Source organism: Dendronephthya gigantea, unplaced genomic scaffold (genome assembly GCF_004324835.1).
Source record: "Dendronephthya gigantea isolate DGI-Jeju-01 unplaced genomic scaffold, DenGig_1.0 000027F, whole genome shotgun sequence".
Lineage (NCBI taxonomy): Eukaryota > Metazoa > Cnidaria > Anthozoa > Malacalcyonacea > Nephtheidae > Dendronephthya > Dendronephthya gigantea.
Window position 1 is genome coordinate 140,433 of NW_021163037.1, and position 205,022 is coordinate 345,454.

Below are 205,022 nucleotides of genomic sequence, written 5' to 3' on the forward strand. Positions count from 1 at the left end.
TTGTTTGGCCATTTCTGTCAGTAAAATAATGTTTCATTTCTATGATATTTAATAGAAAAAATACAAAAAAGAGTTGAGGTGAAAATGCAGTGTTAGCTCCAAACTTGAAACGAAAAGAAATACAAGGTGCGTAGACATTCCTGTTTCCGGCGGTGATCGTTTAGACCACGTATGACGGGAGAAAGCACCCGCAGACACTGAAAATAATTAGATGATACGGCATAACACAAAATCTGGGTTTTGGAATTTTCTCCTTGACGTAAGGGTCATAGGTGATAAACACTTCAATCGCAAATTTGACATTCGCGTACAAGAAAAAGAAGGTGAACATGCAGAGATGTCTATCACGAATTTAATATCCGAAACTTTATCTCAGGATTGCTAATTTATCACTGGTGACTTTTCTAAATGCATGTTCACAGCTGAGCACGAAAGCTCTCGTAATTAGAGCAAATGCAAAGGAAACCACGACAAAGAAAAGTTATTGAAAAACACTCGTATTGTGTAATGAGAGAACCTGCGAGAGTTAAGTCAGTAAACTCACCGGCAGAAGTTAAAAATGGGCCGATCCATAGGAGATGTAGAGTAATTCCAATATAACCAGGGAGCAGCGTGGCCGAGCGTCTTAATTCAAACAACTTATCATCAAATGTGGTATAACAACTGCCTAAAATAGACAAAACACTTCTCGACGTTTCGACCTGAGGGCTTTCGTCAGGAGAGTTAGTATTTGAGAGTATATAGTGCAAGGTTACTTAGGTTAGGATGCTTTCACCGCAAAATGAATAATAGGATGTAAAGGATGTAAATGAATAATAGGAAGTAAATATAACTTATTACTTAAGGCCCGTTTACACTTGCGATTTTTGCTGCGATTTTATGTGCGATTTTCTTCTTTTGATAGATGTAAACGAGTAATTAGTCTCAAATGTTCTGATTGATGAGAGTTCTCGTTTGAACATCAGTAACTAATTCACTCGTTCACATCTATCAAAAGAAGAAAATCGCACATAAAATCGTAGCAAAAATTGCAAGTGTAAACGGGCCTTTATATATCTCACTATATAGCTATTTTACTGCGCTACTTATTCTTTATCAGCAGAAGAGATTGAGATGTTTAAAACATACAACAAACACAGGAAAAATATCAGTTCATCCCTTTAACCCTTTCATAACTAATTTAGATTTATCAATATATATGGACAGCCGGGTGTGCGATATTTCCCATTTAAAATCGAAGACTTCTGATAAGTGAAACATACATGCAGATCTTGTAGATTTGATGATTTGAGTGTTATCATGCAGTCTGCAAATTAGACTGTCCGATAAATAAAATATCTTCTGATTCACTGAAGTGATTTAGGTTTGGTATACGGATGTAATTTGGACCACCTATTTAGGAAGTCCAAATTTCATTATTCCCAATTTCATCCGTACAAAAACTGGAATTAAACATAGTGTAAACGGATAGAATTGGTATGGGTGAAATTTGACTGACTATTTGTTTACTATCAGTTTAAAATTTTATGCCTATACCATTTTTTCGGTGTCCCTACCATTTTTGTGCGCAGTTTAAATGGGGCTTTAAGTAAAATGCGTCATCAGCATAACATCGATGAAGTGGAGACTTGAAGTTACTATTGCAGTTTTTTTTCAATAGTTCGGGTTCATGACTTGAGAGCAAGAATGAGCGAGAAGTGTGTTTTGTGGCTCTTAACGAAGGGCCATATCAGAAATTAATGAAAAAATGCACACGCGGCGTGTGAATTCTACTTGACAGGTTCATAATGACCATAATAAACCAACTCTCACTAGTGTAAAAGTAAAATATCAAGTATGTGAGATATGACGACTCCTTAAACGAAGCAAAAACAAGTCGCGATCGAGTTCTAGAAGGTGTTTGTTATATTACAGCGGGGATATTCGGCAACTTAACTCCCTTATTGAATGACAATCTATCATGCTATGCTATCGTACCAACGGGGAGTTTAATCACTTTCTTTTTAACCTTCTTTCCGCAATTACAGATCACTTGAGCCACTACATTCTACATTTTTACGTAATTGGCCACATTCTTAAATTGGAATCGTATTACAACGATTTGGCACCAGGGCAAAAACTATTACGGCAATCGCTTAACGCGTGAGAAAAAAAAAGGTTTTTAATGAAATCATTACTATAACAGGGTATAGCACTTAAAATATGATCTTACCATCATGGCAACGTTTGTATAATCTGCCCTATGGAAACGAGGACTAAAAATGGCAGCATTAACGGAATCGGTTCGCGCTTTGCAACGGAGACTTTCATAAGTGTATTTCCGGTTTCAAACAACGACAACAACTCTAATTGGGTTAAAAGATTAGATAAGTGCCACAAGGCCTCGCAGCTTTCGTTCTTTTAATACCATCATCTCATTTTCGTGAATAAATAATGTATTAATGACGGTAATGTGAATGCTGGACTAGGAACGTCAGTCGTAACTGTAACTTCAGGTCATTTACATCAGAAGTGGATTTGGAATTTGACTCTATATATTGGTACATAGGAACCGCAGCTCATAAACTGTCATCAAAGAATCTTTCAAATTCACACTACAGATAGTTAATTTTGATCGCCACCGACGCGTGGACTGTGAACTAAATACGAGGTAAGCATTAATTCTCATGCCTTTGATAGGGAAAAGTCTCCTCAAATATATCTCCACAAATTCCAATCCGCATTTTTGTACGGAGGAGCTGTCGACGACTAGCATGCTAACTTCATCTCTTCTGATGACTTTCACTTTGAACTGGATGTTGAAAAATTATACGTTGCTATATAGCATCAAACTTATTGGGAATACAACGATAAATGAATAAGCCGCCTCTGCGCCGACTTCATACGCTACCATATTATTGACGAGTGTGTTCATATACCTTTCTGAAGTCGAAGGTTGCATGTATATTGTTTGGCTTAGAGTGTCAATTTGATATGCGCGTATACCCTTCGTTAGCCGCAACCAACAATAATGAAATATGATAAATATGCCTGGACTGAAAAAACCTTTTTCTTCAATGAAAAACGAAACAATGTTTATAATCCGCTTGTTTTAAGCAAACATTTTCTCATTACGGCACTGTTGTTACTTGCTTTTGTAAACAAATGCATCACCGTGGTCATGTTTAGTGTTGAGACGATAGAAAATCTCAGTATACCATCTTGCCTGAGTCATGTGGCATAGTATATGTAAAACACCCTCTTAAACCTACTTGAGTGTCTTTGATAAAAGCGTTTTGTTGTCGGTTATGTTATCGTTTTGAAATATTCCTCGGTATTTGTTATATAATATACGTCCTTTCTGTTCGCAACTGATAAAACAATTTGTTATGATGATACAGCTGCGACATCGCGACATGCACCTTCTCGACTATTTATTTAACCTTTCTGGCAAACAGTTATATCTCTTATCGTATGTATACACATACAGCCTGCCCATGGCTATATGCAGTCATGAAATATCTTTACATCACGTTGCCAGGCATTTGATCGATTGCATTCTTGCATGATTCCAGTTATTTCTGAGTGTGGATCTTATAGTTCGCGCGGCGAATCCTATTTATAACTATACGTGTGGTGGACAACGATTAATCCTCTTTTCAATAGTCCTCCCACGACCCGCCGGGATCTCGTCTACATGCAGAAGAAGATTATAAATAGTACATACCGTGCGTGTGCATTACTCTGCCATCGTACTTGTTACCGCGTTAACGATACACACTACCGCGAATATGATCGCAGTCTGAGCAGACAAACGTGTAAGAAAGCTTAGATTGCGGCGATAAAGGAGTATACTGTTTGAGAGATCTGCTTGTGACTCTGAGTAGGTAAGTCAACTGTGTTATGGTCTATGCAATGATCAAACATAAAGGCAATTACTCTATAATTATATTGTAGCTTACATTATTTACATTTCAAATATTGACTTACAGACTTAAAGATAAGTGCGAGTAAATATCAAAGCATCTAAAGCATCTATGTTTATCTTTGCTGTATACATTTGTAGTTGACGGCGAGGTGTTATTATCGTATATGTCGTACACATATAATGTCGAAATGGGCAGGTTCATATACTGATTTACACAAAGATATATATACATATTTATATATATACAGAACGGCAGGTCTATTGACTGACTCTATGACTATGTGCATGGCTGACCCAGCTGATACTCATGGCCTATTGCGTGGGTTTTGAAACCGCGTATGTGAATTTCAGCCAAAGGCAAAGCTTTGCGCGCAAAGATTTTTCGTAAGAAATTATAAGTGCACATTACGCAATTTCCAATACTTATATATAGAACATATACAAAGCGAACGGTCTTGTCGGTATATTATATACACGAGTTAACTGACCGGATGACGCATTAACCATTGCAAACTCTCGGATTATTCCTTGTACATTGTTCGTTTTTGTACTAAAAAATAATGTCGGCCTTACTGATATTTGTATTATCTCTAAGCAAGTAGGCGAGAGGAAACGGCTATAGAGATTAAAACGCCTATCATCCGAATAGAAACCGCGGATACATTGTTATTTCAGCGGCTGTCATGTGTGTATATTTTTAATATAAGTAACATGAAATTCTTCGATTTCTTTCATTAATAATATGCTCTCTAACGCGCCAGTAATACCCATAATACGTACTTCACTTTCATTCATTATTGACAATAAAAGACTTCGGCAGTGAAGTATTCTTTCAAATTTGACGTCCGCATTTTGGCGCTTGATGTGTTGGCGTGCTTGTTACAACGATAAAGAACGCTGGAATAGCTGTTTCCGCGATTAATCTTTTCCAAACTGACCGAGTTTATTTCTGCGGATGTTTGGCACCTGTCTGCACGGTTGCCATGATATTGCGGCCAATGTGTGATACCACAAAGTCAATGGGGTGCTAAATTTTGCCGGGCACGCTTCTGACTTGTATAGGATTTCCCGTCGTGGCTGTATAACTTTCGAAAACAGGAAAATACCTATCATGATGTAATCAATTTTCCTAAATCATTCTAGAAATTACGCAAGTGTCTTTCTGCGACGCCTGTCAAATTTATCCACTGCGGCATAGTCACCTGCATGCTTTTCACTATGTACATTGGTTTCTGTGGTGATGAGAACAAAATCTTTGCTGGCTATGTTTTTTTTGCCGTTTAAAACCTGTATAATCCACATAAAAAGTACAGTCTACATATACATGCGTGCCTGTGACTTCCAATAACTAAACCCCCTAATCGACCACGCGATGACTCAATTTGGTGCTGTTTTATGCTATTGATACAAACTTTTGCCCGCATCAGTTTCAATATATAAGATTAAGGCAGCTTAACTCTCAAAAATAGATACAATATGTGAAAATATAGGTGGTGGTAATAATGTGGTAGTTTTATACCGGATAATATGAACGCAGTTAAATGATATATGCATGCACGTATAGCAGATTTCATCAAATATATATATAGTGCATGTGATTTGTTTTTCAGTCTTGTCCGTTATGCATGTCTGCAAATATACAATTGAGTTTTTTTAATACCATGCAACTAAGTATTAGTACCCTTGCTGCGACCGAGTTTGATCAAAGTCTAGATACGGTTATATAGCTGATGTTTATACATATAGTCAAAAACTTTTTTAGCATTCCGTTCTATCGTGAATACGTTAAATCGTAACATCGTGCAGGGTTTTGCTTGCAGTTTTCAAACTCGATCATATCAATCGATCGCGGGTTTTATTTGCTGATAACGAAAAAGACGTATTTGGGCCACACCCACGCTGCATGCAGATAATTTGGGTTTTATATGCATTGCTACTAATTGATAATATCTTGAAAGTATTTAGACTCCGGCCTGAAACTAATCAGATCTTTAGAGGTATTTACCTTTCACGTACAAAGGCGCAATACTTTGATTTTTATCTTCGAACAAGTAGTTCTGTTATCGAGAAGCTATCAAATTCTCTATCATGCATGCATGTACATTCTTGTCGATCCACACAATTTTACTAATCTTTATAATGCATACGTTCTTGAGAAATCGTCTTTTGATAAGACTTCAGACACCATGCACACGTATGCACCGTTAACAAATCTATCGTTTTACTGGCGGTGAAAAGTATACGCCGAAACAAATACTACAAAATTCAAAAGCCCGTAAATATTGTAATTTCACAGGAATATACATGCATGCAGATGCTGTATGTTTGATAAACGCTATGCAATTTACTGCTGAATTGAATACTGGCAATTACTGCATAAGTTTATGCACGGATTCTGTTATATTTAACACAGTTTGTTTGTACACTCCAATTACTTTTGAATTTAGGTGTACTTATTTCTTAAAATGCCTATATATCTAGTTTTGTTCTTTAGAATGTAGGCCTAACTATTTTGCATGCAACGTTTTTGCTTTTTATCATCATCAAAATCATTAACAACAATTAAATCATTTGTTCAAATGCTGGCAAACCACTTTATTGGAGCACATGATTTAATCTTTATCATTTGCACTCCAATTACTACGAGTCCTTTATCCCTGTATGTGGAGAGCGGTGACATTAGCTACATCATGGTAGACTTGGGATTTTCATTATGATAAAGAGAAATTAGATAAATTCTAAATTATATGTTATTTGTATAAGATTATTTGGTAGAGAATTCTTTATGAATTCGCTTTAATAAAACTCGTCTTTCATCGTAAAAAATGAAATGGACGATGTTTTCATTTTTCTTTCACATGTGAATATACTAGCTACATGTAAGCATGCATGCATGCATGGGATTGATGTACAACCGCGCGTGCTGCACGATGATTCAGTCTAAGAACTCGGATTAATTCATAATACAATAAAGACTATAAAGTTGATAGATGAAGAGTGCATATCTGTCGGTGAAAACTGAATAAGATTTTGAGGAATAAATGCGCCTTCACAAGAGAAGAATGAATTGCGTGTGTCTGACGATAGCTATAACATACCAGAGCATATATATAGGTTTATATACACATACTTTAAAACAAACTACCTTTGTATATGTTTCGTTATGTTGAATGTCATCTGTCGTAAGGATCAAAGTGTTTTTCTGCATTCAATCGCCTTAAAGACTTAACGGCCCTTTCGGATCATTCCTCCCCCTAAAAGGTCCACGCAGCCTTCTTTTATATATGTGCATGCAATCATAAAATGAGCGTTTGAGTGTTTTTTAAGTATCTACTTTACGCTTTCAGCTTATACCATTCCTTTATACCATACGGAATGCTTCGTCTAATTAGGTGCATAAATACCTATCATTTTATGGACTAGCTTGAATTCGTGGATATTTGTACAGATATGTCGATCTATGCCCCCCGGCCCCCTTCGAATAGTTTTGGTCATCAGCCACTATATAAGAAAAAAATTTACAGCTAGGAGTAAATATTACGTGTGAATTTCTTGAATTTCACTTCTAATCATCTCCAAAATTCCAAGATATTATGTGGATGTACCGAGTATGGCGGCACTGCATTGCTTGTGAACATTTCTGTAATTCAATTAGTAAACAATTTTCCAATAAGCTTTCAAATGCCATACGGGAATTTTTCACAGGTGAAAAACTAAATTAGGCGCTCTAATTCGCCAGTCTATCGGCACTCGGTACTTATCAAAGTTATGTTTCATGATGCTATGTGACAGGCGGCTTCGACAAACATTTGTGTCTCATGCAGACGATATTTTTATATGGGCATTGGATCATTGGCGTGATGGCTTCGTTTGCATTCTTGCTCGTCGCCTGGGCGTGATGAACAACTCACTGATTTGTGACGATAAAAAAAATCTGACACTTTAAACGAATATCATTTACATCTTTATCAGCCCAATGCATGGTTTTTATGGATGTGGGCCAAAGCTAGGAAACAAACTGATAGGTCAAAAAGAAAGCGAAATTTAAGATGATAAAATATTCATGTCAACACGCAACTCCGTTATTCATTTTTGTTATCGCTACTTATAACATTTGATACAGGTGTAAAATTTTTTTAAGATTTTTTTGTGTAATATGCAATCACATAAGCCTTTACTATTTAATAATAGTCAACTGATCCTAGCAGTATACGCGGGGGTTTGTTTTGATGCAGTTATGTTAAGTGTTTCCTGTAACCTGGATTTGTGTTCTTTATTATTTGGGCGGTAATAGACGCCCATGCATTGCATTACTTAATCGCGTGGGTATGATACTTTATTTTGATGTAATTATACCCGGGTATATATAGGTCATGGAAGTATCCATGCGGGTGATCGAGGAAGGCACGAAAAATCCTTGCGAAATATACTACTCAATTTATGCATGGGCACGCCATGGCTGAATAATAGTTCTTGTGTTACATTTATTTGTGCCAGCTGTCCGGTGGCATGCGATATGAGTACTCAGAGCAAACTGTATAGCTTTTAGTTCGATCATCCACTATGCAATGTTGCATGTATACTAACTATTAAGAGTCTATCTATACATAACTTAACTATGCATAATTATTATTATAATGCATACCACATATACGATAAAATAATATATCATAAATACTGTATTAGTTACCTTGATTAGTATATTTGAATGACCTGATAATATAGAGTATTAGAGATTTAGTTTTGTTAGTAGTTTGTTCATGCACTGAACGTAGTTCGAGGATTGTTTTCAAATGGTTGCTAAATTATAGAACGAGGTTGGTTTCAATATATATAAAACAGTATATTTATGAATAATCTCCATGCATGACTTGAATTGTAGACATACAATGAACGCTATTTTTCTCGTAGGACGACCAGGGAGTCTTAAATTATAAAAAAGATTATTTACTCTCGTGGGGTCCTAAAAATAGCACTTTGCGACCTTAAACATGTCTTGGCAGTGTTCATAATTTCCATAAAAGGTAATGCTTTTAGAAATATTTTGCGCTCCTTGACGAGCTGCTGAGCTGCAAATCTGCAAATATTTCATACTGAGTTTGTCGCTGCGGGGTCAATGTTTGCCCAAATATTATGATTTTGTATTTTGCATTCAAGGTCATAAGGTAAACGTCCTGTGGTTGCTGCGAATGTCTGCGTAAACACATTTCCTCAGCAATTAACACCAATTAACCTGAAGACTAAGATAATATTTGTGAGTAAACTGAACCTCTTGCTTTAGCGTGTGCCCAACGATGCATGATGCATTCGTCCGGCCACAGAGGCCCAAGCGTTCTTATGGTCGATTGTAAAGTTATTGCAACTTGACAGTTATTGAAGAATACAAATATACGCTGCATGAACATTTTCAGCAACCCGATATGCATAAAGAGCATTACTGAAAAGTTGCGGTGAACCCGATACACCATATGGAGTACATCAGTGTATGTATAAAAGGGTCTTAAAAGCAACATTAACTGCAGCGATAGGAGAAAAATCAAAAGAAATTGTGTTTATCCGCTAAAGATAACAATATCCGTAATGGTTAAATCTGTGGAATGAGATCCGGAAATCATATATGTTGTGCATGCATGTGTACCGCAGCTGCTGCATGTACCCCAAGCACTCAAACAATCAGAAAGACGAATACGAATATATATGATAGAAAAGCATTATGCCAGTCACTTCATGTTTCATTGAAAATTGAACGTATTTATTTTGGAACAAATACCCGGTGTTCGTAGCTAATTCATGTTTTTCGAACTGCACTAATGGCACCGGAGTCTAAATTCTTCACTGGAGTCTAAAATCCTTTTAAAGCACCGTTATTACACTACACTTAATTCATTGGCACAGCACGGCTAAAATTGATACCCGTATACCCAATTTTATTAGTTCTCAGGCTACCAATACAAAAGATGAGCACGAATGAAATCAGTGCGAGACGTAGTTGGCGTTTAATTTGGAGCTATCCGTCTGTACTGAGACAGGGAAGACGCCAGTCGTATATTTAGCTTTATACAGCGTCTTAAGCTTAGCGCACACCAATGCACTTTACGCGCGCGCATGGCCGTCATGAAAATTATGACCTACATGTGTTCCTATGCTGCAGGGATATTTTGCCATTCGTCCGGTAAAATTGAGCACGGATGTAGTAGATTATTTGAACAGCTACCGGCGTGTGAGGAATACTCTTTCATTATTTCTAATTTACTATCCTTTGTTGATTGTGGGCCTATATTGACGTAAGCTTTGTAATACATATATTTAGCTTAAACAGAGGGGGATTTTAAAAAGAAATTTCAAGCTGTCATATACGATACAATTATACATAGCAACGTATAGATGCCGACATTCACATGGAGAAATCATTAATTATATATAATCCTAAATGGTATGATATGAGATCAACTCAAAATTGTCTGTCTTATCTGCGTATTGCTTATGAGCAACGGGATATATATTGGCATCCGTTTTTTTTCTGAACTTGACTTGCATAAGACAATCATGGTGGTCTACATTCCTTCGTAACAGAATGAATTAATCTGCAAATCTGTGCATCAGTGTGACGTCGCTGTAATACCTCAAAGTCTCAACTATATGTTAATGCTAAACATCCCATACAGGATTGACTTAAATAGACTGTCTCAAAGTACAACTGTGGAAAAAAAACACATTGCTAATAATAATTTATCACCCTTTTCACGAACATTAAGAGCTTACCAACTTACTAAGACTGCGGAGAGAGTCATCCCTCAAATGAAACGATAGTAAGATTTGGATTGAAAAGCTATCAAACTTCACCAATCATGGCCGGAATGCTTATCAGGAGGTTGTGATCTCCCACTCGGTGTGTGTCAGGAGTGAGCTTTTAGAAAGATGCTGTTTTTAATAAGCACATGTTGATACTCTATTTATTTTGAGGTGGGCGGGATGTTTATTTGTCCCTCTTCGAAGGTTTCTTCTTTTAATTAAAATTCTTTTTAATAAAACTTGCAACCGATGACCTGTTGCTTAATTTGTATTCTATATGGTGGTACACACCCTTATTGTTTCCTATACTTGTGTCTGTCAATTAATGATGATATACATCAAGGTGGGGTGTGCAATATTTTCTTAGCTACAAAAGCGTGTCATACCATATCACTTTGGGCATTAGATCAGATAAAGAATCGTTTTGGCCGTGCTCAAATAGTGGAATTTGACATGTGTAGCATCTACTACTGATATTAGATCTTTTACCACCATGATTCATGAAGCCGGCGGCTAATTTGGCAGTATACTAGATTATCGATTGTGGTACTCTCTAATAAGGTAGTGTTACTAATTAAATAAGACAGAAAGTTGAATAGTTGAATATAGAATCATGACATTTGTGGAAAGGTGGTGATGTATAACAAAATTCATGCTGACAAAACGCTTTCTTCAACAACTGCTCTTTGACACGCCCTTTCGTTCAATGATTATGTTGTTATTGCTGGTCTCAAAATTCTTGGCCTCAAAACAAACTGTCAAATTGCCTCTTAATCGTTAAACGGGTTCTGGGTGTGTTCCGATTACTTGGATTTATCAAACAAAATTATCCTTGCAATAAAAATAGCCATTGGTAAGTGAAACCTTTTTAATTGAAAAAGTGACTGAGAGGATCTGCAGAAGAATTATGGGAAGTTCTTCCTCGACAACTTGAGCTATAATTTTAATGTACGTTTAATGAAAGTGTTTGAACATGCAGCTTCACAACCACATGCATGCGCGCGGCCACAGCACATGCATTTTTGCTAGATCGCGTTGAAAGGCCTCAAACACACCGCCTTACTCATATTTTTATATAAAGAAACTAAGTAGAAAGAGATTTTACATAAGAAAAACTAAGTAGGATAAGCTTTATCAGGTCAAAAGCCACTAGACAGAACACACTACAGTCAATATTTTTTTGTCAATTGCCTTATGAATTACTAATCAACAAGTCTTTGAAAAACTATACATGGCTTATTATAATATTTTATTCCATGTAAATTAAGGCATATCAAAATATTTTATTCCATGTAATTATAAAAATAAATGAAAACCGAATATCTCTACGAGCATTGGTTATAGGGTAGGGACCATCGAAGGATATAGATTGAAGCAAAATTAATTACCACCATGCAGGCAATGAGAAATTTAAAATGTAGACTTGTAGAATTATGAGACGTCCTTGCAACTTCCCACGGCGTTTTTACATGCATAATCACATTCCATAGAGATCTTTACGAGGCATAAATTTTAACACAACATCTTTTAAAAAGCTATGCGGATTAACAGAAAATTTACTACTCCTTGAAGAAGGTATTAGATTTAGCACAGCGATTTGACACCTTTGTTTATTTATATCTTCTTCTCCATCTTTTTTACATTCCACGACATATAGATCGTTGTACTTATTTATAGGTGTATCAAACTAATACACGCATGTAAATCCTGGTTTTCATTATATAAGTCTTATTTTCAACAATGAGAAATTGACTGATGTGAAAATTTCCTGTGTTCAAATCGGTTCAAATTGCACAATCATTACGTTCAGTAGAAACATTTAATTACATGAACATCAGCCACGGTGACGTCTTCAAGACAATTACGATTAAATGGAAACCATTCTTAATAAGAGGACTACATACAGGGAAATGTATAATGATCTGTTCAAAGGGCTAGATCATGCAACTTCAATATATAGATAATCTGGAATATATAGATCACCTTTCTTCTGAAGTCGCACGATGTAGTCCTTTTCGAACGCAATCAAGAGATAAACTGTAATGTTTTTTTCTGGATGAATCGGTCTTTATGTCTAATTCTTTTCCCAGATTGTAGTAATGTAGAGAGGGAATCTATACTCAATAGTACAGTGTACTAGAAATTTGCCGCATATTCATCAGTGTTATACGATCGGAAACTTATGGCTCTTACGAATCGGATTTTCTCATAATGAAGTAGAGTTATAATTAACAAGATTAGTAACAACTGCCTGAAGGTAAAAACATGATAATCAGGTTATCTCATGCAGTATATTCTTAAAAACAGATAGAGCTTCGATCGTTTTCAGGGGTTTTGAGGCTCTTTCCACGTCGCAAAAACTAGTCGCAGGCTCGCTGCGAGTGCAGGCTCGCTGCGAGTTCCATCTCCGTCGTTAAAATCAATGCATCTTAATTGGTAAAAATACACTAAAGATTTGGTAAAAATAATTCGTAAAGTTTACGTGTTGGTTGTTGCGATGAGTGAAAAAGAGCCTCATACTGATCGGGAAGAGAAAGCGTTTGCAGAAGCTACCCGGATGAGCAGCAAAATAATGCAAGAGATTAGCTACCTAGCATCCTTTCCCTTCCCGCGCTAAAACAACACAGAACACTAAACCCCAGTTAAAGGTAGGCTAAAATTAAGTAACACCAGCTTAAACAAGGAAAACACTATAGGCCGCACGAGACGGAACAGGCGTTTGTCGTAATGATGTTTAAGTGAATCCGAATATAAATATAGCTTACGAAAAGTTGATATAAATCCTAAAATTGAATTGAAAGTAGTAATATGAAATGATAATTCAGTTTTGTCGAGGATCCGGCCTCTGATTCTGGACCAAGGACTATATCAGCATATAATCTGTTACAGTACATATTGGTTATTACAATATATTCAATTAGATGTTAGTTATAGGGGTTAGCTTTCACTATAATTGTTCAGTTGCACTTTTTGCCCTGAACAAAGTACATGAGCTCGCCTCCTCTCCGGCCCCGCGGGGTAGTTAACCTGTTTCCCCCATGCACCCTCTTGACGCCACTGATTCCACTGACTGAATGTCGGGTGTTCTCTGACCAAGCCTCCCTCCCATAATTTTTTCTTCGGACTAATGTCGATTAAATTGGCTCACTGAATGTTTGGAGGACCACGCCCCACTCCGTATCTCTGTGTATATAAAATTATGTAGTATATAAACAGTCATCAACAATGACATTAATATAAATTAAAACGTTGTCCGGGCTGAAAACCATTTATCTATAAACTGCATTTATTATCATAAATATGACAAATGTATGCATGACCTTGTCCTATGCATGACCGTATTGTTTAACAAATATCTTTACTGCACGCGGGAGATCAAATTCACTGAACAATACAAAATGGATAATTATTGGTCGATTAATATTGTCTCTTGATTCATTACGAAATAAACTCCAAAGTGATTTCGCGATAATAGACATATACAACTGCACCATCTAACTACAGCATTTGCCAATTCGCAAAACACTCTGAAACTTGCCGTAAAAACGTCGTCTTGCATTGCTCTATGCGATACCGGATTAAAAAAACGTCTGTTTTACTGATTTGGTTCACTGCAGTGGCACATATAGCCATAGGCGATCTTAATAACATGCGGGTTTTTTCTGTCTTAAGTGACATATGGATTTTTTTCAAATATTTCTCAACTTCAAAATCTTCGTATTCCACGTTGTTGGTAACACACGCCGTATACATTGTCCATGCAACGATGGAAAGATTACAACAGATTTAAAAGAGCGCCTGTGTCCGCAGACAACAATGGTGAATTGTGGAATGCGGTTTTTGTTTGAGAAACGGTATCATAAACAATTTCAGGTTTCGAGAGAATGCACTTGGCTTTGTATGGCCTTTCGAAAGTCCTTAATTCGATCAATTACCCCCAGACGAAGATCCTACGTAGGTCCTTCAATTAACTCTGCTTAAAACTTGTATATTCCGGAAAGCGCAACACGTCTTCAGCATGCATGCCCATATTACTATATATTAATATATATACACACCATTTTATAAGGCATAAGCTACTTGTGAATGACTCAGCTTACACCGGCCAATTTTCTTTTTATATGGTAGTATACTAGTAAACTTTATCAGTGCAAGTGAATAGGTGAATGTGTTACAAATTTATCACGCTGATTGCGTTTATATATATAGGGAAAGATCTAGCGCAAATTAATTCGTCTTAATAGAAAAAAAAAGTTTCTTGCGTACGCGGGAACACGCAGATATTAATATATCGTGCCATGGCACGGTTCGGAAAATTTAAGCCATGAAAAACACCTGGATGAACTTCCGATCCGCGTTCATGATAAGTTATTTTTATTTCAAACAATTTTCCTAAGAATACATAACTATCTAGCTTGTATAACCTATAGTTTATGTATATATAACTATATATATATATAAATAAAGTTTAACTTAACATTTGTCACCTGATGATCGTATATAGTATATAGATCGACTTAAGTATAATATATATATATTTATCACATACTTGTGCCTTTATCAGGGCGATAACAGGGTGACATAAAAACGATATCGTCACTGATATCGCTTTTTGTCACTGATATCGCTTTTTGTCCCGCTGCATTTGCCGCTGTCAAAACAAAGATGGCTGATCTCGAGCAGTTCGAGGTTTGTTTCAGCCGATGTCGGTTGCTTTATAGAAGAAAAAGAAGTATGTGATAAACAGGTTATCACAATCGGGACGAAGTGATATCAGTTTTATCGCTTTCAGGACGATATCATAAATGTCCCTCGTTCGCTGCGCTCACTCGTGACATTTATGATATCGTCCCTCAAGCGATAAAAGTGATATCACCTCGCCCCTCATGTGATAACCTATACATATATATATATATATATATATATATATATATATATATATATATATATATATATATATATATATATATATATATATATATATTGGCTATATTATATATTGCCTATACCGAACAAGCTAGATAGTTATATTGACTTTAATGTTATTGTTCAGTATATATGTGATATTTTACAATAAATTAATTAACACGAGTTAAGTTGAAAAGGCAAAATCGGATTAGGCATTTATTTATAGTTAATTGAAATTTGACTTTGGGCGAAACTAACGCATCGACGTATTCTCAGTCACCTTGTTACCCCCATGACAGAATATCCACTTGACTGTGAGGCTCTATGGTTTGGATGTTTAACCTTGTATGGTTGAGAAAGGTCTCTCTTCTCGATCAGGGGAAATGGAATTTCTGTGTCACATTCAGTGACTATTTGCAACTTTTATTCACTAAAAAGTAAAGAATTTTGTTGTAAAAAAGTAAAGAAGTTGATAAACGTTGCGAAATAACCAGAGATCAGCATGGCAGCGTCTTCAAATAAAGTCCCGTCAAATGTTGTATGAAAACTGCCAAAAATAAACAAAACATCTCGACGTTTCGAACGCCAACACCGAAACTTCTCGACGTTTTAGAAGAGTTAGCAAAACTATACTATATAAATACAAATTAATAACTCTGCGGACTGCGATCAGAGCCTTCGTCAGCTATAGGAGAGTCTGTGGTAAACGGTTTATATAGTTATAGCCTCTATAACGATCGGGCCCTAGCTTACAGAACAAAACATTTTTTGTCTATTTTGGAAAGTTGTTAAACCACTTTTGCATGGTGAGAAGTTATATTAATTGAGTTTGATTCTCATCTCTTTTTTATGGTACTTGATAAAAACTATTTCTTCTGTATACGATAGCTATGTTATTTCACGCGGGATATTATTAAAACGTAAGCAATTTATTAACATGGACACCGTGAATTTTTTTATTTATCCGATTAGAGTTTACATGCTTGGCTATAATGAATGACAGCTCCACCTACACACTTAGCAATGTGGCGCATACAGCAGGCGTCTATGATGATCCGTGTTCAATCAAACACACATCCCAACACCATGCATGTTTTGGCTAAAAGCTGATAGCAATCTTCCTAACTCTTGCTGTGCCAAACCTCAAAGCCTATTCAATATACCTCGTACTCCCCGGAACTCTGTGATCAATAACCACGCATATATCAACACGTATTTCGCACACAATAAAGTCTACCTATTTAAACCAAGGTGGTAGAGCATCATACGGTTTTTACACTGTCATTGGTTCATGCATGCATGGTCCAACGCTTTTTGATGCAAAGCGAGCAAAAATTCCACTGCTCATTGGTTTTTACAATTATAAATAAACCATATTACGGTCTAAAAAAGGCTTTCGAGCCTATGTATGTACAACTTTCGCGCGCTGTCAAAAGGCAGGAAAATGGAAGCTAACTGATAAGACACGCTACATTGAAATAAAACAGTCTGGGCGAAAATCAAAGCGACAAAGGCACATGACGCCTTTCAAGCGAAATTGCTCGTTTTGAAAATTCATTTAACTCAATTGACTGCATAATACCTCATGATGAGGCATGCAAATGACATATTTTAGCGAGTTTTTCCAGCTAAATTTTTGAAAAACTATATGCGTATGTATTTGTATCAGAGGATTTTTAACCAGTTTTTAAGCAGGATAAGGATTTTTCAGTATAATTAGTAAATAGATTCGGACCTCCATACAGGATTTTCCGCGCATTTGTCAGTCAAAATATCCTTTCACCCTGTGAAACGATGTCAAAATCTAATTATTTCATTAATTTGGATCAACAGTGAGTCTTGACGAAAAATATTCTCTTCCGATCTTATCAGTCGACAGATTAACACCGCGGTATCCTCACATTGAAACGGGCATAATATTTTCAAAGCCAATATTTTGCGACAATGAATAGACGTGCGTAATTTGTCTCATAATGTATCTTATAAAATGTCGCCGACATTTTGTCAATGTGTAGGAAGGTATATATATATGTAATGTGATTTATGATTTGACTCGTCGCGCGAATCCTAACCACTACCTGATTAGTCACGAGTGGAAATCACATGTAAATTTGATTGTTTGTGAAAGTATTAATAAAGTAATCACATGCATGCAGCTACGGGCAAGGCTTATATGTATATGTGGTTGTGTTTCACGGTATATATATACGGGCTTTTAGAATTCAATTGCCCGATAATTAACATCATAGTTTGACCGACAACTTTGTAAAGTCGTAGAGCGCTTAAATCTTCAAAGAAAGAATTTAAAATATTTATATACGTAAAATTTATATAATATAAATATATATATATATATAATATATATATATAATATATATAATAATATATAATATATATATATAATATATATAAATATATATAAATCATTAGTTACTAATGTGTGTAATATCTGATTTTAATGTTAATATTTATATATTAAGTACATTATATAACATGTATTCCGCCTATATTAGTCAACATCCATATATAGCTATATGTACGTGTACATATATTATGTATAGTTCTCATAATATAATAATATTTAATCACACAGTAAATGAGGCATTTAAAAGCAGCTGTGAGTCTAGATGGTACAAAATTATTGAATTCTGGACGCGATAAAGATCGCGGTTTCTGTATGCTGTTGTGCCAATCATTCACCTCGCAGACCAATTAATCATACCCAGGTAACATCTGCAAATTATGATAAAATTTCTGCTGGTGAAAAAAGGGTGATAATATTTCGGGCGCATGTGTAAATTTACGTGTGTCGAGTCTAAGGTCGCCCAAAGAACAAGTTTCTTAGACAAACAAATGTCATCGCAAGGCACTGCGGCTCTCAATCATGCCTTTCTGTTGAGTAAACATGGCTACGGTAAATTCCTGCAATTGTTAGCGCTGAACGCAAATTCGGCATGATAAGTTGGTTTGAGAGGTTCCCAAGCACAGCACGCAGAGTATACATACCGAAGGAAACAGAATTGTTGTTGACGCTGTAAGACACAGCAGTGTATTGCAGCATGTGCAAAAGACGAACATACATCTTTGTCTACCTCATGCTGTTTGCTAATCTTTAAGTATGCTGTAAACCCTACGCACCTCCCTTTGTCTATACAACACTTTGGGCAAAGAATCAAGTCGACTTCACGAGAACTTAAGACTTAAGCGCAGGTTAGTTGCTCTAATCGATTACTAATTCGCATTATTGCTCGAACATTAATAACGACACGCGAACTGAACGTTAAATATATCCACTATACTTGTATAAACAACAAGAGGAGGCTTTTGGCGATGAAAACACTATGCGGGAACCAATCAAAGCGGATTTACACGACAGCATGACCGTGACTAAATCAAAATGAATCGATGTGATTCTTAAAACTACATCTATACTGCCCACGAAATGTTTTCACTTGGCATATTCGCTAAATTAAACAAACTTGAGTACTTTAAGTGGTTGGCTTCAAATGGGTGCTAAATGGCAGTTTAACGATTTGTCGTTCATGCAAACGACCACTTGAAAAGAGAACGTCATGTCAGCCGCACAACAGCAAGATTAGTTTGTTGTCATAAGTCGTTTGCATTTTCACGCTCAGTTTTCGAGACAAGGCGGGCCGGTTTTGTGGTGTATAGAGGTCAAAACATTGATTTCGTGTCCAAAGTTGATGGTGCCCCCTGTTGGCAAGTTTGTTTTGACATATTAGGCACACAAAGAACCACGGTCAGTAGCCCTTTGACGGCAACGTGAAACTAACCGAGTTGTTTGCAAAGTAAAGCCAACAATTTGTAGTGGCGAGAGTTTTGCGAAGTCACCACAAGCGACCAAAGCTGTTATTTACCGTTGCTTGACTGAGCAGGTAATCAACATGACGAAATAAACCTCGAATGTTGATGGAAAAGCAGTGCGCGCGAAAATTGTAACATGGACTTTGCATGGACATGAGAGTGTATATATATAATGCGATATAGACAGTCTAGCTGGTTTTCATTGGGGGCTTATTATAATTTATGTTTCGTATTTCACTGCGGCTAGCTTCCTTTGTTGTAATTATTACGATAACGATCGATGCAATACGCGCTGATTTTAAATTGGCGTGATTAGCGATATGATATTTAGGCACCGGAAAACGGTCGACTTGCCAAGCAAAACGACATCACTCACCTTAACAAGACTAACATACTTATCTTTCTCTAGGCCAGAGACCAACACGCAATGATGTTCGTGAATTGGTTCAGGGTGTGCGTGGCTGGATTTATTTGGTTGTTACTACCGGTGTTCGCTGATAACCAAGTACCACGGATTACTCGCCGTTACCCCCTGATTGTATCGTACGGTAGGACCTTATGGCTTGACCCACAACAACACTTGAAAATCGAAGTTCCTGTCAGATATCGTTGCGAGGTCAGCGTAGTTCGTGACGACCCTTTAACGGAGAGAACCGGTTTTTTAAAACCGGATAAATTCCCCTGTGACTTTCCGATAGATGAAGTTCGCTACGTTCATCTAGGATCAAAGGCACCCAGTAAGGATTTTGTAAAGCTAAGCATTCGTGTGGATTCCGCAACACAGACCACAATTCGTCGTGTTGTCCTCGACATTACGGTCAACTTCTTACCCATGAGAATTGTTACTAAAAACAACGATTTAATCGTGAGTGGTCCGGGCAACATCTCAACCAGCATCAACGATCAAATATTGCAATTTGCGTACGATGCAGAAAGAATGGAGACGTGCAGAGTTATAATTCGTAACTCCGAAAACGGACTTCCACGCTATGGTCGGTTGCTCAACATCAATAAAAACAATTCGTTTGATCCTGTATTTCCTTGTTCAGAGTTCCTGGCTGCAGACATACGGTATGAACACACAAAGGGAGAACAATCTCCAAATAGGGACTACATTCCCATGACAGTCGAAATTCATCGTCAAACTGGGGAGTATGTCAAGGAGCATTTCCAAGTAGCCGTACGGATACTTGGCGCAAGAAAGAATCAAAGACCTATGGCGTCTTTTCAAGCATCAGAATTACTGTCTGTGGACCAGTACGTCACAAAGCTTATCACAACTGATGTTTTGGATGCCGAGGACGCTGAAACGAATGCCGACTATTTGATTTTCAATATCACGAAACCCCTCGCTGCCGGACAAGGATACATTGTTAGTACCGATGATCCATATACACCAATAACCTCATTTTATCGAAAAGACATAAGAGATTTGAAAATTGCCTATCAACCTCCATTGCAAATAACTAGTTTAAATGGACCTTTGGAAGTTGTGTTTGAGGTGATTGACACTGAAGCTTTTCATTCTGAACCAATAAGACTGCTCATAAAAGTATGGCCCAGAAACACCTTAGCACCAATAGTAACGAAAAATAAAGAACTTGTGCTTTTTGAAGGCCAGTCACGAATTATATCATCAAGCAATAATCTACAAATCTTGGACAAAGACAATATTAATGAGGTGAAGATTTATGTAGTTGGTGGCTTGAGATATGGAGAATTATATGTGAATCGAAGAGTTTCCAAGTGGTTTACACCTAAAGACCTTGACAATGGAACAATTATTTACCAACATGATAATTCTGATACTTATAGCGACAATATTATATTGAATGCTACTGATGGAGAACTATATGTCGAATTTGTATTTGTAATTAATATCATCCCTGTGGATGATGAAATGCCTGTTGTGGTTTGCAATACAGGTCTGGAACTTGAAAAAGGCGAAAGTGCAATAATTGATGAGTATTCCTTAAGAGCTAGTGACATTGACTCAGATGATGACAAACTGGAGTTCCTTGTGGGGAGACAGATACAATACGAACGATACTGGCAGGATGGAATGACCAAACCAGGCCTGGGTGTTGGATTTCTGATGCTAAAACAAAAGGAGCAACCTGTTGATGATGTTGAAAGGTGGATTAAATCAGGGTCATACTGGTTGAAAACAGATCTTGAGAGTTTTACTCAGGAAGATATTGTGAATCGGAAAGTGCATTATGTTCATAATGGAGTGGAAGTTTTTGAAGACAGGTTTTTTTTCCAATTAGTAGACAATGCTGAGACACCTAACCAATCTGGTATCAAGGTGTTCAATATAATGATAAAACAAGTGGATGTTAAATTCCCAACAGTTCAGGGCAGTATGCATGCAGAAGTAAGAGATTCACATTTGATAAAATTAACAAAGAACATGCTATGGTTTCGTGATGCAGATTCTGATGACATGAAACTACTTTATTCAATAAAGCAAACACCTTACTTTGTTTCAAGTTCAAATCAAACAATGCCTGCAGGCTCAATTGTTCTAACCCACAAACCAGATACAATTGTGTCCAGTTTTACTCAGCTACAGCTACAACATCACAAGATCTCGTACAAACCACCTTCTGGACTATACCGGCACACGGACATGGATGTGCAATTCAAATTTAGTGTTTCCGATCCAGCTGGTCATAGTGTGGACAACCAAATCTTTCGTATCAGACTCTTTGCTGAGAATAGTCAAGTCAATCCTACAAAGATAGTTAAGCTTCTCATTAATGAAGATGGAAAGTTGTATTTCTCATCAAGACGTCAGTTAAAATGGCAGTGGCAACAGTTTGTCATTGTTTCTTTGCCTACATATGGAATACTTTTCAAAAATGGACAAAGACTAGACATTGGTGGTGGTTTCACTGTAGATGATATTAACAATAGAAGGCTGCAATATGTACGAAGGCGTGATAGCAAACTTGATGAAATACAAATAAGAGAAACTAGTGGAAAGGAGATGGCAACTTTTCAGATTCAAGCAGGTATGTTCATTTTATCTGTTTCATTTTTATGAAAGGTACAGTACACTGTGCTTATTGCAGTTTTCATGCTAGAAGCATAATAAAACCAATATAATTGTAAAGTGTTGTTGCACATTTCGGCCCAATAATAAGTACATAGATATATCCCAGCATTGCGCAAACTTATCTGCAAACTTTTGAGTCATGCAAACCATTATGCAAAAATGAGGATTTCATATTTCATGTTATGCATATTGTCTGTATATTGTTACATTGTAGACAATCATTTGTTTGCAGCCTAAAATGAGTTTATGAAATATTTCATTTGTGGATTGTACCCATATGTTTCTTGTGAAAGTGCAAGCATGCACGAAAAATATTTGAAGAATTTATGCTCCTGACTGCTGTACATTAAAAATACAGTACAATAATGCTAATATCTAGAAACGACTAGAAGAATATTTCGATTCATGTATAAGTTAATAAAGGGGTCAGTGACAGACTGACGAGAATGTAAATATGCATACAATCCAAAATTCAAAGGCGAATTTAATTGCATTCCGGTAATTGTCATTGTGAATGTGGGCATAGCGTGTAATGGCATTATAATTTTTCACGACAATTACAGTGAAAAACAAAGATTTGCTTTCGCTTTTCTCTATTGGGTGAGCCATCACACTTTTGTAATAACGAGATATGATTTAGAAAACATACATCCTACAGACCCGGTCTCTTGTTGTATTTTCTAAAGCGATAATCATTGACATTGCAACAGAGCTTGTTTTAAACAAAAACCACTGCCTGACGACAGTTTAAATTTTGAGAAATATAAAAGGAAACAGATTCCTAACAATCTCAAGATGTCATTGTTATCTGGAATTTGTGGCTTTTTATAGAGGTATGTTTGTTTTATAAATAGCATGAATAACTGCGATTGTACTTTTATACGCTCTAAATACTTTTGTCCTACGATTATTCTAGAATGTTTTCGTCGCTGCTTGCGAGACTTAAAACAGTTTCTCCAGCTGTGTCCAAACGAGCAAGTGATTTTCTTGCAAAGAATGAAATTGACACTAGGCCTACCATTGTATCTGAGTTTCTTGTATTTGTTCCGTCGGATAAATCTCTATTTGGTAGTAGGAGCGCTATGTCCACAACAGATATGACAGCTTTTTATGCCATTTAGACCTGTACTCGATGGATATCCGGTTTTTGGCCTCAACAATACAGTATTTGTACACATGTATAGACCCCTAGCTTAGCGCCTCCACTGTATCCGCGACATGACTAAACAAGAAAAACAAATTAGCATAAGTTGATTATGCACCAAGCATGCCATACGCGCAGCTTGTAGCAAATTCTTATCATCTCAACGCATTGCAATCAAAGTAGCTTACAACAGAGCCTGCAAATGTTTCATATTAGCAAGTACATGCATAACATATAAGAATGAAAGTTTTTATGGCGCCAGAGCAATTCATCAACTCAGATTTTGCACACAGGTATAATGAACACGTTCAAAGTTAATACTCTAATGGTGCTACTCTGAGTTACCAACCGGGCAAGCTGAAAAATTAGCTTGACCACGGTGGAAAACGAACCCGCGACTTTTGACTTGCTAGTCTAATGCTCTCCTGTGCTACTAGGTCAAAGCGGTTCGAATAGGTGATATTTCGGAATTCAATCTATATAGTCCCTTTCATATCTGCGTGTCATAATTTGTTATGGTGCATATGGTGCTTATGAATTAATACTGTGATGGTGCTACTCTGCCTGGTGCTACCAAACTGGCAAGGTGGGGTCAAGGTAATTTTTCAGCTTGCATGGCTGGTAACTCAGAGTAGCCTGAGCACCATCTCAATATTAATTTATACGTCTGGGACCGGTTGTTCGAAAGGCGTTTAGCTAAACGGTGGATAAGCCAAAGTAAAAATACTCTCATACATCTTGTGAATGACTGAGCCTGCATCTTATGCATTAAATAGGTACTTCCATTGAAAATTAAACTATTTACATCGAGATATTTTAACTTAGTTGTTCAATAAATACAATAGATAATTTTGTTTTCCATTTTGAACTTGCTAAACGCCTTTCGAACAACCGGCTCCAGGGTCATTTATGAACCATGACACTGAATATTAGCTCGAAAAGCTCAGCTACAGTGTTTGGGGAATGGAACATGGTCTTAGCAAAATACGCGGAAACATTTTATAACAGCAATAAATAAAGTGGGGGTTTTTTTCACAAATTGCACCACGCATTATTGAAACAATGAACCATTAGCAACTATTTGATAAAACCTATATTTTGGCACAGATATATCAAATTAAAAACAAATATATTTCAGTGGCTATAGTTCTGTTTTCCCAATTCCTAAAATATTTTTCAATCATATTTACATTGCGTAAATAAAACAGTTAAATTCCTCACATAGTTTCTGATAATTGCATGATTTATAGTATATTTGATAATTGTAGTATTTTTGATATGATGATGTAGTATTTTTGATAATTGCATGATATATATTATATAGTTATAGCATGGATTTTTCATTTGTTTCCAATAGCAGACGCTTCCTGTGTGTAAGGTTTTATGCTGCATGTGTATAAAGAATCCATGGCTCAAATTATAGGCCCTATTTCTGTTTGAAAAGCAGTGATTAAGTTTCATTAAAAGGTCTTACTCGTGCTAACTAATAATCAAGCATACACAGGTTTGTCAAGCAGTCTTTTTCGATTGACATTGATGCGTATTGTTTAAATTAAACATATTTTAAGCCGAACCGGATTTAATTAAACAAACTCGTAATATCGGTAAATTTCGTCGTATGTACCGAAAGATTCAACGACGGACTTTTTAGTTTTGTTTAAAGAAGTTGTATAACTTTTATTTATGTGCGCGTAAATCGTTACCAAGGAAACCGGTGATTAAGCATGAGAATAGAGAAACATTAAAATTATTAATATGCTTGCCGTCTCCAGATGAAGAACAAGATACAGAATTGATCTAAAATGTATCTAATATATTTAGCAATACGCGATAGTGATCAGTTTCTATGTGCTTGTTAATATACTATTACTGATATACCTTGTCGAAAAGGAAGGGAAGTTAGGGTTGTTTATCGATGAATTACCGCTAGGCTAAATAAAGCTGGTAGAAAGAATATATTTTTATGACGGTTCCTCTTCAGTTTATATTAGAAGCGGACATCATTCCCACTGAAATAATAAGTAAAATGCGGCCTTGTCGAAAATGCTGCCTCGAAGGGTGATGGTTGACCGTCAACCAGCTTCCTGCTTATACCAATACCACAGTGACGTCTCTTTAGCAAGTCCTCGCAATGATAACTTGCTAAGCCAGCCCTTTACACCGTGATCAGTACGTCACACGAGCCTGAAGAGCCTGAAATCGGCCGAACGAGCTGAGAAAATAATAATGTTTCGTCATTCGACCAAACCTTATCTGTCGTTTCAGGCCGAATATATAGGTTTGACGGTAACAAACGAAGATTGAAATTCTGTATCGTTCTGACTAATAGTGCAATGAAAATGTGTGTGTACAGTGGTATTGAAAGTATCATTTTCTAAAAATAGTTTTGCAAGGAAGTGTCTGGTTGCGCAAGAGAAAAAAACTGGATAATTTTCTTCAAACTATATATAATATTTCATGAATAAACACATTACTCCTTCCTGTGTTCAGGTCAATTTACGCCTTTTTGTTCAGATTTTTATCGCCGTAGGAGGAGACGCATGCGATGCTTATATGGCGCATGCAACGCTATTTAATCACGAAATGTGTTCTACAAATTTTTGGCAAAGATCAGTGGTTGAGTGATGGCATTTTTTCTGTCTTCGTTTATTACTATATACAGGGTTATGCAGTTATGTTAGATGTATAAATACGTAAGGCATGTTAATTTACCCCTAAAGGCAGTAATAGCAAATAATAGGCTCTAAGACTTGATTTTTTTAATACTAAATATGCATGTATAATAATTTTACCTCATAATAGGCCATAAAAGCGAATTCGTCTGGGCAGGGACCTAATAAACTTCTATGATAGTGAAATTATATTTAGCAGTTTGTAGAAAGATTTCTTTCTCGAATCGTTAATTTCTCAGATGTTATCTATATGCTTTCTCTTATCCGTGGTTAATAGCTAGGCCATTTTGGTGAGTGAGTTATTTGACGTTTGTTATTATCAGTGCTCACTTCATCACATACAATGCAAGCCCATGCTGATCGTTTAAAAAAATAGCAGAATAAAAAACATTGCCGCAATATGGTCGGAAGATTATTTTCATCTGCATGAATATGGTGACAAAGACAAAGTGGAACAATCACTTAAAAATTATAAGGGAAACACTTTATAAACTTAATTGTACCGTGTATTCAACGATTATATCCTTTGATTAATACCATGTCATCCTGATGATTTTTAACGCCTTGCATGTCCAAAATTTTGCTAAATTGAATTCGCCCTTGTTAGACATTCGGCGACAGAAATTTCCGGTGTGTGGTTAAATCCCTCAAAATCAAAATTGCCGGCACACAGATTTGATATGTTTGAGTTGTTCACAATGACACAATCATAATACGGAAACAGAGCACAATGATATATACTTACAAGAAACACCAGGCATTCGCATGCAATGAGCACAATTCTCTTTGTTAGCATGAATCATGGCTATTTTAGTATTTTACTAGATAGCATCATCAGGTTTTTTTAAGCAGACTTATAATTTTAACAAAAACCCAAAAAGTGCATGTCAACAAGGTGGAATTTGCTTTTCCCTTCCCTATTCCACCCCTATTCGAAATATTCACTGGTTTGTGCATGATATATTCCCCCTTGTCCGGTTCTTAAAAACTCTGTATCTCACATTGTGAGAGCTTGATCAGAGCACAATGTGGGTGAATAATAATCTTTTTCGTCATCTTTTTTCAGCTTCGGATGCAAAACATAGAAATGTAGACACTCGGGCAAGGAATCGTGCTCCGTCTTTGATCAAAGTTTCTGCGATCAGCGTAGAAGAAGCAGGCTCGGCATTTATAACAAGCCAGGAACTTCAGGCTACGGACCCCGACACCGATGACCTGAAACTGCTTTTCATGGTGACTGCTTTTCCAACACATGGTCAACTGTTAGTGAATGGCACTGAAGTGAATAATTTTACGCAATCGGACGTGCTCAGGAATCTTGTTGTTTATAGTCATGGAGTGGAGGAGATTGGCGTCGAAGAGGCACACGATTTCTTCAATCTGACGCTCTCTGATGACCCCCAAGGACAGGAATCTCACAAAATTGGTAATTTTATCTTGGGGAGATGATTAAACTCGTCGTAGTTGTTGTCCTAGGGCCAGTTGTTCGAAAGCTGGATAGCACTATCCACCAACCATTTTAAACATGGTTGTAAAGCATTATTAAAATCACATATTTGGAGTTAACAGTTATGAAAGAGAATCCCTTATTTAAGAATACCATGTTTAACTCATGTTATACAGACTCTATAGAGTGAGTAAAGAAAACACGATCCGGTGGAGAGCACTATCCATCTTTTGTACAACCGGGCCCAGACAATAAACTTGTCTTCTGGTGCGATAAATCAAACTGCTTGTCCGATTCACTGGAATGAGAGCCAGCAGAGTGCGACCAAAATACAGAACAGGCAGGAATGGCATGGTGATGTCACTAACGTGGTATCACACTCCAAAAAAAAATCAGTGGATGCAATATAGGAATGTTTGATATCTTAATAAATATTTAAATCACACATTTAAGGGAACGCCTTACTCATCAAATTCAAATTGGGCGAAACAGTAGTAAGTTCCCGATTTTATTTTCCTTTCGGCATGGAGTCATATGACTGAGGGAGTTGACATTTCTGGGGTGGGCACTCCCGCAGAATGTCCGCTCGGGTAAGATCGACCTTCTTTAGCTTGTGATCATTAAGTATTTGGGATATCATGTCTGAGATTGTGTTTTTTTATTCGTTACCGTTTTAGGTTTCACATTCCACGTGCGGATTTCCCCGGTTGACAACAAAGAACCGATCATAGATATCAAAAGCCCGCTTGAAGTTTGGGAGGGAGAGAAGGTTACCGTGACCAAGACTAATCTTATCGTCACCGATCGCGACACCATTCCTGATGACGTCACATGTCAAATCGATGCCTCGCCATTGGAGGGATTCTTAGAGAACATCGCGCCATCAACAGGCATGGAACAGTCGCAGCAGGGCATCCCTATCATTTCGTTTACTGTGAGCGACTTACTGTTACAAAGGATCAACTATGTTCAAAGTAATCATCTTCGCAACGAACCGAAAAGCGACTTCTTTGCTTTGTCTTGTTCCGACGGTCTACAAGACTCTATGCGTCATATGATGATAATTGATATCATTGGGAGGAACGACGAAGTCCCTCAACTATTTCTTACCAATTTTCAAGTGGAAGAAGGAAAGAGTATGACCATTGATTCAGTTTTGTTGAATGTGAACGACCGGGATGTCCCGAAAGATAATTTGACCCTAAAAATATTGAAGCCCCCAAAACATGGCATAGTCGTGGATATGTCGACGTTCGTGTCGCGGTCTGAGTCGATCACAATGTTCCCTTTCAAAAAGATCAAGCAGAACGTCATCGCGTACTATCACGACGGTACGGAGACTACCGAAGATATTCTGCAGTTTGCCGTCACGGATGGAGTACATGAGGTGAGAAAGGACGTCGTTATCAACATTCTTCCGGTGAATGACGAAACTCCGCGACTTGTTACGAACACCGGTTTGGAACTTACGGAAATCGGTGAAACACGTATGATCACCTCGAGAGCACTGCGCGCAGATGATGTCGATTCTCCGAATGCAAATTTGACATACATCATGCGGAGTATTCCGTCATTGGGTCAACTAACACGGTATGAACGGAACGGGCGTGTTGTTAACATAACCCGCGGTTCGAGGTTTACTCAAAATGACATTGATCGAGGTAGGTTGTTCTATACCGATCTTTCAGTTGAGGGCAGCGCACGAAAGGAATTTCGTTTTGATGTCACGGACGGCACAAACTCATTGGTGAACCAGGTGTTCTACATAAACATGAAACCCGAAGATAAGCTTTATCCTATTGTTCAAAGTAAAGGTACAGTATCGTTTAAGATTTTTAGATTTCTGGGAGAGAGTTAATAATGGGGAGACCAAATCGATTTTTTTATCATGGACATAGAAAGTCAGTAATCCAACTGCTCTGGTGAAAACTAATAAGAAAACAATAGTTTCAAAAGTGTATCCAATTAGCCCATGCAATTTAGAACTCCCTTTTCAAAGCTTTCATGCTTTTTGATCACGTTATACACTGTGCTAGCTTAGTATTCGCGATTGTATAAGACGAAGTACCTTCTCAATGTCTTTGTAACATGCAGGAAACAACTCAAAAAAATACATTTTATGAATCCTTATATAAAAAACATAACCTCCTGCTTGTTTTCTTTATGAAGGTGTAAGCTTAAAGAAAGGTTCCTCGGTTACGTTGAGCACTGACATTATTTCAAGTACAGACCCTGATAGTCCTGACAAAGGACTTGAATATCACATCACAAAGCCACCGACAAAAGGTATAATTACTATGAGCGACCAACCAACCGTCCCTATCAGAAGATTTAGCCAACTTCATTTGGCTGGTCATAAAGTGAAATACGTTCACACAAGCGAGGATGGCAGCAAATTGGACAGTTTTCAGTTCGAGGTGAGCGATGGTCAACATAACGTAATGAGGAAATTTCGTATCTCACTCCTCGATGGTGATAACACACGTACTGTGGTTAGATATGGCCGACTGACTCTTTCCGAAGGAGAGACAAGGGAAATCACATCGTTTGAACTGAAAGCCGAGGATCCAGATAATACGGCAAATACACTAATCTTCACGATAACTCAAATTCCGGTAAACGGATTCATTATGAAACTTGGTAAACCGACCATGATGTTCACGCAAAGAGATATTGATAACAATCTGATCAGTTATCAACACGATGGAACAGACACGACTCAAGATTCATTTTCATTCACAGTTTCGGATGGTACCCACCTAGACTATTATGTTTATCCAGACACAAAAACGTTGACAAGACAACCTCAGACGATGGAAATTGATATACAAGCAATTGATAATAAAACACCCCAGATGATCATCAATCGTGGTGGAACCACGCTTGAGACGATTCCTGGGGGAGGATTGGGACTCTGTTTATCCAGTGACCTTTTAAAGGCGTTCGATCCTGATAGCAATAGCACCCAAGTGACCTACCTAATTTCTGAACCCCCTGAATTCGGTACACTGATAAATATTGCCAAAGGCAATGCTAGCTTGTCGGAGTTCCGACAAAGTGAAATCGATGATGGTCTGATATACTTCATGTTAAATAAGAATGAATTGAATGCAACTTCCGATCGCTTTTACTTTGACTTGGTAGACTATGGTATGAATGAACTACCAAATCATAGATTTTCGCTGCATTGGTCACGTATATCATTGGAGCGCACTGTGTATAAAGTTTCCGAAATATTTCGTTCAGTCGTTATAACTTTGGTGAGGAATGGATTTTTGGGCGAGTCATCGTTCATTGGAATTAGGACGCTTGATGGATCGGCGAAGATTAATGAAGATTTTGTTCCAAATTCTGCTAAACAAGTTCAGTTCAATCCAGGAGAAAGATATAAAACATGGGTGATCCTCCTCCGCGATGACAAGAAGTACGAAGGATCAGAACAGTTCACTGTGCAAATACATTCACCTGTCATGGCCATTATGAGCAGACGTTGTAAAGCAACGATAACCATAACAGATGCAGAAGACAGTAAGTAAAAAAATTTATATCGAACTACCATACAAAGGGTTCGTAAGGAGAAGGGATTTCCCTCAATAAGTTTCTAACCGTTCTGCAATGGAGGATATAGAGTGGAGTGATTTAGAAATAGAATAGACGGGAATCATTATCATTACTGCATTTCTGGTCTCACGGACGAAGGCTACACGAACGAAACATCTTCTTCCGATCCCCCAAAGACAATTTCCCAATGTTTTCGCTTCAATTATTCAGAAAAATCTAAATACAATAAACTAAATTAAACTTGAAGGATCGATAAAGCATGACAGAAAAACTAGTATTAATGATCATGGTGATATCTTATCTACTATCTAGGATCTGTTATTTCCGTTTCGAAATTGAAGTACTTTGTTCAAGAATCTTCTGGAGTGGCAAACGTGAGGCTTTACCGTAATGGAGATACTTCAAAAAGAGATCAAGTTTTGTGCATCACTCACTCGGGTGGGTAAACCTTTTTGTTCACCATCTTCGCTTCGGGCTGTAAGAGGCTATACATTCTTATTGAAAATTATATAAGGCAAAGGCATCTTTGTGATAATCCATGTTTTCTTCTGTTTTCTAGGCACCGCCATTGGCACGTATGGCGCTGGCGTTCAGTCTTACTCTGATTTTATTAGCAAGTTTGAGGAAAAGGCAAATATTGTGGTGTTTGATCAGGTAAACTCCAAAATTCTTTAAAATGCTCTTTTTATTATTACACAAAGATAGCCGTCACGAAGTGATTTTTCTACTATACCGCACCACTGCAAGCTTTTTTGAGGGCATGAAAGAGAGATTTTTATATTAAGTGACTTTATCAATGCAAAGTAGCCGGTACAAAGTGAAAGCTCGACTTCTAATCTGACTGAAGAGTTATAACAAAAAACCCTCGTATATTCCTTGCAGGGAGAAAGAGTGAAGAATTGTTCAGTGCAATTGATAGATGATTCACTTTACGAAGATGATGAAGAATTTTCAGTGGAAATTTTACCAAATGCCGACACTTTAGTAAATCCCAGGTTCAACAGAACGCTCGTTGTAATTAAACCTGACGTAAATGATGGTAAGTATGATGATCTTTTTGGGGTGTTTAATTTTGTAACCTATACCATGCAATTGAGACAGGTCAGGAATTCGGTTAGCATGATGTGGTGATTAATTAATGGAGGGAGGGAATGTCATGCTAAATGGTCTTTTTCAAGACAGTTAAAACAACAGTCTTTTTCATGCAAGACTACGTTAATCTCTGCCCAATCGAATTTATCCTCTAAATTTTTCCCACTTAATTCAAACATACTTCGAACATACCACGTTAATCTAAGCGATTGAATTAACTTACACAAACGTTAAATTGATGTTTATAAAACATGACATTAAATTATTCAACTCATGTCCCCTTACTCAGAGCCTCGAGTATATTTTGACCGGACGAGATACCAAGTTGATGAAAATGGTGATATTTGTCAAATTACCGTAAAAAGATCTGGCAGTGATTTGTCTAAAGATTCTTCAGTAGTTGTCAGGTCAAAGAAAACCAATCCTGTATCCGCAAAAGGTAATTATAAACAACAAGGTTGAGCTCACTCAGGTGATATATCGCGTCGGTGTGTTGTAGTTTCCCATGCTGCTTGCATGTAAACGCACATTTTTTCTGTCATTCCGAGCTGTGTATGAAGATGAAGACCTAATGTGTCGACATATTTTGATTTGATGTAGTTCGTATTTCATGGTGTGATGGTATTGGGTTGTAATGTTATATAAATGAAATTAATATTAACCTGCAAAACAATGATTTCGATCGAATTTTTCAATTTCATCTCAGCTAACATGGATTACATTCCTGTATCGAAGACCCTGTATTTCCCACCTGGCGTACGCTCACAGACTGCGAATATCGTCATATTGGACGACCTTGGCCAACCAGTACGTGAAGGTCTTGAGTATTTCCAGTTAGTACTAGCTCTTCCTATCGATGCTCGCGTTGCCATGCCTGGAGAGTCTTTGGTTGCCATCAATGATACTCGATCTGATTGTAAGTGTATACATTTATATAAGTTATGTCTATTTTACCTTTGTAATGTCGTCGTGGTCACCAGTGCGTCGTTCACACGAGTAGGAGGTGGAATTTTAATTTCCTCGGTATCTTTCCAGTGCCCAAAATTCAGTTCAAAGATTCACTCTATACTATCGATGAAGAAGATGGATTGCTATCTGCAATACTTGTACGCAGCGGTGATTTGAGTCAACGTTCGGCTGTACGATGTTATACACGACAAAAGACGGCGATTGCTGGTGTTGATTATTACGAAAGATCAAATACTGACGAGGATGTTGTCAATTTCGAACCTGGCGAGACGACCAAGGAGTGCGGAGTAGCCATTATCGATGATTCGCTTTACGAGGGAAATGAGGAATTCCGCTTGGTGCTTGCCCAACCTCAATTTCTTCATGGTGTTGGGAAAAGTTTGATTGGCAAGAGATCTCATACTACTATCAGGATTGTTGACAATAATGACCGTACGTTGAAAACTTATTCATCCACTATAGTATTCTCCTCTCCCCCAACTATTCTATTCATAGCACCATATCACCACGAATGCACTGACATATAAGCTGTTAAATTCGTAGTTAAATGATTAATATGTTTTCTCCAGGATCTGCCATTGGATTCAAACAGAAAAGACACTTTGTCAATGAACCAACTGATGAGGACGAAGATAGATACGTGAGATTAGTCCTTGTTCGAAATGGTGATACATCGAGAACCTCAGAAGTCCGCTTATACACAAAAGATGGTTCTGCTAAAGCCGATAAGGATTTTGCACCTTTGAGCAAAGTGAGTAATTTTCTTAAATTTATATACCCTTGCAAGGCTACGTCAGGTCGTTCCAATTATAAGATAACGGTAAGAAATAATTTCCTGCTCCGATCATACACACGAACAGTTTTCCTGGTTCGAAAGCTGACACGATCTTCTAAAACGGGTTCCTCAACTGTTGGGGGCAAACTAAATTTTTGCTGTGCAAATAAGCAAACATAAATCGTACCCCCATAATTTAACATACCCATGCAGCTTTCTATGAGCAAATAATGTTTCCAACACTTACACTGCGATACAATATTTGTGTTAAGGTTTTGACTTTCGGTCGAAATGTGTCACGACTTGAAGTTAGCGTAAAGATCCTGTATGATAACGAACGTGAAATGAGAGAGGCTTTTACGGTGCATATAACCAAAGACCGCAACCGCGTGGCTTTGATTGAAAGTAGCAAAGTGATCGTGTATATTCAAGAAAATTTGTACCGAACAGGTGTAACGTTTCCGCTCGTCCCAACGGTTGTCTCGTTACTGGACTATGATGATATAAGCAAGGCAAAATCAGAACCGCTGCACGGGTACCCGGTGATTTGCGTTACTGTAAGTGGACTTGAAAATACATTTTGGGAGGGGTTAAAAGTGAAAAGTGCTTTTTCATTTGTCTGGTGGGAAAACTATCCAAAAACACATGCATGTTCGAACATAAGATGCTCCAACAACCTTTTTGCCAGCATTTTATATGCAATCAAAATGCAATTTATTATAAATTCTGGCAAGGTGTGGCTGTGTCAAATGATTAGGTGAATTAGAAAGCACGATAGTATGTGTTTGTTCCCAAACGTCAATCACAAAATTTTCATTGAAAAACTGTAAAATGCATCCTTAAAAATTCTACTTTCATATTTTAGGCCTGTGATCCTAAACACCCGCGGTATTCCGAAACCGGGACTTTGTGTAGTAGACAATCAATAGACTACACTAAGACACGATACAGCTGGGAGGTAGCAGCCGCCACAGCAAAAGATGGTGTAACGAATGAATTTAGGTCCATTGATTCTCAAACATTTTTCGCAAGTACTTCCATGATAACCTTGGACAGTATTTACTTCGGTCCTGGCAGTAGAATACGTTGTACAGCTCGTGCTGTAACTTACGCAAATTATCAGGGCCTGGACTCGACCAGCGAACCATCCACAATAAGTCGTGAAGAAGGTTTGTGCTTACCAGAAAAACTGGGAGATATAGGCTCAGAATCGTTTTCTGCACAAATTACTTATACGGGATTGCAAAGTTTAACCCATCCCAACATGATCCGAATTCGTGTCCTTGTGCCCCACATCGATGGCATGCTTCCTGCAATATCTACCAAGTCGCTGTCGAACTTTGAGATAGCATTAACCGCTGATGCCTCGCGTCGCGGGCAGCATCTTTGCTCCAATCTACTGGATTCACATGAAGTTCAAACGAAAAGTGGATTTTTAACTGACCAAGTTACTCGCATGTCTGGCGGCACAGAGCCGTACCAATATAGCAGTAATCTTCGAGGCGAGTCAACACTGCGGTTTTATCGCAATCTAAATCTAGAGGCTTGTATGTGGACATTTGAAAATTATTACACAATGTCTGAGCTGGTACAAGAGTGCGGAGGAAAGATAGCAACCGATGGTCAAGTACGTGACCTCACGCGTTCACATTTGTCCGTGCGCGTCCCATTATACGTGTCGTATATCTATCATTCTCCCAGTGCTCTCGGTGGATGGTTGCATTTTGATCACTCCTCGTATCTCAGAATGTCGTTCACATACAATACGGCGGTATTATTGAAGGATGGGATTGGTTCACCTGAAGGATCCAAACCCCTGGGATCCATTTATCCCACAGGGGTCGTAATTCGTCCACAAGACAAACGATTAGTGGTGACATTCAGGACAGTGGCCAGATTTAGAGGAACCTTCATTCTTAAACACGAAGGTACCGTGAATTTCTCGTGAAGTTTACATCCGACATAAACCTAATTTTGTGGTTAAATTACCGAAAATAACGTTGTCAAAAGTGCGCTAAAAGAGGTCAAATGCAACTGTTTAGTTGTGCTGTAAAGTTAGGTCGTCTTTACTTACTTACTTCTAGCATTAAATTAAGAAAAGAAACTTAGTTGGTGCACTTTATGTTTTGAAAATTTTGATCTCTAATTGCTCTTATTGCACAGTGACGAATAAAAAATCACCATATTTTTACATTTCAGATCCAAACATGTCCTCGCAGGTCATTTCTCCAGACCAGCCAAACCTCAGGTTTCAGTTAAAGTTACTGCGCAGTACACCAACTTACAACTCCCCTGAACAGATGTGGCAATTTGAGTCAGAATTTTCCGTTCGTGATTACAGTGGAAAGTACTACATCAAACTCATTCCATGCACTGTTACTAAGGTAATTGCGTGAAGCTGGTGCCGGTCAAAGCCTGGCTGCCGATCATTAAAGAGACAACACACATAATTGATAACTAAAACAAAGAGTCAACGCTTTGGTCCAGAGGCGTGCCTTTCATTCGCACTGAAGACTTAGACCTCGGAGAACGTTTAAAAGCCTATCTTAAACCGCTTTTCCTGTGTTTTATGTAATGAAATGAAACTTACAATTTTCTTCTACCCTTATAGGACGTGAAATATTCTCTTCCTCTGAAATGTAATGCAAGAACTCCAACCACCCTCACGTTGTCGATCAGATTTCAGCAGACGAGAGATCCTGATGCCGTGGAATTTAATGTTCGTACCCAGTTCTTCCTTCTTGCTCGACGCTCTGTCTGGTTGTCAAATGAAACGAAGAACGTGATGGAGCAATCGGACGCTGCTTTTTCATTAGGTAATGCCGTGGTGTTCCTTTCAGTTGTACATTTCTCTTCGTCTTCCCGGTTGCGAGAGTGTTTTGTTATATTTTCTCATGACTTTAGTCAATAATGACCTCTTGTTTGCGTTTCTTTAGGCTCCGTTATTTACGGTCGTATCATGGTAGATCCTGAACAAAATTTAGGAAGTGCCTACCATGTTTCTGTTGAAAAGGTATTTGTGTGCAGCGGCCTGGACGGTTACATTCCTCAGTATAACCCTGATAGTGACGAATATGGATGTCTTGCCGACTCAGCATCGTTGGGTAATCGTTTCAAGATTTTGGTGAGTATCATATCCTGATCGTTTAATTTCCTGGTCGTTCGGTGTTAATGAAAATGAAGTATTCGTATATACAATGACAATGCTCAGGAACGAATAGTTGACTCCCTTTCTTCAACTGTTCCTGGAAATCAAATCCAATATAGAGTCCAAAGGAGTATAACATTTTAGTATGTAATCGCTAAAAACGGCGTTCAATTTATTCTGAATCTTTTAGGATCGCGGAGCTCCACAGAAGATCACCCGAAAGTTCCGTAACGTCCCATTTTCAGCTAAGTTAGCTATTGATGATAAGGAAGCTCATGCTTTGGTAGAACAACCAAACTCTGATGGCTTCAAATTTGACAGTTCTCCCTTGTTCCAGGTAGATGATGTTTTACTCCCAAAGTGTTGTTTTATCAAAGAGTATAGTTGTCATCATCGCATAACGACTTGAATTACGTTAGTTTTAGTATTTTGTATAGTCTGTCTGTTTGTGTGTGTTAATTGTGCTGTATCAACTACTTATATTCTATGGTATTGACATCAACACTTTATCTTACATCGATTTCTGTAACTAGGAAATCAGGCTGAGGGCGATTTTTGTCGTTATGACGAATCGCCTTACTTTGGACATATAGGGTATTCATTACTATCTGAACCTGAATTTCGTGAACCAATTCTCGTCGTTGCACAATTCTGCTTTTCTGTATGTATTTTGATCCGTCGTAGTCCAAACACCATTCAAAGATAACATCGGATTTCTTGTCGCTTAGGTCGCTAGCGGTCGTCAGTGGTATCTTCATGCCATCTATACAATCCGATCATTTGGCGCCTCCACTCGCGGTATCGGCAAACGAAGCACGAAGAGTCGTCGCCAATCTTCCCACGTAGTTCATTCCTTGTCTAAGCGCTCATCTCAGAAAACGTCCGACGAGTCACGACAAGGAGCGGCTTTGTTACGCTCCATCAAATTGGTGTACAAGAATGATGATGACACAGAAGATGGCAAAAATAATAATGTTAAGGAAAAGATTCGCAAAAATACCAATGATGACGAGAGCAGTTCACTTTCTTTTAAATGGGTCTTAATTGTAGTTGTTGCTGTCTGCTTTATTTTATTGGTTGCTGTGATTGTCTTGGTGATGTTGTACAGGCGTAAATCAAGACCGGTTACCACGAAGGTCGTGGATCCGGGTGAACAGATGCAAGGAACTGAGGTCTAAACCTGCATTTAGTTGTTAAGCACAATCACGATGATCTATAGAAAGAACTGCAGAGAGTACATGCACTTGGCGCATGCATGTCATGCAAACATACAACTCATGCTGATTCAGTCACGTGATAAGAAGAGTCTGTGGAAAGATCTGATTTTTGTTCAGACACTGCAGCAATGTTCCTGCTACAAGCTATGGTTAGAAAATTTTATCGGAAAATGTTGACCATTCTTGAAAGCAAAATGACAGTCCAGACGCGTGCTTGGTACATATATAGTAACATAACAATGGGGCCGATCTACGAAGTATTGAGGAAGACCGATCAGACGATTGACTTTGTATTATATATCGTGTGTTTCACGAATTGAACATTGTATCCTATTGGATATATTTACTGTCAATTGAACATAATTGGCTATTTATACAAGATTGTATATTTGATATATTTGTGTAAAGAGAAGCTATAAATAGTATTACTCTGGTTACGAAGCCAGTGATACAGAAACAATGATATAGTGATCCAAATGACTAATATAATAACGTCAAAAATCGATATATATATATATATATATATATATATATATATATATATATATATAATATTATATATATATATAATATATAATATATATATATATATATATACATATCGCTTCTTTATGTATAGCTGGGCAAAGAATTTCAAACATTAACTTTCTTGGATATAACATAGTCCTTCCTTCTTCAAAGAGATAACTTACACCGTATGGCTGACTTAGCCATTCTCTCCTGGAAATGCAAATTTACAACCGCGCGTAGTGCACTCAGGACAGCTCACTCTCTGACTTTCCCTCATTAATGAGTGAAGCCAAAATGGCGGATCATGGAGCCTTTCTTGTAGGTATGATCCAGCCTCCAGACCTCTGGTGCGGAAATTTCAAAGGAAAAATCATAATTGCCGCTCATCCTCTGTTGGATGCTGTGTGGAGAGCAACGGAGCTAGGCCCTAGGGACGAGCATGAATTGTCGCCATTTTACCTACGAACTTTCCGCGTGGAGGCCTGGATCATACCTACAAGAAAGGCTCAAGCAATCTCGTTCCCCGAGCCCGCGATTCCTCTGGCGAGAAAACAAAAACTCCAGAAATCCAGAAATCCTGGTTTCCGGTTTGTAACGGTTTTTTGCATTTCTAAATTGAAACGGTGCGTTAACAACCAATCAGAATAATTTCTGGTTTGGATTATCCCAGAGCCTTTGTTTCCTCACCAGAGGAATCGCGGGCTCGGGGAACGAGATTGACTTCCGACAGAGTGAGCGTTCCAGTCTGATTTGAGTTCACTGGTACCGAACCAGACCTCCACGAAACGTAAAATACGCGAAGCGCGCGTGGAAATTAAAAACACGAATTATAAAACTATGACGAAAAATAAAAAGCTAACATTTCGGACGTTACAAAGTTTTTCAAATTTCGACAGTTGTACCGCTGACCGAAATTACATGCAAAATTAAAAAATCTCGACTATCGCTTACATTTTTCTCAACTACGGCATACAACAAGGAAATTCTGAACTACAGCATTATGCACTTCTCGGGTGTCAATATTCAATAACAATTCTCAACAGTCGCACATATTGTATCATTTGTATACAGTTTTCGATTAACGTTTACAACACTTCTTGATATACTATGGCGCGCCAGACGGGACAGAAATACTTCCTTTAAAATACATGACTTGTTTTTAAAAATTACACCTATAAATGTGCGCATATAGAACTTTCCAAAGGATTTAAAACTTATCTTACAAAAACTACACCTTTTCAAAGAGAATAATATACTTTTTTTGGAACAATAGTTGTTATATTTTAAAACTATCCAACACGCAAAAGACTTGTTCCTTTTAATAACACTTCTTTTTTATTTGATCGCGGGCTCAGAAAATATCGCGGGCGCAGGTATAATCAATCATAGGATTCTCAAACGCGCGAAAATAGAAAAAAAAATAGTTCGTAAATCATGGCGGCGGAAATAGTTGAAGAAACAATTGTAGAAAATGTCCAACGAAATGCACAATACGGGCAAATTCGTCGATATCTTGTTCTCGGAAAAGATCTTTTTAATGAAATGGATCGTAACCGCTTAACGTACGACGAAAATTTGGCCGAAGTTCTTCATAATCGATGTTCTGCCTTCATCGAAGGGCTCGTCACAATTTCAAGGAATGTCGCTTTCACTGAAGAAATAGTCAACGACTTTTGTTCACTAATCAATGAATTTCAGCGCATGAAGTGTATTTATGAAGAACGTTTTGATGGCTTTGGTAGAGACGATTTACAATATGTGTGCCCAATAGATAAGCGACAAAATTCTGGGAAAGGACGTCCAAAATTTTTAATACCCCGTGCCCAGCTTGTTGGTCTACGTTCACTGAACTTCACATGGAAAGCAATTTCAGATATGCTTGGTGTGTCTGTGAAAACAATTTTACGTCGAAGACATGAACTCTCTTTACCAGTTGGGGAGGACACTTATACTTGTATTACAGATGAAGAATTGGACGAGAAAATTTCATCTATTCTCACTTCATCACCAAACTCAGGAGAAAGAATGGTTATGGGCGCACTTACTGCAAAGAATCTTAAAGTTAAAAGGGAGAGAGTCCGTGCATCAATTTTCCGTGTCGATCCAGTGAATCGAATGCTTCGAAGACATACCTCAATCAAAAGAAGAGTTTATAATGTCCCCACTCCAAATGCACTATGGTATGTGGGTAAAGGTGTAAATGTAATATGGGAGAATGTTTAAGCACAATTTGCAATGCCAGTTGTTATTCCTGGAATTATTAGCATTGGGATTCCCAATGCTAAGAATTCAAGGAGAAATAATTTGGGAGTGTTGGAAATAGTTGTTTGTGTAACAATGGGTTTCTGTTTTTTACCCTCCAATTACTGGGAAGAATTTCATAATCAAATATTACAAGTGAATATCATCTAATATACAATCAATGCAATTTGCTTTTGGTGACCAGATAAGGGATACACAATTACTAGTTATTTTACTTATTTACCAATATAAATGCAATGTTTACTCATAGGCATTTGGATGGGAATCATAAGCTCATACGATGGAGAATGGTGATTCATGGAGGTATAGATGGGTATTCCAGAGCAGTTGTGTTCCTCCAATGCTCTAATAACAATGAGGCTGTAACTGTCTTGGAACAGTTTTGCATGGTACTAGAAAATTTCACTTTCCTCGTCGTATACGCACAGATCATGGAACAGAAAATGTGGAAGTTGCAAGATACATGTTGCAGAAGTACAACATACAATCCAATCCTGTTATTACAGGCAGATCGGTCCACAATCAGAGGATTGAACGGTTGTGAAGGATGTCTTCACATATGTGCAACATTACCATAATCTTTTCTATTTCCTTGAGGCAAATGGTGACCTTGATACAGACAATGAAATCATATGTTTGCTTTACAATATGTCTTCATGCCAAGAGTGAACCGGGCACTTGAATGCTTTATAGCCAATGGAATCATCATCCCATCAGAACCGAGGGAAATCAGAGTCCATTACAACTTTGGACAGCAGGTTTTTATGAATTTGCTGAGTCTGACTACAGAGCAGTTCGAGATGTTTTGGATTTTGAAACAGTCAACTTCAATGAGTATGGTGTGGATGATGATGGGCCTACCCCACAATTGCAAACAAATAATCATGTGGTTGTACCAAGATCTCTTGTTGAACTCTCTGAGGAAGAGGAAGTATTCCTCCACAGTCATGTAGACCCTCTAAATGAGGATGGAAACTTTGGAATCACCCTGTATAAGAGATCTATAAACCTTGTAGAAGAGTTCCAACAAGAAATAGATTAGTGACAAGAATATTGCTTTATGAGAAATACATATTGGAAATAGGCAAACAGAAGCAAGCAAGCCATTTAGTTAAGCTGACACATGAAATGTATTTGGCTCTGTCTGAACTCTAAACACAACATGGTAATAGGAATACTCCTTGAATAGACAACAGTTGTCAATCTTAGAGAAAAGACCTTTTGTAAATATAAACAACTGAAACATAAAATGTGCAGTAAAGACATGCACAAATGAACACCAACAATAACATTAATAAACAATAGTTGCCATTTGTTTAGTAACTTAATAACTTAGTATGAAATTTAAAACTGAATGAGGGTGACATCTACACTCATACTACCATGCTACTACCATGGGTAGGTGCAGTACAAGTATGGATGTCACCCCTAATAAAAGCATAACATTTGGCAATGCTTGCAATATTTAGGCAGTATTGACTTAAGAATCATAAGCATGTGCAGTCAGTGCAGGTATACAAAATGCCTTGGGAAAATTAGTTCAGTAAATCAGCAACTTTAATATATTTTTCCAGCAACTCATTAGCTATAACAAAGATGCATAAATAAAAAAAATTCCTTTGCATGACATTTAGAACAATGCTATTTTGCCAGCTCCCCAAAAATTTGCCAAATGTCATGCTTTTATTATTCTTGTTACAATTTTCAAGCCAGCTGTTAATAAAGTTAGATTGCAATTCAGCAGGAATCTAAAGATTTCCAAAGCCACAACAGTCGCACAGGGCAGAGATAAGAAGGTCACCAAGTTCTTGAGATGAGCATGAATGAATTGGTAGTATTATCACCAAAGCACAAGTAGATGCTGTTGGTCTACACTTGCAACCACTGGGGCAATCATGCCTGAAATGGACATTAAGAGAGCAAGGAAAACCAATGGGTGGAATAGATTCACAACCAGTAATAAATTTCAACACATCCTTCAGTTTCAAGTCTGGAGCCTCACATATACCTACAGTAAAGAAAATTAGAAATAGTCTTTTGGGAATTGTTGTATTGTAGTTAGTTAAAATGTCAAATGATACCTTCATAGTACAAAGTCTGGATGAAATCTGTAAAGTATTTGAATATGTCCTGTTCTTTTGATTTCAAAAGCTGTTGTTCACTAAAATGTACAACTAATCGCTGGATGAGGTCATCAGCTGTGATATCAAAGCTGCTATTTGCTGTAAATATTGGTTTGAATAATTCTGGGTATTTTCGAATTTCATGTAACAGCCCATACTGTTCCAAACCTTCTCCTAATTGGTTAAGCATTGGTATCTTTGGGACCACAGCCTCATTCACACAAATGCATCTAATAATTGATGAATTTTAGCATTAATCACAATATTTATTATTGAAACGAAAATAATGGATGGGTTTTGATCCCAATAAGTTATCCATAAATTCATATGAATGTGTCTAAACACTGGAGTATGAAGGGAAAGAAAAAGGCTTGATCATAATAATTGCAAACATAGCAAATTGTGACTACCTTATTAGATTTTCCTTGTTCTTAACACTTTCTCTGGTTGGAATTCTTCTATAACCTATTCTATCTAACTCAGCCATCACTTCATCTCCGAGCAGAATTTCTTGCAGCTCACTATCAGATGTGGCAATTGCAATCTTAAAAAATGTGTGATATTACTGATATTAATAATTGATTATATATCAACCCACTATCTCAATTTCTTTATGTACTTAACATGTAAACTAGGTAAAAAAACTATTAAAATCAAAATGCTGATTAACATGAGTAAAAAAAAGCAAAAATATATTTAATAAAGCAACACATTTTAGTTCCTACAATAGGTTGAAAAAAATTACAAATATAGGCTGACATTCTCATGGAAATAGTTTTGATATATACCCATTCTAACCTTTTCTACTGCAACTTTAAGAGAATCTCTTTTTACATCATTGACTTGAATGGTCACTGCATCAAGGCCACCTGAAATAAACTGATACACCCAATTGGCTAAAAAGTTAGGAGCTGGACCACCTTGCAGAACACTTGAGGCCATCAGTAGACCTGCAACTTTGAAGTGTCCCTCAGTTAGAGCCATTGTGCTTTTAACTGGAATTCCATCACTGAACAAGCGAATTTCCATTTGTTTCATGGTTTCTATAAATTTTAAAATCTACAGAATTAGACTTTAAGAAAAACAGAAGTCCTAGATAGAAACATGAGAATATGAGATATGGTGTAAGTCACTGTACCTCATAAACATATAATAATGACGATATACAATGAATTCAGTAAATGTTTTGAATATAATTACCGCAAAAAAATTCTCGTTTCGGTCCTCCACCATCCACAGCCTTCTCCCCAATGAAGTTGACCTTGAGAGAATTTTGAGGATTAAACCACTTGTTGTGATTGTTAGCATCTACATAATCTTCCCATAGCAGTTTGCGACGAACATATATGGTACTTCTTGCTTCATGAATATTCTTCTGGAGAGCTTCTAAACACTCCTGAAGATTAATTTGATCATTCTTTGGCACTTCTTCAGCAACACAACTTGTTTCTGCATCCACATCAATAATGTCATCACATGGAAATTCCATTAGTAAATCTCCATATGTTTGCCTGCTGGAGGAAAAGCCATCTGCTAATTCTGCACAAGTGTCAGCATGTTCTGCAATCTCAGTTAAAGGGAAACTTCTGTAGCATGTGGGGCACTTGCTTTTTTTTGCGGTGACACCAGAGGTACTTGCTTCACCTTGGTCACTATCATGAACTTTAGCCTTAGTGTTATCTTTCTTACTCTGTTGGAATGCATGCACAAGCAGAACTTCGTCATCACTACTTTCCAATGGCAAATCCTCCACTTGGTCTGCAATACTTGAGTCATCATCGCTCCACGGATTGCTCAAGTCCTCTTGAAAAATTGCTGACACAGCACGAACATATATTGGTCCCTGCTTGTTTAAGTATTTTAAGACTTTTCCGGTGTATGTTTCACACGAGGGATCAACTATTTTGTTTCCAACTGCTCTAACAAATTTGAATTTTGGATCTGGCAAACCTTTCAACTTTTCACCAAATGCAGTGATCATTTTATTTCTGATTTCCTTTTCAGAGTGGCTATCGCAGATTTCAAAAGCAGAAATACAACATCCTTGCGTATACAATTTCTCCCGCTTCAACCCACGTGGCACATCAACGATTTTCGGCGATGGCAAAAGAATCACATCGCGCAAAACAGGTTTTTCTTTGTTGGAATTCCCTTTATCAGCAGAATTATCGATCTGCTTTCTCTTTTTACCCAGGTTCTTCTTTCCTTTCTTCGGTCGATAGTTGGTCGATGGCTCGAAGTTTCTAACACTAGGTACATAGCTCCGGTCAGAATCAGTGCTTGGATAGAGGCGCCTCATTGTATTTTCTATGGTCTGTCCATTACCTCTTAACTCTTGATTGTTATTGTTGTTATTTTGATTTCGGAGTTGACTTCCCTCTCTTAGATTATCAACAGCATTAATTAATCGGTTCATTAGTTCCTCGGCCATGTTTTTTATTTAAAGTTTAAAACTATAAGAATGTAAAACTTCGAAAACGTTTTATGTAAATGAAGAAATACATGAAGGTAAGTAATTTACAAATTTTTCCACATGCGCCCACGACACAGTGGCCCACGATCAAAGCGTGAGCCTTTTCTGAGCCCGCGATCAAATTAAAAAAGAAGTGTTATTAAAAGGAACAAGTCTTTTGCGTGTTGGATAGTTTTAAAATATAACAACTATTGTTCCCAAAAAAGTATATTATTCTCTTTGAAAAGGTGTAGTTTTTGTAAGATAAGTTTTAAATCCTTTGGAAAGTTCTATATGCGCACATTTATAGGTGTAATTTTCAAAAACAAGTCATGTATTTTAAAGGAAGTATTTTTGTCCCGTCTGGCGCGCCATAATATACTCCCAAGCACCGCATGTCTGACGTAATGAAAATAACTTGACCTTGTAATTAAATATTTAATTATATAGTAGCTATATAACATATGCTAATTTAGCTATATAAACAACACCAGCCCCGGAAACCTTATAGTTTCTTCTTTCTTCGATATCTGTCACAATTGTCTTCGTTACGAATAATATATAATCGCGTGCTTCGAGTTGATACAAAAAAGTAGAATAAACGAAGGTCTTACAAACGTAATAGGTCAGCAGAATCAAATTTATATCGACGATGAATGTTCTACAACTGGTTATTATATGTCTCACTGGTCGAGTTGTATTTGGCAAACCCGACGGCGCCCCGACAAAAAGTTGCTATCATATGCAGCCTGATCATAAAAGAAGAGACGGTTTTCCTCCCCTTGTTCAGACTCGTCCTTTAGATACGATTCCATACCAACTAAGAGCCAAAATTGAAGGCGGATTTATTCGTCTTTTTATAACCGGGTCGGAATCAGAATATGTTGCTGGATTTCTCATTCAAGCACGGGAAAGCGAGCGGGGAAAACCAATTGGGAAATTTGAATCCAGCGATCTAGCAAAGTACCAGGAGTGCGACAAAGATGATCAGGTACTGAATTCATCTTTCTGTTATACAGTATTGAGTAACTGAATTAAATAATAAATAATCAGCGTTTATGATGACTGATGTATATAGTTACGCTGAAGTCGTTAAGTTAAATACAATTTGAAAATACTGAGATTCATCGTTATATGGACAGAATATTTTGGAACAGTTTATCAATTATCAAAACGCCCCTCCTCTGACAGTGCAAAATTGATATTTTGAAACTTTTGCCGGGAATGGGGCCTGGCCTGCGAGGTTGGGAACTGGGGTCTGGGGTCTGACTGTGGTGGCTTAGACGATTGGTTTGGTTTGTCTGTAATTTTGAGATCTAATGTGAATGATGTCATTTTTTGAAAATTGCTTGCGTGCATCATTTTTAGATTATTTGTATAATATATTGTCTTCGTTGGTCTTGTGCTTCCGAATCATTTATAAAATTTCGTTCTTTCAATTCAAGTACCCTGAATTTTCAAGTATAACACATAAGGATTCTAGCCGGAAGAAGATGAATATCACATTCCTGTGGAGTCCAGCCGAGCCAATAACTAAAAACATCACTGTCAGGTTTTACGCGACATTGGCAAAGAATCATGAAACATTCTGGCTAAGGGCTTCGAGTAACGAAATATATGTTTTGGTAAGTGCATGACCGGCACGCAGCGCAACCCTGTTATGAATAATCCATAAATACAAAGATTTTATGCGTGCACTCAAAATACATGTGGACCATTTTACCATTTAGAGCGAAAAAACATACGGTTAAATCAGTTGTGCTAATGATACGTAATTTTTTCCGCTTTCCATTTACCGCTCAGACCGGAAAGAATATCAATTGTAACGTAATGACTATGTTTGTGTATATCGTTTGTGTTGGCTATAAAAATATAGTGACAATGACAATGACCGACAATAAAGATATCAATATGAATGTTGATGTGTGTCTAGACATGCAGTCACAGGGTAGACACGCGCAGGATATTATACAGGCCTTTCTTTGGCTTTACGGTAAAATCCTTTCTTCATTGCAATAGCTCTTATTCTCCATTTTGCTATATAAAGATGTATAACAAATATTTTCTCGTACTTCTAGGACCTGAAAAATGGCGCACCAGTAAGTATAGACAGTAATTTTTTCACGAGATATAAAAAATTAGTGAATATACGATTAAATTTTATTCAATGTTTTGAGCTGAGAAATGAAGCAAGTCGTTTTGACGCACTAATCACTATGAATAGGGCCTGAGTGTAAAAATAACTTTGTCCTGCATGTATCGATTCTAGTTTATTTCCATCGTCATAGTTATTTTACGTTAACACGGTAGAAATGCATATATACAATATATAATACAAATTCCTCTGTGCACAAACGTGCATCTTCCACTGAGCTTTGTTGAGTTGTACTGTTGTATATAACCGCAAACCACATATGTCTTCTTCTATTCTCTTGTTTATGTGGTTTTTTTGGCCCGGATTTATCTCTTTTTGAATATTTAAGAACGCGGTCAAATTATTATTTAAGATTTATTTTATCTTCCTACCTTTAAAAATTGATTTCATAGACCTATTTTATCCAAAAAATTCACCTGGTATCGGGTTCGGTTGGATGAGACTGATTAGTATTATGATTTATGTATTATATATAATAAATTAACAAAAATAATTTTGCTTTTTTCTAGGGGCAACATTCATTCTTTTTTATTTTATCATCTTTAACGATCTTTTTAACGATAGATTTGTCGTTCGTTCATTATTAATTAATGCAATATACGTAATAGAGCAATGTCATGTAGTATTTTGGAATTTTGTGTGAACAATTAAAGACCGCAAAATATGCGTATACCGAAGGAAAGGGAGTGGCGATCATTAGATGCTCCGTTCATGCATGTAATTAGAGAATAATCTAGGAATTTTCTTGTAATGCACGTTTTCACGCAGGTGAAGGCGTACGTGAGATTTCTATTCCTGTATGAATCCTCACTGACTCTTTCATCTCAAACCTCATAACCTGTAAGTTTTTTTAATCCCAAAATGCATTAAACACATGCCACATAAAATGAGCTTATTATATGTTAAAAGGGAGTAAAAGCTGAGGTCCATTGATTTTGGTTTCGATAACCTGATCTGAATCATCTGATATATATAGGTCGCCACGTTGATATCTTTTACATGGGTCTTGGGGCCGGTATTCAATATTTCAAGTATAAACTGACTTTTAACTGCAATTTCATAATCGCAGGATTATACTATACAATATTTTGGCAACTATTGTTAATAGAAAATCATTTTGTATATCAAAATTTAGGTTAGGCATCACCCAACTAAAAGGTCCCAAGTATCTGTTTAGTATAATTTATTGTTTTTACTTAATTTGTATAAACTATACCTTTACATACAACCGCCCCCTGGTATAGATTTTTCTGGCTCTGAAACGGCAAGGAAAAAAACTAAAGAGGCGAGTGAAATGCTAGGCCGGATAAACATCAACCTTTTCAAAAAGTTTTTTCATTATATCGGATTCACATCTCCAACTTTGACCATATAAGGAAGTCGGATTTCGTCTTGACTCAACCGGAAAAACATTGCAGTACCGTCTTACGTGTTCCCGCGACACTGTAGATATTTCATATATTATATATAATTAATTATTTGTCGATGTACATATCTATTATATTAGTTATTATAATATTAACGTTGGATCGGAACAATAAAGTTTTACTATTCTTAACTTGTCTATATTCTTTTTATCGCCCATATTGCTGCATCATTTTAGAAGTCTTTTATGCCAACTCTAAGAGACACAGGCAAAACATTTTAACACGCAAAACAAGTGGAAACAGGTGCACGTCATTCGTGAAGTGGTCACTCCTCAGCAAGGAAATAGTAAAATTCTTTTACGTATTTTCATCAGTAAATATTTTTGAACTATGCAGAATTAAGACACTCTATATAGTGAAAATTGAGAATATCAGCTAATCTTAAGACAGTTAATCCAAGAATCTGAGTGACGGAAATTTAACCAGAATATATCTATGACAAAACTTTAGAAAAAAATGGAGAATCCGCGGTTGACCTCCAATCGCAGCTGGTTTCACTTCCCTGGCCTTACTAAACTAAACAAATATTCTGTAGTGTATGTAATGTATAAATATCCATAGACAGTTATATTCCTTTCACAGTTATAAATAAGCGGTCTGCCGGTCTCTACATTCCTCCTTGCAAAGTTAAAGGCCGGTTAAAAAATTTCAACTCGACATTCGGTCCTTGATCGGATTGATTGTTACAAAATTGTATGCAATTTTCTGTTGGCATTATAACAGGTATTGTTTAAAGGTATTTCAGTTATTTCAACCCCGTTAAACGTGAAATATCTTTAATATTCCAAAGCATACTATCGGTATGTATATTTAATGCTAAATAAATATGCATGGCTGTAGCCGTAGCACAATCTTGTCACATCTTTGGCGATATTTCACTTTGAAAAATATAAATATGTTGTCGAAACGTTTCCGCTTCCCGAGCTATTGTCATATCATACTCAACCAATACTCAAGGGTATTTCCTTATCGCATACGCGAAAGGTCGCACAGGAAAAGGCGAGGGGGAACAAACATTCGCTATATGAAGCTAATACAAAGTATTGCATAATCAGTTGAATAATCTATGCTAAATACACATTTTTTTAACGTTTTCAAACATATCATAAAAATAATCTATCATTTCATGCGACTAAGAGTCTTTGAAACATATTGCATACTGCATTCACTGTAACGCAATCGGACAATGCGTATCAACTTGTTGTAGACCACACGCCCACAGGCCACAGACGTGTATGTTGACGAATACATTTCACGCCGGTTGCTTCAACATCGTTTAGGCTTTTATGAACCCACTCTTGGCTAGAACAGCAAACAGTTGAAAGTTGAATGGGAGGTATTGGTACAATGTGTCCAATAAAGACTATCGTCCTGGTTATTGTTTTTAAGTGTGTTTCATCTTATCCAGATGGGGCTCCGTCACGCGCTTGTTTCAACCTGAAGCCATGGCATATTATTCCAAGATCGGGCCGATATGCTGAAACTCAGGCAATCCCAAGTCCGTATACATTCACTGCTAAATGGGACAGGCATATGAGAATGATTCGTGTTTCTGTCGACGGTAATGGAAATAAAATACAAGGTTTTGTCATACAGGGTAGATTGGGAATCAACAAACCCGCAATTGGCAGCTTCATAAACGTTAAGAATCCTAACGAGGCTAACGAGGCTAACGTTAGGTATCTGGACTGCTCACTTGCTGAGGTAATTTATAAATTGTAAGGGCACCTTCAGTAGCTTGAACGGCTTGCGCATCATGACGAGAAATCGATTGTAGTAGGTTATACATGTGACTTCATTGCGATTTATATTTCTTGGTTGGTTGCTTTTAACATTTACAATCATATAAATGATATTAGAAGTAATTAAAGATTAGCAAGTGCGTTCGGTGATAGGATTTCTGATTTCTCATCGTTGCAAGATAGATTCCTGGGGCCGGTTGTTTACAAAATAGTGATTTTATTAAGAAGAGATTTTTTACAAATTCGAGTATTGAGCGCTTAAAACCAATCAGATTGCTGGAGTGTGGAATTAATTTACTGAATAAACAATTTTCATCTAAAAAATCCATAGGTTTTTATTTAGGTATTTTTTGTCAAAAAGGGACTTTATGCGTTTATATGCGAACCTTAAGTTTAGCCATTAATCAAAATTCAGCGCAGAAGTGTCTCCGATCAAACTAATTTATATTTTAGGATTAGCCCCAGTTATTGTAGTGTGCAAAAAATACAGTTTTGTTCAAATTTGGGTTGTAGGTTCGTGGTAATTTTTTGACATTTTTGAAATCGACCATATGTTGTATATTTACTTTAGGCATTAGTATACCAAGTGGCACCTGTATTAACAATATTATTAATATAATGGAAATACCTAGACAATTATATTTATAAGTGGTTGCTGTGAAAACAATAACTAGTGGCACAATAACTTTGGTAGTTGCCAATGTAGTTAATGTGGCTTTGTTATGTTTTTTTCACTTGAACGAAATTTGCTAGGATTATAAATTCCTTGTGTTTAACCATAAGAAAACAATGCAAATGTTCCAATCAAATTTTCTCTGTATTCACAAAGATGAATATTATAATCCCAAGCCTTTTTCAGTGGTGTTGAAAGAAGAGAGCCTGTGTTGTTATGATTGACAGGGCTAAGATTTTGGTGTATGTCTTCTAGATGTAAAGTAATCTACTCAATTAAATTTACTGTTTGATTTGGAGTGGTTTTGCGGTGCTGGCTGCGTGACAGCTGACTATTTTACTTTTAAGTTTTAAAATAGCATAATTATATATCTAACACAGTGCATGTAGTATTGTTTAGTACACTGATGTTGCTAAGATGTAGTATCATTTTGTCTTCTTTTATGTTCAGTTTCATGAAAACTCAACTATAACACACAACAACTCAAACAGGCAGGATAATTTGGAGTTCTACTGGAAGCCTCCAACAAACCGTAGTTTTACAGGAAATGTTACGTTTTATGCGACAATAGCTGAAGACAAAAATACATTTTGGGTGATGGAAAAAAGTAATTTAGTGCCTTTGGAAATGGTAAGTGATGCTATTAAACAGAACTGGAATTTTACAAAAGTTCAGTATAGTATCATAAAACCTGTCAGTAATGACCCAATTTTAAAATTTTGGATCTGTGGGTTTTACCAAGTATTTCATATTCAGTGATTTGAGTGCAGTCCTAAATGTTTTAATTAAACATAAACATAAATGAAGAAGTTATACAAAATTGCACTTATTTGCTACAAAATACAAACCGGCAACACATATGCATTGATCATGAACTGCGATTGTGCACAGTGCCTTGATTTTGAGTTGCTCCATGAAATCTATGATGTCATATGAAATCCAAGAATACAAGATGATTCATTTTAATAATGCAATATACTCAAGAAACTTTAATTTCTCTTCAGGGCGATGATGAAACCGAATCAAGCAAAGACAAAGTGTCTATACACATCCTATTCCTATCAATTTTAGTACTGTATTCTTGTTTCAGAAATACTTTTTAATTGTATATTATTTTATGATAGTGATCGACTAATCGTCACGAAAGATTTTTTAAATTCGACTAACCAGTTTTTTAAAGCAAGCTCTGTTGATAATGAAAATTTAATAACGATCCAAACTAATATCTATAAATCTTTAATTTAAATATGATTATGTGTAATATTTTTGAAATGATAAAATTTAGATGTAAAATATAATTAAAAATTGCTGCTTCGTGCATAGTATTTATTTTCCCACAACTAATTGAAATTTTTTGTTTAGTTGCATATACATAGCCATAGGACTATTGAATAACGGCGAATGGTTAGGTAATAAGAACAGATAGCAGAAAACCTTGCTATAGAATTTCCCTCACAGTTTTGAAATTAATCAGGAGATGTGACTTTCCTTGCGACGCACCACGACTGTGCAGGTGATTCATGTCAGTTACCTTATATTTAGATACTTTAAATAAAATCATTTCAGATATGCCAAAAATGATCCCGTCGTAAAGAGAACACAAGAATGGGAATGCGAAATTTCTATGTTCAGTAGGTTACTATACCTGTTCGCCTTTTCTCGTCAATGATATGTTTATTCAATCAAATATAAAAATGCGTACGATCCATAGATTAGTTTAGAAATAAAATGTAAAATTTGTATTTTTAGTGCAGTTTCTATTGTTTGTTTTGAGAGGTTTTCTTCTCAGTTCTAGTTTATTCGATTTGGTCATGCATGTAACACACGTGCAACAAGGAAGAAGTTTTGCGGCTAACCCTGTAGTAACTTACTGAGATTAGTGAGATATGAGCGCTAAGGTGATCGCTTTCTGTTCTGCTTACATTGTGCTTGCAATAATTGGAATCATCGGTAAGTATATATATGAAATAATAATTATGCGTGCTGTTTTTGAATATATAAGTGTTCTTTTCTTTGGCACTTCATACTCTTACTATGCCTATGGGTTGTATATATCTATATATCTAGAAGGCTATATATCTTAATTCAACATGCAGTTATAAAGATCTGGCTCGTGCACATTTTCACTATTATATAATGTTGCGAGCACTCACTCACACTTCTCAGTAAACGGGTGTATTGTTTCGAATATATAATAAACTCTCATGCAGGAATGTCAGAATCAATCTTTTATCAATTGCAACTCCTAGAGAATGGCACGATTATAAGACCATGTGTCGGTGTCATATTTTAGCACCTGCCTCCATGTTTTCGAGGGGAGTGATACATAAATATCAACCGAGTTCACAACTGACATTAGAGTTACAAATGCGCGATAAGATAATGTTGTTGTATGTTTCCTAACCAGATTCCTTTCCATACAGTACTATTCTATCTGCCTGTATTCTCCAATTAACAGGACACCAATCAGACGTGGTGTTGTGACCATATATTTTGCTGATAGTTTGCCTTTCATTTCATGTTTATCATCAGTTCTTTTTCTACATATATACTTTACATATTCATCGAACGAAAATTCATCTGTCTATTTCAGGAAACGTCATTGTCCTGGTGGTGGTGAAAAAACAAACTACGCGGAATATTATCGATATTTTGATTGCTCATTTATCTATATTTGACATCACGCTGATAGTTTTTACGACACCTCCACTATTTCTGCAGCATATCAACAACAGCATTCAACTTGGAAAAATCTTCCAAAAAATTTTCGAATGTGTAACCACCTTTTGTGCGGTTATTTCTGTATATACAGTAGTAGCTATAGCAATAGAAAGGTAAAATTGATATCTTGACATAGCTGCAGTAAAGGACTATTAATTTCAATATACTCTATATATGCAGAATAGTTCGTCCATTTTGACTATTCGTATATATCCGTGCATGTATTTCTTTCAGCATCGTTTCTTTATATATTTTAATTACAGGATCGATTTTCTATCTTTATTCGGTCCACTTCAATTCAGCATTCCAATTGTTTTAATATATATAGCTGAGTCAGTTTTTTTTTGACAGATTCCTGGCCATCGTTCACCCACTTAAACAACTGACAAAGAATAAGAAAATTACTGTCATGATGTTGCTAATCACCATTTGGGCTTTCGCATCAAGTCAACTTCTCATTAGAAATACTGCTCCTGTGTTCAAAGAGAAGTACTTTCCATTTAATGAAACGAGTAAGCATAATGGTTCTTTGCAATACCTGCCATATGTTCAAAAACCAAAATATTACCTTATCAGCGTATTTTTTGCGTATAATGTCCTCCCGTTTGTGACAGTATTTCACTTGTATTCACGGATTATTATGAAGCTCCGAAGTCGTGGTAAAGAAGTGAGACTGTCACACGCGACGAGAAGTCAACAGAGCAACTTTACGATCAACAATCACCGCAAAACCATGGTTATGTTAATCACAGTTCTTGTTGCAATCTTGGTATGCCATTGGCCATACACAATATTTCATATAATCATGGCATTCAATGAAGTACGAACAATGAGCACCACCCTAGAGCTACTTAATTCATCGCTACGACTACTTTCGTTTCTTCCACCAATCATCAATCCTATCCTTTACAATTTTTTCAGCGATAAATTTCGCGCTGGTTTTCGTCAAGTGCTTTTAAGCAATTTGTAACAATAATTCACGACAGCACTAAATACCATGGCCATGCACTGAATCACCTCCTCAGAACCATTGTTAATCTTCAGTCGTCGAGAACTCTATTGGCGTGAAAATGGCATTTCTCATCATCTTTAAAAAGCCCAGTGCTCCTGAGTTTTGGGAACAGACACAGAAACAAGTATAAAACTATTCTTGAGGCGCGTGCACAATTTCACTATGTACTAATGATGGAATATTTACACTTCTTAACACAGTTTGAAAACTCTTATTGCTTCTCGCGGTCGCCAATGCATGGCACCAAAGAATCTTTTTCTGGACAAGAATCGTGGGATACATACTGGGCCTCCACAATCGCAGAAAGCATTTTTTGCATAAACCTGAACAATAGCATAGTTAATGATTAGTCTCCAAACCATGTATATTCTATTAACTGTGGCGTGGTTCACACGAGTAAAATAAGCATATACAGGGTGTCTCGCAACCACTTAAATATGCAAGATATTATTAACACAAGTCTAAAGCGCAATAGATAAGCACCTCTGGGAATTTAAAATGGCTCTTAATCCTTCATTTAAAATGCTAAAAGTCATTTTAGCTGAACTATGGTATTTAAGTGGTTGCGTTTTTTTTGAGACACCCTGTATAATCAGGAATACAAAAGAAATCTTTCCTTTAGGAGTCAAAAAGACAAAACCAAGGGAATTTTCAAATGTCTTTTGTTCCAGTTTCGCGTATGCTTCGAGTCTTGTGCTTGTGCTTATGCTTGTGCTTAGTCGATGCTTATGTCGCTTCATTGCATTTCTTTGTTTTGCCTATTGTCTTTCCTTACGCTTATTTCACTCGTGTGAACCAGGCTTCAGAGGCTCACAAACCAAAAGGCTTGCCGTTAAAAATGAAGAAAACAAATGGCTTTTACGACGGCGTTTATCCTTTTGTCTTCAGCTAACCCACTTACCCACCAGTCCTAAAAAAGCAGTACTTAGTATGCAACAGTCAATGAGGAACAACCTAAACTTGCTGGAACGTATTCTGGCCAGTATTACTCATATATGGGCCCAATAACATGCAATTCAGAGCAAGCGCAGATTTAACAACTCAAGGTCAGTTCTGCCAATCGAAGGGGCAACTATTTATTGTATAATTTCATTCTTTTGACTATAATCATGTCCCACAGCGACGACGTGACATAACAAGACAATTTCAATGCGATTTATGAGAGTATACTATAGGATATATAAATAAATAAATATCTTTACGATTCCTGGTATGTTGTTTGAAACCCATTGTCCTGGCTGTGCATGCTGAACCGCTGGAGGACAAGATACCGGACAATCTATCTTTGTATCAGTATAGTGGCCCGATTTATACTAGAGACCGTTCGACAGATCATTCGTCTAGTATAAGCATACGACAAACTATCTAGACGAATTATATGTAGACGAATATGTCAAACGAAACTGAATCGCGTGTTTAGAAACTGCACGCAAATTAGGAAATTATACTTGTGCGGTAAAAAGAGTGTACAAGACTGTCAAGAGCCGATTTATGATGAACTTTTTGTAGTTCGTCCCCATCTCGTATTTATGACGAACGGAGAAGACGAACTACCATTCAAAACTACCATTCTAAATAGACAAACTATGCCGATAATTCGTGTTGACGGATGATCCGTCTGTTTGCTCTTGTTTACACACAGACGAACTAAAAGACGAACTATAGAATCTAAATCGGGACAGTCCTATGACAGTCCTTAACCCGGTACGGACGAGGAGGTTTCCCTTGAAAGAATACTTCACTAGGTCACTAGTGTGCTTATGTGACTTATTTCTCATTCCATAGCCATAATCATAGCCAAAGGCATATAGAAGCATTTACCCTTTGACAACATTTTCCTTGCTTTTTGGCGCCGGCATTAAGGTGCTGTTACACTATGCAATTCTCCTTGCATATGGGATGTTAAGTTGCAAAGCGTGTTCGAAATGCTAGGGAAACGTATTAGCAGATCGTATTCATCAACTTGGATGCCTTAGGATTAGAATTGCATTGCAAGTTGCAAGAAAGGTTGCACAGTGTAACATACACCGCGGCCGCCGCCTTTAGCAAAGGTTGTGTGGGCAGGCTCAGTGTTGAAACGATTGGCGTGGCGTAGCTTTTTAACAAGGCTCGATGTCAACGAAAAATTGTAAGCTTTTTCGACAAGAATAACTTGCAATTGCTCGTTTGACAAGTACGGAGCTTTAACCGCGGCTGCATAATTAGTTTCCTCAAAAGTCAAATTCATGCTTGTAAGCCGTGTTCACACTACAGACCGAGGGGTGGACTTAGGCCCTGTCTACACTAGTGCGTTTTCGTTTGAAAACGCATAGGCCGTATTCTCTGGCACGAAAAGTCGCTTAGAAAACGATTTTCGTTGCCCCCCTTCGGGCACTACTTGAAAACACGATAGAAAATTAGGATAAATTATAGAAAGTCTAAATTCACTTGTTTTCACCTTCACAAACCTGCAGTTTTCGAGCATTTCATCTTCGAAAAATCAGTAAATTTGCATGTTTTGCAATACACCGACGCCATTTTGATTCAGGAAATGTATTGGATACTTGGTGTAATATACGACATATATTGCAGATTCAGCAGTTTTATACCGGGATTTAAATGAAGTTTCCAGCATTTTTGCTGCGCAAGCAGGTTTCAACAAGGAAGCTTTGAGTGGAGTTTTACGAGGTTTTTCACAAATTTTCATAGTTTTTCTAAACTAAATTAGTCAGAGAAGACTTAGACAATTTTGCTTACACGCATCAAAATCATCCACGGGCGTTTTGTTTCAGTCAAGTTATATGAAATAATTACTACACAATTCCTTTCCTGCTTAACCTTTGTTTTATATTAACTACTTTTATAATACACACGTTTTCTCAACAAAACTATTTACAACATCTCAGTTTTTTACAAAGTTAATTACCAACGCCTTTATCTTATTATCATCAATCCACTAAAAAAACGAATTTTTTGAGCGAAGACCCAGACATCTTTACGAAGTTGAAAGAGAACAAATTTCAAACATTTTCCTTATGAAAACGTGAGAGGACTTGTGAAAACTGCCAAGTTGGCCCAGTCTAAACTTGCTGAAGTATTGGAACCTGAATCTGGAAATCCAGAAGTCAATGTTATTCAGTCGATGAAAGGAAAATGCAAAACATTTGGCGATGATGCAGAGAGACAACGAAGAGCTGAAAAGTGAAAAAGGAGTCCAGAAAGTTCACATCTTCGGAAAAGATCAGAGTGTTCCAAAATAGTGGAAAAAGTGTTTAAGATCCGGTGAAAACAAGGAATCCCTCATATATTTTTTATGTGAACACTGGAGGTGATGGGACTCCTCCCGGTGGTTTTCCATTTCAACTATGTACGTAACTGCTAAAGAAAGATGCTATGTTTTATATCCCGGTGATCCCCGAACGATAGTGTTACAAGTAATGAGGTGTCTTCGCTTCATAGCAACCACGAAAAAGCAGACACTCGTTTAATTCTACATGCTAACCACGCAGCAGCAACGTACGATAAAGTTGTTATCAAAATCCCTGATACAGATGTTCTTACACCTGCGATTACCATGCAACAACAGATGCAAAAAGAGATTTTCTTTTGACTGGCACGGGAGATGGACGTCGTTGCGTATTTGTAGCAATTATCTCGAAATTCTTGGGCGTAGATGTTGCTCCTTGTTTACCAGGCTTTCATGCTTTTACCGGTAATGGCATTAGCAATCAAGCAGCATCATAGTATCAGTGTTTAAGTGCAGAAATTGATCTTTCATCACCGGTTGGCAATGGCTGGACGTTTGACGATAAAGAGCTAGAGATAACTTGGATGACACGCCCACCCGCTCCGCGACTTAAATTGAGTGTGCTGAGTGAAAGTGCAAGACTGGATGCTCGACCATGCGTTATTCCTGCAAAAAGGCTGACTTAAAATGCACCGACCTATGTTTGTGTGGTGATTGCCAGAATGCAGTGGTTGAAGATGGTAATGAGAATAATAGCAGTTATGGCCTGGCTCAATCTGATGACGATGATGAACTTGAAGGATCAGGATCTATTCTGGATTTCGGAGATGACGTCGATGATGAGTTGTGGTATTAGCTGTCCGATTAAAAGGGTTGAGTTCAACGTTTCATTTGTGTTTTGAAATCATAAGGCTCTTGTAATTCTCCCACAATTTTATTTGGTTGAAATTGATTTAAGATACGCAGTATGTTGTTTCTGTATTATATAGTTTTAACTATAGCAAGTTAGTTTATTATAAAGGAGAGTAGCATCAGTGTATGGGGTAGTAAGGTTGTAGGATAATGCGTTCTTTTCTTATTTGCAAAATTCCAGACTTTGTTGTCTGCCAATTTGTTATGTGTTTTCTTTTCGGGTCAAAGAAAGAAAGATCAGCAATGGAAGAATTACCACAATTCAATTCTAAGAAGAAAGAGAAGCGTTGGCTTTTAACCTGTAAAAGCGTTGCTGCAGCATGGGAGGGAGAACACGCTCCAGATTTTCCCAGATTAAAAGAATTGTGTAGTAATTATTTTATATAAATTGACTAGAAAGAAAACGCTCGTGGATTATTTTGATGCGTGTAAATAAAGTTGTTCTTATTTATTTGTAAATTCCAAGAGCAGAATGCTATAAAAAAATCACAAAATGTCGGATGTTTTTCCGATTAATTTTGTCTGTTCTCTGACTAATTTAGTTTAGAAAAACTATGAAAATTTGTGAAAAACCTCGTAAAACTTGACTCAAAGCTTCCTTGTTGAAACCTGCTTGCCCCGCAAAAATGCTGGAAACTTCATTTAAATCCTGGTATAAAACTGCTGAATCTGCAATATATGTCGTATATTACACCAAGTATCCAATACATTTCCTGAATCAAAATGGCGTCGGTGTATTGCAAAACATGCAAATTTACTGATTTTTCGAAGATGAAATGCTCGAAAACTGCAGGTTTGTGAAGGTGAAAACAAGTGAATTTAGACTTTCTATAATTTATCCTAATTTTCTATCGTGTTTTCAAGTAGTGCCCGAAGGGGGGCAACGAAACTGAACGATAATCGGCCACAGAATACGGCCTAGCATACATTTCGATGCGTTTAGGCCTTCCGTTCACACTAATACGCTCGAATACGCTCAGCGTATTCACCGAAAACGCATCGATTTGAATACGCTGTTGAAAGTGAATACAAATGAAAACGCATACATATCGTTTTAGTGTGAACACTTGAAGACGATACTTTTGAAAACGATTACGTCACACGCATCGATAACTTCGCATGTTTGTGTATAGGGATCGCAAGATCTTTTTACGTCTTATACACATACGAATGATTGGTTGATCAAAATCCACCATTAGGTATACTTTCGGATATTTTAAAAAACGGTTAGACAATTTTGAAAATGCTCTTAATTTCACAAATCTGTTCATGAAATTTAATGTTTGATATGTGTTTGAGTACCCTTTTTTTGAAAGCATCACCGAAATTTCATCATAAATGAAATAAATGCCGAATGTTGCATACATGAAATCAAATAAAGAATAACTTTTATCATTTCTGGGCGCAACCCACTTTTAGCTGAGAAAAAGTTTCCACCCTCCCGCTTTATATTTTCTATATTTCAAGTACTCAAACAATCCATACATATCAAACATTAAATTTCATGAACATATTTGTAGAATTGAGATCACTTTCAAGATTGTCTAACTTTTTCTTATACGTCCTGTAGCTTATAACTGATTATTGACCGAGCGTGAGGTCTGTACTGGGAAATATCAGACCGAGGCTTTTTAGTATGGACCGAGCGAGGAAGGAGCAAGGCCACGGTCCGGTTATGGGTTTCTTCGGAACGCTCGTCAACCAATCAGAATAGATAATTTTGAAAAGCCATATAATGATAATGCAGCATTAATTGCAAGCAAATTTTCATCAGTAGTGATCAACGCTTTACATTTGATCCTGTCGACGGTTTGCATGCATGGTATCCATTTTATACTGTATTCAACTGAGAGCTAACCAATGTTCGTAAATTACATGTTCGAAGAGTGCCAGTGGATAAAAACATTGTGCTATTGCTAATTCGAAAATTACTTATTCAACGAGAGTATTTTCAGGGCCAGTGGAATAACAAGATATATCAGGCAATGTTTACGTCGCATTTTGGTCGTGTCGAAGGCAATTCGAAAAACTTCGAAGGCTCATTTAGCCTCATTATCATCTCATCAGCCTCATTATCATATTGACCAGCTAAAACTACAAATCAAGCCTGCATGAGTTTTTGCCTGACACGCTTTTATATTATAGCGCATAATATAAACGACGGATGTTGCTACAATTTTAAGGCCCAGGTTATACGTCGCATTTTTGTCGCTCATTTAACCAGCTCATTATCTATTGTTTGTATTGCATTCGAGGCAAGTAAACCTTAACCTGGGCCTAAGTTAGTCAGGGGAAATACAAGTCCAGTCAGGCAGTGAATCGGGATTTGTTTTTTTGAAGGCAAACAAAAAACTTGTTTTATAACGACAGGAAATCCTATTGATTGCAACTAAGAATGTTGATTGAAATATTGTCATCGCGAGTAAAGGAGTTCATTATCATACTGACATTTCCCCTGAGTTATAATTGATAGTTAAGAAAGTAAAAAAGCGACTGAGTTGATTTCCATTGTTAATTTGGAGCTGTTCAACATCTTTATCGTATTATTAATCGTTAGATTACTGCCTATACATGTCTCAGTAACTGATATGTCAGCAATTTTAATGAAAAAAGTGGTTTTGCACGTGCTTTTGGATTGAATGCCATTCATTTATCGTTCAGGGTTTTTTTTTGTGAATGATATATTGAACCGGTAGTGTTTAATATCAATCATTAATATTGGGCATACAAATATGAAAACATATATTAAATCCTCTTTGTTGAGAGGAAACACAAAATCAGTCAGGCATTAAATCGGCAACGTGAGACGCATATTAAATATTGACAATTACTCTAGCTATTCAAAAGACCTTACTGATTCAGTTAATAAGCTCACCGGATTTTGCTTGGCTGCATTATGAAGACGGTCTGCGAGGCAGCTAGGTTGGGTAAGGCGAAAGAAATAACGTTGTAGTACCGTGATATTCTTCACAGGGTCGACTTAATTGTTCGTGGTGATAAACATCTCAACTATATGTGAGCACCAAAAGTAACCCTTCCCAAGTCTGTGCATCGGAGGACGGGCTACCCAGGGTAACCTCTTTCCTAAGGTTAATTTAATCTTGCACCAACACAGACAAGTGAGAACAAACGTATATAATTTGTCCTGGAATCAAGCGAGATTCCTAATTTTGTGCGTTTTATTATTATTAATCTCCGTCATTTTGCGTAAGAGATTAAGGAACAGTGCAATTTTTAGTAGAAGAAAACGCATTAACAATTTGTGCGCATATGGTTTTCAGCGCATGATGAAAAGTAATTACAACTCACTCTGGGAAAAACCATCGTGCCTTGATATGGATCCATTAACAAACAGGAAATTCCTACTTTTACAGCAAAGGAAATCCCTGACGTATACATCAAGTCCTGGAAGCTTTATTTAACCACAGTTTTAACCTGTGTCATTAGCTAAATCATTGTCATATTTCACAGGTATAATCGTACACGGTACATCGTTTGTGAGCAAGTCTATGAAGAATGAAACTGCTTGCTCAACTTTGCATCTGCGTCATTACTTTGTGGTTATTTCCATTACCACTGACAAAGGCAACAAAAGTCAAGGGAAAGGTATGAGATATTGAGTCCCATATCACTAAAAACTAGTAGATGAGAACAATCGTAATATGGTTTAACAGTTAAAGTTGCCACTGTAAAATTACAATCAGTATTTAAGTATTCGTAGTTATATATATGCAATGTTAAGTTCGTCCAGACGGATAATTTGTCATCAAGTATAAACAACAACAAAAGTCAAAACGAATTTCCGCCAAATTTTTACGTATTTTGTGAGACATACTTCGTGTAAGTCGTTACATGACTAATGACTTTGTTATCGGCCTCCTTTCCGACTTCTCAGGCAAAGGTTCATTCGTCTCCAAATACATCAAATTTATAGATAATAATTAGATAATTTTCACCGTAAAACGAGAACGAACGAATACGCAGGGATGTTAATTACCTATATAGAATTTCATGCTCGGTTATATGAATTTTATTACTTATACATTATAGAGTTTTATCGTTTACGTCGTTAAGACGTACAGAGGCGCTTTACCATGCAATAGCTGAAAACTTGAATATACCCTGTCATTATATTTTACACATCTTTGCGCTCAGCTTAGTGCTGATGGGGTATAGAAATTCTAACAAGAGCCGATTAATAATTCTGAAATCTCATAAGAACCTGCACTTGTTTCGAAATAAAAAATCAATTGCATGGCTATACCTGGGACCGGTTGTTCGAAAGGCGTCTATCATCTTTCGTCCGTAAGGCTTTATGAATTATGTTTAAAAATGCATGTTTGCGTATTTAAGTCACATAACAAAGGCAAACATCTGGGAACATACGTTTAACAAATCTTTCATCGCGTTAATGATATTAATGAAGCTTTTCGTTCGTTCTTGTGCTACGGTGAAAGTTATCTATTAGACGTATTAAATGCAAGCACGCAATTTCTGCCCCATTGTTTTAAGGCGTTTTAACGACAAAACGTTAAAAGGGTTTTCTTTTCAATTGTGGTCGGTCAAGGGAATTATTTTCCACCTATTGGAAAACCGCCCTTTCATGCCGTGGTTTGTAGCTACTCTTGTAAGACAAATATAACACATAAGGCCATGGAAAAAATAATTGAACTCAGTTTTCACCTGCAACACATCGAAAAGTAAACATCAGCTTTGCTTCTTCTTTAACATTTATTGAACGTTTTCTTTTAAACTTGGTTGTTCGAAAGGGAATATTGAACTACAACTATAGTGTGTCAATCATTGTGTGTCAATTAAGTTATTATTTTTAGACAAATAATTTCGCGTCATGAGCAACGTTAGCTATGATGATTTTTTGCACCTCATAAACGTGTATGCTTAATTAAGGCTCTTGTGTCAATAATTTTTTAGCATTCTTGTTGATAGTGACATAAAATCGCTCACCAGGGGTCCATCTTAGTTGATTTGACAATTGTTTCTTCTTCTTTTAAAGAAAACAAACCGAGTTGATAATAAGGATTTTCATTCCTAATAATTCTTAATGATTTAGGATTTCTTCTTATTGTTTTTTTTCTGTATCCAATTTCTAGTGTGAACTGGTGGTAAACTGCACTAAGAAAGCAGAAAATGCAAGTGAAAGTTGCTATGAATTCATGAATCATCTTGATAAAAACTGCGGAGGAGGAGCCAGTTATTGTGATAAGTATAAAGCTGATCTTATCAAAGCATGCACAGAAGGTACGTAGTAAATAAAGACGAATTGGGAACCGTTAGTTCGCTGCTAAATCAATAAATTACACTTAGGTTGTTAACAATCTTAATTAGGTTCATTTAGAAAATGTTGATGCATAAAGTGTAAACTTTATCATCATATCGCAGGCACATTCCAAAGGCATGCATGTCTATTATGTGCGGCGTTATGCACCTACTAGCTAATGAAGATAATGTCTATTAGGTTGTGGATCGACTTATATAAAAGGACGTGCAATCCAGCAATCAAAATACTTTGATGAGTTCTATTTTACTTACAATTGGGTGGATAGTTCAGTTTATCTTGCTGTAATGTCGTAATGTCATAAATCATTAGCATGCATATATCGCTATATAATGACAGAGTATATACGCTTTAAATTATTTGCAGGTTTCTGTAAGGAATGTCTAGAAAACGCAAACAGGGCTTATAAAGATTGCATTAAGTTTTACAATAAAATTGCTTCTTCGGACCAAGATCTAAAACACTGCAAGAGTGTGAAAAAAGTCTTATTTCAAAAATGCCCTGATGTTTGCAAAGGTATGTTATAGACCTTTTTCATAATGACGTCAAAACGCGAAAGTCTGATGTTACACGAGGTTTGATTGGCTCGATAATTTCGAGTTACAAATGAAATGTTTGATAGTGAACTCGATTCTATTATGATATGAGACTTTTATTACTAATCGCCAATTCAATCCATAGACTCGTGCCTCTTAAATTTGAAGACAGCGTTGGATTAGGCCTGGTTCACACTAGCTCCTAAGAATTGGGGATCCATTGTATTATTTTCCGATAGACAAAGCATTTTGCACACCAGCGACCTCCGACAAAGGGAATCCCAGATTCTTAGGACAAGTGTGCACCAGGCTTTAATAGACGTGTCGGAAAAAATCTCTGCGGATTTGACCAACTTGCCGATAGAAGGTGATTGAACTGCATGAATTAGTAAGATATTCCTTTTTGAATACTAATATAACTCGAAGTTGCATATAGAGTCTGCTTGCCAAACGCGCTCATATAATATCTTGGCTCAAAAAATGTTTTCATTTTCTGTATGAAAGGTGCTAAAGGTCAAACGAAAGACAACCCAGGAATAAGTTGCAGAGATATTTTAGACTCTAGCGCGTACGATCTTAAGAGTGGCTTGTATTGGGTCAGGCCGGATGGCGATGCCTCCGCCGTCCAATCATATTGCGATATGAAGTACCAGGGCGGTGGTTGGACCTTGGCGAGCTATGGGTACGTCGCTGGTAACGGTTTCAACGATGGAAATAAAAATATTCCAAACATGAACCATCCTAACGGCTATACCTGGCATCCAAACCAACGCAGTAATGATAAAGGCGTTATAGCACTTCAACACGGTGCGGTAAACTTGGCTCGAGGTGCGAAGTTTATGATAATGGCAGCTGGGAACAATCCTGCTTCGGGTGGTATCAACGAATACAGTTATGTGTTTTTTATTGATATTAGTCACAATCCATACAATATCACGTTCGCAAACCACAACCGTCGCCATGGAGCTGTTGGAACTTCCACCATTCCCAAGATGCATGTGGTTGAGTTTACAGTAAAGGCATTGAAAGGTGAGACTGGAAGTGCGAAAAGATATGCGCTGGCTGAAGCTTTGGGTATTACCTGGAGTGATACATACCCAACCGGTTACGGATTCTCGCCGGTAAATGCTCATTTTGGCACTTGGAACAAAGGCCCATTCTTTCCCAGCGTTCATTCCGGTGACAGACAAGCTGGAGGATGTCGCACACAAGCGGCAAAACCTTACGCACCAGATGTGGAGAAAGGATGTCTCAACTACGCTCATCTTGGATGGCATTCCTTGCATGCAACCCAGAAGTCAGGACAAACATCAATATGGTTCAAATGATGGCTCATTCTCTCATTGATGAATTTTAAACAAAACTCGCTAAAACATTTTTTATAGAACGCTGTCGTAGTTGTTGTATCCTTATACTGATAAATAAAATATTGTATGGCTCTAAAATTCATTCTTATTTCTTAGGAACAGCATATTGAACAACATTAATCGGTATTCTATGGTCGGTAATGGACTTACTTATTTACTTACTTCGTGCATGAAAAATATAGACTTTTAAAATATATTATATAGCTCGTCTTTTACTTTCAACCGGATGTACTTCACAATACTATACACTCTTGAAATGAACAGAGTATAGTATAGCCATAATTCATAGGAATTGATAGTATCATAGATATAGGGATCTCATTTCTCTCGTTGGTTTTAAATATTCTCTTATTATTATTATTTATTTCAAAACTTCATGTACATGAATAACAACGACACATACATAGGCAGGTGACAACAGGGCTATAACACCCTAGCTAAGGCCACCCACCTCTATTTAAAAACGAAAACAGACAGAAGGACAGACGGACGGACAGAAAGACAAACGGACGGACATGATCTATAATACTAATCATGATCTAACAACAAGATGAGTCAAGTGACGGTTGGAAGAAGTTTCTGATGGTGTTGCAACGTAGACATATCGATCGCCAGGTTGAATTGATGTCAATGTCGTAGATATTTCGAAGAGCGGAGGTATATGTAGTTTTAAGGATTGCTTTAAAAGTGTTATATACAGGAATTTCTTTTAGAGGTGTAGGTAAAGTGTTCCAGAGTCTTGAAGTGCGAACAAAGTAGCTAGTTTGAAAGCATTTAGTCCGAGATTTTGGAACTTGCAGATTTAAAGAGCATGAGTTTCTGAGGCTGTTAGGTGGTAGTGTTGGCAGATAGTTTGGTAAATCAATGTCATATTTTCCATAAACACATCCATGTAGAAATAGTAAGTCCTTGATTTCATGCCAGTAGGAGAGAGGAAGCAGATTTGTCCGGGTTAAACGTTCTTGATATGGAAAGAGAACCTGGTGTGCCAAGAATATAAGAAGCCCGCCGCTGAACTCCCTCGATGTCCTTCATTTGGCTGATGCTCTGTCCAGACCAAACTTCGCTCGCGTAGTCGACATGGGGACGCACAAGAGTCAGGTAAAGCAATCGCTTAGACTGCTCACTAATGACTTGGTGTGCCGCTTCAACAGGCCAAGCATCCTGCACGATTACCCACTGCAGCTGATGTATGCTGACTCCATTTGAGGTCGGATGTCACAAGGAACCGAGGTCTTTTGGCTCGTGGTGGATGTTATAGCATGGCTACCTACCTTATACCCAAAGCACACCGGGGTTCTCTTTCTGGAGATGGTGAGTGATTCACATTTCTGTTGGTTAAATCTCAAATGCCACTGTTGACTCCATTGAAACAGAATATCAAGTGCTGCTTGAAGAGAGTTGGCATCCAAGGTGTCACGAATAGTTTTTGAGCACTTCGTATCGTCAGCGTAGAGGTAGAGAGAAGAGTCGTCAACGCGGCAAAGGAAGATCGTTTACGAAGATCATGAACAATAACGGACCCAAGATGGAACCTTGTGGTACGCCAGAGAGTACGGGAAGAAGGGAAATATGTCCATCCACAACGGTTCTCTGTACTCGAATTGGATAGATAGCTTGAGAACCAACTGAGAACACTTCCGTCAACACCATACGATTTTAGTTTATGGACGAGGAGAACATGATTAACGCTATCAAAGGCTTTGCTGAAATAACGTCAGTCTGCAGACCTTTATCGAGAGCACAACCAAGTTCGTGAAGGAAGCACAGCAGTTGAGTAACTGTTCACCGACCACTGAGGAAGCCATGCTGAGCATTGTGCAGTTGTGGAGCCAAGTGAGCGATCAGCCTCGAGAAAACACAACGTTCCAGCACTTTGGAGACGATGCACAAGAGAGATATAGGACGATAGTTGGAGATCATCTCTTTGCTACCTTTCTTATGCACGGGAACAACGTGGGCAAGTTTCCATTGCAAGGGTAAGTAGCCAGTTTGAAGAGACAAGTTGAAAAGAGAACACAGCGAGGGAGCAATTTCATCAGCACACTCCTTGAGTAACCTGGCAGGAATACCATCAGGACCATGAGCTTTGTTGGTGTCAAGCTTGTGGAGTATGGTGGCGACTTCCTCGCTGGTGAGAACAATTGTATCCAGTACTAGTTCAGTAAAAGAAGAATCAGGACCTACATCAACATCAGGTAGAAACAGTTCATCAGAATTTGTGGAGGTGAATGAAGAGAAGAAATAATCATTGAATGCCTCCGATTTCTCTTTCGGGTTGCGGTAGTAATGTTCATCGAGTTTCACAATGTTCGGAATAGAGCCAGATCTTGTGCGGGATTTTAAATAGGACCAAAAACGCTTCGGGTTATCTTTAAGAGAAGTTTGTAGAGACTGGATGTAGATACTGTGTTTCTTCCTGATGGTTGACTTAACCAAACGGCGAAGATGACGAAACTTTTCCCAACATGAGCTGTCTTTACCACGAGATAAGGCCTTCCTTCTGGCTGTCTTCTTTTGGCGGAGTAGATGCATGACTTCACCATCAATCCACGGAGGACTACCACCACGGATTTTTCTTTTCGGAACGTGCCGATCGACCGCTGACGTAAACAGGTCATACCAACGTTGCCAAGCAAGGTCAATGCCACTGACGCCATCCACGGGATCATCAAAGGTTGTGTTCCGCAGTGTGTCCCTAAGAGCCAAGAAGTCAGCGTTCTTGTAGCTGTACACCATGCGGGATGTTTTTGCAAGAAGTTGTGGTTTCACAGTGAAGTCAAACACCAACAAGGAATGATCTGTACGGAACTGCGTCTCATTAGGAGGTAAAATATCAAGGTTTATGACATGTTCTGGGAAGTTAGTAATAATTAAATCCAGTATGTTTCCATCAGAAGAACCAGCACTTGATGGTCTTGTTGGACAAGCGACAACTTGTGTCAGAAAATAGTCATAGAGAGTTTCGCAAAATAGAGATTCATCACTCGTAGGCGACGTGAAACAAGGCGACGACCAGTTGATAGTTGGAAAGTTAAAATCACCAAGAATTACGATCTTATTGTTGGAATGTAGAATGTCCACTTTCTGGAGAAAGGATGAAAACCCACTGACGAAATTTAATGAACATTCCGGAGGTCTGTAAAATGTCGCAAAAATAACATTTGGCGCATCTGCCAGCTCAATCTCAACCACTATCATTTCAAGTTCAACTTCAAGATCCAAACGACGACACGATATGAGGCTATTTTTAACCATTAGAAGAACCCCACCGGCTCTTCGCCCGTCATGCCTATCATTACGGTAGCACGTGTACGAGAGATCTGCCGAAAGTTCACTGTCCCGAATGTGTGGACCAAGCCATGTTTCCGTTATCGCAAAAACATCAAAGTTTTTGGAGAGCACGAGTTGGTGAAAGCTGTCCAGTTTATTACACACAGATCTAACGTTCATAAGACCACATTTCATTGATGATTTCATTGAACGATTGCGTTTGATGTATGTCTGACCATATGGGACACCGGGTCCAGGATTAGTTTCCACATCACCTGACAGGCCAATAACCAATGCTGAGATGTAAAGGTAGCAACATATCCGGAGACCAAACGATAGTTTTGCTTTCAGCGGTAGTGAATGTGGTTTTACCATCTTTTTTCTTGGGGCGAACGTGCGAATTTTAACTGGCAAAGAGATGTTGATATCCACATGCAAGAGTTCAAGGTTCAGTGAACATGAAATACAGCGTTCCCGACGAGTAAGACCATAAGCCAGAGTGAATAGATGAAGGAAACAAACCAGCGCAAAACGCCATCTCATTCTGTTTCTAATTGGCATTTTAGAATAGTTCTTGATCCAAGTGAGTGTTCTAATTAGGTTAACGTTGTTCATAGACATTTACAATATTGTTTTTTATTTTGCGATGATGAAACATTCATCCGGCATAAGCATAGAACTGATAGAATCGTTTTATCGCATATTCAGCCGTTACCGCATGACGTGTTCGAGATTTTCCACTGCCTTGCTTATACATCGGCAATCACTTTAGTGAATCATGTCATAGCATTGCATGTGTTTACATCGATCTCGTAGTTGAAGTTGTTTTAAATCATCATTCATCTATTTTTGTTGAATGTTATAGGCAACCTCGATAAAAGATAGAATAATTTCCAGAATTTAAGTTCTTCCGTTCCTTATGTAGCTATTACACAGGCCACTACAGGAATTACAAACACATGCTGCAGACAATAATATCATTATTGTCTATTGAAATACCAGCATTAAAGTTGATATGATCTCGTGAAGCAAGATTAAACCGTTCGCCGAAATACATTCAGATTTATAGCTGGAGAAGTTTTCTTCCGCTCTCCAAGGTACGTTATTCTTTGTTTCATATTACCTAACCTCTAGAAATTGATTACTGCAGGACCTGGGGCCAGTTGTATGAAAGCCGGATAGCACTATCCACCGGATAGTGTTTTTTTTCAATCTCCTCCAAATCGCCCGTTGTTTGGTATAACTTCGATTAAATCTTAGTATTCCTAAATTAAGGATCCTCTTTAACGATTGTTGGTTCCAAAGCTGAAATTTTTTTGCTCTTCAAGCATCTTTAGAACGGTTGAAAAAATCACTATCCGGTGGATAGCGCTATCCAGCTTTGATACAACCGACCTCAGCTGTATAAATTGGTTAGCTATACTCTGGGTTTCTGCCGTTACTGTTTTCATCGAATACGTTTTGCACTAAAATTGTTTACTCCAAAATCCTCGATTGTGGCTGTTGGTGGTAAACTTTCACTACTCTTTTTATACAACTGGCGCCTAAAATTTATCGTTACTCGATCGCTATACTTAAAGCGAGCATGCAGAGTGAAAAGTACATCTGCATGCTTCAGACAAACCTACGTAGCTATATCATGGACGATTCTTATTCTCATATTATATGTTCTGATATCACATAAAATCTGCAGCACACATTAACCGTTTTTGGACGGCTTTGAGTTTCAACAGAATCTGTTTGTCATCTGGGGTGACGCTTTGATTCGATGTCCTGGTCTCCCTCTTCTTCTTCCTCTTCCATTGTATTTTGTTCAGTGATGCTTTGCCCAGGGATATCTTTCGCATTTTCAATACTTGCCTGGGTACTATCCCGATCTGCGTATTTGTGAACACCAACATCCTGGTTATGAATTTCTTTAAATTTCCTCTCATGATATGTTTTTGTCTCTTGGCTGGTTACGACTAATACTGGGTTGTAACTAACCTTAGACGTTTCAGCTGGTAAATGGCTTTTTTGTTCATTTCCAAACTCTTCGTCGTCGGACTTTGAAGACTCGTCTTCCGACGAGCTTGCAAATATTGCTTTAAACAAATCCATTGATGGTTTTTCGCTAGGTTTTTGCTCAAAGGTATCCATCACGCCAGAATGATATATTGAACCGGTAGTGTTTAATATCAATCATTAATATTGGATATTATATAGCTGCCATGCATACAAATATGAAAACATATATTAAATTCTCTTTGTTAAGGGGAAACACAAAATCAGCCAGGCACTATAAATCGGCAACGTGAGATGCATATTAAATATTGACAATTACTCTAGCTATTCAAAAGACCTTACTGATTCAGTTAATAAGCTCACCGGATTTTGCTTGGCCGCATTATGCCGACGGTTTGCGAGACAGCTAGGTTGGGTAATGCGAAAGAAATAACGTTGTAGTACCGTGATATTTTTCTCAGGGTCGACCTAGTTGTTCGTGATTGTTACATTATGTAATAAGATTGATATTGGTTATAATGGGGTTAATATTTAATGAGTTGTCAGGATTGTGTGATTGATAAGGGGGCGTAAAAAGACAGGGTCATAAGTGAAAAGGCTGTAATTTGTTGGACATAAATGTATATATAAAGGTCTATGTTACGAAGAGAATAAAACTTGAAACATGGTGGCAGCGGTGATAATTTTTTAGTAGCGAGAAGCAACTGTCGTTATGTCGAACGAGGAAGTTGGCACAAGTGAAGCTACGCGAAATACGCAGGCGGTAGAGCCGCAAACCAGTCAACAAAATACGGCGTCGGTAGCTCCTATCACACTAGCTGGCATAAAACCACCGAGTAATCTGAATATAAAGGACAATGTAATCGAAAACTGGAAGAGTTATAAACAAAGATGGGAAAACTACGCCGTTGTAGCTAATTTGGCGAGTCAACCGGAGACATTTAAGGTAGCATTGTTTTTACATTGTCTGGGCGAGGACGCTCTAAAGGTATACAATGGATTGTCGTTTGAGTCGGAGGACGATAAGCAGAATCTAGCTAGGATCATAGAGAAATTAGAAGAGTACGCGATTGGTGAAGTTAATGAAACATACGAGAGGTATGTGTTTAATAGCAGAAATCAGGGTCCGTCTGAGTCTATTGAAGCGTACATTACAGAGCTACGCAAATTAAGGAAGTCATGTAACTTCTGTGACTGTCTCAAAGATTCTCTTTTGAGAGATAGAATCGTACTGGGGGTAACTAACAAGAATTTGAGAAAACGATTGTTGCAAGAACGGAAACTAACACTTAAGAAGTGCATCGATATTTGTCGCAGCATGTAGCAGCATCTATCAACTAAAGGCGGTGTCAGACATGACAATTGAGGAAGTAAACAAAGTAAGCGCGCGAAATCAGCGCAATCAGATCGATCGAAGCAAGGGCGGGTATACAACACAGCCCCGGATCGGGATCACGATCCTGTAAGTTCTGCGGAGGTGAACACGCGTTCCAGAAGGAAATGTGTCCGGCGTGGGGACAGCGATGTCGAAAATGCGGCGGTAGAAACCATTTTGCTCGAAAGTGTCCTAACCAAGCGCGAGGACAAGAACAACAGCAAGGAGGATTCGTAAAGCAGTTAGGCGAGGCATCTGAAGAATCAGACTCGAGTGATGTCGAATTCGTTGCGGGTATCACAACCAATGTTAATGCCATTGAGGTCGGGAATTCAGGATACTCCAAAGAAATATATGCTATGATGGAAATTCAAAACAAGACCATTCGTTTACAAATTGACAGCGGCGCATCAATCAACGTCATTACGCAAGATCTCATTGGGGCGGGTCCTTTAAAACCGACTAAAACCAAGCTCCTAATGTGGAACAAGTCAGAAGTACCGGCTTTGGGGACAGCGAGATTAATCATCCGAAATCCCAGAAACAAGAAAAAATATTCAGTCGAATTCATCGTGGTAAACAAGGGTCTTCAGCCGTTAATTGGGGCGAAAGCTGCACAACAGATGAAACTATTAACCGTGCACCAGGAAAATTTCGTTCCAGCATCCCCACCTGTCATTCAGTCAACTGTAACCCAGGTCACAACCAGAGAGTACTTAGTTGAGAAATACCCGGAGGTATTCAAACAACCGGTTGGCACACTTCCGGGGATGGTACATTTGGAGATCTCGCCCGAAGCAAGGCCAGTAATAACACCATCACGTCGTATACCAACAGCCCTAAAAGATCCGTTTAAGAAAGAATTGGACAAATTAGTAAGGGACATGATCATAGCTCCGATCGAACAACCTACGCCCTGGGTGAGCAGTGTTGTGGTGACCACAAAAAGTCAGGAGCGCTCAGAATTTGTATAGATCCTAGGCCACTTAACAAGGCCCTCAAGAGAGAAACCTATCAAATACCAGTCCTGGATGAACTTTTGCCTGAACTTGCACAAGCGAAAGTTTTCTCAACGGCAGATCTTCGCTCGGGATTCTGGCATTGTGTGTTAGATGAACAATCTAGCCGTTTAACTACATTCTCAACACCCTATGGCAGATACCGTTGGCTTCGATTACCGTTTGGATTATCCGTGTCGCCCGAGATTTTCCAGAAGCGTCTCATTCAAGCAATTGAAGGTTTAGACGAGTTCTTAATATAGCGGATGATATCCTAATTTATGGCATTGGTGAAACTGAGAAGATTGCGCAGGCGGGACATGACAGAAAACTGCTAGCACTTTTGGAGCGATGTAGAGATCGGGGTGTGGTATTGAACCCGGAGAAACTGAAGTTACGCCTCAAACGAGTTAGATTCATGGGTCATGTACTTACGGACAGAGGATTAGAACCAGACCCAGACAAAATAAAGGCCGTCGAAGAGATGCCCAGACCACAAAATGTGGAAGATGCCCAGAGACTCAATGGGTTCGTTAATTATCTCGCCAAATTTCTACCGCACCTGGCAGATACTATGGAACCGATTCGTCGTCTTACACGGAAGTGATGCATGGACCGAAGAACAAGAACGAGCTTTCTGCAGAGTTAGAGAGATGGTTGTGAAGTCACCAGTCCTCAGCTATTTTAATCCAGCTTGGCCGCTCGAGATCCAGTGTGATGCTAGTCAAAAGGGACTTGGTGCAGTCTTAATGCAACAAGGAAAGCCAATAGCTTTCACCAGCCGTGCCCTAACACCGACAGAGCAGCGGTACGCGCAAATGGAGAAAGAGATGTTGGCCATAGTATTTGCGCTGGAAAGATTTCATCAATACACATTTGGCCGTCCAGTTCGCGTATACAGTGACCACAACCCCTAGAGTCAATTCTGAAGAAATCGCTGTCGCAAGCACCAAGAAGGCTACAAGGCATGATGATGCGATTGCAGAAATATAACGTCGAGGTAAATTATGAGCGAGGAAAGAATATGCTGATAGCAGATCTCTTGTCAAGGGCGCATCTACCAGGTTCCCAGGATACCGACCACAAGGAGTTCGAACAGGTTAACTCAGCGAATCTGCTCCCCTTATCAAAGTCGCAGTTAGACCAAATCAGAGTAGAGACCCGACGTGATGAAACCCTACAAACTTTAAAGACGGTCATTTGCCAAGGATGGCCCAACGAGAGAAAGGACCTCCCGGCGCAGGTTCGAGCGTATTTTGACATCAGGGATGAACTGACGGTCGAAAACGAGTTAATCTTTAGAGGGGAACGGGTAGTCATCCCAATCGCGCTGCGGCGGAGTGTAAAGCAGAAGGTTCACACATCACATATGGGGACGGAGTCATGTTTACGTCGAGCACGAGACTGTGTCTTTTTGGCCGGGTATGTCGGCCGAAATTCGTCAGCTTGTGGAGGCATGTGCGACTTGTCAGAAATTCTGCGCTTCACAGCCAAAGGAAACGCTGAAACCTCACGACGTTCCCAGTCGCCCGTGGGAGAAGATAGCAACGGATCTGTTCACATTCCAGAACAAGGAGTTTCTGATAACAGTGGATTATTATAGCAACTTTTGGGAAATCGACGAACTGTCAACCACGACCGCGCCCGCAGTAATCTCTAAGCTGAAATCTCACTTCGCCAGATATGGGTGTCCAGATACAGTAATCAGTGACAATGGACCCCAATTCTCGAGTGAAATGTTCGCTACGTTCGCTAAAGATTGGGAGTTCGAACACCGTACTATAAGCCCTTGGAATAGTAAAGCGAATGGAAAAGCCGAGGCGGCCGTCAAAGTGGCAAAACAACTACTACGGAAGGCACAAGACAGCAAGACAGATATTCGGCTAGTGCTGTTAGACCAAAGAAACACACCGACACAAGGGATGAACACAAGTCCGGCACAAAGGTTCTTGAACAGAAGAACGAAAACGTTGCTCCCAACTAAAGAAACACTTCTCCGCTCAAGAGTACCAAATTCAGAAGAACAACAGCAAAAGATGAAAGAGAAGCAGAGGACCCAAGCACACTATTACAATCGAAACGCCAGAGATTTGAAAGAACTGAAAAAAGGGGACGTAGTACGCATTAAGCCGTCGAAGCCGTCCACACGAGTTTGGAAGAAAGGAGTCGTAGTAGAAAAAATCGACAGCAGATCATACGTCGTCGAGACGACGGAAGGAACGAAATACCGGCGTAACCGTTACCATCTCAGAAAGACGCAGGAACCAAACGAGGCAGAGGAGGTCGAGTTTGGGATAGAATCTGAAGAGACCAAGAAAGACAAGGGGCCTGCGGAGCAACCAACGAACCAAACCTTGGAAGCGAGGAGAGTTGAGGCCGATACACCGAACTTAGTCGAACAGCAGTTAGAGCCGGCTAATCCAACATCTGCCAGACCACAAAGAGAAAGACGAAAACCAGCGTATCTTATGGACTATGAATGAGAAAAAAAAAAAAGAAAGAAAACAATAATTGTAAGTAAAGTTTGTACATAAAATAGTCGGACACTCACGGACTCGTGGAAATATATATATATATATATCAAGCGAACAACTAATTTCAAAAACGGGGAAGATGTTACATTATGTAATAAGATTGATATTGGTTATAATGGGGTTAATATTTAATGAGTTGTCAGGATTGTGTGATTGATAAGGGGGCGTAAAAAGACAGGGTCATAAGTGAAAAGGCTGTAATTTGTTGGACATAAATGTATATATAAAGGTCTATGTTACGAAGAGAATAAAACTTGAAACAGTGATGATAAACATCTCAACTATATGTGAGCACTAAAAGTAACCCTTCCCAAGCCTGTGTATCGGAGGACGGGCTACCTAGGGTAACCTCTTTCCAAAGGTTAATTTAATCTTGCACCAACACAGACAAGTGAGAACAAACGTATATAATTTATCCTGGAATCAAGCGAGATTCCTAATTTTGTGCGTTTTATTATTATTAATCTCCGTCATTTTGCGTAAAAGATTAAGGAGCAATGCAATTTTTTAGTAGAAGATAACGCATTAACAATTTGTGCGCATATGGTTTTTAGCGCATGATGAAAAGTAATTACAACTCACTCTGGGAAAAACCATTGTGCCTTGATATGGAGCCATTTAAAAAAGCGATTAAAATATAATTTGTCAAACAGGAAATTTCTAGTTTTACAGCAAAGGAAATCTCTGACGTATACATCAAGTCCTGGAAGCTTTATTTAACCACAGTTTTAACCTGTGTCATTAGCTAAATCATTGTCATATTTCACAGGTATAATCGTATATCGTTTGTGAACAAGTCTATGAAGAATGAAGCTGCCTGCTCAACTTTGCATCTGCGTCATTACTTTGTGGTTATTTCCATTACCACTGACAGAGGCAACAAAAGTCAAGGGAAAGGTATGAGATATTGAGTCCATGCATATCACTAAAAACTGGTAGATGAGAACAATCGTAATATGGTTTAACAGTTAAAGTTGCCACTGTAAAATTACAATCAGTATTTAAGTATTCGTAGTTATATATATGCAATGTTAAGTTCGTCCAGACGAATAATTTGTCATCAAGTATAAACAACAACAAAAGTCAAAACGAATTTCCGCCAAATTTTTACGTATTTTGTGAGACATACTTCGTGTAAGTCGTTACATGACTAATGACTTTGTTATCGGCCTCCGACTTCTCAGGCAAAGGTTCATTCGTCTTCAAATACATCAAATTTATAGACAATAATTAGATAACTTTCACCGTACGAACGAACGAGAACGAACGAATATGCAGGAATGTTAATTACTTATATAGAATTTCATGCTCAGTTATATGAATTTTATTACTTATACAGTATAGAGTTTTATCGTTTACGTCGTTAAGACGTACATAGGCGCCTTACCATGCAATAGCTGAAAACTTGAATATATGTACCCTGTCATTATATTTTACACATCTTTGCGCTCAGCTTAGTGCTGGGGTATAGAAATTCTAACAAGAGCCGATTAATAATTCTGAAATCTCATAAGAACCTGCACTTGTTTCGAAATAAAAAATCAATTGCATGGCTATACCTGGGATCGGTTGTTCGAAAGGCGTCTATCATCTTTCGTCCGTAAGGCTTTATGAATTATGTTTAAAAATGCATGTTTGCGTATTTAAGTCACATAACAAAGGCAAACCTCTGGGGACATACGTTTAACAAATCTTTCATCGCGTTAATGATATTAATGAAGCTTTTCGTTCGTTCTTGTGCTACGGTGAAAGTTATCTATTAGACGTATTAAATGCAAGCACGCAATTTCTGCCCCATTGTTTTAAGGCGTTTTAACGACAAAACGTTAAAAGGGTTTCCTCTTCAATTGTGGTCGGTCAAGGGAATTATTTTCCACCTATTGGAAAAGCGCCCTTTCATGCCGTGGTTTGTAGCTACTCTTGTATAACAAATATAACACATAAGGCCATGGGAAAAATAATTGAACTCAGTTTTCACCTGCAACACATCGAAATGTAAATATCAGCTTTGCTTCTTCTTTAACATTAATTAAACGTTTTCTTTCAAACTTGGTTGTTCGAAAGGGAATATTGAACTACAACTATAGTGTGTCAAGTTATTATTTTTGGACAAATAATTTCGCGTCATGAGCAACGTTAGCTATGATGTTTACATAATTTAAGGCCCATGCAAGACAAGTATTTTTTGCACCTCATAAACGTGTATGCTTAATTATTGTGTCAATAATTTTTTAGCATTCTTGTTGATAGTGACATAAAATCGCTCACCAGGGGTCCATCTTAGTTGATTTGACAATTGTTTCTTCTTCTTTTAAAGAAAACAAACCGAGTTGATAATAAGGATTTTCATTCCTAATAATTCTTAATGATTTAGGATTTCTTCTTATTGTTTTTTTTCTGTATCCAATTTCTAGTGTGAACTGGTGGTAAACTGCTCTAAGAAAGCAGAAAATGCAAGTGAAAGTTGCTATGAATTCATGAATCATCTTGATAAAAACTGCGGAGGAGGAGCCAGTTATTGTGATAAGTATAAAGCTGATCTTATCAAAGCATGCACAGAAGGTACGTAGTAAATAAAGACGAATTGGGAACCGTTAGTTCGCTGCTAAATCAATAAATTACACTTAGGTTGTTAACAATCTTAGGTTCATTTAGAAAATGTTGATGCATAAAGTGTAAACTTTATCATCATATCGCAGGCACATTCCAAAGGCATGCATGTCTATTATGTGCGGCGTTATGCGCCTACTAGCTAATGAAGATAATGTCTATTAGGTTGTGGATCGACTTATATAAAAGGACGTGCAATCCAGCAATCAAAAATACTTTGATGATGAGTTCTATTTTACTTACAATTGGGTGGATAGTTCAGTTTATCTTGCTGTAATGTCGTAATGTCATAAATCATTAGCATGCATATATCGCTATATAATGACAGAGTATATACGCTTTAAATTATTTGCAGGTTTCTGTAAGGAATGTCTAGAAAACGCAAACAGGGCTAATAAAGATTGCATTAAGTTTTACAATAAAATTGCTTCTTCGGATCAAGATCTAAAACACTGCAAGAGTGTGAAAAAAGTCTTATTTCAAAAATGCCCTGATGTTTGCAAAGGTATGTTATAGACCTTTTTCATAATGACGTCAAACGCGGAAAGTCTGATGTTACACGAGGTTTGATTGGCTCGATAATTTCGAGTTACAAATGAAATGTTTGATAGTGAACTCGATTCTATTATGATATGAGACTTTTATTACTAATCGCCAATCCAATCCATAGACTCGTGCCTCTTAAATTTGAAGACAGCGTTGGATTAGGCCTGGTTCACACTAGCTCCTAAGAATCGGGGATCCATTGTATTATTTTCCGATAGACAAAGCATTTTGCGCACCAGCGACCTCCGACAAAGGGAATCCCAGATTCTTAGGACAAGTATGCACCAGGCTTTAATAGACGTGTCGGAAAAAATCTCTGCGGATTTGACCAACTTGCCAATAGAAGGTGATTGAACTGCATGAATTAGTAAGATATTCCCTTTTGAATACTAATATAACTCGAAGTTGGCTTAGAGTCTGCTTGCCAAACGCGCTCATATAATATCTTGGCTCAAAAAATATTTTCATTTTCTGTATGAAAGGTGCTAAAGGTCAAACGAAAGACAACCCAGGAATAAGTTGCAGAGATATTTTAGACTCTAGAGCCTACGATCTTAAGAGTGGCTTGTATTGGATCAGGCCGGATGGCGATGCCTCCGCCGTCCAATCATATTGTGATATGAAGTACCAGGGTGGTGGGTGGACCTTGGCGAGCTATGGGTACGTGGCTGGTAACGGTTACAACGATGGAAATAAAAATATTCCAAACATGAACCATCCTAACGGCTATACCTGGCATCCAAACCAACGCAGTAATGATAAAGGCGTTGTAGCACTTCAACATGGTGCGGTAAACTTGGCTCGAGGTGCGAAGTTTATGATAATGGCAGCTGGGAACAATCCTGCTTCAGGTGGTATCAACGAATACAGTTATGTCTTTTTTATTGATATTAGTCACAATCCCTACAATATCACGTTCGCAAACCACAACCGTCGCCATGGAGCTGTTGGAACTTCCACCATTCCCAAGATGCATGTCGTTGAGTTTACAGTAAAGGCATTGAAAGGTGAGACTGGAAGTGCGAAGAGATATGCGCTGGCTGAAGCTTTAGGTGTTACCTGGAGTGATACATACCCAACCGGTTACGGATTCTCGCCGGTAAATGCTCATTTTGCCACTTGGAACAAAGGGCCATTCTTTCCCAGCGTTCATTCCGGTGACAGACCAGCTGCTGGAGGATGTCAAGCGGCAAAACCTTACGCACCAGATGTGGAGAAAGGATGTCCAAACTACGCTCATCTTGGATGGCATTCCTTGCATGCAACCCAGAAGTCAGGACAAACATCAATATGGTTCAAATGATGGCTCATTCTCTCATTGATGAATTTTAAACAAAACTCGCTAAAACATTTTTTATAGAACGCTGTCGTAGTTGTTATATCCTTATACTGATAAATGAAAAATTGTATGGCTCTAAAATTCTCATTTCGTAGGAACAACATATTGAACAACATTGGTCGGTATTCTATGGTCGGTAATGGACTAGCTTATTTCGTGCATGGGATGGTTTCCTTTGTGTCCACACGTAATATAGACTTTTAAAATATATTATATAGCTAGCTGGTCTTTTAACCGGATGTATTTTACAATGATATACACTCTTGAAACGAAGAGAGTAGTAACATGCCTCTGCATAGCTATAAATCATAGGAATTGATAGTATCATTAATAGGGAACTCATTTTTCTGGTTGGTTTTGAATATTTTATTTTCTTGTTCATAGACAATATTGTATTTATTTTGCGATGATGAAACATTCATCCGGCATAACTGTGATAGAATAGTTTCATTGTATATTCAGCCATTACCGCATGACGTGTCGGAGATTTTCCACTGCCTTGCTTATACCTTGCCAATTACTTTAGTGAATCATGTCATAGCATTGCATGTGTTTACATCGATCGCGTAGTTGAAGTTGCTTTAAATCATCATTCATCTTTTTTTACTGAATGTTATAGGTAACCTTGATAAAGAATAGATAATTCAGACAGAGGTTCAAAGTTGATTCACAATAAACAAAAAACTCGTCCAATTTTAGAATAATTTTCACAATTTAAGTTTTGCCATTCCTTCCTTATGTATTACACAAGCCACTACAGGAATTACAAACATATGCTGCAGTTAAATAATATCATTATTGTCTATTGAAATACTAGCATTAAAGTTGATACGATCTCGTGAAGCAAGATTAAACCGTTTGCCGAAATACATTCAGATTTAAAGATGGACAAGTTTTCTTACGCTCTCCAAGGAGCGTTATTGTTTGTTTCATATTACCTAACCTCTAGAGATTGATTACTGCCGGGCCAGCTGTATACAGTAGCGTAGCCAGCCTGTCGATTTGTCCCGCTATGCTAATATTTTGGTGTTCACTGACTGTGAAAACAATGGATTTCTAAAGACATGAATAATTATAATAACTCGAAATTTACATAGCGGGACAAAATAGTCAGGCTGGCTACGCCACTGGCTGTATAAATTGGTTAGGTATACTATGGGTCTCTGCCGTTACTGTTTTCATCGAATACGTTTTGCACTAAGATTGTTGTTCACTCCAAAATCCTCGATGATGGCTGTTAGCGCTAAACTTTCACTAACTCTTTCTTATACAATTTGATAACTGGCGCCTAAAATTTACCGTTACACGATCGTTATACTTCAAGCGAGCATGCAGAGTGAAAAGTACATCTGCATGATTCAGACAAGTCAACATAGCTATATCATGGAAGATTCTTATTCTCATATTATATGTCCTGATATCACATAAAATCTGCAGCACACATTCGCCGTTTTTGGACGGCTTTGAGTTTCGACAGAATCTGTTTGTCATCTGGGGTGACGCTTTGATTCGATGTCCTGGTTTGCTTATCACCTAAGTTGGAATTGAGAGAACTCGATGAGGTTTCGCGATCATTTTTGTTCATTCTATCTCCTCTTCTCTTTGACTTTTCCCTATCCCTGTCTTTACTCTTGTGTTTCGTCTTGTGTTTCTGCTTCCTTTTGTGTTTTCGTTTAGGTCTATCGCTATCCGACTCGCTATTTGAATCATAGCGGGAAAATGGAACAGTTTTTCTGTATTCTGATTTATGATAACTCTCTTCGGGTGTTTGTGTCTCTATTGGTGGTGGTCTAGGACCATACTCCTCTTCTTCTTCCTCTTCCTCTTCCATTGTATTTTGTTCAGTGATGTTTTGGCCAGGGATATTTTTCGCATTTTCAATACTTGCTTGGGTACTATCCCGATCTGCGTATTTGTGAACACCAACATCCTGGTTATGAATTTCTTTAAATTTCTCCTCATGATATGTTTTTGTCTCTTGGCTGGTTACGACTAATACTTGGTTGTCACTAAACTTAGACGTTTCAGCTGGTAAATGGCTTTTTTGTTCATTTCCAAACTCTTCGTCGTCGGACTTTGAAGACTCGTCTTCCGACGAGCTAGCAAATATTGCTTTGAACAAATCCATCGACGGTTTTTCGCTGGGTTTTTGCTCAAAAGTATCCATCACGTCGGAAGTTGGGTTCAACCTTGTATTTTCCTCCGTGTTCACATTCTCTGCAGTAACCTGTTTCCCAGATACGATTGTTGAATTGTCCGGCACATTTGTCACTTCTCTCAAGCAAGTGTCAACGCTTTCGTCCTTTTGTGACGTTTCAAAGAGTTGAGCAAGAGTAAACTTTTCTTTCTTCTCACCAACAAGACCGGTTCCACTCGACGAAGGATAAGGTTCTGGAATGTTGAATCTCTTGCATAACAGCTTGGCTGGATGCCATTCGAATGTTTTCCTGGTTAGTTTGCCAAACATCTTCATCTCTGCAGCCTTTTCTTCAACGGACTTATTCTCGTCTACAGTTGACTTGGATTGGTTCTAAAAAGGAAATAAAAATTATGTATAGCGTGTTATGCTTGATATGATTGTCGTAAACCCGAAATTCGGATTTTTTTTCTACCGAAACAGTGTAGGACGTTATGGTTCCTGCACAGCGGAGCCTGGTTTTTATTTTGAACTCATTTGTACAGAAGTTTTGGTATCGGGGTGAGAATTACAACCATCATTCGGTGCTACAATTTATTCTGTTCCGTGCAAACACTTATCGATCAACATACTTTATCAGGGAGATCATCATCGATGTTTCTCCCTCTCGTGAAACGAGCGGCAATGTCTCCCTTCAGCGGTTGATAAAGCATCGCCGACCTTGAAAACTCTTCTTTTTCACGCTCCCTTTCCCATTCAGTCAAACTACACCTAAGTAATAAAATAGTAGACGTCTACACTCCATTCAAAGTTTGTTTGGCAAAACTTGGAATGACAGGATAGAGGTAAAAGAATCGGGACTAGAAATTTGTCTCATTTATGTTCTCGTGTATACGACGAACAAACCGTTCTATGGTCGGCCAAACACACGCACAGTTTTTCCAATATAAAATCATCCAGAATAAAAACATCCAATTTGAAATGGGGCATCTTTAAAAGTAGCTTAAATTGCATAAAATTGTTGCTATATGTAAATAGTTTTCGGAGGGCAGCTTTGGAAATCCGTTGTACACAGTGATAGTTACATGTCCCACGTTGCCATTGGCGGTGGTATGCAAATTGTTGCATATCGCACTTAGTTTTCACTACGTTTTATTCCGCTAGAAATTCGCTTCATATACAACTCCTTCAAATCATCGGCAATATATTTAACAAACAGACCGTAAGTCACTTGGTGCATTTGATTCCTTGCCAGTCTTCCGAGACTCGAGGAAGCTTTCATAGCGAGCCTGTTTAGCTGGATCTTTGGCAAACGGTTGAAAACCCGCTGCACGAAGATTTGTACCGGGTGGAATTTTTCCCGCGGGATAATTCGACTGTAAAGTTTTCTTCGTCGACGCAATGCGCTCTCGATCATCTTTGCTCATCAAATCAAACACAGACTTTCTTGTTTTTAGTAATGGTTGTTCACCAAGAAGTGTGCCTCTCGTTTCGGAAGTATGACGAGTCACATTCTTCTCGTCAAGTTTCTTATCGTAAGTTTCTTTCACGGAAAACGGTTGGTATCCTTTGGGGATTGATGGTGGGGCAAATACTTTGTTGGCTGGTTTTGGTTTAGAAGCTTTGGCAAAAAGGGAAAGCGCTCCACCTAAAATATTGTATCATACGAGGCACGTAAATGTGAAAATATTTTTTTCTTATATACATATAAACTAACTTTTAACTTTTAAATCAAACGTCATTTTCATGAAAACATCACCATTCCGATTATAATACCTTTAATTGCCTGTCCTGGTGGTCCTGTCCATCCATGAAGATCTGAATGAGATTGCTTGTGATTATCATGGAGTTCAATATCATAGTTTGACATAGAATCTTGAGTATATACATCCTCATCATCATCCTCAAATGCTCCCACTCCAAATGCCTATATAAGAAACAAATATAGTCTGACAATACAGTACATTCACTTATGTATGTAGCTGGTGAGGTTCCCAAGTTCAGGGCAGTAATATTACACATCATTTTATCACCTTACAGTGACTGAACTTGTGTACTGCTTGTACAAGGCATGAACACAGTACAGGTTTACAATCTACTGCTGCTTACCTGTCCTTTGATCTTCAAATTTCCTGAGAAGCCAGGCTTGGACATCTCTGCTGGTACAGGGGCCAACATTCCTTTGTAACCTATACCATGTAAATTATCTTTTGGAGTGAACTTAATTGTGGTTGTATCCTTTGGTGCAAACAGCAACCCTTGAGCATAAATATCCTGTTCATTGTCTTCCTCAGTGTTTACTGCGGTACCAGGATGAAAGACACATCCATATACCTAATAAATCATGAATGTATTTTATTAGAATCATGATCACCTCTATCACAACGTATTCCTCAATCTATTTTACAGCATTTGAGCTAGAGAAACATTCATCATTTTAAAATTAGCATAAAAAACAGAGCCTGAATTGTTGTCGTGTGTATGCGTGGGATGGGAACTCAGTGCGAAGAGTTGAGTCAGTCAACGTACCTTCTTCTTCGGAATTTGTCTCACACGTGGGCCAATACCTTGCCCTTCCTTCCACCCCATCTTTTTCAACAACCTAACTCCAATAGACATTCGACAAGGAACTACTAAGTCTTCTAAAGCATATTTCATGACCGAGTCTAAACTAATCCCAGACGTTGATGGAACATTGTTCCGTTTCTCTCTGGCCTCGCGTTCTCGAGAAAACAGCTTTGTCGTTTCAACATTTCTCGGGGCTATGCCAAAGTCCCCGAGATCTTCGTCGTCCATAAAATCCTCGGGCTTTTGCCGCGATGATTCCAATCTTTTCGCTCGAGATGACACAAAGGTAGAGGGCGTCCATCCTTCCTTGCTGCCAACGGTGTTGAAATAGCCAGCTGAAAAGCCTCCTGTGAACGCACCATGAAATCGTCTTCGACCATCGCTGTCTGTGGCATATTGTTCATGCACAGGAAGGGATTTTTTCTTCGGCGCGTCTTCATCGGGAACGTCAAACGCTGTACCAATATTGACGAAACTTTCTTCTTCTGCCGCCATATTGGATCGATTCACGGCTCGTATTTATGATCATTTTGGTCAGCGAATTCTAAAATAAGAAACTTGAAAATGCTGAATTTGGTTAAAATAAAGTGGAAACAGAATGCCATAGCAACGGTTATTTACATGGCAACCGCACCAATGGCGGAGGTTTCGATCAAAATAAGAGTTGGACACATTTAAAAAATGATCATTTAGAAGAATTTAAGGTTTGCATTTCAATATCATGTATACTAAAAGGAAATTTGTAATACAGGGCGATTTATTATAGAATTGTTGATTGTTCATATCACTCAAGTCAACGTGTTTATCATTGAGACTATCCCACAACTGAATCGCAATAATCCAAATTAGTATATTTTCAGTATTGAAAAATGGCCTTTGAGCATTCTGATTGGCTCCCTCAGCAGTAACTCTGAGGCAATAGTTACTGCTCAGAGCAGTTTGAGCAGTAACTATTGCTTTTCCCCAAAAAAACATGGCTGAAAATACTCAAAATCAAAATTATATTCATAAAATAAACACGTGTATCAGTTGTATTTATGAATAAAACTTTTTCAATACTGAAATTATACTAAAACAATTAGTCGCCTCAGGCTCGGTGATTACAAGTCTATATTCACTTCGCCTTCGGCTCAGTGAATATAAGCTTGTAATCACCTCGCCTTCGGCGACTAATTGTTAAGTATTATTTATATTAAACATTATTATGAGCCGTACATCGGTAGTAGCCTCTAGTGCTATTAGACTCAGGGTTAGAAATATGGTTACTAGCGCAAGTTAGAGGGGGTCAGTTGGGGCCAGGGAATTATCCTAAAACTCTTTAAAAAAGGCTGATTGCATTCTTGGCAAATTGCTAAAAAAATTCAGTCATAAATTAAGGATTCAATTCATAGAATATCAGCAACAAATAATAATGAATTAACATCGCTGTAAGCCACATTTATATCAATTGGGCGGTCCTACTAAAAACCGCCCGAGACCGCCCAAGGGTATAGAAAAACCGCCCGAGACCGCCCGAGAGTATAGAAAAACCGCCCGAGAGTATAGTAAACCGCCCGAGAGTATAGAAAAACCGCCTTCGACGGTCAGGGAGCAGGACTTCGACGGTCCTGTCAAAATATTTATTATTACTATTTCACTTCACTTGTTCAAAGAAATTCAAAATATGTGAAAATTTGGCAATTTCTAAATCCCTAATGTTATGAGCAGAACCAATGCGCAGAAGCCGGCTGAATAATAAATGATGTCATAACTTTAGTTACGATTATTGTCTCCTTGATCTCAATGTATTCTATGATTAAACTGGTATGATTAAACTGGTATCCTGACATCTGGTATCCTGATTAAGACACTGTTTTAAATGTAGGCCGGGCAAAGTAAAACAATAAGGATCATGTTGAATAAAACAACAGAGCCAGGAGAATTTCCATGCACAATTACAATTCAGCCCGCTAATCTGTGCTAGTTAGTGTCAAATGTTCTTGTTTAAGCATACGGGTTCTTAGGACATTTCATATTTACTGATATTTAATTTAAAAACACAAAATAACTTCAGATTTCTGTCAGTCGCTTTTTTAAAGTCTCGGGCGGTTTTTCTATACTCTGGGCGGTCTCGGGCGGTTTTTCTATACTCTCAGGCGGTCTCGGGCGGTTTTTAGTAGGACCCCAATTGGGTAATAATGTATAGGAAAGTGTGAAATGTACATTTCTGCCAAGAACATGCCAATATGAAGTACTTTGATCTGCAGTCATGGTACATAACACAACATTGAATTTCATCAATAATATATATTTAAGTGAATCTGTGCGAGAATGGAAAACAAACTTTTGACTTTGGATGCAATCTATGTTTCCTCTGTTTTGGAAGACTGTGTGGATCAATTGGCAATACTTGGGAAGATAATGCCTTCCAGTTTAGAAGGTCGCCCTGATGCAGAACAGGTTAGAAATACACTTATCCCTCCACCAATTCCACCCATTTGTGAATGTCATAACACCTTATTTTAGTTGACTAATTCAGGGAATAAAAAATTCACTGTCTTAATATTGTTACAGCTAGCTAGTACATGCATGGTGATGTTATGTTCAAGAAAGGAAGAATGTTGCAAAATGTGCATGGATATCTAATTTTTTTATTGTGAATATTTGATAGATTGTGGACAATGAAATAGCAGAAATTTTAGCTGGTCAAAAACAGCTAGAGATGAAATTTGATAGTGTAAGTGTTATAAATATGCAAACTAATAATGCTAGTTCAGCTAGGCATAAAGTCTGCCAAACATGAATATAGGCAACTGTTATTATATGATACATTGTATGAATAAATAGTTTGATTTTCTAAGATTTTAATAGCATTTCATTCTTTCTCACTTAGTTGGTACACAAGAGGGATGCAATGAAGGTCAACAAGTCACTCCAATCTCGTAATCAGGAAAATGATAAACGTATTTTGGATGCGGCATCAAATCTTAGGGATGGTGCATTGGGTACGTGAAGGGTATATAGAGTATCTATATACTCTTTATTCAATATAGATTTTATATATACAATTTCAGATAAGCTAGCCTTGCAGTATAGTTAAGATAGTATACCAGTGAGCCATTAGCCAGTACGCAAATGGTAATTAAAGTTACCATGCCTGGGGCATGTTAGGGGATATGCACCTTCTAGTTCAGAGAGGGTGCAAATTTGGGTATCTAATCAAATTTGGGGTACAGTGTAATTATCTATGGAAATTACTGCCCAAGTTATAAAGTTATTTTGGTGTATATTAAGAGTCTTTCCTGAGGTCCAAAATCCCTTATAACTGGTGTTTGTACCCCCAACCCATGCACCCAGCAAATGTGGAACCAGCACCCTCCCTATTGATGAGGTTATAGATTTTTACGTTAAACTTATAGGGAAGGCTGTTGCACCCCTATATTATTTCAATTTTTTTATTAATATACCATTCATACATAAATTTTACACAATATTTTTTGACCCCTTATAAAATCCAGTCAACAGGTATGTGTGGGCCCAGCTAGGTTCTATATATGGAAGGCATTAAAAACAACTGGCATACTGTGTATTAGATAATTACATAATTTATAATAGACTTTCATGATCTCTCCTATAGGGGTAAGTAGGAGTTTCAAACACAATCCTCTTCACAGCGATAATTTGGCAAAAATTCAGGCTGACAGGTATGCCAAGTTTAGTATTTAATAATACTGGGCACAGTATCAATGTAAAGATATTGAAATTATGCTTTATATACCTGAAAACATATTGCAATCTGGTATTATAGACACCTTGACTACAATTAATAATAATTCACATCCATTTCATTCTTTTTCTTAGAAAATTTTTGCAAGATGTGGTTCAAGAAACACTGGCAGAAGTGAATACATCACAAACCTTCCAAGCGTTGACGGACTCTGTGAATAGCGAGAGACAAAAGAAAGAACAGCTTCAACGTACAATATTAAAGTAAGAAAATTTGATGGTTTTAGGGTCAACCCAAAATCAAGACATAGTAATCGCAGTGAGTTGGTTGTTCACAATATGTGTTTTTTTGGGTTAGGTAGAAAATACGTACAATTTGCAGCATGAATTTGCAACGTCGAAACGTAATCAAGCATTTGACGCTGGCCCCCATTCAAATCGTTGATTATTAGCTAAAATGCTCAGTGAAACCTAGTATAGGATTTACTAGATGCTAAACTAATAAATTGACAAATGAATATTCGGTAATGGAATGTATTTTACCCTGACACCCTCATTTTCCCTCTTCCGAACGTTAGGGAAGAAGAAAGTCGTAAAGCTGTGAAAACACTGCAGCGTCAGTTAATTGAAGTTCGAAAACAAAAAGAGCAGGAAATTCAGGTAAGAAATAGGTAATAACTTTCTTGGGTAGTTTGTTAAAACCTATTCTCCATGCACTACTGTATCTGAGGCGAGTTTGTTGGCGTGAAAAAGGTCAAGAATTGATTGAGTATAGCCAGTCGCCGAGCTTGTTATTCGCGGGAACAAATCGCTTAAACCAAGCTTTAAGGTTACTCCGCGTTTCCAAAAGTAAAAAGGTCACAATTTGTTTCCGATTATTTGAACAGAGAAACAATGACCTACAATAACCTAAAAAAGTAAAGAAAATCTATTTAAGCATATGTATATAGGCAGGTATGATCAGACAGTATTTTAAAATTTTGAGTATATCACGCAGTGGAATTCGCTTTTTTAAATGCGTATTATTTAATTTTCATCTGTACGTATAGCAAAGAAATGAAATGATTGCACATCTCAAAGACCAACTTCAAGAGATGAAGGCCAAAGCAAGTATGGAGGGGAAATACATCAGAAAGGACGCCGAAGTTCGAGTCAATGTTACTCAGAAAAAATGTCAGCAGACCGAATCAAGCATGAGGGAGGAATTGGAGGTAACATCGTGCATGCTGTCTCATTCTAATCATTAGCCACCAATTAAAGCTCATCACTAAATTTTACAATTAAGCGCAGCTTATGATAATGAACATTAACGACTTATCTGCAATGTTGGCCCATGCAATAATCACGCAGCATGCACGTGCATGAAAACTACAAAAGAAACAAGAAATTATATTTTGGCATTACAATTAGTGTGTCTTTAGGAGCTACGTCATAAAATGGGTGAAGAATCACGAGTGAATAGTGAAATTGAAACCTACCTTCGAACTCATCACCAGGTACATACATGCAATTCAGTTTCGATTTATAGAATGCCTTTGAACAATTCTCAACTTTATATAGTTCCTACTATACTAATAATATAGCCTCGAATATCCATCAGGACAGGCTGAAGGATCACCCATGTCAACAATTGCTGCATGAATTGCCGGAAATTCCTGCGTATATTTGTCCCGAGGACAATCTTTCAAGAGAAACAAATCATTGGCCGTTTTCACACTAGAGACGCATTACTCTTCAATATTTTTTGTCTAGTATGAAGGCGGGACAACTAATCAGACGATAGGTCGATGGAAACACGCACGAATAGATTATATTAGAATATCTGGTTTATTTTATCACTGTCTCAGATTTATCTCTCGTCTATGTACCGTCTTCACACGGGCAGACGCATTGTCCGTCTAGACGAACTATCGTTGGTTATGCGTCTCTTAGACGAAAAACTGAACATTAATCGTCTGGACGTATTATGCGTCTGTTGTCCGTCTTTATACTGAAGACGAATAACCAGAGAAGACGCATTATGCGTCTCTTGCGTGAAAACGGCCAATCGCTATCTGCAGATGGACGGGAGAGAAAAAACTCATTTAAATCCAGCCATGTCGCATATCTAAGATATCGGGAGGTTTATCTTATAGGCAGTTGTTTGTTACCCCACATTTCACGAGAGTAATATTGATCGATATATTACGTGATCTACATACGTCGTGAAAAATCACGTTGCCTTAACGGACAAAAAATTGTTTTCTAGGCTTTAGAAGAGAAAGTTGAATACTGGATGGAAAAGTACGACAGAGATGTTGAAGCCAAACAGCACGAATTAGACGTACTTAAGGTACTGTACCTTCAGTTGCATTTGTATTTATAGTCTAGAGTTACTACTGTATATATCTATTTTTATCATGCAAGATTTTAAGACATTAAGGATATAATTCGGATGTATATATAAAAAGGTAATTTATTGTATCGATTGTAGGCTTCGAAAGCAAATGATTTATCGAGACTTCAAGAGTTGACGCAAAAGGTTAGTGAAGCGTGCATGTATGATTTTACATAATTATATATGCCGTTGAAAAACGCAATTTTAGGGCTGCTTTCCACTGTCGCATTTTTTGCACCTATAGCTACGTATATACGTATAGGTACGTAAAAGCTTAAAACCTTCTAAGTTGTTGTATAATTAATTTTATGCCAGGAAAAACACACCAATTCATCAACAGAATCCAACCCTATGCATCTATTCCATTGTTGATTTCATAAGTATTATCTAAATGATTTTAAACTTTTACATGCGTATACGTTCGTACAAAAAACGCGGGTTTTTCACTTATTACCGGCGTTTTCCATACGCACGTACATTTAAAATTTTCCGTACGTCTTAGCAGCCTTAAGTCAGGATTGTCGTGTGGTGTAATTACTCATTTGTCATATTTCTGCATGGAGATATGAAATTTATCAAATGATCGATCTTCTAGATCTAAATTAATTACTTCATTAAGTTCATTACTTTGCTTCTTTGGAACCCCTACTTTGCTTCTTTGGAACCGGATTATAATCCTTTCTAGCAAATATTGCCCTTACTGTACATGAAAATCGTTCTGTACTAACTTTTTTTATCGTATACGTACACCATGGATGGATTTACGTGGGTGCAGTGCTCATCCCCCTCGAAAATTTCCCCAAATTTTTTTTCATAAAATTTAAAACCCGATTATAAGTCTTCATCCATTTTCATGAAAAGGTCTAGCTATAATGTAAGACAGAGCTACCAAATAAACATGTACTTTTAACTTTTGGCAGTATTCTGAGTATGAGAAAGTTGTCATAGAAGATAGAATCGAGAAGGAAAAGATACGGCGTCAAGCGGAACAAGAGGAAGAGGAACTAAATGCAGCAATAAATGTATGGAACATTAAAACCTGGTTAAACATAACACTTCAAGCTAACAGTTAACTTTCCTTGCAGATTCAGTCATGGTGGCGTGGTGTAATGGTCCGTAAACAACTTGGTCCATACAGTTTGAAAAGGAGGAAGAAAGCGAAAAAGGGGAAGAAATCTGCAAAGAAAGGTGCTGGAAAGAAAGGGAAAAAGAAGTAGCTTCATTTTTTTAAAAATTCTTACTGTACATAAAAGCCATGAGTCCAATTTAAAATATATTTGGGTAAAGACTGTATATGCCAGGGTATAATAATGTTCCAACCCAAACCTACTAACCAAGTCACGTATGTAGCTGCACGTAATTGGTTTGTGTCAAGTGTAAGCAAACTACACACAATAACAATGTATGTCAGAACCAAACACTATCATTTGTCGACATGGATTAACATTTCTTTTAATTGTTAAGGTCAACTTAATTGGATACATTAATCAATAGTGTTTGATATGTTTGATTTTTTTATTCTAATTCAGTAAAAAAATATTTCCAATACTTATTTTTTACTTATTGATTTCATTAATTTCACAAGCTTTACTTATTTACTTTATCTTTTGCAAATCGTGTCAAAATGATTAATAATCAAACAGTATGAAAATGACTCCTTATTCACGTCTGCTGACCATACACATTACACCATCTCGAGGAGTATTGGTAAGTTGTGCCACCATCCTCCCAGTTTGATCAGGCAATAGTCTGAATTGATACTTCTGCAACAGTTTTGCAAGGATAACTTTTGACTCAAACTTGGCAAAGGTCTGTCCAATGCAATTATGGGGGCCAAATGAAAAGGGGAAATATGTCAGAGTGAAATTTGGTATGTCTTCAACATTGGAAAAACGTTCAGGGTCAAAGACTTCCGGATCCTTCCAAATGTCTGGGTTCATTGAGAAGAAAAATGGATTACTATTAATGCCATTTCCCTTTGGAATATGATACCCCTTCCAACTGTAATATCTTCACCACATTCTTGAAGGTGCTGTGCTACAGGTACTTTCTTAAACCTTCATCTAAAACCTGACCAAGATATGTTAGTTTGGCCAAATCATTAAACTCAACATTATCTCGCCCATCCAACACTTTGTTAATCTCATTAAGAAGCTTTGCTTCAACATGTGGATTTCTAATGATTTCATACAGGGTAAATGACAATGCATTTGCTGTTGTTTCCTGTCCAGCAATGAATATGGTTAAGAACTCATCAATTACTTCATCCAGTGATAAACTACCATCTTTAATCAAAATGCTTAACAAATCATTAGGGACTATGCTGTTATTTGCAATGTCTTTCATTCGTGTTGTGACACAATCAGAGGCAAATTTTCTAAGAAATTTTGCAACTTCAATTTGCTTTCTTTGGGTAGCATTTTGAAATGGTTTGAACTGAAATATTGCCAGTATGGTAGGGTTGAGGGGAATCTCTGCATTGGCCTGCACTCCTCTTAGGTAGTGCCGAATTGCTTCCGGAAATGGTGATTCTGGGTCCTCAATAGCATGGGTATTAATGTTGAATGACACTTGGCTGATGACTTCCAATGTAACATTTGCAAATTCCTGAACCATACTGGTTGGCTTACCACCATCCACAATTGTGTCAATGTGGGTCAAAAACCTATTACAAACATCATTGAAGTTGCTTATGAAATTTTTTAGGCACTTCCGATGAAAAGCTGGGTTCATAATTTGTCGTCGTTTGCGCCATGAAGCTTCGTCCGTATTCACGACTAGTCCATAACCAGCACCCCTCTCGCCAAAGATAAAACCTATTTTATGATATAAGGCCGAAGGTTTACGCAAGTTCTTATGATTGTTGATAAAAACATGTCGCAAATAGTTTGAGTCCCCCAGGAATACAATTGGCCTATGAAAAAAGAATAATACGAATAATGGGCCGTATTCGAGAAACTTTTGAAGAAGAAATTCGCTTGTTATTCTACCAGTTTCTTGTTTGTATTTCCAAAGTTCAGGCAGATGACCCCATATGAAACTCGAACGCGGCGGTCCAGGTAAATGATCGTTGATTTTGTGAAGATAAAACAAATAGGCCGTAATGGCAATAATTATTCCCAAACAGCCAACCAAGGTTATGGCAAAGATGTACGAAACTAAACAAAAAGTAGTGATAACCATCGTTATTTTTATACTGTGTTATAATATTTACTCATTTCCGGGCCTGGAAGGCTGGAAGGTATTTTAAATTGGCCCAGGGGGGTTACCAATTAAGTGGACCGAAATGACAGGGGGAGCGTTGTTTTCAATATGGCGGCCAATTTGAATAGAATGACTTTTAGTTTTTCGACTTTGGGACGCTTGTTGAGAGGTAGAACGCAAGGTTTGTTGTATAAATGTATTAATTGTATTATAAATATTGTACGGAATTATATATTTTTTATATTTCAATGGAATATGCTGAACAATTGGTCGATTGCTTATACTGTCATAAGTGTCAATGTGTCATTACTGTGATTACTGTCTAGTCTGTCTTCATTTCTGTTTCCAGAATTCATCATTCCTCCTTCATCAAGTGTATTTCAAAGCAGGGAATTTCATTATTCAGGTTTGTTTCAATTACAAAGAGCACAACATTGCCATAATATACAGCAATCGGATACAGCATACGGCATAGATTCAATGATATTTGCCTGTGCAAAAAAATAGAAATCACACAGTATGGCTGAGCCTGATAGTGGTTGATATTTTAACTGACATCATGTTGAGGCTGATATGTTTTATTCCTAGGAATTGCATTTGGTGGTCGTTTAAAGAGTGTATGGAGAAGAAAACGTGCTCCAGCATTGACAAGAGTATGATTCATTCAACAACATTTTTGTTCAATATTTGACCTAAATCTAATCTATGTATAACAAAAAACAATGCTTGTTAGTTATGTCCAGAGAAACCAGAAAAATTTAAAGCTCGTAAAGCGTTTGGTGGAGGTGAGAAGGTGAAAGTTACAAGAGCCAAAGCTGGATCATATATTTGGAAGTCTCAAGGTTAAAAATGCTTTTCTTTCTTAATAATTTTTTATATCACAATTGAAACCAGCATATCAGCTTGGCTTCTTTGTTTATAGACATTGAGTTTGAAACTCCAATACTTGACGTTCTCTACAATACGGCTCATAAACACTTCAATGAAAGGAAAATAATGGTACAAGGGACTGTCATTGAAGTTGATGGGGAACCATTTAAGGCATGGTTAGTTCACAAGTACTCATGGCAATATTTTAGGTTACTTCTCCGACAATTATTGGCACACTGTTTGGAAAAGAAAGTTTTCAGTTTGAACAATAACTCTTGATATTGATATTTTCTGTTATTAATATTGGTATTTTCTGTTAGGTATGAAAATAAGTCATGTGGTGTAGAAAAGGTAACATTTCTGTGTTTTATCTTGGACAAATGGTGGAACTAAACAATTGCATGCTCCCCTAGCTGTCATTATAGACATTGAAAAGAGTGGAAGGAGGGAATATATGGAATATAAGTAAATATATTCTTATTAAAAATCTTAAAAAACATTGTTATTTTAAGATTTTAAATAATAAAATTAGTCTTTCAACAAAGAATAATTAACTTTTTTACACCACATATATTCAATATTTTTTATTTTACAAAGTGAGATGTAATTTTTTTAGTCCACAAATGCTATGTGGGTGGATGACAAAATTTTGCAACAGCTGCAGGATGGAAAAGTGTTAGGTAGGCTTGAAAATAGATTTTTATTTATGACAAAATCTCTAGAGGCTCACAGGAAATCTCTTGTTTCTTCAAAGCGAAAGTTTCTAGTCGACCAGGACAAGAAGGCAAAGTTAATGGTTATCTCTTGGAAGGACAAGAGCTTGATGACTATCTCGAACAGATAAGGTCTAATAAAAATGATTTGTTGTAGATACTAGCCTTATATATAGATATCAAAGTCTATTACTAAGTAGCAGTCTTGCATACAGGGATTTTTAGGCTGTCATGCCTTTATCCAATGAAGTCTAATGCGGTCTAAATTTATCGTGGAAATTGGAAATATATACAGAAAGCCTTGAGTTGCTACATAAGACTAACAAGCCAACCAAAGTTTGTGTAACATCACAGGAAATTTCATTGACATGGTTGCCATTGGATGTGTAAATTTATGTGTACTTATAGGTTTAAACTCCTTTCCCATGCTGTTTGTAAGATTGGAAAGTGGACTATTGTAAAATTCTTTCCTGGTTGCCAGTGGTGTACGGGAGAGACATTAATTAGGGGGGCACATACATATTCATATATTCATGTTAACAGACCTGTAAAGACAATGGGTTTGAAAAGAAACTAATCTTTCACAACATGAATATATGAATATGTGCCCCCCCAATTATCATCTCCCGTACGCCACTGCTGGTTGCCCTAAGTTGTTTTTGACATCTCTGTATTAATAATTAGCAACTGATATTTGCATTGATTGGATTGATGGATATTGTTTTTTATTACAGAAAACCAAAATAATTTTATACAAATATACAAATAAAAGAATTAGTGAAAAGTGTGTGTTGCTTTTTCTTTTAATTTTTTGCAAAAAAATGTTTACAAGTTTTGTCACCAGTCAAGCAAAATGGTAACCAGCATTTTCACTTGCAGTACTAATGTTATACCAGTAGGTCATAGGGTACCCAGCTCGAGCATCAGGAATGATCTTATATTACCCTGGAACTGGATGCTGAAAAAGAAATGGACACTGAAAGAGAAAAAGGCTATTTTCTGTGTTGGTACCACCCATGACAAGGGTACTGTTTCACAACTGTGTTTCAAAAATATCCTTATCCGTTTATCATTATCATTTTTGAGTAACTTTTGTTTAATATTACACGTAATTATTTACATATTTGGTTCAAGAATCATACAACAGATTTCTGAAAAGAAGTTGAAAAAAATTTTGATTATTAATTACCTTCTTAAATGAAAGTTAATCTTTACTGTTTAGAGAAATCAGAGGATAAGTATGGCTATGTAGGTATCGGTGATGAGGGGTATATGGACTTTAAAAAAATTGAAAAATTTCCACCTTTTAAAAAACTCGTGTTTAATTTGACAGAATGATTTTCTCGAGACTGAAAAAAATTATATTTTTTCACTTTTTTGAAATTCTCTTAAATTTTTTTTGCGGAGATAAATGAGATTCATGTGTCTTGGGCTACACTGTGTACACTACCTTCTCTTGATTCCTTTATTGGAAATTTTAGGGAAACTTAAACATTTTTTTGTGGAGATAAAAGAGATTTATTTGTCTTCAATGTCTTGGCCTTATCTGCCGTGAAACAGTGTAGCCCAAGACTGTAAATTTGACAGAGATTTGAGGCAAAAAAAAGTGGAACATTTATTTGTCTTCATTTATTTGTCTTCTTGGTAGTGTAACACAGTAGCCCAAGACAAAATACTTCTTCGTCAAAAAAAAAATCTCGGAGAATTTCAATTTTCAGTCTCGAGAAAATCACCCTGTCAAATTTTCGTAAAAAAAAAATATTTAGGTAAGTAAACATTAGCATTAAAAGCGGGAAATTTTTAAACTTTTTTTAAAGTTTCAGTTGGTCGGACATATCTTTAATTTTCAGTCTTTAGGAGAAACATGTTTTTAAATTTTTTTTTAACTTGTGTTGTTTCTTCAATTTTCAAGTACTTTTATCAAGCGAAAATTGTTCAAATGTTTCTCGATTTTTTTGCTTCCAATTTCTTTTAAATTTACAGTCTTGGGCTACACTGTTTCACGGCAGATAAGGCCAAGACATTGAAGACAAATAAATCTCTTTTATCTCCACAAAAAAATGTTTAAGTTTCCATAAAATTTCCAATAAAGGAATCAAGAAAAGGTAGTGTCTTAGCATTACAGTTGTTTTCTTTCAATTTCTAACATCAAATTGTCAATAGTGTTCCATAATAATGCCAGGTAACTCAGTTGTTTATTCACCTTCAAAATTGATGATTTTCTTAAAATTTTTTAAAATGTGTTAAAATGGTGAAAATGTCTTAAGCCCTGCTTCCACGTGCGAAATTTTCAAGCGAAATGCGAAATATTTCGCCTGTTTCTTTTGAATTGTGAGCAATCAAGCAGAATTAATGTATTCAAGTGGTCACAATTCAAAAGAAATAGCCGAAATATTTCGCATTTCGCCAAGAAAAAGCGCCTGTGGAATCGGGCCCTTAAGATGTTTACTAACACGATTTTTTTCGTTTTTAAACGCATTTGATTTCGTTTTAGCATTGAAAAATTCGTAAATTTCAACCAAAATTAAACCTTTTCGAAAATTTTCTAAAATGTGTTACATGCTAAAAATATTGGCCTCAAAATTTACTAAGGCTAATCTATTTCATATAATAATATTCTTGTAAGTTTGCATGGTGACATCGACAAGTAAATTAGCTTTTAGGTACATCACGTGAGTACTTAATACCGCAAAGCCTTCGGTCCGTTAACCCGGGCCTTCGGCATCAGTGCAATTTATTCAATTGCGATTTCAGATGTAATCTACGAGAGTACGAGGTGCATGCTTGTTGCCTCATGACTATACGCGTTATACACGTTGAAATACGTTCTTAATTATTGTACTTTTTTTCTTTTAAACCTATTTTGAAACGCATTTTCAACTCTTGTACTTAACAGTGATTTCACTTCATTAAAAATACAAAACAATCGCACCGTAACCATTAGCTTCATTTGCGCCGCATATAACTAACTTATGGAAAGATAGTGCTCCAAGGAACAGGCATGCTTTAAAGTTGTGTGCGTTTTAGACGAGAAAATCAATCATGAACATTAAATTGAACCTATTTGAATTCTTATTTCATTTGAGAGTCTACCAAAAAGGTATATTAAATAAAGTTAAAAAGTGTAGCCTTTCACCGCAGGTTCGTACTGGTTGAAGCAGTTTAATTAAACTTCTTTGAAAAGCGTTAGGTCAAATAAAGAACAATAGGATTTCGACAAATGACGCGGTGGTCTAGTGGTTAAGACCTTGGTCTTTCAATCCTAGGACTAATGTTCAAGTCCTGTCAATGCAAAAAAATTACCCTTAAAAATTTCGGTTTGATTTGTAAGCTTAAAAAAGTTAAGACTCTCAGTCCTCAGGAAGACTGTAAACTTGAAAGAAATTGAAAGCAAAAAAAAATCGAGAAAACAATTTTCGCTTGATAAAAGCACTTGAGAATTGAAGAAAAAACACAAATCAAAAAAAAATTAAAAACATGTTTCTCCTAAAGACTGAAAATTAAAGATATGTCCGACCAAAAACTTTAAAAAACGTTTAAAAATTTCCCGCTTTTAATGCTAATGTTTACTTACCTAAATAATTTTTTTCACGAAAATTTGACAGGGTGATTTTCTCGAGACTGAAAAAATTCACTTTTTTTCACTTTTTTGAAATTCTCTAAGATTTTTTTTTGACGAAGAAGTATTTTGTCTTGGGCTACCTGTGTCGGTCTTGACACAGGTAGCCCAAGACAGACACAGGTAACCCAAGACAAAATACTTTTCGTCAAAAAAAAAATCTTAGAGAATTTCAAAAAAGTGAAAAAAAGTGAATTTTTTCAGTCTCGAGAAAATCACCCTGTCAAATTTTCGTGAAAAAAAATTATTTAGGTAAGTAAACATTAGCATTAAAAGCGGGAAATTTTTAAACGTTTTTTAAAGTTTCAGTTGGTCGGACATATTTCAATATTCAGTGTTAGGAGACCCATGTTTTTAATTTTTTTTTGACTTGTGTTTTTTCTTCAATTTTCAAGTACTTTTATCAAGCGAAAATTGTTCAAATTTTTCTCAATTTTTTTTTGCTTCCAATTTCTTTCAAATTTACAGTCTTCCTGAAGAATGAGAGTCTTAACTTTTTTAAGCTTACAAATCATACCGAAATTTTTAAGGCTAATATTTTTTTGCATTGCCAGGACTTGAACGTTAGTCCTAGGATTGAAAGACCAAGGTCTTAACCACTAGACCACCGCGTCATTTGTCGAAAGCCTATTGTTCTTTATTTGACCTAACCCTTTTCAAAGAAGTTTAATTAAACTGTTTCAACCAGTACGAACCTGCGGTGAAAGACTACACTTTTTAATATTATTTTAATCAAAATTAATACCTTTTTGGTAGACTCTCAAATGAAATAACAATTTGAATAGGTTCAATTTAATGTTCATGATTGATTTTCTCGTCTAAAACGCACACAACTTTAAAGCATGCCTGTGGCTTAAAGCACTATCTTTCCATAAGTTAGTTATATGCGGCGCAAGTGAAGCTAATGGTTACGGTGCGATTGTTTTGTATTTTTAATGAAGTGAAATCACTGTTAAGTACAAGAGTTAAAAATGCGTTTCAAAATAGGTTTAAAAGAAAAAATACAAGAATTAAGAATGTATTTCAATGTGTACAACGCGTATAGTCATGAGGCGACAAGCGTGCACCTCGTACTCTCGTAGATTACATCTGAAATCGCAATTGAGGCAAATATCCAGTTAAACAGATATTGACTATTTATTTCAAGATTTTCAATGTTGTATAAAAAGTCGAAATACTGGCTGGTCTAGCCGGTTCGTCGAGTATGAAATACGCTAATCTAATACTTAAAACGCTGGACTGAAGATACCATGCAACGTCTTAACAATTAACGACCACATCGTTTGTCGATAAACTATTGTTCATTTGTTCTTTAATTGACTTAATCGTTTCTTCAAAGAACTTTTAAATCAAATCATTATGAATCGTTTTCGTAATATTGTTGAGCTGCTGTTTGTTTGTTTGTTACCGCGGTTAACTGCAGACATTGCGTTTTTGAACTGAACTTCTTTTTTCTTAGCATGCGTTTTTGAACTGAACTTCTTTTTTCTTAGCATCATATTTTATACTCGACGAACCGGCTAGACAAGCTAGTGTTTCGACTCCTTACACAATAAAATCTTTGGAAATAAATAGTCAATGTCTGTTTAACTGGATATTTGCCTCAATTGCGATTTCAGATGTAATCTACGAGAGTGCGAGGTGCATGTTTGTTGCCTCATGACTATACGCGCTATACACATTGAAATACATTCTTAATTCTTGTACTCAGTTTTTTCTTTTAAACCTATTTTGAAACGCATTTTTTACTCTTGTACTTTACCTTGACTTCACTTCACTAAAAATACAAAACAATCGCACCGTAACCATTAGCTTCACTTGCGCCGCATATAACTAACTTATGGAAAAATATTGCTCTAAGGCACAGGCATGCTTTAAAGTTGTGTGCGTTTTAGACGAGAAAATCAATCATGAACATTAAATTGAACCTATTTAAAGTGTTGTTTCATTTGAGAGTCTACCAAAAAGGTACATTAAATAATATTAATAAGTGTAGCGTTTCACCGCAGGTTCGTACTGGTTGAAACAGTTTAATTAAACTTCTTTGAAAAGGGTTAGGTCAAATAAAGAACAATAGGCTTTCGACAAATGACGCGGTGGTCTAGTGGTTAAGACCTTGGTCTTTCAATCCTAGGACTAACGTTCAAGTCCTGGCAATGCAAAAAAAATATTAGCCTTAAAAATTTCGGTATGATTTGTAAGCTTAAAAAAGTTAAGACTCTCATTCTTCAGGAAGACTGTAAATTTGAAAGAAATTGGAAGCAAAAAAAAATCGAGAAAAATTTGAACAATTTTCGCTTGATAAAAGTACTTGAAAATTGAAGAAAAAACACAAGTCAAAAAAAATTTAAAAACATGGGTCTCCTAAAGATTGAATATTAAAATATGTCCGACCAACTGAAACTTTAAAAAACGTTTAAAAATTTCCCGCTTTTAATGCTAATGTTTACTTACCTAAATATTTTTTTTTCACGAAAATTTGACAGGGTGATTTTCTCGAGACTGAAAAAATTCACTTTTTTTCACTTTTTTGAAATTCTCTAAGATTTTTTTTTTGACGAAAAGTATTTTGTCTTGGGTTACCTGTGTCTGTCTTGGACTACCTGTGTCAAGACCGACACAGGTAGCCCAAGACAAAATACTTCTTCGTTTCCAATTGAATTTTTTTACTTTTACTTGTAGATAGTTTTTTAGTTTACCTAATCCTTTCTCTGTAAACTTTTAAATGAAATAAGAATTCGCTGGGGAAGCTGGAAACGTTGCAAGGATTGACACCTACGACATCGTAGGCCATGGCCTTGATCACTATAGACCACCACTGCTGCTGGTGGAAACTAGGTACCGTTTTTTATTTCACTTAATACTTTCTTCGAAGACTTTCAAATGAAATAATAATTTTGGTGGAAAAGGTCGAAACGTTGCAATGATTGGAACCTACAGCCTCTCGCATGGTCGACCAATGCCTTAAAGCCACAAGGTTGTCTGATAATACGGACCTTAATTTATCAATCTTCGTAATTTTTGCAAACATTCGTAAAGATACCTAATAATCAGCCACATGATTATAACGTTTATATGATACATTCGAACATAGTCATAGTTACAGCTGATTCAGATTCAGTGATTCTGCTAGACTGGTACACTGGTACCGTTAGCGTTGAAGCTGAAAACATCACAAAATGTCCATGCCATGTTGTGTCAGTTGTTTATTAAACAAGATCACTTGTCGCTTGTGCAGCGGTATTTTTATTTCTCGAACTATATCATTCAGTGCTATTACTCCACATCACTTCACATTTTCGAAAAAAAAGACGGGTGCTGTGGATTAGAGAGTCTGCTTTATATTATGTTGATTGCAGCGGTTGTTGCTGTAAGATTAAATATTATTAGATATTGTATTATATTCTTCCTAAAAGCATTGCAAAACTCTTGTTCATTTTGAATATCAGCACGCGCAGCACACTGGAAAGCGCCGTTGTGCGATGTCAAAGCTAAATTCTATCTAAAGCTCCCTTGCGACGCAGTAGGCACGTGGGAAATCGTGCGTGCTTGGCGAGAAAGCCCATCATAATCCGTTTGTATGTCTACAGGTAATCCGTCTTCGTCAAATCCTGAGTAGGTTTCACCGCTCATCGAATGGAATGTACCAAAGCTGGGTTCCATATCAGCGACATTCAAACGACGACGTGGTCGATGGCGATAAGCGTCGTACACAAACCTCATTGGAGCATTTCTGTTCGGCTTCTTAGCAGCGCCTTTACAGCAACACCTTAAAAGGGAAAAGTTCACTGTCATTGATTGGATAGTACAAATATAAGGCAAAATCCCCCGAAGAACAATTGAGTAGTTCTGTTGCTACGGTAACAATGTCGTTCAAATACGGCCGACATTTTACCTTACAACACCTTTCATCTGGTTACCTCCGTGATTTTAATAAAAAACAAAATTCTCTTGTTTAAAAATGCGTTCAACGTTAAATCTCGACAATATTTAATCTACATTGTACCTATAATGACGGTAATGAACGAACTACCTCTTGCAATTTATTTCTTAAATTGTACTTACATGCAAATAGCTGCAATGCCCGACAGGACCAGCAACGCTCCTGCCAATGAAAGACCAAGGATAAGAGGCCAGTCAACGCCTTTATCGTCACTTGAAGGCAACGTATCCTCCACCAGGGTTAATGCGTCTAGGCCTGTTGATTGCCGAATGTCGTTCAAATTTTCTTTAATTGCGTTTGATAACGTTATTTGAGGAACAGGGATATTCGTGTCCGCGTGTACACCATTTGGATACAGAGCGTAGAATGATACGGATGTATCGCTACCGTCTTGCGATGGATCGGATTGTATTCGATGAATATTGTTCTCAGAAAATTCAAAACCAGATCTAAAATATAAGAATAGTATATTAAAAATCTGGAATGAAACATTCGCTGCGTACACTCTGTTTCGGTATTAAAATCTTTCAGGTCATACTACTGGTCAGTTTAGCATTTTCTTATCTTTACACCTGTCCGATTACTATACGAACTTCAAAAAAAGACAGAAATCATGCAGTCTGATTCTGCACTTGGGGTGAAGAAAAGGGTTTGTGGATGTTGCATGGGAAACTTATTTTCAGTTGGAAACTTTCAGACACCAGGCTCATTGAATTTTAATTATTAACCATGCATGCCTATCTTTAATAGTTACCGTATATTCTGTGATGGAAATTGCAGGAATTACTTACCCTGGTAAACCGCATTCTCGTCTTCTCGAATCGTTCGCATTGCAGTAACTGTTAAGAGCTCTTGCGATCGCAGCGCGCAATTGAGAGTCAGTTCTTCCACCATACTGTAAATACAAACATAATTATATGAACATCTCATAGATACATTTATATTTACCATTAAGAAGGTCGTACAATGTTACAGCTCTGTGCAGTGACATGGGCAATTTTAGGATGTTGCATGAATAAATAGTTGTTAAGGACCTGCATGAGACGTCATGGAGGCGAGGAAAATTGAAGATCGTGATCTTGTCAGAGTACGTCCTTTTGGAATTTTTAATAGAAATCTACTCATTTTAGGTAATGATAAAAAGTTACCAGCAAAATTACATCAGTATCTGAGCCATGCACTCGTAATTCATAAAGTTAAGAATCCTCACTGATATAATTTTGCTTAAATACTTTGGGAGTGCCCCTATCTTCATTATCGTTGCAAGCGGCTATAACGGTAGAAAAGTGTGCACTGCCAACAAGATTAAACCAGGTAAATATTTGTTATCTCAAACATAAACAGCCGAAAATCATATCTAAATTAAATATGATCCACATACTATGCTAGTAGCTAATACTGTGTTGCAAAACCCAGCTATATTACATATCGTGCACCCGCCGCAAAAAACAGTTCTAAATGGAAAAGCGCCGTTTATTACAAATACAATAACACATATGTAATGACGGTTTTTCTTATTTTACCTCTTCAGTTCTTGAATTTGGTATGATGAGTTCGACTGCATTGGTATTTTGAATGTCGGTAGTATTCCGTGGCACTGGCGGCGGCTCGACAGTTCCATTGAGCGCTATATATAAGTCAAAAACGTTATTGTTATCTATATTAGTAAATTTACGGTAGAAGTGCATAAATAATAGTATAACCAAGCTTCGATGCTCTCCTGCCGTTTGGAATGCACAGGACGAATGAAAAAAATGCTTCATGCCCTGTATACCAGTGTCGAAACCCAACGACAATCCATCATAGAAAATGAGGCAAGTAAACATTAAAGGGGAGAGGAGATTGAAACGTCTATGCATCGTGCAGTCCATGTAGCGGGCGGGGCAATTTTTAGTGAATTAGTTGCTCAAAAATACCCCTTCGGTATGATACATCAATCATCGAATTCTCCTCGCTCCAGGTTCCTAAATGATGAATATTTCTATACATATAGTTTGCGTACCTTGACAAATACCGTCGATTAGACCAAAACCAATCGTTCTGTTACATTCACAAACAAAACCATTTAAGATATTGCGGCATATCTCTCCGTTTCCAGAGTCATTGCAGTTATGTATCTCTTCCAAGCATTCGTCAATATCTGCAGACAAAAAAACATTGGTGTCGAATTCATCCATTATTGATTTTCATTCATTTTTTGGCCTTTCCATAGACTAACTTCAACAATTATTAAAAGGTTTGAAAGCATGAGATGTTTTATAACACGTTGCTGAAATATATGTTCTTTTCTACATCTCTCTTTAGCAGACCTACCTGTACATGACTTGACATTCTCAAGTTTATATCCATCTCGACAAAAGCAGTTAAAACTGCCCTGTGTGTTGTTACAACCATGGGCGCACTCATTTAAATCGCATTCGTCTATATCTATAAATTTCAACGAAATTCTGGTTTTAAAGGAGGATATGAACGTTAACTTCCATGTATATGTTCTTTTTGCAATCAAACTATATAATATGTTCTTTTGGAACCCACCAGCACATGATTTCATATCATTTTGAAGTTGATATCCCACATAACAAAAACATTTAAAACTGCCCACTGTATTGTTACAACCATGACCACAGCCACCATTGTCTATGTCGCATTCTTCTATGTCTATATAAATTTAACAAAATATTATATCGTTAAAATAGACATCAACATGAAAGCTTTAGTCACATTAACTCATGAGTTTCATGATCATTTTACGATAGATACATGCATCTGTTACTAACGAGATTACGTGCAAGATGATATCCGAGGTCATTAGAAGGGGTCATTCGAAGCTTGGTATAGGTAGTCAGGGGTTCCTCCCCTCCAAGAAAATGTTTCATTTTTTTGTATATTTAGTCATCTTCTAGATATCCTGCATTTTGGAGGACATGCATACTCATGTATTCCATCCCTATTCGGGCATGCAGAGATTGTTGAGACAGCTCATGATGTTATTATCTTATCTGTCGAGACAGATAGTGAAATATGGCTTAATAGTAATATAAAAAACTTTCAGATGTTCCTCATCGCTCAAAATTTCCAAGGAACCTACCAGTACATGACTTCTTGTCGCTATCAAGTTGATATCCCTGGTGACAAGAACACGAGAAACTGCCTAGTGTATTGTTGCAAGTTTGACCACAGTCATCTATGCCCAAACTGCATTCGTCTACATCTAAAAAAATAAACGAAATATTTGTGTACAACACCAAGCACAACTGAGGATGCGGGAGTATTTATACTATATGATACAATCACATTTGTTACGATCGATAAATAATGTGTAGCAAAATCAGTCATCCATTAGGTTGACTAAATGCATGAATCATGTTTAAGAATATCTGTCTATGCATGGAAATAGATATAAGAATATCTAAATATACATTTGCGATCTTTTTGCTGCAATTATCTTTATTTTACAGATGTGAACAAATAGATAGATATGAATGCTCTAATGTATAATTGCTTTTATTCATAGAAGAGCTGCAACCTTTTCACTGGTTCAGGGAATTGTATCAGAAGGTTGAGTGAAGAAGAAGTGCACCAAATCACGGTACTTTACAAAATGTTAAAATCTGTCAATGGTCAATACGCAGCAGTGATACATAAAATGCCCTCACGTGCAGTAGACGATAAAGTCAAACAAAAAAAGTGGAAGGAAGCAATGGTATTTAGCAAAAAATCTCATTCAAAACATATCAGCACGCATGACAGTATAATCAGCATTCACATCAAAACGTACGCTCCCCCTAAATCTACTTTTAGCAGATTTAAGATAATCCAGCCCAATGTGTTTTATAATAACTGCCCAGTTCCCTGCCTGGGGACGCTACAATTCTTCGTTAAACATACCTCCGACTGTTGCTGTTTCTTTAGTAGCAGCGGAAATTGCATCCAATCCATCTGTAATTGCACTTAAGAGCACAGAGAGAGGAACAGAAAGACGTCCGTCATCCCGAGTTCCGTTGGGATAAAGTGCATAATATGATACTAAGAGATCGCCATTGTCTTTGGTCGTCCCATTAGACAAACGGAAGACGTTAGATTCCGTGAATGCAAAGCCATGCCTGTTTAATGGGGTAGATGAGCAAGAAATTAAACGAACATCTTTCACATTGTTTAACTGCGCGTCATATATTTTGGGAAAACATGTATATCCCGTACCATGTTTAACATGATAACTGGATGCACGTATCGCTGAATTGGAGTTTAGTGAGGTTATAGTAGATGAAAAACCGAACAGAATTTATTTACTTAGAGACCTATAACCGGAAGAAGTTGAGAAAAATCGAGGAGCTAGCGGCCTTTCGACAGGAGAATATAGTTCTGTGCGTTAGTACTTACTAGTGCAATGCATGCTCTGGCCGCTGAGCTACGGTGCGACAGGAATGGGAGCGGTGTATAGATTTTCCAATTACCACTATAAACCCATATATGCTATTATGATATTTATCTCTATCGGACAAAATGGCCAGAATTATTTTATGGGAACATTAGACAACGTTTAATTAACCTACGATGTTAAACCACATTCAATTCTTCTTTGACTGTTTGCATTGCAGTAAGCATTCAGTGCATCTGCGATGGAACGTCTGAACGTAATGTCCTTTGGTCTATCGTACTATAAAATAAAAAACGGTACAGTTTTAAGAGAAACAAAAGTAAAACAATGAGTGTGAGAATAGAGTGGAATTGATGGTATACACAGCAGTACCTGAGTAAGGTTAATGTTATGTAACCTTAATTGAACGGAGCTGTTTATGTTTTCTCTGGTAGAGACCGGAGGTGCTTCAGGTTCAACTACTACCACTTTGCCATCGTCAGGAACTAAATAAACGTCAAAGACATACAAAGTTGTTTTCGCTACAGAAGACCAGGGATCGCCGGCTGAACTCATGCATGCATGGTGTACACTTTGAATTCGAACTTACCTCGACATACGCCGTCAATGAGGAAAAAACCGAGGTTTCTGTTGCATTCACATCTGAAAGTTCCTATTAGGTTGACACAGACTTCGCCTCCATTGCTTGTGTTGCAATTATTCAAGACATTGCCGTCAAAAGTGATGATGCATTCATCGACATCTAAAAGTGATACGCGAAACACTGATTATACAGTCACACTTCCCTTTCAGCAGCCTCTACTGAATGAACCGCCATTTTCCCTAATATAGAAGAACTAGTCTTGCAATACCTTGACATGTAGTTTGACTACCAGGTACTTTCTCGTATCCACTAGTGCACGAACAATTGAAGCCTCCCACGAAGTTAGTACATAGCTGGTTGCACAGATTTGTTGTGCTGTTACATTCATTAATGTCTGAAAAGTATATCCCGAAGTTGAATAGTATTGTTAGTGGATGAAAATACTGAAAACTGATGTGTTGCGCGAGTCGATATATATGCATGAGCAATTTGTGATGACAGTGACGACGAGAGCGAGTATATAATTGTTTTATAACCTACTATAGCCGAACTTAATATAATCCTCATGCATATGTGATATAGTGAGTTTTTTAGATGTAAATCTATGACCATGCAGTGGTCGTAAAGTCATAAGCCGTTATTTTCACATTTTCACAACAAAAATAATTATCAGTATTTAGCTCTAAAACTGGGTTCATAATACTAGCAGGTATTTTCATGTCAAGTCTGCGTTGTATAAAATTCTCGCTAATAATATAGTTGAAGTTAATATATTGACTTAAACTCAGTTTGAGCCAGGATATTCCCCTTGCCTTCTGCTTCGGGGGAAAATGGTTAACAATTGCTCACTCTGGTAAGGGTTATAATAATTGATGCAAGAAATAATTAAGATTGAGGAAACGTATTTATTACCAATGCATCTTGTAACATCATCAGGATCGACGGTATAGCCAGGGTTACACGAGCAAATCTGGTTTCCAGATACGCCGTCGATGGCACACACATGTTGACAAGAGTGACCAGAAGGACAACTTGTAACGGCTAGACGAACACAAAGATATTATAATTTTTCTTCTGAATCAGTTTGTAGAGAACCACACTGCTCCCTAGCTATACTTGCAAATAATACCAGTGTGCGCCCGTTTGAGAGACTATACGAGTATTTAGATACTGCATACTTGAAGAAAGATTGTACATGTACTTAAGGGAATTACCTACGGTTACGTATCCAACTACTTTTTCAGTTGCATACATGCACTGCTGCATGATTAAAAAGATTAATTACTGTCATAGAGACGATTACTAACAACAAGATACTTTTAAGTGTCTTTAAAAAGAAGACTGGAAGATACAAATACACTAGGAGAAGTTGAGCATAGCCATACTTGCATGAAGGCGATTACATACTGCACTACTTACTAAATACTCTTAGTTTTAAGTTTTAGCTACTCAAACAACTGTGCAGACTTGAAAAACGATTTTTCAGTAACCGCACATGCTTGATGAGGATACTATAGTAACTAAACTAAACATATGCATGATAATTAAAGGATAGTGTAATACTGGAACTTACGGACACAGTTTTTCGAATTAGTTGGATCAACTTTAAAATTAGTATTGCAACCACAGGTGAATGAACCATTGGTGTTTATACAATTTTGCTGGCAATCGTGGGCTGTCGTGCACTCGTCAATATCTAAAGAAGGAAAGACAGACTTTCTGACCAGGGACTTTTTGCTGAATTAACATAATAATAATTCTTGAAAGTGAATCACTTGCATGTTGTGTTTTAAACCTCAAGCTTAAAAAAAACAATTCATAGTGGAACTAACCGTCGCATGACTTCTTATCGGCGTTTAATCTGTATCCGGGCATGCAATCGCAAACAAATGATCCAGCACTGTTGTCACACAGCATTTCACAATTATGAAGATTAGCTTGACATTCGTCGATATCTTATCGTGAAAGAGATAAAAATGAAACAAATGTTCAGCTTTGCTGCTGAATTAAACAGTGTGAGGAATGGGGGGGGGGGGAGGGGGGGGAGGTGGGGCTTTGGTCCATTCACTGGTTTTTCCAGCTGATAAATCTCAAATAAGGGCTAGTTTTCTTTTGGTAGTAACTGTCGTGAACAAGTAATTTTCGTAAGTGTACGGAAAATCACGACTAAAGGAAAAACAGCCCTTTCTAAACTTTGGCATTGCCTTCATGCATATAACAGGATCACTCATTTACCTGCACAGTCTTCACCCAACCCTGTATACCCGGCAGGGCATGGCCCACATTGGTATTCTTTCGGTGTATTTGTGCAGGTTACTAAAGGATGGCACGGAGAACCAGACTGTGTCTGACAGAAATCTCTCGTAGTTTCACAAAATTCACCGATGAATCCGATTTCACAATCACATGCCAATACTTGATGTTGATTGAATGTGATGTTTCTTGTCTCTAAGGTCGTCGCTGGCTGAACACATGTACCATTATTTTGACAAGCACATACAGTGATTGCAGGAACAAGAAGACTCGACCCGTTGTTTGCATCTTGAACCAAGAACGACAAATTGAACTGCAAAAGAAAACGAACCATTAGTGATCATGTTTTAAGGCATCAGAAACCCGAAAAGTATAGCAAACGTGAGGATACTACGACATTGACATCTAAACAATATACTATTGAATTTAAGACCTATACATGCGCGAAGCTTATTTGGTAAATTTTATTATATGGAGGGATTATATGCGATACAGGGACTTTCTGTCAGATATTACCATCGCACTTTGCCTGATGCACATAATCTCATTTTAAGAGTTCATTTTACGTAATCTTTTCGCATGCAATCGTTATGGAAAGTTTTATCCCGGTTTCACTTACCGCTTGCGTTGTGTTCACACGCCAGCGAAAAGTTATGCTAGTCTCATTTATTTCTAACGTGGCACCAGGAGGAAGATCCGGTGGTGGAAATACCAAACTGTCGCCATCCTCATCCGTTGCACTGATAGTATACTCGAACACTTCACCGAGTGTGAAATTAAAAACCACGTCGTCACTTTCAAAGGTTGGAGCGCTGTTTTCTATGAAATACACGAACAAAATAATGATATATAAATAATATTCAGCACAATATGTATGTTGTTTCATTGGAAAAAAAACACCCAGCAACGTATTTATACGACACACGAAAGAACAAGAGCGCGTGACAAGCTGAAGAATTTATCAAATCAGACCAATGTCTGATGATAGGCGGGGGAAATTGATTAAAAATGCTGCATGGCTATTTTCCACCAAAGATCGTTTCAGTTTAGTTTCAGATCAACGACATACTTGTCGTTTAAATTAGCTAGGGACAACGCCATAGAGGCGGCACCACGATTTTTTACCATTAATCGATTAGTCGATAACGAATTATTTGGTGAAATTTGGATGAATTGAATCGACCACAATACCACACCAGGTTAGAGTGGTGGTCAATCATTTCTACGACACACACCTCTTTGCTATTTGTGCAATTGCACAAACATTGAATGATGTGAATCAGCACCTTGGATTTAAAAGCAATGCCGGGTTCAGGGTTTATCAACGTAAATTAGAGCTCAATAGCATCTTGCAGTGATTCATTTTGACGAACGATGGATTCGCTAAAGACTCATTTAAATTGCTGCATTATGAAAAGTAAAGTATCATATTTCAGACATTATTATACCTGAAATCGAATTTTCTTCTTCCAATGCCTCGGCACTATTTTTCGTTGTCTGTCCAAAACTCGGAGAGCAATGTCGCAGCAATATCAAAGAGGCAATTTTGATCGTTCCCACAAACATCACTAGCAGTGTTCGCAATGGAATTGTTTGGGAATGTAAAATTGCTGATAAAAATCGGTGCATAATTGTCCGGGCAGAAAAAATTTGCGTCAGCCGTCGTGTTTATTATAAAATTTTGTTCGGGTGCCAAACGCCCTATAATGAAATAAACATTTAATTAAAATGACAATTAGCTCTTACCTGGAAAAAATGTAATCGCCCAATGGACCACTCCCCTTTTAAGCTAATACTAATTCATACAAAATATTTGACAACTTCCAATGGCGATATTATTTACAAGTTTCAATATTTCGCAACCAAACGTTCCCGTTTTTTAGTATTTTCGGGGTCGACGCTCTTTCATGACAGTCATGCCGGAATATTCTCAGTTTTCAATTTAGTTTGAAGGGAAATGTTCTATTTATTCAAGTTGCTGCGAAACTGCAAAACGTGTAATATTTCTGTCATTCACAAGCAAAATATTTTGAAAAAAAATTGTCCTATAGCTACAGGCCTTTAGATTCTGGGCTGTTAAAAAATGAGCCGAAATTTTTAAATAGCTATACTACCGCGCCCAGTGCTAATCATTTAGCTTCGTGCACTCGAATAGAAGTTAAAAATAGATAATTTTTTAATTAAATGAGCTCTACTTACAGCTCTCGCCAAAATCAAAGTGAATCTGGCTATCAGTTAAAGGATATCCAAGGTTAGTACCATTTGGCAGATTAAAATCGTCCTCAACCGTATCGCTCCAGTTTCCAAGCAAACCCTGGGTCATGCCAAAATACCGTTCTCTGTCCAGGGAGATGAGGATTACAAGATTGTTGCTCTCGCGGGTAACGACAATGAAGGTGTCATTTCCTGTCACTAGTCGTATCGCGTTTTCTTCATTTCTCGAAATGGTAATGAAATCTCCAACGACGTGAGAATTGTTTAGTAGGTTATCGTAGTCATCATACTGTGAACCATTAATATTGATCAACATCCCAGGACCACCTGTAAATACACGATATATGGTGTTGTAGATATCGCCGTAGTGGTGATTGTGAATGGCATTTCTTCCCGGGGTCGTTTTCCGCGAAAATGAGAACCAGTTAGCTTTTTGATGATGGAAAAGGAAGTTAGATGTATGAAAACACACTTTTCGTCAGATTGGTGTTTTGCCGCTTAGGCGTCCGGTGGTAATTATTTTTTTTTATACTCAGCGCACATTTAGTGATGACTTAAACGTGAATTTTCATTCATAAGTTGTCTAAAATGTTCCTATTTGCATTTAGTTAGTTAAAATCGCAACGCTAAACAAGTTTCGGGTTGATATTGACGACTGGCTGTGAAGATAGTAATGGATCATCATATCCTCAACATTCCAAAATGGCGGACATTCATTGAATAAAAAGCCGTCATTCAATGCAACTAACACAATTGTTATTATAACATATTAATTTGACATGCATGACATTTCAATTACCATTGCTGTTGTGGTTGATTTGAATAGGAACAATGCCTTCCACTTTGAACAGCACTGCTGACATGACAGTGCCCAAACCAGCTCCAATTGCTTGAGTAAACCGGACCTGAATTTGGATTTTGCCATCATTGGTGAGGAGAAACATATAATCACCACAACCGTTAAATGTATAATTCAGCCTATCCAAATTGCTGTAATGAGGATCTCCATATCCCCACCCTAAAAGAGGATGAAATAAAAAAAGTTTAGTTCGATCATTATCCGCACAGTTTTCACACTGATCTGAGAATGAACAGATACCAGGAAGACCTGTCTGAGTAAATACGTTTTAATGGTTTACGATACCAGTTGCGAAATTATTAAGTTGTGCGTTAATAACCAACCCGTGACATTGATTCCGTTTTTTCATACAATTAGATTAGAGAATTCAGCTCAATAACTGCGTGCAATCGAATTACCTCTTCTGCGGGAACGTGGTCTATATCCTCTTCCAAATTGTCTCGGCCTTCGCGAAGCGTACGCCGAGCAAAAATTGGATAAGACGCAGCAATTCTCATAGGCATCATCGTCTTCTTGAACGTTGAAGCGTAAAGGATTAGCCGATAAAAATCCTCCAGGTTCACGTAAATTCCTTAAGAGTGGCCCTCCGAACCGACGGTAACAGCAACGTAGTCCACGTGCACGTATGATTTGTGGATTTATTTTTACGTAGCAAATACGTCGAAATCTGTCTCGGCGACGAAATCTTGCATCAAAATGCGCTTGCCGTTCGGTGGGAGGGCATTGCAACGCACTATCCGGTACCACGGGGCTGGCGCTAATAAACCAATCGTAGCACAGTGTACCCGGCGTTTTAGCGGTGTTTGGGCTCATTGCAAATATCCATCTGCCTTTACCAAGATTGCCTGTATAATCGTCGATGACTTGGGCGTTCACTGTTCCGGATCTGGAATAAAAAAGTATATCACGGCTTGGAGATCGACAGCGTGGAAAGTAATGGTTCTGGAGCCAGTTGTATATAAAAGCCGGGTATCTATATAACGCCACTGGATAGTGTTTTTCTCAATTGCTTTAAAATCGCCCTGATTAAATCTTAATATTCCTAAATTGAGGATTCTCTTTAGTAATTGTAGGTTACAAAGCTGAAATTTTATTACTTTTAAGCATTTTCAGAAAGGTTAAAAAAATCACTATTCGGTGGATAGCGCTATATCCATGCATGGCCTTCGTAGTTACAACCGTGCCCGGAACAACAAATAGAAAATCACATTATAAATTAAATGCCTTAAGATCCCTACTACCATAATTGAATGGATAAATTTGATAAAAACCATTCGTGAACTTTATTTGCCCGTTAGGACAAATCTATTGAAGAAAACGATTTGTGATAGTCAATATATGGAAATTGTCAGTTGATTTTCCAAAGTGTACTTTGCGGTTGAGGACGAAATAAATAACAATAAAATTATCATCTAAAGCAAACCGAATGTATCCAAAGGCGAATATATATATTAACGCTCTTGAAGACATACCAGTTAACATAGTTTCTAAGTTAGGATTTCGGCACAGCTGAACTTGATTAAATTTCGTTACAACAAAAATAGATACAATTGACGTTAAATTTTGATTAAAATAACACCATTAAAGTGTACTCACTCCGGCAAGTTTTCGTACTCTTCTCCATTTCTGTAAAAAAAGCCCCGCCTTCCAGCATTCCAACCTGTGACTGGTAGTCCAGGCTCATCGACGTAACGACCTAACTCGCTCCTAAAAAATAATTTGCACAGTGCAAAAAAATAATCAATTACATTGGAAAAAGTATTAGAAAATTACTGAAAATTACTATGACTTTCCATAAAAACAGTGGAAAATGTTCTTGCTAAAACTCTGTTTGGCCGGAAACGTTTAGAGGGCAGGCTAGCACCCTTCCGTTCCAGGTTATTTTCATTAAATTCATTCCGACCCATGCCTATTTTACGCTATTAGATGTACTTTACTAAGATAACATCACTTCTGCTAGCCAAATATATTGTCATACTTTAATGCAGCGACAGACCAGTCAATGTCATCATAATTGTACATTAGATACCAGGTTGATTCATCCGATGCAAAAACGGCCTGGAAAGTATTTAACTGTGAAAAGGAAAGAAAATAGGAATTATATAACGATTTCAAAACATAAGCATTTAACTTCAACATAAAGCTGGTCCCGCTATTGAGCTCATTGCGCGGTTTCATGCAGCAAATATAGCTATATAGGAATAATATCAAACAACATAATATTGTACCAACAACAAATTCGAGTTAATTAATTATAATAAATAATTCCCCCTCCGTAGTTTCGTTGCGTACTGTCGGCAGGCCTTATATTTTCATAGGTGACAACTGACACCCACGTCGCGATAAAAGACCTCCCTGTAAATTCCGCAACATCCTGGTTTACTTTGTCGAATACCACCGGACTTGGGTTTCGGTCTTTGTGATAAGACGCAAAACGGACCTTTGAGTCACGAGGACCTGCACCAAACGCACGTACGTTAACACGGGACCAATACGGAGACACGGAGGGATCCTCATCCTGCTGGATGCCGCTACTACCATAATTGAATGGATAATTTTGATAAAAACCATTTGTGAACTTTATTTGCCCGTTAGGACAAATCTATTGAAAAAAAAGATTTGTGATAGTCAATATATGGAAATTTTCAGTTGATTTTCCAAAGTGTACTTTGCGGTTGAGGACGAAATAAATAACAATAAAATTATCTTCAAACCGAAAGTGTCCAAAGGCGAATACTGAGGCACTGGTGCAAAAAATTAAATAATCCTTTCACTGAAAAACAATATCCAGATATTTTTCTCATTTTTCAACTTTGGTTTGACTATACAAAAAGTGTAAAAACAACTATTTTAAGAAGTAATCTAACAGTTTTGACTTTAAAATTCATCCCATGCATGCATGAAATGTAATTTTTATATCTAGTTTGGATTATTTGACTTTTAGTTACAGAAAAGAAAACCAAAATTTACTTCAAAAACGAAGCGCAAGGATGCTATTTTTTAACTTTTTAGTTTAGGTGGTCAAGTAACATATCAAAACTACATTTTATGACACGAATTGTTACAGTGGAGGTTGAATTGTCCGTAATAGGCACCCGACAAGTATGCAACGCGCCATATACCGTATGCATACGTTCACTTTTGAATAAAATGAAAATTTACATGAGATGTTAAATTTACATTTTTTAAGTTTTTGACATGAATGGCAGCATTCAGCACTATGGTGTCATGACTACAAGTCTATATTATCATAAACATCTATATTATTATGAACATTATGAGCATAAACAGTTATGTCATGCACGTGCAGGCAACGTGATAGGAGCATGCTATTGCCAGCATGAATATGCACATATTACATATATAGGACTATATGGATATCAGGGTTGTGCAATTTTTGGCCACTATGAATAATTAAAGGTAAGAAAGGGCAAACATATATCACAGAAGCTACACACGAAAGTCGAACCGGAGTCTTTAAAGTTTCCTAATCCGCGTGCAATTCGAGTTCGAAGTACATTGGAAGAACAAAAATGCTTTATCTGGCTATATACGTCATTTATGTATCTACGTCACAAAAAAATCATTAAAAAGTATTTTAGCCTAAAATATTCGTTCACTGCTTTGTCTGAATTATTATAAAACTAGCTGAAAATATTTAAAGCATTGATTCATCGTCATTTAATTATTTCTGAATTCTTATAGGAGTGGTTATTTTTTCAAGGCCAATCCCACATGTGCCGCGTCACTATAAATCCTCGTTTATGTGGAATAATGTTAGCTTTAGATTTAGAGCCAGCTTTTACTTCTAGATGTTTCTGTTGTTAGCCAAATGAAAAAGCTCTGGGGACAGCGTAGTGTAAACGGGGGCTCCGGCTAAGCTTTCTACATTCACGCCACGCAAGGAACGTATATCAACAAATAAGAATATCCACAAGATAGAAATTTCAGCAATAAGAAATCATGCATATACTCACATAGAGCGTGTTATACAAAATTCCTCTTATTTTGAAACCACCTCCACTGAATTCTTTCCTGACGCATAGTCTTTGAGCGGCCTCACTCGACGAGATAACTTGTTCATCGTCATCCGATTTTACAAATCTCTCCTCTGTAAGATCCAGTTAACAACATTTTGCAGTTTATTTTACGAGAAATTATTAATCCATTTAGTCGTTGAAAGTCGACGATAAAAGTTCAAATAAAAGATTGTTCGGACTGTCCGACAGTCCAAGTGCACGTTTTAAGTGAAGTTATGTATACCTGGCTTCGCTCGCAGGATTAAATATTACACGCATTTCTTACACAGAAAAATTTGCTTACCCCGTGTAGAGCCTGCATATGGCACACTTCCTTCATAATCTTCGATTTGGGTTACTCCTGTCAAATAATGACAAAAGATATAGTTTTATGGGTTATTGTATTGAATAAAAATAAACTAGGAATGGTACTGCTTTTCTTTAAGTGACCAAAATGGTCAAACCAGTCAGAGTATTTCGATCACTGAAAGAATATTTGTGGTTGTTGAAAAATGTATAATGTATAGAAATACGGAAGTTCAGGGGCGTGACGTGACAGGCATGCCAATCGGCATGAGATTTTGGACTTAAAATAGTCAGGGCCGACTCATCTATTGCTAATTGGTCGCATCTTTTGCCACTTTACCACGAGGTAAAAATGCAAAAAAATATGTGAGACTATTAACTTCAAATACCTTCTATGTTTGTTTTTACCGTTTGCAATTTATCAAGTCATGCACGCGTGAAATGTGCAAATATATGCAAATATGCTAAATTGGCAATATGACTGATGGAGACCTTTTTAAAGTTTTTTTATACTGCAAACGGGATAAACGATGTTTAGTGTCCCGAACAAAAGCACTATTTTTGCGGCAAAAGCCCGATTTCCTTGTTTTTTTTTCTTTTTCACGTTAAATGTTTTAAACTGATAGGACTGAGATAAGAACTATATAATTATCGCGGCTCAAAATCAAACAAGTGCGTTCATGTGAACGCTTGAAAACATTCAACGGGCTCATATTTATGATACTTAATATATTAAGTAATTACTAAGGCTTAAAACGTCGCACCAAGAGTAATCACGAATACTCAGCATAGTACGAGCGAGTACTCGAGAAGCTACTAGAAAAATAAAAGAGAGTTTTCAAACTTTGTTTATTTGTCAGGAAACTATTTCAAATTAAGCACTTCGCGATATTGATTAGTACGAAAGCCAGCAGAAAAATGTAAAATGCCTCTATTTGTGTCATCGTTACTATGAACTATAAGAATGAACTATAAAAATGAAATGATGATGAATTGATATACAATCAAGTTTTTAGTGCTTTGTAAGTGATATACTCGGAAGCTGCATGAAAAGTTGAAAACACTTACCGCCGCTAATATAGAGAAGAAGAATGACTAGCGTTGACCACGTCAAAAACGAGTTCCCAGTTCGAATACTGCGATACCAGTACCTTTGATATGTTGTATATAGCATGTTTTCAGCGCTAATGGCAAGAGGAAACTAGCATCTGATATTATAATGCAACAATGAAAGATTTCACCACCTGCTGACTTCAGCATATGTATTTCTATAGAAACAAATAAACAAACAAAATGAAAGAACTTTCTAAACCCAAGGTATTATAGGCATAGCAAAATTTTTCAACATTTTGGCATTCACGTATTTTATAAGTGATTGTTCTATGTTTATCTAAAATGCAGTTAATGATGTGTTTACGATGCGCTCATATGTTTTCTCCTTAAAGCATTTAAAAGTATTTAACAGTCCCATGCAATCACTGCATGCATGCATTTGATTATAATTAAATCAAAACGGATTGAACGGAACATGCAACTTAATGTTTCACTGTAAAACAGAGCGGAATTTGAAATAACTAGGTCGCTCGGATCATTGGATCAATCTATTTGGCCATGCAATATTCGATTGGTTAAACCAGCCATAAAGTTCTATCTATCCTAACTGATACAATATATCAGCAGCAATTAATGATCAAGAAGATCACGAATGTTTGATCAGAAAAAAATTATCAACAACATTTTTCAAATTGGTCAATATATAATAACGATCTGTTTCGGAGTAAAAGTATGGTGTTGCATGGTCGGTCCAGAGTATGCCCATGCAGAGCCCAGACAGTATAGGTTTTGACTTTTTAAACTTATCTAAGGCTATGTGCACACGCAAGCGTCGCTTTCGAGCGTTTTCAAAATTTATCTAGTTTATTTTATTTTTATCTAGTTTTTTGACGCTTTGACGCCTTGTCCACAAGAAGGGAAAATGTGCTGATAATATGTTAAATGAGCTTCTATTGTAAAATGACGGTGTACGTTTGAAAACGATCTGGCATGAAAACGAAAATAGCTCGTAAACGTTATCGTGTGCACATAGTCTAAGACCAGACAGTGTATTTAATTATAAACACAGGAATTCATACCTAGCCTACGTTAATTGCTATATATTCTCATTATTATACAAGACTACAAGTATATCACGCAATCAGTGTCGCTCAAGCATGCATGCATGCATGTATATATTTATTATTTCGATGTAGATGCGTGTAAAAAAGTTGGTCGAGCTTGTTGGTGATCCTATTGACGACAGGTGGTACTTTTAAAAAATTAATTGAAAAAAACGAGCGTGCCCCATTGCAAAACCAAGCTCCCAAGTGACAAGCTCTCTTGATGAAGTCTAAAACATCTTATTTAATCCGGCGTTGTAGACTGCATGGCTGGCAGTCAAAAGGTTGTTATTCAAATATTCAGTTCTATAATTATATAATATGTTTAATGCTGTGTTGTCACCAGTTAACGATTTTTAACTATACATAGCTAAAACACGGTGCAATCATAGTAGGTCTGTGACAAGGTACATTTCCTAAAAAGTATAAAGCGAACTTTGTTTTCAAAGTGCCTGCGTCTGGAAGTAAGTATTCTCCTACAAATTCCAGACAAAGGCCTTAAAATGTTTGAGAGCAGCAGCGGTTTATAGTAATCGCGGAACGATGCAAAGGCAGGAAGGGTAGAGGGGGGGCGTAATTTTTGTAAAAAGGGCACTTAAGTCTTGACTTCTATCAAACAAAACTGTACGGAAACTTTAGATCGTCGATATCCTGTTTCCTCGCCCTATACTCTTGAAGTGGGTCTTTAACTGTCTTTCAGTGTACGAATTGTCTAATGTTGATCTAAAGAATCGTATTGTTATTACTTTCATATTGTTAGTGCATCCAACTTTCCTAATTCCCCCCATTGCTAGTGAGGCAACAGAGGCATGCAGCTGGCCACTGTCCCACAAAATTTGGATTCTAACCCCCCTCCACCCTAGTATGATGTGCTTACTACAGCATTGTTGTTAATCACACAACTTATGTTAGGAAGTTTGACAAACATTTGTGTTAACAGCAAGCGCAACCGAGGTTATAAACGTTGCCGTTGTTGCACAGATGAGGTTGTTTCAGAAAACTATCAAACTTTGATGACACTCTTAACCGCAATATTGCCGTAAACTATAATTATATTACTGAATATAGTGCTGGCTGCATTTTTTTAAAAAGGCTAAAAATTTCCATAAACGAAAATTTGAATGTTTGATATTAATAACTTACATTGCATGGTCTTATGCATCATAAAATGGTGAAAGGAAACGCTGGTGTAAATGCATGGTTACGCGAAACCACACTTCCATAGTGGCACGACGGCAAAATACGAATTTTAACGCAGGTAAGGATTCGCAGATGAACAAAAAAAAACTCAATTTAAACTCTCAGCAAGTAAAGTTTAATGATAGGTTAGATCACTAAGGTGTTTTTTGTCCAATTATCAAACACGCGCATGCACGTATAAAAAATAATTTACGGGTTTATAACGTAATAAAAAATATCCGCTAGCAATTAAAAAAGTTAGAAGCGTATAAAAGTCTTACTAGCGATTCAGTTTATTTTTCTGTTTCATCACTATTTATATAATTGAAGACATGCCTCTTAATGTTTAACTATAGTGGGTGTCGAATTTGAGCGGGTAGGCTCTTTTGGATTCAATCTTGCGCAGTTTTGACATTCCATTTTCGATCCAGAATTCACTGTTGCCATAGCATTTTATCAATATTGTTTTTAAATAAATGTATATAGCGATGTTGTATTGGTGGCTTTTACTCCTACAATTTTGTAGTAAATGCACAAGTTAAGAGCATGTTTGCCATGTTGCGATTTTCAGACGAACATGTGCATGCAGGCAAGTAAAAGCTTAAATTTATCATACAATTATATGCAGGATACATGTGTGTAAAATAACGATTTGAATGAATTCAGGGGCACCAGAACAAAGGGAGTTAGGCAGCAAAAGGGAAGCTAGCTGCACTTCTTGCCTTTTTCTAGCAAGGGAAAGGGGGCAAAGACGCCCTTTCGTAACCAACGAGCTTCAAGAAAACCACAATTCTCTATTGAAACCCCTCAGACAAAGAAATTATCCGTTTAAAAAACACGATGAAGGCGTAGTTGCGACACATCACAGAAATAATAAAATTAGCGTTGATGGAAAATTGACCAGAGGCCAGTTGTACGAAGCCCATCAAACTTAATTCTGACACGCTATATATGCATAGTTGTGAACAAGGACGGCGGACTTAACTTTCCCTTCCTCTGATAAGGATTTGAATTGGGGCCCCTGTACGAGTAGACAAATTACAAATATGAGTTTTTTAAATATGTAAATTAATAATTATAATAAAACATACTAAAAACTCAATAACTGAGTCCTGTCCCCTTATATATGTAGTCATGATATCCTTTCTAATAGAAATTATCATTGGGTGATCCGCGAGTATACATCAACTGGAATAAAGGTGGCTGGTGTATGTTATCGATTAAAGAAGCTTCTCAGAAGTAACTAGAACACCTTTCGGAATTCCATAAATGGAAAATTCTATCAGCGAACACCTTCTGGGCTTCAATGGGACGTTACAAATCAGAAAATCGCGATAAATTCCTTAATTTTTTCATTATCGAAATGACTTCAATTCTGCGGTTGCTTATGCATTCGAAAAGTGTCGAGGCACGCTTTCCGAAACACTCTCAGCACGCCTTTTCATTTTTATTACGTCACTCTCTTAATTCCGAGCAGTACTGTTTGCATCCGTTTAGCGAAATATATCGGCGTTTGCGTGCTTTGTAAATTGTCAGTGCGGACATATATATAGTAACTGTTTTCAACTCAGCTAAACTCGTTATTTTACTAAATTATTTAGCTTAAAGTCGTCTAAGACTCGAAGGCAAGTTATTCCGGGCCACAAAGTTCGCCGCGGGCCAGGGCGCGCCCGAATTACCGACCACTCAGTCCGCACCTGAATGTCATGTTTTTTTTCGAGCCTATAATCACCATTTAAAAATGGGCTTCGTACGATCCTAGGAAAATTTAGCATAATTTAACCGTAGCCGCACTCAATGTTATTATAATTCGAAATTCAGTTTTAAAAAAATCCAATATTACTGCATGTGCTTCTGCTTCATCAATAGAAAATTGAAATTCACCTTATAACCTATCATTCAAAAGGCTGAACTGTGACTATAGATCCTGAATAAAACATGCTTTAAATAAACCCTGAGGGCGTCAAAAAATAATGGAGCTTAATTTAGTATTGATTAGCGTAGTTGAAAATTGCAGCTCAGTGTTGGCAATTTCTTCAAAAGGACAATTTACTATGTCTTCTATAAATTGCCCTATATAATTACCTTTTAATCTGATTATGTGCTGCTACAAACCCGTTGCCAGCTAAAAGGCATCGAGCTCCTGTAGGCTACATTTTTGCTCGTTTGCTTATGGCGAATTTGAAATTCAATGTTGGCATGTGTACGCGCATATGCAATGGCTGAGACGTATACAGCTATTGTAGACATTGATCACGTATAGTGCAAGTGTACAGGCCTTGTATTTAAACTTAAGTTGAAATAAATAGGTTGAAATCAACCTACGTATGCTGGATATTCATCATGGGCAGCGAATGAATTGTGCCACGAGTGTCTGTATCTCAAGAGTATAAAGTCTATAATATAAAGTACCGATTTCAAACGATTTTTCATCGACAACTATTTTTATAACATTTCTTACCGCGTACCATTAACCATTCCTCTGTTAAGGGGATGATCGAAACTCCTTGAACACATACAGTCCATAAATACATCTCAATGCCTTGACTCGGTCCTTCGCTGATACATGCCTGCATATTATATCACTTCAAAGTATCATTGCATCTTCACAGTTTGCATGTGCCATAAACCGAAAATAAATTCAGCATTGATATACCTTTGATATAGATTTTTATAAAGCATCGCAAACTAACTTCCAACAATCCAACCAGCGACAGGCAATAGACTATTTTGATATATACACAGAACTGACCCGAACGAAATAACAGAGGCATGCATTAAAAAAGATATAGCGCAATAAATAATTAGGAAAAAATAGGATAGTATATACTATGCATGACTGTTTACTATAATAAATAGTAAAATTCGAAGCGATGAGAATGCCAAAAACTTCGTAGGATATACAAAAAGTGTCAAACACCAGGCTACAGAGATTCAACTATAGTCTAACGACTACCCGGCGTAAACTGATTCTCATTAAGTTTACGAAACTCTACGCAAAATTAAGCTAGTTCATCACTAATGTATTCTAACAATAGATTTTTTCAATAGCTTTTCTTCAATAGCTTCTTTGACGGGTTGTTAATATACCTCTAAAGCCTATAGGTTATACATCGCATTATACAGGGTGTCCCAAAAAAAACGAAAACTATTGAAATCACTCATTGTTAAAATTTGAATGCCGTGTTCACTAATTTCAGCCCGTGGGGATTTAATGAAACCGTATAAAATGCTAAATGCTTTGTGTTGCTAGAGAAAGGGAACATGTCGAAGGTCATGGTCCTTGAGATGCACATTTAAAAAATGTTATCCATATTTGTAAATTGTAAATATTGTTAATAAATATCATTTTTGCGAACAAGCAAATTTGACTGCATCATATGCATGCATAAAAATGCTTATGGCAACCCCGATGTATACACTTGTGGGTCCAACAGAGCCTTAGGCATTCAAACTCTAACAATGGCATTGTTATGGGTGATTTGAATAGTTTTCGTTTTTTTTGGGACACCCTGTAGTCGCGTCGAATGCACTCAAACAATAGATATAATGAGATTATAAACCTCATAGCTTCATTATCACAATTATCTATTCTTGAATCTTCGAATTGCATTCGACGGGACTAAAAAATGCGACGTATAACCTATAGGCTTAAGTTTCACGATTCTGAATGCCGGAATGGACATTTCTATTACAAACTAAAAATTAAAAAATTATTATGTATACGAACCGCAGGAGGCATACATTTTTTGTTCAAAAGACAGTTAACTTACAGTCGCCGGTTCCAAAAAATACGATCAATTTATTTGCTCAAATTTATCTCTAAGGTACAAATTACCCGACTTATCACCAATCTGGGTAAGCGCCTAAGCCCCCTTTGCCTATGAGTACTGAATCATTACCTCAGCAAAAGTACTTACATGATCGCGATTGAAATGAATTATATTTTTTATGAGTTTGATATACACAGCTAGGGTGTATGAAAAAATACCTTTTCAATAGCAAAAAATCGTACGCCTCTGAGAATTATTGAGGTTGCTGCGGTTTTTTATACCGGCACCCTGTACAGTATAATCAGATTAATACTCCGATAATTACATCCAATAATTCCGTCCAATATTCCATCAGATCACCATGACAAATCCCTTTATCTCACATCAAAGAACAACCCCTTTTCTTTTGAACGACAACTTGGGCTGAAGTTGTATAAAATAAAAGTTTGGGTGAGGGGTGAATAAACGTATGGGATCATGGGATCATGCAAGACGCAAGAAAATTGGAGTGAGGCTCTCAGACCAAATGTAATCATCGAGAGGCAATGTAATCATCTTATTTAACAATTGTTACACTGAATGAACCTACCCGGCCTGTTTCTTAAGTCTTGGACTTGTCGATTAGCGGCAGCAAGTTGTTGATTAAGACCGGTCTGTTCTCGGCGCAGTTTTTCTATCGCCTCGTTTCTTTGTTTCTCCATCCTACGGTGTTCATTTCGCAATCCCTCCATGTCTGCCGAATGTTGATTTCTTAATGCAGCGTGTTGCCGCTCGATCGCCTCGTTGTTTTCTTGTCTTATCTGATCAATTTTCCTTTGGTTAGCTTCTTGTATTGCTTTAATCTAAGAACAGTATTGGATGCAAGTAAGAAATATATCTATCCACACAGGCATGCAGATAATGAAAACAAATTATTGGATTTAAAACAGAAACGTAAATCTCAAAACTTAGCATTATGTTAAAATTAATTGAACACCACAACTGATCTATCGACAATTTTTATAGGATATTTTTATCATAAAAACAGCGTTTTGAGCATTTTTAGCATATATATATATATCTTGTACGGCAAATTTCCTAAACGTTTAGCTCATGCTGGTTTATTTACAGCCAAATTAACAATAAAATATTTTTTATAACGATCATGCAAGTTAAGCATGAATTTATATAGAGAATATCGAGAATGAACTGAGTTTGATAAAATGAAAAGCATGCAGGCACAAAATAATTGTAAATATTTGTAATTGTAATAATTGTAGAAGCACTAAATATTTGTAATTGTAATAATTGTAGAAGCACTAACATCATAGTATTTCTTTCCCAGAAATACTATGATGTTAGTGCAAACATGCAGCGGTCCTCTACCAGTCACTCTACCTCTTCAGCGTGTTGCTTTGCGCGTGCTTCTTTTTGTCTGAGGAGTCGTGCGTTCTCCTCCTGTTGTAAAAACAAAAGAAGTATAATATTTAAATACTATATTTAATAACTCGGGCGCGCCCGCGGGTAAAAATAAATTTACTGGGAACTGTCGTGGTAACTGCATGGGAAGTCTTTTTAAAATCATGGTAAAGTAGTCCATCCATTGGTTCCAATCTGTCATTTGTATGTGTTAGCAGAGAAGCAGAATAAGTTACCACAGTGGCCGTTCAAACACTGTTTACAACAAGCAGTTGCATGCGACTAAATGGTAATATAAGGGGTCTATATTATTATTGGCAATGGGAGTTCCTTCTGTTCTACCAATAAAGTCGTATTTATTTCAATTACGTAACTCGTTAAGTGTTGGTTACAATACAGCCTTCCTGAATAAGGCCTCACATTTAGTCGCCATACATGCATTCATAGCACAGACTTAATCAATAAATCCGTTACCACATCGTATTCTAGCGTAATATAAACAGCGCTCAGGTTTTCTGCGTATCTGGGTTCATTAATTATACCGCCTACAAAACGTCATCAGCGGTACAGCATAAAATGTATAACTCAAGTAGAAATTGCCAGAGAGTAACAAAATCTTTGTGCACTTTACCTCAGACTCTAGACACACGGCTTCATACAGCGCTGTTTGAATCTTTTGGTTTTCCATTTCATCGTGATAATCTTTAAGTTGGCAAATTGTCCTCATCATTTGTTTCTTTCGGTCTTCCAAACTCTGCACCGGAATAAAGCAGTGACCGAAAATGTTTAGTAGGTTACATAATTAAAGATAAGACGCGCACATAAATTAGCATTGTCAGCAAAGCTTTTTGAACGATTTTATCAACGATTACCCATACTTTATACCGTTGCATGCGATCAGTTTGCGATACTTAAGCCTAACTTTCAAACTATAACGTAAAGTGACGTAGCGTATTCCTTTGTTCCAAAATCACCAGGTTCTATTAGCCGCACAAGAAACACAAAATATGTTATACACTTCGTTGTGGTTGAAATGAAAAATGTATTGCATTTTCCTTCACGCCGGAAAATTTTGAATAAGGGGTTAACAAAAAGGTTGTGCATGTGTAAGGGAAAGAATGGGTATCAAATTTGTCATGTAATACAGTACAATGCAATTGTATTGTAATGTAATACAGTACAAATTTGGGGTACAAATCTCCAGGAAAAAACTAAAATCGAAACAGACTAACAAGATTGCTGTGAAGAAGTTATTTATAATTTGAATTGGTATAAGAATTGTTTGTAGTTTAAAGATTGGTATAAAAGTTGTATTTATGTGGTAACTGGGCGTTAACTAGAATTTTTTATCCTGGCCACGAATGAAAACATTTTTTTAAACATTCGAGCTTTGAGTTATTTCATCACGATGACTTACCAAAAGATGCTTGTTATAAACTTCTCCAGCGGCGGGGCCGAGTGCACCACCCAGTTCCCAGTAATGACTTTCGACTTCTCCAACAACACACATCACATACTCGTAAGATGTCTCGTGGTTAATGTTTTCAAGGACAGGTTCCAAGTGCTGTTCGACGAGTTCTTTAAGGATATCTTCGCAAAATGTCGTTGAAATATTCCAGTTCTCCTTCAGTAATGAATGTAAAAATCCTCCATTGCATTCACCAGCATCGGAAAAGGACGAGCAGCGTTTCTGCGGAAAATGTTTTGTTGGATTAGCAACTTATGCTGCAAGAATCACCGGCTTAATATCTTGTTTTAGCAGGTTGCGTCAAGAAAACGATGACCGACCATGACACTGGACACTTACGGTGAATTCCTTTAGGTGACTTTGAAACTGCTCAACATCTGGATCCATCAAGGTTTCATCTCTAAATTGCGCAATAGCGTATTTCATGATCTCTTCATGTTGCATCATTATCTTCTCGTCCTCACAGGGGAAATATGATTTCAGCTCAGACATCGCTGACGTATAGATCGCAAACGCTGTTTCACCTGAATTGTAAAATAATTAAATAATGGTAAAATCGCTCGGAATTGGCAACCTCGCTCCCAGGGTCTTCTCTTCATTAAGTATATTCAATCTTTTTTAAACGGTGTATACGCTGACGAAGTCAGCGTTGTGACAAATTAGAACACGTAGTAATATTTTTATTTAGTATGTCTATGCAGTTACTTCACTATTTTAAACGATTTTGAATAAACGTTATTGCATGCTATTGTAGTACTTTTCCGAGATATTAAAAGTATACCCGCTCTTTGGTATGCTATTTTGACTGTGACATCCCAAAATGATTGCCAGTCAGGTACGAAACCTTTGGTGTTCAGAGCAATTACGTAGCTCTTTATCATATCAGCTAACTCTGAAAATACAAAGAATTTGCCTATATGCACCTTGATTCACATTATCATGATAAAAAACTGCCCTCAAATGGCAAACAGAAATTTAGCAATAAATACACGACATGAAAACTTACGACTTCCAGTAATTACTGAGTCATTCAATCCTCTCTTAGGATGGTACTTTTCCTCTATTAACTGTTTCACTGTTTCCATTTTATCCAAAAACTCTTCATTAAGGTATTCCCGGAATTCTGGTTTGTCCATTTGCGACAGCACCCGTTCCTTGTCCGACGGTACTGGTAAAGTAAAGGCATCAACGGACTTGAAGAACGATTTAATGTTTCGTCTTATTTCATTTTTTCTTTCTGTCGTTGTGGACAACGTCCTTTCTTCCTTCAAGATCTATTCGAAAATAAATAAAGATTAAAGTCAGGAATAGCTAAAACTTTTATTTTATCATCACATGTAGTCATTTATTGTCAGACTATATATTCTTAGTATTTCATGTCGATTTCAATGTCTAAGAAAAGTATGTATATTAAGCGCTCAGTTTACTCAGTTATATGACTTAGATCATCCTCTTTATCATTATAACCCCATAAACATGATTTATTTAGTTTTATTATCCAGTTTCTGCATTTAAATCTGTTTTTTACTCAGATAATTATCCTCCGAGTTTTGTTATCCTTAAACTATCTGCTTTCTGAGAAAAACAAAAGAAGCTTTTCTGTTTGGTCCATTTCTGGTGATAATTCTCCTGAGTGGAGTCCAGCCGGAAGACGCGTCAGATTTAGCCCTCAGACAGTCAGACTTATTGATAGAAATCGCTACATTCCTTTCAATTCTACCTTTTTTCTTCACAAATTACCTTTTGTTCCAAATACGTATTTATATCACAAGGCTGATGGTTGATATCGGTTATTTTTAACGTGACATCGCGGATTAACCAGAAAAATTCAGGCGAACACTTTCTAAACATTTCCACATCTTCTATGGTATTTTCACCATGCTTTTTAACACGGATACTGTCCGACAACTTAGAAACATAACTGAAATCAAATGCAAATTATAACCGGTGAGCAGGTCTCGAATATCACCTACAGTCGGCGGTGGCTATTGTCGGTTATCCATTGTAAAATAGTTCTGTCAGTGGTACTCTTTTAGGGGTACAGTGTAATAATCCTGAAAAAATTTTCTTCGTCGATCAATTAAATGAATATGTTAAATTTTAATCTGCCTAAAAGATGGGTTGATTGCGTTTTAGAGGATAACTCTTCAGTAAAATCCTGCTAACTCACTGTAATTTTTCCAGGTCACTATTTGTCGGGACATTTTTACTGTTGTAGATCAGAAGCGAGCTTATCAAAACACTCAAGGTGAATATTTGATTGTCTGTAGAATCTGTAGCATCCACACTGTCTGCGGAACCAATTCCTTCGGAATCAAGGAAGACAACAGTAACAATTTCACCAGAGCTCATGCGATACTTAATTGGCGTTCGGCCAATCCAAATCCCTGCAGCAAAAAAGAACACGAACATCATAGTGAAACGATGCGGACAGAATACAATAAAAATCAACCAGCTATACAAAAGACTGGCGACTGGTGAGGTTCATAATTGATGATAACAAAAAAACTGCGAGGGGACTGGAGAGTCCATATTTTCATTTCTTTTTTGCGGACTATACCAAATACGGACTATTGCGGATGTCCGGAATAGTTTCATTTCTTTTTTGCGAAAATACTCTACCCCAAACACAATTAAGGTTCCATGTATATTTAACTAAAGCTTCTGAAAATTTCAAGATTTTGACAAAAAATACATGTTTCGGAAACACACTCAAAACAGGCAATTATCCTTGTTTTTTTTAAATCAATTTTAATTGTAACAAACGTTCAAGGGGAATTGAGGTATATTACCCATTGTTTCTGCTTTCATGGTATGGCCCAGTCTGAACTTGCTGCCCTGCAATTGACTTAGGAGATAGGACTTCCCAGTTCGTGCAGGACCAACAATACACACAACACAGAGAGGCCCTTTTATAGACCTCAAAATTTTCAAGCCTTCTTCGCATATATTCAGCTCCGACCGCTTGGCATCTTGTTTTGGCACCAGCAGGCTTTCTGATTCTTTCCACTGGAAATTATTTGGTATACAAAGAGGAACAGCATTTTGTTCACCATTCATTGTGCTGAAGGAGAAAAGTTGGAGCCTATTACAATCATTCATCTGGTAAGAATATATCAACGGAGTTTTTATTTGGTGACGAAAATCGAACGGAATTTATATTAATGTTAAGAACTAACCGGGAGTAGTCACCAACTATCAGGAATCGAACCTAGTCGTCCAGTCCTGTGCTTTGCCGGTACAGCCTGTTCTTGCCACTGAGCTACAAAGTAAGCATCGTAGAAGAATGAGATCTTTTTCATGGTTCCCCATCTTCTCTCAAGTTTGTTTGCATCCGCCATCTACATAATTTAAACTGCACGGAGAAAATCGTGCTGATGCGTCAAATATGTGAATACAAAGGGCTGATTTGTCGAAAAAGCGTTAAATTTTCTTCCTGGGCCCTTTTTGCCGCCCCTCGGGGTAATTACCCCGTTTCCCTCGCCTTAATTTTCGACGCTATAATGACCAAATTGGTTTATTTCTCCATTTTTATGTAATAATCGTGATTCCTTTGATTCAGTATCACAAATTGAAGGACAGACAAAGCATTATCAATTTTAGCACATATAGCTAGCAACTACCATTAAATTAATGTTAATTTATCCACTATTATTTCATCATGTGTCAAAAATATTCTTGTATTCGGCATGGTTTTCAGTTTCAAATTTAGATGGCTTTTAGTGTAATAAGGTTGTGTGAATCATAGTGGTTCGTAGACCAATAGGACATTTAGACATCAGAAGATCAAAAATTGGTTTGGTCTCCCAAACGATACAAAATTACTAGCATTTTCGTGGCGTATAAATTTTGAGAATTTCAATAATTTGAGGATTATATCAACTCGCTTTCTGCAATTATTATGTTATCTACAAAAATATGATAGCCAACTACTCCATGCATTTTCCAATCGTTCTCACTGATTGTAATGTAGAAATAATACCATACATTATTTCGAATGCGCATTGCCATGTTTGTTGCCATGTTTGTTCGATTTTATACACATAAAAATTAGGATTAAATTACCCCCAAACAGAGTTATAGTCATATTAGCTGCAACGATAGATTTAAAGTCAACTTTACCTTCTCTGTGTACAAATTATCGCGTCGCTTCAGCGTGAGCACAATAATTACAGACAAATAAAGTTCAGCCTTTGTGTTTTCATTTTAAGTGAAATGCAATTCCTGAAAGGGAAATAACCGGAAATTTAGCATTACACAAGCTCCGGGAAAACCCCACTCACATGCACTTCTAAGTGTCTATAAAGTGGATAATAAAATAACAAAAGTGTCTCAGTATATGCATGATAGGTAGACGTCGTTTCTATAAGCAGCAAATAGTTTGGACATTCAAGGGTCTGTCTATGTATAGGCATAATTTTGTGGTAAACGTTTATTAAGTATTTTGCATTTGATGTTGTTTTCTTGATCGTTTCCTACCCTACTTGACTTGCATAGGTCAGTCTACCTAATTGCCATTGGCCTGGTTCATAACTCAAAGAAGCCGTTATTCTGTTAACCCAACCAACACCCTCATCATACACTGATAATGCATGCTTACACATTGCCCATAAATGTGGTTAAAATATATTATCAAGTTTCCATTCTGTTCCGTCAGTATGAGCAGTTTTCACTATACACTAATTTAGAATTCTATTTTCCCTGGTTGCATCGCACTTGATACTTCTCAACAAATCTCAGTTTACTATCTGTTGGCTGTTGGAATGGCAAACAGCTTTAGAGCGCATATAGAGAAATAATTTCCTATCCGAACGAACTTCAACGTTAAACTGATAAAGTCATATCAGCTCTTGATTTACAAAAAAAAGTGAATACCTAAACTTCTGATTATAGATTTTTAATTTCATCATTCCATCGATTGCAAAGTCAATTTTTTTTCAGATATATTTATCCAAAGGGTAATTGTCAGTGCATGACGGCACTTGTGAATGAGAAACAATGAACACAGTAGGAGCTCTCGATCCAAAAGCAAAGATAATTTAAAACATAGACTTTAATAAGTATTTAGCCGAGTCCTCAAGCAAAGACAAGTATTGCAACCAATATGGCTAAGGACATACCACCTTGGTATCATGGAAGAATATCAGGGGACGATGCCACGAGAATATTAACAAGATTTAGACAGCCTGGTGCATTTCTTTTACGTGACAGTCAAAACTTGGAAGGAGCATACACACTGACTGTTTCGTGGTATGTATCCGTTGAAAGTTATAACAATTCTTTACCGCTTCGCCGGCAATGTTGTATTCTTGGATCATTCTTGTATTACTTATACCAATAATCCTTTACCAGCTGATAGTTTTAGTACATATATAGATTTAAAGTAATTCCGAAAAATGATAGCATAATATTTGTATTATGCTATCATTTTTCGGAATTATACTTTAATTCTTTACACCAATTACCATGCAACACAATATACAAGCAATTTATGAGAGTATATAAAGTTATTAAGTAAAGGCATGATTTAGTTGTTAGCGTTTTAGGGTAATAAAATCTGTACCGTGATGATGAGTGGCAATAGATTTGAAGCCTGGCAACGAGCCAGTTGAGTCAATAATATAGCGTTAGCGGAAATATTTGTGAATATAGTACACACTAAAGCTACAGTAGAGGGAAATGTCCAGTGGTCAGTCGTCTAACCTCGTACCCAGGTCAGTGGTCTTGTATTCAGTACACAACTAAAATTACACAACCAAAGCGGCGGAAAATACCAAGAATAATCACTTAATTTACTTTGACATGGATGCATGATCACACCAATTTGATGAGAAAAAAAAACTCAAATTATATTAACTTTGGCGAGCATGTTAATTTGCTAAATTTGCCGGGCTGAATTGCCGAAATATAATTTAGCCCGCTGGTCTAAGCCAATCAGAAGAATGACTGAAGTGTCTACCCATTGCATAATTTTTTAAACAAAAAATGTTCCCTTTAAAATGAGTTTTAAAACACATTTATTATTCTCATTAAACTCATTTATATTAACCTTCGCCCAGCGTGACTTCAAACCCGAGGTGGAAAGTTTGTCCACGCGATCATTTGTGTCGGATCCAACTCACTTCTGAATGATTTTTATAGTTATTTGGCTTGCAATGTTTGGGCAAAAAATTAAAAACGTATATAGTATGATAATTATATAGCCATTCAATGCAGTATATATGTATAACCTGCATGCACTACACGGCCGGCTAATCAGACTAGCTAATGTTGTACCTTTTTTATCAACATCAGACAACATTCTATAGTCTATATACGTCAGGGGCCGCCGGTTGTATCAAGCCCGTTTACCTTAAACAGCGAATAAGTCAAAATTAAATAACACTCTTACATCTCTCTTGAATGAGTCAATTGAATTTTATGCACTGAATATATAGTTGTGAACAGTATCCTTGTATTAAGGTTAAAAACATTAAGTTTGCTTCTTGAATATAACGATAGACTTGCTTTCTATTTTGAACTTAACCACCGTTTAAGTTAAACGAGCTTGATACAACCGGCCCCATGCAGAAGTGAATTGGATGACCAAAATCCAAAATAATCTATCAAATTAACATACATTCAGATTATATCTGGTATCACTTTCACAAGAACTACACTTGGATAATTTTATGAAATTATCAGCTCTAAAGCAAAAATGATAGTTGAAAACATATAGATCTCCGGCAGTTATGCAAGTTGGCAACTTGTAACAGGAAATGCCTTCAGAAATGAATTTCTCATGCAAGTGAATTAAATTCTCTTTTTAACTTGCTTAACATACTTTGTCTGAATGTTTAATTCAAATATATAGTTCTGTAGACGAAAGTGGAAAATTTGTGGATGTGAAAAATTACAGAATAGTGAAGAACAGAATAAAGGTATCGTTATGCATTTCCTGAAATTATTATACGTACACGATATGGATTAATTGCGATGTTGGAATGCAGTATATACTTTTCTCTGCAAGGGATAAGCTAAATTATTTCTTATTCTCTTCGCTAATCTTTGTATCCAGGGCAGAAAGAAATTTCCATCCGTAAAGGATTTGCAGAAATGTATAAAGGAGCAAGAGGAACGGTACAATGGAAGGCCAACAAATCTTGTACTACCAGTTGAAAGATCAGGTTGGTAAAATTTTGAATTTACTTTAAATTCGTGAAATTGAATGAATGAATGAAAGAATGAATGAAGGAATATGTATAGTGCTACCTACCCATCAAATGTGGCATGCATGGTAACTGCCTAAAAGACACGAAAAATCTGTGATTTATCAAAATTTATCCTTTTACATGGAAATGTGAAAGCATACAGTCGGGTTGGATTTACGAACTATACTGATGCGGTGATATAAAAAAAAGAATTTATTAACAAATAATTATCATTATACAAGATGAGAAATGAATAAAACACTGCGAAACGAATGCATTAAGACACTAAAATTATACTCAACTCGGTTCAATAGTTATAAATTAGAAAACTGTTCTAATTTCTATAAATTAGAATTTTTATAAATTAGAAAACTGTTCTATATTCTTATAAGAAATTGAAAAGTGGGACAGCAGTGATGGGAACTGGCGTGAAAAGTTTCGGGTGCGTGAAGGAGAGGAAGACGAACAACAAAAAGGAACAGCAAGAAAACAAAAAGGTAAGCAGCATGTAGTAAGCTTCTTCTTTGGTTGATATATGCGAGCGTCGAAAATTATTTATTCACGATATATTATTTCAGATCAAGACAAACGTTCACACAAGTCTCCATTCAAGTGGAGGTAAAGCTAGTGTACACATGTATTTAGCCATGCATGATAACTGCACTAGAAAATAATCTTTTTATGAAATGTCGGATCATTAAAGGCTAAAAGATTTATTACTCTGAATGATCACAATAAATGAAGAGTACTCAAGTATTGAAACTGACTTGAACATTAATAAAAAAACAATAATAGATATCGATTATAATTTATACTACTTAGAACGAAAAAAGAAAAAGCGAGAGAAGATATCGATCCACACAAGCAGCTGCAAGATCCTGGCAGTTCTCGTAATGATTCTTACCCACTGGGACACCCGGGAAGTCAAGTTTGTGAGAGCAAAGGTAATTAGGCAACCTCCCTCACACGGCTCTCCCCTGGGTTTTTCATTTCTAAGGAAGCTCTTTTAGCAAAGAAGCTCCACCAAGAGGGGGGGGGGGGGTCATTATTAGTTGCAAAAATTATACATAAAAGTCCTTTCTTTCTCTCTGCTCACCGATCCCATCCCTACTCTATATGCAAATAAAGCTATCTGCAAATAAATTATGGAAGCCCTGCTCTCACCATTGCCACGGACTGAAAAATCAATCAATCATCAACCAATCAATCAATCAATCTATCAATCAATCAGGCACTGCTCTAACATCACGTTTTAGTATATAGGGCCAATTGACGTACGTGGCCGATATTGGCGTCCCTTTTCACAGAAGATGCGCTATCCGACCTTACCTTATATATCAGTGGACAAGAGCCGTGAGCATGAACAACAAACGATTTCCCTTCAAGTAGAATGTCATTGACTTTTTCTAGATTTTAACGAGAATACCTCGCCTCAAGAGTTAAGCCCCAACGGCAACTGGCCGACAGTAGATGAAGAGTACAATTATCCAGACGCCAATGAGTGGAATGACAATGATTTGGCCAGGAAGGGCACAAAAGAATCTAGCAATGAAAGTAATAACGCCAAAGATAGTGATCACACTTCAAGAGAGATCGCTACCCCCAACAGGGAAGCAGGTAACCAAAATTATAACGAGCAAACGGCATTCAACTGCGGTATTTACTTCACAACAGAGGGGCTGATAGTCCCAAGAAACAAGATTCCAAAAAGTGACCAAGTTGATGATACCAAGGTTGACAAGCCGAACAAGTCAAGCACTGGTATTTACATGTCATCAAGTCAGGCGATAGGAAAAGATAGGGAAAGTAACAAAACGCCAAAAAGTCACGAAGCTTGCAAAAGTGTCATTGCAAATGAACCCAGTGTCTCCAACAGTGGAATCTACATGTCATCAAGCCAGGCCAAAGACAAGAAAAAAGACGGGGAAAACGAGCCAAGTGGAGCAAGCACTGGTATTTCCATGTCACCAAATCAAGGCAAGGATAAAGATGGGGGTGATAAGATGCCTGGGGTTTGTCAAGATGGTTTAAGTGTCAGTGTTAACAAACCAAACATTCTAAGCACTGGTATTTATATGTCTCCTAAACAGGCAAAAAGCAGTCGAGAATAGATCACCTAAAAGTAATGATAAGTAGATATCCTATTGTGCCAAAAATATATAGCATAGAAATAGAGCCACCATGTCATGATTCAGTAATCATGATTCAGTAAAATACCATACATAAGAAGTTTAGGTTAAAGTCAACGCTCCATAATTATGTTTGTAATTTGCCAGGGGAAGACAAAAAAATACGTATCTTAAGACCGCAGAGGTGCTTTGAAACTTTCTCATTTTTGTTGTATATCCAACAAACATTTTTGTTGTAAATCCAGCAGAAAAACTACACGGGAAATTTTGTTAAAACTACTGCGATCGTTGCATTGAAAACTCAAAAATACCATACCAGGTATTCCTTGTGTGTATTCCTATGTGCTAGAAGGAAATCCTCATGTATGAAAAATGCCACGGGCTAATTAGGACGACAAAGGTACACTCGAAATTCGCAGATGACATGGACTCGTGGAAACGAATTGCAAAAACACAGGAGAAATACTGATGAAATGAAAGATCGTTTCATATTCTTTATTTATATTTTGTACTCGTATTCTACGTGCTTGTAAACAAATTGACGGCAGAGATCGCGATAAGGTTGCTCAGGTAGTCTATATTTCTAGTAAGAAAAACATACTGAATCACAAAATATCAGCAGCGCGCTTTTTTTCCGCACTCATATTGAGGTTGCCTGTCTCAACCTTGCATAACCAAACTGCGTAAACTTGTACACAAACCGTACAAAAAGTACGGGGCTGCTTAGTGACCAGAAGACTTTGGCAAAACATATATCTGTACAGGTGAACATAACTCGACATAACCATCTTGCAAATTGTCTGCACTATTCTTAACTTGTTTGACAATTTTCGCATCGCTTTTTTCAGCTGACGTAGATGACAAAACGGACGTAATGAAGTCCGCTACTTCTTGTTCGTTGATGTCTTGTGCACATTTTAGCACCAGTGACACATCAACGTAGCAAGGATCTGGAATCAAATAACCGTCATAAAATCAAATAAATGCATTTGACATTTACATTTTTGTATTTATTGTCATAGCTAGCGTCATATTGTCATTAATAGTCAATTCGGGATATAAAATGAAACAATATATTTAATTAAAGTATAGAAGAAGTCGTGGAATATACTATTTTTTATATTTCTATTTTTTGTTCCAAAACTGTTCCCGTAGGCTTAAATTTTATAATAAATTCATGTAATTGTAAATATGAATCCTCCCGGCCAAGGAGGACAAAAACATATCTCAATGCACTTCACTTTGTACCGTAACAATAAACCTACCTGACCATGCTGAATGAGAAAATATCACTTTTGTGATAAGGCGATGTTTCATCTTTGATAAATGACGGAAATCTGCTGGTTTTGGTTTGAATAATTGTCTCGTAAAATCAGGGAAAACGACCTAGAATGGATGATGGATCAACATTGACGGAAAGAATAGTGAAAGATTATGATTTTCCATTTAGATCCTAAACTAAGTTTTCTTTAGTTCATCACCGAATGCAATTCCATTACTACTAGGTTTCTAACAATTTCCACCTATATTTTAAACCGAATATTGAAATTTAGAAAAAAATAGCTCTTCAGTTGTTATAATTTGTTTATTAAGGTTTACTGCGATTTTCGGCTTTTAATACATGTGAACGAGTGGACAGGTATGAATGATCTGTAAAGGTACCCTTATTTATACACATCTGTGGCTTATATATTCACCCGTATTTGCAAGTGTTGTCGGGCCTTTAGTTTCTCTTCATTATTTTTGGATTCATTTCTGTTTTTCTCATTTGCATTCTCAATCAGGCCATTGTCAGCTGGTATTAAGAACCCTCTGAAAGTAAAATACAGGTATCACAAGGTACAGAGGTATAAATTACCTGTATAAATACTTGTGATGTACACACAACGTTCGTGATATCCGCATCCACGTCAACGCCAAGCGTTAACCCGGCGGTGAAACGGATAGGATTGTCACATCCTCCTTGAGGCTCGTTCATCACCGCACTAGCTCGACGCAGTTGATTCTCCAGCACAAGTGGGCGCAGCTGGTAACTGCCAACAAGAGATTGCAGATGGTCGACGATTACGGATGGCTTGGTTATATTGCACTCGACAAACTCTTGAAATAGGCTGAGTGTTCGAATGAAAGACTCTTGATTCCGCTCGCTGGGGCAATGCAATTTATTTTGAGATCGTATTCTTGCGAGAAGTTGCTCCCAAACACTGACTGCAACGCTGTTACTCTGGAGTGCTTTAGAGCTGTTCCTATGGAGGTAGATGATGAGCAGGCTGTGAGCTACTAGCCTAATTTCCCTGATCATTTCACGTTGTTCCGAGTCCAAGCCAACGAACAATGTGTCCATTTTGTAAGACAGCACAACAAGCTCTTCTACCAGCTCCGGAGTTAGACTGCCGCAATTACAACACAATATCGACGGACTGTCCCAAAACTGGTCAGTCTGAACGTCAAGTATGCAGATTTGAGTCTTGAGGTACAGTAGGGCACAGTTTGCAGTCGCTGAGAATCTTGACTTAACCTTCGCGAGATGTTCCAGATCGTTAGCCACATTCCGCAGACTAGCCTTCTGCAAATTTTTATCTGAGTTTGATAAAGCTTTAACCGCTATTGATAATGTCTTGGCCAAGAATGTATCAGGAAGCTTTGAATCTGAAAGCAAAACAAAAAATTCATACAATTTCTGATAAACGGACATAGTTCTCCAGCAGGATTGAATCACTGTCATAAATAATGTTATTGCTTCAAGTTACTGGCGCTAAAATTACATCTTATCCGAAGTAGGAAAATAGGTGAACGTACCAACGTGCTGTCCGACTGGATAAGCATATTCACGTGCAGCCCACGTGTGCTTTAACGTGTCGTCTAACGAAATCTCTGGCAGTAACTCCGGGTATTGATCGCGCAGGTATGGATAATGTCTTCGTGTGTGAGAGGGAAGGATAGGCACAATCGTAGGACTGTTTAGTGCAGCATTAAGTACGATCACGACCATTCCTACATACGCAGGATCATCTACATCTGGTTCGGAAGTGGCGAAGAACGGATGGGTTGATAACAGTTCTGGAACGAGTGCAACCGCGAGGTTCTGATGTTGATTTCCCAAGTGTTTCAGACAACTAAATTCATCAAAAGAAAATCAAGTCAAAATATCGTCACACGAAAATGTGATCCATAATTACAACACGACGACATTTTGTGTGTGCTTTGAAAAAATCCTAAAAACGACTTCGTGACGCCATTTATAGGATTACTTTTTTTGTCAAATATCAATTACTTCGAAAACTCATTATGTGTGTGTGAAAAAAAGTTAAAATAATTAAAAAAGTTACTAAAACTGAATTAAAAAAAGTACTTTTCAGAAGCCTTTACAATCATAAACATTTTTGGTGAAATTTCGTGTTAAACTTACTTCCATATTGATTTTTTATCCTGGGGATATTTTGTCAAATTCCCAAGCAAGGCATAAATAGCAGCGTGTAGGCAAGCACGGGTTGACAGTTGGCAATGGCTCAGTAGTTCACGTACGGCATCTCTGATCTCTCCAGAGAAATCCTCCAACACGCCTAAAATTGTCTCCAGTTGATCTTCCCGCAAGATCACATGTCGACTGATCTTTCCCAGGCTGTGGATAGCATTCAAACGCACGCTTTCGATCTCATCGTTAAACATGTCGACAAGAAAGTCAAGAGATAGTCGTGCGAAGTCGGGGTGTTGGTCAGCAAGCTCGCACAGGGAGTCTACCGCGGCCGAGCGAACCTATAGTGATAAGGTGCGATTCTCCATCAGGGCTAGTTAATTATGTATATGTATGTACATGTTTTACTAAAATCATACAGGTGACGTTTGTCACAGACGGTGAGCGAAAAGTTGAACATGCAGGGAAGTTAGTTGTTAATGGTTACTGAAAGGTATTATATAATGGTTACTATCTGCCACTAGTATAGGGAATTGTCCGATGTCGTTGCGTTGGGTATGCAAATGTACGAAATGTAAAATGACGCCCTTTTACAGCTGCTACAAGTCGTAGTGGCGGTCACACCACCAGGCTGCACTGATGGCTGCTCTGACAATAAACTGGATAGAGCAACTATTCCAAAACCTTCATACAAAGGGCGAAAATGTGCCTTTGAGAAAACTGACCTCCAGGAGTTCATCTTCGAGACCATAAACGAAAGCGCCACATGCTCCACTGTCGATTAAGGAAACTTCTTCAGGATTTAATTCAGATGAAGGAACATGATTCGTCGTTCTCGTCGCCCATTTCGCACTTCCTTTCAATCCTGCAGCGTGGAGTTCTCGTTGCTGCTCGTGATCTGTTTTCTTTCTCTTCACAGTAAATGTACACACATCATTAAGATATATTCTCGTTCATTAATTGCTGATTTAGCAATATTGTTTTATCAAGAAATGTATTAATATACGAGACTTTAATATCATTTCTTCCTATTAATCGTTGTTTATTGTTGACAGAAGTGGTTTTCGTTTACTGTACTTCACTTTTCTGGTTTTTTTTTCTTAATTTCACTTTTTTGTGTATGTATTTGTCTAGCTGTAACAATGCGTAAATCCCTAAAGTGCATCGGGACTGCAGATTAAGGTGAATCGTTATGGTAGGGAAACATTGTTTGTGCATAACCAACTTTGTTCTATGTGCCTACAGTAAAGTAGAACCATGACCCGAGTATTTAAGATCCTATACTGTAATTTGCACTTTGGCGTACAGTCAGTTGTCCTGAGCGGAGTTGTTTGTTGCTGGTTCAATATTTCTAATTTCCCTACACCTACAGTACGGTTGTGATATTTTTCCACTAGTTTTTTCTTTAAAGCTAGTTGTGACTAGTTTTTTCTGTATTACGTAGGTTATTGAGCACATCTATATCAGACTTACCTTTAGATGGGACATGACTTTCTTGTCCAAGGTTTGTTGTAAATATCGGGGACTGACGAGATGCAAAGAACCCAATAATCCTGCAGCCTGAGCTCTCACTTTCATCGAAAGATCATTAACCATCTGACAGATTCTGACAAACGCATCGTCTATACATCTTCTTTCGTCTGTCGATGTTGACAATATTGGACTGCGATAGAAACAAGGACACTTATCGTATCTTGTAGTCTGAATTTAGTTTAAAAAGTTACGGTATACTAATCCTGAACTACTAATTCCGCTCGGCTTTCGCGCCCGTAAAATATTTGAAATGCAGTACATGAAGATTCATGGTGCATTTATTATAAAAGATATTTAAGAACAACATGAGTCAACTAATCCTTTTTTAATCTTTTTAGAATTAATACGCATTTTCATTTTTCACAAAAAGAAAATGTTTTACTCGTCCACACTTTTGCAGAAAAAGGTTTTTAGATGAATGTTAGAAAAAGGTGTTTTCTGAAATGAACGTATGTACATGTACTCACCGCTCAGGATACAGCTGACTAATAACCCACAGTAGTTTCACCGCTTTCAGACGAACTTCTTCATAGTCATCATGTAAGGCTTCGCAAGCACTTCCATACACATCTGGAGCAAGCTTGATATTTCGTTCATGAAGAATTAACTGATGGAAAGTAAGATAAAAAGACACTGCTACAGTCAGCGACAGCGGGGTTTTATTTCTACAATAATTGTAAGGTGAAAGTCTTTCCCACCGTACATGCATGTTGTATGGTAATCATACGATATGGGTTATACCATTTGTTTCTACGCCAATTATATTACTATGCAGTATATTATAGCTTAATGTTAATGTTTCCAAACATATTTTTTATTTCCAAATGACAAACTGAACTATATACTTAAAAATATGGTGATTTGTAAACGATATAAAAAATTTGTTTTTTTAACCCTTGTAAGTTCATACAGTAGGGCAAGACAACTAATAGTTTCAGGCTATTTTGGGGTTTTCTTTCCATTGGGCTATTGCAGCTGGGCACAAGGCAACAGGTGGGATATTAATAATATATGTACTAGTAGGAAAGGTTGAAGGTGATGCAACATTTATGCATACTCATGCAGAATATAAACCAAAATAAACTTCTTACTAAGGCCTCCAATGCAGCTGTCCTGACACGGGGATCTTGATCTGATGTGAATTGTTGAAGAGTCCCAAGAGATTGGATTTGTTTGTTGCCATCACTTAGATTTTGTTCAGTGTCCATTGTTGCAATAATGCTTAGGCAACGACACCTTACTAGATGGTTTGAGTTTTGTAAATGCTAAAAATAATTGTATATTGTCAGTTTTACAGGAAGTAGATCAGAGCAGGGAAAAGAAGAGGTCATTCTTCTGGGTGGTAACAAATGATATTATTATACTCTTAGCTAGGTTTTGGCTATTGAGATATTATATATGTTTGCCTTTTTACTCATCTAGGCTTTGTACTTTTATTTTCTTTAGAGTAGTTTTCCTCCCCGATGACACAATATATTTCATGTTCAAACATTTTATAGTTTAGATTATAATATATAGCTACAGTATCCCTTCGGACATGTACCTCTTTAGCGAGATCAATAATCCTTGCATGGAGTTCAACCTGAAAACATAAAAAAAACATGATGAATATTCAATGTCAAAAGCATTTTAAAAACTGTGCTTTAAACAGTATGTGCACCTCTGACGGCAGGAATTTCCCAACAATTCCAAGAGTACTAAGTATTTCAGTTACAACATTGTGCGATTCTACAACAGAAATGCACAAGGATTAGAAATGAAATGGAAAACCACAATTCAATATCACTTTACGATAAATAATGATCTTAGCCTTCCAACTTGGCACCAATGCACTGGTATGACACATCATTGGGAAGCAACTGGGCAAATTAATTTAACTATTAAAATAATTAATATGAGAGATCCTTAATATTGTCTGTCAGGCATGATACACAATATAATGTTAGTGGTCATACAAAAGTTTCTTTTTTTTTAATTTTTCGGTACCAAAGTTCCAAGACTACTGCTGGATTCAACAAGGCATTTTATGGGTGCTGACTTTCATGTTAGACATAATCCAGATAATTTAACATTGCTAATGTGCCAATTATTTGCTACGTATATGTACTTTAAAGAAAAATGTTAAGACAGCTCACCAACCACCTTTTTACTTGTACTCACCTTCTTTGGTGATACACCTGATGGCTTCTTCTACAATATATCGTAGGTTTACACCAGGGTACCTCAATAACACGCCCAAGATAGAGAAAAGTTTGACTTTGTTTGCAACATCTTCTTCTTTGTTAGCTCTCTCCACAATAACTTTTGCAGCAAATTCAGTTTCCTCCACAGACTCCAGAGGTAACTGCTTCCAAAACTTTAATAAAATGCTCAATACTTCTCGTGTTGAACGACTGTCCGAAAGGTCTTTTGATAGTTTTCGTGCTTCACTCAAAGTTGGTTGCTTCAACCGTTTGCTCAAGCGAAGGGTATGCTGTCCACTGTCACTCTCAGCACTTGTATGCCCATCAGTAGGACTTGTTATTATAGTGGTGGAACCCGCACTGGAGCTAAATCTTCGTTTCATTTCTTCTCAATAGTTTTTCGTACTGTAATACATACTGTATTTCAATCTTGATAATAATAATAATGGTTTATTAGCATTCCACAAAGGAATTTGATTAATCAATTTACAAAAGGAAGCAAAATTACAATACTCTTATGCACCAATAGCCCACAAAATTTAAAAATTATATACAGTATGAATATATATTAAGGTTAGAAAAAAGAAAGGATAGTGATTTTAAAAGTACTCTTAAATTCTAGGATTTACATATAGATCCCCAACTAATTAGATATTGAAGTAATTAATAAATATTTTTATTTCATGCGACATCGAAGTCCTGTACCGTACCTTGTCTAAAAGTTCATTTATTTTAATGTGATAAAAAACCAATTCTTGATGAAATTTCCGCCATATTGCTTTTCGCTACATTATCATGCAAATACTTCATGTAGGTGGTATTCTGAACCGGTAATATCGACATTCGTCAAAGAATATGCACAACCCGAAATAAAATCCAGTGAAAATATTTTGAAAATCCAGGCAGGGATCTCAAGGGGTTGTGTGGGTGCTGAATTTCGATGTCGCGCTATTTCTAGTGCTCCGAAACGTGCCAAAGACAAGCCGAGAGCCCTCAAAAACGTGTACAGGGGGTAAACCCATGTTTTATTGTTATTTGTTTAAACGCACACAACAACGGCCTTTCCTAACGTTTCCGGGATTAACCGAAGCAGAAGACGGTATCCATAGACCATATTTACAGATCTCGCTCATTCGGAGGACGATATTCCATATCTATAATGTCAAACACATCCCGTTCGCTGCTAACAGGAAGAGGTTCACCAGCATAACCTGCATATAATAAAGAAACAACATACCATTGAAAACAGCCCGTTATAAATCTTATGTATTCAACAGGCAATAAGTATAGCATTGTGTGAGCATTAAATGGGAATATTTATTCCCATACAACTGCATATTTCAAATACAGGCAAAGCCAAAGAGTTTGTATTGTACATTGCTGTAAACCAACTCCAACTTACCCGTGCTTCCGACAAGCCTATACAAAAAAGAGCAGGCGGTTAGTGCGCTTACAATGGTTTTCGGAGAATGTCGTAAATTTCGAATGTTCGTACCAAAACTGTATTACAAAATACAAAAATGATTTAAAGTTATATCCAAGCCGATAAGTTGGAGGAGGATTTTTGAAAAACCGGGCGAAGCCAATTCAAAATCTGGATATCTTTAAGAATTTATCTAATTACTAATACATAGAATCAGAATTTTGTTTAATTTTAGTACTTCCAACAGTAATTCCTCGCCCATAACATACAGCATTAATTTCAATGGCGAAACAACTCGAAATTCCCAGGTGCACCGTGCACGCTAAAATGATTGCAAACGGCGGAATAACTACGACCATTTATAAAATTGGTAATTTCTTTAAAGAATCTAATATCCACTATTACCTGATATTGTATTCATTTAAGGTAAATCCCTTCTCCAATGCATGTTGTCTCATTTGACGGTTAAATTCGTCACTTCCAGTAAAATACAGTATTCCGCAGTAAAACTGATCAGCAGGGATCAACCTGGTTGCCGTGAAAGAAAAACTTGTGATGACTTGAACTGTGCTTGAACCGATCTCAGACTCTTACATGTCAGTAACGACGAGTCGGACGAGAGAAAAACTATGAAAAAAATTGAGCTGGCTAACCGTATGTCCAACCGACGATAAACTTGATTCGAACTACCTTCATCACGGTTTAATCTACAAACACCCTGAAAAAGAAAGATGAATTTACTTATAGATAGACGTGCGGTATACCTTTAAATGGTCAACATTGTGCGTACCATGAATTTAAGTTCCCCTTGAGATAAGGTGTCTGTTATATATTCCAACTTTTTTAAATGTTCGACAATTTGGTTCAGGTGTATACCCTGTGCAAAAGATTAGAAAAAATTCAGCCTCAGATTTTCCGCGCGTCCTCTGAATGTAAGAGGGTAGCTAGGAAGCGCTTTCCCCTAGAAGCATAATTTCCAAGATATCATCGTGCCAAATATCAAAAAAGGGAATATTTTACATTCGGGAAGTTTCTTTTATAGCCCCTGTAAAAAACGGTAAACGTAAGACCAGATCCCATTACCTTGTTTTTATCTTTTGTTTCAGATGTAAAAGCAGGATGACTGACCAACATATCAATGTCTCCGCTGCTTTCTTTTCCTGCAAAATCAACATACATTTTACAAATTAATAGCTGCATGTCAGTTTGTAATACGTTGGTCGCTGTCACAGTCTACAAGCTAACATTAGTTTATTTTACTCGTTTTTCATTCAACGCTTAGTGTCTGCGATGGTTCGCGTTCAGTTTCTATCCTTCAAGTCATATGGGTCACACAGTTAGCTGAGTAGAGTTGAAATGCTAATAAGGTCCGTGCCAAAACATTGGTCAGAAGCCCGCTCATGCCCCGACTAACACGTCGCCATCCCATATACCCAGTTTTTGACACTGATGCATCAATAAAACACAGCAGCCATTCCAACACCTGCCAATTTTAAAAATACTACTCCCTTCCCCTTTAAAAATACTTCGCCCTATAAATTACAATGAAGTCGTCCCTTTTCCAAAGCATGCAATTGAATTAGTTTAGTTTAGTTTAGTTTAGTTTAGTTTAGTTTAGTTTAGTTTAGTTTAGTTTAGTTTAGTTTAGTTTAGATCATAATACTCCGCGAATTTGTGCTCACCTCTCCTGAAACTACCGCAGATTTCTGCCGTATATTTCTCATCCAGCTTTGCAATTTCTGCCATAAGAAATTCCTAGCATGATAAAAAGTAAAGTTAATCGCAAGAACTTGCTATCCGGCAATCACACTGCTAGAATAAACCAGATAAATAGCTACCTGGTGAAGCACCATCTCAGATCTAGGAATTCTTCGTTGAAAATCTTCAAAGTGCCTATATGTTGAAAGAATTCTACCCTATAGACTTTGCACCGTGCATTGAATACGATATTGTTACTAAGAGTTAGGAATATCTACTTCACGCGTGTTTGCACACAGCGAACCTTCGTCTAATCATTTATTTATATTACTTAACATCAAGAATCACTCAAACACAAAGCAGTTTGAATAATAGAAAATTACGACAGGGGAAATAAATGTTCTATTATATGCATGGCGTTATATTATCAGTGGCGACTGATGATTAAAAGTGTTAACATAGTCTTACTCGAGTCCAATTCTCTGATGATGGTTTAGTTGGTCTTTGGCCTTCTTAAGATCTACAATGAAGTATCCCACAGGAACACGTTGGAAGTGTCACGTTGGACGGTGATACCGAAGATTACATACACACTTATCATAGCTATATCTTTCATCATTGTACATGCTCTATTGTTAGGCTTTAATAATGTCAGAGAAATTATATGGTATATATTGGATTTTTATAGGCCTTTTCATTCCGTGAAATCAACGCGTAAGAAAAAATTAAAATTAATTTCTAAATCGCTAGCGAGTAAATTATGCACCTTCAATATTTTTAATTCCGTTGTCAATAAACTTCTTGGCTGCCACAGGCCTGAAAACCGGCAAAAAATATTGCTACCAACACTTTCCGGGTTAACTATTGTAAGGTCATGCATTTCGAAAGTTACTACATAAAATTGTAGGGCAAACCCGATTCCAGAGACTTTCATCAGCGCACAAATGGCCGAATTTGACTCGTCTCCACGAATCTCAAAAGATAAAAAGAAAATACATGACTGTATCTTACATTCGCCCTTATAAATCTATATTTTTACATCAAACAATAACAATTCACTATACCGAGACTTTTGCACCTTTTTAGTAAAAAAACTATATAGTACCTTCTCTAATTTTCCAAGCTTTCCGGTTTCAATATATTCGTCCAATTTCTTTGCAATTTTGTCACCAATTCCAGGCTTCATTTGAATATCAAAGGAAGAGAGTATAATTGCATTTTATTTAATCCATTCAATCATCAATCAAGTTACCACTTAATAGTAACACAGTAAATGCGTTTTTTTCTTCATATTTATGCATGATATAATAATGGTTTTCAGTGCCATTTTCAAAAACTTGAAATGATCGTTTTCCCATTTATTGCCCTTTTTTCATTTTCCCATCCACTTTTCATTTTCTAAAGCAGAACTGAACATTAAACATGCAGTATACCAATTTTCTTGCTTCTTTTCCACTTGTTAATTTCGTTGGATGTTTGGCCAAAACGGCAGCAGCTTTTCTGAGAAATTGTATTTATTAATAATAATTAAAATCACTTCCTGACAGATCGCTATTCTATAAATAAATATCATGGCAAATAAATCGGACATCCTGCGCGCGGTTGGTCGTTTTTGGACAGTCGTTAAACTGAAGGAAGTGAAGCAGAAATCTTTGTTAAAACTGCTTCCGTCCAAAAGGTTAAAATAAGGCTTCTATCTGAGCTAAAGAAACAACGGGCTCGTTTTGTAATAAAAGAAATTGCACAAAAGAAAGGTCTTATACCTGTAAGCAGTGTATTTGTGAATTTGTCGATTCACATTCCGTTCATACTCGGCCAATTCTAAATAAGAACATGACACAAACATGTCCAGTAGCGCGTGTTGATATTTGATATCATATTTGGTAGGGGTATCACACTAAGTATTTACAAGAAAAAAGTCTCTACAACCACAAGGCTATAGTCAGGCTTGGGTAGAATTGGCATATTGATTATCAGAGAAAAACGTCAAAAAAACTTTTTTTCCATTTACGAGAATGGGCACAAAGAATTTATGACCGCATTATTTTACTTTCCAATTATACAAACATATATAATACCTGCCAGTACAAGACAACAATACCTTCCCGGCCATGCTTGCCTTGCGATCATCATAGTGGGGAGGGCAGCTAGAAGACTATTTTGTCAAGAAACTGATTATAGAAGTAATAATTCATTCCATCCAAAAGCTTAAGAGCCTTGACTTCAATTGCCTATATTTTAATAATCCCATTTATATCACAAATCATAAATTTCAGACACTACTATATACCAAATCATATTGCAATTTGCAGGCATTACTATATTATTAAAAAAATCAAAAACGCAAAATTGTTTAAGCAAATTAAGATTTAAATAAAAAATAGCATTAATGCATGCACATAAAGGCAAATATTCCACAAACAACAGCTAGTTGCACCCTAACTGTGGTTGCATAGGAGCATATGCATATTTACTTCAAAAATATGTCATTGTATTTTTTATACAGAATACAAGAAAATGTTGTACTTGCTGTATAAATTCAGCTGAATTAAATGTAGCTTATCAAATAAAAGGACAAGTAAAAGGATGTAAAAGCGCAAAATTATTAAGTAAAAGGATGTAAGGGACATGCAAAGAGGATTTACACTGTACTGTAACCAATCTAGGACTAGGGGGATATCCACATGCAATATTGGATATATCTCACTTGCAAATGTTAAAAAAGCAAGCTTTGAAATTTTCAAATCTTAAAATTAAGACTTATATGAGAATCCAAACTCCAAAGAATCATGGGAAACAACATGTGATGTATCCTAATTTGGACAAATTACTGAAATTAGTCTTGTATATAAATACCCATTTGGGTATGAAATGGTATTTTAGGTCAACTAGATCTCACGTACATTATGAATAAGCTGAGGCCTGGGTTTTTGTTGGTCCTCAAAACTTTTTTGAATTAGCATTTGGCCATTAATTAGAGATATTCTGTGCAATTAGCTGATCATCAATTTACCCCTCGGCTTCCACCTCAATCTATTTGGATTTTTACTCTATAGTAATAGTCCTGCAGGCTACATAGTCAAAAGAGCTGTAATAATTATTATGAATAATAAATACTTTTTACTACCATTTAAAATGTTACAAAATTCAGCATTTGGGCCATCATCTTCTCTTTTACGTTTACTCATATTTGCTGGAGTCACCTCAAAATGCCACTGTTTCAGCTCGTATTTCTGAAATAATCATCTTTTACCAAGCATCTTATTTGAATTCGAAGGGAACAGGGAACTTCAACATCGCGTTCCTGGGGATATAACGAGATCAGTGACTAAGAGGTCACTGACACTGAGCTTCTTCTGTTATTCTTGGAGGGCACGCTCCCGCCCAAAAACGAATTCCAGAAATTTCATATAGAGCTCGTTGGTGTGGCTAGAACAGTTCAATGGTACAGTAAGCAACTCTCTATGCACCCACGCGCTTTAAGACATTCTGACATTGGTAAAAAAACTGTCTGTAGACTGTAGTTAGCCTACTTTTGCTCCTGGGTACGGGGCTGATTTTTCATCTTTGATTGTGCACGATCTCGTGCCCCGAACCCGCGATTGTGCGTAAAATGCGAAATATAAAAGGAACAAAATTCACATCTAAAAAATGAAAATTTCACCGCATGCAAGTTTTCTGTTAGTTAGAAAGATCTATTATACAATTACAAAGGGTAAAAAGTTAAGTGACAGAAGTTGGTACGTTGAAATCCATGCATTTTCAGAGATATGAATCATATGATTTAAAAACCAACCAAGGTTGGCACTTTGCTGAGTGTCCATAGTAAAAAAGTATCTGAAACTACACAGAACACAGAGTAGGAAAACGACTTCAGAAAAACGTCAGTACGTTTTGCATATGGTACATGATTTCCATCATTCTCAACAGTAGGTTTTAATACATGACAAGTCATTTCCCACAGGAACAGGGCTATTTCAAGTGATGTTGCTGATTTTGTCCAATTTTAACACTTTCAAGTTCTGTATGTACTGTATTACTATCTGTGTGTGTACTAGTTCCCTCTTAGTGATTTCCTTATCTTTTTAACTTTTTACTAGGTTCCTCGGGACTTTCTCTATTTTGTCGACTCTTGTTTAAAGCTTTTTGACAAATATTTAGTAGTTCACGTGTCTGTTCGATATCTTTTCTCCTGTTTAATTCCTGTTCACAGTTGTCAAAAATGAGCCGAACCTCTTTCACAGGACAATTTATTTCATCTTTTAAAGTCTCCAGTCCAAGTTCCCTGATTTTCTCCAATTCCTCTGTTGATAGAGAAAAGCAAAACATTGCAGGATCATCAAGAATTCTTTTTTTTATTGACAAAGGTAGCCTAACTGGGCCATCACACTCATCAAGGCCATGATAACTTTCTTGTTGCTCACTGTCACTATGGGCTATTCCTTCTACATCTAAAAAAAATAATATATAGTAGTAATTATATAGTAGTGTGCAATAGACAGTGATTGCTTTCCAAATGTACTATTCCAGCAACTGACCCAAGTGATAAAGGCAACATGTGGGACTCACATCAAGGGGAAAAGCAAGTTTAACTCCAAAATGTACCATAAGACCAATTCTTTCATGTACCCCATTTACCCAAGGTGATCTGATATACACAGTGAGAACATGAGAACAAACTTAATACTTCAAGTCCTTAATAAACAACAAGCAAGTTGCATCAGCAGATTATTTATAATTTGGATGGGCAAGGAGGCTGTAAGGAGGCTTTTACCTACACACCATCATTAGGCAGTGTTTTTCCAGAAATAAAATCTTAGATATATGTGTCTAGATGTGATTTTTAATTCACTAAATGGCCATATAACATGCCACATGTGCCAGTTGCCACATGAAGTTTACACTGTATGGAGATGAACATATTGAGAGATTATACTATATTTTACATCATCCCTTTTGCAAACTCGTTTGAGACAATACTGTAGAGTGTACACAGTACACGTACACTGTACATGATGCAATTGGTTTTCAAAAAACGACTTAATCCTAAATCAAAACTTACAATGAATATCCTCAGATCTCGTTTTCACCCATTTTCCATTACTTGCTGTAACCATAAACAAAGTTTGTGGCGGTAAAAATTGAAAATACTCGTCACACACAACCTCAGTTCCATCACTTTCCAGAAAGACACGGCAATCAGGCTGTAGCATAAATTGTTCACAAGAGATACTCCTAAGTTCCTGCAATGTTGAGCAAACTATACCCTTTTTCCTTTCGCGAGAAGAATCGCAGATTTTGAACGGTCGCGATCTTTGCAGACCTCGCTCGTTACCTTCAGATGAAATTTTGATTTCCATAAATGTCGAACTAATTTTATGATTTGAATATAGAATTAAATAGACTAAAAAGCTGCTTTGCACTCAAGTAGATTTAAAAGCTGGTTGCACATTATTCAAATTACCAAATTCTTTAGAATTTAGCCTTTATATTTATTATAGAATACAGCTCAGAAGAACCATCATGGGTTTGATGTCCTCCGCCATCTTGAATTTGACCCAGAGACCTTGACCCCAGCCTCGTTCCCAGGCGCTTTAAATAAAATAAAATATAGGAACACTACAGGCTTTTTACATAGATCAGTGGCTAAGCAGAGCGAGCACGCAAGGAATTTTGGGGAGGACGCGACGGAGAAATGGAGCTTCTTTCTCTGCGTCCTCCCCGACCTCCCCAAAATTTCTTGCGTGCTCGCTCTGCTTAGCCACTGATCTATGTAAAAAGCCTGTAGTGTTCCTATATTTTATTTTATTTAAAGCGCCTAAGAACGAGGCTGCCCTGACCCAGTCACCCAGTAGAGCGCTGGAGCCATGGAACGAGCGTTGAGGCGTCGAGACGGTCGATTATCGGTGAAGTAATTAGCTAAACCTCTCTATTAGCCTTTCTCACGAATAAATGACACTGGTATGGTGTTATTCCGTTCGTCGAAGGAGAACGCTTCCTAGAAGTGTCATATCGAGATTTGCGATGTCAGATTTGCATCGTTCTGATGTGTCGTCATCAGTGGCGTAGCCAGCCTGACAATTTAGTCATGCTATGCTAATATTTTGGTGATCATTGACTGTGAAAACAATGAATTTCCAAAGAAATCAATAATTCTAATGACTTGAAATTTGCATAGCATGACCAAATTGTCAGGCTGGGTACGCCACTGGTCGTCATAGTAACTGGAGACCATGTGCTCGCTCTATTTTGAGATTTTGTTGTTAATTAAAGCATATGAGCCATCACTATTGTTAAATTACTCATTTTGTGGGTAACCTAATCACATACGCTGTGACGTTATGTTAACATTTTTGTTAATGATCGGTAACCGAAATCAACACACTCCGAATGCACATCACTAATCTGTGATTACTACTAGTTTATAATAATTTATTTCTAAACCTTCAGAAATCAAACTACTGTTATAACCTAAATGTCTAAACAATTTTCGAAGCCCACGGGTGCACAAACATGCACAATCGAATAAAATACTGCTCATTAATTTCGCACCGGCGTTGTTCAAGGTTGTGCTTTTCACTGGCAGATTTCGATCAAGAACCTTTCTCAAAACGTGTTTGTACGTACGTATTTTTTACGTCTGGATATAAGTCTGGACGATAAAAATTTTCTTTGCCATGCATTATCGTGCAGAAATTTGCAGAATATAACAACCCTAGGTTTTGATGTATATTTAAACCAAATGTAGATACCCATTTTAAATTAAATTTTACCGTTTCGGGTTTAAATTCGCTTAGGATCCCCCAACGAAGAAATCCTAAAAAAAAACTCACGCAGCCAAAGCGGCATTTTTAAGACCATCGATATTTAATCCCGCGTCTTTAATCGCTTGAAAATTTTGATATTAGGTTTGCTAGAAAATGGCATCTTTCTAGTAGCATCTGACTTATAGCTGCCTTGGTAACTTGCTTTACCAACGAATGTTTATTTGCATGCAAATAGAGCGTATTATAGAGCGTTTATACCGTCATGCAGTTTAGATTCTTCCAACTGTGGAAGAAACATGCAATCGTTGTACCTTTTTTCCATGCACATTTTAAAACGCATAGTAAGAATTGTCTTTAGCAATAGCTGCTAAAAAATTTTGGTATCAAGCAACGCAAAAAAAAATTGAAACTGAAAGAAATCGAAAATTGAAAAAATTGCATTAATAAATCACACGTAAACTGGATATTGTGCATCGTTTTAATATTTGAATTACAAATAAAAAAAATCGATCTAAAATAATTAGAGAACATTATATGGTTGCGCAGAAGTGAGCGCAGCAAACGAGTGAGCAATATTCTCTTCAACATGAGGAATAAATCATATTTCCAAGCAACCATGTAATATTCTGTTTACTATAATGAACAAATTATAACAATTATAACATATCTTTCCGCACGTAAAAAAGATGCGTAAGGGCTGCTTTCCACTGTCGCGGTTTTTGTACGTACCTTTTACGCGTGCCTGTAATATATACGTGCAAAAACGCGACAGTGCAAAGCACCCCTATAAGCTGAAAGCTACCCTAAATATCTATCAATGTTTTACTCAGTCCCTATTGGCGGATCGTTATTAAGGTTTAATGTATATAATATATAAATGTCAAGAGAACAGTGTTCAAATCACCCCATTCGTGCTCGTTTTTCGAAACCGTTGACATTAAATTTCATTAAGACAAAATTAAACCCTTCTAAAAATATAAAAATTTATAAAAAAAATATCTAATGTTTCCTTATACCTATTCACGCTTTCGAGCGATCGCTTTGAACGGTTTAGGTGGAAATTTTCCCGCCGCTTTACCACGTTCCAATGTCGGCATGGGATCATCTTCATTGACCTCAAACTTATACCGCTTCAACATTCTTGATATGAAGAACATTATCTCTGCTCTGGATAAATTTTCGCCAGGGCATGATCTGCTACCAATACCAAAAGGCATAAATCCTGGCTTCACACGCCATCCAACGAACTTCCCATTTTCATCGATGAATCTGTCGGGGTTGAACACTGAAGGATTCTTCCAAACATTTTCATCTCTATGAATGCAGTGGTAATTGAAGAAAATGGTTGTTTCTTTTGGAATGCGATAGCCTTGCAATCGTGCTTCTTTCACCGGGTTATGAGGAAGAGACATAGGAACAAAATACGAGTGTCGCATCACTTCACAAACAGTCGCTTGCAAGTACGGAAGCTTAGATATATCTTTCCACTGGAGCACTTCATCCCCCTGCAATACTTCGTCGATTTCGTTTTGAAGCTTTTTCTGCAAATCTTGATTAAGTATTATATATAGCAGGAACCAAACATAAAACGTGGCAAATGTATCAGATCCGGCAAGCATGACACCGGCCGATAGAAAGGGAACACAGTCTGTTTCCACTTTAAGATGTGTGCACCAAGCCATTAAAGATTCCATGATATTTTGATATTCTTCCTCGTCAAAATCGTTTGGATTTTTTCTTGACTTGAGAGAAAAAGCTTTCACTTTCTCTTCCGCCGCTGTTATAAAAAGTTTTCGTAATTCATCTTTTAAATTATTGATACCTCTTACATGTTTGGTAGGAAAGTGCTTTAATACGGGAATAAGACGATATAAAGGACCGGAAAATATGCAGGAGAAAAATGCTTTGTTAAAAGCACGCAATTTGCCAACAGTACCATCTTCAATGTTATTTGTCTTACCAGTTATCCAACGATAAAATATAGAAGTTATAGAGCTCTCGAAAATGTCTGAAGGGTCAAAAGGCTGCCCGTTTAAGCTTTCAACCGCCTTGGAGAATTCATCCAGTTGGTCGTTTACATTTTCATGTATAATCTTTTTCCCCTCTCCAAAAGTATGCAAAGCCTTTACAAATGCTTGACGCTTAAGTCGAAATTTATTATCCCAATCGCTTGTCGCCAGATCTTTTTCTTGTAATATTTCGTTTAGTGGGTACATCACACTCGGAATCCGACCTTGAAAAGTATCTTTTTTTGTGAGGAGAGCTTCTCGTGCAGTTGCTGCATCAGTTACCATTACGACGTTTTCTGTAGGAAGAACAAGTGTAAAAGTGTTTCCATATTTTTCACGAAACTTATCGGCTGAGAACGGAAGATCATCGTCCAATATCAAAAGAAGATTTCCAATGATGGGAAGTGGAAATGGACCTGGAGGCATACCACGTCTATTGTAGCAGGTCTTCAAGAACCATGTAAATAATATGATCAAAATGGAACCAACAACTTCTAAAATCATTCTTCCTACATCGAGTGAAAAAGTAGTTTTGTTAACTAAAAATGACGAAGAGATGCGTTATATAAGAAAAAATTTGCATCTTCAGCAGTATTTTAGATATACACATAGCACCGAAGCCGCAAACGAATGCGTAAAGAAGGAAATAATTAAAGGCGTTGTTGACTAGATTATGTATTTGTTTGCCTCAGGGTGATCATGAAGCATGGTGTTTGTTTGCGGTGTTTGTGTTTATGTTTAAAGAATGGTAGCAAAGTCCACGAGACAATGGACTTAGGAAGTCTTTGATCCACAGGATTGCGGTACGGACGTTAAACTTCTGGCTTAAACGTCTGGCAGTGTACGAAAGTTAAACTTGTGACGGCATGCGTAGCATTTTGGGTATTATTGCATTGTAAGTGGCAAGAAAAGTCGCATAGTGTAACGCCGTTTTTAAGTGGTACAAGATTCAACAGATCTTATCTGTGCTTGCGTATGTACAGAGCTTCCTTCCATGTGAGGAGGTGTTATCAGTGTCTAGTTTGGCAGCTAGGGATATTATCATGGCGTGGCTTTCAATAATCGAAAATAGTTTGGCATCATTTTCAGTCTCATGAATCACCGTAAAAAATAAAACCCCTACAACTAGAAAAACGACTGAAACTTGAAAAACGGCTTGAATTTCTCGATTAAACCACCTAAAGTGAACGATCAAAGCAGACATTCTCTCCACCTTTGAGAAGATTCACATCTGCACGATGCCACATAAATGAACATATATACACATGGCACAATGTTACGTTTCATCTTACTGCCCGACTCCAGGGCAGCCTTAAGAACCACTGTAGCTTGAAAAGTATCAGAAAACATTATCGTCCTAACAAGGGTAATGGTGTGGTTATAATGGTTATTATGGATTGAGTATAAGATTATTATAGAACTCCTGCTTCAACATTAATAACGATTAAATATATAGCTTTATATTATTGTCAGATGACCCTAAAAAGCTGTGTGGAGAAGTGAATAAAAACTTACTTACTTTAACAAGTACGATCGTACTATAGTGGACCGGGAACTGCGTAACCGAGTTTAATTTCTGAACTGCATTGTATTTACAACAATGGAGAGGACAATGTATTTCTAATCGTTTGCGTTTACTTATATATAGGCTGAATATTAATGATATGTATATATTATTTGCTGCAAATATATCAAGAATTGCTTGTAACTTGCTTCAAAGGTCAAAAGTAAAAATTCAATCTCCGTCAATCTATGCGGAATATTGCTTAGAATAATTGTGCCAAGTTTCATTCCGATCAAACAAGTAATGCTAGAGCCTTAGGGTTTTTTTAAAGAGCGTCGCCCCCTAACAACAACAACAAAACCAACAACAACAACAACAACAACAAGATTAGCAGCGGTTAGGGACCAGTTCCTGGTCCAAAAACAAGGCTTTATATATAGATGATAAAGTTTATCAGAATGTTATACCTAAAGGGTCACAACCAGCAAGATCATTGAAACAAAAAAGACCTCACACATTTATTTACTATAGCTATAGTACATCACAAAGACCAAATTAATGGCGAGGCAATGGGCTCTCCTTTAGCTCCTATTCTGGCTAATCTTAGAGAAATTGGGTTAATAATTTTTCGGGGGAAAGCCTCTTTTCTACCGGCGTTATTTGTGATGACGCGTTTTGCATGTTTGAAAACGAAAATGATGCGATTATTTAAACTCACGCGCCATGATATTATTATATCAGGTAATCAGGTTTACTTTTGAAACGGAAAAAGATAACAAATCTCGTACTACATTTTATCACAACTGAAACTTTCACGGGCCTTTTGCTAACTATTTTAGTTTTACGTCATTTCGGTACAAATTGGGTCTCAGCAAGATACTTGTAGTTCGCATTTACAAAATTAATAATACTGAAGACGGCCTTAATAACGATCTGAAAGAACTTACTAACACACTTCAACGCAACTCGTTCCCGTAAAATCTGTTGTTGAACGCATCATTAATTCCTACAACAGAAGGCAAAACGCAAAAACAAGAAACAATCCTAACACCAATTAGCCTAGTCAACAACCCAACATTCATTATTTCCAACTATAATACATAGTAGGACATTACTCTCATAAAACTACTATTTTGCTACTTCTCACAAAATCAAAATAATTTTTAGTTTTTAGGATGCAATACCTAGTCATCCAAAATTCCTTGCGGTTAATAAATTTACATGCGCAGGATGTAATTCCTGTTACATTGTTGAAACCACCCGTCATCTTGCCATAAGGATCAAAAAGGCAAAACAAAAGCTCACACATCTACAAACACCTAGTATAAAACCCTAGCTGAAAAATTACAAAAATGTAGGGAAAAAAAGGCTATGTGCAAGTTGGTGTGACCCCGGATATTATGGTTAGAATGTGTTAGAATATATTCGTTACGTTAAGTTTCAGCTTGCTTTTGAATGCATGAATGGACTCAGCCAGTCTGGTGTCGATAGGGAGACTATTCCATAACTTAGCTCCACTATATTTAAAGCTCTTTTTCAAAAATTCTCTTTTGGGCTTAGGAAGAGCCAGATCTGTATGAGTATTTCTAAGTTAATAGTTAGTTTGCATTTGATTGCCTCTAATCAAGGTTTTTTTTAACGTGGGACCTACGTAGTTGTTCAAGACTTTGTACATTAGTATTGATTTACTAGTACGATTTACTAGTATTGATTTACTAAGTTGTCCCAATCGAGTTTATCCCTTACGTTTTGATCACAGACACCCCAAATAGGAGAACAATAGTCAAAGTACGGTTGAATCAGAGCCCAATAAATTGTTTGGAGGGAGGTTGTTGGTGCGAATGGTTTAATACGTCTCAATGTACCCAAACCTGCACCAACGTTTTTGCAAATCACCTTAATATGTGGACTCCAGGAAAGATTTTCGTCTAGTTCGAGCCCCAAACATGCATGTAAATGAGTGAACTCTGGACATCCGTCAGTGGCGTAGCCAACATCGATAACAGGGGGGCCCATATTCATATATTCATGTTAACAGACTTTAAAGACAATTGATTTGAAAAGAAATTAATCCTGCGTATCACGAATATATGAATATTGGCCCCCCCAATTATCGTTCTGGCTACGCCACTGATATCCGTTGGTTATTCAATGTCAGTGGATGATCAGAGGTAATTGACTTAATACGATGTTTGGAGCCAACAAACATTATTTTAGTCTTAGTTGGATGGTGTTGTAGTTTATTTCTAGAAAGCCATTCGCCAATTCTATTCAAATCGGTTAATTCAGACAAACTGTTAGAACTGCAACAAATTTAATTAGGTAAATCATTGATAAAAAGTAAAAATAACAGAGGACCTAAAATAGATCCCTGCGGTACCCCAGAACAGTCCTTTTTGACGATGACATTATATTATTGACAATGCAGACTTGTTCCCTAACAGTTAAGTAAGACTCAAACCATCTCAACTCAGTGCCCGATATTCCAAATTGGTCTTTTAATTTATGAAGTAAAATATTATGATCAAGTGAATCAAAGGCCTTGCGAATATCAAGAAAAACGATGCCATTCAATTGACCATTATTTTCGTAGAGAGCATCGCACATCTGAGTCAGGGCAGCAAGAGTTGAGTGTTTAGGCCGGAAACCATGTTGATATTTTTAGAGGAGTGAATTGTCATTAAGAAATTTGTAAATTTGAAATTTAAATTACAAAAAATGTCTCAAGTATTTTACTGACGATAGGTAGGATTGATATAGGGCGATAGTTTTCGCGCTTTAACCTATCATCAGATTTGTAAATAGGAGTAACCCAGGCTTTCTTCCACTCATCAACATATTGGCCTTTTTCAATAGAAAGATTAAATATCCTGGTTAATGACGGGCCAACAATATCCGCAGAAAGTTTTAAAGTTTTGGCAGCAATATTGTCTAGTCCTGTGGATTTTGAGATTTTAAAACTTCGCAATTGATGTATTACCTCCTCCTCATTAACTTCAGAAAAATTGAAAAGAAGATGGGAGTCAAAAGTAGGGCTAAGCCTAGGGTCTTCACGACCGAGAAAATTTGTGTTTGGGGAATTGTCTTCGGATTTATCTGCACGTTTTACCTAGATGTTGACAAAAAATCATTAAACGGCTCGGATTTTGATTTGTCGTCTGAAATGACAGAATTGTCTATGCATGTCTGTCACCGGAAAGCAACTTGGTACTAAGCTTGCAGCACAAACATTGACCTTTAACAAAATTTAACAAAAGGCTTAAGAATGAAAATATTGATCAAGTGAGGTGTCAACCTCGACCATGAGTTATGCGGAAGATTGAACGAAGTTTTACGGAAGATTAAACGATTTTTCCAATAGAGCAAAGAAAAAAATATTATAACGTGTTCATAAAGAAAGTGATGTTATACGGTGTAACTATATGGGCGAATACCACGACAAAATTCTAAAGTTGCAGAAACGTGCAGCGGGAACAATTGTCAGTTGCGAAGAATATTCACGCCGTATAGACTATAGTTTGTTAACGATATTTCAACAGGTTAATTGGCTTACATTTCAAGATGAAGTTGAAGTAAATAATTTTATTATATAGCAAGTTTCGAAGTTCATCTGTTTTCAGAATCTTATTGGTTAAAACTACGTTTACAGCAAAATCTTGTTTGTCAGGTTTGAATCAGTTTGATAGGGGATTCAGTAATACTTTTAACAACTGGGGGTCGGTTGTATAAGAGGTAGTTAACTTTTAACTATAGTTACTGGCAGAATTGGCCAATCAGAAGAATGTATTTTCTAGTTAGCTACGATTCAATTGCTTAAAATGTCGTTAAGAGATACAACCGGCCCCGCGAGTTCCACCTGTCACATTACAGCCGATTATAGACACATTGCAGCTAATTTGAATTTCAAAGGTGTTAGGTTTTTTTTTACTCACCCTTTATAAAAGGGTGTAGATAAAAGGCGGGCGCGGACTGGCGGACGCGGACTGGCAGACGCGGACTGGCGGACGCGGACTGGCAGACGCGGACCGGCGGACGCGGACTGGCGGACGCGGACCGGCGGACGCTGACTGGCGGACCGAAAAAGATTATATTATTAATTATTGTGTTATTAATTAATGATTACATTATCACTTATGAATATTATTATACTTTTTGCTAATTATTTAATCCACTATTTTCTAAATATTCTACGTGCTCTGGTAACAGGCAAGCTCTAATTTCTTGTGGTATTTGTACAAGAGAGGGTGCAAAATATGGTTGTCTTTTCTTTAAGCATTCCCGGGAGTTTCATTTAACTCTCAGGTTCCATCATAATAGGGTCTATTCGCATAAGGCATAATCACTAAATCCCAAGGTCCCAATTTGATCGAGAAATCACCCTAGGGGTCTTTGAGTGCGCGCACCAAAAGTTTACGCTTATATTACGATAACATGTAAAGTCATGTAAAACAAATTAATAAAGGGATGTTTTATAGTTACAATTACGAAAATTGACCTTTAAATCTTGGCTGCTTCAGACGAAACACTATACCGGTTTACAGTATCTTTTGATGTGGCGCTGTACGCATCAATGAAATTAAATTCACATAGGCAACAAAGCAGCTCTTCTCACCCGAATACCAGTTAACGAGTTTCTTTTGTAATATCGCACGTCTGTCGCTAAGTTAGCATCCGTTTTTGTTAAAAAAAGATTCATGTATCAAGTGAAGAAATGCTTTGGATGTGGGCAATCGCTAAAACCAGGAGGGAATATAGGGCTCCCCCTTGGGATTTAGTAATTGTGTCATATGCGAATAGACCTTATTACGATGGAACCGGAGAGTTAAAGGAAACTCCCGGGAATGTTTACTACCACGTAAACAGTGGGTGCTTAAAGAAAAGACAACCATATTTTGCACCCTCTCTTGTACAAATACCACAAGAAATTAGAGCTTGCCTGTTACCAGAGCACGTAGAATATTTAGAAAATAGTGGATTAAATAATTAGCAAAAAGTATAATAATATTCATAAGTGATAATGTAATCATTAATTAATAACACAATAATTAATAATATAATCTTTTTCGGTCCGCCAGTCAGCGTCCGCCAGTCCGCGCCCGCCGGTCCGCGTCCGCCAGTCCGCGTCCGCCAGTCCGCGTCCGCCAGTCCGCGTCCGCCAGTCCGCGCCCGCCTTTTATCTACACCCTATATAAAGGATATAAATATATTTTATACGCAATCAGGGATGACCATCAAACGCGTAGTTTACGAAAGAAATGATTTTATGATCCCATAAACTAGCTTGCACGCATGTATCTATAATTTATTGTATTTAAGTTTATAATTATATCTATTTTACGCTATATAGTGAGAGGGCCGCTTGTTGATCAGTTGAATTACTCCTTTGGTGCAATTAACCCTCGTGATATAAAGCAGTTGTTTGATTAGACTTGAATACACATGATATTTACCAATTTATTTAGTTGTAACATGGAATCACCGGCTCTAAGCATTCACTCTAAAAGAACTATTGCCCTCAACATCATTTGGATCCTCTATATTCCTGAGACCCGAATCAAGTATAAGATTGAACGATCTTCCAAACTCACCTGTTGTCTGTTCAAATTTAAAGCCTCTGGTTCATTACAAACAGGCCTTCGAGCTGGATTCCTATACCTTTAAGCTCTGAACACAGATAAATGCTGGTATAAATTTAAAATTTTACTAGGCTTGTTACACTTTGCGAGCCGAGCAACGAATGACCCAGCAGGGTTTCCACAATGCAAGGAAATTTCTTGAAATTGGCAACCACAAGGGAGGGAGGGGCCTGTTTTAATATAATATTTCATGCATTCTTTTCAAAAGTTCTTTGTTTCTCTCTTTTGTCATTGCCATCCCCCTAAAAGGACAATCGTATGCAAATAAGTTGTGGAAACCCTGAATGACCGCAAAGGGAGCGAGAACGCAATATAACAACGCTTTGCATAACAACACCTAACTTCCAGATCACGAGTGGTTTTTTCGCTATTAATATACAATGTTTGTGCATTGGCCTTCTCAGTTTAATAAGATTAAAATCTACTCAAGTAGATTAAAATGTAGTCACGCAATTGTTCAAAATCAATCACGCGATTTCTTGTTGCTATGCGAAAGATCATAGGAATCATAAAATTATTTGCAATAACTCATAAGAAGTCGTGTTTTATTCGCAACAACCCGTGAAATGATGAAAATCATAGTTTATTCAAAAATGACAGCCTGCAACGAAACTTGGATCTTCAATGCAGCAATCAATGAACTAAGATTGTATATTAAGACCCCGTTCACACCAGAACGAAAGTTTCCGGATTCATCACGAAAGCGGAATGTTTTAGTACCGGATTCATGTTATCCGGTGTCACAGGAAATTTGCCCCCCCCCCCGAAAGTTTGGCCCCCCGGGCCAAATTTCCTAGGAAATATGCCCCCCGGGCCAAATATCCTAGGAAATTTGGCCCCCCCTTCGGAAATTTGGCCCCCTCTAAAAAACATAGTTTACCTTACCATTTTAAAGCTAGAGAACCGTAAAGTGTATAAAAGTTTTAAGTGTATAAAAGTCTATCTAGCCGTGGTTTGAGTTACAACTTACAAGCAGGACTGACGGATTTTATATGGTGCATGTTACCAGTTTTTGTGTTTGCCGATTGTTTTTAAACGTTTTTTATGCAAATTTGTATTAATTACTCCCTAAATGTTAGCCGCATGCACATTACAGAAACTTTCGCCAACGCATGTTGTCGTCGCTTGCTAAAGTGTGGTTGTTATTCTGACGAATTTCATATTAGGTTCAGAAACTTGTTGAATATTGAGTCAAAAGTTCGCGATTTCAAAACTATATCTATTTTATATATATATTGAGAGTATAAAGTATGTTATCGAGGGGGACCAAATTTCCGAACTGTGAAATACGTGATTTGTCCTCCCCAGAAATTCTTAATTTGGCGACCTTATGAATTATAGGCTTAGCGGTTATACATACATAGGAAAGGTTGTTTTAGGAAATTATCACTTATTTATTTATTTTTCGATTAAAGCCCCTAGTAATGTTATGATAATCCTAGTAATAACCTTAGCTAGATAATCTTAGCTCTTCGGCGAGATGAAAAGTTTTTACACAAATAAATGAAGCAAACTAAGTATGAATACAAACATTTACGATCTTGCTTTTAGAAGAAGATTCTCGAACTCATGGATATAAAGTATATGTTTTCGAGGGGGCCAAATTTCCGAAAGGGGGGCCATATTTCCTAGGAAATATGGCCCGATGGGCCAAATTTTGGGGGGGGCAAATTTCCTGGGACACCGGAAACTTTGAATCCGTAAAAGTTTGTGGAAACTTCGTATCCAGAAACATTTGAATCGGGAAAATGTTCTTGTGTAAACGCTTTGCACGACGAATCCGAAGAAATTCAAAATGACAATCAAACAATTCTTCAAGAACAAGTAATATGAGTGTAAACGGACAAATCCGCATACAGAGACAACTAAAGTGTAGTGTAAACACCTGACGAATCCGATACATGTGTGTAACAATGAATCCGGAAAATTTTACAAATCCGGAAACTTTCGTTCTAGTGTAAACGGGGTCTAAAAGTGTTAGAGATTTTTAGTTTGCGTTTACTATTGTACGAGGCAGTATTGCATGGCATGGCACAATGTCCTATGTAATATGATACGAGCGGCGTTGTTTTGAAGTACTTGAAGTTGATTAATCAAGACAGCATTATCTTTATCACCCCATACGATGTCTGCGTAATCAAACAACGGCAAAATCAAGCTATTATACAAAGTAATTCTTGAATCATGTGGGAATAGATGTTTAATTGGTCGCAGAGCTCCTAGGCGCTGACAAACGTTCACATTTAGCTGATCAATATGGTCCATCATCAACTTGGCATCCGTTCGTTTGTAGGGAAATCCGTTTTATCTTTGCAGGTTTTTGATTACTACCAAATATAACAAATTTACATTTGGTTTCATTTAATGTTAAAAGGTTTTCGTTGAGCGACTGGCTTAGTCTTGCTAGATCGGAATTTAAATTGCCTTTAACTACCGATACATCAGAAAAAGAAAAGTAAATAACAGTATAGCATAGAGAGAAACGTTACAATGTTTAATACATGAAGGCAGGTCGTTCATATAGCTGACGAATAATAAGGGACCCAACACACTTTCCTGAGGAACTCCAATGCATACAGATTCCACAGACGAGTAAACATTTCCAATTGCAGTTACTTGAGTTCTATTTGTAAGATATGATTTAAGCTAATTCACAGATGTATCATCAAAGCCGGCGATTTTCAATTTGTCATACAGAATTCCGTCATCAACGGTATCAAAGGCTTTAGTTAAATCGACTGAGACTGCCCCTGTAATAAATCCTCTATCCATATTTGCCAAAATTGAGTCGGTAAAGTTTACGAGAGCAATTTCAGTCGAACTTTTGGGTCTAAACCCAAATTGAGATGGCGACAATAATTTATTGTACTGTAGATAACTATATATTTGTGAATGAACCACTTTTTCGTGGATTTTACTAACAATGGGGAGAACTGTTATTGGCCTGTAGTTGTTTGGATCTGTTCTTTTACCGGATTTAAACAGGGCAGTGACCTTTCCACATTTCCAAATATCAGGAACATAGAAGAGGACAATGAGTGATTGAAGTGAACAAATTGGTCAGTACAGGTGCAAGTACATTGGCAGAATCCTTCAACAGACGGGCACTAACACGATCGAGGCCAATAGCTTTATTGGTTTTCAACTCAGGAAGATTTCTGCAAACAAATTGCTCATCAATAATACCAAAAGCAAATGAGGCCTGAGTATCATTGACAACTTTTGACGTATTGACCCGATGAATGATCCCAAATCTAGATTTAACCACTGCAGCTAATCTGCTTCCGATAGACAAAAAATGCGAGTTTAAAACTTCCGCAAACGATTTAACATCAGTTTGCAACGCACCGTCAGATTCAATACTAGTTGTAGAAGCAGATGACTTGAAACGTGATGTAATTTTATTCAATGTTTTCCAGAGTGCACCAGAATTTTTCTTGTTTTGTTCCAATGATATATATGTTCTCGGTTTTCTTTTGGGATTAGGTCGGTCGAAAATCACTCCTGGTTCCCAGATACGCTTGAGGGTGTTCCAAACATACACTGGTTCAGCTTTTTCTAGGATTTGCTTATCATGACTGGCCCTCTTGTTATAGGTCTCAGCTTGTTATAGGTCTCAGCCAGCTTCGTCTGGCGCTGTGTGTTGGACTCTTAGCTTAATGGACATGTATTGATTGTAAGGCAGACCTCCCACTCGGTAACAGCGATCTTGGTTTACGGCCGAAAAGGAGCTCGTAAGGCGATGGCAACTGATTGTCGAGAGGGGTAATTCGGTACATCCACACAGCTGCAAAAGGACACTGTTTAGTCTCCAACGCTTTCTTCCAAAGTGATTTACAAAAGGTCAACACTTTTTTTGGCCAAGTTGCAGGTCTGATGGTGATATGGCGAACTAAAGGTCAAGGTTATATTGCTTCGTTTACATTTCTCCTTGAATTTCTTGCTGACAAACTGACTTCCAAAACCAACCATTATGATTGATGGTAGCCCATACTCCACAAGAATGCTGGTGAAATGACTGGAAATCGTAGATGCGGACATGTCACTCAAAATACGTATGACCATGAATCTTGAATAATAATCGACAACCATCAAACACTTTGCTTTGTTGAATTCAAAGATGTCTGCGCCCAACTTTTCCCAAGGTGATGCCGCCAAGTCTGGTTGCATCAGTAGTAATTTCATTGGCGCTGATTGGTACCGGTGTTTGCAGGACTCGCATCTTTTTACCATTTGGCGGATGTCGCTTGATATGCCTGGCCAAAAGACTGCTTGCCTAGCAAGGGAAAAGTGGCAATCCCTGAATCCTTCCGAGTCCTGGTGTTGAAGACAATCAATGGTGGTCATCAAGGTGAAACTAAATGTCTCATCTCCTTCAGGATTAGACCATCCTCCAAAACTAAATCATCAATCTAAATTCCTAAAAAACTAAATTCCAAAAATCCCATAGTTCTTGTGGACATTGCTTTCTGTAATTGGGCCACCTATTGTAAATGGTATCCTTCAAAAGAAGCATTGTTGGATCTGCGTCGATTGCTGACTTCACTTGATTTACATCAACAGGATGCGAGTCATGCATGATAAAGTGAATCGCATGTATGTCATTCTCGCAATCTTGGGTTGCATTCTGTTTGGCTGATGCTACTTTCTTCAAGGCATACTCGCGACAAGGCATCAGCAACTGGAATGTCTTCTCCACGTCTATACTGGACTTTGATGTCATACTTTAAACATCTTAGCAGCATTCTCTGCAACTGAGCTGGGGCCTCCGCAATGTTCTTTTTGAAGATCTGCTTGAGTGGGGAATGGTCAATTTCTCTAGCACAAACATCACAGCTAGACATCCTCAATATTGGAATATTTTGCTTCAGCGTCATCAAGAGACATTGAAGCCATGGTCACCATCCTCTCATTACCACCAGAGTCGACCTGTCTCAACTAAGCGCCCAAGCCTTGCTGACTGGCGTCACACTGCAGGATTGTTCTAACGGCTGGATCAGGGTCATAATACGACACAAATTGTGTTGACTTAAGCTATACTTTGACCGCATCAAGTGCAACCCAATTGAAATGCACATCTTTCTTTACCAATTCTCGAGGGGGTCCGTTAACTTGGCAAGCTTTGTAAAGAAACGATTAAGATAAGTAATTAACCCAAGGATTGACACTGAACAATTCTTTGGTAGAGGTTAGGGCGGTAATGTTCCTAATTGCTTCCAACTTCCTGAGACAGTACATAACCATGAAAATTAACGCTTATTTGCCTAAACTGTAATTTCTCAGAGTTTAGACTCACATTGTTCACTCGACTGGCTTCAAGCATTTTAACGAATGCCTGGTCGTGCTCTTCTCCGATACTACCAGAAATGATAATATCATCTGCTATCCCTGTGACATTGGGAATATCCTGATATATGCCATCTAGCCTTTGCTGAAATATGTCGTCTTTGCTGTCCTTTCTTCTGCAGTTCTTCGTGTTGTGTGTCTTGCTACGACAGCTACCGCACCACTTCTCGTTCTTTGTCCAGCTATCCTAGCTCATGTGACCCTTTTTATTGCATCTGAAGCATTTTCCATTGAATCGTTTCTGTGCTGGCTTTGCGTACTGACATCCAAAGTTTAATTGGGCATATAGATATGAAGAACTTGAATTTCTTTGAATTTCTCTGAATCTCTAGGCAAATAGTCAAGCCCTTTATTTTTGTTTCTAAATGGCACTGGCCTCCCAATTCTCTGATTATTCATTGGTTTGAAAAAGATCATGGAATCTGTATTAGACGAGATTGAATCTCTGGGATTTGAAAACAATACAACTGGTGACTTGAATTGCAACGTATCTGCGGATGTGGTATAGAAAACCGAATACCGATAACTAACTATAAAGCTTTCTGAGTTATACCAATATACATAAGTGATTAAAAATCCTATATATACTAGAATTACAAACAGCATTTCTACACTGATCATTATCTCTTTCTCAAAAACGAGTCAAATAACTAACATATTGGTGTCAGCGACCATACCCTTATCTATATGCTGTTATGGAAAGCATTCACTGAGTGTTAAATCTACGTATAATACAGGTTTAATCCAATCTAGCACTTTGTGGGATCTTGTGATGACCCTATAAAGGGCTTGGGAATGCAAAAATTCTCACTTGAATTGCATGAGGTATCGACAGTCCAAATTAATTGGTAAACTTTCAACACCCAAGGTTACAGCACTGTTAATTTCTGCGAGTTATTTTAGTGGGGATACCATGCAGTGGGCCACTGCATGGTATCCCCACTAAACTGGGGATAAATGGACTCCCATAAGGACATGCAGTAAAAATATATGGAGTAAAATCAACTGCAGTTAAAAGTACTCCATTTTGGTGTGTATCCAAATATTTACTCCACACGCATGTATAATCGAGTAAAATAAACTCCGCGAAGAATTAAAAATAACTGAACAAATAAAGTATAGAAGCCCACGACAATATAAGGAAAGTAAAAAGAGTAGATGCTATAGAAAAGAATAAACTACAGCAAATAAGACGGGGTATAAATCATGACGACACCACAAAAGCGATATCGCCCCCGAAAAGCTTTAATTTAACGAAAGACAATTAACAAGTCTTAAAATGTGATCGGAGTTTTGAGAAGACTGAAACCTTTGCTCCCACTTTCAGCCTTTGTGAGGCTGTGTGCACACGAGCGTCGCCTTTTGAGCGTTTACAAAATCGTTTTTGTCCAATTAATCGTTTAACATTCGTTTTGACGCCCTGTTTACCATAGATTCAAGGGAAAATATGCTTAATATGCTAAATTAGCTTCAGATTCTTATTGTAAATTAACGGTGTTTGAAACCGGAAAAATGAAAACGTTCGAAAACGCCGGTTACCGTGTGCACATATAGTCTGAAGCCGTTTTAATCTAATTTAGCCATAGAGGGTGGCAAATTCCTGTCCCGGGTGCTAAGCTAAGCGCCTACATCAACGCTTCCTTAGTAGCAACCACGTTGCAACAACGAAAATTTGTATTTAAAAAATTACATTCGTTTATTAAGTCGCTTTTTCGGTTTTTGAGGAAAGACAGTAATTTTTTGAACTGGTTTTACTACCTTAGGTATCCTGAAATGATATTTCAGGGAAAAAACATTTAGAAATACAAAAACTCGTTTAAAACGACTTATTTTGGCCTCGGACATCGTAAATGAGTGAACCGGGGCATGAATTTGCCCCATTTAACGCGCCCCCCAACTTCTCCTCGATGCCCTCCCCCCCATTAATTTAGCCAAATTTCAATAGTTCCAGTGTTTGAAAATTGCACGTAATCCAATAACACGTTTTTATTTCTTTTTCTTACATGATTTAACTGTCGATTGTTATTATGATTACCACTTTACCTTTTTCACATGCACGATTTATTCACTTCGACTGTCTAATTACAACTATAATTTCTATCAATCTAATCAGTATCCCACTATATTACGAACCCTTAAACCGCTGACAATAAATTTCACAAGAACAAACTAAATCCCCTGTAGACAAATATACTAAGATACAAACATAATTAATGTTTCCTTAACTTATTCACGCTTTCGAGCAATCACTTTGAACGGTTTAGGTGGAAATTTTCCTGCCGCTTCCCCACGTTCCAACGTCGGCATGGGCTCATCTTCATTAACCTCAAACTTATATCGCTTCAACATCCCCGATATGAAGAACATTATCTCTGCCCTGGCTAAATTTTCACCAGGGCATGATCTGCTACCAATACCAAAAGGCATGAATCCTGGCTTCACACGCCATCCAACGAACTTCCCATTTTCATCGATGAATCTGTCGGGGTTGAACACTGAAGGATTCTTCCAAATATTTTCATCTCTATGAATGCAGTGGTAATTGAAGAAAATGGTTGTTTCTTTTGGAATGCGATAGCCTTGCAGTTGTGTTTCTTTCACCGGGTTATGAGGAAGAGACAGAGGAACAAAATACGAATGTCGCATCACTTCGCAAACAGTCGCTTTCAAGTACGGAAGCTTAGACATATCTTTCCACTGGAGCAGTTCATCCCCCTGCAAGGTTTCCTCGATTTCGTCTTGAAGCTTTTTCTGCAAATCTTGATCAAGTATCATATATAGAAGGAACCAAACAAAAAGCGTGGAAAGTGCACCAGTTGCGGCTAGCATACCACCGGCCGATACAAAGGGAACGCAGTCTGTTTCCACTTTAAGATGTTCGCACCAAGCCATTAAAGATTCCATGACATTTTGATATTCTTCCTCGTCAAAATCATTTGGATTTTTTCTAGACCGAAGATGAAAAGCTTTCGCTTTCTCTTCCGCTGCCGGTATAAAAAGTTTTCGTAATTCATCTTGTAAATTGCTGATACTATTTATATGTTTAGTAGGAAAGTGCTTTAATACTGGAATAAGACGATATAAAGGACCCGAAAATAAGCAGGAAAAAAATGCTGTGTTAAAAGCACGCAATTTGCCAACAGTACCATCTTCTATGTTATTTGTCTTACCAGTTATCCAACGATAAAGTATAGAGATTATAGAACTCTCCAAAATATCTGAAGGATCAAAAGGCTGCCCGTTCAAGCTTTCAACTGCCTTGGAGAATTCATCCAGTTGGTCGTTTACATTTTCATGTACAATCTTTTTCCCCTCTCCAAAAGTATGCAAAGCCTTTACAAATGCTTGACGCTTAAGTCGAAATTTATTATCCCAATCACTTGTCGCAAGATCTTTTTCTTGTAATATTTCGTTTATTGGGTACACCACATCTGCAAGACGACCTTGAAAAGTATCCTTTTTTGTGAGGAGAGCTTCTCGTGCAGTTGCTGCATCGGTAACCATTACGACATTTTCTGTTGGAAGAACAAGTGTAAAAGTGTTTCCATATTTCTCACGAAGCTTTTCGGCTGAGAACGGAAAATCATCGTCCAATATCAAAAGAAGATTTCCAATGATGGGAAGTGGAAATGGGCCTGGAGGCATACCACGTCTATTGTAGCAGGTCTTCAGGAACCATGTAAATAATATGATCAAAATGGAACCAACAACTTCTAAAAACATCTTCCTACATTGTGAAAGTGAAAAAGCAATTTTGTCAACTTAAAAAAGCGAAAGGGGGTTTCACATACGGGAGCAAAAAAGAAGAATTTCTTCACAAGTTTTTCGACTTGCTGTTTTGCAAGTTGGGCATTTCTTGTTCAAAAACTCAGCACAATAAGAAAATAATTTCAGCCCAAAGCTTAAATCTCTTGATTTTTTGCCACTGGTAAAGTGGTTATATGTGAAAATTCGCTAAGACAAATCGGGCATGCAAAAAACAAATTTTAGATGTGAAGTCAACAAGCTCCACTAATATTTTTAGCAATGTTTTAGATACTTATAGTATCGAGGCAATCAAACGAATGCGTGAAGAAGGAAGGAATCAAAGTCGTTATTGAGTATTTGTTTGTCTCAGGTGAAGCATGACCTCAAGTAGAAAAAAAATTCGAGAACCTCGAAGTGGGGAAAATATGGTTAAGAACGTGACGGGAATTCATTAATTTCACAAGCAACGCGTTATAAAATCTGTTGGGGAGTTAAAGTTTGTGTTTATGTTTGAAGATTGGCAAAGTGGACCAGGAACGTAGTTAAACTCTTGTTGCGATAATTTTTTATTTAATTGACTGCATGGGTAATAGTTTGGGTATAATTTATATGTGCCTGTTTCATGGTTCAATACTCCCGCCTACGTAACAGGACGTATAGTGAAAGAAACTTAGTGTAGTGTCACTAGTGTGCCTCGGTACAATCGCGTTAAGGAGGGGGGGGACGAACATTTCAAATTACCATTGTAAACTTTGAAACTCTCTTCGATCTTAGCTTAAAATGGCGCAGCAATACTTATAAGAAATCGATCATTTCACTGGGAGATGATTTTATGATCTAATAAATTAGCTTGCATACATGTATTTATAATTTCTGTATTTAGTTTTATATATATTTTACTCTCGTGAGAGGGACACTTGTTGATAAAATTACGTTATGTTACTGCAGCTACTTTTACCGTTGCATGAGAACGAACGAATTTTGCAGGAATGTTTATTACATTCTTCGAAATTTGAATTTGATGCTTTGCCATGCAAATGTTAACGGGGAAAGGCGGAAAGAACTGTGAACAAGTATACCAACAACGTCGAAAAAAATACTCTGTCCCCAAAAACCCCCAAACTATTGAAATCACCTATTGTTAATAAAATTTGAATGAATTGTTCGCGAATTTTTGCCTCTGGGAATTAACGCAACTTATAAAATGCTAAAAAGGCCTAGAAAAATGTTAAATTTGCTAGAGAAGAAGGTCATGGTGCGAAAGTTGTAAATTTAAATATTGTTATTTGTAAAGATTAAAATAATATATTAATTGTTAATAAAAATCATTTGTGGATACAAACAAATTTTACTGTCATCACGCATAAAAATGCTTATGCCGTCGAACATTTATAATTATGTAATATATGTAATATAAACGTTCATATTTTTCCTCGTCAGTCAGTAAAAGGCGACCCTTTAAACATTTTTAATTATTATATATATAAGATTTTGTGGCACTTGCCGATTTGGCCTATATACCACCCATTGCCTGTTTTTCGTTCTAACATTGCGATAAAATCAAAAGTATATGAGCCTTTAAATTACCATTCAACGGTTTTATAAGAAAAGGCTATAGTATACCCTTGATAAACCTAAAAGAATCATGCATGTGAGAAATGCATGCCTAACCGCCTGATTTGTTGACCTTACTAGTACTATATATTTTAAATGGTCGCTATTATGGGGGCCCGTTCTGGTCAAAATGCAGCATTTAATTTTTTATAGACGACCAATTATTATTCCTTGGGTGTTGAAATATTATTTCATACTCAAATTATATTTTGCTTCGTGAAGCTATTATTTTTTACAATGCTAAATTATTTCTAACAAGTTTGGAAATAATTTTATCTATTGCTTGAGTTATTTTTTACTACTGCAAAATACTTTTGTCCGCACAATAACACGAATAAATTTTATGTATGTAAGAATTAATTTTGTCACAACCGCGAATTAATTTTGTCACAATCGCGAATTAATTTTGTCACTGCAACCAACAATTAATTTTGCCAGTGATTTTGCCTCTTTCGAACCCACTGTACCGTGATCCTCTTCGACCGCAACGTCTCTTGGAAGATAGCTACAGCATCGATGAAATCAGGTAAATGGCACATTGAAAGAAACATATTGCAAAGTCTTTCTTAGCTTTCGGAACTGACAAACTAACAAATTCTGAAATGACGAAATGCCAGCTCGTCGAACACGTCGAGGTCGAATTCTACGGGAGCGAAACGAAGGCGGTTTCGCACTTTTTCTTCAAAATTTAAGAAGTGTGGTGAGTCTCTTTAATGACATAGAACAGCAGCCATTAGAGACAGACATTCTAACTGAAGCAAGAAACAGGCTACTGGATGCAACTGGGACTATCACTTTGCTTTTGAATGATACATCAGGAGGTCGACCGAACCCAACGGGCCTTCCCTCTGTTGATCTTGAGATGCCATTACAGAACTTAAAAAGATCATTGACCGAACTTATCAACCTTTTGTGTTCTCTAATTGAATGTAATAGTGATGTTAATTTCGACGATGAAATTGACTTGTCCTATTCCGCACCTCTTGAAGGTACAAGTGAAAGGCGTGGTCGTAAACGTTACGAGATATCGAAAGATCACCTGGAACATTTGCGTTCGTTTTTTTTTCCTGGGAAAAAATTAGCAGAATTTTACAAGTAAGCATCTCAACTATACGACGGCGACGGGTCGAATTTTGTCTAAATGAAAAGTTTGAAAGCTACTCAACTGTGACAGATGATGAATTGGACAATATTTATCATGGTATTGTAACCTGTACCACTAGTTCTGGTCCTCTAACACCAAACCTGGGAAGAAGGCGATTAATTGGGGCTCTAAGGAGCAGAGGCTTGCACGTGCAAAGGCGACGAGTCAGCGAATGTTTACGAAGAAATGACCCTGTTGGAACTGCTTTACGTTGGCGAATGGCTATTCATCGTAGAAAATACTATGTCCCAACCCCAAATAGTCTGTGGCACATAGATTCTGGGCATAAGTTGATCAGATATAAGATGATAACTCATGTCTGTATTGATGGGAAAACACGACTCATTTTATATGCAGTATGTCGTAATAATAACAAAGCTGACACAGTCTTGACTTTGTTTGAGAAGGCAGTGCACAAATGGGGGCTTCCTTCCCGGGTTCGTAGTGATTATGGAATGGAAAATTATCATGTAGCAGCATATATGATTCAAAATCGTGGTGCAGGAAGAGGTAGCATCATCACAGGCTCATCGGTGCATAACTGCAGAGTTGAGCGAACACACCGTGATGTCTATTCAGGTGTATTAGTGTTTTATGCTCGTATCTTTGAAGAATTGGAGAGGGATGGTTTGCTCGATGTTTTGGATGACATTCACTTATTTAGCTTGCACCATATGTACATACCAAGAATTGAAAATTCTCTAAAAGAGCTTGTTGCCCAACTCAATAATCGTCCTGTTTCCACTGAGAGGAACCAGTCACCACTACAAATGTGGCATACAGGGATGTTGGGAAATATACACTCTGATCACACTGCCCTACATGGGGAAGATATTGAAAACCTTGGTGTAGATCCAGATGGTGTGCTGTCAATTGAAGATGAAGACTACCAAGTAGTTGTTACCCCACCCATACTTGACTTAACAGATGAAGAATTAGCAATGCTTCCAAATCCCTTATCTAATGACAACAACAGTGGAAAAGATCTGTATCAGCAATGCATTGAAACATTGAATAACATGGTTGATGATGTGATGAATGACTAAAATATAATTTAAGCAAACACAACCATGAAAGTGTCCAACATTAGGGGGGGGGGGTGATACAGCAGCAGACTTAAAAAGGCTGTTTACCAACAATTAATCAAGTTGGGAGTAATAAAAAAGCCTTCAATTTTATAAAAATGCTGTATAATAATGAAGATTATACAGACTGTATGTCATAAGTTTTATGGTATTTTACTCTTAACTTGATTAATTGTTGGCAGAAAGATTTTCAAGTTCATTCATATTAGAATGGGCAGCAACACTGTGTCACTGCACATTTAATTCCATAAAATGACACGAATTAACTTCTACTTCTGTAATTCTATCACATAGTTTTCCCACCAAGTTATTGTTGATATTGGTTTAAATAAAGTTTAATTAGTAACATAATTTGTTACATTGGCAGATTATGACATGTTGTTTACATACTGGTGTAATATTACAAAATTTGGAATATTTTAGTGTTATCTTTGTTTAACAGAACAGTAACAAGAACAAGAACAAGAACAATAATAACCATCCATATCACAGTTTTACTTTTAGAAATATATATGGTACCAAGGAGTGTTTTACAATTTACTGCTTCCCAAATATGATGACTGAATGCCATATCATAGAGGTCAAATAATTTTTCCTTAGTGGGAAGAGGGTATTGGCTTGTTGCCCTAGGCAAATGCAAACTGTTGCTGCAAGTGCGAGCGAATGGGAGAAAACCAGCTATGACTTGTGTTGGGTCAGAACCAGATGACTGGACTGGCATTTCAGTTGGTGAGATAAATTTTAATGATGGAGGGAGGAAAAATCCAAGCACAGGCTCTTCTGCTGCACCAGTAACAAACTGAAGAATGTGGCTTAGATCCAAGGTTATATCTCCACAAACTCGCCTGCCTGCTGCCACTTCTCTCACATACCTTACAAACATTTGGTAAACCTCTTTTTCCATTGTGAGTGCATTAGACCCTTCCTCTGAAAACTGTGGCTGCAAAATGTGCAACAATTTTTGCACATTTACTTTCTGCTGGGCTCCAGGTCGCAACAGGTAAGTCAGCATAGGCAGTTGTATCAGTGCTGATAGCATGCCCAACATCTCAAGACCACGCTGAATTTGGTATATACAAGGATCAGGGCTATTTTTTGATGATAGAATTCTTCGAAGGATCTCATCACCAATAAAGGCAGGCAACTGGCCATTTTGCAGCATGGCAACTGCTATCATTACTCCAACAAAATAGTAATCTTTGGCCAGCAAGGGTCGTAACCCATGATCAAAGTATTTTTCCTTGATTGCATGGTTCATCAATCTAATCCACTCCTTACGTGGTCCGCCAAGGTCAACGGACTCCTCCCCCATGAAGTCAACTTGAAAGGTTGTACTTAGATTATCAATAAATTCAAGTTCACTGAATGTGGATTCAATAACCCTGTCTCTGTCAATTGTTATTAAATTTGTTGCACCCTCTAACGTTTCCTCAAGAGAAGACAGTTCCAGTGGTCGGCCAGATACAACATGCTGCTGGATGAATCGCAACAATTCCACAGGATCTGATAATCCTTGATCTTTAGCATTATCAATGATCAGCTGTATGTCAAAAGGGCACTGGGCTTCTGGTTTAACAGTTGATGTTGCTTCATTGCCAATACTTCTCTGGGTATCAGCCACATCCTGACTTGAATTATGGAAATAGGATGAGATGGTGGGTTGGGTTAAGTTAATAGTGGCAACGGTGTTATCATCCATATCTTCAGAGAATGTGTTATGATAGGGAAGCTCATCTGCTGCACCATCCTTGTTGTCATTTGTAGACTGTGCTTCTTCCATGAGTCTGATGTACACAATGCCGGCTGGTGCAATGGACTTAAGAAGAAGTTTTGCATCAACTTGTTTACCTGCCGGTATGTTTGGTATGACCAATGTCCCAGAGCAGTTTTTGACTATCTCAAATGCCATCCCATTAAGTTCACCAGTCAATAATTCTGATAACTTCAGCTTAAGTGTGTCTGAATCCCATTGACGGTCAATATCGAACCCAGATATAATTCTGCCATTTTGTTCCAGTTCCACCTTCTCAGGTTTGGTTGGTATCTTGCTACTATCCCAATTCAAGATGACCACATCCTTGGCAACAATGTCGTTTGTTGATGGTCGACCAACCCGCCTAGAACTTTGAGTTTGATTTCCTCTGGAGTAAGGGTGAGAAGTTGACGAATTGCGGGATCTACTGGTATACCTCCCAGTGGTTGGATTTCTGCTGGCTCCACTCGCATTTCTCGATGTTGTCGGAAAGCGCCTTCGAAGTTCGGTCAATTGATCTACAGCAGGTTGGTTCTGGGGTACAGTAGCAGATGCTGAAGCAGTTGTTGAAGCAGATGTTGACGTCGACGATGCTGAAGGTCCAGATCTTTCTATTAACGATGTTAGTTGGTTTATGCTTGCTATTGCCGCCTCAGCAATCGCTTTTACTTGTCGAGAAATATCTCTCTCCGCGGCCATGTTTTACACATGGCGCGCACGACGTTGCGGTCGAAGAGGATCACGGTACAGTGGGTTCGAAAGAGGCAAAATCACTGGCAAAATTAATTGTTGGTTGCAGTGACAAAATTAATTCGCGATTGTGACAAAATTAATTCGCGGTTGTGACAAAATTAATTCTTACATACATAAAATTTATTCGTGTTATTGTGCGGACAAAAATATTTTGCAGTGGTGAAAAATAACTCAAGCAATAGATAAAATTATTTCCAAACTTGTTAGAAATAATTTAGCATTGTAAAAAATAATAGCTTCACGAAGCAAAATATAATTTGAGTATGAAATAATATTTCAACACCCAAGGAATAATAATTGGTCGTCTATAAAATATTGAATGCTGCATTTTGACCAGAACGGGCCCCCATACGCTATTCTACTACGAACGCGTGTCGTATATCAACGCATATCTCCATTGCAAACCAAGCTCTGGAGTCGTTCGCCGATAGTGGAGAATACAACGTTAGTTATCGAGATATTATTTTAAAAACAACTATGACGCTTTCTACGCCGGTAGCAATTATCCACATACTATGTATTCAAGCGCTTCCTTTGGGGGTTGTTTCCATGATATACCGAGGATACTCACCGGACACCATTTTTTAACGCAACTGCAAACTATATTAGAAAACAATACCCGCAACCATAGAGTAAGGTAAAGAATATATGTAGCCAGAACACGTCTGCATGCATGCGTGTAGGAAGATTGCATGGATATACATTAATTTACGCATTTTTATGTAGATTGTTGAGAGAATATTGGCTTTGATGCCGATGGCTCGGCAAGCGATAATTCGTCTTGTAGTTCGTCTGTGCATGTGTAAACACGGGCTAACAGCCGGATCATCCGTCAACACGAATTATCTCTAGTATATAGATCGAGCCAATGAATCCAATAATTGCTGCGGAGCGAGCGAGCCTGAAGCGAGCGAGCGTAGCAGCAGTCTAATTGGCGTAGTAGGCAGTGAAAAGCAAATTTTTAGGGTTGCGTTGCACTGTGGTTGTGCGCAGTGACGCAGTTGTGTCAGGCCTGTTTGTATGCGCAGTTGCGCACAAATTAATCTAACGTTTCAGTGACATGGATTAAATACCAATATGGATTAAAACTTAAAAGTCAAACGTCCAAGTCTGGAAGAGGTACCAGTCCAGATTTAACATACATTCTGTTCTTCATTCGCCTTTGTTTTCATTTATTATAAGGTTGACAGTTGCTTGTCGTTTTGCCTGATTTCTACTGTAATTTGTTTTGATTCACAATATAAATATTCGCGCATTGATGTCTAGATTTTTCGTTTAGCATATCGTACGACGCGCGATCTACAGTATTGACTATCAAATCGTATTTTAAGTATATTGTTGATTGTTTTGCCTGTTTGGACTTATTTTGACTCAGTGTTGATAATCCAAGTTTATTTCCTCATCTTTGTCATTGCGCCTCGTGTTTCATTGTCATAGTGTGCCTGGGCAGTCTGCCGTATTCGAATTTCATTTTTTTCGAACTGATTAAACTGTTTGTGGCTATTCTCGGTTTCATTTGCACTACGGTACTGCGCTTAATTCAGTGTGACGTTTACTAGGGGTAAAAAGCTTAGTAAAAGCGGCAATTTAGTGTTTAAAATTAAAAATCCAAGTGTTATGTTTTACATATTTGTCGTTACCAGCCGTGTTTCTTGCCGCATGTAAATACAGTAAATGAGTAGCAATTCTTTGAAGGAACTGATTATATCTTCGATTTCATTTGCACCTTTGCGCTTGATAGTATTTCCTATTTTATCTTATTGTTAGACCACAGTTTAGTTTGATAATCCAAGTTTATTTTTACATCTTTGTCATTGAGCCTCGTGTTTCATCGTCATAGTGGGTCTGGGCAATCTGCCATATACGAAAATACAGCAAACGAGTATAGCAATTCTTCGAACTATTTAAGGCAAGACGACGATGCCGAAGGGTGGCCGAATACATCAAAGGTGGATTGCCCTGCAGAAGAAGTCACTTACATTCTTATTTTGTTAACTTTAGAGTTTAGTTCAGGCCCTGTTACACGATGCAATTTTTTTGCAACTTGCAATACAACTCTACTCTTGAGAAATGTAAAATGCCAAAGTACGTGTTTTGCGTTGATATTTTTCCAATCCATATGGCATATCTTCATTGACTTTACTGATTACAAGCAGAATTCCAAGTTGCAAGAAAAATTTCACCTTAACACGTCCTTTGTTAAATTAGTTGCGACGTGATCGTGTGACACATATTTCACAAATTTCAACGCTTTTGTAATATTTTTTTAACAATTGTACAGTTTTGCCCATCCTGTTCTTATATGATATTTGGTCCAATTTGTTTTTAATGCCCGCAGCAATCCCTACCTTGCAGGTAACCTAGTTCACTGCATGTATATATCTATGTAAATCTCCAACCCAAAATTAAGGCTCCTTTCTCCAGAAGTTGATAATGTTAATAATAATAATATAATTTATAATTATAAACTCTCGGCCTTTCATGCTTGCCAGGCAGAAGAAATGTGGAGCGCCGGGCAAGGCCAAAATTTTAGCAATGCACATCTGGAATTACGGTTTTTATACTGCTGGGTAGAAAAGACGAAATCACCGCCATAATACGAAAATCAGCCTTCGTACACGAGACAGACCATATTGAACACGTTTTTATTTCATTTTCTTCATGATTTCATTGTCGATTGTTATTATAATTACCATTTTACTTTTTTCACACGATTTATTCACCTCCACTGGTTGTATCTAATTATAATTATAATTTCTATCAATCTAATTATCACACTATATCTTACGAACCCTTAAACCGCTGAAAATAAATTTCACAAGAACAAACTAAATCCCCTGTAAACAAATATACTAAGATACAAACATAAAATAATGTTTCCTTAACTTATTCACGCTTTCGAGCAATCACTTTGAACGGTATAGGTGGAAATTTTCCCGCCGCTTTACCACGTTCCAATGTCGGCATGGGATCATCTTCATTAACCTCAAACTTATATCGCTTCAGCATCCCCGATGTGAAGAACATTATCTGTGCTCTGGATAAATTTTCGCCAGTGCATAATCTGCTACCAATACCAAAAGGCATGAATCCTGGCTTCACACGCCATCCAACGAACTTCCCATTTTCATCGATGAATCTGTCGGGGTTGAACACTGAAGGATTCTCCCAAACGTTTTCATCTCTATGAATGCAGTGGTAATCGAAGAAAATGGTTGTTTCTTTTGGAATGCGATAGCCTTGCAGTTGTGCTTCTTTCACCGGGTTATGAGGAAGAGACATAGGAACAAAATACGAGTGTCGCATCACTTCACAAACAGTCGCTTGCAAGTACGGAAGCGTAGACATATCTTTCCACTGGAGCACTTCATTCCCCTGCAGGACTTCGTCGATTTCGTTTTGAAGCTTTTTCTGCAATTCTTGATCAAGGATGATATACAGCAGGAACCAAACAAAAAACGTGGAAATTGTATCAGATCCGCCAAGCATGACACCGGCCGATAGAAAGGGAACACAGTCTGTTTCCACTTTAAGATGTGTGCACCAAGCCATTAAAGATTCCATGATATTTTGATATTCTTCCTCGTCAAAATCATTTGGATTTTTTCTTGACCGAAGAGAAAAAGCTTTCGCTTTCTCTTCCGCTGCCGTTATAAAAAGTTTTCGTACTTCATCTTTTAAATTTTTGATATCTTTTGTGTGTTTGGTACGAAAGTGCTTTAATACTGGAATAAGACGATATAAAGGACCGGAAAATATGCAGGAGAAAAATGCTTTGTTAAAAGCACGCAATTTGCCAACAGTACCATCTTCTATGTTATTTGTCTTACCAGTTATCCAACGATAAAGTATAGAAGCTATAGAACTCTCGAAAATATCTGAAGGGTCAAAAGGCTGCCCGTTCAATCTTTCAACCGCCTTGGAGAATTCATCCAGTTGGTCGTTTACATTTTCATGTATAATCTTTTTCCCCTCTCCAAAAGTATGCATAGCCATAACGAATGCTTTACGCCTAAGTCGAAATTGATCATCAAAATCGCTTGTCGCCAGATCTTTTTCTTGTAATATTTCGTTTATTGGGTACATCACACTCGGAATCCGACCTTGAAAAGTATCTTTTTTTGTGAGGAGAGCTTCTCGTGCAGTTGCTGCATCGGTAACCATTACGACGTTTTCTGTAGGAAGAACAAGTGTAAAAGTGTTTCCATATTTCTCACGAAACCTTTCGGCTGAGAACGGAAAATCATCGCCCAATATCAAATGAAGATTTCCAATGATGGGAAGTGGAAATGGACCTGGAGGCATACCACGTCTATTGTAACAGGTCTTCAGGAACCATGTAAATAATATGATCAAAATGGAACCAACAACTTCTAAAATCATTCTTCCTACATCGAGTGAAAAAGTAGTTTTTTCAACTAAAAATAGCGAAGAGATGCATTATATAAGAAAAAATATGCATCTTCAGCAAGATTTTAGATACACATAGCACCGAGGCAATCAAACGAATGCGTAAAGAAGGAAAGAATTAAAGGCGTTGTTGACTAGATAATCGGTATTTGTTTGCCGCAGGGTGAACCATGGCTTCTTGTAGCCAAAAGAGATTTCGAAAACCTCGACGTGGGGAAAATATAGTTGAGAACGTGACGGGAATTCAATTTGACAAAAATCGTTGCGGCGTTTGTGTTTATGTTTAAAGCTTGGTGGGAAAGTCGATGAGACAATAGAATTAGAAAAGCTTAGCTTAGATCCACAGGATTGGGTACGGATGTTAAATTTCTGGCTTAAACATCTGGCAGTATATCAGGGACCGCGAAGCATGGTGGCTCGCTGGGCTAGCCCCACCAATAATTTTTCCGTAATTAGTCTTTAATTTCGAATATTTTTAGTTCGCTCAAATTTACAAGCAATATTTTTAGCAATTTGTATTTTTTGCTTACAAGTATATGCAGTGTATCTTATCTTGAATGCTATCATAACTTTTACTTCTTCAACGTATATATATTTTAATAACCAATTCAAACAAATGAGTATTCTAATTTCCAACGATATCATGTCGTAATAAATCCGCCATGTTTACAAATGGGTTGAAATTAGTTATGTTCAGCACATATGTTTGACGAAAATAAAAAAAAAACAGAGACAAAAAGGACAGGCATTTGACCATCAAAACAGCGTGGTTATCCGTTTCAAAATATTTGACATCATAACCAAAGCATGGTTATATTTTCCGGCCACATTCCACCATGGTCGAGTATACCGTTTTCCACCATTAAAACAGCGTGATTATCCATGGTCGAGTATACGGTCTGTATACCGTTTTCCTGCACATTCGACCATGGTCGAGTATACCGTTTTCCGGCACATTCGACCATGGTGGAGTATACCGTTTTCCGGCATATTCGACCATGGTGGAGTATACCGTTTTCCGGCCATATTCGACCATGGTGGAGTATACCGTTTTCCGGCCATATTCGACCATGGTCGAGTATACCGTTTTCCGGCACATTCGACCATGGTGGAGTATACCGTTTTCCGGCCATATTCGACCATGGTGGAGTATACCGTTTTCCGGCCATATTCCGGATGCTTGCAAGTTGCAACTTTATATCGAGGTTTGTACATGAGCACCAAACATGCTTGAAACTTTACATTGCACCAGAATTAGACCATTTAACCAAAGCATAGTTATATTTTTCAATGTTTGTATATGAGCACGAAGCATGCTTGCAACTTTACATAGGACAAGCATTAAAACAGCGTGGTTATCCATATCAAAATATTTGACATCATAACCAAAGCATGGTTATATTGTTTAATGTTTGTATATATGAGCGCCAAACATGCTGGGAAATTGAGAGGCATTTGCGGCCATTTCAGAGGCCTATGTATATTTTAAAATTTTCCCGCACTCTCCTAGTAGCAGGCGCGCGGTTCCGAGCCCCAGCAATACAAAAAATGTTCCGCGTTCCCTGTATATGAAAGTTAAACTTGACTTGACTGCATGCGCAACATCTTGGGTATGATTGCATTGCAAGTTGCAAGAAAAGTCGCATAGTGTAACGCGGCCTTTAAGTGGTACAAGATTCAACAGAGCTTCCTTGCATGTGAGGAGGTGTTAGCAGTCTCTAGGATGGTAATAGGGAGCTTTAACAGTGACTACGAGTACGACTACGAGTACGAGATTCGTCATTCTTGTGCGTTGTTTGCTTACGCCATCAGCCAAAACTCGTAGTCGTTGGGCTTTCGAGTACGAGTTTTGTTTGCTTACGCCATCAGCCAAAACTCGTAGTCGTTGGGCTTTCGAGTACGAAATTTGCCAAAAAACTCGTACTCGAAAGCCCAACGACTACGAGTTTTGGCTGATGGCGTAAGCAAACAACGCACAAGAATGACGAATCTCGTACTCGTAGTCGTACTCGTAGTCACTGTTAAAGCTCCCTAACAAAGCAAGAGCGGGTGTAATTAGTTTGGCAGATGGCGATATTATCATGGCGTGACTTTCAATAATCGAAAATAGTGTCAAACATGCGAAACGTGTTTCCAGTTTCAAACATGCAAAACGTGTCATCAACACATAACGCCGATATAGAAAGGAGGCTTTTTTCCGCTGTATTTATTAAATCCAATTTCTGTCATAGAAATTTCGGCCATGAAAAGATTAGCCAGAACCGGAGCTCAGTAAAGGAGAGCCCATTGCCTCACCATCAATTTGGTCGTAAAATAAGCCATTTGAAAAGGAAATGGGTTTTGATGCAGCCATAAAATTTTTATAGAAAATTAGGGGATTAATTTGACGCCAAATGTTAGCATGGATTAAAATTGATTGCCCAAATGTCATAAGAAAGCGTCCACTGCTGCCAAGGTTAGAATGTTCGTCAACAAACGAGAATGAATCCTTAGCGATGTAGTCGTCCGGCATAAGAGGGTTGATAGAGAGCATAATTATTTAGGTAAAGTGTAATTATAGGCATTGATAAAGGAGACTAATCCAATAGGTCTAAGTGGAGGAGAGCTATTGAGATCGCGGTCAGTTCAATTCAGTATAGTTTAGGTAAACCATATTTGTCTTAAGGTCTGTTCACACGATCCAATTTTGCTGGATCCAGCTTCTGACGTATGAAATATAGTTGGTTATTGATAAAGTAGTAGTACTGCATTGGCTTTAGTGAATTTGCTGCTCGTATACATTACAAAACAACAGACTATAAAACATCCATCAGAAGTGAATTGAATAAAAAAAAATTGGATCGTGTAACAGACCTTTAGTTTATTTTAAACGCTTGATTAATCTAATCAAATCACATAATTACAATGGAAAATTTTCCTTGCCCGATTTTCGATGTTCTGAAAAGTTGATGTCAAAGATACAGCGGATGTCAACGCAATCCGCAGAAGAATATCACGCCCTGTGATATCGAAGCGCTCCCGAGAAGCGTAGCCTGAACCACTAGTGATCTCGCCAAGAAATCAGCTGATCTTAAACATCTTAAACGAATCTTAAAAACAATGCTCATGAATCACCGTAAAAAAATTAAAACCTACAACTAGAAAAACGGCTGAAACTTGAAAAACGGCTTGAATTTCTCGATCAAACCACCTAAAGTGAACGATCGAAGCAGACATTCTCTCAACGTTTGAGAAGATTCACATCTCCACGATTCCACATAAATGAACATATATACACGTGGCACAATGTTACGTTTAATCTTACCGCCCGACTCCAGGGCAGCCTTAAGAACTACTGTATCTTGAAAAGTATCAGAAACAACATTATCGTCCTTAGACCTGACAAGGGTAACGGTGTGGTTATTATGGATTGAGTATATGATTATATTAGAACTCCTGCTTTAACATTAATAACAATTAAATATATAGCTTTATATTATTGTCATGCATGCAGATGACCCTAAAAAACTATGTAGAGAAGTCAATAAAAACTTATTTGTAGACTTAAAAACAATGCTCGATATATAGGTGATAAGGTTTATCAGAATGTTATACCTAGAGGGTCTCAACCAGCAAGATTATTTAAGCAAAAAAGACCTCACACATTTGTACGACCAAATAAATGGTGAGGCAGTGGGCTCTCCTTTAGCTCCTGTTCAGGCTAATCTTACAGAAATTGGATCAATAATTTTTTGGGGAAAAGCCTAGTTTTTTCCACCGGCGTTATCTGTTGATGACGCGTTTTGCATGTTTGAAAACGATAATGATGCGATTATTTACACTCACGCCATGATAATATCAGGTTTACTTTTGAAACGGAAAAAGATAACAAATCTCGTACTACATTTTATCACAACTGAAACTTACACCAGCCTTTTGCTAACTATTTTAGTTTTACGCCATTTCGGTACAAATTGGGTCTCAGCAAAATACTTGTAGTTCGCATCTACAAAATTAATAATACTGAAGACGGCCTTAATGACGATCTGAAAGAACTCACTAACACACTTCAACGCAACTCGTTCCCGCAAAATCTGTTGTTGAACGCATCATTAATTCCTACAACAGAAGGCAAAACGCACAAACAAGAAACAATCCTAACACCAATTTGCCTAGTCAACAACCCAACATTCATTATTTCCAACTATAATACATAGTAGGACATTACTCTCAAATTACTCGACCGTTTTGCATTGATATCAACATAAAACTAGTATTTTGCTACTTCTCACAAAATCAAAATAATTTTCATCAACAGCAGATAAACCTTTTTTTCTTTCAATTGGATGAAAAAACTAAGCGCTACTACCCTACTGTACGTATTAATGGTAAATTTAGAATAAACTGGTTTATTTCGCCGTCGTAAAAGTGCTAATTATCATTATAGCTGGTACTATGTCAATTACGCCGGGTCGTCTAATTTGTACATTTCGTACACTGATCTCTACGCACACGACGATCAGGCAACCAATGAATATTTTCTCACTATTCACTAAACGTCAAATAATTTGGGTATGGGTAAAAGGCGGAAACGGAAAAGCGGAAAAACGGAAAAGCGGAAAAGCGGAAAAAAGGGTAAAAGGCGGAAAAAAGGGTAAAAGGCGGAAAAAAGGGTAAAAGGCGGAAAAAAGGGTAAAACGTCTATTTTAGGCCGGTCCTTGATATTAGTACGATAATATTGAATTCGGTATGGTTCAAGCATAAGAAAAAATTCAAGAACTTAAATTATTTACAGTCATTGTGATACACACAGTCAGTGCCATAAGATAAGACAACGTTTTAGACAATATATAAAACGTTGACAATATATAAGACCAGCTGACTGAGGCATACCTTTAAGCAGATTTGAAGCTACAAGACTATCATGCTGCTCCAAAACAGTACTTTGGCTGACTGATAAGGGAAAACGGTCGAAACTGGCGGGCAAATTCTCGCTAACAAAACAGAGCATATCTGTTGCGGTAGGTCTGGAAATTGCATCAAAGTTAGCACACCGATTAAAAACCTGATCAAGTTGCCACCATAACGTTACACGCGTCTGCTCATACTTTGCACCATGCTTTGGAAGTTGACGTTTCCGGAGAAGATCTTTCAGTGGCAAATCGCTATTGACTTTTCCACTTTCTTCTAACTCGGCTATATATGGGCTAACAAGTTCTGGGTTCATCATGGCATGCATTACAAGCCCCAGCGACCACATATCGGCACGCATTAAATCTTTTTGGTTAGCAGAAGCCAGTTGGTGTAGCTGCATCTCTGGAGCTATATACAGAGGCGTACCGCAACCTAAGGAAGTTGTCTTAGACATGTTAACGGTGGACTTGCTTTGAATATCGACACCACGGCTGAGACCAAAGTCAGTTAGTCGACATATAATTGGGCAATCTTTGTAGGCATTGGCCAAAGCAATTTCATTGCCGATTAGTTCCTTTAAGTGTTGGTTACACACCAAAATGTTGCCTGGTTTCAAATCTCTATGAGCAATGTTATTGTTATGTAAATAGTCTAACCCTGCGAGAATATCCTTAGCGCAGATCGGCAACAATTCAGCAAGCGATGAAAAGTTAAATTCACAGTCAACAAATAGTAAAAAGTCCCCAAGCGAACTTAAGGATTTTTGAATTCCAAAATGCTCAAAGTCGAAACACGAGTACTGCATCATTATAGAGTGAGGCTCGCTACAAAACCCTAAAAATTTACTTACATTGCGGTGACCTTGAACGCTGTTTAAAATCTTAGCTTCTTTCACAAAGCGCATCTGGGAGTCGATAGCAAGACTTCGTAGTTTCTTGACAGCCACATTTTGCGACGGACTACCGTATTTGGCTAGATATACAGAGCCAAAATTTCCAGCGCCAAGCTTTTTTTGTTTTATAATGTTAGCCCAATCAAACATTGGCAATTCCTTATCCTCTGTTTTTTTCTGAACAAGTTTGGGGAGCTTAAAGCTTCCCGCCATTCAGACTGCGTTGTTTGCACTAGAAATAACTTAGACTACAACATTAACATGCTATATGTACTCTGCAGTCTATATAGATATCACAGACTTTTTCGTATAAAAGGCAATATGACACAACAAAACATGTTGTATAGTATCGGAAGTATCACAACGTTGGTGTCACCGTGTCACCTATCAAATGTCAAACACCTAGCTTACAAACACAACCGTGTTTCTGTATGAAAAATGAATCAATTAATTTCTTCCGTTAAAAGTAAAATTATATTCTGAAGCGATACGCACATGTTTTTGCCCTTTTTTCCGCCTTTTACCCTTTTTTCCGCCTTTTACCCTTTTTTCCGCCTTTTACCCTTTTTTCCGTTTTTCCGCTTTTCCGTTTTTCCGCTTTTCCGTTTCCGCCTTTTACCCATACCCAAATAATTTGGGCTGGTGTCGAATTGAAGTCGAAAATTTAGCCGGCATCATCAAGGAAAAATAGCATATCAGGTATACATATTTAAAAGTGTCAACATTTTCAACTTGGTCAACCCAGATCAGATGACCGTATTACCCTCCACAGGGCTTATTCATGTTGTCGTTTAATGCGCAACAAACATACAAATTTGTTATTTTGGTATCCTACTAGTCTGTCTGAAAGTTTATTGTTTGTGCATCGTCTTGTAGGCACAGCATTTTTCAGCATATGCGCTACAAATTAAGTTATAAAATTGGATACTAGGCCTTATGTAAACATACAAAGAACATGACTCAATAATATGAGGCATCTATCAGGTTGCTGTGTGGAAGTAAAAAACTAACGCTAAATAGAAAGCAATGAAGATAATTTCAAAGATTCAGGCAAACTGTTCCACAATAAGCAAATACAGAGTTAGATGAGATTGTTATAACCCGTGCAGCCCTATTTTGTAGTTTTTGCAGTTTATCGCTCAACGATGCCATCCTATACAGAATAAAATGGGGGAATATGTGGCTCAATTGGCACTTGATGCACTCTATAGCTGTATTTTATATATATATATATATATATATATATATATATATTATATAATAATTATATATATATATATATATATATATATATATTCTTATTTGCGTTAGAGCACTAATTCAGGATGTCCCCAGGTAAACTGTTTATAAATTTCATTAATATGACCTTTTCCAAATCACGTTTTCGTGAACTGTAAGACCAAGAGATTTTGATCTTGTAGCTAACTCTTTCAAGTTGATTGTTGCTATTAACAGACAGTCTCATGATCATCAAATGTTGCAAGTCTGGCAAGAACCAATCATCACGAATACGGTTTACCGAAATTCGTATTCCAACGCTTTTTCGTGCCAACGTAATGATGATTCAATAGCATTTCGACTCTCCAGACACAAGCATTTTTAGCCTAAAACGCATTGGTCGAGTTCCTCATCAGATGATCGACTATCATCTGAGTCACTCTATGCAATGATATTGCTTGGCTTCAATTTCAAACCTGGTTCGTTTTCAAATTGATAGGGCAATACCTCTTATACTTGTTTATCATGGTTATTTTTCATTTAAGTGATTGAAAAGCGCGAAATCCCTTACAAGAACTACGTCATCGCGATTTGCGCCTATAAAATATATTTGTTGTTTTGATCTCCCCTGCACTTGACGTCACAAGAGTCAAGTTACCAAAAGATAATTTTTTTGAAAATCGGTCCAAGATGGCGGACGAATGGAATATTAATCATGAAATAACTCGAGAACAAAACAGTTTGGGTGAAAAATAATCACATATTCATAATCAGGAGGTCGAATATTACTGATAGCAAGAATAAAAAAGTTATTGCCAATACCCTTTAAAGATGTAAACCTAGTGATCTAAAATTCCTTGTGGTTTATAAATTTACATGCGCAGGATGTAGGCTAATTCCGGTTACATTCTTAAAACCACCCGTCATTTTGCCATAAGGATCAAAGAACACGCCAGCGCTGACAAAAGCTCGCACATCTACAAACACCTAGTGACCTAGTATAGAACCGTAGCTGAAAAACTAATTACACCCGCTCTTGCTTTGCCATCCTAGACACTGCTAACATCTCCTCACAAAGAAGCTCTGTAGACTGTACATACGCAAGCACAAATCAGACCTTAACAAACAAGTCCAACATTTCACCTGTCGGTCTTTTAGATAGGGTGCCAAGCCCATCATATAAGAGTTTTAATTATCGTCGGCAAGGCGTATCCCCACGGGGGTACACCTTGCCTTAGTAGTCTATTTATAAAATCACATTACATAAATTTCTTATTTCTTTCGTAAGTATTTTGTTATACATAGTCTACATAGAGTATCGCCTCCCATGTATCATATTTCACAATGTTAATGTAAAAAATTATCTCATTCGCACTGGAGTTGGTTTATAGTTAATTCGAAACATGCATGCAGTAAAAAAAATTCAAATCTTTGATAACTCTTAAGGTGATCAGATTTTAATAGCATTTCTCTTTGAACTACTCAAAATAACATGATTATAAATGTTCAAAAGACGAAGTCCATGCATGTTTGTCACCGGAAAGCAACTTGGTACTAAGCTTGCAGCACAAACATTAACCTTTAACAAAGATTCTTTTAAGGCTTAAGAATGAAAATATTGATCAAATGAGGTGTCAACCTCGACCATGAGTTATGATAAACATGTCGGCATTATGTCAACGCCTCAGAGTTTTACGGAAGATTACACGATTTTTCCAATAGAGCAAAGGAAAAAATATTATAACGTGTTCATAAAGAAAGTGATGTTATACGGTGTAACTATATATGGGCGAATACCACGACAGAAATGTCAACAAAATTCTAAAGTTGCAGAAACGTGCAGCGGGAACAATTGTCAGTTGCGATGCGATGCATATTCACGCCGTATTGACTATAGTTTGTTAACGATATTTCAACAGGTTAATTGGCTTACATTTCAAGATAAAGTTGAAGTAAATAATTTTATTATATAGCAAGTTTCGAAGTTCATCTGTTTCAGAATCTTAATGGCTAAACTACATTTACAGCAAAATCTTGTGTGTCAGGTTTAAACCAGTTTGATAGGGGATTAATACTTTTAACAACTGGGGGCCAATCAGAATGATGTATTTTCTCGTTAACTACGATTTAACTACTTAAAATGTCGTTAAGAGATACAACCGGCGGGCCCCGCGAGTTCCAACGGGGGTTAATAAAACCGGAAATCGTGATGGACACACGCAACATATGACCATTGAACCTCAGGCAGTCCGGCTCAGCCGAATTCTTTTTAAAATGAAACGTTTCTCTGCCTGCGTTTTTGTCGCGTATATTCAGAGGCGTAGCCAGCCTGACGATTTTGTCCCGCTATGTAAATTTCGAGTTATTATAATTATTCCTGCCTTTAGAAATCTATTGTTTTCACAGTCAGTGCATGAACACTAAAATATTAGCATTGCGGGACAAATGGACAGGCTGGCTACGCTACTGCGTATATTCACCCGTTGTTTCCTTTGAAACTTGCTTTTTAATAAAACACTTATCGACTGATCTCCTCGGGAAACATCATGTTTTGTGGTCCCTCGAACACTATGTTATTCAAACATTAGTGGCCTCGGGTCCATGTTTCCCTCGGCATCTGTCAATAAGTCTTAAGTATCAGTCTAATATACAAGTACTAGCGTCTTCGCCTTCATAACAACTACCGCCCACTATATAAAGATATTTTATACGCAATGATGACCATCAAGCGCGTAGTTTACGAAAGAAATGATTTTATGATCTCATAAATTAGCTTGCATGCATGTATTTATAATTTATTGTATTTAAGTTCATAATTATATATATTTTACGCTATATAGTGAGAGTGCCGCTTGTTGATCAGTTGAATTACTCTTTGGTGCAATTAACCCTCGTGAAATAAAGCAGTTGGTTTGATTTGATTTGAATATACACATGATATTCACCAAACTTATAAGTTGCAGCATGGAACAACCGCCTCAAAGCATTCACTGCACTTTGAAAGAACTATTACCCTCAGCCTCAACATCATTTGGACCACTATTTTCCCGAGACCCGAATCAATCTAGCTGTATATTGTATAAGATTGAAAGTTCTTCCAAACTCACCTGTTGTCTGTTGAAATTTAAAGCCTCTGGTTCATTACAAACAAGCCTTCGAGCTGGATTCCTATAAGATTTTGTTAGGCTTGTTACACTTTGCGTGTATTACACTTTGGATTTATGTGCTCTTTGCACTGTGACTTACTCTTTGCACTGTGCAATTAACCCTCGCGAAATAAAGCGGTTGATTTGATTTGACTTTTATACAGTGGCGTAGCCAGCCTGACGATTTTGTCCTGCTATGTAAATTTTGAGTTATTATAATTATTCATGCCTTTAGAAATCAATTGTTTTCACAGTCAGTGACCACTAAAATATTAGCACAGCGGGACAAATTGACAGGCTGGCTACGCTACTGCTTTTATATACACATGATATTGATATTTGCCAAACTTATAAGTTGCAACATGGAACAACCGCCTCAAAGCATTCACTGAACTTTGATAAAGAACTATATACACTATGATAAAGAACTATTGATAAAGAAATATATATATATATATATATATATATATATATATATATATATATATATATATATATATATATTATATATATATATATATATATATATAATTAAAGAACTATTGCCCTCAACATCATTTGTATCCACTATTTTCCCGAGACCCGAATCAATCTAGCTCTATAAGAATGAAAGTTCTTTCAAACTCACCTGTTGTCTCTTGAAATTTAAAGCCTCTGGTTCATTACAAACAAGCCTTCGAGCTGGATTCCTATAAAATTTTGTTAGGCTTGTTACACTTTGCGTGCAGAAAAACTAATGACCACAAAGGGAGCGAGCACACAATATTACACGCAGGCTGGCGCAGCGCACCCCGACAGGAACACGTAACTTCCGAATCACGACGCTTGTTTTTCTCAGGCTGCAACGAAGCTTGGATCTTCAATGCAGCAATCAATGAACTCAGATTGTATATTAAAAGTGTTAGAGACCTGCGCGTGCATTTATTTGCGAACAAAACACTCACAACAGTGAACAGTCTCTAAACCTTAACTTTGGTTATTGAATAACCTCATAAATATTTAAGCCAATTAAGGCCAAACTGTCATTAGTACGAAAGCCGGGAGGGACTTTAGACTTTGGACTTCAGACTTTAGGTGTACGATTATTTCATTAAATTGTTTCAGAATTATCAGTTTATAATTATAAAATAAACAGGAGCCGGTTGTAATTAACTTTTAACTTTAGTTAGGCCTAGGTTACAAGTCGGATTTTAGTCGCGTCGGATGCAATTCGAACGGTAGATAATGAGATGATAATGAAGCTTAATTATCTATTCTTGGCCCTGTCTACACGATGCCGGAAGAATTTGAAAACACAAAAATATTTATCCGCGTCCACACGTAAACACAAAAAGATCCGAAAACGCTGAAGTTATTTGATACCGCAGTACACCTGCATGTTTTCCACCCGCGTGTCACAGGTTGGATGTCGAATTCAAAACAAAAATCTTCCAAAACCAAGGTAAAAAACAAGAATGAGGACTGTTTGGACAGACGACAAGCCCGAACACATAAATATTATTGTTGAGTATCTATTAAATGCATGTCGTGTATAAGAAATTGTATATCACATACTCCGACATTTCGGACATGTTTCTCCCGTAAAATACTTCCGCAAATGCTAAAAGAATTGGCGAAGATTTTACTCACCATGAAAATAACCTAATTGACATGCAGCAAAAAAATATGGAGTAAAATCAACTGCAGTTAAAAGTACTCCACTTAATTGCATGGTATGTATCCAAATATTTACTCCACATGCATGTATAATCGAGCAAAATAAACTCCGCGAAGAATTAAAAATAACTGAACAAATAAAGTATAGAAGCCCACGACAATATACGACAATATAAGGAAAATAAAAAGAGTAGATGCTATAGAAAAGAATAAACTACAGCAAATAAGACGGGGTATAAATCATGACGACACCACAAAAGCGATATCGCCCCCGAAAAGCTTTAATTTAAACGAAAGACAATTAACAAGTCCTAAATGTGATCGGAGTTTTGAGGAGACTGAAACCTTTGCTCTTACTTTAAGCCTTGTGTTAGGCCGGTGTGAACACGAGCGTCGCCTTTCGAGCGTTCACAATATCGTTTTGTCCAGTTAATCGTTTAACATTCGTTTTGACGCCCTGTTTACCATAGATTCAAGGGGAAATATGCTTAATATGTTAAATTAGCTTCAGCTTCTTATTGTAAATTAACGGTGTTTGAAACCAAAAAAATGAAAACGTTCGAAAACGCCGGTTACCTTGTGCACATATAGCCTGAAGCCGTTTTAATCTAATTTAGCCATAGTAACCACGTTGGCAACAACGAAAATTTGTATTAAAAAATTGCATTCGTTTATTAGGTCGCTTTTTCGGTTTTTGAAGAAAAACAGTAATTTTTTGAACTGGTTTTACTACCTTAGGTATGCTGAAATGATATTTTAGGGAAAAAACATTTAGAAATAAAAAACTCGTTTAAAACGACTTATTTTGGCCTCGGACATCGTGCATGAGTGAACCGGGACATGAATTTGCCCCCCATATAACGCGCTCTCCCAACTTCTCCTCGATGCCCTCCCCCTCTCTAGTTTTATTTATAATCTCTATTAATTTAGCCAAATTTCGATAGTTCCAGTGTTTGAAAATTGCACCTAATCCAATAGCCAAAAAATCACACATTCGTCATTGACATTGATTCGTCATTGGAAGCCTACCGAGTGTGGGGAAGAAATGTGGAGCAAGGCCAAAATTTTAGCATTACACACCTCAATCACTTTGTAGGTAGAAAAGACAAAATCACCGCCATAACATGCAAAACAGAATTACGTACAAGAGACAGACCACATTTATATTGAACACGTTTTTATTTCTTTTTCTTACATGATTTAACTGTCGATTGTTATTATGATTACCACTTTACCTTTTTCACATGCACGATTCATTCACTTCAAATATCTAATTACAATTATAATTTCTATCAATCATCTATCTCACTATATTACGAACCCTTAAACCGCTGACAATAAATTTCACGAGAACAAACTAAATCCCCTCTAAACAAATATACTAAGATAAGATACAAACATAATTAATGTTTCCTTAACTTATTCACGCTTTCGAGCAATCGCTTTGAACGGTTTAGGTGGAAATTTTCCCGCCGCTTCTCCACGTTCCAATGTTGGCATGGGCTCATCTTCATTTACCTCAAACGTATATCGCTTCAACATCCCCGATGTGAAGAACATTATCTGTGCTCTGGATAAATTTTCGCCAGGGCATGATCTGCTACCAATACCAAAAGCCATGAATCCTGGCTTCACACGCCATCCAACGAACTTCCCATTTTCATCGATGAATCTGTCTGGGTTGAACACTGAAGGATTCTTCCAAACATTTTCATCTCTATGAATGCAGTGGTAATCGAGGAAAATGGTTGTCCCTTTTGGAATGCGATAGCCTTGCAGTTGTGTTTCTATCACCGGGTTATGAGGAAGAGACAGAGGAACAAAATACGAATGTCGCATCACTTCACAAACAGTCGCTTGCAAGTACGGAAGCTTGGACATATCTTTCCACTGGAGCACTTCATCCCCCTGCAAAACTTCGTCGATTTCGTTTTGAAGCTTTTTCTGCAATTCTTGATCAAGGATGATATACAGTAAGAACCAAACAAAAAACGTGGAAATTGTATCAGATCCGCCAAGGATGACATCGGCCGATAGAAAGGGAACACAGTCTTCGATTTCAAGATGTGTGCACCAAGCGATTAGAGATTCCATGATATTTTGATATTCTTCCTCGTCAAAATCATTTGGATTTTTTCTTGACCGAAGAGAAAAAGCTTTCTCTTTCTCTTCCACTGCCGTTATAAAAATGGTTCGTAATTTATCTTTCAAATTCTCGACACCTTTTATGTGTTTGGTAGGAAAGTGCTTTAATGCTGGAATAAGACGATATAAAGGACCGGAATATAAGCAGGAGAAAAATGCTTTGTTAAAAGCACGCAATTTGCCAACAGTCCCATCTTCTATGTTATTTGTCTTGCCAGTTATCCAACGCCAAAGTATAGAAGCTATAGAACTCTCGAAAATATGTGAAGGGTCAAAAGGCTGCCCGTTCAAGCTTTCAACCGCCTTGGAGAACTCGTCCAGTTGGTCGTTTATATTTTCATGCACAATTTTTTTCCCCTCACCAAACGTATGCATAGCCATTACAAATGCTTTACGCCTAAGTCGATATTTGTGATCCAAACCGCTTGTCACAAGATCTTTTGTTTGTAACACTTCATTCATTGGATACACTACATCTGAAAGGCGACCTTGAAAAATATCCTTTTTTGTGAGGAGAGCTTCTCGTGCAGTTGCGGTATCAGTTACCATTACGACGTTTTCTGTAGGAAAAACAAGCGTAAAAGTGTTTCCATATTTTTCACGAAACTTTTCGGCTGAGAACGGAAGATCATCGTCCAATATCAAATGAAGATTTCCAATGATGGGAAGTGGAAATGGACCTGGAGGCATACCACGTCTATTGTAGCAGGTCTTCAGGAACCATATAAATAATATGATCAAAATGGAACCAACAACTTCTAAAATCATCTTCCTACAATAATTGAAAAAGCAATTTTGTCAATTAAAAATAGTGAAGAGAGGATTAATACTTAACAGAGAAAGAATGAAGAATTCCTTGACAAGTTTTTCGTCTGTTTGTTGAGCAAATTGTGCGGCATTTCTTGTTCAAAAACTCAGCACAATAAGAAAATAATTTCAGCTTAAAATATGCAAAGTTTGAATTTGCATGATTCGTTTGTTATCATGTGGCCCGCATCATATAGTTGCTTGCGACATACGTCGTATGATTATCAGTATAGTATGATTATAACTGAAGAAAGTAACAAAACTTGAATAGAGAACATTACAGTGCCTTAGTATGAATCAAATCTTTTGCTTTGCTCGCTCCATGCATAGGGTTACAATAATCGTAACAGCTCAAAGGAAATGTCGTGGAGTTGCATGGAGATTTTGTACTTCCCATTTAGTTTATGACACCGTAGTCCTTGTCGTGTGTCGTGGACGCTTCTGACACTTCATAAGTTTTAAAACAATCACGCCAATCATACACAAATTGCAATCGGGATTTCGTAAAAATCGTTTGACAGAAACGGCTCTCGTAAGACTCGACTATAAGCATAAGCAGGTATTCGACTTGGCCGATCACTCGTTACTTTTTGAACGTCTCAGTACAATACGTGAACACTGCCAGCCATTACTGCCCGTTTAGAATGTCAATGCCGGCGTCCCTACTCAAGGCAGTATTATTTATGAATCCCTATGAAGCCAAATAGTAATTTAGCAGTTTATATAATAAATAAATGCAAATGTTGATACTTTCAAAGCTTTTCAACTATTTTTAGACACGTAATAATTTAGCTCATTGAATGCCATTGTACGTGTAACAAAACCCAAATCATGTAAATCAAATCAAATCGTTACAGTGTGATAACACTTTTGTGTTCTATATGATACTATAAGCGACTCAGAAATTAGGTTCCATTGATAAATACGACATCGGTCGTCAGAAAAGACTGATTCAGACAAGGAGGTGGAGTAGCCATGACTGACATCCAAAGTTTAATTGGCCATATAGATACAGTAGTCCCCCGCTAACTCGAACTCGCTTAACTCGAACTCCTCGCTAACTCGAACTAAATCCAATTCCCCTTGAATTTGACAGTGTTTTTTATAGTAATTTACTCCGCTTAACTCGAACTTGCTTAACTCGAACTCCTCGCTAATTCGAACAAATTTTGTTTCCCCTTGGTCAAATATATCCAGTTAACTCGAACTTTGGTTTCGAATCATAGATCAGCAAACTTTAAAATGTGAGAAGATAGAATTTTGACAACTGGAAACTATCAAAATAACAACAAGTTAATCAGTGTATAATTTTAAAAGATTTTGTGTGGTGCTACGGTCGTTATTGATCTAACTTTTTTAGTTCCTTTTGTATTCTTTCGATCTTTTTAATTTTAAAACGTCGTCCACTCTCGCTGACCATTCATATTGAGAGGCCTGGTATCCCGCTTGAAGAATGATTCGATTGGATTTTATATCTTATTGTATTACTTATATAATAAACGTAATCTGACACCAACTCCGGTTAACTCGAACCCCCGGTAACTCGAACAATTTTTCTTTCCCCTTGGGAGTTCGAGTTCGCGAGGGACTACTGTATTACGAACTTATTGGCGGTGCGAAATGAATTGAAGGCTAAGGCCAGTGAACTGCTAAGGCCATATTGGATGTTCACTTTCGTATACTATGCATGCACTGTTTAAAACAATCCGTAAGCAGATAGCTTTCATTTAGCCGCACACGGAAAGATTTCGCACGCAAGGCAGAATTTTGATTTTTTTCACGGTGATTTAATATATTAGGATTTTGATTTTTTCACGGTGATTTATGAGCATTTTATCATGATTCGTTTAAGATTATTTAGTTGTGCATCAGTAGCTTTGACATCAGCTTTTCAGAACATCTAAAATCGGGCACGGAAACTTTTCCATTGTAGTTGTGTGCTATGTCGTGTATAATGTTGCCATATGATGTGATCAGAGTAATCAAGCGTTTAAAATAAACTAAGACTATTATGGACTTGGTTTACCTAAGCTACATGGTCATCCGTGCCACTTACGGCAAATATCTAGCATGTTTGATAATTTCTGCCTTGCGCCGTGCGAAATCTTTCCGTGTGCGGCTAAATAAAAGCTATCTGCTTACGGATTGTCTCAAAACAGCGCATGCGCACGCGTATATATATATATATAATATATATATATATATATATATAATATATATATATATATATATATATATATATATATATATATATATATATATATAGGATATATATCGTATCATGTTATGTTGTCAATCATGTTTGTAAATAATCTAATTATACATGGAGTATCGCCTCCCGTATATCATATTTCACAATGTCAATGTAAATAATTATCTCATTAATTCGCACTGAAGATCGATAGTGGCCTCGGGTCCACAAAACATGATGTTTTCCTCGGCATCTGTCAATAAGTCTTAAGTATTCTAAGATACAAGTACTAGCGTCTTCGACTTCATAACAACTACAGCCCACTATATAAAGGTATTTTATACGTCATGATGACTATCAAACGCGTAGTTTACGAAAGAAATGATTTTATGATCTCATAAATTAGCTTGCATGCATGTATACATGCCTTTATTTAATATTTTGATATAGGTAATCGGAACCATATTGTAGTTCTTATATAGTTGTTAATTTGTTAATTTGTCTGAATTAAACCAACTAGAGAAAAAGGTTAGGACGTTAGGTTTTTGTGGGCAAAAGGGGAACTGTTTATTGTTATTAAGGGGCGTAAAAATAAAGATAACCAGATGGGGTAGTTGGGAAATTGTTGGACAACCGCCAACCATGTGGTGTGTTTGAAATAAATTTTTTTATAAAAATTTATTTGTGTGTGATGAAATTCTTCAAGAAACTATGCTACGTGTATTATTACGTGTGTAGTAATAGGTTGTGTACTGTTGTTGGTGATGTTCGAAGTTATGCAAGGAGGTAAGTAAAAAAAGGAAACAGAAGACAAGATAGTCAAGCGTGCGAATCAGTATCCCCGTACGCGGCGTTTCGTCCTTTTGCGGACTCGTCAGCGGGGAGCATGGTTGTCTTTGTGTAATAGAAACATGTTTATTTTATATTTTGATATTTTGATTTTGTGGGAAGTAAACACTAGCTTTATGTTGGTCTCACTGCAAAATCGTTTGGCAATGTTTGAGGAGTTTCTGTTCGGTAATTTGAGAGTAATGTCCTATATGTATGGGAGTTTGAAGGGATGAACGTCGGGTTGTTGTTGACTAGGTAGATTGGTGTTGAGAGTAATTGGTGTTGAGAGTATTCCAGCATTAAAGTAAAAGGTCCAACGGTCCAACCAGATGTTGCGGGAACGAATTGCGTTTAAGTGTGTTAGTATAAGTTCTTTAAGATCGTTGTTGAGGCCAGTGGCGTATAGCCAGCCTGACGATTTAGTCATGCTATGCAAATTTGAAATTTCATGTTATTATCATTATTCAATGAACACCAAAATATTAGCGTAACACGACTAAATTGTCAGGCTGGCTACGCCACTGGTTGAGGCCATCTTCGGTGTTATTAATTTTGTAAATGCGATCTATAAGTGTTTTAATGAGACCCAATTTATACCGAAACGACATACGGCTAAAATAGTTGGTCAAAAGGCCGGTGTAAGTTTTCTTGTGATAAACGGAGGTCGAAACGTAGTGGGAGATTTCCCAATAAGTATATCAAGGAAAGAAATTTTGTTATCTTGCTCCGTTTCGAAACCTAATATTCTTATGGCAATCGAAAAATAGTTTAGCGTCAATCATTTTCAAACATGCAAAACGTGTCATCAACATAATGTTGGTAGAAAAAAGTACGCTATAGTGAGAAAACTGAAAAGTACGCTATAGTGAGAAGGCCACTTGTTGATCAGTTGAATTACTCTTTCGTGCAATTAACCCTCGTGAAACCCTTGATTTGAATATACAATATACACATGAATATACACATTTGAATATACACATGAACAACCGCCTTAAAGCATTCACTGCACTTTGAAAGAACTATTGCCCTCAACATCATTTGGATCCACTGTTTTCCCGAGACACGAATCAATCTAGTTCTATAAGAATGAAAGTTCTTTCAAACTCACCTGTTGTCTCTTGAAATTTAAAGCCTCTGGTTCATTACAAGCAAGCCTTCGAGCTGGATTCCTGGTATAAAATTTTGTTAGGCTTGTTACACTTTGCGTGCAGAAAAACTAATAACCACAAAGGGAGCGAGCACACAATAAAACACGCAAGCTGGCGCAGCGCACCCCGACAGGAACACCTAACTTCCGAATCACGACGCTTGGTTTCCTCAGGCTGCAACAAAGCTTGGATCTTCAATGCAGCAATCAATGAACTCAGATTGTATATTAAAAGTGTTAGAGACCTGCGCGTGCGTTTATTTGTGAACAAAATACTCACAACAGTCTCTAAACCTTAACTTTGGTTATTGAATAACCTCATAAATATTTAAGCCAATTAAGGCCTAACTGTCATTAGTACGAAAGCCGGGTAGGGACTTTAGACTTTGGACTTCAGACTTTAGATGTACGATTATTTCATTAAATTGTTTCAGAATTATCAGTTTATAATTATAAAATAAACAGGGGCCGGTTGTAATTAACTTTTAACTTTAGTTAGGCCTAAGTTACACGACGGATTTTAGTCGCGTCGGATGCAATTCGAACGGTAGATAATGAGATGATATTCATGATAATGAAGCTTAATGAGGTTTATAATCTCTTAGTCATTCGACGCGACTAAAATCCGATGTATAAAGGCCTTAAGCCCGGCGCACACTAGAGCTATGTGCTTAGCAAAAAGTTATTCGTGGCCACTGGCGTAAGTGTTTGTTTTTGCAATCTGTTCGCCATCTTGGATGTTTACTTTCGTATATTACGCATGCGCTGTTAAGACTATCCATAAACAGATAGCTTTCATTTTGCCGCACACGGAAAGATTTTGGCACGCGAGGCAGAAATTATCAAACATGCTAGATTTTTGCCGTAAGTGGCACGAATGACCAAAGTCGCCTGAAAAGTCGCCCGCACACGAGAGCAACTGGCTTACGCCAATGGCCACGAATGACTTTTTGCTAAGCACATAGCTCTAGTGTGCGCCGGCCTTTAGAAGCAGAATTGGCCAAACAGGGACCGGTTGTATAAAACTCTTTAACTGCATTTTCATAGTTTAATCCTAGCTAAAAAACTCGGACATACACGACTCTGCAGTAACGAGCGGAGTTTATACTTCACGCACACAACGTGGTCTAGATCCAACTCTCTTATTCAATATTTTACATTTGGTATTTATACTCTCGTTCTATAAAGCGTGTACACTTCGGCAACTTACTGTTCCTTATTCTATTAGTATTAGTCTATATTTACACTAATCATTATCCGATATCGGGCGTACTACAGTTAAAAGTTAGTGTTTTATGCAACTGGCCCCAGAATAATAATGGTTTGTGTTATATTACTTAAGAATTAAAAAACGAGTCGCGTGCGTTTATGGTGTAATAATGCACGATGGGGGAATGTTGGGAGAATACGAGAGAAGCTTGTAA

At 37.3% G+C, this 205,022-nt stretch overlaps 20 protein-coding genes across 36 annotated transcripts; 8 read left to right on the plus strand and 12 right to left on the minus strand.

Moving 5' to 3' along the window:
• The first annotated feature begins 19,438 nt into the window (after nt 1-19,438).
• On the plus strand, nt 19,439-38,982 carry LOC114523324 (FRAS1-related extracellular matrix protein 2-like). The gene is made up of 19 exons (XM_028544209.1): nt 19,439-19,503; nt 19,842-22,449; nt 27,376-27,735; nt 28,434-29,570; nt 29,926-31,284; nt 31,630-31,755; nt 31,877-31,971; nt 32,200-32,356; nt 32,699-32,848; nt 33,116-33,325; nt 33,445-33,810; nt 33,948-34,129; nt 34,426-34,710; nt 35,019-36,081; nt 36,353-36,537; nt 36,765-36,969; nt 37,090-37,277; nt 37,492-37,638; nt 38,030-38,982. Exons 2-19 carry the CDS (start codon nt 19,860-19,862, stop codon nt 38,477-38,479), a joined length of 9,255 nt encoding a protein of 3,084 aa, XP_028400010.1. The 5' UTR covers nt 19,439-19,503; nt 19,842-19,859; the 3' UTR covers nt 38,480-38,982.
• Nucleotides 38,983-42,011: 3,029 nt separating this feature from the next.
• Nucleotides 42,012-46,142, minus strand: LOC114523408. Its single transcript, XM_028544311.1, has 5 exons — nt 44,614-46,142; nt 44,212-44,456; nt 43,824-43,957; nt 43,372-43,643; nt 42,012-43,298 (listed from the first exon to the last, which is right to left on the minus strand). The coding sequence occupies exons 1-5, from the start codon at nt 45,842-45,844 to the stop codon at nt 43,039-43,041; spliced, it is 2,142 nt and encodes a 713-aa protein (XP_028400112.1). The 5' UTR covers nt 45,845-46,142; the 3' UTR covers nt 42,012-43,038.
• Nucleotides 46,143-46,367: 225 nt separating this feature from the next.
• LOC114523503 (putative defense protein 1) lies at nt 46,368-49,524 on the plus strand. The gene is made up of 4 exons (XM_028544448.1): nt 46,368-46,856; nt 47,311-47,490; nt 47,944-47,964; nt 48,530-49,524. The coding sequence occupies exons 1-4, from the start codon at nt 46,518-46,520 to the stop codon at nt 48,605-48,607; spliced, it is 618 nt and encodes a 205-aa protein (XP_028400249.1). The 5' UTR covers nt 46,368-46,517; the 3' UTR covers nt 48,608-49,524.
• Nucleotides 49,525-50,986: 1,462 nt separating this feature from the next.
• On the plus strand, nt 50,987-55,574 carry LOC114523278 (neuropeptide Y receptor type 1-like). The gene is made up of 4 exons (XM_028544154.1): nt 50,987-51,151; nt 51,822-51,840; nt 54,456-54,696; nt 55,160-55,574. The coding sequence occupies exons 1-4, from the start codon at nt 50,987-50,989 to the stop codon at nt 55,551-55,553; spliced, it is 819 nt and encodes a 272-aa protein (XP_028399955.1). The 3' UTR covers nt 55,554-55,574.
• A 718-nt stretch (nt 55,575-56,292) lies between these two features.
• LOC114523428 lies at nt 56,293-67,895 on the plus strand. 8 transcript variants are annotated; one of them, XM_028544337.1, is made up of 5 exons: nt 56,293-56,641; nt 63,205-63,339; nt 64,845-64,992; nt 65,396-65,545; nt 66,070-67,895. In XM_028544337.1, exons 2-5 carry the CDS (start codon nt 63,250-63,252, stop codon nt 66,891-66,893), a joined length of 1,212 nt encoding a protein of 403 aa, XP_028400138.1. In that variant the 5' UTR covers nt 56,293-56,641; nt 63,205-63,249; the 3' UTR covers nt 66,894-67,895. The 8 variants fall into 8 exon arrangements, with proteins under 8 accessions (XP_028400138.1, XP_028400141.1, XP_028400142.1 ...); XM_028544340.1 differs by lacking the exon at nt 56,293-56,641 and adding an exon at nt 62,565-62,660; XM_028544341.1 differs by lacking the exon at nt 56,293-56,641 and adding an exon at nt 62,566-62,655.
• An 822-nt stretch (nt 67,896-68,717) lies between these two features.
• On the minus strand, nt 68,718-70,190 carry LOC114523279. The gene has a single exon (XM_028544155.1). It carries the CDS (start codon nt 70,188-70,190, stop codon nt 68,718-68,720), a length of 1,473 nt encoding a protein of 490 aa, XP_028399956.1.
• A 1,028-nt stretch (nt 70,191-71,218) lies between these two features.
• LOC114523360 lies at nt 71,219-82,285 on the plus strand. Of its 2 annotated transcripts, none has more exons than XM_028544256.1 (5): nt 71,219-71,302; nt 77,886-78,013; nt 79,531-79,678; nt 80,082-80,231; nt 80,755-82,285. In XM_028544256.1, the coding sequence occupies exons 2-5, from the start codon at nt 77,924-77,926 to the stop codon at nt 81,573-81,575; spliced, it is 1,209 nt and encodes a 402-aa protein (XP_028400057.1). In that variant the 5' UTR covers nt 71,219-71,302; nt 77,886-77,923; the 3' UTR covers nt 81,576-82,285. The 2 variants fall into 2 exon arrangements, with proteins under 2 accessions (XP_028400057.1, XP_028400058.1); XM_028544257.1 differs by lacking the exon at nt 71,219-71,302 and adding an exon at nt 76,019-77,095.
• Nucleotides 82,286-82,698: 413 nt separating this feature from the next.
• On the minus strand, nt 82,699-86,821 carry LOC114523469 (G patch domain-containing protein 1-like). Its single transcript, XM_028544399.1, has 6 exons — nt 86,278-86,821; nt 85,858-86,082; nt 85,525-85,675; nt 84,970-85,396; nt 84,381-84,519; nt 82,699-84,141 (listed from the first exon to the last, which is right to left on the minus strand). The coding sequence occupies exons 1-6, from the start codon at nt 86,809-86,811 to the stop codon at nt 83,032-83,034; spliced, it is 2,586 nt and encodes an 861-aa protein (XP_028400200.1). The 5' UTR covers nt 86,812-86,821; the 3' UTR covers nt 82,699-83,031.
• Nucleotides 86,822-86,931: 110 nt separating this feature from the next.
• Nucleotides 86,932-93,950, plus strand: LOC114523448 (dynein regulatory complex protein 9-like). The gene is made up of 13 exons (XM_028544370.1): nt 86,932-87,020; nt 88,612-88,755; nt 88,967-89,032; nt 89,189-89,300; nt 89,933-89,999; nt 90,157-90,285; nt 90,600-90,681; nt 91,071-91,232; nt 91,443-91,517; nt 92,270-92,353; nt 92,495-92,542; nt 93,319-93,420; nt 93,484-93,950. Exons 2-13 carry the CDS (start codon nt 88,627-88,629, stop codon nt 93,613-93,615), a joined length of 1,188 nt encoding a protein of 395 aa, XP_028400171.1. The 5' UTR covers nt 86,932-87,020; nt 88,612-88,626; the 3' UTR covers nt 93,616-93,950.
• Nucleotides 93,951-94,395: 445 nt separating this feature from the next.
• LOC114523447 (cholesterol 24-hydroxylase-like) lies at nt 94,396-95,606 on the minus strand. Its single transcript, XM_028544369.1, has one exon. The coding sequence runs from the start codon at nt 95,579-95,581 to the stop codon at nt 94,436-94,438; it is 1,146 nt and encodes a 381-aa protein (XP_028400170.1). The 5' UTR covers nt 95,582-95,606; the 3' UTR covers nt 94,396-94,435.
• Nucleotides 95,607-95,702: 96 nt separating this feature from the next.
• LOC114523439 (40S ribosomal protein S8-like) lies at nt 95,703-97,941 on the plus strand. Of its 2 annotated transcripts, XM_028544358.1 has the most exons (9): nt 95,703-95,783; nt 95,952-96,008; nt 96,191-96,255; nt 96,336-96,444; nt 96,525-96,648; nt 96,793-96,823; nt 97,089-97,152; nt 97,227-97,317; nt 97,401-97,941. In XM_028544358.1, the coding sequence occupies exons 1-9, from the start codon at nt 95,711-95,713 to the stop codon at nt 97,408-97,410; spliced, it is 624 nt and encodes a 207-aa protein (XP_028400159.1). In that variant the 5' UTR covers nt 95,703-95,710; the 3' UTR covers nt 97,411-97,941. The 2 variants fall into 2 exon arrangements, with proteins under 2 accessions (XP_028400159.1, XP_028400158.1); XM_028544357.1 differs by having other exon boundaries at nt 97,227-97,941.
• Nucleotides 97,942-103,998: 6,057 nt separating this feature from the next.
• Nucleotides 103,999-120,568, minus strand: LOC114523460 (mucin-like protein). Its single transcript, XM_028544385.1, is given in 29 exon segments — nt 103,999-104,573; nt 104,870-105,196; nt 105,539-105,642; nt 106,271-106,374; nt 106,750-106,887; nt 107,061-107,174; nt 107,283-107,405; nt 107,836-107,958; nt 108,636-108,850; nt 109,301-109,404; nt 109,498-109,610; nt 109,715-109,867; nt 109,977-110,102; nt 110,621-110,749; nt 111,282-111,404; nt 111,541-111,663; nt 111,944-112,274; nt 112,581-112,780; nt 113,410-113,513; nt 113,515-113,662; nt 114,161-114,502; nt 114,975-115,193; nt 115,433-115,920; nt 116,631-116,741; nt 117,013-117,107; nt 117,304-117,636; nt 119,012-119,145; nt 119,358-119,414; nt 120,428-120,568. Coding segments are annotated over 29 exon segments (5,058 nt in total). The 5' UTR covers nt 120,534-120,568; the 3' UTR covers nt 103,999-104,302.
• Nucleotides 120,569-126,260: 5,692 nt separating this feature from the next.
• Nucleotides 126,261-133,544, minus strand: LOC114523504 (guanylate-binding protein 2-like). 5 transcript variants are annotated; one of them, XM_028544453.1, is made up of 13 exons: nt 133,456-133,544; nt 132,513-132,595; nt 132,126-132,397; nt 131,504-131,720; nt 131,074-131,254; nt 130,340-130,607; nt 130,115-130,225; nt 129,673-129,857; nt 129,283-129,555; nt 128,497-128,619; nt 127,845-127,904; nt 127,057-127,309; nt 126,261-126,890 (listed from the first exon to the last, which is right to left on the minus strand). In XM_028544453.1, exons 3-13 carry the CDS (start codon nt 132,391-132,393, stop codon nt 126,847-126,849), a joined length of 1,983 nt encoding a protein of 660 aa, XP_028400254.1. In that variant the 5' UTR covers nt 132,394-132,397; nt 132,513-132,595; nt 133,456-133,544; the 3' UTR covers nt 126,261-126,846. The 5 variants fall into 5 exon arrangements, with proteins under 5 accessions (XP_028400254.1, XP_028400253.1, XP_028400250.1 ...); XM_028544452.1 differs by having other exon boundaries at nt 132,126-132,418; XM_028544449.1 differs by having other exon boundaries at nt 132,126-132,435.
• An 846-nt stretch (nt 133,545-134,390) lies between these two features.
• On the plus strand, nt 134,391-139,119 carry LOC114523454. The gene is made up of 7 exons (XM_028544377.1): nt 134,391-134,583; nt 136,187-136,253; nt 136,391-136,499; nt 136,916-137,020; nt 137,102-137,141; nt 137,346-137,467; nt 137,934-139,119. Exons 1-7 carry the CDS (start codon nt 134,438-134,440, stop codon nt 138,632-138,634), a joined length of 1,290 nt encoding a protein of 429 aa, XP_028400178.1. The 5' UTR covers nt 134,391-134,437; the 3' UTR covers nt 138,635-139,119.
• Nucleotides 139,120-139,355: 236 nt separating this feature from the next.
• LOC114523453 (integrator complex subunit 4-like) lies at nt 139,356-146,251 on the minus strand. Of its 2 annotated transcripts, none has more exons than XM_028544375.1 (12): nt 145,761-146,251; nt 145,261-145,328; nt 145,144-145,182; nt 144,692-144,865; nt 144,068-144,207; nt 143,541-143,730; nt 142,793-142,978; nt 142,062-142,408; nt 141,425-141,768; nt 140,511-141,301; nt 139,918-140,038; nt 139,356-139,602 (listed from the first exon to the last, which is right to left on the minus strand). In XM_028544375.1, the coding sequence occupies exons 1-12, from the start codon at nt 146,164-146,166 to the stop codon at nt 139,376-139,378; spliced, it is 3,033 nt and encodes a 1,010-aa protein (XP_028400176.1). In that variant the 5' UTR covers nt 146,167-146,251; the 3' UTR covers nt 139,356-139,375. The 2 variants fall into 2 exon arrangements, with proteins under 2 accessions (XP_028400176.1, XP_028400177.1); XM_028544376.1 differs by having other exon boundaries at nt 141,452-141,768; nt 145,761-146,249.
• Nucleotides 146,252-146,382: 131 nt separating this feature from the next.
• Nucleotides 146,383-152,205, minus strand: LOC114523468 (DNA polymerase beta-like). Its single transcript, XM_028544398.1, has 15 exons — nt 152,032-152,205; nt 150,668-150,725; nt 150,338-150,404; nt 150,010-150,084; nt 149,819-149,877; nt 149,671-149,720; nt 149,373-149,424; nt 149,045-149,099; nt 148,889-148,961; nt 148,290-148,366; nt 147,997-148,083; nt 147,860-147,924; nt 147,612-147,734; nt 147,186-147,202; nt 146,383-146,994 (listed from the first exon to the last, which is right to left on the minus strand). The coding sequence occupies exons 1-15, from the start codon at nt 152,090-152,092 to the stop codon at nt 146,900-146,902; spliced, it is 1,014 nt and encodes a 337-aa protein (XP_028400199.1). The 5' UTR covers nt 152,093-152,205; the 3' UTR covers nt 146,383-146,899.
• Nucleotides 152,206-152,619: 414 nt separating this feature from the next.
• On the minus strand, nt 152,620-154,440 carry LOC114523445 (DNA fragmentation factor subunit alpha-like). Its single transcript, XM_028544363.1, has 2 exons — nt 153,967-154,440; nt 152,620-153,355 (listed from the first exon to the last, which is right to left on the minus strand). The coding sequence occupies exons 1-2, from the start codon at nt 154,262-154,264 to the stop codon at nt 152,982-152,984; spliced, it is 672 nt and encodes a 223-aa protein (XP_028400164.1). The 5' UTR covers nt 154,265-154,440; the 3' UTR covers nt 152,620-152,981.
• A 1,701-nt stretch (nt 154,441-156,141) lies between these two features.
• LOC114523419 (cytochrome P450 2F2-like) lies at nt 156,142-164,914 on the minus strand. Its single transcript, XM_028544324.1, has 2 exons — nt 164,773-164,914; nt 156,142-158,189 (listed from the first exon to the last, which is right to left on the minus strand). Exon 2 carries the CDS (start codon nt 158,182-158,184, stop codon nt 156,688-156,690), a length of 1,497 nt encoding a protein of 498 aa, XP_028400125.1. The 5' UTR covers nt 158,185-158,189; nt 164,773-164,914; the 3' UTR covers nt 156,142-156,687.
• Nucleotides 164,915-171,248: 6,334 nt separating this feature from the next.
• LOC114523522 (cytochrome P450 2J2-like) lies at nt 171,249-203,827 on the minus strand. Of its 3 annotated transcripts, XM_028544477.1 has the most exons (4): nt 203,560-203,827; nt 195,450-195,510; nt 194,783-194,843; nt 182,739-184,650 (listed from the first exon to the last, which is right to left on the minus strand). In XM_028544477.1, the coding sequence occupies exon 4, from the start codon at nt 184,643-184,645 to the stop codon at nt 183,149-183,151; it is 1,497 nt and encodes a 498-aa protein (XP_028400278.1). In that variant the 5' UTR covers nt 184,646-184,650; nt 194,783-194,843; nt 195,450-195,510; nt 203,560-203,827; the 3' UTR covers nt 182,739-183,148. The 3 variants fall into 3 exon arrangements, with proteins under 3 accessions (XP_028400279.1, XP_028400278.1, XP_028400280.1); XM_028544478.1 differs by lacking the exons at nt 182,739-184,650; nt 203,560-203,827 and adding an exon at nt 171,249-173,893 and having other exon boundaries at nt 195,450-195,786; XM_028544479.1 differs by lacking the exons at nt 182,739-184,650; nt 194,783-194,843; nt 195,450-195,510 and adding an exon at nt 197,336-199,394 and having other exon boundaries at nt 203,560-203,820.
• Nucleotides 178,157-180,216, minus strand: LOC114523422. The gene has a single exon (XM_028544327.1). The coding sequence runs from the start codon at nt 180,206-180,208 to the stop codon at nt 178,157-178,159; it is 2,052 nt and encodes a 683-aa protein (XP_028400128.1). The 5' UTR covers nt 180,209-180,216.
• Nucleotides 203,828-205,022: the final 1,195 nt, after the last annotated feature.

Coding starts and splice junctions, on each gene's coding strand:
- LOC114523408 (XM_028544311.1), bottom strand. CDS start 45,844: ATGGCCGAGGAACTAATGAACCGATTAATTAATGCTGTTGATAATCTA. Junction 44,457..44,613: donor GAAACGAGAATTTTTTTGCG/GTAATTATATTC, acceptor TAAAATTTATAG/AAACCATGAAACAAATGGAA. Junction 43,299..43,371: donor CCAGACTTTGTACTATGAAG/GTATCATTTGAC, acceptor TCTTTACTGTAG/GTATATGTGAGGCTCCAGAC.
- LOC114523419 (XM_028544324.1), bottom strand. CDS start 158,184: ATGATTTTAGAAGTTGTTGGTTCCATTTTGATCATATTATTTACATGG.
- LOC114523422 (XM_028544327.1), bottom strand. CDS start 180,208: ATGGCCGCGGAGAGAGATATTTCTCGACAAGTAAAAGCGATTGCTGAG.
- LOC114523439 (XM_028544357.1), top strand. CDS start 95,711: ATGGCGGCCAATTTGAATAGAATGACTTTTAGTTTTTCGACTTTGGGA. Junction 96,256..96,335: donor GTGCTCCAGCATTGACAAGA/GTATGATTCATT, acceptor AATGCTTGTTAG/TTATGTCCAGAGAAACCAGA. Junction 96,445..96,524: donor ATATATTTGGAAGTCTCAAG/GTTAAAAATGCT, acceptor CTTTGTTTATAG/ACATTGAGTTTGAAACTCCA.
- LOC114523522 (XM_028544478.1), bottom strand. CDS start 173,889: ATGTTTTTAGAAGTTGTTGGTTCCATTTTGATCATATTATTTACATGG.
- LOC114523447 (XM_028544369.1), bottom strand. CDS start 95,581: ATGGTTATCACTACTTTTTGTTTAGTTTCGTACATCTTTGCCATAACC.
- LOC114523469 (XM_028544399.1), bottom strand. CDS start 86,811: ATGGCGGCAGAAGAAGAAAGTTTCGTCAATATTGGTACAGCGTTTGAC. Junction 85,397..85,524: donor ACCAGGACAGGCAATTAAAG/GTATTATAATCG, acceptor ACAATATTTTAG/GTGGAGCGCTTTCCCTTTTT. Junction 84,142..84,380: donor ATGATGATCTCCCTGATAAA/GTATGTTGATCG, acceptor TTTCCTTTTTAG/AACCAATCCAAGTCAACTGT.
- LOC114523324 (XM_028544209.1), top strand. CDS start 19,860: ATGATGTTCGTGAATTGGTTCAGGGTGTGCGTGGCTGGATTTATTTGG. Junction 36,970..37,089: donor GGACGCTGCTTTTTCATTAG/GTAATGCCGTGG, acceptor GCGTTTCTTTAG/GCTCCGTTATTTACGGTCGT. Junction 37,639..38,029: donor ACAGTTCTCCCTTGTTCCAG/GTAGATGATGTT, acceptor CTTGTCGCTTAG/GTCGCTAGCGGTCGTCAGTG.
- LOC114523453 (XM_028544375.1), bottom strand. CDS start 146,166: ATGAAACGAAGATTTAGCTCCAGTGCGGGTTCCACCACTATAATAACA. Junction 144,866..145,143: donor TTATTGATCTCGCTAAAGAG/GTACATGTCCGA, acceptor AATTATTTTTAG/CATTTACAAAACTCAAACCA. Junction 139,603..139,917: donor TTCTCATTCAGCATGGTCAG/GTAGGTTTATTG, acceptor ATTTGATTCCAG/ATCCTTGCTACGTTGATGTG.
- LOC114523278 (XM_028544154.1), top strand. CDS start 50,987: ATGATTCGTGTTTCTGTCGACGGTAATGGAAATAAAATACAAGGTTTT. Junction 54,697..55,159: donor GTAGCTATAGCAATAGAAAG/GTAAAATTGATA, acceptor TTACCTTATCAG/CGTATTTTTTGCGTATAATG.
- LOC114523428 (XM_028544337.1), top strand. CDS start 63,250: ATGAAACTGCTTGCTCAACTTTGCATCTGCGTCATTACTTTGTGGTTA. Junction 63,340..64,844: donor CAACAAAAGTCAAGGGAAAG/GTATGAGATATT, acceptor TCCAATTTCTAG/TGTGAACTGGTGGTAAACTG. Junction 64,993..65,395: donor TATCAAAGCATGCACAGAAG/GTACGTAGTAAA, acceptor AATTATTTGCAG/GTTTCTGTAAGGAATGTCTA.
- LOC114523503 (XM_028544448.1), top strand. CDS start 46,518: ATGAATGTTCTACAACTGGTTATTATATGTCTCACTGGTCGAGTTGTA. Junction 47,491..47,943: donor GTAACGAAATATATGTTTTG/GTAAGTGCATGA, acceptor TCGTACTTCTAG/GACCTGAAAAATGGCGCACC. Junction 47,965..48,529: donor ACCTGAAAAATGGCGCACCA/GTAAGTATAGAC, acceptor GCTTTTTTCTAG/GGGCAACATTCATTCTTTTT.
- LOC114523279 (XM_028544155.1), bottom strand. CDS start 70,190: ATGGTTAAAAATAGCCTCATATCGTGTCGTCGTTTGGATCTTGAAGTT.
- LOC114523448 (XM_028544370.1), top strand. CDS start 88,627: ATGGAAAACAAACTTTTGACTTTGGATGCAATCTATGTTTCCTCTGTT. Junction 91,233..91,442: donor GCATGAGGGAGGAATTGGAG/GTAACATCGTGC, acceptor GTGTGTCTTTAG/GAGCTACGTCATAAAATGGG. Junction 92,354..92,494: donor ACGAATTAGACGTACTTAAG/GTACTGTACCTT, acceptor TATCGATTGTAG/GCTTCGAAAGCAAATGATTT.
- LOC114523360 (XM_028544256.1), top strand. CDS start 77,924: ATGAAGCTGCCTGCTCAACTTTGCATCTGCGTCATTACTTTGTGGTTA. Junction 79,679..80,081: donor TATCAAAGCATGCACAGAAG/GTACGTAGTAAA, acceptor AATTATTTGCAG/GTTTCTGTAAGGAATGTCTA. Junction 80,232..80,754: donor ATGCCCTGATGTTTGCAAAG/GTATGTTATAGA, acceptor TCTGTATGAAAG/GTGCTAAAGGTCAAACGAAA.
- LOC114523454 (XM_028544377.1), top strand. CDS start 134,438: ATGGCTAAGGACATACCACCTTGGTATCATGGAAGAATATCAGGGGAC. Junction 137,142..137,345: donor AAGTCTCCATTCAAGTGGAG/GTAAAGCTAGTG, acceptor TATACTACTTAG/AACGAAAAAAGAAAAAGCGA. Junction 137,468..137,933: donor TCAAGTTTGTGAGAGCAAAG/GTAATTAGGCAA, acceptor GACTTTTTCTAG/ATTTTAACGAGAATACCTCG.
- LOC114523468 (XM_028544398.1), bottom strand. CDS start 152,092: ATGAGTAAACGTAAAAGAGAAGATGATGGCCCAAATGCTGAATTTTGT. Junction 149,721..149,818: donor ATGAAAGTCTCTGGAATCGG/GTTTGCCCTACA, acceptor GCCGGTTTTCAG/GCCTGTGGCAGCCAAGAAGT. Junction 147,735..147,859: donor TATCGTCGGTTGGACATACG/GTTAGCCAGCTC, acceptor CACGGCAACCAG/GTTGATCCCTGCTGATCAGT.
- LOC114523445 (XM_028544363.1), bottom strand. CDS start 154,264: ATGGAAATCAAAATTTCATCTGAAGGTAACGAGCGAGGTCTGCAAAGA. Junction 153,356..153,966: donor GAGATCTGAGGATATTCATT/GTAAGTTTTGAT, acceptor TATTTTTTTTAG/ATGTAGAAGGAATAGCCCAT.
- LOC114523504 (XM_028544449.1), bottom strand. CDS start 132,435: ATGAATGATTGTAATAGGCTCCAACTTTTCTCCTTCAGCACAATGAAT. Junction 131,721..132,125: donor CATGAAAGCAGAAACAATGG/GTAATATACCTC, acceptor TTTTTGCTGCAG/GGATTTGGATTGGCCGAACG. Junction 131,255..131,503: donor AGTGACCTGGAAAAATTACA/GTGAGTTAGCAG, acceptor ATTTGATTTCAG/TTATGTTTCTAAGTTGTCGG.